The 210001-nt window shown below is 37.7% G+C and overlaps 10 protein-coding genes across 33 annotated transcripts; 6 read left to right on the top strand and 4 right to left on the bottom strand.

Moving 5' to 3' along the window:
• Positions 1-312: 312 nt before the first annotated feature.
• On the bottom strand, positions 313-4593 carry LOC115766724. 3 transcript variants are annotated; one of them, XM_030710681.1, is made up of 8 exons: positions 4476-4593; positions 3657-3793; positions 2812-2940; positions 2002-2270; positions 1820-1936; positions 1354-1755; positions 856-1288; positions 313-652 (listed from the first exon to the last, which is right to left on the bottom strand). In XM_030710681.1, the coding sequence occupies exons 3-8, from the start codon at positions 2830-2832 to the stop codon at positions 380-382; spliced, it is 1515 nt and encodes a 504-aa protein (XP_030566541.1). In that variant the 5' UTR covers positions 2833-2940; positions 3657-3793; positions 4476-4593; the 3' UTR covers positions 313-379. The 3 variants fall into 3 exon arrangements, with proteins under 3 accessions (XP_030566541.1, XP_030566539.1, XP_030566540.1); XM_030710679.1 differs by having other exon boundaries at positions 3657-3819; XM_030710680.1 differs by lacking the exon at positions 3657-3793.
• Positions 4594-6051: 1458 nt separating this feature from the next.
• LOC115766722 (calsyntenin-1) lies at positions 6052-11007 on the top strand. Its single transcript, XM_030710673.1, has 11 exons — positions 6052-6189; positions 6628-6813; positions 6976-7118; positions 7217-7717; positions 8002-8109; positions 8192-9347; positions 9405-9950; positions 10004-10087; positions 10150-10280; positions 10662-10785; positions 10853-11007. The coding sequence occupies exons 2-11, from the start codon at positions 6693-6695 to the stop codon at positions 10924-10926; spliced, it is 2988 nt and encodes a 995-aa protein (XP_030566533.1). The 5' UTR covers positions 6052-6189; positions 6628-6692; the 3' UTR covers positions 10927-11007.
• Positions 11008-12861: 1854 nt separating this feature from the next.
• LOC115766723 (RNA-binding protein MEX3B) lies at positions 12862-20691 on the bottom strand. 5 transcript variants are annotated; one of them, XM_030710677.1, is made up of 3 exons: positions 18223-20691; positions 17745-18037; positions 12862-13220 (listed from the first exon to the last, which is right to left on the bottom strand). In XM_030710677.1, exons 1-3 carry the CDS (start codon positions 18968-18970, stop codon positions 13182-13184), a joined length of 1080 nt encoding a protein of 359 aa, XP_030566537.1. In that variant the 5' UTR covers positions 18971-20691; the 3' UTR covers positions 12862-13181. The 5 variants fall into 5 exon arrangements, with proteins under 5 accessions (XP_030566537.1, XP_030566535.1, XP_030566534.1 ...); XM_030710675.1 differs by lacking the exon at positions 12862-13220 and having other exon boundaries at positions 15599-18037; positions 18223-19257; positions 20281-20691; XM_030710674.1 differs by lacking the exon at positions 12862-13220 and having other exon boundaries at positions 15599-18037; positions 18223-19257; positions 19555-20691.
• A 410-nt stretch (positions 20692-21101) lies between these two features.
• On the bottom strand, positions 21102-29961 carry LOC115766801. Its single transcript, XM_030710826.1, has 10 exons — positions 29012-29961; positions 27682-28872; positions 27175-27602; positions 26715-27080; positions 25915-25935; positions 25207-25716; positions 24782-25135; positions 23589-24711; positions 23320-23519; positions 21102-22350 (listed from the first exon to the last, which is right to left on the bottom strand). The coding sequence occupies exons 1-10, from the start codon at positions 29073-29075 to the stop codon at positions 22018-22020; spliced, it is 4590 nt and encodes a 1529-aa protein (XP_030566686.1). The 5' UTR covers positions 29076-29961; the 3' UTR covers positions 21102-22017.
• Positions 29962-44040: 14079 nt separating this feature from the next.
• Positions 44041-64327, top strand: LOC115766771 (paired box protein Pax-6). 2 transcript variants are annotated; one of them, XM_030710781.1, is made up of 9 exons: positions 44687-44896; positions 48083-48274; positions 53107-53272; positions 53959-54139; positions 56965-57676; positions 61656-61829; positions 62430-62693; positions 63074-63383; positions 63447-64327. In XM_030710781.1, exons 1-9 carry the CDS (start codon positions 44794-44796, stop codon positions 64051-64053), a joined length of 2709 nt encoding a protein of 902 aa, XP_030566641.1. In that variant the 5' UTR covers positions 44687-44793; the 3' UTR covers positions 64054-64327. The 2 variants fall into 2 exon arrangements, with proteins under 2 accessions (XP_030566642.1, XP_030566641.1); XM_030710782.1 differs by lacking the exons at positions 62430-62693; positions 63074-63383; positions 63447-64327 and adding an exon at positions 62059-62380 and having other exon boundaries at positions 44041-44896.
• Positions 64328-69930: 5603 nt separating this feature from the next.
• On the top strand, positions 69931-122376 carry LOC115766769 (twitchin). Of its 15 annotated transcripts, none has more exons than XM_030710767.1 (45): positions 69931-70363; positions 70613-70634; positions 71353-71515; positions 71897-72038; positions 73555-73696; positions 73965-74165; positions 74265-74566; positions 75292-75515; positions 75627-76029; positions 76095-77110; positions 77520-77657; positions 78917-78958; positions 79437-79559; positions 79650-79709; positions 79903-80001; positions 81186-81500; positions 81658-81783; positions 82089-82121; positions 82480-82653; positions 83579-83806; positions 85563-85736; positions 88006-88041; positions 90394-90426; positions 92754-92901; positions 93099-93472; positions 95659-95784; positions 95917-96616; positions 96712-97065; positions 97328-99040; positions 99601-100500; positions 100653-101416; positions 101520-101655; positions 101932-102822; positions 102891-105557; positions 105625-105906; positions 106080-106379; positions 106462-115935; positions 116335-117313; positions 117418-117759; positions 117847-118889; positions 119724-119780; positions 120271-120401; positions 120466-120592; positions 120657-120959; positions 121044-122376. In XM_030710767.1, exons 1-45 carry the CDS (start codon positions 70051-70053, stop codon positions 121676-121678), a joined length of 26955 nt encoding a protein of 8984 aa, XP_030566627.1. In that variant the 5' UTR covers positions 69931-70050; the 3' UTR covers positions 121679-122376. The 15 variants fall into 15 exon arrangements, with proteins under 15 accessions (XP_030566627.1, XP_030566625.1, XP_030566626.1 ...); XM_030710765.1 differs by lacking the exon at positions 70613-70634 and adding an exon at positions 70926-70956; XM_030710766.1 differs by lacking the exon at positions 70613-70634 and adding an exon at positions 70926-70956 and having other exon boundaries at positions 79906-80001.
• Positions 122377-124076: 1700 nt separating this feature from the next.
• On the bottom strand, positions 124077-131136 carry LOC115766738 (mediator of RNA polymerase II transcription subunit 26). Of its 2 annotated transcripts, XM_030710701.1 has the most exons (7): positions 131048-131136; positions 130300-130470; positions 129303-130197; positions 128892-129239; positions 128538-128813; positions 128388-128477; positions 124077-127941 (listed from the first exon to the last, which is right to left on the bottom strand). In XM_030710701.1, exons 2-7 carry the CDS (start codon positions 130363-130365, stop codon positions 124628-124630), a joined length of 4989 nt encoding a protein of 1662 aa, XP_030566561.1. In that variant the 5' UTR covers positions 130366-130470; positions 131048-131136; the 3' UTR covers positions 124077-124627. The 2 variants fall into 2 exon arrangements, with proteins under 2 accessions (XP_030566561.1, XP_030566562.1); XM_030710702.1 differs by lacking the exons at positions 128388-128477; positions 128538-128813; positions 128892-129239; ... (1 more) ...; positions 130300-130470; positions 131048-131136 and adding an exon at positions 128084-128163 and having other exon boundaries at positions 124088-127941.
• Positions 131137-132267: 1131 nt separating this feature from the next.
• Positions 132268-138984, top strand: LOC115766726 (GIGYF family protein CG11148). Of its 2 annotated transcripts, XM_030710682.1 has the most exons (9): positions 132268-132352; positions 132744-133172; positions 133259-133432; positions 133502-133766; positions 133825-136710; positions 137318-138271; positions 138345-138419; positions 138490-138644; positions 138720-138984. In XM_030710682.1, exons 2-9 carry the CDS (start codon positions 132783-132785, stop codon positions 138843-138845), a joined length of 5025 nt encoding a protein of 1674 aa, XP_030566542.1. In that variant the 5' UTR covers positions 132268-132352; positions 132744-132782; the 3' UTR covers positions 138846-138984. The 2 variants fall into 2 exon arrangements, with proteins under 2 accessions (XP_030566542.1, XP_030566543.1); XM_030710683.1 differs by lacking the exon at positions 132268-132352 and having other exon boundaries at positions 132650-133172.
• Positions 138985-153934: 14950 nt separating this feature from the next.
• LOC115766802 lies at positions 153935-155836 on the top strand. Its single transcript, XM_030710827.1, has one exon. It carries the CDS (start codon positions 153935-153937, stop codon positions 155834-155836), a length of 1902 nt encoding a protein of 633 aa, XP_030566687.1.
• Positions 155837-162212: 6376 nt separating this feature from the next.
• Positions 162213-207141, top strand: LOC115766803 (transcription factor Sox-6). The gene is made up of 7 exons (XM_030710828.1): positions 162213-162287; positions 177941-178397; positions 178488-179059; positions 180853-180967; positions 203808-204257; positions 204354-204956; positions 205237-207141. Exons 2-7 carry the CDS (start codon positions 177942-177944, stop codon positions 206077-206079), a joined length of 3039 nt encoding a protein of 1012 aa, XP_030566688.1. The 5' UTR covers positions 162213-162287; position 177941; the 3' UTR covers positions 206080-207141.
• Positions 207142-210001: the final 2860 nt, after the last annotated feature.

The following is a 210001-nucleotide window of genomic DNA, read 5'->3' on the forward strand; positions in this document are numbered from 1 at the left end:
TTAACATATTTTCGGTTATATATTTCTTTTGGGTATGTATGTATGTACATACTTATATATGTAATGTAGGTACATTATATACCGGGCGTACCAATTTTGTTTACTTCTTAAATATATATATATTTAAATTGACAACCGTTTCTCCTGTTATAAGTATGTTCATGCTAATTAATATGTATTCTGTATTTACACGTTTAAATTTAAACTACATACACCTCATAATCTATCAACTATAGCCACAAAGCAGGAAAAATAATTACATATACAAAAAAATAGAATTGTATAAAGTTCACATACGATTGTATATATATAGCTATTGCACCACAGTCGGTGAGTTTTTTTTTATTGTCCATGTTCTTGAGAAAAAAAAACAAATACTTTAATATCCGTTATTGTTGTAGAAATCATACTCATATTGTTTAGTTTTTTCTATTTGAGGCGAAAAAGCAGTTAACCTAGCCTCATCTACCGGATCATTACCAAAATAAATTAGACCATTGATACCTGGTTTCGGGCCATATTCGATGGATGTGTAGGGACTCACATAGTTGTCATTGAAATCTCCTCTCACTTCCGAAAGCTCTGTCTGAGGCCCAAACTGCAAACTCTTTAAAATTCTTGAGTTCCTTTCGAAGTATTCATTTGGCGGATACTGAAAAAGAGTGAAATATACAGTTTTGAATGTATGCAAAATATCCGACTATGCACAGCTTAGCCTTTTTAAAGTAAAAGTGATCTAGTCGAGAGAGCCGACTAGGTGATCATTATACGCTTTTTTTGTAACCCTTTTTTTAAGGGTTCAGGGTACAAAAATGCAATCTCCTAGCTATTAGGGTTGTATGTTAAGAGTATTACCTGTTTTAAAAGTGATCGATTCCTTTCCCTAAAATGGGATTGGCGTATAGGGTATGCCCGTGGTATGCCAATAACGGATTGATCTTTGTCTACTAAGTCAGCCGGATTCATTTCGGTCAGTGGAATCCTCAGGCGAGAAACTGTTTTCGGTTGACCGGCAGGAGAGTTGCCTGAAAAATAGGAGTCCTTACGCGCTGGACCATTGCCATTAGTAGCCGTTCCATAAGCACTTCCTATGCGGCGTGTGGAGGCTCGAGCTCCGCCGTTTCTGTGGCCCCCATTTTTATTGTTGGGATCAAAATTTTGTATATTCGCAATGGACATTCGATCACCGCTTAAATATTGATTGCCGGTACTATCGGGGCTTCGATTCTCATCCATCAGAATCGAATCTCCAGGATTATTGAAGGGAAACTTGTAAGACGACTGTATGCTGAGAAGAAGGAGAAGAAGATTTAGGGGTAAAAGAAGGTACCTTATAATCGTATAAAATAATACCTTTGCCCATTTGCGATTTCCTTGAGCACAGCCGTCCGAGCTGCCAACTCTTCGGCTCTACGTTGTTGGGTTAACTCCTTGGCCCGCTCTGTCCAGATAAGTTCCTTCAGTTTTTGAAAGCTGCCCTGTACGGCCACCGAATTTTGGCTGCCGGAGCTATTTGGTACGCCTACATGTCGATTCTTGCTGGACCTGCGCGGTGATGATGATGATGCCGGTGATCCAGCATTTATTGGCCGTACCTCGGCACCATATAGTCTGGCCTGACTAGCACCAGGTTGGCTGCCATCCAGATGGCGATGGCGTTGCTCAAAGGGTACACGCTGTGGAATAATTGGCTCACGGCTGACAACACGGCCAAAAACCGGAGATCGAGCACGTTCTCTTGCGCCCATTCGCAGCCTACGTTTGAGATAAAATAATTATAATTTCTACCATGCTTATGCCCATATTCTGGTGAACTTACGAGCCGAGCAAGCGAGAGTTGGAGTAAAGTGGTTCCCAGACATTATATGTGAAAGGGTCACGGTATGTTGGTATCTCGTTTGTTATTTCTGCTGCACGAGATTGTCTCTTGGAAAATCTATGTTATGTAAGTTCTCTACGTAAGTAATATATTTGTGGATTGTTGGCCATTTCAATACTTACATCCACATAGCGCGTAGTTGCTCACATGACGGCTCCTGCGAACTCATTGGAAACGTTTTCGGAACAAAAACTTCACCAACAGCCCTTACCCCGCCATCTTCTACTAACCCGGCATTAACATTTGGTGTTCCATCTTCGCTCTTCACTAATTTATTGCTATCTGCAGTTCTTTGCATCCCATAGTCACGGCTACGTGCATTTATAAAATTTCCATTTCCACGGGTCAGGTAAATTAAGATTATCAATATGTATATGTGAATGTATTTGTTCTGAAAAGATTTTAACATTGCTAAGTTTTTATATCTATTACAACTTTTATGTCGGATTATTTATTTAAAATAAATTAAGGACTTGCGTATCTAGAATCGATAGCCAATTCTCCTAATAAAAGATCCGGCAAGATATCAAGATTCGAACAGTTAGCAGTCTTCCAGTTAGAAGTTCCCCATACTATGGAAATTGCATTCTTGAATAGCTGAAGTTCTTATAGTCTAACCCCTTATGGAAATTTCAAGGGTAATATAGCACAACTTTGTGTCTATACGGACTTTAGTATATCGTTCTTATAATTTTCGAGTCAATATTTCTGAGATCAACCGAAGGATGGACGAACAGACAGCTGGGCGGGCGGCGTAAACACGGCATATAAGCTCGTCAGCCCATTAAAAAATAAATATAGTTAATGGGGTTATTGACGATTAACACTTTCATAAAACTATTTAACGATAAAATGCCTTTGAAACAGCCAGCCTAATCACACACATTTATCAGCTGTAGGAACAAATCGAACTTAATTTAAGATATACTTACCATACTATAATAACAATGCATCTTCAAGAATTATCTAGTTAAAATCCAGCAATGCGTATTGCTCATAAAACAACCAACAATTAATGCTGCTGCTTCAAAAAGATATGTTTTCAAATATGTCGAATTTTCCTGCCGTTTGAAAATACATAAGAAAATAAGTTAACATTCTTTTAAGCAGCATGTTTATATATAGTACACTCTACCAGAACATGCAAAATAAAAAAATCATAAAACAACATTATCGTAATAACAGCCAATACTTTAAGCAGTATCCAATTATTTTTTAAAATAATTTAAAAATTATTAATATTTGAGTTTGATGTATTGTTAGCTGAGTATTGATTTACTTCACACCTATTGAATTCTATCTATCTAAAAAGTTCTTGATTTTCTAATTTGAGCATTTGAATTTCTTTCGCATATGCCCTATTACATACACATACATAGATTATATTTATATATATGTATTGAAGAGAACATACCCGGAACAACAGTTTTATTAAAGTTTTTCTTTTTTTAATATTGGTATAGACTCGATAATTCATTTAAAAATTACATGTGACGTTGTAATATATCAAACACTTACAGTAAAGATTTGGCAATTTGTAAAGTATAAGATTTGCTCCTTATGCAGATTTAAAAAAAAAATACCACAAAAATACAAATATGTACAAAAAAAAATACATATTTTAGTACTTAGACATATTACGAATGTATCTTAAATTGGCAAATTTTGCATTATACACTAATTGGTGCAGGTGCTGAACAAACAAATATTTTGGTGCTTTTTATTGAAACGTGAATTGAATTGAATTAAATTGCCTTTTTTATAAGAGGGAAATTACTTTTCTGCGGTATTTATAGGCTTTTCCGTATATTAAGTGAGAAATGCTCTTCGTCGATAGCCCCATACCGTTGATATTGACGTGTTTAAACCTTTGGTGTGTTGATTTACCATAAGCCTCAGGCATTTTTCTTTTAACTGTAGAGACCAATGGAAGCGTTTTACTTCAGAAAATAAATGACAAGTTTATATAAATACCAATCTTAAAAAATATATATAAAAATATAAATATTTATCTACAATTAATTGTTATTATTACAGATTTAAATATATGTTATTAATTGCACGGCAAGCCTAGTAAATTATATCGAAATTCTTCTTCGTCTTTTATTGGTGTAACTAAATGTTAGAAAATATCCATTCAGACACGTTAATCTTCGTTTTTAGCACAAACACTTCTGTACATGTCTATACTCGATTACATTCATTTACACATACAATAAATGTATGCGTATTTGGTTACATATACACACACATTCAAGCAAAGTCCTAAGGGTGGGTGTGTGTACGTGTACCCCACTCTTCGACTGGGATACAAATTTTAAATTCGCACCATTACCAATCAATTCATTGATACATCAGTGTACACACATACACATACAAGCATATGTATATACGTATATCTCTATGCAATCGTGTAGCTGCATCGAAAGGATTTAAGACTTAATCGACCTCATATATGAGGTCATATGCATACACACACACATACACACACACACACACACACACACTCACACACACACACAGAGGCATCAAACTAAATTTTTGTTGTATAGTCAACGTATAATTTGAAAATAGTTTGTTTTACCAACCTACTCACATTTATTAACAGCCTGTGATGATTAATTAATCGAATCTATTTTCAGTTCACCGGGGTAATACACAAAAAAAAATGCAGATCTTTTGTGAATTTTGTAGTCTATGAATATAAGTAAGAACTTTTCCTACGCGCGTCTTCAACTGAACTAAATGTACGAGCATAGGTTGGACTTGAATGGGACACTCAGCATCCACAGTCCCTGACAAAATTATGAAGCTCGCACACTAACTTTCTTTCGATTTACGTGTGTTTGTATTCCATGCACGCTTCGGCCTCCGTTCGGATATGGGTTCGGGTTCAGATGGGCAGAATATACGTGGGCGTAGGTGTTCGGTTTTTATATGTATAAGCTGTTATGTGTATATTTATGTAAAAATGTGCGCGCACACATTTGCGCCATGAATGAAAATGTAGGTAAAAACTGTTGCTGGCTTTTTCGTTTTACAGCCAAGCGATTTTGAGAGCTAACAAGGGTTGAATTCCAATCCTCTATCCCTGTGACTGTTCTCCTTGTCTGCAATTCAGTAATGAATGCCCACGCATTCCGAAAACCTTACTCAAACACACTCGACCTTAAAATTGGTGTATAAGTATTCCAACATTGTGAATTGAGCTTGCAATCAATCTGGATAGCAACAAACAAAACGATCACCCAGTTTAATTATAATTTATTTAGGTGTTTAAGAATTTATTATTCAATTACGGATTGTAATTATTATATTTTTTTTAATAATCAATTAATCATTAATTTGATAACCATCTTTTGAATATGTGTATTTGCTTCAAAGGGGAATTGCAAATTTTATTAGCATGAACGCAAACAGATTTACTGTAAATTCTTGTTTCTACATTTTTTTGAAATCATTTATTGTTGGGTCCTCCGCTGGGTCAAAAGCGGCTTTTTTGAATAATGCGGATATGTGTGTTTGATCGAAAATTAAGCTAATTTCAAATTGAGAAAAAGTTATCATTTGAATATTTCGCGCTCACTTTGTGCTAAAAATATCGATACATGGTGCGCATAAGGAAACAATGCATCCACACGCTTTGAAGAAAATTATGTTGTGTTGTTATTAATGATGGGCGCGTGTCGGATTTCTGCACGACGAGGCACAACGGTACAAAATTTAGAAAGAAAGTATGAAAACTATTTTTCTGAGCCTCCTAAAATTAGAAGTTTGCTTGCAGAAATTGTATTTATTTAAAAATTTAATTTTTAGTGCAATTTAAACACTTTCAGCCTTTTTCTATATTCATATTCTTCATATTCGGTATTTTTTTTAAATATCTTGTACTTAACCATGAAATCAATCGCCTACAATGATTGTTTGATGCCTTTCATTCTTGCTATGCGACATGTGTACAAAGGAAAATATATAATTTTTTTGGGACACACATGTTTAAAAATAGCGATGTGAACAATGTCAACCACTTATTATTAGCGGTTCTGAAATTGTGCAATCAAAAATATGTAATGTGTGTGTCGAATTTATGTAGGAAAATACACCACTCAACTGACCCTGCATTTATTTGGGATTTTTTAGTGCATTCCAAAACAACTGATTCTTTTCTTGGCAAATACATAAAAAATGTCGGATAAACAAATATTAAATATCCAACCAAACACCAAATAAAGTTTTAGATAAAGTTTTATATGTTGCAGCTTAAAAAAAAAGTCAACATAACATTGAAGCGAATTGAAAGCAAAGAAAAGGTATTAATATTGATTTTTGCATATCCTGTGTTGGTGAAAAATGGAAAAGAAATCAAATAAATATTATATTATATAGAAGAATTGAATAGTGATCAAAGAAAATTGATTTTAATCAAAAGTAAATAGTTTTTAACTACGTGCGCCAGTATAGATATTGGAAAAATAAAGTGGATACAGATAAATATATAAGTATGCTTGTATATATGAACATATGTATCTCATAAAATGTGTATCTCATGAATTAAAACACATACACACATACACATTTGAACATGCATCTGATTAATGACAAACTTTCAGATTAGGCTTTTAAATATATAACTTTTGAATTTAAAAACGAAGATTCTTTAAAAAGTATTAACTATTTGCGAACATTATTATGAAACATAATTTAAATGATAACGGAGTTTATCAAAATATTTTTACTACCCGTTACAGAAAATTAACGTCGGTAAACTCAATATTTTTTTGGAACTCTGGTCATTCATAATTTTAACAGAATTATGGTGTCCTTACAAGGCATAAATTATGTCCACTTGGGTATAATACTGATTATTGGACTCGGTTCTACCGTGTCTACCGGGACTTCTAATGAAAATGAGGACGAGTATCTAATACAACGAGGTGCGTGTAAATATACTTATTTATTTTTACCATTACTAATTTTCTTAAAAGAAATGTTAATTACTTTATTTTGTACATTTATTTAGTTTCTTGAAAAAGATTGTTTTTGTCGGTCAGCCAGTGTTCATGTGCTTATTATGTTATTATTTCCATCGATTTTAGAATATATATTGGAAAAGTCGTATCATGGATTGATTCGAGAAAATGAGACTCTTGTGGAAATAACGCCATTAATTAAAGTTGACGAAGAGAAAATTTGCAACTTTCGCATTTTAAAGAAGCCATATCACGAAATTCCATTCCAGGTATGAGTGTATATTATCAAAGGACAACAGAATTAAAAATTGTTGTGAGGAGTCGTTATCACAGAAAATGGTCAACCCATACAAACTTACATTTATAGATTGAACTGGTCAACAACCTGGGAATATTAAAAGCACGACACACACTCAACTGCGAGAAACGTAAAAGCTACCACTTTGAAATTGTTGCCATATATTGCGACGGAACGCCATCAAATTCAGCCAACGTGCACATAACAGTCATCGATATCAATGAATATGCTCCGACCTTCCTGCAGCCATCCTATGTTACCGAAGTTGACGAGGGTAAACTGTATAATGAAATCATTCGAGTCGAAGCAGCTGACAAAGACTGCACACCGCTTTTTGGCGACGTTTGCAAGTACGATATATTAAATAGCGACGAGCCATTTACTATCGACAACGAGGGCTCCGTAAAGAACACTGAACCCTTGTCGCATAAGATTTCCCATAATCATATACTTTCCGTTGTGGCCTATGACTGTGCCATGAAGGAATCGGCGCCCATAATGGTCAGCATCAAGGTTCGACGTGTGTGCGATGCAAAATTCTTAGGTATACCCGAGCGCATTGATTATACTGTAAGTACACACATCTTTCCCCAACTAATTTATCTTCACTTCTTAGCCATATGCCAAGTTTAAAATAAAAAACATTGAATATCTGCAGCTATCGGCACATTTGCGCTTTACAATCTACGTTGATTTTTATACTTTTAGTCCGGCAGCACCGATAGCTTACAGCTATTTCCAAATGCCTATTTACGATCTATATTGATTTTTATACTGTCAGTCTGGTAGCACTGATAGCTTACAACTATTTCCAAACGACTATTTACGATCTATATTGATTTAAATACTTTCAGTCTGGTAGCACTGATAGTTTACAGTTATTTCCAAATGCTCGATTGGATCTATGCAATATATTATGCAGCACAGATGATCTCAACATTCACGCAGCGGTTGCGCTTAAGGTAAGTGCATTTTTTCAATATTATTCTACTATTTTTGTTTATTTATGTATATATATTAACACAAACTTACCCATACGTGAAGACCAAGCACATATCATTCGGATGCGATCGAGATATATCCAACTGTTCAGCGAGCACAAGCCTAAGGGATCTCCTGCCTCGTGGTGCCGACTGGACCACAGAGCTGAGCTATGACGAAGGCCCCGAGCCTATATTTCATTTTGACGGTTTCGCTGGCGTCGTAGTGCCCGCTGGCTTTATTGGACACCACGATTTTTCGCTACGTCCGTTTAGCATTGTGACCATTTTCCGTCATGGCAGCCAAAGCTCATCGAATAGGCATGTCAAGGAGCACATCGTGTGCAGCGCGGACGATCATAAAATGAATCGCCATCATATGGCGCTTTTCGTACGCAACTGCCGCCTGATACTGTTGCTCCGAAAGAACTTCAACGAGGGCGACTTGAATATATTTAGCCCGGCGGAGTGGCGCTGGAAGATACCGCAGGTGTGCGACAATGAATGGCATTACTATGTTATCAACGTCGATCAGCCGTCTAAGGTGGAGCTCTTCATTGATGGAGTACAGTTCGAGAGCTCCGTTGAGGACCGTCACGCTAACCCAGAGGTTATCGACGATTGGCCTCTGCACGCGGCACATGGAGTTAATACGACATTGGCAATTGGTGCCTGTTATCAGAGCTCCGAGAATCGGCTAAAGCACGGATTTAATGGCGATATCTCAGAGGTAAAACTTTCCGTTGATGGTATACTCTCGGTTGAAGATATTAAATGTGGCACCAGCTGCGCCGAACATTTGCTTCCGTCGAGCGAATTGCAATTGGAACAACCAGAGGATTCGGCAGACTTTCAAGTGCAGGTCAATGCAAAAATGAACGAGATATACATTGAAGCTCAGAGCAAGCACAAGATTGAGCAATTGATGCGAAAGATTCAATACATCAATATTAAAAAGAGCCCCACCATAGGTCGCAGGAATATTGAAGTTCGCACGACAATGATGTGTACAAATCAGAGTGCCATACGCCTGCCCACAATCGAGACCTACATCATGGTTAATGATCCCATACAACCAGTGGGTATAGCCGACTCGACTGTTTCGAGTGACAAACTGGCGGAGAATAAGGTTGACAAACTTAAGCCTCAAAATCAACGCGATCAACTTACTTCAAAGTTTTCTCAGGACGCGCACACGTTAAGCAAGATTGCGATTTCTGGTATACATATAATTCAAATATTTTAGTTCTTGTTAAATCATGAATTTTTTTTTTTAGGAACCCAAAACAAATTAGTCTCTTACCAAGAAATCAAATTGGGCGTACATATCTTGGATAGAATTCACATTGGACGCTCTGCAGATGATAAGAATGTGACTCCAAACGAGAATCTCGATTCATGCAGTGTGATTGTTTTCCCGTCTTTGAATCCCGATCACGAAGAAATTCAAATAGATGGTGATGAGTCGTTATCATCGACAATGGACATAAGAACAAACATTAACAAGGATGGCGTCGAAATGATTGGAACCGATTCGATTCGCAGCTATCTCAGCGTATTGCGTGCTCTCGTTTATAGCAACAAAAAGCCAGCCTATTATCTGAACCGTGTGTTCAAGCTTTCTTGCTCGCAGCTTTCCTCTCAAATTAAAAACATCGAGTATACGCTTACCCTGACCGTCTTGCATCCGAAGCAATCGTCCAAGACAACCAATGCACCATCTGCATCTATGTCGGTAACCAATGCCGAGGGAAATGACAACTTTTTGGGAGTCTACCACAATGGTCGTGGCCTAAGTGAGAGTAGGGATCAAGGTGCTCAAGGTACACACCTTTTTTGCTTCGTGACAAAATGATTTCATATGCTCTTCTTTCAGATACGAAATTTTTCTCAAACTCCTTACTTCATTCCAATGATGTACAGGAGCCCAAGTCACACGTACACTCTATCGTACACAAAGGTTAGCTCTTTCCACAACTGATAAATTTAAAAAAAATTATTTATTCGTTTATCTGTTTTTAGCTGAAGCTGCGCATCCAACAATGCTGATAATCTTAATATGTGTTTTTCTTGTCATATTGCTCTGTGGCGTTTCGATTGCAAGGCTAAAAAATAACCAAAAGTATACGGACCGACATCAGCCTTGCCCCAAGGTAAGCACCCAATAAACTTTACTGGATTGCGGTCATATGAAAAATACTACAAATAATAGTTTATATTCATCTTGCATAAATCATCTATTTATTTTATATATACTAACTTCTATATTAAATATAAATATTAACGGCTCGCAATATTTTCAGTAGAATGGGCAATTATAAATAATAAAAAAGAATGGGTTCAAGGATTTGTAAGACCTGGCTCAAACCCCGTTGTGATTCTATTATTTTAACAGAAATTTAACAACTTCGTCTCACTACTTACATTTATATATAGAATTTAAACTGGACTGAAAGGTGTAAAGATATTATATCTTCGGCACCCTGAAGACAACGTTTTTTACTTGGTTTTATTCATATTTCTTTGTATTTCAGGTCGCTGACGAAGGTTTAATTTGGGATGATTCTGCGTTGACCATAACTATAAATCCAATGCAAACCGATGCCGCTTCTGAGGAAAGCTCGGACTCTGAGAATACTGATTCGGAAGATGAAGAAGGTAAGCTCTATAAATATATTAATCGAATTATATTCAGTAGATTTAACCGTTTATACTTTGTCTCTAGTAATTAAAGATGGATTTGCACACATCAACCAGCTTGAATGGGACAACACCAATATGTTTTCATCGGCGAACTAATATGGATGTGTGTCGTTTATCAGTAAAAGTTGAAATTAATTATATGTAAATGTGCTTTTAATATATGAATTACACAATCCACTTATCCTACTAAAGTAATCCGCCAACATCCATGCATATACATATATAAATACTTCGAATAGAAAGTATAGAAGAATGCATATGCATAGATTTTTTGGTTGAGAATGTATGTGTATAGCATTTAAGTAGTGGCAAAAGGTATATATCTACATGTTATCCAACCGGAGATACACTTGATAAATACATATGCTTATATACTTCAACTGTAATTAACATATAGTACAATTATACCCGGCATTGGTCGACCCAGAGTAGACGCATATACTTAATATATAAGAGCTAATTGGTCGACTTATAAATACCCTTGCAAAATACTAAAATACACATTTTGACACACACATAATCATATATATATTGTCACAGACGATACTCGTAATAAATAGAAGGAGGCACTTCCGTCCCCATAATATAAGTCTAATCTTCTATTTTTATTTACGATTATATACATTTCACTAGCTTTATCTTCACATCCGATTTAAATAATTCAACAATTGAATTTAATTAAACATCAATAGATTGTTTAAAGTATTGGATTTCAGTATGGAGACTACACAAGAATTTGTACGCTATAATTATGTTTCATTCTTTATTTTTAAGTAAATGTCTCAATTTCTGTTAATTCAAAATTTTAAGATGAAATGAAATTAGTTAACTTTTTAATTCTGTCATATAGTCTTTTATTTACTAATCATTTCCGATTGTAAGACTTAAGACAAACATAGTGGATATATTATACGTACATAGTTATGTTTATATGAGCTTGAAAATTCCTGATTGAAGAATAAATTCGCTTAAGCGTTTCCTTGCAAGGGTATTTATGTTTCGGTTTCCCGAATAAAGCACGTTTGTTAAGTTGGCAAAAGTATTGGTTTCCGATTCAGGGCAATCTATGTTCAACCCTACTAATTATAATTTGTTCGGCTACATCATGTATATGATGAAGTAATCTAGCAGAGGAATGCATTTGTTTCTTTTGGGTTATAAAGTCCATGTACTTATTGTTTAATTTAAATGTGCTAATGATTATATATCTAGAATCGTAAATAAAAACACAACATATACTGTCACCCCATACCACAGAATCAAAAAAAAATAAATAAAAGGTCTCAGTACTTTAGTAACACTTATTATTTTATTAAATAAGAAAAATAAATCCATGTGTTTTCTTTCATGGGAATGGTTAACCTTTCAACATTCATATCAAAATTGCAGGATCTCGGGGGAATAAGCTTTGGGCTAATGAGCACAAAGTTTAGGGATCGAGCTTCAGTGGTCAAACAATATTTGTAAATAAATCAGAGGGCAAACCACCTTTTTCTGGTATTGTTTACTTAAAATCTTTCTTTGTGAAACTGACTCAGATTCATTGGTTTTTTACTATTAATTCAGTTCAGATTACAATCAAAATTGGAATGCTAGGATCGAACCAGTTTAGTTCAAAATCGATCTGCAGCCTAGGTGCGTATAAAAGTTCTTCTATTTATACTATGAAATAATAATAATAATAATAATAATAATGAATAAATAATGAAAATAATAAGTTACTGGGAGTTTTAACGACGTTTGGGCTACGACGTATAACTAAGTCCATTAGGTTTACATAATTTTGGCTCGGAATATCACAGAACTGCCTTCGAAAAATATATATTTATGAAGGGCGCATTAGTAACATCATATCATATCATTTAGCTTCCTGGAAAACAATTTCCCAAAAATGGAAAATAACGACTTTGTGTGTCCCAGATCAATTAATAAAGTACATTGTCGTATATCAGAAAGGGTCTTCGTAGAGTTAATTAAATTACACATGCTTATTTTCGGAAAATTTTATTATATAACCATTTAGTGATACATAGTTTTTGTATATATTTGTTATATAAAGTTATTTTTTAATCGACATTAGTATTTGCTTAGTATTTGTTTAAAATTAATGCCGACTAAAGTTGATTTATGAAATGTATTTTAAAGATATATTTTCTTACGAACACAATGCGGATATTTCACTATTGGTAATAATATTTATATTATGTTAATTTAGGCCTTACAAGTTTAATAAGAAACATTTATAAAATATTCGTTGTAAATATTTTAACCGCCATCTACAAATTTGATGTAAAAGCTTACATACTGTGTAAAAAAATATTTTCACGCGGTTGGGTATGTATGTAATACAATTAATTGTAAACATTTCTTTTAAGGTTGCCTTGTATGAACTGCAAAAAAACAAAAAAGAACATTTGGAAATTCTAAAGAAATAAACGCAATACTTCAAAAAAATTCCTTTACCTTCGTGTATCTTACACTCAAGCACTGAATTGAATATAAAATGTAACTCATATTTATATACAATGACAGTACTGGAAGGTTTCAAATACATCTTAACAATGATATAAGAAAAAACTGAACCTAAATTAACATATACATATATGCCCCTATCTATATCTGCACGATATTTCAAAGAACATCAATGAGTTTAATACTCTCCATGGGAGCAAAATGTCTTGATTCATAGCTAAACAGCTCGAAAATAAGTTATCTTAGACTCACCCTCGAACCATTAGTTCCACAAAGAATTCACACATATACAAATATATTAGTAAAAGTAAATATCTTCTATTCAAAAATAAACGGACGCACACAGTACCCCCCAGAGGAATCTTTCAATTCATTTACAACGCTACACAATTCTCAAGAACCAGTCAAACACAAATTGATTTTTTTTTATAAATATTGTAAGCTTAATAAAGCTTTTGCTTATTAATCTCCCTTTCTGCTTATATATTGTTTTATTTTCCTCAGTTAATTCGTAGTTATAACATAATTGTGTACGTTTTTGGTATCATTTCACATTGTACATACAGTAGTATGTGATTAAATAAGTTTTCAATATTTTGCGCACTTAATAAACTGTATTTAGTCTCACTCATTTTTACCGTTGTTATACAATTTCGAAGTAAAAACAAAAAAAAAAATCATAATAATTTATTAATTCAAATATAATCATATTATAATCAACTATAAATATAATAATAAAAAAAAAACGTGTCCAAGCCTCACTTAAAATTCAAATAACTAAATCATTAAAAACTACATTATGTAAATTCTGGTTGGACTAGATATTTGTCGACGTTTTTGTTCGTATATAAATAAATTTTCAAAGTAGAGACAACAAATGTTTTTGGAATACTTGATTAAGCAAGGCTAGGATAGTTTTGAAAATAATCAAATATAAACAATTGCTTAAAAACGAAAATGATTTTCAGCGCAAGATACTATCATCGGCTTTTTGTCAATCTTTAATATGATTGGCTAATAAATATATAAGTCTTTTTTATTCACATTAATAGTATAAGCTAAATATATGTATGTATATTTATATAATATTCATATATAGTTTCAATTAATATTTCTATTTGCATATGTATGTTTGTGTTTGTATTGTTATATTCTTTTATGTATTGAATTAATAATATAATAATATAATATATATATATATATATATATATATTATTTGTAATCAAATTTATAAATTTGATCGTACATGTGCTTCACCTAATATTACCGCCTATTTATCAGTCAACTTATAATAGAAAATTATGTATTTTATAATATTTGATGACAACGAGAATACAGAATAACATAATTTAGTAGCTATTTGTGTAGGTTATATTCCTTTCAAAGCCATTATGCATCATAATTTACTAGAATATAATAAACTTCTAAATCTAAAAATTGATTAAGAGTCCTTTCATCAAATACTATGCCACATATTAAAATATTAGATATATATATACATGCGATAAAAGGTGAGAAAATAGCTATGTATTTGTAATTGTAAATGTGTTTGTATTTTTATTTGCGATGTATTTATTTTATATTTATATGTATAAATAAATATATATATATAATTTACATATATATTTATATCTATTATATAGTATATATACTACGTGTATAACCGCATGGTTTCCTGATCTGAACACCAATATTAAAATGCGTTCAAATATCTAATACAAAACCTGTTTTTGGAAGAATGCGCTCGACATTTGTTTGAGATACCAGGCTGTGAAAATCGAGTTGAGATAATCCTAAAATATGACATATCAATTTTAGACATGCCAAAGGACTTTCAATTCAAAAGCAACTTGTGAATTAACAAATCCAGCTACACCAAATAAAAGTAGTTTTAATTGGAATATACTCTTAATGTCATCTTCCGATGCAATGAACCAAATTAATTTAACAAATATTTACCCCACCGCAAGGCTTGTAGGCTTAGAAACAGACTGACGGGCTAACAGATTCTACTTCTGATCCTAATTAATCTCTATGTAGTTACCTTATGTGATGAAGGTGCATACGTTAGGACCGGGTTTTTTGTATGAAACTTCTTTGTTTACCATCGATCACACTCAAACTAATTTTAAAAAACCTTCGTTCAAATGCATTTGAGGGGTGCTTCAAACTTTTCGAAAAATGCATTCCTCCTTGGTGAAAATTTGGTTTAAAGATTTTGGTGCACGTAATGTTTGTTTTGTATTATATGCAAGCATGCATGCATACATGTATGAATATAAGCGCGGATACCTGCATACATACATATATACATACATACATACATATGCATGGGTGCGTGTATGGGTGTGTGTTTGTATATGTTGTTTTCTAATACCACACGCAGGCTAAGCTTATTTGACGCTGTACTGAAAATTTAAATAAATCGAATTTCTATCAAGTACTCTCCTCCTCGATTCTCAAGAAGTCTACACAATATATTATACTTATAATATAGTGAAGACATTAATCATTTAAACACAAGAAATAATTGTGTTTAATCTCTTCAACTATCTAAAGTATGTATAATATTAATTATTATCAGAAGTGGAATCTCTCAGCCCGTCAGTGTGTCTCTCAGTTCTGACGCACTGTTAAATAGATGCCTTAGAAAAAATCATTCGAATACTGTGTTTATATGATATAAACAAGTTGCTGTTGGTTTTGAATAATTTGTAATTGTTTTATCGATATCAAACTGTCATAAGTATCATACTATATAGCTACCAAATCCATATTTGGTCGAAAATTGAGTTCTTTGTGTCAGATCAGATCGTCAGATCGTTACGCTGTACGTCTCTAAGGGTATTAAATCTTCGGTACCTCGAAGAAACCTGATTAATATTGATTTAATTTTTGTTCAATTAAGGGTTATTTGCTTTCTTTGGCTTATTTATAACATTTCTAATTTCACTTATCCACAAATTAGGTTAAGGTTACCGAATGTAATATAGACGAGATAAAAGAAAATTGGATTTATGCTGGGAATACCAGAATAGAATGTTCGTCAATAGGCATGTGCATGTATATAAATATTAATATAATATAATGAAGATTATTTTAATTTCATAAACCAATAATAAATAATATCAGTATTTTTTGTGATTGGTTTAAGCTAAAATACGCATGGCATGGTACACAATAGAGTGGCATATTGGACAAATTGATTCCATGGAGACACAGATCTGGTTTGCACAGTCCATACAAAACATATTGTGACCACAAGGAACAAGAGCTGTGGTCACTTCTCTCTCGTTGCACACAAAACACTCGCGATGCGATGAATGCAATTTGTCCGAGCTAGTCTGGACCGTGGTGCGTTGGTGTTGCAATAGATGGCTACTATTTGGGCATGGTTCCTTGAAGGTGTTGCCTACCTTTTGACTTATGTTTAGGCAGTGCTCACCCAAAAGCGAGTCCGTTGGACTAACCGAAGCCGTTGGTGAGCAATGGGATGCCGTCGTGACTGTTGTAGCTGAAGGCAGATTCCAAATGCTTGGAGAGTCTCCAATACCCTCATCAACGTCAATGGAATCATTCAAATTCTTCCATATATTCAACAGCTCTGGGGGAGTATTAACGCTGTTAGTACTATTGGCGCTATTGTTCGTGCTTTTGGTTGATGCTGTTGAGGAGGCTGATGAGCATGAGCGCGTCAATATGTTGGCAGAGATCGAATGGCACTGGGCAGAGGCAGAGCCTGATGATACGGACGTGGGTGGACAGAAGGATAAAGTTTTATTGCTGCCATTGACATTGGCATTGGCATTGACATTGGTATTGGCATTGACATTGGTATTCGAATTGGTATTGCGGAACATATTTTTTTTCAAGGGTTGACCGTTAATCTCATTAACAGTGCCTAATAGAGCCAGCGCGAAATTCTTGTCGGTTGTGCTTACAATTGGAGCGATATCTACTAGATCAGAATTAGGGAAACATTTTGTTAAATTATGAACCGATACGGCATTCATCATAGCATTTGTTGTTGTTGTCGAATTGGAGATGTTGATATTTTCAATAACATTAAGAGCATTATCTGCGTAATTAACATTGGGGGAAATATCGCTCTTATAGATCGATGACAATATATTAGTGTTTAAATCGTCGCCTAGTATCTGAGTGAGCGTATTAATCGTGTGCAGAGTGGCAAACTCGTTCGATTCTAATGATTCAGTACCATTCTCACTGCCCTGGGTACTATTGCCCGTTCGAAGTGCTATGTGAGCCTCGATTTGCTTGCGTGCTGTCTCAACATTCTCTGGCAGTCCGGTTACCTCGAAAATGGGCTCCTTCTCGCGAGACGGTGTGACTATGTATGTTTGTGTTTCTTGTTGTATATGCTTTATGGTGGCACCTTTGGGACCAACTACTAGACCCACAACTCTATAGGGTACACGCACCTGTATTGTGATCTGCCCGGGTAGACATGGTGGCCCAGACTGGGCACGAGCAATTATGCCCACGCTTAATGAACCTGAATTACCATTTCCAGATAGTCCACTATTCGATCCTTCAATTGAGGGCTTTCGGGATGCTCGAATTAAGCTGAAGTGATCAGCAGCTGAAAGTATTTCCCGTTTGGCCTTGTTCACATCCTCTTTTCGTCCTGTTACAACAAATACGGGCTCCTCTCCTCGAACTGGAGTCTTGATGTAGGTGTTTGTCTTCGCTCTCAAAGCTTTTATTTTGCACCCTAAATAACATAAAGAATTTGAGAAATAGATTACTTTCCGAAAACCTTTTAGAAAGATCGAGAATTAATGCGACCCCGCCCGTACTCTATAACATATTGGAAAAATGTATATTTCTTAGTCACGATTGGAATTTAGCATATATCGCAAAGTATATAGTATAGTATAGTTAGACATATTCACTTACCTTGGCGTCCCACGATTTCAGCAACGTGTTCTGAGCTGGGAACTGGGACACATTCGGTCATATTTTGAGACTTCTTTGATCTGTCTTCCAGCCCGGCGGACGTCATTAAGAGTCCAGATCCGGTCGTCGGTGGTAGCGGCAGATTATGCATTGCCACCTCACTCCTAGCGAAAGCGGCAGATACAACATTAATGGAGCCCATGTCATAGTCATTTTGTGCGGGCATTGGCTGGACGTAGCCGTTTTGATTGTTCTCATTCAAGCCAACTAGAGACAATTCCAATGCCAATTGCAATGTGCGCGGGTCTTCGGATAGCGGGATTGTATGCACTTTATGCTGTTCAATCATTTGGGTATGGGTAGTCGGATTGATCTTATGAATTGAATCTGTCATACTAATATCATTAAGCATTTTTGGAGTAGTAGCATTTACAGCGGCATGACTAGACATTATAAGTGAGCATCTGTTAGCAATAAATGACGTTGACTCTGATTGTTTCTGTAATTGATACGTATTGTCTTCCGATACGATTTCTGGATCTGTGAATGCCGACAACGGCACCGAACTATTATCCACAATCACAATTCCACTTTCAACGCCGGAAGCATTCGAAGATGATACTGAAGATGATTTGTTATTGATAGCAAATGGCGATATTTGCGATTTTGGTAGCGAAGCCAAAGCTATTGTAGAGGAACTCACTTCGCTGTATATATTTGTCTCCGGTACGATTTGTGCTTCAAACATCTCATTATATATGGTATATATTTCTGTAGTACTATAACTCTTATATATTTATCGTTTTATATATTAGGGCCTTTTTATCAGCATTATATCAGAAAGTCCGATTCTATTGGTAAGTGTTAGCCAGTCCCAGCACGCGTCAATTCACGATGCCAGAAAAGCCTATACATTATAGGCATTAATGTAAGTACTTAAAGCCCGCAATATTAATTGCGAATAATGCGAATCTCTCACTTGACTCTTGGCATTTGCATTTGGCAAATCTTCCGGGAGTAGTTGGTTTTCTTTTTCTGCAATAGAAAGAAATAATAATATGCATTTGGTATACATACACAGGCATACTCTTGGGTGTATGTGTCTTGTATAGGCATGTAATTCATACATACATACATACACAAATACGCACATATGTATGTCCATTTGCTTTGTGTGTGTACTTACAAAATATCAGACTGAACTACCATGGCACTCTTAAATATTGATGTAAGTAAATGCAATTCACGAACACACTTTTTTTTTGTTTTTTTTTTGTTTGTGTTGCCTTAAATATAAATAAATGCTTCAAATTTGATAAAAATGTAACTGACCGACGTTGATAGTTTCGACACTTTTGTCGTTTTAGCCGCGTTGCTTCCGTATATGCGTAGAAACATACATCCATATGCACATACATTTATCGGCGTTCTCTCTTTCTCTCGTATCAACCCCTAACTTACACTAAACCTTGTGTCACTCACCCTATAACCTCTCTTAGCTTTTCTTTCTCTACGTCGAAACCCCACCAACTTTCCTTACTAAAATGTGTATGTAATATTAAGGTAATATTTTCCAATTTATTTGTACATTCGGTGAAAAATTCGAATGCGTGTAAAACTTGAAACTGTTTAGAATGTCATTCAATAATTCAGTGCACATACATTTTCGTACATAAAATACATATATATCTGCAAAACTACACACATTCCTGTGGTAGGATCGCAGCCACGCCTCGCCTACATTTGTAATGTACAGGATATTAACTACACAGTTAAAGAAGTGTCAACAACTTATGTACATACTTTTGTCTTTGACTATTAACAAACAGGTTCGGCTTCGGTATACTTTTTTATGTTTTTATCAAAACAATTTTAATTTTCACTTGGCCGGCTATAAAATCATTGCCGGCTCACACATTAACATTTAATTTTAACATGCAATGAATGTTAAAGACAGAGCACTCCTAACAGTCGTTAACATTTACAGAGCACATAACAGACTGATGTGTGGTGTATACACATAGATACAATGGCAAATTATATTTGGCGCACGCTTACTCAAATGTTAAAACATGCTGTACATTTCTACAAAGCATTATCCCGATTACCGCAATATGTTGAGCCGCACACTTTATCATTTGTTGCAATTCACTCAATTTTCATACATTGACAATTTGAAGCACATGCTTACTCAAATTGTTATCATACTGCACTACACTGCACAACATCTTAACACACAAATATTGAAATAACAAAGGTGTTTGGCTGTGCACTTGCTGCTGAAAATATAGTGAGGTTTAAATTGAACCAAATATATATGTGTCTGCATGTATGAGTTAGTGCACGATCATCTGCCAACATCGATGAAAGTGACTATTGAACTGATATCGAAACCAGCCGTTCACGTCGAAGCAGCAGTTTGTGGCGTGTATCAAAATAGCAACGGGTCGTGACGTCAATTTTTTGAACTTGATTCCGGAGCTGGAAGTACCTAATTTTTAATGCATTTAATTATATTTGTAGAGTACTGTACTAATTATATAAATACTGGGTGCATTCAATTGATTTTAATATTTCGTCTTATTGTAAGCCAACCTGATATAGTTCGTACTAAAGGTCTATCGAACGCTAGCTCTTACGTGAGCTGAATCACTGTTTCAATTCAGTGTTCAACAATTTTATAAAGTATTGGGCGGGAACAAAGCAATTCGAATTATATAACAAAAAAACTGAACAGATTCTAGATTATTTACCTTAATAAGACAAACTCAAATAGATAAAAGATTTAATACCCTTGTAACCATTTCTGTTTTCTTGATATGTGAGTATAGTAAAGCTCGTAAATGCTTAGTCAGACATAATATTTTCCCATATAACCCTCTTTTTTACTTACTTTCTTTCTTTCCTATAGCAGCTGTATGATGTAGTGGTCCGATCCGGCTCCGACATATGAAATACTTACAACAGAAAGACTATTTCGCATAAAAACGGGCAGAACGACATGGTAAAATCAAATCGGCTGTTGATGCTGATCTAAAAAAGGGAGAGCAAAATTATAATACACTTTACAAGGGTATGTTGAAAGCGAAATACCATAAGAAATCACCAAAATAGACAATATCGACATGATACGACTTTATCGCTCTCTTTATTTCGTAATGCAATTTTAATACTCTCTGCAAGGGTATAACAAATAGCCATACTTGTAAAAAGGACTATACAAAAATTGTATTTTAAGAATTATCAGATATATAATATTATATTATTGTGTACATTACAGTAATAGCTATGTGTGGGTGTACTAATGTTGAAAAGGAATCGGTTTCTTAAGTTTAAATTGTTTGTAATACAATTAAAATGGAGCGCTCTTTAATAATTCCTTCAACACTTGACAAAATTTAATATATGTTTAAGAACTAGTTTACTGTCAACATATTTTACTGTAGTGACTAATAAATCAATTAATATACATACAAATGTAGGAGAATAGTGTTTATATTAAACGCCCTGGTATGAATTAATGCTTGTCATACTATTTTGATTTTTACTCGATGACTTTTGAAAAGTCAAGTACATCATGCTTTAAAACTGTTTCATTATTTGGATTTTTGGTTTAATTTCAATAATCTACTTATGCATACTAATAATATCCAAGCTACAGTCTGTCAGATGTTTAGATATTACTATATAATTTTGACGCTTTTGAAACCTGGCTTTTGGATACGTATACATATAGCATAATATAACGTAAATTTATTCTACAGATTAAAGGTTCTGTAAAGCTAAAGCTAATAGTTATTGTGCTGGAAACTGTTGTTGATGAAGCAATTGTTGATGATGCCGCCGTTCACGTGCTCTTTCTATGTGTCGTTTGCGTTCTTCCTTAGTCCAGTAACGTCCGATCTTAACCTCTGATATTGTATCATCCTCTGTTGTTGTTATTTCATTGTTGCGAATGCTTTTCCGAATTCCCATGCTGACGTTGTTACGTACTGGTCGTTTTACAATATACCGAGTTCCATCTGGACGTCGCTTTACTTTCCATACCATAGGAATATCCTCTGAAGCATTTTCCGTTGTGACAAGAATAGAACTTGGTTTTGGTACTGAAAGTGTCTTATTGGCGACCTGTATAGGTTGTTTATTGTTATAATGCTTGTTTGTTTCGGCAAAAAGTAATTTTAAATCTAGTAGTTCCGCTTAGACTTTGTACTTAGAACATGTGGGTATCCTTTTCCTTCTAAGTTCAAAATTAAAACATGCAAGAGGTTCTAGTCGGGAGCTCCCGTAGAGAGGATACCCTGAACCCACTTCTTTCAACATCAAATGCATATATATATATTCTATTTTAGAAGTTAAATGTCAAGTTTGGTGACTCTAGCTCTTATTATTTACCAAAATTGCCCAAAAAACAGGATATCGATATCGATTTTTATCGATTGCTTGGAAATGGAGAAAGTTATCGATAATCGGAACAGGCACTAGGCACTGCGCAGGCACTAGTCTCTAGCTCTTATAGGTTCTGAGATCCTTGTGTTCATACATACGGACGGACGGACGGACAGACAGACGGAAATGGCTAGATCGACTCGGTTATTGATGCTGATCAAGAATATATATACTTTATGGGGTTGGAGACACTTCCTTCTACCTGTTACATCCATTTGGATTTTGCATAAATACAATATACCCTTATACCCATTTTTAATGGGTTCAGGCTATAACAAAAAGGACAGATTTTTTCGGGACGCCCAGGTTTAACGCTCCTAATAGCTGACTTCTACTACCAAAGGACAAACAAACGAATAATGGCTAGATCGACTCGGCTATTGATGCTTATTCAAAAACGCCTTTTACCGATTTTCAATGGGTTGAGGTTATAAGGAGAGGAGGTATATAGAGAGAGGAGGTATAAAGGGTATATACAGAGAAGGTATGCAAAAAAAATTATTTTAATCTATCATATCATACTATTTGAGAGTCTACACAGGTGAGGTTTGATATCAAGTTATCAATGGTATAAAACAAATTCGATTTGCGCGGACCATAGGAAGGCCTACGTTCAAATGATTAAATCTCTTTTGGCATTTAATTTACCTCTTGACTGCTAACAAAGTGATAACGGCTCAGATTGGGCGCATTGAATTGAGGGCATTGGCCTTGCTGTTCTTGCTGTTCTGTTGGATTGGGCTTGGATCGCATTATTTTAGAGTCCGTTTTTGCTGGCGCTGCTGCTGATGCGTTGAGTGCGAAAGGGTTCATCTCGTCTGTAGATGTTTTATTGAGAGTGGTATTTTCTAAAAGAAAAGATGTAATTGTAAATATTATGCTATCAATTTTGTAACCAAATTAATTTAGTAACTTACCGCCAGGACCACTATATTGGGTGGGGTTGGAACATAATATGCGACCAGTCTTACCGAATGGCAGCATAAGCATGCTAGTTACGGGCGTTTTTAATACAGAATCTTTTGATGACTGTGATTGCACTAAAATGGGTTGCGTATTGCATTGATAGGAGCTAGCGGCGATTATCGGATTGTTGGCAGCAGTGGCAGCAATAGTTTCATTGTCTAGATTTGAGGCGTTTTGGCGAGGGGAAGCACTGTTATTGGAGCCACCTGTATTATAGGCACTTGAAGAGTTGTCAACCTCTTCTTGATTCATGCTTTTATTCTCGTTTTCAATATTATTATGGCCGCATGCACTATATCCAGCCCCACTACTGCTTGATCCACTCGTATTTGTTATAGCACTGCGCAGTGTATATACACGATTTGATATTCGATGCTGCTGCTGTTTATGGTACAAGCTTGGACGGCCAGCCAGGGTGTGTACTGATCTTGGACTGATCTGCGACTTAATACCCAACCATTGTGCAACTCGTTGTGTTTGCTGTTGCATTTCTAAAACATCTGCTTCGGGCATCATTGGTGATGAGCAAGATCCCATTGCGGTCATATAGTTTGAGCTTTGATATGGTGAGCAGTAAAGTGGCTCAGTTTCGGAATCCTCGGGAATAGTTTCATAAATATGCTCGCAGTCGTCATAATCATATTGTTTAGTTTTCGTGATAGTGGCAGTTTTCGTTGTATTTGGCAGGATTTTATCTACTAATTGTTTCAATGCTACTTCTTGGCTCGCATTGCTATCTAACTCGAACTGTGGGTGACTCGCCATTCTCGGCTTCTCAATGAAGCTCATGTCCGTGGAAGTAGTATGTGTTTGACTCTTACTTTTAGTCATTTCTATATTTGCTTCCGAACCGTTGGCAGCTGCTGGTAATTTAATTAGATGGTTTAATTTTGTAGATGGTTCAGTTATTAGATTGTTAACGGCATTTATTGACTGCCGTTGTGATAAAAGAACTTTGTCTAATTTGTCAACGACATTTGTGTAATCAGAAAGGAAGCTGTTAGCATATTCGAAGTTACTATCCATATCTTCGTCTTCGTCATCATCCTCATCCTCGTCATCATCGTCGTCGTCCTTTATTATATGTAAGAGCAGCTAATCAAGCTTTTGATGAGCATGTGTATAGATTTATTTGTATACTTACGGGATATAAGAGTCGACTGACAAGCAACGTAACAGCCATATTATTCTCGGCCATTCGTGTTTCAGCGTGTTTTTTACTTTTGATGTCCATGCCGTTGATGCGAAGAATTTGATCACCACGCCGCAGCCGACCATCCCTACCGGCAACACTCTCTGGTTGAATATCACTTATGAAAACATTCTCACAGGAATCCACATCATCTGTTGGTGCCTTCAAGTCTGTGTTAATGTTTTCGTTGCATATCACAGGCTTAACAATACTTTCTTCGTTATCTCTGTTACTATAGAAGCCATTGCAGGAAACGCTGAGTCCTATTTGATCGTTAGTTGAGTCTCTCTTAACGAGCGTTACTTCCTGCAAGTTTAAAACAATTGCATATATGTGGTGATATATGTATATATGTACATATATATATATAGCCTTACCTCGATGTCGATATCTGGTTCCAAACACTGCTCAAAGAGATGATGCTCTTGCTCGATAAAATGATCGATGGTTTGGACAATATCTTCATTCTGATCGCGATGCCCCACTATAATCCTTTTATTAGTTTTATTTACTTCAGCAAAAGTTTCACATGTTTGTGTCTCCTTTGATACTGCCATGGGCTCAGCAACAGTGGGGGGCTGCTCGGTACGCTCAACATTTCGAAATGTGCGCAAGGTTAATATGATTTGATTTTTAGCTGACGGTGGCAAAGGATTGGAGGAGTCACTGGTTGCGCTGGCATCTGATATTTGAACACTTTTCGTTTTTGAACAGATTTCATCCGCCTCCTGAACGCCATCTATCGTAGAATTGATGTCCTCGTTTAAGTTTGACGGACTTATTGGATTTTTCTTTCGGCATAATTCAACTACTAGGGTTTCTTTAGCTTGAAGGAACATTTGAACCGCTTCATAACTTGACAAGGATGTAATATCGCTACCATTTAGCTGTAATTAATGATTTTATTCATGAAATTGTATTCTAATCCAGTATTTAGGATCAAAACAAACGCGGCGAAAGTGTACAAGCTTGCATTGCACACTATTCCACATATTATTGCCTATATTACAGTGTGTCTGTGTGTGTGTGTGTGTGTATCAGCTATGTGTGGAATTAGTTTTAGTGCAGGTGCAACTTTAACTCACCTTTAGTACAACATAATCGCACTCAACAACACCAACACAGTTATTTGAGCACATTTTGATAATTAATTACATAGTTCTATTAATTTTTATTCCGTGAAATGAATCCACACCCACACAACAACAGAAATACAGACATCGTTTACCATCGCCACATTCGCCGCGACTGTGTGACCAGAGTATGGATATAGTAATAATCTCAGTATTATCGATTATTTCTAAGGTCTTCTGATGGTGGTATTTTTATTAATGTGTCCAACTACTATAACCAGAAAATAAGCAAATGATTTTATGTTCCTTACTCTCATTTTTATTACTCTTGTGTATGGGCTGGTCCTTTGAGAAATCATTTCAAGTATTGCAACACATCTGAAATAATTTATTTATTCGCTTGTTCGTGGTGAATGACAATGTTATTAGAATATATACATGGACACTAAACTTAACAGCAAACGATGCCCTTGTAGTTACTTACAATTAGATTTGGATTACTCTGTAACTAACAAGTATAAAAAAGGTATAAAAAAGTAAAGCAATGATAAGCCAAATAGATTTATGTAAATATTGCATTAACATTACATACGCATGTATGTATGTACGTTCGTGCAATGCTCAAACATGTTACAGGTACTTTAACGTATGTATGTATGCATGTGAGTGCAAATATTTGTGTGTGTATGTATGTATGTATGGTATGGTATTGTATGCACTTATCTTATTTTATTACATTATATTATATTAATATCTAAACACTTTTCTTAATATCTTGCTCAGTATGTGTATATATTTCAATTTTGAGGCTAGGAACAGCTGCATCCCTCAACGGACATATTTGGTATAACACTCAACACCAGGTGATGGCTCTCATCAAAATACAATAAGCTTAAGGAACTCATTTTGGTTGGCGAACAACACGGGGTCGCCGATGTTGTCAAAGCGGCCAAATGGGTATGAGGATATTGCTCCAAATACCCAACTCTGCACTCGCCACTGCAAAAGTATGCATCAAACGAATCGGGCGCCACCACAAAATGCCATCCGAAGCTGGTGAAGTTGACCTTTAGAGGATATCGGCAACAGCGCAACTCGTGATCGCTCTCAATGCAATCCAAGTAAACGCTCCGTTTTCGTCGATGTTTTTTCCGGGAGCCAATTTCAATGTGAACTGTCTACAAAAACAGGCAAAAAAATCACAATTTACAAATATATCATATAATATCTATCTATACCATAGTATAGATATAGATATAAGAGATATCGTACCAATGGGTTCTTTGAAGTACTGTCTGTCGTTACCACCAAAGGCCTCATCCAGGGCTCGACGCCTTTTATGAAAATTTCTTGGAGTTGAGTTGGATTCGGGCCAATTGTATATTCTGTGCCGAACAGGGGCTTGAGATCCACGTTCACCCATTGACCGAGACCCGATGGAATTTTGTGACGGAACTCAAATATTTTCGCCTTGTGTGTATAACTCGTGCTATTTGAACGACGTATGGCCCGATGCAGAGCCACGACAATGTCCTTGTTCTGATAATTGGCAATCTCTTCAATGATCTTCGGCTGATGGGCACTTATCCATTCCAAGCCTCGCAAATATAAGTGAAGTGTTACGTGAGATATGTCCGAGTATCCAGTATTGAACTTGAAACGAAGAAGATCTGATTTGCGGTTATGTCGCACGTGAGGCTCTTTAGAGATGATTGAGAAAATAAACAATAAATTAGATTTGGATGTCGATTTGTATGTTTTTTGGGATATTCAACTTACGTTCTGGAAATATATAAATGCTGCTTATGTGAGAAAGAATGCTTTCATATTCAACATCATCATCATCATCAGAATTATCATCGTCATCGTTGCTTCTGGAGTCAGTGGATTTATGATTTTGATGATCATCAAATCCCAGATTGTAAATAAATTGAAATTCCTTAAAATTATTGGGATCGTCAGACTGCATTTCTGGGGACGAGTTCTGGTTCTGGTTGGAGGATGAATGCTTTGCTGATGTATGCTGCGAATTGTAAATGTTTTTCGTAACATTTGACGTAGTCTCCGAAGAATCCGTCACAATTTCCTCAGGCACATATAGACCCGTTCGGGAAGTACTTGCTGAATCTGGTTTATTGTTATGATCCCGCAACGAATTTGAAAGCGATGCGTTGTAGTTTTTATAGAATTTTTCCAATATAGTTTGTGGTACCGAAACTGGCTTTGTTATATTCGGTAGTTTTTTCAAATTTAAACGCATCAGAATGTGCATCTTAATTGATTCCAAACTATCCTGTTTGGCCTTCTCCCTTAATTGACGCTGCAGCACAGTATCCCCGCTTATCAAACTATTCCTGATCATGCTAAAGCCTTGCGTCCCCCCAGAAGAAAGCAGACCGGCTGGCATATCTAGTCCCTTGTTGGTTCGTCGGCTCTGAGCTTTGTTTGGAATAGTTGTGGTGCCGAGCGTTTGGTTAGCGCTTTCCGGCTCTGGCTCGGGATCGGGCTCTGATACGATGGTGTTTTCATTAGGAACGGTTGCGTCAGACGACGAACTCGACGACGAACTCAAAGGACTGCTTTCGTTCAGTGTAAGGGCATCACCTCTCGATGCTTTTTTATTGTTGTTTACCTCCTGGGCAGATGCCAAGAGAATGACCATCGAGAATAGAACTGTAGTCGCATATCGGGCGAGTAGGAAACGGTAACGCCAGCTCCTGGATTTCATCTCTATTCGTCTGGGATTACTGCAATGGCAGCACGCGTTATGGAAAGGTATTTTCGCAGATGAATTGGGGAAATCGGGGTCCGAAACAGAGTCATCGATGGACATTAAACGATCGATGGATGTCGAACAGCCATACAATTTGGCTAATTGATGAACTCTTCGATCTTTGGTTAACTTTGTAGCTGCTTCAAGCGAAGCCATAGTATTATTGTTTTTAGATGCAAATGGTGATGTATTCATACCTAACAAGAAAACAAAGAAAAGTGCGATACTTATGATGTGATATATGCAAGCTTATATATGTACACAACATATCTTCGGTAGCCTATAGCACATGATATTTGTTAACACACACAATCACATGCCAATCACATTCCGTACCTATAAATTGGAAAACATGGTATCCGAAAGTTATCCAATATATATTAAGGGGTGAGGATGTCATCTCTGACCCATACACAAACTATATACATATGTATATTTTCTTTTTGCCCTTTGCCTTTTGTCGGATGCGTGTCCGGTGCGTTGACCTTGAATCCAATAAGTACAAAATATATCTATTGTATATTGGCAAATAATATCGATATTCTCATCATAAATACCTTATAAGGGTTGGAGTTGGAGTTGGAATTTCAAAAATCGAGAAAATGCCATTTCTTAAGCCTTTATGTCGATTTTCGAAAGAGGTTTAGAACCGAACTTTTGATTCTTCATTCGATGGAAGTCATTTTTAAATATCTATGTATGTAAATTATAAAATTCTACGTGGAATTCAACAGGCGGAAAATGGTTGGGGAAAATTGATATCCGAAATTTTAGGCAAGGTAAGGCCGGGAAATATCAGCTATGTACATATGTGTTTATACTCACCAAATTCTTTAACAATCAGCAGCCACAATCACTTAACAGTTCCAATCTCAGCATATTCTATTATAGTTATTGTTACTGTCCACTTTAAGGTACTTACATATGTATGTATTTTATACATAGGCATGTGTGCATACATACATATGTATAACATGTATGCAAGTGTAACTGTCTCCGACTTTTCAGTCCTCAGTTTTTAAGACCAATGCATTGTTACGAGTAAGTATTCACAAACTTAACCATTCGAAACCATCAACCGTTATTAAACCGGCAAAAGACGACCCGACTTCTTTTATTTATTCCCGAATTTAATACGTTGTGCGATAATAATACGTATGTGTGTGTTGTGTAGCTACATATGTATGTACACACCAACATACATATGTATATGTAAATGTCGGCACTTTAGGGTATTTCTTTTTGTGCCTATGTCGTTGTTGTAGTTTTTAGCGCTTGTTTATTCTCTGAAATTGCAATTCTTTAATGTTTGCCGATGTGTTGGTGTACATGTGTATATGTAAATTAGTATATGCATATATGAATACGGTATACAGTATGTGCATGCATATGTATATGTATATATGCATTGCTACGTCTGAGTGTGCATGTTTGTGCTTGTTGTGTGGCGACTGTGTGCATAAACGATTCATATTTATGCGAATCTCACTCACAAGCTCTTGATGATCACTCTCACTCTATTGTATTCAATTAAAACCATTTATAAACATCATAATCAATTTTTGTGCTCTTGAACTTCAGTTCAGTGCTGAAAGTGCAGTATTCCTTTTGATGCATTCAGATTTGCATATACGCTTATATATATATAAATATGTATATATGTACATGTACATATATTTAAATTTATAAATGGTTTATACATAAGTATCCATACATTCATATTCATAAATATACAAGCGTTAATTTATATATGTATATATGTATGTATATGGACAAGTACATTCATAAACATGAATATATAAATTCATTACGTATCTCAAAACACACCCAGCATACAAATTTTGAGATAACAAACAATTGTATATATGCACGTATGTATGTACATACATACATATGTGCATGCATACATACACACATGCTAAATTGTATGTACGCGGATTCTATTTTGAACATTTTGCGATTCTCTACGTACATATGTATGTACGTGTGTACGTACATTTCTACCAAATACATATATATATATACATGTATATGCAAGCGCCTTTGTATATAAATATATCAATATATAAATGTTTGTATGTGTGTGTGTGTATATACACTCATATATTCACAAATAAATATTTGTATGTCTTCACATATACACTTGTAAGTATGTAAGCACATACATACATGTAATTAAAGTATTCACACATGTTTCAATTATTTCACTTGGTACAGATTTGGATTGCAACGCGCTGCTTTTTAGTTGGCTACCACACAAAAAAATAAACAGGGATCAGCACAGTGGCAGCAGCGAATACAGCGATATACAACAGAGCCTGACCGTGCCATATAACTAACTGACAGATCCGCATCCACATTCACATTTACAGACATAAACAAGAATCTGTTGCGCTGAGGATGAGTGTGCGCTACGTTCACGTTCGGTCAGGGTACCCGGTCCCATTTCAGAGTGTGGGTGGGCGGCGTAAGTGTTCGTTCTACTACACACTTCGTAGTTCACATGCGTTTTCATTTAATTGGAATATCGCACGATTAATCCAGCATTGTATTATTTTCCAAAAGTTTTGTGCGCTTTTAACTTATAAATATGATTGGCCTAATAAAAACACAAAGCAGCTTCGTGTGACGATCGCAGAAAGGACCCTGGTTCCGGCCCTGCTTCTTATACCCTGTACCTAGAACAATGCGTAAAGTGGATATAATGACACTGTAGCAAATATATGCGACAGACAAACATATGTATTTATCATCCATGTTAAAATCGATCTTTCAATCTTTCTTATCTTTATGTTTGTTTATTCCCAGTTTGAGTTTATTTATAATTTCTAATATCAACAGACACTATCAAAGTCGCACAATATATAATATACTTCAGTATAGGGAATCTTCAAGTCGACCTCGCTCTACTTAAGTGTTTTACTTGTTCTGATTGTTGTTGCTTGTCTCAAAATACGTCTTACGCGTTTGTTGCGACATTTGTCGAAGAGTATATTCTCTAACAAATCTTACTAAAATTCAAAAATATTATTTTGTCTTCTTCAAATAAATTATTTTCAGATGTCTGACCTGTTATAACGCATAAATAGATATATTGAATAAATGTTTCGAATCAATTCGAATCAAAAATTCAATTCAATGTAATCCAATTTTTCTCATTTTCTTATGTTTTCAGTAAACTGAAACACCAGGCTTATGAACAGAAACATTAACTTTATATAAAAAAAATATATTCAACCATTTTTATGCATAATGTCTAATATTTTGTTTTCTTATTGAGTTTAGTATATATTAAAGGGTAGAAGTACTTTGGATATCCAAGGGTTTTATTCCAAGTTTAATTGGGTTATTAAATCATGTTTATATTAATTAAATAAAGTTATAACTAGTACATACAAATGGTTAAGCATATGAACAATAATAATTAGCAAAGTAATATTAAGACAAAGCAAATCATTGAAAATATAATAATGTTTGGCACAATGCAAAACTTATTACAAAGTTATTGTACTCACATCCAAATAAAGAGAAAATCAATTGCTTACTTTTGGCCTCCTATTCATCATTTTGCTGAACGTTAGTTTTTCTTGATGTCCCAACTGGTTTTAACATTGTTCCTTATGAGAGAAAAAACTTGATTGAGTTTTTACGCTCAGAATTCAAAATGTCTTGCTTTTAATATTTTGTTTAAAAGGAAACTGAAAATGTATTATTGCGCACAATAATTTGTCACAGCCAAACTGTTTTAAATGTCAAATTGAAAAGAATACATAAAAAATATATAAATTCAGTACCAAAACTAAAGTGAATCTAAAGTGAATATAGATCTAAAGATTGATCCTAGGGAAAACTAATAATATTAAATTATAATTCGTTACTAATTTAATAAAGCTTTTGATTTTGTGCATTTACTTTTATTGAATATGATATGATAATTAAAAACAGTCATATGAATAAAAGTGGCATACAAGATATAAAATTAACTTTGATTTGAAAATGCGCTCCCGATTTTGATCACTGTACTCGCTCATCAAAACTTCGTTCAGTGAGTACATTTAGACGAGTTTCGATAAGTTAGTAGGTTTACTCACATAACGAAGAATAGCAAATTTAAGAACCGCACCACACACAATATGTTTTTCGTTAAATTCTTATGATTGAAAGAAGTAAAAACGTTTGGGTCGGGTGCAGCCGATCATGTGTTATGGCAGCTGATAACAAAACAGTTTATTTCGCGGCGCCGAAGTTTTAATACCCTCTTAGGATTACATATATGAGATTTGTGATTAATTTTACATGTCCATCAATTCATATGAGGGCGCAACTAGAAGACTAAAAGAATACACACATATAACCAAAATATTGTATGCAAAAAAGCCTGAATAGGATATATATTAATATTTATATCTTAATTTTTATTTAAACATGCTATAAAATATTGTACATACTTTCGTTAGCACACATTTTAACAGTTTCTAATATACTGTCACAAATCTGGCTCTTTTATATAACCAAAGATACACGAATGCCGCATAAGGCAACACCGTTTAAAAATAAATAAATTTAAAAAAAATAGATATTTATTTACGTTACAACAATAAAGAGTAAACACACACGTGCACATATACACGCCTATGTTAATGTTTGGACTTGTGGAAATGGGCAAATGTGGTTACCGAGTCTTTACCACAGAGTTTGCCTGCGTTTGTGCATGCTTATCAGTGTGTGCGTGTGTGTGTGTCTGTGTGTTGATTTGCCCTTTTGGTTGGGTACCGTTTGTTGTTGTGAACTTGTGGGTGCGATTTTGGTTTGTGGCTTGTCAATAACTAAAACGGGTAAATGGAGAAGGGAATGTATCTCTAATGTCGCGAGCTACGTATAACGGAATGACTAGAAGCAAAAAGGGGAATAAAGTAAAAGAGAAACAGAGAGATGAAGGTGTATATAGAGTTGGATAAAGTTCGATAGATTGACACTGCAATATAATACTTAAGTATTATATTATTTTATATTATATTATATATATAACTATAAAAGAGTTGGCATTTGGTATGAATGAAGCGGGCTTACGCGCATTCATCAATGCTTACATACATACATGTATCATATATACACACACATACACACCACTGCTACACATATAATGCCACAATGGACTGATACGGACGAAGTTATAGTTCTGGTAAGGCCAATACAGCCTGAGGATCGGATGGAGTCCATAAATAAGCATGAAGCCTATGCTGCTCCTTTCAGCAAGTGCATGAAGTACCATCGCTTCCCCGTTAGATTGATGGAAATTTCATAGGCTGTTGCTGATCCCAAAATGCGACAAGCCACCCGACGACCCGTCCGCATTACGTGTTATATGTATGGTCCATGTCGGGCGAAAACTATTGAACATATAATCGGTTCAAATTGTTGAAAGAACTAGAAGAACGGCAAGGGCTATCTGAACGCCAGTTCGGCTTCCGGAAAAACCGCAGGACAATATATATCGTTGACCATATGATGGACATGACCACACGACCTATCGATGACCCAATGGCAGCTTGGGTCAAAAGGAATCTGCCTTGAAGAATGCTCTCAACTCAAAAAACTGGGCAACTGTGGCAGAATTGCGCACTTCGGATATAGCTGTATCTGATAAACGGCTATTTCGATTCTCTGTCAGTAGGATACCTTTGCAGGTGAGGTGACAATTTTAAAAGCACAATGAGGAGTGAATTTTGAAGAAAATAAAACCCTTAGAGAACATTTTCACAAAGATATTTGAAATTAAGTTTGAGGGCAATCGGACAAAACATTGCACAAAAAATCATTTATCCGCAATAATGTAAAAGTTCAGTTTAAGGTCCGACTGGGAATTTCGGGAGACTTTCGGTTTTTTGACCTATACAAAGTGTAAATATTTGCTGATTCGTGTGTAGCTGTGTATTCGTAAAGTTAAGCATTAATTAAGACCACTTTGTATATCGATGTTCGTCTAACAATGGTTAAGTTCAAGGGTCTTTCAGTGCACGGAGGCTAACCCCACAGAGAGCTATTGAGAATATGCACACTTACATATGTATGTAGTACGATGTATATACAGGTATATACCATACACGATATGTACATATATGTCAACGTGTACATGGATGGAAGTAAAAAACTAAAACTTGCTTTGAGAAAGCCCTGGCCCAGCTTCTGCTTATTGTTATTTGTTTTTTTATGCGATATACTGTTTTGAGCAGATCGAACATTTAGATCTCTGCCTGTAAACAGGGCACAGGACCAGGCACAGACCCAGCATGTGGTGGAATCAGCGTGCTCCGACTGGAACCGATTTTCCGTGCCAAAGAAATAGTCCAGATCATCGCAGCCTTTGTGCAACCCTCGGTGCAAGGACAAGGCGGCTATATCGATTCTCGTGTGAAAACATGCAATTATGGTTTTATTTGTATTATTCTTGAGATTTCTTCAGCTCATTTATGACCTTTCTTAGGGCCTGGAGGGCCTTAGGGTTGCATATATGTACGTATGCAAACGCAAGCACATACCATAAATGCTTGTGATTACAATGTTCTAACAGGTTTGCCTAATATACTTTTTGCATTCATAATTTAAACTTTTTTCAATTTATTATCATTTGAATAATCATTTTACAGTTATTAATTTTACGAAACTTTAAAGATCAAGCCCGTATTTAATTACTGACTTTTAGTTGTATTTAAGATATTTAGACTAAAACGATCTGGCTTTATATCTTAATAGCGGGTATTCCCCTTTGCTTAGAAGAAGATTATATACTATTTCTTACTCATTTCCCTTCCGGGGCAATTTAAAATTGATTCGTTCTACCACTAGTAAAATTTAACATAGATATTTTCAAATGAATTTGAGCCCCATCGATTTCAGAACCTAAAGTTGGAATCAACATATCCGCACTTTAAGTCCCGCAATCTGAAGCGAAAGGTAAACGTTCATTTATTTAACTTTTGGCCTGCATTTTTCTTTACGAGACTTTGAGTTTACGAAAAGTGCGCAACACTTCTCAGATTAATTTTCACGACACTCTTTGAAAATTAACAAATAACTTCCGTACCACCGTTTTCCCAAAATGAGTGTCAACCTAAGTATTTAGTACAATAGAAAACTATTGAACACAGTGTGTTAAGGACCAGGTAATATATATTAGTATATATTTATTTTGAAAATAAATATTAATTTAGAATAAATTTTTATTTACAACTTTTTGCTTTTTTGTAAAGGTTTGGTTTCTGTTTGTATAACAAGCGTTAGCAGCAATGTATTTTGCGAAGCTATTTACAGGGTATCTCATAATTTGGACTATTTGCACTCTTACCTATTTGTTTTTGTGCGATGGTTTTAAGAACAGAAAAAGTTACATATATAAAATTTGTTGCATCGTAATAACTGGCAAAAATGTTGATTTTCTATTTGTTCCACTCAGTTGGGTTTTCAAACCCAACGCTTACCCATTCCATTTGGTAAATCACAGCTCGCATTTTCAGGCTACATGCTCTCAGTATAAATCTCCAACCTCTAGCCAGCCTTTCCCCAGTGTTTACCACATCAGGCACGGGCTATTTGGGGGCAGAGCTGGAAAAATATTTGCCTACCAATGCCATTGGGGGAACACTAATCCTATGTCCCATTTTCTGCCGGTCTTTCATTCGCTCGGTACTTATACGCCTCGGCACGTTGCCCGAACTTTTATATGGTATGTATGTACATATATAGTTCAAAAATATCTCAGCGTATCTTTGGGTTTCGACAGAGGTATCAGTTTTGGCCACTCGACTGAGTTCTTGCCTTGCTTTGACGGGAATCCATCAAAAATGTTTTCTCTTATACCCTGTACCCATATTTGTGTAAGCTACATGGAATTTCCCAAAAACCCGTTTTAGCGTGGACCTTCAAAATAAGGTAGCTATAGTGAAAATTGCAGCTTTTCTAGCTTTTACAGGGCAGACAGTCAAGACAGTCTATATAGACTTATGTTTCTCTCTTTGGATTCGTTTCCCATCACCCAAATAGTTCAAAGAAAAGTACTTGCATTTTGTAATATATCTATATTTTTGTCTTTTAAGCCAGAAAGAAAAACACAGTCCAAGTCGGCAACTCGCATATTAAGATACATAATATTTAAAAGTCGGGTAGAGGGTATTTGTTGGTCACCCTGGCGTGGCATTTCTTAAATTTGATTCGAATCCGCTGATAATATTTCTAGACTTTGACGAAGTTTGATATTTCGCTCGGTTGGTTTTAATGCGATTCAGAACGTGGTCCGTGTCGCAGATAAGCACACGAATGAGTAAGAAGGGTGCAACTAGAGCAATAAGAGTAAGTAGTATGTAATAACTGAATATTTAGAGATGTTAAATGTTTCTCTGATGGAAGGGCAACTGTTGAATCTGCACTTCGAAACGGTTCGTTGCGCATTTACAATATTTATTTGCGTACATGTCATACGTATTACTACATTGTAAAATAGCGAATTTTAATATATACATAGATACTATTACGAAAACAATTCTCAATGAATGGCATATTTTCTTATACAAAATCATATTCAAAGCTGAAAACGAGTTTACAGCCAAACTAAATCAAACCCTAAAAATAAATCTATTTATTACACGAAACCGAACACTTATCCATACCGATTGCCCAAAATAAAGTAGTAGTATCCAAAGTGAAGTCAAGTAGGGTATCAAGGTAGTCGATCAGATCATATTTTAGAAAAAAACAGTAGCTATTAAATTGCATTTTAGCTTTTTCTGGGATTCCAATTGGAATTTCAAGTTATTTGATTTAGCAGAAAATTGGGACTTGATCTGAAGACTCTAGCTCTTAAAATATTGTTGAAAATACATATATGACAAACCAAAACCTGAATCAAAACGCCGGGCGTAAACGGATGTAGAAAACCAGATTCACCAAAACTACCTATTCGCATCGTATCGTAAAAATATAAGAAAATTAAGATTTTGTAAAGTTATTTTGAGAAACAAAATCCGTGCTCTACACAAACTATCTTTTTATTACATTTGCAAAGATTAAAGCTGAGAGTCTATTTTAAATAGAAATAGGGTGATAGATAGACAGACAGAAGAGAAAAAGGAAACTTTTTAATGAATGCAAAATCTTCGATTCTCTTTATCGGAAAAAAATGTTTCAGTACTGATTTAAAGAAAACCTTATAACCAAACTATTAAGACAAAATGATGTGGCTTGTCTGTAGTCTAGGTTTGGCTGTTTCTTGGGCCAATTGTAAATTTTTTTTTAATAACAATTTGAAGGAAGACGGGGAGCTACCTAGACTAACAAGCTTGACAAGGGTTAAGAACTCTTGGCTGATGTTAGAAATCAATTGATGAAGCTGTTCAATAAATTTTAGAAGAGTTTTCCAATTCCAGTCAATTTTTAATTATTAAAGTGTATGTAAAATCACAAAAACAGCAGAAAAGCGAGATGTGTGAGCCGAACCAGCATGGATTCCTTTAATTACGTATGCATTCTTTACTGCCACTCGACGGGCTGGGTCCATGGCCCATTTGCATACTCCTTTTTGTTGTTGTTAAGAGAATAACCAGTCACGATGGGGTTGGATGTTGAATTGGACTTTTGTTAAGTGATAATCCTTATGCGATGATGTGCGGATATGTGGGAGGTGGGAGGTGCGGCACGGAATGCTCATAATAATTGAAGCATATTCACAGTGGTTGGCTCTTGGGCGAGATGGGCGTGCGTGTAACTTAGCTCTTGTGCTTTAGGTGAAAACCCGGCATCCCCCGCTGATTTATCCCTCTCCCAACCCCACCCCCACTCCCACCGTTCACTGTTCCCAGTTACCCACAGTGATTGCTCACCATGTCTCTGATATGTGTTTCTGGTTGTTTGTATTTGGTTGGATGGTCAAATGCTTGGCTGGCCATCGGGTTGGGCTGTCTGCCTGGCTGCCTTGATGCCTCGGTGCTGCTGGCGGGGTCGAGTCCTGACGATGCTTTAATTGTTTAATGGCTCGTTAGTTGAATTCCCTGTGGGGAGCAACAGCAACAGCTTCAACGACAACAACAACAAACACTACGGGCTGGCAAGGATTTTCAAGTGTGATAATTGTAGCGTTTTATTATGGATTAAGCAAATTTGCTGAACATTATACCCTACATATGTATTATACTAAAGACAATGCCAAATTGCCTTTGTGTGAGTGAGTGTGTGTAAGGGCGGTTGTGAGTGTGTGTGGGCTTATTATTAACATTTCATTTCATTGCTTATTCTATTAACATTTCAGGTAAATAGTTTAAACTATAATAGCCGAGTCGATCTAGCCATGTCCGTCTGTCTGTCCGTCCGTCCGTCCGTGTGTATGAGCCAAAGGATCTCAGAACCTATAAGAGCTAGAGATCTTAGATGTAGATGCTCCTAGTTTCCGCGCAGATCGAGTTTGTTTCCGATAATCGATAACTTACTCCGTTTCCAAGCAATCTATAAAAATATGTCACCCTTATATAGGTAAATAATAAAGTATATTATATTAAATATAAATGTAGTTCCCCTTGCCGGTGTGGAACTCGCAACTATCATCAACCGACCGAACTATTTGCCGTCGCCTCATTCCTTACAGCCATACCAATAATTAATAATAATAATAATACTAATAATAGAAAAACAATGAACTCGAATGGCAGCAAAGATCGGCTAGATCGGCTCTATATATATTTATGTGGTCGGAGATGCTTGTCCGATCTTCGATAACTTCCCCGCTTTAAATTAATCGATATCGAAATTATATTTATCTCTTATGTTTTAGGAGGTCACGTCACAAAATTGCACATGTAGTTTCTAGTATAGTATATACCAGATCATAATTATAATAAATAATGCTAGTACGCCATTTGCCTATTAAATAGGTAAGAAAGAGTAAGGAAAGGTAAGGAGAGAAGAAAGTTTAGGCTGTCCCCTAGTGGGGCACTTCCAACCAGAGCATTCTAACTTGTTTTTTTCTACAGTTGAGTCCGAAACATGATTTAAACAAACAAATTGAAGATCTCTCGAATTATCAACATTATTCATTCGCGGCCAGATGGAGTGTGCTGTGTTGAGGATGATGGAATATATTAATACACTTTATGCGGTTGAAGCTGCATTAAACTCAGCTTTATCTATGTTAAATGGGCATAGGCTTTTTCGTGTGGACCTTGGATTGTGAGTCGACTTTGTCTTTAATTTCTCATGAACATATGTAAGTTTTAATATCTCGCGCCATGCGTATCCTGTTGCCTTCGGCCTCGGCAACGGCAACGTTTTCTCTGAATAATATGGCATGCGTCCTTATCGCTTACTCGCAAGACTTCACACGGGGCGCAGAGAGCATATCAGACGCTGGCATGCTGCTAAACCAACAAGAGCAACAACAGGAACAACAAGCTGGAGTTAAAAAGCGGCAAAGCGCTAACAAAATGACGTAACAATTTACGGTAATCGAATTGTAATCGTAATCGTAATCGCATGCTTGCACGCTGCCACGCCCAACGAGCCAAGTAAAGGGCACAGTTTGACTCGAGCTAAAAATACACGCTAAAAACATGCTTTATATGAGCACACACATTAAGAACATTTTCTGAAATTACGAACTTTTCGAATATTTTGTGATTCTCTTTTTAATTTACACCATTATTATTGTAATTATAATTATAAAGTAAAGGTCATAGTTTGGTTTGAGTTTAAAGTACTCGCTAAAAACATGATTATCTTTTTAAATACATATTAAAACAAGTAAGAGGTTCTAGTCGGGAGCTCCCGACTAGGGGATACCCTGAACCCTCTTCTTCCAACATCAAATGAATATATATATTCTATTTTAGAAGCTATATGTCAAGTTTGGTGACTCTAGCTCTTATTATTTACCAAAATTGCCCAAAAAACAGGATATCGATATAGATTTTTATCGATTACTTGGAAACGGAGTAAGCTATCGATTATCGGAAACAAGCTCGATTTGCGCGGGAACTAGGAGCATCTACATTTAAAATTTCTCTTGCTCTTATAGGTTCTGAGATCCTTGCGTTCATATATATACGGACGGACGGACAGACAGACGGGCATGGCTAGATCGACTCGGCGATTGATGCTGATTAAGAATATATATACTTTATGAGGTCGGAGATGCTTCCTTCTGCCTGTTACATACATTTGGATTTGCACAAATACAATATACCCTTGTACCCATTTTTAATGGGTTCAGGGTATAAATATGAAACACACATTGAGCACATTTTCTGAAATTACGCAGCTTTCGAATATTTTGACGATATTTTTTTTAATTTAACATCGATATAATTGTAACTAAGTATAATTGTTGTTGTCAAAGAGTCAAAACGCCAATCTGCTGCGACATTTGGCATGTAATATACATATGTATATCTAAAGGAGCTAACTTAGAGTGAACCGTATATCCGTTTTCTTGAATGCTCAAATACTGTTCCTAAGCATATTGGTATGTACTTGTACAGATCTGGAACGTAGATTTGGATTTCGTTTATTAATACTTATTGGTGCGAAACAGGCAGCCAACATAACAGACGGTGGATCCGGCCTTGGACCAGGGACGCAAAACTTAATCTACCCCGAAGCTCACGCTCGGTAAAAGCGGAAAAGTTTTGCACAAACGCCGTTCACACGGCACGTGGCAAGAGCCGAGTCCAGAGCACAGCCTGGGCACGGGGCACAACTTCCTGCTGAGAGCCTTACTTTCATGTGTCTTATGTGTATTGAAATAATACTCATATTGGGCTGCTGGGTGCAGTGCTTCGTCTTCTCTGTTAATATTCGAATGAACGCCGAATGATAAAAGCATACGCACATTTGATCTAAATCTCAACAAATTAAAATTCCGAGTTTTACAAAAAGGGGTGCCTGCAACAAGACTAGCCTGCAGTTCGAAGAAGGGTGTGCTACACAAGGACATACTCTGGAGCAAGTCTGAACATTTTTGCCTTACTCAAATGCAAAGAGCTAAGTAGCTAACATATTTCCAATGTTTAGTTTCTTTCTTTTTAGTGAGACGGTTGGCATCATCCACATTAATATATCTATTTTCCCAAATTCGGAAATCCGTCGCTCTTCTTGGCTGACTGAACACTGAACGGTTGTCTAAGATTGTTAACAGAAATTATTTATCTTTTTCATTCAGCCGAATTTCAACTCATTTAAAAAAATGTATGAAAAAACAAGTAAGAGGTTCTAGTCGGGAGCTCCCTGAACACTCTTTTTCCAACATCGAATGCATATACATATATTCTATTTTAGAAGCTATATGTCAAGTTTAGTGACTCTAGAGCTTATTATTTACCAAAATTGCCCAAAAAACAGGATATCGATATCGATTTTTATCGATTGCTTGAAAACGGACTAAGTTATCGATTATAGCAAACCTACATCTAAAATTTCAAGTCTCTAGCTCTTATAGGTTCTGAAATCCTTGCGTTCATACATACGGACGGACGGACAGACAGAGATGCTTCCTTCTGCCTGTTACATACATTTGGATTTTGCACAAATACAATATACCCTTATACCCATTTTTAATGGGTTCAGGGTATAAAAACTTCCAGACGCACGGATTCTACAACACTTTTCAAATTTTTGTGAAGAAATCTCCGTAATTTAAGGACGACTTCAGATTCATAGCTATTAGGGGTTTATAAGCAATAATAAAAAACCGGTGAAGCTTTCTTCAATTGAATGGCAATTTCATTAGAGGGAGTATATTCTCTATGATCTCAATAAACATAAGTGTGGCATATGGATTTGTAATCAAAAAAAGTTTTCTTTTTGCCATAATGTTCTCCATACTATATTCAAAATGAAACTAAACGGAAACAGACAGCCAGGCAGACATTTATTTTTTGGTCAAGTTTGATTCCACATCCTAATTCCTCCTGCAAGGTGGTAAAAGGGGAAAATGTATCTATATTGTAAAAACGATTTTACCTAAAAGTCGTCACTATATTGATAAAAGTTGTCGTTGTCCCGGTCTCTGATATTTTTATCGGGCTGCACGGTGCCTATTTTGGAATCATTAAAGAAATCTAAACCAGAAGCGCTTGAATTGTGTATGATTTTGCCGCAAGAAAGTGTCAATTCAATGGGATTAAACGTTCTCGCCGCTTGCAGTAATTGCTATAACAATTTTGTAAACATTTTGTGCAAAAATTTAAATATGTGCCCTTGCTCTTAGATATGCATACATATATCCATTTCGCTCTAGCGGCAGAGTTCGATTGAACGCGCGCACGCATGCGAGAGCAAGACAAACGATAATCGACTCACCCAGCCTTCGTGTATGTGGGTGTGTCCGCGTCCGACCTAGCCGTCATTTTGAAAACAACCGCGCGCCCACGCCCAGAATCAGGAACAGAATCAGGAACAGGCTCCAGCAGCTCCATCCCGCCCATTCGTATTTGGCTACGTGTTGTGTTTGTGTTTGTGTTTGTCGGAACGGAAGCCGTGTGGGTAGTTAACGGAAGAGTCTAGCGGTTATTGTATCGGAATGAAACAATTCAATTGGGCGGCTGCAACTTACTCGCCCGTTCATTCGGGAAATTCAAATAGAATGCCAGTTTCCCAATCCAACATGCATACATGTGTATTCGTGAATGTATGTGTATGTGTATGTATGTTTATATTTTTATATCTCTATACATGTATGTATGCAGACACGAGCTATATATGCATATGGCCCATGTACATGCATGCATTTAGGTATCCACATAACACGCACAGAATGTAGAAGAGCATTACGAGTTTCGCGTATTGAAGGAGCAATTGGTTAATAAATGCAATCTGCCTCAAAACTGGGTTGTATTTTTTCATTTAAGTACCAATTTTGCCGTTCTGTTGCATATATACATCAATTTATAAAACTTATTTGTTCCGAGCAAACAATTATTCAATAAACAAAAATATCTTTGGAAAAATTAACAAGCCGTGGCTTGACCTTTTTGTATGTTGGTTGAAACACTCGTGCAACAAGCGGCGCAACTGCCCAAGCAGAGACAAAGGCCCAGGATCAGGGTAAGCCACGCAACATGCAAGCTTTGCTTGTATTGCTATACTGTGCACGCAGCTGTAATTTGCGAGCCGGGCGCGAGCGAGATAGATAGTTGACGAGCGAGCAGCCAATCATTGTAGCTGAATACGGCAGAAGTGAAGTGGATGGGCTGCGAGAGCCAATAAGAGGGCTGCCTATCCACCACGCTTCAAATTATCCCCATACGCTTGAACCTCAGGCAAAAGTCTGTAGCGTGCGATAGTCATATTGGCATTTGCATTCGCACTGTGGCTCGCGCATTTACTGTAACTACTTATTCCGACGGTCCGATCATGAGCTAAATATTTTACATCGGTTACGGTTTATTTAACTGGCATAGCTCCCTCTAAGTCTTAAAGGAGAATATGTAATGTGTGTAAATATATGAGAAGTTCACAAATGTTAATTTACATGAATTATTACTTTCGCAACCAAGAAAATAGTGAAATGTGTCAACCGAATCAGTGTACGGGTGCCCGGGATGGCTTAAAGCAAAGTTAACAACGTGATTTAATAACGAGTTCCTTGTATGACCTCTAAGCAAAGCAGGAGAGTGCAAAAAGAACAAGTGAACTAAAACAAAAGCCGTTGCTCACATAACAAAAACAAAAAAACAAAAAATACACACACAATATATATGGTAGTTGCATATGAGTCCTTATATAAAAAAAATCATCGCCATCTGTATGAATTTCCCTAAGGCTGGCTCAAGCCTGTGGTGGTAGCCCTGCGTGAAACATTGCCTCCTGCAGTGAATCCTGGGATTTTTATTAAATGGTCTTTGTTGACACTCAAATGACGAGTAGAGCGCATACTAACCCAAGTTTCTCACAAAACGCATGTACATAAATTAATACAACAAGCACAATACCGATTTCCATCGTAATCTGAATATCATCAACAACAAGAGCAACTTTTATTGTGTCATCAACTGTCTGGGGTTCGTTGACGTTCCCATCCAAGATCCAAGATCTCTGGGATCGCAAGTATCTTGTTAACCACAAAAACATATCTTTTAATTATGTTTACCCTGCAACCAACTCCGGCAGCTATAGGATCAGTGCCATGGTCGGCAGGAGCACTAATTGAACGATTGCCAACCTTGGATGATATGAATCATAAGGGTAAGCTGACCATATTGTGGATCAATTAAAATTAAGTCATTTAAATTTGCAAATTACAAATCCAAAAAACTAAAATTTCCAATTCTACACAAATATAACTATTATTTAATTGAAATATGGTATTGTTGCTTTTTATGCCCTTGTTTATTATAGTTAGTTGTATATATATGTATTGTGTTATGAAATATATACATAATAGAGAAGACATCTCTGACGCCATTAAGTATATTTATTCATCATGAGTATATATATATTCGCGTCGGTCTGTTTCAGTGCAAACTTGTCCCTTAGCTTAAAGCTATCGCCATGAATAGGTTCGTATTTCTGTTGCAGAAATAGATGTGTCGAAGTCGGCGGGCTCAGTATACTATATCATATAGCTGCTATAGGAACGATAGGAACCGAAACAGCTTCGGCCTAATATATCATATAAGGAGTTCTATATGTAGAATTGGTAGAAAAATAATATGTATATCGAAAACTTTTATTTTGTTTAATATTTAGAATACAGAATGCAGCTTTATTAATGAATATTTTAATTTATTTTCTTCGGCATGCCGAAATACAATTGGCTATGCATCCCAAGATATATAGGCATTTCCAGGCTTACAAAAGTAAATAAGAAAAAAGATTTTCTACCGAAGAAAATGTCTTTAATTGTTTATACCTTGAAATAGGTAAAAGAGGGTACAATGTTAAAGTGCCAATGCGTGTAACAGGCAGAAGGTAACATCTCCTGTTGATCTATCCGTTTATCCTTTTGTCCACCTGAAGACATTCGTCGATTTCGGAAACTACAACTAACGTACATAAGTATCCAATTAAAATCACCGAAAACCTTTGATTGCGGGTGTGGAATAAATATATGTATTTGGGAGAGCTCTACTACCCACAAAAAACAGGCTGCTTAGCGGATTACATTTTTCCCTTTTCCTCGAAAATTATCTGGTTAACTTTATATCTCTCATATCATAATTACATTTTTGCAATGACAATCATCATTTCACGATCATTTTAAAATATGTAAGCCCAGAGAAAAAGGGAATGAAACGTGAAAATATTCTGATAAACACGTGACGTATCGTACAAGCAAACGAAGCATGTTATATTTTCCGTCAGGTAATGGCCTTTTTTAGAAACAAGTAAGAGGTTCTAGTCGGGAGCTCCCGACTAGGGGATACCCTGAACCCTCTTCTTCCAACATCAAATGCATATATATATTCTATTTTAGAAGCTATATGTCAAGTTTGGTGAGTCTAGATATTATTATTTACCAAAATTACCCAAAAAACAGGATATCGATATCGATTTTTATCGATTGCTTGGAAACGGGGTAAGTTATCGATTATCGGAAACAAACTCGATCTGCGCGGGCACTAGGAGCACCTACATCTAAATTTCAAGTCTCTAGCTCTTATAGGTTCTAAGATCCTTGCGTTCATACATACGGAATGACGGACGGCTAGATCGACTCGGCTATTCATGCTGATCAAGAATATATATACTTTATGGGGTCGGAGATGCTTTCTTCTGCCTGTTACATACATTTGGATTTTGCACAAATACAATATACCCTCATTCCCATTTTTAATGGGTTCAGGGTATAAGAACAATAATATATAAATATGTAAAATTGGCTAAAACAGTATTTTGCAGACTCAAGTTTTTAGCAAAGGGAACAAATTAAAAAGAACCATCTCTACCAGCCCCCATTAGGAATATAATGTCATATATATTCTCGGTCAGTATCCAATGTTCGTCTGCCTGTCTACCAGCCCCCATTAGGAATATAATGTCATATATATTCTCGGTCAGTATCCAATGTTCGTCTGCCTGTTGGCTTCTATGTAAAAACAAGACTCTTGGGTGACAAGTATGCAACACACGTAGAATTTGGCTAGACCGAAACACTATATAGATCGAATGGGAGGAGGATCACACTAGATATAGAAACTGCTTTAATAAAAAAGCTGTTATGATTAATATTTTTTTATGTCCGTAAAGTCATGAAGTTATTTTTTATACCCTGAACCCATTAAAAATTGGTATAAGAGTATATTGTATTTGTGCGAAATCCAAATGTATGTAACAGGCAGAAGGAAGCATCTCCGACCCCATAAAGTATATATATTCTTGATCAACATTAATAGCCGAGTCGATCTAGCCATGTCCGTCTGTCTGTCCGTCCGTCCGTATGTATGAACGCAAGGATCTCAGAACCTATAAGAGCACGAGACTTGAAGTTTTAGATGTAGGTGCTCCTAGTTCCCGCGCAGATCGAGTTTGTTTCCGATAATCGATAACTTACTCCGTTTCCAAGCAATCGATAAAAATTGATATCGATATCCTGTTTTTTGGGCATCTTTGGTAAATAATAATAGCTAGAGTCATCAAACTTGACATATAGCTTCTAAAATAGTATATATATATGCATTTGATGTTGGAAGAAGAGGGTTCAGGGTATCCCCTAGTCGGGAGCTCCCGACTAGAACCTCTTACTTGTTAAATATATAATGTTTTACTAGCTTTACGAAGAAATCATTAATAATTAGATTCAACTCGATACAACAATAATCTTAAGCAAAAAATAAAATTCGAATATGGGCCTATAGGTAATAATGACCGGCAACAACAATAAATAAAACGAGCATGTTGTATGCATAGCTATTCCAATAACCTGCTGCTCTATCATCAGCAGACTTTACTACCGAAGGACTTGTCCTCAGTCTGAAGCTAGAACAACTTGTGAATTATAAGCTAGCAGGTTTTAGCCTACTCTTGTATGTTTACCCATGCGGCATATACTGTGTTTGCAAAAGCGTATCGCTACAACTAACAGTAGTTGCTTGGACATTATTTAATTATTTTGAACACCTGTTTAGACCTGTTCAAAGAGGTCAGTGGTCACATGTTCACTCTTCGTGATTATCACTTGTTGTTGTTCCAGGTCGTCAGGCTCAACAGTTAATGCTAAGCAGGTAGCTACAAAAATGTTACCATATTTGGATAAAAAAAAACACAGTAACAAATTTTTACCTTTAAATCGAATAACTAGCGCAGAAAGTCCATTAAGTGTTACCCACTTATGGCAACAGGCGCGCATAAGTATTTATTTGCTATGTTATTGTGTATATATAAATATGTTGGTGATTATTATTATTCGTTTGTTTTGCTCTTTTCTTATAGACAATGTTCTTGCTATGAGAAATCTGCCCTGTTTGGGCGTCGCTGGTGGCAGCGGACTGGGCGGTATTGGCGGAAAGGCTGCTGCAACTGCTGCGATGGAAGCCGCCGCGGATGCGACTACAGCACCACAGCCCCCACATTCGACATCTTCGTATTTTACCACCACTTACTACCACTTAACAGATGATGAATGTATGTCCTTGTTTCAAAGCTTGTCATCCTACTTTCATATTCCAAGATCTTGTAAACCATATTTCTTTATAACAGAAGCGTTTTTCTCCAAAAATAGTATTATTTAAACAAGAGGGCTCCTGCTTTTAGACTTTTAACTTTACCAAGCGCGAGGATACTATCACAAATATTCAACTCTCCTGTCCACAAAAACACACACACACACTCATTGATTTTGTTGTTACTCGTCCGGACTTTATGAATACAACAGGACAACGTGTTCAAAGAAAAATAAGTATTTAGATTTATTTACCAAATTAGGTATCTCATGCAAATGTTGGGACCTGCATCTGCAGGCGCAGGTCATAAACACACATTCTCTTTTGATCCCCTTCACGGGCTGGACAATTCCGGATACTGGCCCATAATACTGTAATTGTTTTTTGTTTCTATTGAAAAAGCAACATTTAAAATTATTCGTATTCACATTCCATAAATAATATATGGGTTTTTATTTTAAATTCTTTTTAACAAACTTATTATGGAACGCCAAGTCGCCAAACTTTTATTTTAGTTAGAAAAATGCATTTTACTCAGCTAAGAACAAATTATAATAATTAGAAATGGCGATTTTTAGTCAAATGTGAATTTCTTAAACAAGTGATATATTTTTTTATTGGACTGTAACTTATATTTTAATTTTCACATTTCAAAACCTGACGCCACATCTGGTTTTAAATCAAAACGTGGCTTCCTGGACATTTAATTGAATTATTCAAATTATGTGTCAAAATACGGAGAATTCAGACACATACACGCACACACACATACACACACACACACTCACACACATAATTAAGCTATTCGACTTAGGCACTTCACAGGGTAGCGGCTCCGTATGAGGAGTAGCTATCGGTCACTGCACCGATTTGTGAAAATGAGTAGAAATATTTGGCATTCGGTGTGAAAATTGAAAGACGTTGGTCTTCATTGATTTTTCCACTAATTGTTTTGTTAGCATTGTGTAGTGGATGACTTGGTCGAAGGTCTAGAGATGCAGCATAGCTGGCAATTATGGCAACATGGCAACAACCCCGTCAGAGTTGTCAAACTGAAAAACCCATGGCACGGCTGATCATTGCGGACAATGCCCGGGAGGGATCTGGCTACTAAGTCGAAGTAAAGACGTTTATTGGGCACAGGAGGGTATTGGGAATCGGCAAAGAACACATAGCCGGTCCGAGCTACTGTCCCCGTCTTATATGGTTCCGTCCCCATGCCGATCCTCGGTGCTCGGTCCCCGACCCGGTGCCCGTCCCTACCTGGCATTCGTCGCCCGCTGTGCTGATAAGTACTTTCTGTGATGTCCGTGCCATTGTTTGTTTGTGAATCAATACAATCATTTTCCACCTATAATGATATTGAAGAGTGTGTGTTCATTCGGCGACCGTTTCGTGTCATGTCGTTACAAATGAAAACAATTATCGACGTTGAAAGCCGAAGTCGAATCAAAAAACAAAAACGTCAGAATTTTGTTTTGTCTGTGTCTTTGTTCCTTCTGCTCGTGTCGAACATGGACAGACTACTTACTGCATATATATATATATATATATATATATATATTATATATACATTCCTCTCACTTTATTTATGTATCGTTGACTCTTTCGCTCAAGCATTCATCACACAAATGAGCCTCTTTAGCGGCACTAGGGTAACCGACGCACGTCCATTGTACGAAGTGGTTCCTAGTGGTTGTTTCTCCTCCCAGTCCCAGTCATCACGAGGATACGTTAGGTCTGGACCCGGGCACTGGTCCACAGCATTGTTTGCCGATTGATTTGTGTTGCAATTACATTGTTAATCCCATTTGCAAAGATGTTTTTGGCTATTGTCAGCCTTGTTGCATTTGGTAAATCATCACATTTGCTTGTGGCTCTTGTAACCCACATACAATACATACCATACATTCATATACACATACATAAATAAATAGTAGAAACTGGTCTCTGGGGTAACTAAGATTAGGCCATATTTACCTGAATTACAGTAGTTCAGTTCTATTCACAACAGCTGATTCTGACACATAGTCTGCATTCAAATTTCGATGTAAATATTAAATAAACAACATATATATAATTTGTATTAAAAATCATCTTTGATTTTAGCAATTAAAATGATGATAAATCTCGTGAATTTGTATCTTTTGTGTACAGTGCAGAGTACAATAAGAATATTGATATATATATATATATATATTTATATATATATATATATATAAATATATATATATATATATATTTATATATATATATATATATAAATATATATATATATATATAGTTATGCAATCGCTGTTATTAATTTAAAGCTGATTTAACTTTAATGGTCAAGATGCTCAACTAGCGCAAATGGTCTTCAAATTGAACGGTCGGGGTAACCTTTTATAGTGCTTTGACCTTCATCTCCAGGCATTAGATAACGGGGTAAAACTGGCAGGCGAGTTGCCGCTTCGCTGGCTTAAAGTTGGAATCAAATTGATACGCAGATTTGGGGATTATCCCACAATCAATACTAGGAAATTTGTTTCAAATCCATGCTCGACTTGACGAGTGCGACCTTTTTTCAAAATCTTTTTGGTTGAACGCTTAATTTTATTATCTTCTTTTTTGTTATGTATCATTTCTGCTTTTGTTTCAGTTCTTATCTGTGCATTGTCTAATAGTTAGAGCTCTTCAATCTCAAACAACCAAACTGGGTTGTTACCAAACAAAAGTTTGCGCGGACCTAGAAATGTACTCACTGCCCAACAGACCGTATTCATCTTGACACTTTAAGAGCGTGCCAAAACTAATTTTTGTCTAATGGAAAGTAAATCGTGTAGAAACTAAATTTGACTTTAAGTGGCAGGCAGGTGGATATATATATATATATATATATATATATATATGTATATATATATATATATATATGTATACATAAATTGGTTCTTTTTATACCCTGAACACATTAAAAATGGGTATAAGGGTATATTGTATTTGTGCAAAATCCAAATGTATGTAACAGGTAGAAGGAAGCATCTCCGACCCCATAAAGTATATATATTCTTGATCAGCATCAATAGCCGAGTCGATCTAGCATGTCCGTCTGTCTGTCCGTCCGTCCGTCCGTATGTATGAGCTAAAGGATCTCAGAACCTATAAGAGCTAGAGACTTGAAATTAGATGTAGATGCTCCTAGTTCCCGCGCAGATCGAGTTTGTTTCCGATAATCGATAACTCGACATCCTGTTTTTTTTTTAAGCAAATTGGGTAAATAATAAGAGCTAGGCCACCAAACATGATATGTTGCTTCTAGAATATTATAGATATTTCAAGTATCTTTCATTTCATACCTATCGTCACCTCCCCGCTACCACCCCAGAGCTATAAATCAAGTTAATAACCCAACTTTTATTGCCAATCAATTTAAACCACAATTTAAATGCAATTGATTTTTTCAGAATACACAAATATTCTATGGTACAGTAAGACATACTGTAGAGCATTTCATAAAGATCCGTTAAGAAAAACCAAAGTTATATGCAACTGCGCAATTGAATGGGGCAGCAGCTTTAAGAATTTCTGTAAACATGTACACACACACATTCATGCGCGTCTGCTTCGCATTCTAATAGCATGGTAATTGCTTCTTTTTTTGTAGTTCATTTTTTTATCATAATTACTTAATTGTTGGTGTGGCTGCTGAGTAGAGGCATAGCAAGTGGCGCGGTCTGTCGAGAGTTCGAGCCCTACCGGGGAAAGTATTATTATTTATTTATTTTTTTTTTGCTGGTGTGGCTGTTAAGTAGAGTCGACAGTAAGTAATGCGGTCAGTTGCAAATTCGAGCCCTGCTAAGGGAACTTATTTTTATTAATTTATTTGGTGTTGGAATAAGAGGGTTCAGGGTATCCCCTAGTCGGGAGCTCCCGACTAGAACCTCTTACTTGTTTTTAACAATATATTATATAAAACTTGATATATTGTTTCTAGAATATTATATATATATCAAGTATCTTTCATTTTATACCTATCGCTACCTCCCCGCTACCACCACAGAGCTATAAAGCAAGTTAATTATCCAACTTATATTGCCCAGCAACTTAAGTCACCATTTTAATGCAATTGACTTTTTAAGAATACACAAATATTCTATGGTACAATAAGATATACTGTAGAAAATCTCATTAAGATCGGTTAAGAAAAAACCAAAGTTATGTTTTACTACGCAATTGGATGGGGTGCAAAATTCAAGAGTTTCTCTATGCATGTAGACACACATACATGCGCGTCTGCATTACAATTACATATACCAAAAGCATTGCAATTGCGATTCTTTTCTGTGCTCCTATTTTAATTCGGTTCTTTCTCAATAATACTTAATTATTGGTGTGGCTGTTAAGTAGAGGCATAGCAGGTAATGCGGTCAGTTGCGAGTTTGAACCCTGCCAAGGGAACTTTTTTTTTTAAATATATCATTATTACTTCAAACAAGCGCGTTGCGCGAACTGCATTTAGTGTTGGAATAAGATGGTTCAGGGTATTCCCTAGTCGGGAACTCCCTACTAGAACCTCTTACTTGTTTTACGTTTGCTTAAGTTTCCGTACAAACACTTATTTAAATGTAATGCAGCAGGAAACACTATTTCAAATAGGAAAGTAAAGGAAAGGGCAACAAACCCAGCATACATAGCTATGAATACATACATGTAGTAGGCACACGGTATGCCTTAGTCGGGAACATTCGACTTAAACTTTATACAAATCAGTATATCGGTTGATTAACAATACAATATCTACATTGAACATTTCAGGTCACAGCGGGGTAAATCAATTGGGAGGAGTCTTTGTTGGAGGAAGACCATTACCTGACTCGACTCGCCAGAAAATCGTTGAGCTTGCTCACTCCGGAGCTCGACCATGTGATATTTCTCGGATCCTTCAAGTTTCCAACGGATGCGTTAGTAAAATTTTAGGCAGGTGAGTACCGTATACATGACTTTCACTAATTCCATTATTGTGCGCGAGATACAAATAAATTTGGGCTGGTAGGGATTGTATACTTACATATATATGTGTATATACAAAAATCTAAGCGTAAGGATGAATTAAGGATCTTAAGCTTTTAGATAGCGAAGCTTAGGAAAGTGCACCAGGCGAGGGAAGTTTTCCCAGATCTCACTTGGATCATGATTGGTCCATTGTGTTTTGGGGAGTTTATTGGGGACTTAGCTCCACTCCGAGGTACGGATCAAGCCTAGAATTCTTTTGGACCTTTGCTTGGGTTCAAAAGGAAATAGATAACAAGAAAACGGAATCTAGTTTTACTAGCTGGAAGAGTACAGAATAGCTGAGACGCTGTCTCTGCCCCTTCCTCATCGCGATAGCTTTTACAGAAGTAGTTAAAGGAGGCAAGGAGTCCGCCTCCCATCTAGTTCTCTAGCTTAGACTCGTCCGTATATATCCAAAAGGATTTGCTGGCCTGGAGGGGAATATGATTGTGGAAAGGGGTAGAACGATTCGGGTTGTAGCTCCGACAGGCTGCTGGTAAACTCTTAGGTAACTTATTGTTCACATATATACATATAGATCAATCTGTTATCTACTTGCTTCGGTTAGTGATATGTTTTAAATTGCATTAATGTTTTGCTTACAATTAATTCCAGATATTACGAAACAGGAAGTATTCGACCACGTGCGATTGGAGGCTCTAAGCCACGAGTAGCCACCGCAGAAGTCGTTAGCAAAATCTCGCAATACAAACGGGAATGCCCCAGCATATTTGCATGGGAAATTAGAGATAGATTATTGCAGGAGAACGTGTGCACAAATGACAACATACCAAGTGTAAGTTTATCTTAGATATGAAACCTAGATTCATAATATTATTGTATACTTAAACATCAAATATGGTCTATCTAGCTCATATACTATTTTTGTAATGTGTAAAGAAAATAATGTCTTAAAAACGAATTTAATAGATATCTGGGAAATGTGAAGTTTTGCATTTGGTATGCGCGAATGTATATATTTTAAATTTCAATGAATTTATGCAGACGAATCAAGAATATATATACTTTATCTGGGGTCGGACAAGCGTCCGTCGGTCTGTTAGATGGATTTTCAAAAAACATTATACCAATTTACAATTATACGATGGGTTGATAGTATAAAAACAAATGTTTGTAAGATGTCCCTCAGGCTAAACAATCAAAACTTAGTATAATAGTTTAGTTTATTTAATCCTGTCTCATTGTTATATTTTGATTTTATCTCTCTCATTGACTTATGAAAGTGCTTTAAGACTTTAGCTAAAATTGATGCCAAATTTCGAGTAATTTTTAATAATTTAAGCATCACATTATTATATGCCATTTTCTCCGCTATTTGAACTTTTCTTTTGTATTCTTGACGCCATTTTTTTTTCGCCTATTCTTTCATCTAGTTAGCATTACCATTTTTTATTGTTTATTAAGTATGCCAAAAAGGAAAGAAGCAAAGGAGCAAAATGAATTGTGACAGCGATGCCGATGGCCTGCGTTGTACTTTTCCTCATTGACAGTTGTGTGGAAAATGTGCGCATTCAAATGGAAGGGAAAATCTTTTATGCACATTAAACGACAAAAAGGGAAATCAGTGCTAGAAAAAGTATGAAAAACGTACAATATTAAATAAATACAACCCAGCCCGTCACCACAAAGCGTTAGGCGTTGAAATTCACGCGCGAGGGGAAATCACATTTTTCCTTTTATGCTGCCAAAAGAAATAGAAACTGAATCGACCGATTGGACGGGACCAGGATCCGGAACCCGGCTCGTAACAAAATCATTGAGGGGTGAAAGCGTAGTGTTTGCCAGTTACATGCTGCATGTTGCCGCATGCTCTAATTTGTTCCAAGAGTCCTGGGGCTTAACTATATGCCCACGACGGAAGACAGTATATGGCCGGCGCCAAAAAGTACAATAAAAAACAATTGAAGTTTTGTTTTGTTAATAACAACTATGTCGATTCGAAAAAACAACGGCTCACAAGTTATTTAATGAAATAAATGCTGTTAATAAACGTTCACGTTTCAATGTAACCCACCAAATATTTAACGTTTTATTTCGTTATCCGTTTGTGTTTTCCAAGGGACAGGCTCCTATTTTTTTTAGCTAATTGAACCCCCCATTCCGATTATCGTCAACTTACTCCGTTCAATCGATAAAAATCGATATCGATATCCGGTTTTTTGGGCAATTTTGGCAAATAATAAGAGCTAGAGTCACCAAACTTGACATATAGCTTCTAAAATAGAATATATATATGCATTTGATGTTGGAAGAAGAGGGTTCAGGGTATCCCCTAGTCGGGAGCTCCCGACTAGAACCTTTTACTTGCTTTATTTGAAGCGTTACAAGCCACCAAATAATGTTAGCCATACATATATGCACATTTTATGTGTGAGGATCTTCTGTTAGGTAAACATGTATGGAAACTGGCACTCAATCCCTTATGTACATTACTAGTTATGTACATTTACATATGGATACCTGACGTGGTAGGGATATTTAAACATAGGTACATATGAAGGGTACATATATATGCGCACAAATATATATATGTGCGACGCTTTCGGGGATGGCGTTCATTTTTATTTTTTCAAAAATAAGTTTTTATACAAGCGTTCGCTTTCGTTCCCCCGAAAGGACATTTCTGCCTAATTTTTCCACTCAACTGCACTTTTCCCTGTTGTTCTCACTCGCTCATTTATATGTTTCGAGCGTTTGTTATTTCTTTCGTTCGCTTTTGCTTTTGCTTTTGCTGTTGCCTTTTGAATTCATTTCAAAAGCGCTGTCATGCTCAGGCACTGCCTTAAAATAATAATAAGCAAATGCCCAACTAGGAGATTCCCTGCGAACCCCGCGCGGAGCTGCTGCACAAACATTCTAGCTTCCTTCTACACAAAGTCAAAAATACCCAGCTTACGCCCCACACCATCGAAAATGATTTCGTTTCCGATCTTAACGAAATTTGTAGGCCATACGTATGGCATCCACATGTGCTTAAATACCAAATTTGGGGTCTCTTGTGCTCTAAGATCTTGATCGATTTCGATGGAAAGTTATCGTTGAAAACTCCATCTGCAAAAACACTATGAGGACCTATGTTCAAAATTTGAAAACTCTAGCCCTTATGGTTTTCGAGATAGAAGCATTCAGACAGACTAACAGAAGATGACTCGGCTATTGATGCTGACCAACAATATATGTACTCGAAGTGCTCGGCGATGCTTCCTATGCCCAATATCCAATTTATACACATTTTCAATGGCTTCTGAATATAACAACACGACTAGGAAATATCCTTTAGCCAGGTTCCACTTGCCCTAGCAAAAAGTACTTCTACTGCATTTTATACATTACCTACCTAAAACAGGCATTTAATCACATACCCTGAAAAGAACATTACTTGAGCAGTGGCTCCAATTCCTCTGTATATTGTTGAATTGTAATAAATATTTTAATTTTTTTTAACTACTAGAAAATATAATTCCTATCTGTATATGCTATACTTGAACTTGATCTACTCGGTCTCTGTTGATGAGATTGTATTTACTTAATTATATCTATTATAATAGATTATATTATAAATTAACCTTTTTGGATTGTTGGTGATTTGTATACTTTAAGGTATCGTCAATAAACAGAGTACTGAGGAACTTAGCAGCACAAAAGGAGCAGCAAAATACTGGAACAAGCAGCTCCAATCCAAACCCAAACCCAAGCCATGCAGCAGCTAGCGGCAATGGCAGTAGCAATAATGGTAATAGTAGTAGTAATGGTAACAGCGTAAGTGGAGCGAGTGGGGTGGGACCGAGCTCCACAAACGATCTGATACAAACGGCGACACCTTTGAACTCATCGGAGAGTGGAGGTGCCAGCAATTCTGGCGAGGGCAGCGAGCAGGAGTCGATTTATGAGAAGATACGCATGCTGAACACTCAACAAGCTTCGACGCTGGATTCGGCTATATCAACCCCAGGGGCGCCTCCAGTCAGTCACGAGCAGCTCATGACGAGTGTGCCCAGCCACTTCAGTCCGCACCCCCATTCGAGCCACTCGATCCACACCCATGGCCATGGCCATCAACAGCAGCAGAGTTGGCCCACTCGCCATTATTCCACAGGGTCCTGGTATGCAGCTCCTCTGAATGGCAGCGAATTAGTTCCGTCTTCAGGTGTTATCTCTGTGACTGGCTATGGAAACGGTGGCCTGACCGCTGCTCCAGGTCTGGTTCCGGGACATCCGTTGACCCCACCAAGTGATCTCATCAATATTGGGGGCCCAAGCGCTCGTTTGGGCAACTGCACCATTTCCCCAGACGATGTAATGCTGAAAAAGGGTAAGTAGGACCGCCAATCATATAACATATGTTGATAAGATCAAAGGAAGTTTTTTACATATAGTAGAAGTGCGATCTTTCTATTTGTCGAATACTTGCTTATATAAAAGATCATATGGTGAACTAAATGATATTCATTAAATTTATTAAATTTGTATTGGAAGCCTTAAGAGACACAGAAGATAGATAGTTAATTGGATAATAATGTTCTAGACTAGACATACTAACTGGGAAATACCCTGTAAATCCATTGCTGTTGATGTAAATGTAGTTTGCAGGCCAAAAGTAATAGTATAGTGCAAAATATATTATAATTGAGACTGGAAATTGTTTTGAGAAAACTGTATTTATTTGATATGTATCTACTAGCGGGTATGGTACGTGGCACGTATAAAATAAATGTTCTCAAAAAGCTTTTGAAAATGATTTTGAAACTGATCAACAAACAACTTTCATACAAACATACGTGGAATTTCCCAAATCGCTGAAACATGTATTCATAAAGTTCTTATATAGAGATTGGAAAATAAGTTTGACGCAAATCGGACACTACTTAAAACTTCGCCCAGGAAATCTTTGAATCGCATTTCTACCGAAGGCGTTTCGATTATGCGAAAAATGTGAAACACGTCTCGAATGATTTTCCATATAGATCCTCGAATATGAATTTGAGGGCGAAACGTCATCCACCAATTCTCTGACCCCCATTTCCACCAAGGAGGAATACATTTTTGGAAAAGTGTGAAACAAAGATTTCTTAAATTGAGTTTGAGGCCGATAGGATGGTAAACAAAAAAGTTGCATACAAATGTTTCTCGCGATTTTTCCATACTTGCGGGTGGAATTTCCGGAAACCCCGTCTTAATGTGCACCTTCATCACATAAGTTAACCACAGTGAGAATTTCAGCTTCTTACCTCTTACGGTTTGGGCTGTGCGTTGATCACCAATCAGTCAGTCAGTCAGTCAGGACAAACAGTATTATATATATATTTCACTACGCAATATCTTTAAGTTTAGGGGAAGGTAGCATTCAACTTCGAGTAGAGACAACAGAACAGACAGTCTGGCAAGGCCAATCAAGCACTGGACGCTGGGTCACGTGCCTGTTCTATTTACGCACGCACGCCAGGTTTGCCCTTATCGAATTGTCGGCGATACAGACTGATACATAAAACACAATTACAGTGCTGAGGAGAAAGGTTAGCCATATCGGGGAGGCAAGCATGTAAAAAACACTAGTGAGCATTAACATAAGCGACATCCAAAAGATATTCTAAGTCAATCGTGCGTCTTTTGGGCAAAATTGATTCATGACGAAGGTTGCTCTTAAATACACCCTGTTCTCGTACAATGGGAAAACGAGTATATTGATTTGTTGAAATATATTTAGAAGTCTGTAAGAGGCATCTACAAGCCCATAATTATTCAAATTGTTGATCTACATTCAAAATTCAGTGGATCTATTGATATCCTACGGTCTGTCTGTAAGTCTTATGAGCGCATCTATCTCAGGGCTTAGAGCTAAAATAATATCTTTAAAAGCCTTTTTGGCAAATATTGCCTTTCGGCTGGCATAGAATTGCTATGAATTTCAAAGGATAAAGGTTATATGAGCAAAGTCCGATCGAATTTAAACTTATTTTCGAAGCTTTCTATGAAAAGTAAATGAAGACAATTTTCGAACTTTTGTAAATTTTTTTCCAGCCGATTAACTTTAATTGAAAATGGGTAAAAAAGGAATAATAGATTTGAGTACATTTGTGGTAGACAGAAGGAAGCACAAGGACAGCATTAAGTGCGTATACTCTTTGTCAGTAGTCAGCATCAATATCCGATTCGATTGGTTACGTCCGTCTGTCTTTATGTCTGAACACGTCGATCCAGGATCCTATAAGAACTAAAGACTGGAACATTGGTTCTCCTAGTTTTCGTACATTACGAATTTGCTTCAAATCATAGATAACTGGTTTAGTTTAAAATCGATATAGGTCGGTATTGAAATCCTTTTTTTTTTATTTTATATGAGTCAACACATGTGATAAGCATGTTCCTGACATCCATATTAATATTTAAAAAATACAAGTAAGAGTGCTCTAGTCGATGCGAATTGGTGGGTAGTTCCAATTAATTTATTTATTTGATTTATAACTATGGGGCTAGGCTAGAAGCATTGAAGCAGGATTTTCGCCATGAAATGGGATATTATAGAGTTTTAATTTAAAGTTTTAATTTAAGAACCGGTTAGGATCTGAGCATAAATCGAATATAATAAAAGCTGAAAGCATACACCAAGTTCGCTTGGCAGGTTCTCGCATAGTATACACAGATCCAAAAAGTATTCTGTATAGTTCTGTAAATGTATGTATGTATATATAAAAGGGGTTCTTGGAATGTGTGTGATGATCGCTCGGCTTTGGATATCAGCTAATCGGTCACTATTTGCCATTAGGTGCAGGGTATCAAAATTTGATAAATAGGTAGTTTAAATGCTTACAAATGTTTTTACATTCGCAGACATTTACCAAATATCTAATTAGCTTAACCACATACGCCCAAGTTTTGAAAACAAAATCTGTGCCCAAAGTTCGTCCGCGTGTTTGCCTTAACTGTTTGGGTGTGTCAGAAGAAGTAACTGTAACTGTAGCTCCGTATAATCCGCAGCCTCTGGCAACGGCAGCGGCAGCGGCAACGGGAATTGCTGTCGTGCTTGACAAGTTTACCCTTAACCGAGTAGTTGCTTTAATGCGATTTGCAGACTCATTTTACAGGCGATGACACTTCATTAAACGCCAAACCCGTGGGGGTGGCAGCGGTGACAGTGGTTGGGGGAATGCGGGCGGTGATATGGTTAGAGGGGGAGATGTGTTGATGGGGTGCATAAATAGAAAGCGAAAAATACATATTTATAAAATCGGTATCTGAAAAACCTCATGCTACACATTTTGGGCCTTATCTCGTTTGTCTCTAACGTATTTAACTGTGAAAGAGTGTCGCTCTGTCGCAACCTCCCCTGTCATCCAACTCCTCGGCCAACCGTCGTATCTTCTGCTTTCGAGGCTTTGTTGCTGTTACGGCTATCTTTATGCCTCGTTCCCCTTGCGCTTGTTGTTGGTTTTGTTGTTGTTTATGGTTGATTTTCGTTGTTGTTGCTGTTGTTGCCTGTCAGCACATTGCAATTTGCTAGGCAAGTGACGTGTGCTCTGGACTGGACCTAAGTCCGGACCTGCGGCATGTCTCAGAGCTATCAGCATCTATTTGCTCTGTCACATTCACTCACATTCAGTGCCAGTTACACAAACAAACGCACACACACACACACCTTTGCTATATCAAAAGCGACAAGCTGAGATCCAAATGTTGCGGTCACCGGTCTCTTAGATGTGGATGCTGATGTGGTTTGAAGCAGGACTTCATGTCGTATTAATGCTCTGATTTTCAGCCGATTCAGTACTGCTTAAAAACACATTATGTACATTATACATAGCACAGGTGAAATGTACATTCACATATGAGTATATATGTAAATGAAAAATATGCATGCTTCAGACTCAAAAATATTCTGTGTTAATTGTCCAATCTATGTCAATTTTTAAAGGTGCAAAAATTGTGCATGCAGTACAAGAATATGTAACTTCGAATATTAAATATTAAATACCAGTGCAAACATTTAATGAATTTTTAGTTACACAACGTACTCAACAAATAGATAAGAATAAGACATGTTATTCAAATACAACTTTAAACTGTATGAGCTGAAGGCATATTTCACTATTAAATCGAAAACTTCTTTGCATTTTAGCATTTAAATTTTTTGTCACAAAGTATTGTATTATCTAAAGGGGGGATTTTGTAGTCTAGTGCGTTATACTACAAAGTTCTTACTTATTTTATATATCTAACTAATATATATATATTTATATGTGTAGCAAGCCAAATATAAATAAAATACTATTATTAATACGATTATTGGCTTTTAGAGCTCGATGGACACCAATCAGATGAAACTGGTTCAGGCGAAGGAGATAACTCAAATGGTGGTGCCTCCAACATAGGAACGAGTGAAGATGATCAGGCTAGATTAATTTTAAAAAGGAAATTGCAAAGGAACCGAACATCATTTACAAATGACCAGATTGACAGTCTAGAAAAAGGTATATATATTTAAATATTAAAGTTAAAGGTAAGACCTGGTGGAGAGTGCTCAAATGGAAGATCCCATTTGCCATTACTGAACCGTTTCAATTATATATAATATATTCTAGCGGTAAGTTTACTGCTTCAAATTTGAGATATATTTTTCACCCACATTCCGTCCGCAAACAAAATAAATCGATACGAACTATCTTAAGCTCAACATCTAAAGTCATATTTTTTACATAGATATTTGAAAATTGAATAAGTGACCAAAAGTGGGAATCAATGGTTTCCGCCCATAATAAACTTACGTTCATTAAACGTTTAACCCGTAATTTATATCCAAGAGATGTGGATTTAGCGCAAAACGTATTAAATAAATTTCACAAAGATCTTTGAAAATAAATTTGGAGTCGATCCAAAGGTAAGAAAAAACCATGTAAGTTTTCCGCCAATTTACCACAGATGCGGGTAAAATTAAAAAAAAACCGGAACACTTATTCATTATGTTCTTATCAATTAGATTAAACATAAAACTTCGCCTACAAAATTTTAAATCCGCATTTTCCATCGATGAAGCTTTGATGTTAATATCATATACCTTTTAATGTTTTTAGAGTTTGAAAGAACACATTATCCGGACGTCTTTGCCCGCGAACGATTGGCTGGAAAGATAGGTTTGCCCGAGGCAAGGATACAAGTCTGGTTTTCGAATCGACGGGCCAAGTGGCGTCGTGAAGAGAAATTACGAAATCAGCGGCGAACGCCAAACTCAACCGGCACAAATGGAACATCATCCTCGACCTCGGCAACAACATCTTTAACTGACAGTCCCAATAGCCTAGGCGGTTGCTCTTCACTATTGGCTGGCTCTGCAGGAAGTAAGTTTTGCACTCAAACTTAGGTTATAACTCATCAGCTTTTTTTTATGCCCTGTACCCAATGAAATGGGACATGAAGTTTATATATTGTTGACCAGGACGACTAGCTGAGTCGATTAAGTCAAGTTCGTCTGTCTGTCTGTATATAAACCACAATATTATATTGATTGAGTTGTAAATAAAAGTGAAATTTTACAATTTTGTGGGGAACGAGGGGATGCATTAAAAACTAAAAAAAAAACAGTTTTATAATCAGGATCTGTGTCTACCCATACCTAATTGGGAGTCTCGAGCTTTCGTAACCTCGGAGATACGCTTTAAGGGTTTCGTTATATATTTTATTCGAATTGTTTAACTTTCCTATTATATTTGAATTGTAGGTGGACTGAATGGCTTAGCATCGCCGAATCCAATAGCAACGCCAACTGGCGGGTCTGAAACTTCGGATGCACACCACACAGCCTCAGGAGGTGCTCATATTCGATCTGGAACGCATAACATAGGCAATGCATGTTCACCAGGACTAGGAATTGCTGACCAACGGCATCAGCACCATCATCACGTTCCTCCTCACACACTCGTCCCGTCCATTTCACCGCGCCTCAACTTCAACAGTGGCTTCAGCAGTTCGATGAGCGCAATGTATACGAATATGCACCACAATGCGATATCAATGAGTGAAGGTTACGGGTAAGTTAATTAATGTGATATATTATATACTACTGCATTAATTCGGTTCTTGAATTTGATTAGATCTGTGTCCTCGATGCCAAACTTCGGCCATCCAACAGTGGGTTCCTTGGCACCTCCTTCGCCAATTACGCAACAAAGAGATTTGACACCGCCATCCATGTATCCGTGCCACATGCCTCTACGGCCTCCGCCAATACCACCACACCAACTAGTTGGTGTGGGAAGTGCCACAAATGACAGTGCCGGCGTCAGCAGCAGTCCACTCCAATCCAATCCACATGCTGCGTCCGGAACTGTGGCCAGCAACAATGCAATCGGATACGAATCTCTTTCGGCTTACAGTTTGCAGCCCCCGCCACCAGCAAGCACAGCTGCGAATCATATTCCCTCTGGCCATCATCCCAGCATGGAGGCTCGCCAAGCTACTTGTAGCCCAAGTCTAATGAATAGTGGCGGCTCAGTTCATGGGGTGGGTCATGGATCGGGATTTGGGAGCGAGAGTATTTCACCTGCTTTGCCTTCCTACGCACACATGAGCTATAACTATGCGGCAGCGGCCAGTGGTGTGGCATCCTCTGGAGGTGCCAATCCGGCTGCTGCCATTAATTCGCACGGATCGGGAAAGCAGCAGTTTTTTGCGTCTTGCTTTTACTCTCCTTGGGCTTAAGTGCAAGTACGGCAGATTTACAGTGGAAAACTAATCAAAAAAAAAAACAACTTTCATGCCCCAAAAAAGTAGTCAACTGCATCTTTCATATCGAGCCAGCACTTCGGAGACCCAAAAATCGAATTTACATATCTTTCAATAAATACTTCAAATCACTGATTTAAGCATGAAGGTTGTAGTAAAGTGCATATGTATATTTCCGCCCAAGGATTCCACCAATTATCACAGTAATTGGTGTGATTAAATAATATAAATTTGAGAAAAAAAAAACAAATTAAAATTAGTTTTATTTGTCAAATATACCAAAGCGAAAAAACATTTAAAATTATCAGGAAATTCTCGAGTATATTTCTGCATTTTGAAAAATACCATATATATATAAGAACCTTTACCTCTAAGCTTTAAGGCCCTTGAACACAAATAAAACTAGCCATTAGCTTAATAAAAATACACTAAATATATTCCCAGTAGTCTGGAATTTCATTTTATAAGGTTCCACAAATGCATAGAAAAGGAACACATTAGGAAGTATCTTAGACCCAATAACTGTTAACTGACGAAGCCAAAAACAATATGAAAATAAGTCAGAGTTACTTGGGAGCTAATGGGAGTTATTCAGTATCAAGGGTCCATTTTGTTTTCTATTGAAACATTTTATGCAATAATTAAGAAATTAAAAGGGTGTAAAGGTCGCATACCTAATATGATGTGAATATACCAAAAACAAAGCTTTACCTCCTGTGGTTCTTTATTTCTTTTATTTTTGTGTAGATGGCTAGCTGTAAAGTATTTTTCTGTCCCTCATATATCTTCTATTATCTCCTCGTTATGCCAAAATACCGGAGTCGCAAACGCTTTTGAGGCGTATTTCGAGAAAAAGCGGGGCTTGTTTGAAATATTAATATCAATGTTAAGGTCCAGACCGAAATGTTTAAATGTCTGTATGTATACATAACTCTGAAATTATATATATATGTTTTCATTTAACACTGCTGCATTTGATTATAGTAAAATAAGCTTTCAATTCAATTTTCAATTTGGTTGCATGCATAAGGGTCCTTGTTAAAGTTAAGTTCAACAAACATTTTAATGAAGTTGCTTCCAATATACTCAGTGACTGTGCCTAGAGAGGGTCATTAAGACATTTTTAATATAGGACTTAACTCAATGAATCATTCAAAATAAACAATTTTGCAAAGTGGTTGCTAACAGAGCGTTCTCAAGTACGCAGGGTTAAATCACGTGCACAAATTTTGACGGCTTATGGATGTGTTCGCTTTATAACCCCTGTTTTTCTTTATGTGGGATAAGTATGTTTATTGAATATATTAGTATTATTACACAACAACTACAACTTGTAGTAGATACATTGCTTTATAATACTCAACCCTCCATTCGTTTGTTCTTCTAAATTAATATCAATTTATATAGGCGAAGTTTAACAATGGCATCATTATAGAAATCATGATAAATTCTCGAATAACCTCTCTCGAATTAAAGCTGAATGTAAAACATATAGATTATGTCATGTGAACAAAAATATATTTTAACTGAATAAAAGTGTAAAAGCACTCTATGACTGATTCAGTTAAAAATAAGTTTGAACAAGTAAGACTGCTTTAGTAGGCAGTGCCTGACTGGAGGATACCCTGAACCTTCTTCTACTCTTTTGCTTTAGATTTAAAAAATTATAAAAAAGGGTCCCTGTGCCGGACGACTCGGAACTCGCAACTCTAATCAACTTTGCAACTACCTCATACCTCATAGCAATACCAAGAATTTGGTTTGGATGTGAAAAAATACTGAACCAATATGACAGCACATACACAGAGCATGATATACAGTACTATTCGAATTAAAATTCCACTTGCCTGTGTTTTTTTATATTCTCTTTACAAGACGAAACCATTATACTCTCTTACACATTTTTAATGGGTTAGGGTACACAAATGGTTCTTCTTATTAAAAATCCATAGAAAGAAATCGAATGTATAAAATCAGGTGCCTTTACTTTGTGTGAAATTAAAAGTACAATTTTAAGAGCAGAAGTGACAGTGCTCTAGTATTTAATAGATGCACGGCACACATATTCATAGATGCATACATAGGTGACTATAAATATAACATTTTCTTGAGAAATGTCATAAATAATTAACTAGTGTTGTTAAAAATAAAGGCCTTTGTATTGGTGAGGTACATAAAGTAGATAAACACAACATATGTATATATATAAGTAATGCCGGTTATATATGTATGGACATGAGTACACAAACACGTGCACATTTAGGTATGCGTATGTATAAATTTATCAATTTCACTCTGTTCCATTGGTGGAAGCGGTCTACTCGGTAAGTTGTGTTGCCAATTTAGTTAGTTTCCAGCTACATTTCTGATTGAGTTGTCTTCACTCGAAAAATCAATCGCATTTCTCACCGGGGAAGCTTGGATTCTGCGAAGATTCATTTTTAAAGAGGATGGATTTTCCAGAAACGTGTGAAACACATCTTAAATGAATTTGAACAACGATTTTTGAAAATGAATTTGAAATCAATGAAATATTAAAAGAATTTCGCACAGCACAAACTTTACGCGCGGTTTAGTTTAGGTTTTAGCCATTTTTTAAATATGTGGCAGCACTGCTGCTGGATTATTTGAATGTTATTGAGACTCTTAAATTAATTTGCTTGTTTCCATTTTCTTGAGCATCATTAGGCTATGCCGTGCTCGTATAGAAAAGCTGCAAAGCGCAACAAATTCCACAAAAATGAGAAATAACATCAATGAATAGAGCAACAGGGAGAAAGAGAGAGAGAGAGAGAGAGAGAGAGAGAGAGAGAGAGAGCGTGAGATAGAGAGAGGGAAGTGAATTGATGACGAAAGCTACAATGGCTAGATAATGTCTGATGTCTGCACTTATGGTTATTCTCCTAGAGATCAGTTCAAAAGAAACAGTAATAGATCAACACTCGTGGAGTTCGCTTCGTTTCCACAGAAGGATAATTTTCTTGCTGTGGGCTGCACTGTGTTAGTCTGTAGTCTAGTTGTACGTACCAACCTAATTGCACTATATATGTATGTGTATACATAAGTAAATACTCAAATATGGATCAGTTGTGTTTATGTAAAGTGAAAGTGAATAAAATTCAATTGAAATATCTCTAATAAGATTATATATATATATATATACATACATATATATATATATATATATATATATATATATATATACATACATACATATATATATATATATATATACACACATATATATATATATATATATACATATACATATATGCATCAACAAGTTCAAGGAATAATCATTGCAATGGTTATCATAAACGACAGAAATGTGAAGTCTGCAATTAAACAAATGGAATAAGCAAATTATAAATTCTTAAATTAATATGTAGTATGTCTAAATATAAATGTGTCTATATGCCTACATATGTGTATGTACATACTTTATGCATATAGCTGAGACTATTCGTGGAATTGTGTAACGGTTGTCGGGTATAATATATAAATAGAAATGGCTCACTTGAATTAATATCGCACAGCAGTGATTTGAAACAAAAATATCAATCACTATGCTTGTGTAAATTACATATTACTATCGTATGTATGTTTGCATACACTTGCAACGTTAAATAAAAATATAAATAAAAATAAAAAGCAACATTTATTTATGCATAGACGTGTTAATCTGATTCCCACACATATTTCTGTATCTATGTATATAACGGCCATGAAAAATTACTTTGCCTATGCTAAAGGCATAGAAAATCGAATAGCAATGAGTATGTATATATGTATGTATGTGTACGAGCATATGTACATACATATATTGCTTCTATCGTGAACCGTATTTAAAATGTGAATGTGGATGTTCATAAATATCTACTTTATATGTATATACCATACACTATTTTTTTAACACACATACAAGCATGTATGTTTGTGTGCACATGCATACTCATGCAAGTATACACAAAAAGATGAATTTAACACATACACAGGAGAGTGCCCGTAGAAAAATATTTCGCATACATGCTTAAATCTATAGAAATATATTCATACATACATACACATCAGTGATTATAGGGTACGTGTGGTTACCAACTCATCAAATGGGTTGTACATACGTAAGTATGTACAGATGTTCATTTTCAAGCAAACCCAAAGCTATAGTTCTTATATTCATGCATGCATACGACATGCATGTATGCATACATATGTAAAAATATATACATACATCATACATACATATGTTTATATATAAACAAACGGTGACTATAAAAGACTAAAAATAAACGAGCAACACATTCAATGTTTCGTCTTCTGTGGGAATTTTTTTCCATTAGAAAATTAGTGCCGACAGAGAGGAAAGCGATCAAATTTCCATCTTCCAAAATATCAATGAGTCGTGTGCACTATTCCAACTGTCGCTATGTGTATGTGTGTACATATTTACATACATATATTATGGATCTATCTAGAATCTGCATATGCACACTATTAAATCCCAATGCTTGTATCTATGTCCGTAGTATTACGACTATTATATGATCAAGTAAACAAATGTGTATGCATGTAGTTATGCTTGGCCAATATAAACACAATTTATAAATAAATTTAAAATAAAATAAGTAAAAAAAGCCAGAGGTATTAATTTTAACAAGCAATATCTATCTAAATTAGCAGCATTATCTATGATGATCTTAGTCATCATGATTGGGGATCAACGCAAAAGCTTATTAAAAATTCTTTTAGAAGCTTATATATGTATATTTCGACCGAATCGGTTCAGCCCATTATTTCGGTGTATCATTGCTGGTAATCTGTTTTAAAACTATTGGATGAACAACACGAAAGTCATAGAAAATTACACAAATAGAAGTTACTAGCAGTGGTGTCGCTGCCTAAAAGTATACAATTTGCTTTTTATACCCTGAACCCATTAAAAATGGATATAGGGGTATATTGTATTTGTGGGAAAGCCAAATGTATGTAACAGGCAGAAGGAAGCATCTCTGACCCCATAAAGTATATATATTCTTGATCAGCATCAATAGCCGAGTCGATCTAGCCATGTCCGTCTGTCTTTCCGTCCGTCTATAAGAGCTAGAGACTTGAAATTTTAGATGTAGATGCTCCTAGCTCCCGTGCAGATCGAGTTTGTTTCCGATAATCGATAACTTACTCCGTTTCCAAGCAATCAATAAAAATCTATATCGATATCCTGTATTTTGGGCAATTTTGGTAAATATTAAGAGCTAGAGTCACCAAACTTGACATATAGCTTCTAAAATAGAATATATATATGCATTTGATGTTGGAAGAGGAGGGTTCAGGGTATCCCCTAGTCGGGAGCTCCCGACTAGAACCTCTTACTTGTTGTATTTATGAATGCTTGGCTTGGCTTGGAAATCCTAGCCAAACCTAATTCCCCAATTTATAAATGCATCCTTTAAAAGATCAAGTTCACTCCGGCTGTAAAACCCAAACGACGAGAGACTTGTGGAACTGAAGTCCTTGGCATTTGCATATAAGCCATAATGCTTTCTATGATCCACACGTTCATGCAGACGGCCTATACAGATATATACCAAAATAGATATATACCCTTACACCATTTTCAATAGGCGCAAGGTATAAAAAGTTGGTTATTAAGAAAACTTATTTTCGCCGGATTGTTTAGTTATTTGTCATAATGACTTAATTCGGTCGGTTGTCATATATGTACTATATGCAATAAAAACTTATCGTCTGTGCCAAGTTCTATAAAAAATATTGATGTGATTAATAGACATGTTTGCATAGAAATAGATTGACAAGCAGCTATGACAAGTATATCGTCTCTGTTCTTCATATTGATAAAAAAAAAAAAATAAATATAGATTTGTTTTAGAATTTCTGCTGAAGATATTACCCATTTATTTTCCCAGAGCTTAAGAGCCTGAGCCGTTGAAGACGAAAAACGATATCCCTCTCAGCATGGGGGTGGCTGAAGATTTCGCTCCCAGCTTTGTGAAAAAGCCACAACTGCATCAAGAAGATGACGGCAATCGGTTGATATTTGAGTGTCAGCTAGTGTCGTCCCCGAAGCCAGATATCGAGTGGTTTCGTAGTGACAACAAATTAACAGAGGATGCCAGAACCAAATTCAAAATTCAACCCATCGGGGACAACAAGTTTACGGTAGTATTAGAGCTCGACGATGTAGTTGAAACGGATGCTGGACTTTACAAAGTAAAAGCAAAGAACAAATCGGGCGAAGTTTCTGCATCAATTAACTTAAATTTCACACGTAAGTAGATCGAAACAAATTGGTTTCGCTAATTCGTGCCAATTATGTATTAAGATAACGAAGATAAGATAAGAAGACGCTTATATATACTATATATTTAATAATATATAGCTATTATATATATTAACTGCAATTTATACGGAAAAGTCATTTCACCCTAAAGATATGTACTTAAAATATCGCACAATTTGGTAAACATTTGAAATAATATATTTTTATATATTTATACGCTCTTGCCATTTTGTTCAGCTGCTGACGAACCCAAAGAAAAGTAAGAAAAGTTTCAAATTATTTTCCCTTAACATTATTATTTTGATCGCCCTAACTGATGCTTATGCTACAAAACGTTTTTAAGTTACCAAAACTAGCTAGCTATGAGTCTTTTTTTGACAGAGGCAAAGCTAACGAGATCTGATCTATTATTACATTTAATATTTAACTTAGAGATTTGAACACTTTTATAAGTAGCTTGTAAATATTTATTTTGTTTACCTACTGCTTGAAAATTTCTATAATTCTAAAAATTAAATAATGAGATATGTACATGCTTTTTTCTAACAAGTGGGCAAGTTTTCACTTCTAGAAGATTTAAGGTGAGTTAAGAAACTGAGCTACCTCTATGTTAACTTTGTCTGTCTAGCGTTCGTTTACCTATGACTAAATTCGAGCTGTATTACAATTAAAGGTACTATTCAGCTATAAGTATCGTTAGATAAAATGTTAAGGAAGTGAGATTCACGTTTTTCAACAATTTCATAAAAAATTTCATTGTATATAAAACTAGTTAGTCACTTTATGTTATGACATTACCTCCCAATATATATAACTGAATATACAATTAAGACAAAAAGAGCTGGGAAAGTTTACAATATGTTTTTTGTTACAGACGTGTCCTAACGTAGTTTTGTTTGTTATGGTTCTGCATGGTTCGAAATTCGTAAAACATCTTATTGGTCAAAATGTATACTATAATTTTATATATGTTATAGACAAATCGACGGTTTCGCGCCGACATTCGCGAAAAAACCTGCCATACGACAAGAAGAGGATGGAAAACGCCTTTTGTTTGAGTGTCGCGTTAATGCAGATCCCTTACCCAATATTATTTGGTTCCATAACGGCACGCCTGTCCAGGAATCTTCGAGACACAGGGTAAATATTTCTATTTCTCGTAGTTCTAAATATGATGGTCTGAAGAACATTGAAAACAAAGTGAACATATTTAACTTACACGATCGATGTTAAACCTGTTGTCGAAGGTGCATGTGGACAATATTTTAAAGCGTTAAGGGGCTTGGAAAATCAGTTATCACGCCCGCAAATTTTTAGCGACAATAGCTTTAAAGCTGAGAGTCAAGTTTGTATATAATCAAAAGGCGGACGGATGGAAAGACGGACATGGCTATATCAACTCGGCTGTTGCTGCTGATCTAGAATATATACACTTTACGGGGACGGGATGTTTTCACTTTGACTTTACTTAATTTAAAATGGGATAATTAAATTTATACATTCAACTTTCATATTTTTCAGCTTACCATTGACAAAGACGTCCACTCATATTTTGCAACGCTTGAAATACAAAATGTTACAGTTGAGGATGCTGGCAAATACAAAGTGAACGCAAAAAATGAGCTGGGTGAAAGTAACGCAACGATAAGTCTCAACTTTGATAGTAAGTCCTGGTCTTTTCAATTTTATTTGTAACAATCAATTATTAAAATAATATTTTATTTATATATGTGTTAACGAATCTACGGAGATTAAATTAAAAAATATATAACAACAATATTGTAGTTTTAGTTACGTAAACACTGCGTTATTTTATAAAAACAAAGCTTTATCATGCTCATTGAGCCACAACTTAAATAGAAAATTCGTTTAACTTTGGTCTGTACAATATATTTTCGGCATGTCTAACTCTGAAATTATTAATTAATAACTAACAAACGTATGTATAAGTATATGCTGTATTTTTGCAAACAAAATAAGAAACAATTAATAACGTTGCAGTCGGGTGCAACCGACTTCGCAATACTCTGTTCACACTATAATTTCAGTCTGCATCAGTCAGCAAGAGTCTTCCTGATTATAATTACTATAAACCGATAAATATTGTTATATTAACTCTCAGTGAATAATAAGCTGTGATTAGAAAATATACATATTGGAATTTCGCCTGTCAAGTTTGCTGATTTCAGTTCTGAAATGCGAAATATATATTTTTTTGCGGTAGATTAAAAATGTTGATACCTTTGTAGACATGTTCCTTTCTACTGTAAAAACAATAAAGAGAGTAGGAGAATAGACAGACGGGCGAACGGTAAGACGGACAAAACTATATCCACTCGGCTGTTGATGCTGATTTTTATGGGATCTGATATATCTCCAGAAGATATTTGCGAAAGAAATAAAATCCTTTTCCACGTTGTGAACCTAGTATAGTAATAAAATTAATATTTATATTAGTACACGCCCACCTCAAAACACACAAGAACGTGAAATTTCAGATATTTTTCGCGTCAATTAAAAATCAAAAATTTCACGCTTTCACAAGCCGCTTACAATAAAGATAAATTAACAAAATCGAAACGTAGAAAAAATTAAAATTGATTTTTTTGGAATTTTTGAAAATTATAATAAAAAAACTAGTCAATTGATGGATAGGCAAGCTGAAAATGTGTTCAAATTTGAATGTGTGTAATAAGATCGACAAAACAATATCCCAATAAAAAAAAAAATATATATATATCTATGTATATATATATATATATATAAAAGTATATATATATATATATATATATATATATATTTAAATTTTTTATATATATTATATTATATTTTATATATATTATATATTATATATATATAAAGCTTGCCAAAAATGTACGCTTGGCTTATGTATTGGTCATGTTATGTATGCGTCAATTAAACTAATGCAATCAGTTTATAAGCTTCCTTATAATATTGAGGCCAGTATCGTATACCATAGTCAAATAAAAGTAAATTTGGTTGGGCACTAAATCTAACGGTGGTGTTTTAAAACAAAGCATAAGTATCTTACTTATGTATATCTTTATGTATAGTATATATATATATATATATATATATATATATATAATAGATATTTAAATTAAGCACTTACACATTATTTGGATGATTTGTGTAACATAGAAACTTAAACTTCATAGGCGACGAGGCTCCCGTGCCCGAAAGCACTGATGGAATAAAACCTACGTTTACCGAGCGCCCCGTCATTCGTCAAAGTGAAGATGGTGGAAATGTTACATTTGAATGTAGATGCGTTGGAGATCCCACACCAACGATTACATGGTACGCAATAGAATGCTCAAAGCCCATAAGTAGACCATATACTAAAAATGTTTAATATCTTGACCGTCTGTATGGAAGGCAAGCTGTGAGATCAGCATAGCACAGTAAATTTATACATGCACCCTTTTAATTTTGTAAAAAAAAAAGACCCTGCACCTGGGATCCACTTAATGTGTATTAATTATTCGAATAAATGTTAATCACGCATTGCCTTACAACAAAACTATAAGTAATAACTATTTCCCTCTGTGTACAACCGCATAAAAAGGTCCCATGGCGAGACAGTGTTGAGTGAAGGCAAAAGATATAAAATGTCATTGACATTGGATCAGAAGCTATATCATATGGCGCGCCTAGAGATAAGCAGCGTTGTATCCAGTGACCAGGGAGAGTATAGAGCCCAGGCGAAAAATAAGCATGGCTCGGGCGTAGCAACGATTAATTTAAATTTTGAAAGCGGTTCGAAAAAGTAAGGCTACCAACATATGTATATATAGTACATACACCTACCGAAACTTCTACATTTTATGCACTAATTAATATAACGCAATGGCTTCCGTTTATGCAGAATTCCCGATGGTAAGTCGCCGCGTTTTCCTAAAAAGCCGACAATACGTCAAGAGGAGGATATTTTGATAATGGAATGCATCCTGGAAGCCCATCCAGTGCCGGACATTACATGGTATTGCTCAGATAAGCAAATTATAGACAACGAGAGAACTAAAATGACGCGCAAGGCCATAACCAAAGATAGCTATGTCCTAACCCTCGAGATTCAAAACCCAACAAAAGATGATGGCGGCAACTATAGATGCAATGCTATAAATATGTTTGGGGAAAGCAATGCGAATATAGCGCTTAATTTCCAAGGTATAGGTATTTCATTTTTACGAATAGTATTTATAAGTACTACCCTAACAAGACCATGCAACAAACGTATCTCAATTACAATACTGTATCCACAATTGGAATATACTGAATATACTTCCAAATAGAATATATGGAATTGATGTACTCTGACTTTAGATATAATTATGTATAATTATGTATACTACGTTTCTAGCATGTAATTTAATAGTACACCTACACGATTCATACATGCACACGTACACGTATCTAAGTATATACTGCATCCGCCTCCATCTCGATTAAATGATATAATTAATGATATTATCTATTAAATAGTTACAAAAAAGGTACTAAATATGCTGCATAACACCATTGCAAACAATAATAGATAAATAGCCAATGTATACACATAACTTTATATTCATATTTAACATTTTGCCATTGCAAAAGAAAAACAATTAAGAAAAACCCTGAACCCAACGATGAGCTAACTTTACAAACATTCTAGCTCCCTTCTATATAAATACAAATGAGTTTTGACTGTACATACAAGAGTGTAATTAGTAAATCTTACACCTTATAATATTTTTCCTAAAAATATGTAACATACATGCTTTAAATTGCCATTTCGATTAAACCACTTTTTTAGTTGCATCCGATATTCCCAAGTGGTTTACCTTGGTTCTATATAAAAAGAATAAGTATTTTATAATATCTATGATATTAAATTACAATTATTTCAATAGGCGCCAATGACGCAAATGGTTTTGCTCCCTCGTTCATTGAGAAACCGAGGATTATACCAAATGAGACGGGCACTTTGATTACTATGAAGTGCAAATGCAAGGCTAAGCCGGAACCCACTGTCACATGGTACAGGGGACAGGATTTAGTGGAGAAAAGCAAAAAAATTAAAATAAACAGTACTGTCATCGCAGAGGACACCTATGAGCTGACGCTGGAAATAAAGGTATTAATCTATAATCTATATATCTATATATCTTAAGGCTTTTATCGCTCGACTTAGTTAAGTACATATACTAATTTTATTTTGATTATTGATTATTAATTTGATTATTAGGATCCCGGCGCCACCGATGGCGGCACTTACAGATGTAATGTAAAAAATGAATATGGCGAATCAAATGCCAACCTCAATCTAAACATTGAAGCTGAGCCCGAGCCCGAAGGGGAAGGGCCAACATTCATTGAAAAGCCCCGCATTATTTCGGAAAATAATGGTAAGCTCGTCATTATGGAGTGCAAGGTAAAGGCAGATCCAAAGCCAGACATCGTTTGGTTCCGCAACGGTGAGGTTATCAAGGAGAGCAATAAACTCAAAATATTCATGGAACAACGTGGCGATCAATACTATATTAAATTGGAATTAATAGATCCGCAGTTAGAAGACTCAGGTCTCTACAAATGCAACATTAAGAACTCATTAGGCGAATTAAACGCAAACCTCACGCTCAATATTGAAAGTAAGTATTATAGAAATAGTTGAATTATTATTCATCATAAATTAATTTAATTTTTAACCTTACAGTTGTACCTGTTATCAAGGACAAACCAAAAATCATCAAGATCATTAAAAAGCGAACTGTTGTCATTGAGTGCGTCGTTGCGTCTAAATTTGAGCCCAAATGCACCTGGTACAAAGAGACAAATACGGTAACGGAAAGCAAACGCCACGTTTATTTTGTTGAAAAAACAAAGGAAGGCGAGTTTGCTGTCAAACTCGAAATCAATGAGGTTGAGGAAAGTGATAAGGGCGCATACAAACTGGTGGCCAGCAACGAGAAGGGTGAAGCAGTTTCACAGGTCGTCAATCTTGTTGACATTCCAGAAGAAGAACGTAAGCCCTCAAAACCAGAAATCGCACGCAAGCTGGTTGACCAAAAGGTCACGGAATCTAAGACGTTCGAGCTTATAATAAGCCTAAAGAATTCGGATCGTAAGTGTAAGGTGGAGTGGTACAAGAGTAGCACCCTAATTCGTGAGACAAAAGATATAACTACAACATTTGATGGCACGACGGCGAGGCTAACATTTAGTAGTGCCAAATCTGAGCACACTTCAAATTACAAGGTCGTCGTGTCAAATGAACTCGGCAAGGATGAGTCCACCTGCAAGGTAACTGTGGAAAAGAAGGACAAAAAGAAGGACGAAAAGTCTGAACAGGAGAAGGAGAAAGAAGAAGCTGAAAAGAAGCAAAAGGTAATTGAAACTAAAACTAAAACCAAAGAAATCAGTAAACAAGAAGACTTAGCCGAACAAGAGCAGCAAGCAAATCAAATATCTTTAAGAGTCCAGAATAATCAGATTGATAATCAACAAATTAGTGTCATCTCCTACGAACAAGCTAACATTCAAGAGCAGCACTCAACGCTTATTGTTCAACAAACTAAGCAAACTAAACAACAGCAGGTTAGCGAAACACATGTTTCTTATAGTTCAGAAGTGCAGGAAGCACACCACCAAGAATTGCGCGTACAAGAACATAGTTCACACAAGGTTCAAGCCAAGGTATCCTCCACCTCCACCATCGAAGCCCAGCCAACGGTTAGTGCGTCTAATCAAATATGTAAAACCTAGTTATTAAGCCGAACTAGTTGCTTAGATGAAAATCCATTAAAATCTGAACATAAACAAATACACGAAGACGGAATAGTTCTCAAAGCAAGCCAACAGCGTTGTTGGAACTATTTATCTTGCGCATGCAGTTTTAAATCAAAATAATTGCATATTTTTCGATCATATACACATATTTATATACACATGTACAATCCCAAACCTTTAAGAAGTCTTAGTTATAAAGGTTTATTATAACAGTCTTTATAAATATGCCACTGTGGATATACCTCAAATATACAATAGCATGTGACTATTTATATTTTTTATAAATGTACAAATTAGTTTCAATTATGTATATTAATGTGTATATGAATTTGTTTTATTGTTTTTCCCATAGTCGGGATTATCTATATACCAGATACCTAAACTAAAGTCGCGAACGACATCGGAGCCCCCAGTCAAAGTTTCTGAATCGAAAGAAAAAAATATCTTTGGGGTGAAGTTGATACCCGTGAAACATGTTTTAAGTGATGAGGTTTGAAAAAAGTTCAAATTAAAAACTCTATGATCTCTCTTTCGACTATACTTTCTTATTATCAAACTCTCACTATCCTCTGATATAGATATATTCTTTTTACTTTCAAACTTTTTCAACTATCTATCTTGGGCCTAATCAGTACTAAGCTTATTTAAACCTCTGCTGGATCGTATTACTCAACTTGTGGTTAATCTATCTGACTTTTTCTGGCACCATTTATTTTTGTTTCGGACTCTATTATTTCTATCTGTGTGTCTATAGATGCGTGTGAAATTCTCTTAAAACTGTATTATATGTTTCTGTGTTGAAAATACAACGAGTTTTAATTTTCTGTATCCGTAGTAAACTATTTATACTTTTATGACATGAAGCATGTTAATGACAGCTTTAGTCTGAAGTTGACTTCAATCAATGCATTAGAAACCTGAATGGGTTTCTATCGTTTTCACATACTAACAATAACCTCTTTTTTTATTTGAAAATCCTTGTTAATAACAACAAAAATACACCTACATAACTACTACACAAAAAATCGACTACAAAAAAAGGCTGATGAAGAAGAGAAGAAGGAAGAAATAAAGGAAGAGACGAAGGAAGAAATTAAAGAAGAAGAGAAGCAAAATGAAGAAGCTTCAAATAAACAAGTGGATAAGAAAACTTCTAAAGAGAAGGCAAATGCGAAAATTAATCAAAACGAAGTAGAAGAGACTTTGCAAAAGAAAACTGAAAAGAAGAAGAAGAGTGAAGATAAAAATGAAGAAAATCCTTTAGAACAGAAATCTACAAAGGCAGACGAAAATAAAAAAGAAAAGAAACCTTTGGAAAAGAAGCCTAAGCGGCAACAAGAAAATGTTGAGAAACCGCAGACTGCGGCAGAGGAAGTCGTCCCAGAAGAAGAGAGGCCGGTTAAAAGGAAGTCAGTATCGGAAGCCAAGGCTAAGACTGTCGAAAAACCAACAACAAAAGAGCCCAATGCTGATGCACCTAATGAACCTAACAGTAATAACAATCTTAGCCCAGATACTCAAGAGGTAAGGATACAAATATCCTGCATAAAATAAAACAAAAAAACTTTGCTAGAGAGGATATTCTCCACAATCACTCAAACAAAAAACACAAAAGAAATAACTAGATCTAACTTTACTGCTAAACGCATGCCAATTGATAAGAAATGTTTAAGCTCTAACTATCAAAATACAAAAAAATATATATATATAAAATTACTAATTTTTCTTTCTCATTTTCGTTTATACCAGGGACCTGCAGAGCAGATTGGCTTAAAGAAGGTTGAACGCAAGGTAAGTTATCTAATTCGAATTTTGTTGGATAAAGGCAATGGTTGGGGCCAAAGTTAATTTATAAGTATTTTAATTTGAAAAAAAAAAGTTAGTTGGCTTAACTGTTCTTTGGACCCCTGCTTATAATTGGAATTCCAATCTTAATTTATTTATATAACAATTTGAAATATTTTCAATTATTGAAATTCGCTTACTTAACTATATAGTTATAATTGGAAAAACAAAAGTTTGGTATTGCAATTGAATTTGAAGTTGTGGTCGAATTTACCTATTCAAATTTCAACTTTCGGTCAGTTAGGAGGGTTTATTATATTTTATATTATTATTATTTATATTAATATATATATATGTGCAGGAAGTCACACGGTTTTATTTTTTTTTGGCGATCGCCTATTGGTTATAAATCTTAAGAATTTTGTGTTCCCAAAATTTCTGTATATGTTTATGTCGTTTTGTTGTTGATCATTTCTATCATTAGGCTAGTATTGTGTCCGTTAAAGAAGAATCAAAGTCAGAGACACGTCGTAAGTCAATAATCAAAAGCCACGAGCAAACATCTGAAGAAGATACAAAAACTGTATCAAGGAGGTCCTCACTTGCGGTAAGACGAACATTTAACACTTAAATAACAATTACCCTGTGTGAACCTGCATATTGTTGTTTTCTTTCCAATTACTTCTATGTTAACAAGGTTGAAGAAAGCGTATCGGAATCAAGACGTTCATCTGTGGTCGATAAGAAGGCCTTAGAGGTATGTATCAGATACAAAGTGGAATACAAATGCCTACTTTGGTGTAAAAACTGTCGGGGAAATCTATTTAATTTGTTCAAAGGCTGAAATATAAATTAGTTATTTCTAGTATGTAAGTTATATTATGGCAGACAATATGCAGGGTATTCGTAAGGCTAGTCTTATGCTTATATATAAATATATTCCGACACAGCAGGTTGAGAGCAAAAAAATTGAAGCCAACAATAATCCACAAGCTATTAAGGAAGAGATCCCCAAGCTGAAACCGGCCGATAAACGGCGAATTCCAAAGGTAAGGGATGATATGAGTAGAGGGACACCGCTCAAAAACTATTGCTGATATACTTTCTGCTATCTTTTTTTTTCGTATTTCATATCTTAATAAAAGTCGTTTAAGGACATTAAAGTTACTTATTTCGTGTCACTCCTATCCAAAATAAGAAAGAAACTTGTTTCTTTTAAACGACTTCGAATTTGTTGGGCCTATGTATGGCATCAGTCTAACTATCTTTCTACTTTTCTGTCTATTACCTGCCTCTCTATCTATATATCACCAAATACAATGTATACCTTTTGTTCGATGTTTTTGTGCCAATAACGTTATTATACCCTGAACCCATTAAAAATGGGTATAAGGGTATATTGTATTTCTGCAAAATCCAAATGTATGTAACAGGCAGAAGGAAGCATCTCCGACCCCATAAAGTATATACATATATTCTTGATCAGCATTAATAGCCGAGTCGAACTAGCCATGTCCGTCTGTCTGTCCGTCCGTCTGTCCGTCCGTCCGTATGTATGAACGCAAGGATCTCAGAACCTATAAGAGCTAGAGAAATTTTAGATGTGGGTGCTCCTAGTGCCTGCGCAGATCGAGTTTGTTTCCGATAATCGATAACTTACTCCGTTTCCACGCAATCGATAAAAATCGATAACGATATCCTGGTTTTTGGGTAATTTTGGTAAATAATAAGAGCTAGAGTCACCAAACTGGACATATAGCTTCTAAAATAATATATATACATATATATATATATATATTTTTGATTTTGGAAGAAGAGGGTTCAGGGTATCCCCTAGTCGGGAACTCCCGACTAGAACCTCTTACTTGTCTATATATCTATCTATGTATGACATCAGTCTAATTATCTATCTACTTTTCTATCTATCATCTGTCTATCTTTCTATATTTAATCATATACTATACTATATATAACGATATTTCTGTGCTAATAATGTTATCTATATATCTTTTTTTCTATCTAACAATCTATCGATCTCTAAGTCTATAAATATGAAAGAATAAGATATGCCTATCTTCTATATCACAATATATCTTTCTGTCTACCTAACAAGCTTTCTCTATATAGCATATGCAAATATGGTAATCTTTCAAGAAATAAAATGTATTTCTGTTCAATAACAACTCCATTTATGTTCATGTCCTAATGTTGTACTTTGTGTTACCCGAAATAGACTGTAGAAGAGCAAAAACCAGCCGAAGAGCTGCCCAAGCTGCGTAAAACATCTATTGCAAAGCCAAAGGAAGAACCTATACCAGAAGCTGCTAAATCAAAGGCTAAAGGAAAGCCAAAAGCTAAGCCAAAGTACGAGGAGCTTCCAGAAATTCCAGATTACGAGCGACCAGCACTTGAGAAGTACGAAAAGTCAGATTTTACTCCATCAGATTTTGCTCGGGAGCTCGAAATACCAAATAAAATGGAAAAGCCAGCATTGGAAACGGCCAAAAAGCCAGCGGAGGTAGTTCCCCAAAAGAATGGTTTGCCAAAGGTAAGGTGTGAAATGTTATTAAATTGCATGCATAAATGTCTATGTATGCATACAAACATATTATATTATTGTTAATATTGTGTTGCAATCCTTTATCCCAATTTTTCTGAATTTAAAATGTTCATCCGTCTGTATGTTATGCGTGATCGTATTAAAGAAAACCGAAGTAATAGAACAACCAGCCGAAGAACCAAAAACTATTAAGTTAGGCAAAGGCAAATTGCCTGATGATGAGGACACAAGAGATGGTGCTACGCTGAAACCTGTGATTGTCGAACCAGAGGTAAGTATTCTGAGTGTTTGCCAGCACAAATGCACACTTACATATGGATACATATGGATTTATTGTGGGCAAAACTAAGCAAATCCATTCCGCCAGCCTCAGAAGTATTGCTAGAGTTAATAAATAAATTTAAATGCAAGTTGCGTCAGGTTCGAATATCAGATAAATGGCTAACAACATTTAACATTTTTCAAACGCGATTGCTTTGTCAATAAGTATATTAAAGTTTTCCTTCACCTTTACTTCCCCTCCCCCCACCAACCTTTCTGAAACACAACACACATTGAAAAATACACGCAACGCAGAAAGATAAACAAAATGCGGAAAAATCGGAAGAGGTAAGTTCACATTAGCTTATCAAGAAGATCTAAGATATTATAAAGTTCAATTACTTCGCCAAATTAAAGTATGCATAAATGTTATAATACACGAGATAAAATTCCTTTGCATCGACGATCGTAAGATCACAGACCCATTTTCTCATCTCTCAATGAAAATCATTGTTGCTAACTTTCGAAACTGAAGAAAATATTTTTCAACAAAATATAAGAAGTTATTCCAAATATTTTTAATTTCGGTTACATTTAAAAAGATCGTAGGTATTTGAAATGGATGAGAAAATGTGTCTAAAAATTAAAAAATAAATATTGGACAGACTTACTGTAAACGCAATAAAATGTACCATATACCTCTCAGGCTGAAAAACCATCTCTGATGGATATAATAAAGCAGCGACGTCGTTCCTCAGTCAGAAACTTGATGACCAAGGAACCTATTCAAAACGAGTCCTTCCTTGGGGTAGTTTTGAAACCCGTCGTAAAGGATGCTAAAGAGCAAGTTGCACCCCAACAAGCAAAGCAATTACATAAGGTAATATCAACTCTGGCCATATGCAGCTTCGAGCTTGGAGTAACAAATGTGTTCTTTACACTTTTCCCTATCTTTTCAATCTTATATATATATATATATATGTATATATTTATATATATAGCTTATATTCTGTTTTACTCCATTTATTCTTACTAATTTGCAAAACATTATTCTCTTTCTATTTCACCTATGAACTATTTATAGTTACGTAAGTGCATACTTGTGTGAACTCGTCAGCACTTCTCTTTTCTCTCATTTTATCTTGCTTTGGATCTATTTCCTATATCTCTTTATCTTAATTTTGTAATCTCTTTATATCTTTTACAACTCGATCATTTTATTATTGGGCAACTATTTCAGTTTTAATTGGTGGTTTTGGAGACCTTTCCATATTTTAGTTTTATACTAAAACAAAATCTCATAAAAAATTGAAGTATATACGACAAGTCAAAATTTTCATTTCTTGTTCTTTAACTAAGTACCAGTACGATGAAGTCAAAGTTGAATCTAGTTTCTGGTCCATGCTGTTTTGTACAATTCCTATAACCATCAATTAACGATAGGCATGAAGAAATATCAACATCTCTCTCTCTCTCTCTCTGCATTTCTCGCTCTCTCTTTCTGTCTCTCTCTCGCCCTTTCTGTCTGTCTCCCGCTCTCTCTTTGCTCTCTTTATATATATATGTCAGCATTTAAATTAACATTATGTTAATTATTATATCTTGCGCTGTATTATAAATCTACAAATCTTTTTAACTCAGTCTTCTATTATTTCTATATGCTATATATGAATATGTATATGCATAATTTTTGCAAATTGCTTGATCTCTATCTGCATAGCTGACTTCTATCAAACGAAATTGTCATTTAATTTTTGACTTGGTATTTATTCCCCTGTATACAAAAAAAATTTCGCTTGGTAAAGGCAAATGTAACGGAAAAGTTTAATCCCTCAAAAGCATCCAAAGCGCAAATATCTGATATGAAAAAGCCTGAAGCCTTAGCAACCATTGTGGACGATTATGAACGCCCACAGTTAGAAAAATATGAGCCTATTGAATTTGAGAAAACTAAATCCGAGAAACCCACACCAGTCGTAAAGTCCCCGGATCAAAATGCTCCTGAAGTCAAATTACCCGTCGAAGATTCAAAGGTAAATCTAACTTGAGAACTTTTGTACTCACGAATTAATGAGAATAACACAAATTTATTTTATATTTGAAATATATATATATATATATATATAGATTAAAATTATATTTTAGAGAGTTTTGGTCAGTTTTAAATTCAGTGGAAAATTTAAAACATATTAGTATTTCTTGAAGCACTATAATTATAATTGATTGTAACCTAATGCACATACCAGACCGTCACTATATTTTCTTAATTAGCGTCAACAGAGGATTATATTTGAGAATAATCGTTTATCTTATAATTGATTTGGGTTTTCGTAAATCAGGTCTACAGCAGAGCAGTTAAAACTATTTTCTCTGATAAAATATTAATATGGTTTAAAACTTTTAAAGTTATTCTCTTGTTAAGAAAATATCTGTAGCCTTACATGATTTAAATTTGTCAGTTTTGTGATTTATTTTATTTGAAGATATATGTCATATATGCTTACAAATCTATAGGTATATGTATCTATGTTCTGGGCACATACGATGTTTTTATATTTTTATTTATGTAGGTTTACCAAATATTCTTTAATTATGTATGGTGAAACCTTGTAGTTTTTATTTTTATTATGCACCACAGCAAATGTTCAAGAATGTTTATATAATATATGCATACTAAGGTGTATGTATTCTGGTTTTGCGGATTTGGAGGCTGGTTTCTTTTCGTTTCGTTATTCAATTTGTGTTATGTATAAATATGAAAGTATACTATATGTATATGTACGCTACACATATATTTGTACTACATACATATAAACATATTTTTATTTTTATATTTTAATGTGTTGAAAATCTTTTGTCAAAAATATATGAACATATACCTCATATATACCATATACTAGTCCCAATGTTTGATGTCTGTCTCCTCTTGTCGTTCATGACAAACGGTTGAAATTATATCACATTTTAGCGCGTTTCAACTTTTCTTCGAATCGAATTAATTGAAACAAACTACATTTGCAATGAATTCGTAAAGTAACTGTGGAATCTTAACTAACCCATTGAAGTATAGAATATAAGCATACGGAAAGGATTACTCTTCGTCAAGATGTCAGCCGTGTTTAAACTGACCGTAGACGCGGTGCGTATTGCAGACACCAAATATTGATAAGTACATAGTCGTCGGTACTTTCCCAAAAAATCATATACATATACTTTACATGACTTATAAAATCATATATATATAATATATATGTATACTACTAAATTGTATACAAATTCAAACAAATAGTCTTGTTTCCAGTAAATAGCCAAAAAAGAAATTTGAGAAGAAACTTGTTGGGGCTGAACACAAGTATAAATATATCTTAATATTACAGGTCCTTAGGATAATATTAATAATAATTATAACTATTTCACTTTTAGAACAGAGTATTAGATCTCATACATTCTATTTTTGTCTGTGCTTACTGAGAAGGTGTAGCTGCAAATCGAAGTATACAGCACAAAATTGTCTTGGAATGAAAAGACAATCCAGAATATATGATTTTGCAAGTGTGTTAATATAGAAGAATTCAAAAAATTTTTCAACAAATTTGCGTATATATATTCACGGCTAAGATGGGTATTCGTAGTTGATGATATGATTATGTATAGAAATAAATAAATATAAATGATCTATATTTGCCTGCCAGTGTGTAGTGTGCAAATATTTATACAACCCACCCAATATTTGCCTGATTCGAACACTTAAACATGTATATATATTCACTGATGACTTTTTGTATTTAGGAGGAAAAGCCAAAGGTACCCAAAATGCAGCCTCCAGCGCCCGGTGACCCACCAAAGATCGAGGTAATTCGAGAGAAGCGCCCGTCCCTAGCACCAGAGCCTCCCAGTCGACGTGGCTCCCTAGTTCCCCCAGCGGACACGGGTCGTCGACCCTCCTTGATCATCAATGATGAGGTAAATTGTTACACCATTTATTTCTGAAATTCGACAAAAATAAAACTTCCCACAGTAGTGATCTAATGTACTATAAACGAACTTTTTATCGATATGATTTCCTAAATTATAATAATTATAATATTGGACATGGGATCACTACTGTCTGTCATATATTGAACATTCATATGAGCGATATTGTATGACTTGTATAATCTCGATCGTATTATTATTTTCCAATTTCCAATAAATGGGCTTATAGAAGAAGACATACAAAAAATATCGCTTATCTTTACATATATATCATGTACATTTTTTTCGGTCGGTTCACCCAATGGAGTAATTCCACTGTATACCTTGCTTTCTTTAGAATGCAAACTAAATATCACATGTATGGCTACCGCATACATATATATGTAATATATTTTAAATTTAGAATCCCAGTTTCTATCAATATTTTGTTTGCAATGTTGGGTGTGCCTACCGAAAAGACACTTTTTTTCAAACAGATTGAATTTGATAGAATCTTAAAAATGAATATACATGCTTGTAGTTCAGTTTCCTTTTCTAATTTACCCTGTAATATTTGCTTGCGTAGTCGTTATTATAGAAAATAAAGAACTTTTACATTCCGTGGGCAAATAAATCAAAATTTATTTGGAAGCACTTTAATGACCGTTTTCGTATGTTTTTGGCGGAGTTAATGACAACTGCCAGGTATTCTCTAAAACTTCTTCCCTAATTAATGGAATCGAGCAAAACTAAATTATAAAATATATGACAGCTTTCCAAGAACATTTCAAAACGGCCTTAATCAGCTAGTTAATTATTTTTTACCCTGAACCCATTAAAAAAAAAAATGGGTATAAGGGTATGTAACATGCAGAAGTAAGCTTATTGACCCCATAAAGTATATATATTCTTGATCAGCATCAATAGCCGAGTCGATCTAGCCATGTCCGTCTGTCTGTCCGTCTGTCCGTCCGTCCGTCCGTCCGTATGTATGAACGCAAGGATCTCAGAACCTATAAGAGCTAGAGACTTGAAGTTTTAGATGTAGGTGCTCATAAGGCCTACGCAGATCGAATTTCTTTCCGATAATCGATAACTTACTCCGTTTCCAAGCTATCCATTAAATTCGATATCGATATCCTGTTTTTTGGGCAATTTTGGTAAATAATAAGAGCTAGAGTCACCAAACTGGACATATAGCTTCTAAAATAATATATATACATATATATATATATATATTTGATTTTGGAAGAAGAGGGTTCAGGGTATCCCCTAGTCGGGAGCTCCCGACTAGAACCTCTTACTTGTTTTTTTAATAAGTAGTATTTACACATATATCTAATGCCATCCGTCGTATATATATATCGTTTTTTCGCTAGCAACTTAATTAGTTTTCGTACATTGAATGGCTTTCTAGAATTTGAGCATATACAAAAACAGAAGCTAAAAATCATATGTTAACAGTCAACAAAATTATTTGAAAAGTTTACTTAAAGTGGAAACTGTCAGCGTCAAATTTTCTGTGAACTTCACCAAATAGATACTATATTTATATTTTGCGAAGGTAGTTTTAAGGCAAAATTAAGACACGAGTAGAGGCTTATACAGCGGCTCATATTACTTAAAAAAGCCGAGTAGAGGGTTTCAAGGTTGTTATAAGCTGATATACTTATGTATGTATATTCTCGAGTATATATACTTTAATAACAATGGTACTACTGATGATTTCTATTGTTATTATTAAGGATATATTGAGTATTAGATACTCAATTAATTGTTTTTAACCGATTGCCTGTATGTAATATTATATTTACATTATATGTATTATTTTTGTTAATTGTTACGAGTAGTTATAGTATCTCACAGCAATGTGCCTAATGACATTTATGTATTTCCTATGTTCCCTTCTATGTACCATGTATGAATATTATCCACAAACTAAACAACAAAAACAACCATAAACAAACGAACAAACAAACAAACCAACCAACCAACAACCGATCAAACAAAAAAACCAACCAACCAACAACATTATTAAATCATTAAACTGAACCAATTACAAACCATTTTGGTGCCCATTTGATTGTGCCTATACCTGCGTCTGCAACCGATCAACAATACCAACAACATCCAACAAATACTCCAATACGCCACCCCCTTGCCTACAACCAACCCACAACAACAATCATCTGGCATATTTACACACACACCTGCACGAAATATATGTACATGCATTTGATTGTTTGTCATTCAACAAATACACAATCAAATTCCACAGAAGAAACTCCGCCCCGGCGAAGTCATGGATACACGGGTAAGACATTCCAAATATACTAAAAGTCCAACACAATGCACATTTTTTGAGCTTCTCAGCTAGTTGGAAAATTAAATATGCAAGAAATATGGGATATAAATTTATAGACCAAGAGGTTAAATATTTTTTACCACTCATGCAAAGCCCATATGCAGCCCATCCTCCTTACAGAGTGAAATATAGTTATTCAGCACACGTAGGATAGTGTAAGTTACATATATATGTAGATGTAAGTTTTTATCTATACAAAAGTGAAGTTTATATACGTTCCAATGAAAGTTTCTTCCTAACACCAAAGATCGACCCGCCTTTTTTACTCACAATAGTAACTGTTCTGAACCCATTTAAACTGGGTATAAGGGTATATTATATTTGTGCAAATTCCAAATGTATGTAACAGGCAGAAGGAAGCATCTCCGACCCCATAAAGTATATATATTCTTGATCAGCACCAATAGCCGAGTCGATCTAGCCATGTCCGTCTTTCTGTCCGCCCGTCCGTCCGTCCGTCCGTCCGTAAGTATGAACGCAAGGATCTCAGAACCTATAAGAGCTAGAGACTTGAAATTTTAGATGTAGATTCTCCTAGTTCCCGCGCAGATCGAGTTTATTTCCGATAATCGATACTTACTCCGTTCAATCGATAAAAATCGATATCGATATCCTGTTTTTGGGCAATTTTAGATTTTTATCGATTGCTTGGAAACGGAGTAAGCTATCGATTATCGGAAATAAACTCGATCTGCGCAGGCACTAGGAGCTCTCTCTCTAGCTCTTATAGGTTCTGAGATCCTTGCGTTCATACATACGGACGGACGGATGGACGGTCAGACAGACGGACATGGCTAGATCGACTCGGCTATTGATGCTGATCAAGAATATATATACTTTATGTGGTCGGAGATGCTTCCTTCTGCCTGTTACATACATTTGGATGTTGCACAAACACAATATTCCCTTTTTACCCATTTTCAATGGGTTCAGGGTATAAACAACAACAACAGTAAAGTGATATCAATCTCTAACAATAGGGTTAATAAACGTTACACTACCTTTAGAAAAAATAATTACGATCCAAAATTTTCATTTTAGCTTAAAAGCTTCCAAACGATAGCAAAAATTCGGTAAACACAAGGCACATTTAATGCATTATTCAATATATAAATATATGTACTGCAACACAAAATGGCCTTCTCCTTGTCCACTCATGTGAGAGCGCTAATAATAGTTCTCTCGTTTTTGTTTTTCTTTTTTGCGAAAAGCAAAAGCAAGTGCGATATTTCTTCAGCACACATTGCACCCGCGAATGTGATTATGTATACCTGACTTTGGGACTCATTTTGATCCATAATTTATATGTAAACGAGAAAGTAATAATATTTTTGAAACGCCGGACATTTAATACCCTTATAGACATTTACCTATTACAGACATGTGAGAATAGTGAAACTTGTAAATGCTCAATATGATTAAAATATCTTAGAAAACAGAAAACATATATTTTCATATATGAAACTACCCTCCGACCGATCGATGCTGACCTAGAATATACGATATATAGTGGGTTCGGAGAGATCTCTTTCTGTGCGTTACACATCTTATGACAAGCGTATAATACCCTCTACAAGGGTACAATAATTCAAAATATTAGAATTTGAGAATTGGATTAAGAAATAATTTATCTGTGCACGTTTTGTTAATGAATGACGGATGAATGCGGGTACTAGAGATAAACTTGGCATTTTACAAAAGATGTATAAATAAATACTCTAAAATACCCATCTATATGTAGAAGCGATTAGATCGAAGGGAACGGCTGCAATAAATATGTATGATACTATATGTGCAAACCAGGGGCGTTGGGCTCGAGACTCAAAGCAAATTAATTAACATTCAGTTCTGTCTGTCGCGAGTGAAAGGCAAAATAAACGCGTGCAGTTCAGTCGTACCTAGGCCTTTAATCCGAGCAATTTGAGAATATTTTGATTTAACTATGTAAGGTCTTCTTAGTGCTTTCGTTACTTTGATTAGCCAAAGTAAAATTCATATGAGCATATGTAAGTGACGTTACTTATTTTCTCCACTGGACTTGTGTTATACCTAACTGTGTTATACCTTACAACTAACAATCATCGTCGTATATGTTATTTATATTCGGCGATTTTCATTCGAAAATTAAAATTTATTAAGCCGTTCCCTTTCATCAACATGCCCCAAATTCATGTTTACACACATACATTTTAGACAGCTCAAATTTAAGACATTATCTTGCACCTCTCAGTCGACTAACAAATTGAAATGCAATTGAATGTTGTCCAGTATTTTTAATTCAATTTAAAACCAATATTACAGTTGTTGAGGCCAGGCGAGGTTGGTGAAGGACAGGTGAGAGTTAGTTGTGCTTTTCTTTTCATTCGTAGTGTTTGGTCATATTTCTCTTAACAAACTTACTGTGAGATGCTCGGTAAATCTCAAATTCCACACACCAGCACCCTGAAATTGCACCAAAAATCAAAACATTTGCACTATATCTATCACTTGCATAAGATTTGCGAGCCCCAAATTCGTATATACCAATCAGAATACAATACTACTACTTACTATCACATCATCTTCAAATACATCTACAAAACGAAAATAATTAAAAACAACAAACACACACTCACACGGATACTTATACATTAATCTTAAGAAATCTAATAAGTGGTAAATAATTTCAAACTACTTATTTCTTGATATCTTCGAAACGCCGAAGATCAAATAGATATATAGAGGTTACGGCTATGTAGATAAGTGAGGCCAATTAAAATTGCTGATGTTGCTTAAGATATTTCATAAAAAGCAGTAAAGTTTTCCTTACAGTGAGCTACAGAACTATATGGAATAAATATAATGATAATTGTATGTTACATATAGCACATATGTAGATAGAGAGGAAATGTGTCTTTATAAACAAAGAACTTAGGTGATATAGTGGTCCGATCCGAAATACTAAAAGACGATTACATAGACTCTGATAGACAGACAAACATAGCAATATTGACTCGACCTTTGATACTGATGAAGAACATAAACTCTTAATGATAAATTTAGAATGAATTAAAATTGGTAAATGTTTAAAATACGAAATGATGTCTAGTAGATACGTATTGAACGGCTCATCGTAACATAAAATATAGAAACAAATCCATACACACAAAACTAAATTCATAAATCTGCATCTATTTCAATTAATCTTTAATGAGCAAGTCAGTCAAGCTACTAATATAAAAATTTTAATTGAATTATTTTTGCATCTTTCAATTTTTAATGACTGCAATTAAACCAAAGCAGATTTGCGTTTATTAAAACAAAGAAATACTGTTCTAATTACATACGTATATACTTTTGGGGCCGTTGAAGTGTGCCTTGAATAAACCAACGCAATATTTCGGATTATAAAAAAATAAGACTAACCCGATTCAAAAAATATGTTATTTTATTTGCTTGAATTAAATGTTATTTACCATAGCTACACTTAATATTATAAATATATTAGAGAAATAATGATAATGCCGGACGAGGCCTACAAGGTTTTGAGGAAAATTCTTACATTTTGGTCTTACTTAAATCCATCAGATTCTAAATCCATTACCCGTACTGCATGAATACATAGGTATAATTATTTCTACATCCGGGCATTTATTTATATCCTCTTTTTTTGATCTTGATAGCAAAAACAACAGCGACCCGGCGAAATGGGGGACACAAAACAGGTCTTAAATTGTGATCGAATGATCACATTTATTTTCAATTATTATCGCTTGTGTTCTTGTTGGTGACTGATTTGAAACATAATATTATGAAAGGCGTATATAACATTTAAGATTCATATATTGTAAATATTGAAGCAACCAAATCACGAATACCAATACGAGCGCATTGCATTTACATATATTTATACATATATGTATAAAATGTTCCGTACATTTGTACCGTTGTAAATTTAGTTGTGATTGACCCAAATCTTCAACCTTTCTATGTAAATAATACACGTATATATTTTTGGGTGGTTTTTTCTTTGGGGTACTGTGTTTTTTTTTTTTTAGTTTGTAGATTGCGTTACTTACTCGAATAAAACGTATGTATTTTAGAAAAGAGAATCTTCAAAATTAATGGGTACATAACCAGTTTAAGTTTTAGAAACTGTTCACGAACACAAGAACATTTGTATTAAACAATTAAACTTTTTACTAATCTTTACAATATTCTATCAATTTTAACGTGATTTATAACAATTACATTCCTCATCTTAGGTATCACTTGACTTATAACTAAAATCCATTAGAAACTAATCTAAAACTTTTGTATTCGCGTATTAGATTACATTTACATTGCATCGTATCAAAGTTACTTCAAAAGTATCTGATGGTAGTTTTAAGCATTGTGTTGTACACGTTGATGTTCAGTTTAGTAGTTGACATAATTCAAAATCTTTACCCTACTCCGCAGTATGCAGTATGCGTTTTGATTTTTCTTTTGTATATAATCCGTATTTTGGCGAGTGAATAACAATGTTCACGATTTGAATATGCTATGTACTTATTCACTGAAAAGTACAAAATGTATTAACTATCTGTCTTTTCTATATTTATGTTTTTTTCTGTTTGTGTCTGAAAACACTTTCCGCCCATTTTTGTTGATCGTAATCATCATGTAATTACCCACAAAAGCGGAGACGTCCCTCTATTGATGTGCGCAGACCCAGCGTTCAGGATTTAGAAGATCTTATAAATAAACCATCTACGCCACTGCGCGATATCGGCGATGGTGGTCCACCCACAATTATCGATGTTCAAGAGTCATACTCCGCGGTTGAAGGTATGTATCTCATTCGTACATAGTTAACAATGTTCTAAAAGCAAAAAAAAAATCACGTACTCGATTAAGATACGGTATGTATGTATATGTATCAGTATATAGTAAATGTGTGGATATGCACTATTGTGTACTCGCACGAGTGGCTAACCAATACATTATGTAAACCTCTTTTGTTTTGTACCCATGTATTTTCGTAGACTCGACGGCCTACCTTACAGTTGGTGTCGAGGGTAACCCAGCTCCCACATTCAAATTCTACAAAGGAGTTACAGAGATTATTGAAGGTGGTCGGTATAAGTTCCTCACAGATGGACAAACGAACACAATCACATTATGCATGCGTAAGTGCAAGCCCAACGATGAGGGCAAATATAAGGTTGTTGTTTCCAATATACACGGCGAGGACTCGGCCGAGATGCAGTTATATGTCTCCGATTCCAGTGGCATGGATTTCCGTGCCATGTTAAAGAAACGCCGTTATCAAAAATGGGACAAAGAAGAACAAGACCCCAATTGGGGCGATCTTAAAGAAACTGAAAAACCATTACCGGCTTTAAAGAAAGTCGAAAGGGTAAGATGCAGATTGCTTTCGGCTTACTTCATTTGCTTTATTACTTACTCATAGAGCTATACTGTGGTAATCCCTTAAAAGTTGCTGATCGCGGAAGCGGAAACGCGAAAATATTGATATACTGATAGCCTATTTACAAAAATTACCTATCGTCTTTAATATATTTTTTCATATTATATATTGCATTACCTATCTATTAAAATTGCAGTATGGATTTAATTATCCGCAGCCAATATCAAGTTGTTACATCTACATATTTGTCTGTCAGTCCCAGATACCAAAGTTTTCCGTTAATTTTAGTTTTTTTCTGATCCTTAATTTCTATATATCTGTCTGTCCCAGAGATCAAAGCTTTTGCTCATTTTTGTTTGTAACTAATACATAATTTAGTTTTAAACAATTTTTAGCAAATTTTAAATTGAGTAATTTACATTTTAATTTCGTTTATTTAGCCGTAGGCAAAACTCCATTTAAATTATAGACCGTCATATGCATATTGATAGCTTAACAATTTTATATATTAGTATAAGCTTGGCAGAATCTTCATTTCGTAACAAATCTTACACAGAGAGTTTTACAAAAGAAAATTAAAAATAGCTAAATTAATTTATTTACTAAAGCCTACTATTTCAACAACCTCAGATCATATTGCTCAATTCATGAAACAATATTGAAAAAAGATACTATATACATGTTAGCCAAATTGGTACTGGCAACTTGGTACTCAACTCAAAAATGAATTTTTAGATTAGTTAGCCGTTCAATTAAACCGTCAATTTCGCAGTTTTTAAAGAAGAATATTCGCAAATAAATTGCAAAATCAATTGGTAATGTTATAAGTACTACATTATCTCTTCACTATGTATGTTGTGTAATATGCAATACAGGCGCCAACATCACGTAGACCATCCCTAGCTGAGCTGATCCCCGATTGGCCGACGTTGCATCCGTTTCGACGTGAGGAGGTGCGGTTTACAATTCTGAGATATTTACTTAAATACTTATAACCCACAAATATAAATTCAATCAATAATTTACATTTTAATGTACTACAAATTAATTTTTCTAGTCAAAAGTAAACTCTTGTTTTTTGGCGATTTTGGTTTGAAACCGGATTTTTATTTTTCGTTATTTTTCAGAAGAGCCAAGCTAAAACCTTTATCGGTACAGTTTTCAAAAATTAATTTGGAATTTAATAGAATAAGCTTTCTTGTTAATTTACTTATTCTTCTCTGCTAGCGTCTTTGACAGGGCATTTGAATTTTGTTACCTATTTGGCGTTATACTTATAATACAACAGAATGAGATACATATATTCATATATATGTCTCTATTTTTACACTCATATTTTTACATAAATCTGTGATCCATATTTGCATACATCCTTATTCAATCATCCATAAGATTAGATATTACCATTAAAAAAGTTGTTTTTTGAAAAGTACTCGATAAATTTGCTATCGGTTATCAATAAATAAATAATAATTCGATATACGACACAGCCGAAACTAACCTTATGGGTTTTATTAATTTTTGTCCAATAATATGCAGATTAGCGAATTTCAAATCTGCATAGTTATTTAACAACGTGCAAATATTAAAGTACAATTATATATGTATAGAACACGTAAGCTTAGTATGACAATAAGTTGTGGTTCATTTGAAAATGTGTATATATGTATATATAGAAATATTATATGTGGGTACATATGTATTTAATAACTATTAGTGTATCACATGTGAATGGGCACAATTTATTGAAATACTTGAAAGAGAAATGTGTGCAGGTACTTACTTATAAAAAATGCCTTTCGCTTGGCTGATTAACAAAATATTGTTTTTTGGATCTTTGTTTCATTTAATTTCATTACTATTATTTTTTTAATAAATGATATTGCTCTAATCATTATCATAAGCGGCACCAGTACCTAATGTTTATAAATAGCACATATATGTTTTGCGACAAAGAATAAACGGCAACGGCAAAAACTTGGCGTTTATGAATGTCCACATATCTCTGCTATTTATTACTTATAAATTGCATTTGAGAATGAATGCTGATTAATCGTATATCAAATTTATTGTCGTTTAACGTCTTTACCCATTTTTGACAACGAAAAAAAAAAAAAAAAATATATATATATATATATATATATATATAAACAAACAACAAACAACAACAACAGAAGGTAGAATCTTTCCTTAGTCCACTGATCGATCAGTTCGCTAAGGAAGGCAAGGATAAGAAGGTTGTATTCGAGGCGAGATTCAGCAAACCCAACTGCAAACCCAAGTGGCTATTCCGAAAGGATGTAAGTATTACGTCATTATGAATAAAAGTGAAATTTATTAATGGCTTGGAGCTGTTATAAATATTTTCAATTTACATAGCTGAACATTTATTTAAAAAATATTAATTTTTTTAAATTATTAACTTCTAATAGGAGGTTTTTACAGGCAGCAAATTCAAATTCAAACAGGAGAATGATACATATCAGCTGATAATTAGTACACCAAAGGTAGAAGACAGTGGAAAATACACAATTGAGATCGGCGGTGTGTCTAGTACGGCATTCCTTAATGTCGAGGAAGCTGATCCCACATATACATTTACAAAGCCTCTCAAAAAGAAACTAGAAGGTTTTACACGGCATGAAACGACTCTGGAGTGCTCCGTTAGCAGCAGCATGGCGAATGTCAGCTGGTTTAAGGACAACCAAAAGCTGGAATCTGATGATCCACGTTATTTGATCTCGAAAGACATTAATGGCAATCTAAAGCTTATTATCAAAGAGTCAGTTTTGGAGGACGCTGGCCAATACAGATGCCAATTGGACAAGCAACCAGATAAAACGGAATGTGCCCTAAAGATAGTAGAGTACCCATATAAATTTGTCAAGGTGCTCAAATCACAGCAGTGCATTGAGAAGGACACAGTAACGCTTGCTTGCGAAATTGACGATGCTCAAGGTGATGTTCAATGGTTCCGCAATGGTGAGGAAATCAAGCCAGACAAGCGAATGCAAGTCGTCAAGGATGGCCGTAAGCGGAAGCTTATTATCAAGGATTGTAAAGTAACTGATGCCGGTCAGTTCAAGTGTACAACCAATGCTGATCAGACTGATGCAGAGATAATCATAAACTGTGAGTAAACATTTCGAAATGAACTTACATAATAATGGTATGCTTAAAGCTTCACAAGTATATGTTTTAATTGCTGTCAATTAATTATATTTAAGATCAAAACCGATTTAACAAGAAACTTAAGGACACTGATGCTGTGGAGCGAGAAAAACTAGTGTTAGATGTCGAGCTGCAGGACCAGACAGCCCCATGCGACTGGAAGTTCAATGGCGAACCAATAGTACCCAACGAGCGCATTGAAATCAAGAACTTGGGCGGTGGCAAACACCAGCTGGTTTTCAACGGTCTAGACTTATCCGACGCAGGTGAAATTACCTGTGAATCAGGACAGCTAACATCAACGTGTAAGCTTTCCGTACGAAAGGGGGAAAGCAGACCTAATATTGACTGTCCGGATGAGTTTGCAGAACCAATTAGTGCGCCAGTTGTCATTGAGGTGCCATACAAAGGTAATTAATAATAACACAATTGTGTATCGCATATTCTTGGTCAGCATCAATAGCCGAGTCGATCTTATTCGGATAACTTTCAAGTGTAAACAGACAGACAGACGACTACGCCTATGTCGATCTGGCTATCGATACTTATTATCAAGAATATATATATCTGTATAATATATTTTTTTGGATAGCAATAATTAGGCTAATACATGTTTATTTTCGTTTGTCTGTATATGTATATATTTCAATATTTATATCTGTGTTTATATAGTAAGCGGTACTAAGCAAACACCAGTGGAGGCAAAATTAATTAAAGACGGAAAGCCTTTGCCTGTCAAGGATGTCGAGGTTGCGATAACCGATGATAAAGTCACGTTTAAAATTAAAAAACCATCAAGGGATTTATCGGGACCTTATCAAATCAAAATTTCAAATGGACAAGGCGAAGATACTAAGGATGTTAACATTATTTGCCAAGACGTTCCACAGCCACCACAAGATGTTGATGTTACCGACGTATATCAAACATCGTGCGTGGTTAACTTTAAGCCACCGGCAGATGATGGCGGTTCTCCCATTACAAAATATGTCATCGAACGGCAAGACTTGAGCAAAAAACAGGGCTGGGAACCTGTCGCTGAGGTTCTACCAAATGAACCACGTCTCAAAAAGATTGATGACTTGGTGCCAAAGAAGCAGTACAGATTCCGCATTCGTGCTGTAAACAAACTTGGTCCATCTGACCCGGCAACATTTAAAAACTCCATACTTGCGAAAGATCCATGGGACGAGCCCGGCAAACCCAAGGCCGTTGACCTTACTGACTGGGATAAGGATCACGCTGATCTTAAGTGGGAGGCACCAGATAGTGATGGTGGCGATCCAATTACCTCCTATGTTATTGAATACAAAGAGAAATTTTCAAACGATTGGGTACCCGGCAAAGAAGTGCCGGGAGATGCTAGAACGGGCACAGTTGAAAATCTTAAGGAGGGCCAACAGTACGAATTTCGAGTCCGTGCTGTTAATCGGGCAGGTCCTGGCGAGCCTAGCGACAAGACTAAAGCCATTATAGCCAAATGCCGATTTGTTAAACCTTTTCTTGTTGGTGATGGTCTTAAAAATATTACTGTGAAAAAGGGACAGACCATACGCTATGATATTAAATACGATGGAGAACCAGAGCCAGTAGCTAGTTGGATAAAGTCCAATGAACCTCTCAAGTTTGATAATCAGCGTATCTGTCTCGAACAGCTTGAACGCAACTCATCGATAACTATCAAAAAATCTGTGCGTAATGACACTGGCAAATATAAGCTGGTATTGACCAACAGTTCGGGAACAATTGAATCTGAAGCACAAGTTGTGGTCTTAGATCGTCCGTTAGCACCAGGTGGTCCATTTGAGGCAGAAGAGGTTCGTGCTCATCGCATTAAGATGAAGTGGAAAAGACCCCCAGATGATGGTGGCTGTGAAATCACGGGATATGCCCTCGAACGCATGGATGAAGAGACTGGACGTTGGATACCCTCCGGCGAAGTTGGCCCAGACGAAACCTCATTTGACTTTAAGGGTCTTACTCCAAACAAAAAATATAAATTCCGCGTCAAAGCTATCAACAAAGAGGGTGAGTCCGAGCCACTGGAGACAACCGACGCGATTCTTGCCAAGAATCCCTATGATCCACCAAGCCCACCCAGCCAACCCGTAATTGATGATTATGATAATAAGAGTGTCTCGCTTAAGTGGAAACGCCCACCATCTGACGGCGGACGTCCTATTACCCATTACGTTGTTGAAATTAAGGACAAATTCTCGCCTACATGGAGTGAAGTAGCTAAAACAGAGGATCCAACACCCGAATGTAAGGTGGAGGGCCTTAAGGAAAAAATGATATATCAGTTCCGAGTGCGTGCAGTCAATAAGGCTGGTCCTTCGGAACCTTCTCAACCAACTGACAATCATCTTTGCAAGCATAAAAACCGTAAGTTATATTATAAGGTACATAAATGAAGCTTGGCTGCACCTATAATCTCTTTGTAGCACGTTTTATTTATTTTGCTTTGGCTTAACATACTATCAATGCATATGCTAAGAAATATTGCTTTCAGAATTGGTGCGCAACAGCTTTTTACACAACATGATCGTATTATATATGTTCGACCATCAGCCATTCGTAGTTCCTTTTTTCATAAAGATCTTAATAAAATAAACTCCAAACCTTCTCTTTGAACGCTTAAACAAAATCAGTATGAAACATGGCTCAAAACAAAAAAAAAAGAAAAGTTCTCTGTTCTGGGACATTGGCTAAGATAGGTGGGATCAAGGTTGAAAATCTCGAATATATGTTCAACATTTGATAATATTTATGCACTTAGTATATCGCTAAAATAAATTATTTTTACAGCATATCACATTTGCCTCACTGCTAGCGCTTTTATTATGTACGTATTTTAATAAATTAGAAATGATTCTCCCAAATATTATGACTTGAAGCTAACGTTGTTTTTGAATTACAAAAATTCTTGTCGTATAAACCTATAGTTAAGCCACAAATTGATAGATCGACGTTCAAGCGAGTGACAATCAAAAGCGGACGTACACACAAGTGGTCGGTTGATATTACCGGCGAGCCCGTACCCGAACTGCACTGGAGTTGGCGTGATGATATTCCGCTAACAACCGGGGATCGCATAAGTATTGAGAACGTAGATTATCACACGGACTTTGTTATCACGAATGCTAAGCGCCAGGACAGTGGATTTTACTCATTAAAGGCGGAAAACCGTAATGGGGTTGACCGCGAGACTGTTGAGCTAGTGGTTCTTGGTAAGCCCAGTTCTCCGAAAGGACCTCTTGCTGTCAGCGATGTCACAGCAACTGGATGTAAGCTGCAGTGGAAAAAACCGGATGATGATGGAGGCGTACCTATCAAGGAGTATGTTGTCGAAAAAATGGACACAGCAACAGGCAAATGGGTCAGGGTTGGCCGTTCGCCAGGCGAAAAGGAACCGCCAAGCTTTGATGTTACAGGCTTAAATCCCGGTTCCGAATACATGTTCCGCGTATCTGCTGTCAATGAGGAGGGCGAATCTGAGCCCCTGACAACGCTTGTAGGAGTTGTTGCCAAGGATCCATTTGATGAACCTAATAAGCCAGGCACCCCGGAAGTAACTGATTACGATAATCAGAGCATCAGCCTAAAATGGACACCCCCCAAAAACGATGGCGGTGCCCCAATACAAAAATATATCATTGAAAAGAGGGATAAGAATAAGCCAGATTGGGAAAAGGCTTTGGAAATCCCTGGTGACCAATTAGAAGCTACAGTTGCTGGTCTGCAAGAATATGGTGAATACCAGTTCCGTGTCATTGCTGTCAACAAAGCCGGTCCATCTCCACCATCAGACGCGAGCGTTCCGCAGGTGGCCAAGTACAAAAAATGTAAGTATATATCGTCTGTTTGTGTATATTGATTGACTGACAGAGTAAATCTATGATCTTTTTGAAGACATAGAGTCAAGATACAATATTTTGAATATACGTTCTCATATAGCATATGAAGATTACTAATAGATGTGTGCCTTGTTTTATAGTGAAACCTCGCATAGACAGGATTAATTTAAAGCCCCTGTTAATTCGCGCTGGTAAGCCCATAAAGTATGATGTGAATGTACGCGGTGAACCTGTTCCAACAATAACATGGTACCAAAACGACAAAGAACTCAAGCCTGAGGACCTGCCAAGCAATTGCGAAATTCAAAATATTCCTCACAATACAAAAATTTCTATTATTGATACTGTAAGAAAGCATACGGGCACATATAAGATTCGTGCTGTAAATGAACATGGTGAAGATGAAGCAGACGTTGAAGTAAATGTTTTGGCTCCTCCCGGTAAACCAAAGGGTCCTTTAACTGTTAAAGATATTACCAAAGATAGTTGTAAATTGAAGTGGCAAAAGCCCGACGATGATGGTGGTAAACCCATCACGGCTTACCAAGTCGAAAAATTCGATAAGAAACAAGGCCGGTGGGTACCTGTCGGTCGAGCCTCCGGAAATGATACCGAATTTGATGTCAAGGGCCTTCAGGAAGGCCATGAATATCAGTTTAGGGTTAAAGCCATCAATGAGGAAGGTGAATCCGAGCCTCTAGAGACCGATGGAAGTATATTAGCAAAGAACCCATATGATGCTGCCAGTAAGCCAGGTACTCCAAAGATAGATGATTACAATGAGCATATGGTAAAGCTAAAGTGGGAGGCTCCAAAGGACGACGGTGGTGCGCCAATCACTGGCTATATAATTGAAAAGAAGGATAAATTTTCACCCATTTGGGATGAAGTCCTCACTACGAATGTAAGTATTACTTTTATACAGAGTATTCTGTGTGATTAAGTACAGCATTTGTACATCTACATATATAAATTGCAAAAATTGTATGCTTATATACAATATTTAGACGCCTGCACCTGAGGCAACTGTCGATGGCCTTACCGAAGGAAACGTGTATCAATTCCGTGTCCGTGCAATCAATAAGGCCGGACCAAGTGAGCCCAGCGATGCAACGGAACCTCATTTGGCGAAGCCAAGAAATCGTAAGAAAACACATTTTGGAATACTTTTTTCAGCTAAAATATTAATAGAATGAGAGATAATGATTTGCTTATTTGCTGAATAATATTATAATATTTATTTTTTTCATTTTTGATTTCTGGTACGTATATGCATATGCTTGTTTTTATGTTAAGCCAAACATTAATTTTATTTGCCATCAATGCTCGTAGTAGAGCTTCTTTAATTTCACTTTCTGTACGTCTATTGTTAGTCAAATATTTATTCATATAAAATATCAAATAATACACTAATTATAGTGAAGCCAACTATAAACCGCGAAAAAATGAAGCCCGTGAAAGTACGAGCTGGCCAAACGGTTAAGTTTGATGTAGATGTTAAAGGAGAGCCGGCCCCTACTCTAACTTGGTCCTTCAAGGAAAAAGAAGTAACACCTAGTGGACAGTTGCGATTAGATAATGAAGATTATAATACAAAACTAGTATTATTGGACACAACACGGAAAGACAGTGGAGTGTATAAGCTTAAAGCTGAAAATATAAATGGTGTTGACGAGGCTGAAGTTGAAGTAATTATATTAGATAAGCCGGCAAAGCCCGAAGGACCCTTAGAAGTGTCTGATATACATAAAGAGGGTTGCAAGCTGAAATGGAAGAAACCCAAAGACGATGGAGGAGTGCCTCTATCAGGCTATGCTATCGAAAAAATGGATACAGCAACTGGTAAATGGGTACCATGTGGAACTGTAGATCCCGAGAAGACAGAGTTCGATGTTAAAGGCTTGGATCCAAATCATCGATATCAATTCAGAATTAAGGCCCTTAATGAAGAGGGCGAATCAGAACCACTCGAAACAGAATCGGCCATTACTGCTAAGAATCCATTTGATATATCTGCACCACCTGGCCTTCCAGAACTTGAGGATTGGGATGAGCACCATGTTAAATTAAAATGGGAACCGCCAATCCGTGATGGAGGCACTCCCATCACAAATTATATCATTGAGGTTATGGACAAAGATTCTGGGGAGTTCATAAAAGCAGCAGAAACAGAAGGTCCAATTTGCAAGGGTGTCGTGAAAAAGCTTGAAGAGGGTCAGCAATATAAATTCCGTGTTCGCGCTGTAAACAAAGCTGGTCCTTCGGAACCATCAGAGCAAACCAATTGGCATACGGCAAAGCCGCGCTTCCGTAAGTTATTTTGAAGCATAATAATTATCATGGCCATTTATTATTCTTTTTGTGTTTATTCTGAACAGTGAAGCCACATATAGATCGAACAAACCTGAAGCCTGTTATTGTGAAAGCAGGCTTATCGATCAGCTTGGATATTAATGTTAAGGGTGAGCCAGCTCCAAAGGTGGAATGGCTGTTCAATGGATTACCTGTGATCAGTGATGAGGAAGGAATTAAAATCGACAATGTTGACTATAATACGAAATTCTTTGTTATGCGAGCCAAACGTCCTCAGAGTGGCAAATACACTATTAAAGCTACAAATGAGGTCGGCGAGGACGTTGCCGAACTAGATGTGACTGTATTGGGCAAGCCAGGTAAGCCAAAGGGTCCTCTGCAGGTCAATGATATGACAAAGCACAGCTGTAAGCTGAAATGGGAAAAGCCTGAAGATGATGGTGGCGCACCAATTGACTATTATGAAATAGAAAAACTTGATCCACATACTGGCCAATGGCTTCCATGTGGCAAGAGTGCCGAGCCTGAAGCGAAGGTGATTGGTTTACATGAGGGCAAGCCCTATAAATTCCGTGTTCGCGCTGTCAATAAAGAGGGAGAGTCTGAGGATCTGGAAACAGATAAGCCCGTTATTGCTAAGAATCCGTTTGATGAGCCAGACAAGCCTGGTCGACCAGAGCCTACTAATTGGGATAAGGACTTTGTTGACTTAGCTTGGGACCCACCCAAAAACGATGGTGGTGCTCCTATCCAGAAATACATAATCCAAATGCGTGACAAATCCGGACGCGCATGGATAGACGCGGCTACAGTTCCTGGTGACAAACCCAAGGGCACTGTAACGGCTGTTGAAGAAGGACATGAATACGAGTTTCGCGTTGTAGCTGTTAATAAGGCTGGTCCCAGCGAGCCCAGCGATGTTTCTAAATCGGTTGTAGCGAAACCTCGGTTCTTGAAGCCCCATATTGATCGAAAGAACTTACAAAAGAAAATCATGCGAAGCGGTCAAATGTTGCACATGGATGCAGCTGTTAAAGCAGAACCGCCAGCCAAAATAGCTTGGACCTACAATGGAGCCGAAATTAAGACCAGCGACAAGATCAAAATTGAGAACGAGGAATACAAAACAACATTTATAATGCCAAAAGTTAGGCGTTCCGATAAAGGTACATACATTGTGACAGCTAAAAATGATTCCGGCGTAGACACCGTAGAGGTCGAGCTTGAAGTATTATGCAAGCCAAGCAAGCCAAATGGTCCTTTGGCCGTGTCCGATGTTACAGCCGAAAGCGTTCACTTGAAATGGGATAAGCCAGACGATGATGGTGGCGAGCCCATAGAACATTACGTTGTTGAGCGTATGGATACAGAAACAGGTCGATGGGTACCAGTTCTAACGACTAAAACACCTGAAGCGGACGTTACTGGTCTAACTGAAGGCAAGGAATACCTATTCCGAGTTAAGGCTGTGAATGCCGAAGGAGAGTCAGAGCCTCTGGTAACAGATACTCCAGTCACGGCGAAAAATCCATACGATGCCGCGGATACACCTGGTAAGCCACAAATTACCGACTGGTCAGCAAATCATGCAGATCTTAAATGGCGTGCTCCCGACGACGATGGAGGTGCACCTATTACTGGATACATTGTTGAAAAGAAAGATAATAATACCGGGAAATGGCAAAAGGTTTTGGAAACAAATACGCCCGACTGCAAAGCTCGTGTTAACGATTTAATCGAAGGCACCAAATATCAGTTCCGCGTAAAAGCTGTTAACAAAGCAGGTCAAAGTAAGCCATCCGAAGCCTCAGACCAAATGACCGCCAAGGATCGCTTCGCAGCACCCAAAATTGATAGAACCAATATTAAGGATATCACAGTTAAGGCCGGCCAACATATTCGTTATGACATCAAGATTTCTGGCGAGCCGCCACCAAGCAAAACATGGTTCCATAATAAAGCCCGCATTGATGACGATGACTACAATATTGACATTGAGTCGTATCGCACAAAACTAGCCGTACCTTTTGCAAAGCGATTACACACCGGTAAATATACCATTAAAGCCGAAAATGAGTCGGGCCATGATGAAGCTTCATTTGAAGTAACGGTTCTGGATAAGCCTGCACCACCAGAAGGTCCGCTACGTGTGACAGATGTTCACAAAGAAGGATGCAAGCTGAAATGGAACCCACCTCTGGATGATGGTGGTCTACCTATAGAACACTATGTTGTTGAAAAAATGGACGTGGAAACCGGACGCTGGCTACCCTCTGGTCGCTTTAAGGAACCATTCGCTGAATTGAGTAACTTAGAGCCCGGTCACGAATATAAATTCAGAGTACTAGCTGTAAATACTGAAGGAGAATCAGAACCCTTAGTCGGTGAGCATTCTATAGTTGCAAAGAATCCATTTGATGAACCCGGCAAGCCCGGCACTCCGGAGCCAGTTGATTGGGACAAAGATCGTGTGGATTTGGTTTGGCGGCCACCACTTAATGACGGTGGATCACCGATTACCGGTTATGTTGTTGAAAAGCGTGAAAAGGGCACAGATAAATGGATTAAAGGAGCGGAAATTAACGCCCCTGCGCTCGGTGAGGAATGCAAAGCTTCAGTGCCAAACCTTGACGAAAACTGCGAGTACGAGTTTAGAGTTAAGGCCATCAATGCAGCTGGTCCTGGCGAACCATCGGATGCGAGCAAATCGGTCATAACTAGACCAAGAAAGTGTAAGTTATTAGTTCTTATTTTATTTTAGTTCTTATTTTTCAAATATGTTATATTTAATTTCAACAGTGGCACCAAAGATTGACCGCAAAAATATACGTACCTATAATATCAAGGCAGGTGAGCCAATTTTCCTGGATATTAATGTCAGTGGTGAACCAGCTCCCGAAATAAGTTGGACTCAAAATGGCAAAATCGTTTACTCGACACCCGTAAGCAAAATCGAAAATGTTCCCTACAACACCAAATACATCAACAGTAATCCAGAGCGAAAGGATACCGGATTATATAAAATTGCCGCGCATAATCTTTATGGTCAAGATCAAGTCGAATTTCAGATTAATATCATAAGTAAGTACATACTGGTATATCTGATTATACTCGGGCCTTCTTTAAATTAAATACCTCTTAATTTTTTTTTGTCGATGGGGTGGGTAACTTAAAATCGGAGCAATAATTAACGATCTCATTTGTTTTCTAATTGAAATATAAAAATAAATAATCATTCTATTAAAAAATTGCAGCTAAGCCCGGCAAGCCCGAGGGCCCGCTGGAAGTATCCGACATTCACAAGGACGGCTGCAAACTGAAATGGAAAAAACCAAAAGATGATGGCGGCGAGCCAATCGACAGTTATTTGGTCGAAAAATTCGACCCCGATACAGGTGTTTGGTTACCTGTAGGTAAAAGTGATGTACCAGAAATAACAGTTGATGGCCTGATACCTGGTCACGAGTACAAGTTCCGAGTGAAGGCAGTGAACAAGGAAGGCGAATCTGAACCACTTGAAACTTTGGGATCAATTATCGCTAAGGATCCATTCAGTAAGTATATATGAAGAATGCATTTTCTGTAGCTTGTAAGTTGATGTGGAAGAAGGGAATCTAATAAACGTGTACTTTACAGCGGTACCTTCAAAACCAGGAGCGCCAGAACCTACTGACTGGACTGCCAATAAAGCAGAGCTCTCATGGAATGAACCAGCTAGCGATGGTGGATCACCCATTACTGGATATATTATTGAAATTAAAGACAAGTACAGTCCACTATGGGATAAGGCTTTGGAAACCGACTCTCCTGCACCAGTCGCTACTGTCAATGGTCTTATTGAAGGAAATGAATACCAGTTCCGAGTAATTGCCCTAAACAAGGGCGGCCAATCCGAGCCCTCTGAGGCGAGCAAGACATTTATTGCAAAGCCGCGCTACCTGGCTCCCAAAATAGACCGAAGAAACCTACGCGACGTAACGATATCGGCAGGAACCGCTCTAAAGTTAGATGCAGTTATTACGGGCGAACCGGCACCAAAGGTGGAATGGAAATTCTCGAATTACCTATTGCAATCTGGAAAGAACACTACAATCGAAACACCTGACTACTACACCAAACTAGTAATTCGACCAACTCAGCGAGGTGACTCCGGAGAATATTTAGTAACAGCAACAAACAGCTCGGGCAAAGACAGTGTGCTTATCAACGTCAACATTACCGATAAGCCAACGCCACCTAATGGACCGCTTCAAATATCTGATGTGCATAAGGAAGGATGTCATCTGAAATGGAAGCGACCTAACGATGATGGAGGCACCCCAATTGAGTACTTCCAAATCGATAAGTTAGATCCCGAAACTGGATGTTGGCTACCATGCGGCCGATCAACGGAGCCTCAGGCTGACATTACGGGTCTTACGCCCGGCAATGAATATAAATTTAGAGTGTCAGCTGTTAATGCAGAAGGCGAATCAGCTCCGTTAGTTGGCGAGGAATCGATAATTGCCAAAAATCCGTTCGACGAACCAGGTAAACCGGAAAATCTAAGGGCAACTGATTGGGATAAGGATCACATCGATTTGGCATGGACACCTCCACTCAACGATGGTGGATCTCCTATAACTGGTTATCTTGTTGAAAAGAAAGACAAATATGGACAGTGGGAGAAGGCACTGGAAGTTCCAGCAAATCAATGCAAAGCTACTGTTCCTGATCTAACTGAAGGTGAAGCCTACGAGTTCCGCGTTAGCGCTATTAATGCCGCTGGTCCAGGTGAGCCATCTGATGCAACGGCTCCAATTGTAGCAAAATCACGCAATAAGCCCCCAGTTATTGATCGCTCCAATCTAATCGAAGTCCGTATCAAGGCTGGACAAGCATTTACATTTGATTGCAAGGTCTCTGGAGAACCAGCACCAAAAACTAAATGGCTACTTAAAAGGAAAGAGGTATATTCGAAAGATAATCTCAAGGTTACCCATGTCGATTACAATACCAAGCTGAAAGTTACAAATGCGACACGCTCTGATTCTGGTCTCTATACAGTGCATGCTGAAAACTATAACGGTGAAGACAGTGCTGACGTTAAGGTAACTGTTATTGATAAGCCATCACCTCCGAATGGCCCACTTAAGGTGGAGGATGTTCATGCAGAAGGATGCACGCTCAACTGGAATCTACCGGACGATGATGGCGGTCAGCCTATTGAAAACTATGTTGTTGAAAAAATGGATGAAGCAACTGGCCGCTGGGTACCAGCCGGGGAGACAGATGGACCAGTCACCAGCCTCAAAGTAAAGGGCTTAACGCCAGGGCATAAATATAAGTTTAGAGTACGTGCCAAGAATCGTCAGGGCACATCAGATCCACTTACCACACCTCACGCGACTGAAGCTAAAAACCCATACGACGAGCCTACCAAACCAGGTACACCATCAATTAAAGATTTTGACAAAGATTTTGTTGACTTAGAATGGGCAAGGCCTGAAAGCGATGGTGGATCCCCAATAAGCGGTTACATAATTGAAAAGCGTGATAAATACTCACCAAATTGGGAACCGTGCGCAGAGATCGATGGCGATGTAACCAGCGGACATGTGCCTGACTTGATTGAAGGTGTTAAATATGAATTCCGTGTAAGGGCTGTGAACAAAGCTGGCCCGGGTGTTCCTAGCGATGCAACTGAACCTCATGTTGCGCGTGCAAAGAACGTGGCACCAAAGATTGATAGGAATTTCATGTTAGACATTAAAACTCGAGCTGGAAACGTATTTGAATTCGATGTACCAGTTAGTGGAGAGCCAATTCCATGCAAGGAATGGACTCATGAAGATAACATGGTTATAAATACAGATCGTGTGAAAATTTCAAATTACGAAGATCGTACAAAATTACGAATTATCGATGCTAAACGAGCAGATACGGGATTGTACACTTTGGTTGCTCGTAATATTAATGGCATTGATAAGCATACTGTGAAAGTGACAGTCTTAGATGTACCAACTGCACCTGAAGGTCCACTACGTGGCGATGAAGTCACCAAAAACTCTATGACGTTACGGTGGCGACCACCCAAAGATGATGGCGGTTCCGAGATAACTCATTATGTAGTTGAGAAAATGGATAATGAAGCAATGCGCTGGGTACCAGTTGGCGAATGTGCTGGCACTGAGGTACGTGCTGACAATCTCATTGAAAACCATGATTATAACTTTAGAGTGCGTGCTGTAAACAAGCAAGGACAGTCTCAACCATTGACTACTTCCCAAGCCATTACGGCTAAGGACCCATACTCGCATCCGGATAAGCCAGGTCAACCACAAGCTGCTGATTGGGGTAAAGACTTTGTGGACTTGGAATGGGCCGCACCGAAACGTGATGGTGGCGCACCAATTACTTCATATATTGTGGAAAAGAGACCCAAATTCGGGCAATGGGAGCGGGCTGCTGTGGTACCCGGCGATGAGCGAAAGGCCCATATACCCGATCTAACTGATGGCGGGGAGTATGAGTTCCGGGTAATCGCTGTAAATCGTGGTGGACAGAGCGATCCATCCGATCCTTCTGGTACTATTGTCTGCAAGCCTCGTTTCCTGGCTCCATTCTTCGACAAGTCGCTATTAGATGACATAACTGTACATGCTGGCAAGCGGCTGGGTTGGACGCTTCCAATAGAAGCTTCTCCTCGACCCACCATCAAATGGCTATTCAATGGCAAAGAAATTGAGCCAAGTACCCGAATTGAGTCAAATCTTTTCCAAAATGAGCTGACCTTTGAAATACCATCGGCACTTCGAACAGATGAGGGTCGCTACACATTAATACTAAAAAACGAGCACGGCTCATTTGATGCATTGGCACATGCAACCGTTCTCGATCGGCCATCACCTCCAAAGGGTCCACTGGACATATCAAAAATCACAAGGGATGGCTGCCATTTGGCATGGCATGTTCCAGACGATGATGGCGGCTCACCAATATTGCATTACATTATTGAAAAAATGGATTTGTCTAGAGGTACATGGTCAGATGCTGGCATGAGTACACATCCTGTCCATGATGTGATAAGACTTGTACATCGCAAAGAATATTTATTCCGTGTTAAGGCGGTCAACGCAATTGGCGAATCCGAGCCATTGGAAGCTTCCAAGAGTATAATTGCTAAAAATGAGTTTGATGAGCCCGATGCACCAGGTAAACCAATTGTCACCGATTGGGATCGCGATCATGTTGATCTACAATGGGCCGCGCCAAAATCGGATGGTGGTGCACCTCTAAGCGAATATATTATACAAAAGAAGGAAAAGGGCAGCCCATATTGGGTGAATGTTGTACATGTACCACCAAACAAAACAGCAGCAACCGTTCCGGATCTCGTCGAGGGGCAAGAATATGAGTTTAGAGTAATTGCCGTTAATCAAGCTGGCCAGTCAGAGCCATCTGAGCCATCCGAAATGATAATGGCTAAGCCACGCTTTTTGGCGCCGAAGATCATAACACCACTGCATGAAGTGCGTATTAAGGCTGGACTTATATTCCACATCGATATCGATTTCATTGGCGAACCAGCGCCAGAAGCGATTTGGACTCACAAATTCAATCCATTAAAGTCGAATGAAAGATCGACCATTACCACAATAGGACACCACACGGTAGTCCATACAGTCAATTGTCTACGCTCCGATTCTGGTATTTATCATTTGCTATTACGTAATGATTCTGGCATAGACGAGGGTAGCTTCGAACTAATTGTTCTGGATCGTCCCGGTCCACCAGATGGCCCATTAGAGTATGAAGAAATAACTGCTAACTCTGTTACTATATCTTGGAAGCCACCAAAGGATAATGGAGGCTCTGAAATATCAGCATATGTCATTGAGAAACGCGACTTAACACATGGAGGAGGTTGGGTGCCAGCCGTTTCCTTTGTTAACGCAAAGTATAACCATGCGGTTGTCCCAAGACTTCTAGAGGGTACAAAATACGAATTTCGAGTAATGGCTGAAAACTTGCAGGGACGTTCCGATCCACTAACATCGGAGCAACCTGTTGTTGCTAAAAACCAATACACCGTACCTGGAGCACCCGGAAAACCAGAATTATCTGACAGCGATAAGGATCATATTACTATTAAATGGAAACAGCCCATCAGCAATGGGGGCTCACCAATACTTGGCTACGATATTGAGCGACGCGATGTCAATACTGGTCGATGGATTAAAATCAATGGTGAACCTGTACCAACAACCGAATATAGAGATGATAGAGTATCACCAAATCATCAATATCAATACAGGGTGTCTGCTGTTAATGCAGCAGGAAACAGCAAGCCTTCAGAGCCATCTAGCACATTCAATGCTCGGCCAATGCGAGAGAAGCCAAGACTCTATCTGGATGGCTTGGTTGGCAGACGTATTAAGGTTCGTGCTGGGGAGCCCGTCAATGTTAATATACCAATATCTGGTGCACCAACGCCAACGATCGAATGGAAGCGTGGCGATGTGAAGTTGCCGGAATCGAAAAACGTCTCATATGATACGAATTCGGAGCGAACCATTTTCCGCATTGACGATTCTACCAGACAGGACTCTGGGTTATATAAAATTACAGCAACTAACGAATTTGGCAAAGACTCTGCCGATATCGATGTAGTTGTTGTTGACAAGCCGACGCCACCTGAAGGTCCATTAACCTACACTGAGACTGCTCCTGATCACATTTCATTGCAATGGAGTCTACCAAAAGATGATGGCGGTAGCGAGATAACTGGCTATATTATTGAATTTACCGAGTTCGGTGTTGATGACTGGAAGCCCGTGCCTGGCTACTGTCCGAAAACTAATTACACTGTAAAAGGACTTACCGAAGGCAAAAAGTATGTGTTCCGTGTTAGGGCTGAAAACATATATGGTGTTTCTGATGCTTTGGAAGGGAAGCCTGTGGTAGCAAAGTCACCATTTGACCCGCCAGGTGCGCCCTCACAGCCGCAAGTCGTGGCCTATACGCCCAGCTCAGCATCTTTGGAATGGCATCCACCAGACTATTGCGGTGGCAAGCCGATTTCCGGATATATTGTGGAAAGAAGAGAGCGCGGTGGCGAATGGATTAAATGTAATAACTATCCAACACCGAACACCAGCTATACAGTACCCGACTTGCGTGAAGGTGCCCGATATGAATTCCGCGTAATAGCGGTCAATGAGGCTGGCCCAGGTAGCCCATCCAAGCCATCGGAACCTATGACCGCTGAACTGCAGCGCTATCGTCCCGACCCACCCGAACCACCAAAGCCAGATCGTATCACAAAGGATAGTGTCACATTATCCTGGCGGCCACCGCGAAACGATGGCAAATCCAAAATCAAAGGATATTACTTTGAAATGCGCCCCAAAAATTCGAAAGATTGGAAACCTGTTAATGACATACCAATTCATTCAACTGTGTTCAGAGTACCGGATTTAAAGGAAGGCGAAGAATATTCGTTCCGAGTCATTGCTGAAAATGATGTGGGCCGCTCAGATCCTTCGAAGCCGTCACAGCCCATTACGATCGAAGAGCAACCAAATAAACCACACATGGATCTAGGAGGTGTTCGCGATATTATTTGCCGGGCAGGCGATGACTTTAGCATTCATGTACCATACGTGGCTTTCCCAAAACCCACTGCATCATGGTACTCAAATGATACTGTGTTGGATGATGACCAACGTGTGCACCAACACTTAACTGATGAAGCTGCTTCGTTTGTGGTAAAGAATTCGAAGCGTTCAGACTCAGGGCAATATCGTTTGCAACTTAAGAATCCATCAGGCTTCGATACGGCTACCATAAACGTAAAGGTTTTGGATCGACCTGGTCCACCAACTAATTTACGGGCTGATGAATTTGCGGGTGATTCTTTGACATTGTATTGGAACCCTCCAAGAGATGATGGTGGTTCCCCCGTTCAAAATTACATTATTGAGAAAAAAGAAGCGCGATCCTCTACGTGGACCAAAGTAAGCAGTTATTGTACGGTACCATTTGTGCGTATACGTAATCTTTCAATTGGTAAAGAGTATGATTTCCGCGTTATTGCCGAGAATAAATACGGCCATTCGGATCCAGCGAATACTTCCGAACCCATTAGAGCAAGACATCCATTTGACGTACCAAATGCACCTGGAATACCGCGTGGCATTGACTCTACAGAGGACAGCATAACCATTGCCTGGTCTAAGCCCAAGCATGATGGTGGATCGCCAATTACAGGATACATAATTGAGAAACGCCTGTTGAGCGAAGACAAATGGACCAAGGCCATTCATGCCCTCTGCCCAGATCTGACTTGTAAGATACCCAACATGATTGAGAATGCTGAATATGAATTCAGAGTGGCTGCTGTCAATGCAGCGGGTCAATCGCCTTTCAGTGCGTCAAGCGATTTAATTTATTGTCGCCGGCCACCACATGCTCCCAAGATAACATCTGACTTATCAATCCGCGATATGACTGTTATTGCCGGAGAAGAGTTCCATATTACAGTGCCATACCATGCGAATCCTCGACCGGTACCGTCTTGGAATATCAATGGCATCGAAGTGTCTCCCGATGAGCGCATCCGATTTGATACTGATGATTATAGCTCCGTATATCACAATAAATGCGCCAAACGCTCTGAATCTGGATCGTATACAATTACTTTGGCAAACAGCAAAGGCTCTGACACGGCATCATGTCATGTGACTGTTGTCGACAGACCTGGCCCACCACAAGGTCCATTAAATGCCTATGATATTACTCCAGATACTTGCACACTCGCCTGGAAGACTCCACTCGACGATGGAGGCTCACCAATCACAAACTATGTTGTGGAGAAATTGGACACCAGTGGAACATGGGTGAAGGTTAGTAGTTTCGTTCGAAATACCCACTATGATGTTATGGGTCTGGAGCCTAATCATAAATACCATTTCCGCGTTCGAGCTGAGAATCAATATGGATTATCAGATCCGCTCGAAATACCGGAACCCATTACAGCCAAACATCAGTTCACTGTTCCCGATGAGCCTGGCCAGCCCAAGGTAATTGATTGGGACTCTGGCAATGTTACATTGATATGGACTCGGCCTGCAACTGATGGCGGCTCTCGCATTCAAGGTTACCAAATTGAATACCGGGACATTGTTAATGACTCCTCGTGGAATACGTATGAGTACTTAATAAAAGACACAAAATATCAATTGTACAACCTAACGAATGGTAGCGAGTACGAATTCCGAATTAAAGCGAAGAATGCTGCCGGCTTCAGTAAGCCATCGCCACCATCCTTAAGATTCAAACTGAAGGGCAAATTTAATGTACCCGCGCCACCAGGCACTCCGCAAGTAACGAAAGTGGGCAAGAATTATGTCGACCTCAATTGGGAGAAGCCAATCAGCGATGGCGGATCCCGTATCACGGGTTACATAATCGAACGTAGAGATATTGGCGGTGCTGTGTGGGTAAAATGTAATGATTACAACGTTTTAGATACCGAATTCACTGTCATCAACCTTATCGAAATGGGCGATTATGAATTCCGCATTTTTGCCATTAATGCTGCAGGGCGGTCAGAGCCAAGTCTATGCACAATGCCTATCAAAGTATGCGAAGTTTTGGGCGGCGAAAAACCAGATTGGATATCGCGATTGCAGGACAGAATAGCACCTTCTGGCAAAGATTTTACATTGCAATGTGCTGCCTCGGGGAAACCAAGCCCCACAGCAAGATGGCTAAGGAACGGAAAGGAGATACAGATGCAACCTGGAGGCCGATTTACATGTGATAGTAAAGAAGGTGTTTTTAGGCTACACATATCAAATGTACAATCCGGCGATGATGGTGACTACACTTGCGAGGCAATTAACTCACTTGGATTTGTGCATACGTCTGGATATCTTAAAGTAGGCTCCCCGCCGATAATAAACAGATGCCCGAGTGAGTTGTATCTACCAGAGGGCGATAATACAAAGATCAAGATCTACTATTCGGGCGACCAGCCACTTTCTGTGAAGATAACTAAAAACAACGAGCTTATCTCCGATGTGGCTGATGAATCACATTTCAAATATACTATCTTTGATGATTATATTGTTATATTTATACGTGATATTGTTAAAAGTGACGCTGGCAACTACCAAATCGAGCTCAGCAATGATTCTGGAAGTGCCACAGGACATTTTGATGCACGTATTACTGGCCTGCCATCGGCACCCGTTGGGCCTATGGGAATTTCGCACATTAATAAGCACTCGTGCACCTTGGCTTGGCGGCCACCAGCTTACGATGGTGGCCTTAGGATAACACATTATGTGGTCGAACGTAAAGATATAACGTCTCCACACTGGATAACTGTGTCAAGCTCTTGCAAGGATACATCGTTTAATGTGCAGGGCCTACTTGAGAACCAAGAGTATATATTCCGCGTAATGGCAGTAAATGAGAACGGCATTGGGTCACCATTAGAAGGCTTGAATCCAATTCGTGCCAAGGCACCAATCGATCCGCCCTCACCGCCGGGCATTCCAGAAATCACAGAGATTGGCGGAGACTTTGTCCATTTGGAATGGGCTAAGCCAGAATCGGATGGTGGTGCACATATTCAAGGCTATTGGGTTGACAAACGTGAAGTTGGCAGCGATACCTGGCAACGGGTTAACCCCATCATTAGCGCTGCCAACCAAATTAACTGCCATAATCTGATTGAAGGGCGTCAGTACGAATTCCGCGTTTTCGCCCAGAACATCGCTGGCTTATCGAAGGAATCAACCGCTTCTCAGGTGGTTAAGATTGTAGATCCTAAGGCGGCAACGGCTCCAATTATTGTTAAGCCTCTACGCGATGCAAATTGCATACAAAACCACAACGCACAGTTTACATGCACAATTACTGGCGTTCCGCGACCAACTATTACCTGGTATAAGGGAGCGCGTGAGATAACAAGCGGAGCTCGCTATCACATCTACTCTGAGGGCGACAATCATTTCCTCAACATTAACGATGTGTTTGGAGAGGACGCTGATGAATATGTTTGCCGTGCTGTTAACAAAGCTGGCGCCAAGTCAACTCGTGCAGCTCTTGCCATTATGAGTAAGTATTTGGGTTTAACGATTCACTCTGATATTTTAACCCACATTTTTCGTCCGGTTTCCCGGCAATAATAGCTGAGTCGATTTATAAGTACGAGAACTTCCAATGATCGATAGCTTGCCTCGTTTCCATAAAATCAATAACGAGAAAGTTGGGATATCTTCGGCATTCCGAAGTCATAATACCCATGTGGAGCTAATAAATCCTGAGTTTTGTGAAAATATCTTGAAAAATATACTGTGCCATTGAAATATTCATTTTTTGACCGATATAGATAGATAGATATATTTATATATACATAGTCAAGCAAATCAGTCAGTCAGTCGCTCAGAACAAACAGTTTTATGTATAGAGATAATTAAATTCTTGTAATGATTTAATGGCATTTACATTTTACAGCTGCACCAAAGTTGAACGTCCCACCACGATTCAGAGACACTGCATACTTTGATAAGGGTGAAAATGTTGTGATTAAAATACCCTTCACTGGTTTCCCTAAGCCACGCATACACTGGGTCAGAGAAGGTGAAAATATCGAATCTGGCGGTCACTACAATGTTGAGGTAAAGGAGCGACATGCCGTGTTGACTATTCGTGATGGGTCGCGTTTAGACTCCGGCCCATATCGAATCACAGCGGAGAACGAACTGGGCTCGGATACAGCTATAATCCAAGTTCAAATAAGTGATAGACCAGATCCGCCACGCTTCCCGTTGGTCGAAAGTATTGGAACAGATTCGTTGTCCCTGAGCTGGAAGGCTCCCATCTGGGATGGCGGCAGCGATATTACAAATTACTATGTTGAGCGCCGTGAGCATCCGCTTTCTTCATGGATACGTGTAGGCAACACGCGTTTCACATCAATGGCTGTTACTGGTTTGACGCCAGGCAAGGAATATGACTTCCGAGTTTTCGCCGATAATGTCTACGGCCGCTCTGATGCATCAGACATAAGCACATTGATCAAAACAAAGGAATCGATCAAGAAAAAGCCAGTCGAGCGTAAGTGGGAATTGGATGAGAGTGGTAAAAGGATACGTGGCAAGGCCGACGGCCCAATTAAAGATTACGATTCATATGTATTTGACATATACTCGAAATTTGTGCCACAGCCTGTTGAAATTTCGCACGATAGCGTTTACAATAGATACGATATTCTTGAGGAGATCGGCAATGGAGCGTTCGGAGTTGTACACAGATGTCGGGAGCGTAACACTGGAAATATATTCGCTGCCAAATTTATACCTGTATCGCATGCTGTTGAAAAAGACCTGATTCGGCGTGAGATCGACATTATGAATCAGTTACATCACCAAAAACTAATAAACCTACACGATGCGTTTGAAGACGATGACGAAATGGTCCTCATACTAGAATTGTGAGTATATCTACATATTTATCTCTATCTATTTTCTAAGCATATAATGATAAATATACTTGCAAATGTGTGTTTATCTTTTTTTTTTCTTTCACAATATTTAGCTTATCTGGTGGAGAACTATTTGAGCGCATTACGGCTGAGGGTTACGTGATGACTGAAGCGGAAGTTATTAATTACATGCGGCAAATCTGCGAAGGCATCCGGCATATGCATGAGAAAAATATTATCCACTTGGATATTAAGCCAGAAAATATAATGTGCCAGACTCGCACCAGTACTAACGTCAAACTCATTGATTTCGGTTTGGCCACACGGTTGGATCCAAACGAGGTGGTCAAAATCACAACTGGCACAGCCGAATTTGCAGCTCCCGAAATTGTCAACCGAGAACCAGTTGGATTTTATACGGATATGTGGGCAACGGGAGTGCTGGCCTATGTTCTGTAAGTGGATTCATATTTTAATAATACTATATATATATATATAAATAATAAAATAACTATTAAAAACAATTTCCATTTCATATATAGCTTAAGTGGACTTTCGCCATTCGCTGGAGACAACGATGTACAGACACTTAAGAATGTTAAAGCCTGTGATTGGGATTTCGATTTGGAAGCTTTCAAGCACATTTCCGATGAGGGTAAAGATTTTATACGCAAACTTCTTATTGCCAGCAAAGAGAAACGAATGACTGCCCACGAATGCCTTTTGCATCCATGGTTAACGGGAGACCATAGAGAGCTCAACCAAAAGATTGCTCGCGATCGCTATCTAGCATACCGCGAGAAACTGAGAAAGAAGTACGAGGACTTTGGAAAATATCTACTGCCGATTGGTCGCTTGTCTGAGTATTCATCACTGCGAAAACTTCTAATGGAAAAATATAAAATGCATGATGCCGTGTTCGATCGTCGACAAGCTGCTCCACGATTTGTCATTCGGCCGTCATCGCAGTTCTGCTATGAAGGCCAAAGCGTTAAATTCTATTGCCGATGCATTGCGATCGCCACACCCACACTTACTTGGTCACACAATAATATTGAACTGAGACAGAGCGTTAAGTTCATGAAACGGTATGCTGGAGACGACTATTACTTTATTATTAATCGAGTGAAACTTGATGATCGTGGTGAATATATAATACGAGCCGAAAACCACTATGGTTCCAGAGAAGAAGTTGTTTTCCTCAATGTACATCCACTGCCAAAAGAACAACCAAGATATCGAACCGAATCAACACCTGTTCGCCGGCGTGAACCCTTGCCTTACACATTCTGGCAGGAGGAATCCGAGTCGGCGCCCAGTTTTACATTCCTACTACGTCCACGCGTCATGCAAGCCCGTGACACATGTAAGCTTCTCTGTTGTCTAAGTGGCAAGCCAGTTCCCACTGTTAAATGGTACAAGGACGGTCGTGAGCTGAATAAATATGAGTACGCTATGACCCACTCAGACGGTGTTGTCACAATGGAAATAATTGATTGCAAGCCCTCAGACTCTGGCAAATACACCTGCAAGGCAACAAATTGTCATGGAACAGATGAGACATCGTGCGTCGTAATTGTTGAAGGTAATTTTAATAAACTCACAAGTGAAATTCGAAGTTTTTGAATAGTACACCCAACTAGTACACAAGCAGAATAGACTTATTTTGTACTCAGATATATGTATGTCTGTAAATATGTATGTCAAATAGGCCCATACATATATATGGCACTGTTCAAGCATATAAGCATACTTTTTATACCATGAACCCATTAAAAATGGGTACAAGGGTATATTGTATTTGTGCAAAATCCAAATGTATTAACAGGCAGAAGGAAGCATCTCCGACCACATTAAGTATATATATTCTTGATCAGCATCAATAGCCGAGTCGATTTAGCCATGTCCGTCTGTCTGTCCGTCCGTCCGTATGTATGTATGAAGGCAAGGATCTCAGAACCTATAAGAGCTAGAGACTTGAAATTTTAGATGTAGATGCTCCCAGCTCCCGCGCAGATCGAGTTTGTTTCCGATAATCGATAACTTACTCCGTTTCCAAGCAATCGATAAAAATCGATATCGATATCCTGTTTTTTGGGAAATTTTGGTAAATAATAAGAGCTAGAGTCACCAAACTTGACATATAGCTTCTAAAATAGAATATATATATGCATTTGATGTTGGAAGAAGAGGGTTCAGGGTATCTCCTAGTCGGGAGTTCCCGACTAGAACCTCTTACTTGTTTTACATACATTTTCTGTTTACATTCATTTATTCTGTATACTGGATGGTCGTATAGCATTCCAGCACTCGTAGAATATACAAAAGTGCATATACAAACTTTTTGAATTTATCTATGAGAAATACTTTTTTTTTCACATATAAACTCCGTTATTCACAACATGATAACTATCTGCAGGAGAATGGGTTACGCCTGAGCAGGCAGAACTTGCACACAACTTCCTTTACTCAGGAGGTAATTTTTTAATAATAAACTCAACTAAACTTACTTTTAAGCATGCATCTCGTATACAATATGTTTGGGTAGTATTTTAACTGAATTGACATTATCCTGAATGGCATCTCAACCTCCTCTACTACTTATAACAAAAATTAATAATATAAATTGTTCCTGAAAAATCCTTTTCGAAACAAACTCAAAAATTGTCTGTAGTTGATTTTTAAAGATAGCCAAAATTTGATTGAATAGGCTTGCATGTATTCTACATTTGATAAATGTATTGTATATGTGATGTATGTATGCAATTCCACTATACCCAACAAGTTACTAAGCATGCATAAGTATTGAATTGAAGTTAAAGTTGAACGAGCGGTATCCTGAATGACGTCCCCTTATCCCAAAAAAATACATAATAAACATTATATTGTTAGATTTTCTTGCTTAAAACCTTATATATAACATACATATATATAATACATATCTCAATTCATATTTCCCGCAATAGATCGCAAGTATATAGAGCAGCACTTCAAGCCAACACCACCCCCGATTATAACAACCCGCCAGTTTACATCATCAGCTACTTCCAGCAACTCGCAGCAGACATCAAGCACTAGAACGACATCGGATGGCAAGGTAAATGAAAGCTAAGCTTTTTAATATTTTTGAATTCGATCAGTAATCGGACGCAATTTTTCAGACTGTCATCACCAATTCAAGTTCCTCAACACAGAATAGCATTTCAAGCAAAAAGAAATATGCGGCTAGTAGCTTACAGGCACCCGGCAGCCCATCACGATCTCGTAGTGCCACCAAAGAGCTGATACGTACGTACCTTAAGTTAGCAAGATAAAATAGATATAATAATATGCATTTTATTATTGCACACAGTACCTCCCGACGATTCCTTAATGTGTAAACCGGAGTTTACAAAGCCACTTCATGATTTGACAATACGCGATGGCGAGCAGTTGCTGTTGACTTGCCACGTAAAAGGCGATCCGGAACCACAAATAACGTGGTCCAAGAATGGCAAATCGATATCCTCGTCCGAAATAATGGATCTTAAATACAAAAACGGCATCGCAACGCTCACTATTCATGAAGTCTTCCCCGAAGATGAAGGAGTCTTTTCATGCACGGCAACAAACTCGATTAGCTCAGTCGAAACAAAGTGCAAGCTAACAATTAAACGTAAGTGTTTCTTTCTTTCTTTCGGTTTTTGGAATTCAGTTTTAATTCATATTTTTTTTGTATATCCATTCAATTTTCAATCAGCTTTGGATAAGCTGTCAAGCAAACGTATCCCAACTGGCAGTGACAAGCCACCAAAAATAGTTAGCCACTTGGAATCAAGATTTGTAAAGGACGGGGATGCGGTAACATTGGCTTGTCGCATTATTGGCGCTGACCATTTTGATGTCGTTTGGCTGCACAATAATAAGGAAATAAAGCCAAGCAAGGACTTCCAATATTCGAATGAGGCAAATATCTATCGTCTACAAATCGCCGAAATCTTTCCCGAAGACGGCGGCACCTATACATGCGAGGCCTTTAACGACGCTGGCGAATCGTTCAGTACTTGTACAATTAATGTCAATGTACCTGGAGACGAACCCAAGGTGCCGACATTTGTTAAATTCCCAGTTTCCGTTTCGGTTACAGAGGGAGAAAACGCCACTTTCGAATGTGAATCCGATGGCGAGCTGATTAACTTGGATTGGCTGAAGGACGGAAAACCCATAGATGAAGCACGCTCCCGATACTCATTTACTAAGGATGGCAATCGCTATAAGTTCGCAGTAAATAAATGTACCTTAGATGATGTGGGGCAATATCAGGCAAAGGCTGTGTCCAAAAAGGGTGAAAGCTTGTGTGCATTTTCGGTAAATGTCTTGAGCTCCGAGGCCTAAGCTACGTTTAACTTTGAAAATTTACGAACATCATCATAATATATACCCATACAAATTCTATTCAGAATTGTGTGCAAAAAACGAAAAAAAAAAAAATAATCATAATAAATATTAGACTGGTCATCAAATATATATCATCTTATAAGTATTCATTCTTCGCACACGCACATGCATATATATTTATTTTTGAAAATTGAAGAGCAACAAACACTTGGGAGTGCAGGAAATGTAATACTAGCAGAGATAGTAATTTTAGCTCTCTTATGATCGTATATTACCTAACTATTACATATATGTACTTTAGAGATAAACGAAATTCTTCTGTTGCCAAACATACTTACACATAAGCAAAATGTACAATATTTTATAATTTTTACAATTGTATCCATTTATTTACGTTCATTTATAATGTATGTGTGCACTGTTTTTATTTGGCATTTTGATAAACTCACTGACAAACAGTTAACTGAAACAGCTAACCAACTGACCAACTGTCAACTGTGCCACTTTATTGACTGCTGGCATCCTCACTGAACATCTACAAATACACAAAAGTCATTCAAGTGGCCCAGTTTCGGTTCGGTTTGTATTCGGCTGCATCATACGACTTGCGATAGACCTCACCTATATACACATACATACATATTGTGCGAAGTACTTGCAAAAAATAAATCTGATTCTTGAACTATGTATGTGAATTCGTGGTATATTTATGGCTATTGACCCAAAAATATGACATTTAAAATCAAATTTTCTAAATCGAAATAAACGACAAAATGCAATGAATAATGAAAAAGTGTGTTATTTATTGACAACATTTACATATTCTGTTAGCCCAATCTTAGGGATAGATTTGATATACGCAAAAACATATATTTATCCAAGAACATAAGTATATTAGTCTATGCAATGCTAAGAAGAAGTAGGAAGGGCGCCGCCAAGGCTCGAACCGATATAGAGAGTATAGAGCATCTCTTAGTCAGACACTACCTTTTTACATAGAACCAAATCTTTTAATATTAACCAAGAATCATATAAATTGCAGTTTGACAACAAAAAACTTCCCTGTCCAGAAGAATATTAATTTAAAGTAATATTATAAAAGGGTCGACTAAAAGTAAGATTTAAACTTAGAGCGAAATACAAAAAGATTTGAAACGAATGCTTAGTATATATTAAAAAGGAATATTATGGCTTTGATCACACTCTCTTTTTTTTAAATTAGTTTTACGTTCCTAGAGAGTTTTAATTCATGATAAATTTAAAATAATAATAATTAAAATAAGTTATGCCACTTACGTATATTCCATCTCAAAAAGCGTTTCAGATTATGTAGAGAGACGAAAAAAACAAAATTGCACAAAACGACACAAGAAAAATAAAAAAAAAAAACACTTTTCATATTTGGCTGAGCTACTCTCTTTTTTCACACTTTAAAAACATGCTCTCATGACCAACATAGCGAGCAACGGAAAGAAAAAAGATAACGGGATAATTGAAAAAGAAATAACCGATTGAACATTTTTATGCGGTGTTCGTTAGCTTACACAAATTTAGAATTTAAGACACTTTTCAAACGAATTAAGATACATATTTTGTTCCTTACACGGTACCACACAATATGCAAATATTATTTTTGTAGCCCAGCAAATAAAATAATCACACACACGAAAAATATGCTGTTTCGACGTCTGCTGCTGCGTTGCGAAGTAATACTAATACTAACAGCGAATAAATTGATCTCCGGAGGGACTGGGTGGGTTTTGCACGCATATTGGGCGAATTAAATGGTTAACGGTTTTCGGCAGCAATTTAGTCTGCGTTTATTTCGCCTGGTGCTAAATTTAGATTGGTACTAAATTTAGCCTGGTACTAAGTTTTATTCAAGTACTAATTTTTAATCTAGTATTAAGTTTTGAGCTCTTACAACGTGCCAATCCTGTAATTAACCTGGAATGCGAATCTTCCTCAGACTCTAAAAAAAATAAAGGAAAACAACCTTGGCCAATAAACCGCTTTTGGGTTTGGCTCTTTTTCCACTTTTCCTTAACTTGCACCGACTCATAGATAGCGCTAGAAAGAGATGCTGTAGTGAAAGAGAAAATTTGTTGTATATATACATTTATAAAAATATAATTATAAATTACAAAAACAAAAAATGTTCTTTTTCACTACAGCTTCTGTCTTCCTAATAGTAAATATGTCGTGTAAGCCTCTGATAAGCTATGATGAGCTTAAATCACGTTGGTAGTAAGCAAATCTGATATATTGTGTAGTTTAATTTATGAATTATTAAAACCTTAAATTTTTGTGCAGCCAACTATACCACGATGAATGCATGAAAAATTGTAAGGGAAACTATTTTTTCAAACAATCTGAAACGATTGCATTGACTTAACCAGAAAAACATCAGCGTAAAACTAATTTATTTACATTTCATGTACATTTCACTTCTATCACATATACATAATAGGCATATGTAAATTAAAAAAAAAATAAGATGCGAAAAATTATCAACATTAGAATGTAACAAAATATATTTTATGTTCACTAAATTATGCAAAACTGTAGCAAAATCTTGTTTTAGCTATATTCATTTTTGTTTGAAAACAATGAACAAAATTATTAATTATTATTAATCGAGTCAACAAAAAAAGTACAGAATGATAGTGACTCGCTCTTAAATTAATTGATTTCAAAGTTGATTCACATATTTATATTAAATGGTAGGGCCAGCAGAAAATACCTATTACAATTTTACTTTCGAATCATCTCAAGCATATCTATTGTGTTCTTCAATTGTATTGGTATTAAAACCTCCTATCACACAGTTTAATTTTATAATCCAAACGCTACAGATGCTACAGACTTACCAAATAATAAAAGGTTTAATTATTCGGTTATACATGATTACACGCACATCCACATATATTGTCATATTCAAATTATTTATTCAAGCACAACGTATGGCAAAACGATCAATGGTTCATTATTATAGGATTGAAGCTGAAGAACTTCGTGCCATTCCTTGAACTGTTGGATTTGAGTTGTGTCCACGCCGTATTTACTGGGAGCGTCGTCGACAACAGCTCGAATGCCAGTTCTATACTCAATAGCCTGCTGCGATAGCATTAACTCAGACGAGAATTCCGTATAAATTTGATTAAAATGTTCTGTTTTTTCCAACGATTGCGAAGATAAATTATTAATGACACATTGCTTTCCATTGTCATCATTATTGATGGGCTTTACAGAACCTAGACTATGTGATTTAATTACACTTATGTTATTGTTATTATAGCATACATTGACATCATCACAATTTTGAATTTGAAGTAGTTCTAACGATGGCTCCTCGATGGCCTTCTCGTTTACCTCATCCGCCGAAGCTTTTAACTGATGATCATTATCAATGAAATTGAACGAGGGCAGCATACCATTGTTATGTAATGGTAATTCATCTTGCTTGTTTAGCTTTGGATCATTCAGTTCATCATGTTGATTGCTAAATTCACCAATATTTAATGATTCATCACTATCTGAATATAAGTACAGGTCCTCTTGGTCATCAATATTTTTAGCTGCAGTATTCGGGTCAGTCTCATTCTTTAATTTATGTTTTTTTGAAAAGGCAATTTGACAGTTTTCAGTGTCCTCAGACCACGCTGAGTGTCGCTTTCGCTCTCGTTTGCTTTTCTCTTCTGGATCGCTGTCATCCTCATCATTTGATGTGCAACTGCTACTACTACTACTACTGCTGCTGCTATAATTAACAATTCGTTCTTTTCGCCCCGCGCCGTCCTGTCTACATAATTCATTTGCGAAAAATAATTTTCGATGTGTTTTTACCAACCTTTGGGTACTTCGAGTAACATTATTAAATAAATGGTTTAGTTCTATATCTATGGTTTCCTTCGGGCATATTAAATGTCGAGGGCGCCGATATTGAAGACGATGACGACGACGACAATATCGGTAACTTGTTTTCAAATTATTGTGGCAGGTGTGTGACGTCAGGGACGGTCTGTCCAGGTCTAATCTATGCAATTCATCGGTACAGAATGCCATCTGTTCCATAGAGAATTTTGGCTGATAATCGCCCATTATTTCAGTTTCGGGATATTCAATGTTGCTATCGGTATTAGTTGTTGTAAAGTGGGCATTCTTAAAAGTGTGAGCTTCAAGGGTACCGGCAACACAAGCGCTTGCCTGACCCACATTCGGAGAGATTGCTGATACTGAATTAACTGGAGAATTAATTTTACTGGGTGTTTTCTTTATTGTCAACACTATGTGATTGTTAGCCACACCAACCATAGGCCTTTGCACGATTGCATATTCTTCATCATTGCTATTTTCATATTCGTTTTCCAAATGTCCATCGTCGTCCGCCGCAATGCTATCGATTGTAGTTGAATGACTTCTGTTCGACTCTTGTTCATCATCGCTTGCAGCTAGACCTTTCCGAGAGTAGCCAGAAGTATCGTATCCACCTTCTGGGTCGCTTACTTCGCTTCGAGTTTCACCGTCTACCTCGTCCTCATGCTCGTCATCGCTGCTACTTATGCGTGATATCTGTCTTTCAGTGGCGACGTTCCCGTTAATAGCAATTTTAATGCGTTTAATAAGTGGTTTTTCGTCTATTGATGGATTAGCAATATGTTTACCAAGGTCCTTGCCATCGTTACTTTTCGCATGCCTTGCTTTTCTGCGCTTTTTCCTATTCCTTTCGACATTACGTTCCGATTGCGATTGCTCTGAGGTTAGCGATAGATTCCTTTGATTTCTTAGTTTTTCATTTATTGAGTCTTGTGTTAATTGTAAGCTGGAATTACTACAGCTGCTGTCGCGTCTGCAGCGAATGGCTTTTCGATTATCCAATCCATCGATTGTTGGCTCACTGTTTACCTGATCATCTGCGATACTTTCGCGACCTTCATTATTATTTACCAACTTCAGCAAATTGAAACTAAGAGTGGCATTATTATTCATTAAAGTGCCATCGTCAGTAGATCGTGTTTGCACTTGGTTTTCCCCGCTATTACCATCTGCATCGACTTCAACTCTTAGCGGACTGGGGCTTCTTTTACTTTTTTCAAAATAATTAATAACTATTTCAGGCTCTTCCAGTTTGATTATCGTATCGACACTTTTAACTGTGTACAATGCTTTCGTTTTATCCTTGAGCCGTTTTGCTGCCAGTCGACAAGTTGGTAAACATTTGGCAACACCCAAAAATGGTGGTATAAACGATTTAAAACTTTTCGATTTCCAATTTCTATCGACTTTAAGATAGCTTAGATCCTTACGTATACGTTCATATGTGAGCGAGCCATATTTTGGAACAACGTCGGCGCCATCGGTTACTGTATATGAATCCAATGACTGTAGAAATTTCGTTATTGTTGTCGTTAAAACAATAGAGGAATCAATGCTATTCCAATTGCCGTTAATGTTTGGTATGTAATAGTTGTGCAATGCATTTATATGAAAATTGGTAACATCATTCGTTTGCACATCAAACCTTTGTTTTGCAACGCAGTCAGGGTCTTCATGTACAGTGTAAACAGAAATTGGTTCTAACACTATATTGCTAGCTTCTTGATCTAGATAACTGTCACTGACAGCTTTTAAGTCTTTATTATTTTCTTCAGTTTGCGAGCTAACTGTGTTACTCGATTTAATATAATCATTATCCGGGTCCTGTTTTAAATTTGACTCTGGTGGCGAAATATTTTTTATAATTGATTGCAATGGATCGTCGTCGTCATCAAAGTCTAAATCAAAAATGGACTTAATTGGTTTTTGAGAAATCGAAAGCGGAGCTTCTTCAACATCGCAATTATCAGTTTTCAACGATGGTTGCTCACTGTGCTTTTTGTTTCGGACAGTCTCAATATCACATGTAGCCGTGTTTACCGAATCTGCTTCTATATCTGAGTGACCAATGTTATTCTGTGCGGACGATTCTTTTGGTATATCTTCAACAACAATACAAGTGCATGGCACAATTTGAGCCTGATATAGCTTTTCAGTCTCGTTAACACTTAGCGGGCTATTTAAACTGCGAACCATATGCATAAGCTGCGTTGTAACATCGTTATAATCTTTTGACGATGTTAAAACTTCCGCGTTCTTGCCCGATGTAGTCTGAAGGGAATTACTGTTGCTATCCAAAGAATTCATTCTCTTAATGTCTCGTGATTTCATGCTGTCCCGTGAAGGCTCCGATGTAATCGTATCACTATCTGTGTTTCCAGGCTCTGCAAAATAGTCAATATTAATCAATTTTTCCGTTGAAAATGTGTTAAAGGTAAATTTTGTGTAAATGTTATGAGCCTTCTTGATTTTTGGATTGATGGCTACAACTTTACACTGAATGAGGGCGGGCCGCGGTTAGGATACCTAGTATACCCGAAAATTTAAGGAAACTAGCGCTAAGAGTGTGTAATCTATCGACTTTCGCATTTTGAACGCCCTTAGGTGACACAGAGTTCTTTAAATCTAAGCCCAAAACAACAGTTTAATCTCAGAAGACATCATGGAACTCTTGTGCAGTTCTACAGAATATTCTTAACCCATTCCATGTAACATTCCCCAAACAAAGACTACAACAAATATTTGATTTGGTATTTTTTCGTAAATCAGAAAGAGGTAAGGCTTTACAGGAATTTCAAGGAATCTTTTAATTTAAAACATTAACTCTTACCTTCTAGTATATTTGAAAGTTTCTCTGTTCCTGCTTGAGAAACATTTGTTGAGTAGGCTTCCAATGTATGGGGTGAGTGGATTGATGTTTCTAAAGTATGAGTAGGTTTAAACATATTAATAATATATGTAACATTGACAAATAACAAACCTGAACAAGATGATGTTGGTCTCGCTATTAAAGATCGGGATTCCAGATTCCGAAGTGTGGTTGTATTTGTAATTTTATTCGCAACTGCTGGTAATGAATCGCCGCGATTGAATGAAATACTTAGCTTTCTACTTTGCATATCATTGAAGAGTTCCTTTGTGGTTTTTACTTTTTTAACACCAGACCCAAAAAAAATTTGCTGGGAAAGACTTGACTCCTTGGCAATAAGTGAATCGACACCTTTGGAGCCCTTCTTCCGTCCGCGCTTTTTAGGAGCTTGAGAGAGAATGTTTTCATGGCATTCCAATTTTTTACTATCATTTGACTTGAAAGATGTTAAAAATTGTTGCTTACTTGCTTCGGCAGATGCCTTTGAATTGTTTTGACACGGCTTGGCCTCGAGCTCCTCATACGGCGATAATCGACTACAAGATGTACTTGAGTCGTTATTAATATAATCATCATAAATTTGTGGTATCGTCAGGTCTAGGCTTGGTAGTTCGTTAACTTGGCAAATCTTTTTCTGACCATTTGCTTGCACAGAGTTAACATAATTTGAGGTGTCCGGTCGACTAACAGAATTAAATCTGCCTGCAAATGTCAAATCTGCTGCAGTGGTGCGAGGTCGAATTTGGGAATTCCCAGAAAATGCATCTCCAGATAAGATTGAGCTCATCGAGCTATTCGACACTGATAAAATTTCTACAAATTCAAAAGAATATATCACGTTATTTAATGGTAGGTTTATTGAAGCATTATATTTACCCGGATCCGTTGGATTCGTTTTTGGCATTCTCCCTTCTTTCACCGGAATCCGATTCAAATTAGATCTATTTGCATTTGTGAACTGTTGTGGAACTCCATCATTGAAATTAAATTGCGACGGCCTTTCTCGACCATCCCTTTCCTTACGCTTTTTATCCTTTTTTATTTTTTTAGGCCTGGGATAGACAGCGGGCAGAGCTAACGAAGACGAAGCTGTTGCAAGTTTCTGGTGATTGTTGACTGGTTGACTTTGCGAATCATTTTCATCGGAATCAGAGACAATGTCAATCACAATAGAAGCCTCATTTAATTTCTCATTGGCCACCATCACACTTGAGACAGAATTGGAGGAGTGCTCATTTATGAATGTTGCTGATTTTTGGGATTTAGATTCAATAGTTCTCGGATGTTTTATCGACTTGCTAATTATTGCTAAAGAGTCGTCGCGATTGTCAGTATTAATATTATCATTTATCAAACTTGAGAAGTTTATATGATGTGCCTCAGAGGAATCGACGTTTGAGTGTAAATCAGTGTTTACTCGCTGTGAAGACGGCGGCGAAGATTGCGAAATGTACTGAGGAGAATTTACCACAACTTCAGCTATGTTCGATTCTGTTTCTGAAAGATTTGTACCAACAATCGGCTTAAATGACAAATGAGCCAAAGGCTGCGGCTGAGGCTGAGAATCGGTTGTAGCCTGCTGATGAATTCCAACCATTTCTCGCCATTTCTTTAAAAGTGATTTTGCCCGCCGGGCTAACTGATCATTTTTAGTTCTTCGTCGAAGTTGGTTTATGTATTTTGCCAATCTGGTGGCCTCCAATTGCTCTTTCGTGATCGTTGTACCTTCCAGTGCACAAATAACAGAGAGAACCGCCTCCATATTAACGACCTTCAATTGTATTTAAATAAATTTAGTAGTATCAAATCGCTACGGTCCCAACATGTATATATAACACTTGATATAATGTCCTCATATATATTAAAAACTTACATCATAGTTTTGATCAAGAGCCTGCGATAGGTGTGAGGTCAATTGCTGGATTTGGTTTTGGTTCATTTATGCCAGATGCCAGATAACCAAGTCTGCCTGATGCAGGGAGCGACAAATAGAACTTAGATGTCTCGCCCAAAAACGCACGCGCACAGTTCTAACTTACATGTGCTGCGAATAATCAAATAGAATTATTTATTTTATTATGCAGTCTTTATGTGTGTATGTACATTTAGATGTGAGTCCTTTTGTATAAACTGAAACACGCTTTTATTTAATACACACACATTTATACATAACCGTAAATCCATTATTATTTAATAACACATATGTGTAAACAACATTTGCAATTTGATTTAATTATGCCTTAACGCTAAATACATAATTATGTATGTGCTTATGTATATACAAATATATTTTTGTATTACATACTTTCATAGACATACTTTGCGTGCATGTGTATGTATATTTCGGCATACATATGTATCTACGTAAGATTTGTGAAAACATACGTATTTTAGTTAAATGGTTGCATATGGCGTTTATCTATTTACATAAGGTTCTAATATAATGAAATTATATTAACATGTTCGTTAATTTTCGGCCCTTTGTTATTTGTTTGAATTAAGACGCACTGATCCAAAAATTAATAAAAAATTCTAGTGTCCACGGACCACAACGCACACACACACACACACACACGAATACACTCGTGTACACGCGTCTACAATATTTCGAATATTTTTACCTTGATTGAAATTTTATTTAAATCATCAAACTTGCGCTTTTGGCAAACACACCTGTTGCGTTTTTATATTTATAGTAACCGTATCGATCAAATTATTTTTTAATAATTTTCAACACAATTCGCCATTTTTTCATATGGAGATGTGCAAATGCATACCGATTCATCGCTACGATATAACGATGTGATATATCGATACCATCGCACCACATTACTTTACCTTGAAATTTTAACTAAAGCCTCATAGATATGTTAACCATTCATTTTAAACCTCAACCGTAAGATTTAGCTATCTAATTCGTACAATACATATGTACATACATATTTTTATTATTCCTTAATTTTTAATTGCAACTGTAAAATGTACATTATTTCATTTCAAATAAATAAAAATATAAAATCAATGATTTATCATGAAGACATTTTATTGTTTTTGTTTAATTTAGATTTGAATAGGTTTGACCCAAAACCTATGAGCATGGACATTGAAATCATGCTTCCGACATTCCTGTACTTTAATTTTTGAAAGAATCACATAATTTATATATGTTGTGTTGGACTTGGCTTGGCCAAATGCCTTGATAAATTGTTTCTTATATTTGTGTTTCGTCGTTCCGTAAAAGCCCATCCCGCGCCCATCTATATTAGGCCCTACAAAATACCAACAATACCAATACTCTGACGTTAATAATATGTCGGTCGATATACACAGTTTAGTTGAAGATGTTAAGTAGATGGCATCGTGCTTCGTCTATCGATAATTTTAGAAGTTTCGTTACGTAACCCTATAATTTCGATAATATTTTGCTTTGTGATACTCTTTACAAGTAACACGTATTTGGGTAACGCTCATCTCTGGCTTACATACGACATACTTGCATACATACACTATATGTGAGTGCCAACACACCTATTTAGTCTCTTAAAGTTCTGATAAGTACAACAAATAAAAGCCGAATTTTTAATTTTTATAGTATTTGGGCTCGTAAAATTAATTTGCGTACGACTACATCTGTTTAAATTAAGGCTAAGAAGCTAAACTGATAAGTAGGCATTTGGGATAAGTACTTTTTTATGTGCTAGGTTGTGTATATGTATTTGTATTTGTGCATGTAGTGCCACGGTGCTACTATTAGTAGTCTTGGAATGGGCTGCCAACTTGTTAGTACTAAGTAAAGACATAAAAAATGACATAAAACGCAATAAAGTACTATATTTGGTCAGTTTTCATAGTTAAATTCATATGTACATATGTACACACATTTACCAAGTGAAACACCAGTTATTGAATATAACGCCGTGTATTTGGTTAGTTGATAATTCTGGTAAAAGAGAAAAATTATATACATATTAATTTTAAGTAGGTATTGCAATATTGTATAGTTAAAAAAGATGCTGTTTTTAATGTAAACTATGTGCATTATCAGCCCGCTTTTTGTAGGTTATGTTACCTTGTTCTTGTTCCGCTGCTGTTGTTATTGTTCGCATTTTTGCATTACGCATACAATCACGTATACACACAGTGTTGTGTTTATGTATATATATATATGCATGTAAGCAGAGGAAGTTAAAAATTTTTTTTTTCGAATTTCGATTTAGTATACATAGATTCAAAATCGCAATCGAACTTGTCAAACCGATAGCGTGTGTGTGTTGGCTAATGCTGATGGTAAAATTGTTATTTATTGCACAATTTCAGCGAAAGACAATTAAGAAATAAACTCAAGAGTTGCCCAAAATGACAGACTCAATGAAATTCGGACCAGAATGGTTGCGCAATATGTCTGCGGAACCCTCAACCGTTGGCAGTAATAATGTGTCTGGCACTGCTGCTGCTGCTGGCGGGTTAAACAGTGCTCTGTCCATACACAGTCTCGTTGGTGGCGGCAGCGGTGGCGGAGGAGTGAATATGCTGGCCGGTCAAGGCCATACAGCTGCCTCTCGTAATATGTTTCCGGAGTACCGTTACGGGCGCGAGGAGATGTTATCATTATTTGATCGGAATTGCCTGCTGCCCCAGATTCTGCCCTCGTTCAAAAAGCTGTTTGTTGAAAAAGTCCAGTATCCGCTTGCTCTTACCCCGAGCTCAGAGGAGGAGATAAACAGCCAAAGTCCGCTTGGCAGCAGCGTGAGTATATATATTCAGCTGGTGTAGCATTGCTCGAACTGAATACATTTCACACACACACACACACACACACACACTTTTTACAGTCGCGTCCAGCCTGGTTGCAGCGCTCGCCGGGTGGGTTTGGCATACCATCGCGAGGTTCCGGCCGAGGTGGAACCGTTGATCGTGGCCGAATGCGTGGTAAATCGGTTTATCATTCAATATACCAAAGACCAAGCGCCATATATGATGACAGTCTGTCGGCTATATCGATGAAGGTAAGAGATCCTGTTTCCAAAGAGTTTCGTGTAACCATTGGCCTTGCTAATTTATCGATCCACCTGCAGCCGGACCGAAATTGGAGCGAGCGGAATGGCACAGGAGACTCTGCAGCTGTTGGTGCACCTCCTGGCAGCGGCAGCGGCGGTGTCGGGTTGGACTGGAACGGAACACCGAGTTCTAGCCCGCGAAAGGATTTTTCAAACCACAATCGCAACATGGAGAACTGGCGCAAAAACCGCAACGAAGATGGTTCCGGAGACGGCCCCAATACTGGTAGTGCAGTTGGCGCGGAATCGGCAGGTTGGCGCAGCGGCGGCACCCATCGTTGGGGTAAGCTTGTTGCAATATGTCTACTTTCAAGGCGTTTATAACTCAGTCGCCATTTTAGGGCGGTCAACCAGCTGGCGCGACGAGGAGCCTCTACAGGGTGGGAGCATGGATGGCACTAATTTCGGGGTCAATACAACCGGCAATATACAAAGGTCGATTTCAGTAATTGGGACTATAGCCACTGAGCGGTCGAGCGTTAAATCGCAGCTAGGGTCATCAGTTGGTGGGAACTCAAATCGGCAGATGAGCTCCAAATCGAATCAATCTTGGCCTGGAAACAGCGGTGCCAGCGGTGCTGACGTCGAGGATAATTTGCCGGAATGGGCTATGGAGAACCCATCCGAAGTGGGAGGCACTTTTGATTCGAGTGGCGCTTTCCATGGGGAAATAGCAACGGATTGTGAGCAACTAAAAAATAATAATCCAACTCCACAAAAGCAGGCGGATGCAACCGGTTTGAGTAGCTTTTCAGCAACAAAAGAAAAACTAGCTGCATTGCCAACTACCAACTTGATAAGAACTGTCCCAACTGAACAGCCAAACGCTGCGGCTATCGAATCGAAATCAATAACAAAGCCCACAAGCTTAGAGCCCATTACAAATAGAACTGTTACCGACACGAACACTACCGAAACTGTAATTATCACTAATAACAGCAACAATAATTTAAACGCGCAAGAAGTTGATGTAATGTCAGAAACAGCTGAATCAACGCCCACGCACAAAGCTGAGAAAGCTGGCCATAGCGACATTTCAGAACGCTTTAAAGAGGTGGCCGATGAAGTTGAGAAACTGATAATGGATGATGATGTTGGCGTTGCTTCTGATACCCAAGTGGATGCAATTAACAGGGATTTGTCTAGCTCAACAAGTATTGCAGGCAGCAATGGCAACAGCAGATACGGCATACCCGGCCTGCCGAGCGCTGTGGTGGATCCAGGCCAATTGCAGAACCAACTCGTAAGCCAACTCCCGGAGACGGCAGCGAGTGGAATACTCGGTGGTGAATTGTCGCATAAGCCGCTGCCCTTCACTGATCAATTGGCAATGCAGCAGCAGCAGCATCATCATCATCATCAGCAGCAGCAGCAGCAGCAGCATCATCATCATCATCATTTACAGCAACATCAGCAGCATTTATCTGTGCTGCCGCCGCATGTGATGAATGCTAACCCGAACGATCTGTGGTTTTACCGGGATCCACAGTCGAATGTCCAGGGACCGTTTAGTGCCATGGAGATGACTGAGTGGTATCGGGCCGGTTACTTTAATGAGAATCTTTTTGTGCGCCGATATTCCGACAGTCGCTTCAGACCGCTAGGCGAGCTGATAAAGCTTTGTCATGGCAACATGCCGTTTACGCACAACCATCTCCTTCCTACGCCCATCGATTTGGATAATCTACAAATTACCTTGACCCCGCGTAAGCCCTCGGCACTTGCTTTACCGCTCTCATTGAATGAACAGCAGCATCATCTTCATCAACATCCTGGCGTCAGCATCGATGAACAATTAAAAGCGAATGTAACTGCAGCTGCGGATTCGCTGAGTGCTGCTGTAAAGGGTCATATGAGTGCACATAGTATGGACACATCCCACATGCTCACCATGCGCTTTCAAATGCTACAAGATCAGTATTTGCAACACCAGGAGTATCAGATTCTTTCAGAGCTTTCCAAAAGCGACTGCTTTCAGCGCATGGACGCTGCCCAACGCGAAGCCGTTGTGCGTAGCAAGGTGCAGATGTTAGTTTTGCCGGAGTATTTGAGCAGTTTCAGTGGCTTAAGCAACTCCCTGGCTGCCTTAAATCCGATAGCCGGAAGTCAATTGTATGATGCAATTGCACAGCAAGCAAAGAAGGATCAGCAGCAGCAGCAGATGTTTCCTGGTAGCGGTGATCAGCGTCCGGATGGCAACTTTTTGGATGCCAATGATTTTATAATGAATGCCCAATTAATGCATCAGCAAACCCAGGGGCAACAAAACCCACAGGCGGTTCATCCAGAGCAAGTGCAGCATCAATTTGTGTCTGACCTGGACACAAACAAAATAAATGATCTGCATGGCAACGATCTGGACTTACTAAACGAATACAACTTGCGAATGTTGCTACGCGGGACGTCGGCAGCTGCCGCCAGTCAGCAGCAGCAACAGCCAGCTGCGCTTATTAAGCCAAGTTCGTCTGTGGACTTCATGACCGAGTCGCAGCTATTAGCCGCCCAAAACCTTATAATGCCGATGTGGCCTCAAAACGTGACACAACAACAGCAGCCAACCCAGCCGTGGCCCGCAATCCCTAACGCTAAAGTCACCTTGTGGGACGTTGCTACATTGGAAGAGGAGCAGAGCCAGCAGTTCCAGCAGCAACAGCAACAGCAAAATCGACATCTTTCAAGACCAGACAGCAGCCACACGAATAGCGCTATCAATTTAGATTACGATGCAGCGGTAAAGCAGGGCCATGAAAATCAGTGCAATCCTGAGGGGGAAGGGGCTAATCTAATGCAAGTCGAACAGCAGGCGCCGACTCAAGACCAGCAGCCCTCAACTTTGGACATCGCCCCACATCACAAGGATCAACAAATAGGTCAGGCAACTGGTAAGCAAGTCGTCAACAAACAGTCTCAGCAGCAGCAGCAGCAGCAGCAGTTGCAGGTGCAACAGCCGCCGCCAAGTCAGAAACAACAACAGCAACAGCAGCAGGGAAAGCAGTTGGAAATGAAAATTAGCGATGAGGAGCGCCGCCGAGAGCAGACGGAGGAAAAGAGGCGTATAAAGGAGGAGCGCAAGCGCCAGCAACAAGAAGAGGAGAAGCGACGCGCGATGCTAGCGGAAGAGGAAAAGAATCGGCAGCAACAAGAGGAAAAGGAGCGCCAGCAGCAAATACAAGCTCAACGCCGCAAGGCTTTGGTTGGCAATGCACAAACCGCGACCAGTGCATCGGGTAAGAATAGTATTAATTCCTTATTAAAAAAGTCGTAATTAATTGTAAGGTAATATATATATTTATACCCTGTACCCATTAAAAATGGGTATAAGGGTATATTGTATTTGTGCAAAATCCAAATGTTTGTAACAGTCAGAAGGAAGCATCTCCGACCCCATAAAGTATATATATTATTGATCAGCACCAATAGCCGAGTCGATCTAGCCATGTCCGTCTGTTTGACCGTCCGTATGTATGAACGCAAGGATCTGAGAACCTATAAGAGCTAGAGAAATTTTAGATGATGATGCTCCTACTTCCCGCGCAGATCGAGTTTGTTTCCGATAATCGATAACTTACTCCGTTTCCAAGCAATCGATAAAAATCGATATCGATATCCTGTTTTTTGGGAAATTTTGGTAATTAATAAGAGCTAGAGTCACCAAACTTGACATATAGCTTCTAAAATAGAATATATATATGCATTTGATGTTGGAAGAAGAGGGTTCAGGGTATCCCCTAGTAGGGAGCTCCCGACTAGAACCTCTTACTTGTTTATTAGTTGCGAACTGCAATATATCGGTCGAGTATTAACAACTGCTTTTTATGTTCTTGTTCTTGACAGCTTCAACTGCAGCTGGGACAGGCAATAAGGCAAGCGGCGGTAAGATAGAGCAGCAGGCAAATCGTTCTCATGGTACTTCAATTGCCCCATGGTCCTTACAAGCGCCAACCGTAAATAGCGCTGCTCCAGGACTGGCCGAGATCCAGAAAGCTGAGCGGCGCGAACGGCGTGCAGATCAGCAGAGGCAACAAGAGCAGCTGGATAAGCAAATGCGGGCTACGGCAGCTGCAGCAGCCGAGGCAAATGATGCGCTCCTCAAATGGCAGGCGTCACCGGCTCCAGCGCCCGTTATGAATTTGGTCGACATACAGGCCGAGGAGGCCAAGCGCTTGGCTAATGAGCTGTTGGAGCAGCAGCGCCGTCGGGAGCACGAACAGCATCAGCAAGTTGCGCTTGCCGCCAATCTGTCAGTGTCAGGAGGCCTATCCAACATCTGGGGCAATACCAATAAGGCGTGGAGCGGACCAGTTAGCAACGCTAACCAAACTGCAAACAACCCCGGGCTATGGGATGATCAAATACCCGCACCGGCTCCTCCCAAATATGTACCCTTGGGCGCTACAACTGCCGCTTCTGTGCTCGCCGCCGGCTTGCCGGCGACCAGCAAGCAGCAATCTCACACGCAAGCCAAGTCAGTCGGCACATTGCCGTCGCCGCGCAACTTGCGTAAGAGCCAAACATTGCCGACTATGCAAAATGTATTATCGAAAACTGCCAGAGCTGCTAGTGGCCAGAGCTCACAACAACAGCAACAGCAGCAGGAGAAAAACAATAAAGTGGCCCCAAGTAAGGCGACTCCCAAGGTCTCGGGTAGCGAGGACAAAAAGTCCAACGCCAAGGCTCAGGCGCAGAGCAGCAGCAGCGACGCCTTAAGCAGCAAAGTTAACGAGTATGAGAATGAGTTTACCACATGGTGCATGAAGAGCCTGGACAACATGTCGGCCAAGGTGGATGGTAAGGAGACACACACACAAATTAAATAGATTATCATATATTTCAAAAATTTGTCAAAATATTTACAATTCAGTACCAACGTTTGTGGCCTTTCTGCAAGACCTGGAAGCTCCCTACGAAGTGAAGGATTATGTACGCATATACCTTGGTATGTTACTTAAACATATATTTTATCGCTTAGATCGCGTCTCAAATTTAGATTTTTCAAATATTTCCAGGCGAGGGCAAAGAGTCGACGGATTTTGCCAAGCAATTTTTGGAGCGGCGTAGTAAATACAAAAGCCTACAGCGTGCGCAAAACGCGCACAATGATGATATGTGTAAACCGGCGCCGGCTATAACACCATCGTGTAATGATAATGGAGATAATAAGGTAATTCGTTTATTTTTAACCTTTTTCCATACATACCAGGTTATTAATTATGCTTTAAAAAATATATTATTACAGAATAAGCAGAAGAAAATCAAGAAAAATAAGATGACTAAAATGGACGCACGTATTCTTGGCTTCTCGGTAACCGCCGCTGAGGGTCGTATCAATGTTGGAGGTCGCGACTATGTCGATGGACCATAACCTTGAGAACAGCTGTTAACAATTAAAGGATCGACAAAAGTTGTTAGATATAGGAATGAAATTGAATTTGAATTGAAAGACAGGTCACAACTGGATGTGGTAATAAATCTGTTATAAATAAATGCGTATGAAAAGAGCATATTTGTTTTGTGTAATAAATGCTTATGCGTGTTAGTGCGTGTGTGTGGGTGTGTGGATGTATGTATGTGTGGGTGTTTGTATGCATGCATGTTTGATTTCTAATACCAAACGCAGACCAAGCTTAATTGTCGCTGTGCTGCAAATTTAAAAAAAGCGAACTTCTGCCTAGGAGGAGAGCTCCCATTCTCAGGAGTGCAAGTAGGCTCTGCTTTTTTATACCCTGAAGCCATTGAAAATGGATAAAAAGGGAATAAAGTGTATGTGCAAACGTATGTAACAAGCAGAAGGAATCATCTCCGACCCCATAGAGTATATATATTCTTGATCAGCACCATCAGCCGAGTCGATCCAGGAATGTCCGTCTGTCTGTCCGTCCGTATTTATGAACGCATGGAGCTTAGAAACTATAAGTGCTAGAAACTTGAAATTTTAGTTGTAGGCACTCGTAGTCCATACGCAGATCCATGCGCAAATCGATATCAAAATCCAGTTTTTTGAGCACGTTGGGTAAATAATAAGAGCTAGAGTTACCAAAAGTGATTTGTTTACTCTAGAATAGTATATATATATCAAGTATCTTTCAGTTTATACCTATCGTCACCTCCCCGGTAATACCTCATAGCTACAAATCAAGTTAATAACCCAACTTGTATTGCCCACCAATTTAAGCTACAATTTTAATGCAATTAACTCTTTGAGAATACAAAAATATTCTATAGCACAATACGATATACTGTAGAAAATTTCATTAAGATCGGTTTTTGTTTTGTTTTTCGGTATTTTGACTGCGCACGTGTTTGCGACGCACATTCGAAGAATTCCTGTATACATGTACACACACATCCATGCGCGTCTGCTTCGAATTCAATTTTATTGTTTTCTGTGCTGCTATTTTACTTCGTTTTTTCTCAATAACAGTCAATTATAGGTGTGGATGCTGAGTAAATCATATTGTATTTGTGCAAAATGCAAATGTATGTAACAGGCAGAAGGAAGCATCTCCGACCCCATTAAGTATATATATTCTTGATCAGCATCAATAGCCGAGTCGATCTAGCCATGTCTGTCCGTCTGTCCGTCTGTTTGTATGAACGCAAGGATCTCAGAACCTATAAGAGCTAGAGACTTGAAATTTTAGATGTAGGTGCTCCTAGCGCATGCGCAGATCGAGTTTATTTCCGATAATTGATAACTTACTCTGTTTCCAAAAAATCGTAAATAATAAGAGCTAGTCACCAAACATGATATGTTGCTTCTAGAATAATATATATACACCTATCCCTCGATATACACAGTAGATGGGTTCTCGGAAAATCCGAGCAAAACAAAATCGTGTAAAACGAGACACAGAGTTCATACAAAGTAAACGGATATGTTCAATTAACCAGAAAACCGTGTAAATTGATCTAAAGAAGACAAAGAAAAGTCGAAGATATGTTTATTATAATCGTGTAAAATTATATGAGGATGGAATAGTAAAAGAGAGAGATTTTTGCATTCAATTCAATTTATTTTTGATAGTTAAAAACGTAAACAGCAACCCTACATCTAAAATTTCAAGTCTCTAGCTCTTATAGGTTCTGAGATCCTTTCGTTCATACATACGGACAGACGGACGGACATGGCTAGATCGACTCGGCTATTGGTTATATGTAACTGCGCAATTGGATGGGCAGCTAGCGAAAACACCAATGCAACAACTGAATTTGGCGATGGAATAAGAGGGTTCAGGGTATTCCCTAGTCGGGAGCTCCCGACTAGAACCTCTTAATTGTTTTAAATTTATTTGGTGTTGGAATAAGTAGTCCAGTAGTTGGAAGCTCCCGACTAGAACCTCTTACTTGTTAAGCTATCGTCATGAAACTTTGGAGAAGTCCTTCTTTCTGTTGCACGCAGTATATATGTATTTCAAAACCAGCTGGATCTAACCAATATATCATATATTCTTGATCAGCATTAATAGTGGAAGAAGGTTAAGGGGGTACCCCTAGTCGAACGCTCTCGACTTAAAGCTCTCGTAAATCTTGAGAAACTGGCTTGGATCAAAATGGGAAAGTATAGGTATAAAATGCGTAAGTAAACATAGGTATAAAATATAAGATTTATATATCTGACCTTAGAGAAATGGAAACACTTTTTTATGAATTTAAAATTATAAGTTTCTTAATTAAAATTGGAAAGAATGTGACGATCCAAGGTCAAAACAAAATTTAGGTAAATCGACGTAGAAAACTAGGTTTGGAAACCGAGCAATTTTTCTGTGCTCACTGATTTTGTTATTTATTTAAAAAAAAATTAATTAAATTGGCTTCCGCAAAAACTATTGGACTAACATACAGTCACGGACAAAAGTATTGGCAATTTAATATCATCTAGTATTATTGTCGATTTTGTCCAACATACCGTCCAATATTTAATAATTTTATATTTTTTATGCGATTATTAGCTATTTGTGCAAGCAATCCAATTATTTTTATAAGCATTGGCGGCATGTTTAATTTTTAATAATTATTTAATTCCAAGTACCCGTAATTTTATAGGGACAAAAGTATTGGCAATTTTCAATATAACGACAGATCCTATTGAAAACTTGACGAGCTATGGGACAGAAGTCAATTAACTATTTGAAGCATAACCCTTAGATTTTCGGACGAACTTACGGTAGAAAGTGCTGAACATTGCGCCAAAATAATACGTGAGATCAAGAAAAAACCCAAAAATATCCAAATAGTATCAGAAGTTAAAGAAGAGACTGTTAAAGGAATTCACTCCAAAACTTTACAGAGGGTACTGGACACGGCTGGGTACAAATGCGAGAATTGCAAGACGCAAACCACTCATTTCGAGTATTAACTAATCGAAGAGATTGACATCTGCCAAAACGTTTAAATCGAAGACTGTAACTTGCGAACGATGTCCTATTCTCCGACGAAAGCCAGGTTAAAATTCTTCGCTTAGAAGACAGAATTAAAGTATGAAGAAAACCCGATACGGCACTCAATAAAATGAGATAATATTAAGTTGCCAATACTTTTGTCCGTGACTGAATGTATTCTATGCATTCAACGGTATTTGTACATAAGTATATATGCGTGCGTGTATGTATATATATATATGTATCTGTTATTTCTGCCGTCGGCGCGAGAACTCCATTCCTTTGCGTGCTAGGCGCGCTGTAGCGGTCCGCGCTTGCTGTTTACCCAGTAGCGAAGGCAGCGATTTGGGTTGGTCCTCCCGAGTTTCTTGTTTGCGTTTGCGCTTGGCGCCCAAATTTTTCATAGTTGTTACCGTATTGTGTATGTATGGAGGTGTGCGCGTGTATACATGGGCAGAAATCACATGTATTTGTATTTGGCATCGAGCAGTAGACTGTACGGTGCGAAAGAGATGCACGTTACGCCAACCCCATAGGAAATTTGCACACGAAAAATTGTTTTAAACAAATAGATTTCCAAGTGTTTAGGAAAACTTATTTGATATACTCGTTGTTTATTCGTACAAAATTATATACACATGTATATTGATACAATAATATACAAAATAAATAGTCACTGTAAAAATGGATTTTGTAAGCAATAACAATTGCAAATTCAAAACCAAGTCTATGTTTCCAGCCGAATGATTGCGAAATTTTACATCGGGTGGGTAAACACAGCCCCGGGGCTGTTAGTCAAGCTGCAAGGAGATGGGGATAAAAATGAACAATGGTCTTCGCTTTGTCTCGGTGCTGGCGACATATTCGCGCCTTTGTTGTTACTGTTATTATATGGTATTTTTCGACTGCATTAGTATACCCAAACTGTATACATTGCGCAATCCAATAAACAAATTAACAACTTTTGTCCTCTTCCACTCGAGTGTCAAATAATTTAACACAGCATTACCCTAAAAGACGACATGAAATAGTACATACAATACCTTTATATACGAACATATTATACTCTAATTAATACAAACATAAAAATTTAAAATTCAAATCATAAAACAATTATACGTAAAATGTAATTGTATGCAAATGCAAGTGTTGAATTGGTTGGTCTACTTTTGTATTCTTTTTATATTAGAAAAAGTCTCCTCGTCGTCTTTTCGTATTATGTATTACTCTTCTATTATATGTAACAAATTCTATCCATTAATAATCATTATACTTATAAACATTATATTTGGGTAAAATGTTACCAACTTTGGACTACCTCATATATAATATATGTATCCAATAAGGTAGCTAAAAATGAAATGATTTTATAAATAAATTTAATTAATCTATTATGAGCCTTACGAATTAAATCACATATGGGCTCAAAGTTGAAAAATATCAAAAATATAAGAATTTGTATAGCCGAGAGTTAATGAGCTTCTAAATATAAAATGGTAACATTGAACGACGTGTTAAAGTTGAGAAAACCATCAGAAGGGAGAGCATTATAATGCAGACGTAGACACGAACACAGAGAGGGCAGAACGGCTATTACCCGAACTTGCTATTGCAATTTTTGACTTTTTTGTTACCAGCGCGTTGTTGCATACTTGAATTGATTTAGACATTTTAATACGCTGAGCCTATTGAAAATAGGTAAAAAGAGTATAATGGCTTTGGCTTATTGGCTTATTCTTCCCAGTCAAATGTATGCATATATTGGAAATGTTGGTCTGTCTGTATTTAATAACGCATTGATCTTAGAGACTGTTATAGCTAGGGTTTTGAAATATAGAACGTAGCTTCTCCTAGTGCTGGCCATGTAAGAGTGTGGTTCAATTTATCGAAATCTAACCTTTTTTCATTAAATTGATAAAAATTGCTGTCTAAGTGTAGTGTTTATACCCTGAACCCATTAAAACTGGGTATAAGGGTATATTGTATTTGTGCAAAATCCAAATGTATTTAACAGGCAGAAGGAAGCATTTCTCTCCGACCCCATAAAGTAAATATATTCTTGATCAGCACCAATAGCCAGGTCGATCTGGCCATGTCCGTCTGTCTGTCTGTCCGTCTGTCTGTATGTATGAACGCAAGGTGTCAGAACCTATAAGAGCTAGAGACTTGAAATTTTAGATGTAGGTGCTCCTAGTGCTTGCGCAGATCGAGTTTGTTTCCGATAATCGACAACTTATATATCGATATCGGTATCCTGTTTGGGGTCGGAGATGCTTCCTTCTGCCTGTTACATACATTTGGATTTTGCACAAATACAATATACCTTATATCTTATCTTATCTTATCTTCTTATCTTCTTAATCTTCTTAAAGATCGCACCAAAAATATATTTTGGGGATGCGTGGCAACTGGGATCATCGAACACTGTTAATAAATTTTGTAGTTAGCTAATTTAATTACATAGTTGGATGATGGGTGAGAATTGTCTGACTTTTAAATTTTGGTTCTATTCTATAAGCACGTTCGAGATGGTCAGCGATCGCCTCGGCTTGGACCGGAGAAATACCTAATTCGTATCATTTCCACAATAAACGCCCTTTTATTGTTGGTAAATTGAATTATCAATTGAGTTAAGTGTACATCAATTCGACGTTACGGCGACAGATGTTGAGGCCGGCTGCAGCAGAAGCAGCATCAGATGTAACTAGATACCTGCAAATTATCTGATTGAGCTGGTTATTCTCGCCTGAGGAGGGTGGACGACTAGTTGGTGGTAGTTGCTAACAATACATCAACTCCTCTATTACCCCCCAGTTTTCTAAATTTTTCGCACTCTAAGGCAAACACAACACTTGGCGTTGACTTCCCCTCAGCATGCCGGGAACCCTCTAATATTACATTTTTATTCAATTAATGGTTTTATATTCAAACAGAAAATGGCATATTACAGGCAATAGTAATTACCCGAGTTTGGGTAATAACTCATATCTTTTATTTTGAATCTAATTTTAAATATTCATTGGCATCGTATCTGCTGCTGGGATACCGGGAATTCACTAAAAGTCAAATATTACAGAACGAAAGAGGGTGTAGTAAAATTTGCAGATTTATTAAAAGGTTTTTATAAATTTTACTAAAAACGTGATTCGATTAGTCAATATAGAATTGAATCTGTACAAAAATTGTTGTTGCCTTATGTGGCTTAATCTGGAATCCTTGTGTATACTCTAGTAGACTCCTGATGGTAAGCCCCTTTAATTAATTGTAGGATTACGCTTTGCGTACTAAACTAATCACGGGCAAAATCGACTCCACTGGGCTATATAGCCAAATTACCTTGTCTATCCCATATAAACATACGAAGTTTTAAATTTTGCCCAACTAACTATGCTGTGGATCGTTCCGAGTCTTCTGTGCTGATTACAATGAACATTACAGGGTAAGCTGATCCTATTTTTTCCTATTTAAGCCTATTTAACAAGTAGATTGTCTTGGCTTGTATTAGTTATTATACTTTGCATCACAGTTGGACCTCTCGGTCGGTTGCATGGATATTTATGTTAGTTCTTGCTCAATGTCTTCACGGGTATTTCTTACGTACTATATTTCTTCAACACTCTCTAGATTTATGTTATTTTTTGGTTTCTGATTTTGAATATACTTATGCAATAATGTCATTATATACCTATATTTTCGCACACATATACATAGTTGATGTAACAAGTAGCAGTAATTCGCGCAAATTGTTTGAAAATCACCAACTCTAGGGAATTCCTTTTCATAACAAGCTTAAGTTGAATGTACATATGTATGTATACAAATATACTATAAGACAAGTGGGCGAATAAGGGTAGTTAGTTTATGTAGCCTTTTCTTGCTCATTTGCTTTGAGCCAACAACAAGACAAAAATGTACAAAACTCGCCGACGGGAAATTGTTAAACGGTATTTAAATATAACAAGCAGCACGAGGGCTGGGTCTGGGACTTCGACTGGGTCTGGAGCAGGACGGCTAATCCCAGGGCGCACGCACACAACAGGAAGCAACCACAAAATTTGTTATTTCAAGAGCAACAGCAACTGCGACGACAGCAGCCATGCAAGGATAACTCCAACAATGAGGCGGATCAACGCGACGCTAAGAAAGGCAAATCTAATGAAATAAATAGAACACGAGATATGTCCGGGGGAATTGGGAAAGGAATTGCATCGACAAATATGGATGTTATCGCCCATATACTTTATATGGTCTCCAGAATTAAACTGGTGGCTTATCATGTTTCGGCCAATTCGATGCTTTGTTTGTTTTTCAATGGAGTAGATATCATTCTTTTATTATGTAGCTTAATGTAATGGTGTATTTAGGTTGACTAGCAACTGGTACAACTTAATCCGTTTATTGAAAATAACACAGACCATGGGGAATTGAAGCCACGGAAGCCCGCTAAGCTAGACATTAATGAAGACCCCATCCAAGCTTTAGAGCCAATTCATTCTCGTCGTCCCCATGGTCAGCCCGTGGCCATCCCTCATTCACAGTTCATGTTAAGCAGCGCTGATGATTTCTCATCGCGAACATGACTTCATGTCGATTGCGCTTTTAATCCCGGTTTTTCCATTGAATGCGGGCATACACATCCAGGTCCCCTCTTCGGGTTCTTCAGAAGGTACACCTAGCTTCTCAAAGTAGTCGGGAGTGCCCGAGCAAGGGATAACCTGAAATAGTTGATCTGTATAGAAGCTACAAGAAAAATATGGTGAATCTATCTTTTAAAACCTAAGACATTTGCTCAAATAACAGGTTTTCGATATAGATCTTTATCGATTGTTTGGAAATCGATCCAGTTTTTGGTTATCGGAAACAAACTCGCAGCATACGTTTGCATTAAACCGCCGTTTTACCCATTTTTAATAGGTTTAGGGTATAAAAATAGCTAAAAAGGCGGTTGGCAAGGTTGTCTATAGGATAAAATTCACAAACTAGGCACAAAGAAGGCAAAGAGCTGCCTGCTCTTGCGCAGTTTCATTTAAAGAAACTGGATTGGATTACAATCCATCAAAAACATGTACCATGTTTGCTTTTTTCGGCTACGTATTCTTTTAATTAAATTTTTCTTTCGATAATAGTAGGCAATTTAAGCAAAATATTTTAACACGGGTAAAATAATTTCTACTGTATTGGAAATACGAAATATTTTCGAAATAGCATAACGAAAAACTAAAACTGTTTAAAAATAGTATTCCGACTTGGATTTCGACTGACGACTTCTGAAAATAGCTAAATGTATCTGGCCAAATAAATAGCTTAATTGGCAACACTGCTTCAACATCAACTAATTCCAGTTACTGTTACTTTTGCTGTGTATCGTTAGCTCTGTCTCCCTCTATTTTTCTCTCTCTCTTTCTATCTTTATCTCACTCTGTAGGTCGTGAAAGACAACATGGCTGTTTCTATTAAATGTATTATTTTGATACAGCGTAATAAAGGTAAGCAGACAGAGGCTCAGCCAATGGAAAAGAAGAGCCACAAGGATGGCGATGAGGGTAAAACGGGAGAATGAGGATCGGCGTAATGGTGTTGATAGCGTTGTGGTCTTATCTGATGATTGTAGCTCATTGATTGCTATGCTCAACCGCCTTGATTGTGGGCCAAAGATATAGACGCCGAGCCCGCCGTCTCGTGCATCGATGAATACACTCTCCCACAAACGATTGTCGTTGGTACGCCCCTACGATGACTTCTCATATTTTAGCAGCTCAGTTGCCTTATGCACCGTACTATCGGGCTCTTCAATCTATTGTAGTTTGATAATTTGATTCTATTATTGAAATGTGTAAAAAGGAAAAATATAATCGGCTGAAATCTTTAAGATCCGGGTCAGAATGCGGTTGCGGCCGATAAAAATGCAGGTGTGTGGTAAATGGTTCACAATTTGAATAAAAGGAATCCAGCTTATTATTCGATAAACTGCACAAAATACAAGAAAGTCTGTCTAGCATTGGCACGCCGAAGATGAAATACCCTAATAGGCATTTTGCTTAAACGTAATTTTATACAAACCCTTTATTTCCGTCCGATTTTTTCTATAGGGGTCGCATACTAAAGATGTCCATTAATTTAGTCTGGAGGCTCAAAAGAAGATCCTTTAAGCACCTCCTCCAACCACGACACAGGAGACGACCCAGAGCCCCCGACTACCTTACTCAAAGAAGGCGCCTTTGACGTTTGTCCACGATGAAGCCTGAGGAGCCAACCAGGCTTGGCGAAATACCGCCTAAGTTAACTGTGTTGTAATAAAAATGAATGCTATTTTTGATTCAATACAATAAACATATGTATAAAAAAAATATATATATACATATATGTATAGCTTTGCACATATTAAAGGAGAATAGTGAAGTTAGTAATTACTTTGCTCTGCCATTAACTATAAGTTATGGAATGTATTTTCAAGAGAAATGTTTACAAATATACAGAATACATTTTTAAGTGGCTTCAATTGGATCTCTGAGTACTTGAGAAGCATTCCTTGCAAAACATAGGTGCTTTTGTTTAGAACCGCTTAAGAATTTCAATGGAAAAATATATGCTTAAGACCCTTAAGTGACGAAAACAAATAATAACAATGATAAGAAATACTTGTTTTGGTTTTCTGAAAATTTGCGTTAATGAGAATTGTGCGGATCAAAGTATACAATGGTACCAAAGCCAAACGGATCAATTCAGAATCGGGAATCTTAACCGCATTGTTAGCTACTGGCCGATTGCGGATGCGGATTTTCAATTTGCCTTTGTCATTCTTCAGTCGTTTCCTGAATGCACTTGAGAAACTGAATTGTTCTGCAAAGAGTCGACAAGATTGGGATTTTCCCAAAATTTATGTATCTCGTTTACCTATTTCGACTTATTGCACCGACAAATGGACTTTTGTCACAATTTATAATTTACTTTTAATTAAATTAGAGACTTTATATACTTTTAAAGTCTATACCCGAATTAGTTAACAAGAACAAATGGTTATTTTTGAGGTGCCGAAGATTTCATACCCTTGCAAGCATATAGGTTTTAATACAAGCTATATACTAAACATTTTATTTTGTAATGATATGCAAAATTGTTTGAATCATTATTTATCCGTTCAAATATTTTGCTAGTTTTTGATTTTTAAACATATTGTATCATATTATAAGATCAAAATTTACAGCTTAAGGATATTATGTTATATCTAAATTTATTGATTATGAATTTAAGGTATCTAAAAAATAATAATTCTTTACAGTTTAAAAATGTGAGTAGCCATTCTAAACCTTTGAGTTTATTGTTTTACCCTTTCTATACCCTGAACCCATTGAAACTGCCTAAAACACCCTTGTTATGGTTTTGTGTGAAGGTATGTATCTCCGACCCCATAAAGTGTATTTTTGGTCAGCATCAATAGCCGCAGCGATTTACCGTGTCCGTCTGTCCGTATATACTATATACCGACAGATAGACGGATATGGCTAGATCGACACGGCTTTTGATTCTTATCAAGAATATATACACTTTATGGGGTTGGAGATCCTTCCTTCTTCCTGTTACATACATTTGTACATAAACATTATATCTTTTTGGCCGTTTTCAATGGGTATATACAAATTATAATCACATTCGTAGATATCATTATCATACTATTTATAGATCTACATTTCTTGCTTGAGCCTTACCAGCTGTGTTACATTCGGGAAATAAGTACGGTTGTCATTTAAATACATTTTCAAAATATGGAAAGGTACGGACTGCTTGCGATCTGACTGTATGCGAACATGTATATGTATGATATTCGGAGCTCGGTACGAAGTATCTCCCATTCAAGCACTCTCGGCGCGAGCACTCTTGCTTGTTTCAGAGTGTGGCTCCAACATTTAATTGATAAAAATGATTAAACAATATACCCGAAGGTGTTTTCGACATTTTGAAACTAATGTATCCTGAGTGCGCTTGAGGAAGTAAGATAGCTAGATCCGCGACTATTCAAAGGGCTTGTCAGCAACGACAACAAGAGTTCTGTATGTATTTGTTGTAATAACAGCGAAAGCGAATCTGGTTGGCTGTTCGAACCTGTTGTAAACGGCCAGCCCTACAGTCTGGCAGAGTAAGCAGCAATCAAAATGCAGCATACACACGACTTTGGGCGGGGCCTATTCCAGTGCTACTACCCTGCGAGGCGTGCGACTAGTCAGGCCAACCTCATCCATTTTGCAAAAGCAATTTTTGCTTACTCACCCAGACCCAGTTGAAACTCAGCGCCGACCACACGCATGATTTCAAACTCAACGCGAGTTGAGTTATTAGTCTATTATACCTGGCTTGCGGATAGTTGCAATCTAATTTTCGATCGATCGCCTATATACACAAGGTACATATTCCGGAATAAATTTACCACGCAGCTAGTTGTAACCAGTAATATCGACATGGATTTATAATTATCAAAACATACTTAAAATTAATATTAAAATAACCTACATACTTCAGTTAAACGTAAAAGTGTATATACAAGCCTTTAAAAGTTTGGCCAAATAATATATATGACAATAAATTCGTATAATAAAGTTGTGTGCACTCAAGTTTAAGTGCCCTTAATGCCCTTGAACTTACGTTGATATAACATAGAAATTAAAATTGTATTGCAACGGCAATAAGTGTATGTGATAAGTGATAACTGTTAACTGAGGACAACGAAAAGAGTCATCAAGTATACTTGAAACTAAACTTCTTACGCTAAAAGCAATTGGCAATTTTTCAGTAATTGACTGCAGTGAAAAGTATTGTCAAAATTAATTATTAACATGTCCTTAAGTTTTGGAGTAGTTGTGAGCAGTATATTAATTGTTTGATAATCCTTGCGAAGTGAAATTTTATGTTGTCCCGAAATTAACATATCCGACTCCAGAGTGACCAGGACGACGCGCTGGGCCGACAAATTAATGTCCGTTTATTTGTATGCAAACATATGTCGAAGGCGAGGCTGGGAACACATTATAAGAAACTTAATTTAATAATGCAATATACATAATTTAGTTTTCAACAAAAATGGAAATATGATATTTCTATACCCTTGAAGAGTGTACTTTAATTTTAGCATAAAATTTGTAACGCTTAGAAGCAGACATCTACGACATCTAGGTATTTTTGCTGCACGCAGTACATATTTCGTAACCGGCGGAATCGGAACAGTATTTTTTATAGCTATGGCTATATAGCCATAAGTGATAAGTGTGGCTATGTTACCTGAGGACAATGAAAAGAGTCATCAAGTATACTTGAAACTAAACTTCTTACGCTAAAAGCAATTGGCAATTTTTCAGTAATTGACTGCAGTGAAAAGTATTGTCAAGATTAATTATTAACATATCCTTAAATATTGGCGTAGTTGTGAGCAGTAAGAACGATAGATCGCAAGTGGGTACTTGTATGAAAAACTTTTTTGTTGTTTCAAAATGTTCGAACATAGCTCGAAATTTATTAGCTTACTAATGCTCCTTTCATATATACAAGATCCTATCTATATCGGATCAATATATCATAAAGCTACCATAGGAACGATCTATCGAAAAGGAGGTTTTTATATGAAAACTTTTTTGTTTATCAAATCTTCTTGTTATTAAATCTTGGGCGTGCAGAAGGTATCCTTATTTTCTCTTTTTTGCGCAGTTGCAAGCTTTATTGTTTTTATATATGATCCAATCTGGGCTACATTAACAAAAATGGGGTTAAAAGAAAAGAAGGATTAAAGAACAAAACGTCAATAAATAATAAATAAACATAATGTTACTCAGTTTGGGAAACAAATATTACTCAGTTTGGGAAACAGAATGTATTAGTTCTGGTTTTAATTGTAGATTGTATTTTAATTATGTAATGTCTCATCTTTTTATACCCTGAACCCATTAAAAATGGGTATAAGGGTATATTGTATTTGTGCAAAATCCAAATGTATGTAACAGGCAGAAGAAAGCCTCTCCGACCCCATTAAGTATATATATTCTTGATCAGCATCAATAGCCGAGTCGATCTGGCCATGTCCGTCTGTCTGTCCGTCCGTCCGCCCGTCTGTCCGTCTGTCCGTCCGTCTGTCCGTATGTATGAGCCAAAGGATCTCAGAACCTATAAGAGCTAGAGACTTGACTTTAGATGTAGATGCTCCTAGTTCCCGCGCAGATCGAGTTTGTTTCCGATAATCGATAACTTACTCCGTTTCCAAGCAATCGATAAAAATCGATATCGACATCCTGTTTTTTTTTTAGCAAATTGGGTAAATAATAAGAGCTAGAGCCACCAAACATGATATGTTGCTTCTAGAATATTATAGATATTTCAAGTATCTTTCATTTCATACCTATCGCCACCCCCCCGCTACCACCACAGAGCTATAAATCAAGTTAATAACCCAACTTTTATTGCCAACCAATTTAAACCACAATTTAAATGCAATTGATTTTTTCAGAATACACAAATATTCTATGGTACAATAAGATATACTGTAGAAAATTTCATAAAGATCGGTTAAGAAAAAACAAAGTTATATGCAACTGCGCAATTGAATAGGGCAGCAGCTTTAAGAATTTCTGTATACATGTACACACACACATTCATGCGCGTCTGCTTCGCATTCTAATAGCATGGTAATTACATCTTTTTTTTGTTATGTTATTTTAGTTCCTTTTTTTATCATAACTACTTAATTGTTGCTGTGGCTGCTGAGTAGAGGCATAGCAAGTGGTGCGGTCTGTCGCGAGTTCGAGCCCTACCGGGGAAAGTATTATTAATTTTTTTTTTTTGCTGGTGTGGCTGTTGAGTAGAGTCAACAGTAAGTAATGCGGTCAGTTGCAAATTCGAACCCTGCCAAGGGAACTTTTTTTTATTAATTTATTTGGTGTTGGAATAAGAGGGTTCAGGGTATCCCCTAGTCGGGAGCTCCCGACTAGAACCTCTTACTTGTTTAATATTAAGAGATAGAATTTGTTTGGGTTGGATGCGATCGGTGGGTAGGCAGGGTATTAGTTTTGAGGGTTCTATTTTTTTTTATCAGGAGGTCAAGCGGGTGCCTCCTTTTGGAGTTCCAAGTGTATCTGGCGTACCTGTCACTGGTCTTTGCTATTTACTCTTTAACCCAGGAAATGTCAAGCTCACTGTGCGTTTGAAAAAGACTACCAGTCTGGATGACCTAAGAACATACTTGTCTGATTCCTGAAAATGTTTCGTGTAATAGTTGTTAATAAGCACAGGGTGAACGTCGATTGGGAGAATAAGAAAAATTACCATCTAATGCCAGGTATACGGGGTAAACAGACCGCGCTATAAGTACATTTAAAAGAAAGGTGGTTTTCTGAAAAAGACAAACAATATTCGCCTGTTATCAACGGTGGATGCTCATAGGATCGATTAGCATAACAATAAAAAGAAAACAATTAGCGCACCTATGTGCATTCATATTGTTATGCTGGATGTAGAGGTATATATACATATTCATACTTATAAGACTACATATACGAATATATTCATAAATATTCATTTGGACATGCTTACGAACTACTTAAAACGGACGGCCGCGAATACTCTCGAGATTTGAAGTGTGTTTTTATTATATCAAGCGTGAAAACGAGAAACACGGCCATCACTTTGCAAGTGACATCAAGTGGAGCTCTCATTAACATAAATACCGAAGATCAACACAAAGCATATCGTTGGTCCGTCGACCCTATTGACCCCACATGAAGTTCCGCCCTAAATCGAGCAGAATTTATCCGACTCAGCGCCGAGTTAATGCAGCTACTGTTAATATAAAATGTTTGGAGATTCTGCGAAATAGGGAGTAAAACAGATTATTTTTAATAAAAAACTTATTTAAATTTTGATTACTTGTTTACTTAAAATAAAATAAATTTGAAAAAATTTCCTTTCAGTTTTCAATTTAAAGAATTTGAAATGTGTCTCGTACAAAGAGAAGTCGATGAGGCTTGTGTGATAATTATAAATATTGTAAATGTTGCCTAATTGAACAAGAAGAACAAACAAAACAAAAATAATTCCGATGGCAAACACAGACTTAACCCAATCGCGGTCTTCCTCGCCCAGTCAACAACAGGATCAAACACCTGCAGGCGCTCGAGCTCCAAGTCTAAAGCCGCATTTCGTGACTGGCATCTATCCCCTTGGCGGATCGCCTGGCAGCACCGGCTGTGGGTCAACCACCACGACAATCCCGCGACAGACGCATCCTCAGGTGACCACCATGGCATTGGAACAGTATCGCTTGCAGTTGTACAATTATGCACTCAACATTGAGCGTCTACGGTGTCCCCAATACGCGTCGGCTGCGGGATCGGGCGTTGGCTCGACGGCATTGCCCACTTGGCTACATCCATACAGCTCTCACTGTACAGGAGCTGGAAACCGTCTGGCAACGCTATCAACGATCTCCCTGTTCCCTCAGTCTCAGCGCATTTTCCAGCCAGAGGAGCCAAAGCCACAGCACAGCTATATTGGACTTATTGCAATGGCCATTTTGAGCTCCGCTGAAATGAAACTAGTGCTTTCAGATATTTATCAATATATTTTGGATAACTACCCGTACTTTCGGACCCGTGGGCCCGGCTGGAGGAACTCGATTAGGCATAATCTATCCCTAAACGACTGCTTTATCAAATCTGGGCGCAGTGCGAATGGCAAGGGCCATTATTGGGCTATTCATCCCGCCAACATGGATGACTTTCGCAAAGGTGACTTTCGGCGACGGAAAGCCCAGCGCAAGGTGCGCAGGCACATGGGGCTCTCCGTTGATGACGCCAGCACAGATTCCCCGAGCCCGCCTCCATTAGACTTAACCACACCACCACCACCAGCCGCGCAGGCATCAATGCAGCTTGCTGCCCTGAACTATCCCTACCATCAGCATTACATTGGTCAGTTCTTTGGTCGCAGTGTCGTTGGTGCTTCCACTCCCCCCTGCAATCTGCCCCAGTACACGGCTGCAGCCACAGCTCTCCAGCGGCAGCAGATCCACATTCAGCAGCAGCAGCAGCAGCCAGAGCCTAGATTGGATCCAAGCTATCCGCTATCACAGCACCCGCACCCGCATCAGCATCTGCACCAGTATCTGCCCCAATCCCAGCATCAGCATATAGCCTACATCAACTCTACAACGACTACCACAATTGCAAATCTGTATTCGCAGACGCGAAAACGCCAGTTTGATGTCGCCTCGCTGCTTGCGCCAGATGTGCAGATTGTGGATATTGTTGAAGATGAGGACTCATCGACCCAGACCCAGCATACGGTTATCACAAAGGTCCAGGTAAAAAAACAGCAAATGATCCACCGCGAATTGGTTGTGGAGCGACAAAGTCCCAGCACTAATCCAAATACTGCTGATGGCGATGTGGATGCAGATATTGATGTTGATGGAGATGGTGATGGAGACGTTAATGAGTTGCAAGGCCAGGATGCGGTGCAACACCAAAAGCACATGAGCCACCCATTAAGAAGCCAAGTCATTCAGCATATGCTCTCGCCTGAAGACCAAAATTCGTACCTTAGCGATGCCAGGCAATCCATATTCGATGCGGACATTGAAGAGCAGGAGCCCCACAATTTCTCAGCTTCTGTTTCTGTTTCCCCGCCATTGGACAGCTCGGCGGCGAGCAGTAGCCAACAGGACTCGAATTCTTTAGAGGAATGCCCCCTAGCCGAGGGTCCAGCTCCAGGACCATTGAGCGTATCGGCCACACCAGCACACACATCGCCGCTGGCAATGACAATGTCGCTGCCAAATGCCTATGTGGAACTTAATGGTGTCGATCCCCAGCTCCTGAGCAAATACTACGGCACATATATGGCAGCAGCAGCTCGTCGAGCTAGTCTGGAAGCATCCAGAGCCCAATCGAAAACTATGACCACTCCCCCGCCTATAGAACTGTTACCTAATAAATCTTAATCCAAGTACCGTTTGGTCAAGCCATAATAATCAACACTGGAATACTACACATAAGTAAACACTGATCCCACCCGGTAATGATGAATGAATTAAGTATATGTTACTCGCAGTCCAGTAAAAGAGGACTCGTGAGTATAAAAATGTTAGCTCTCATAAGTGCAGAATACTTGTAAAAATAAAGTCTTTAAATAATGTTATGGTAGATCCATATTCAGCTTATGTACATATGTATCCTCTAGATATATAATATTTCCGTTTAAAAGGGGCTCTCTTATCTAGTTAAAGATAGTTAATTCCCATACAATGTTGTCAGCCCTTATCACAACACACGAAAAGCATCAATAAAATTCTCATCCTAACCTTTTTATGTCGAAAACTCGTTCCTTTATATAACCTGAAGAACCTGTACATAGGCAAGTATCACCATAGGCAAGCCCTATTTCGTTCTTTTTTTTTCGTTCTACTTGTAGCCATATAGAGTATTCGCCAAATTTTCTAGTATTAACAAAACAACTAAGTCTAGCTATAAAATAACGGAAATGGCAGCTCGCCTGTAGGTGGAGTAGATTTAACCCGACTGTTAAAATAATATTAAATATATTTAACTTATTTAAAATATACCAATAAACCAGATTGCAATAACTGGCTTTGTTCTGGATTGTTGCTTGGTAAAATAAAATGCATAAATGCAAATACCCATAAATGCAAATACCAAAAGGCAAAAAGAAGCAGCTCCGATCCCATAGGTATCCATATTCTTGGTCATACCCCAAGTCATCGATAACATTCGATATCAGCGTGTATCACGAGCTGCTTCTAGTTAAGGTTGAAGGAGGTTCAGTGTATTTATTAGTAAAGCATTTCCGACTAGTGATTTCTTGTAAGCAATCTATCAGTTCCTATCAATACATTTCTGCAAGTAAAATAGTTGAAAAGCATTTTCTTAACAGTTGCTAACAGACAGTAAGAGCCCAAAAGGCAGTGTGTTCGTGCGTTGATGTAGATCCGATGTTAGTCTAATATCGTTACGTTAGGCCAACATAACATAGCCTATTCAACTGGTTTGCTTTCAGCAGGAAGCGGCATATCGCCTCAAGTTGTATGCTTTTTCTGGAACAACTTGTTTTTCATCTTTCGACCAAGGTCTTGAGTTTACGAACATCGGCAAAATATTTGTAAAATTAAACTATTACATTGTCAAAGCCGATTTAATTTTATTCTTTTTTCCTTTTGATTGATGTAACATTACCAATTGAGTACGGACCGTAGTGTTTTTCGTTTGACTATGTTAAGTAAGTGACAGGACATGATTGAGTTGGTAATTCCATCAGCCACACGCAGCGAATGTTTACGGAAAAGTATATTTATTTTGTAAACGCATGTTTATATGCGTGCAATATGTGACGTAGTAGTATTTAGCATTTTCTGCGTTGCACCGTTTATAAAGGATGCTATGTCGTTTGAAAATTTTCAGTACAAAGCAAGGCCTAGCGCCTTATCGAATTTGGCAGTACTAATTGTCAAACTCAACGGTAAACTATCAAATATCTCCACCAAATCCATTCTGTCAACACATTAAGCTCTCTTCCGAGATTCGAATCTTTCTTTTTTCTGTAAAAAAAAAAATAATATTTCAGGTAAGTCAAATGATTCTAATGAAATAAATACATATATAGGTATATGTACAGTCAGTCTGTCTTAAATTAAAACAATCAATGTATAAAAATATATTACCCTATCAAAGTTTCGCACCGTGTGTAGAAATTTTAAATGTTTCGATGTGCGGCATGCCCGAAAGTTGCGATTTCCGAAAGAAACTCTTAATTCGATATTCGTAATATAAAGCAAGGTTTTGCACCTTATTGAATTTAGCACTACTAATTGTCGAACTCAACGGTAATCTATCAAATATCTCCACCAAAACCATTCTGCAATCACGTAAGAAAGCAACTCGCCTAACTCACTATTCGTAATAAGGGTTTGTGAAAACAATACAAGTGTATCATTGCTGAAAGATGGCGCTTTTCGATTGTAAGCGTGGCTCTCGCCAAAAAAATAAATTACATTTAAAGATATTTTTTAAAATTATCGGTCATTTACCGTTATTAATAAATAGAACAATAAAATTGTAAATTTAAGTTAGATAAAAATGGGACTAGTGAGTTTTTATGGTAGGTGGCGCTCATTACATACTAGATGATGTTTTTATTGTTCAAGTTGGACAAGAGATGGCGCTTGTAAAGAAATAAAAATTACGTTTAAATATTTAATATATATTGTAAATGTTCAAAAATTGGCCAAGAACGGTCCGATGATTATAATAAATAATAAAATATAATTTGTATATATATATTATATATTTATTATAATAATTCATAAGGGAAATGCCCCCAGATTCATTTGGAAGTTCCTCGTGTGGGAATATTAAAACTAAGAATTACCGATATTTATAGATATCATTTAAAAAGTGCATTCTAAGCCTGCTGCGTTAATTTAAAATGTTACTTACCCGGTTCCAGTATTGATTGAATTTCGAAAATCGGAGAAATACGTATTCATTAAAGGTAGGCCTTTGAAAGAAAGCTCTTGAGACTTCGTCCTTATATAATTATACCCTGAACCCATTGAAAATGGGTAAAAAGGGTATATTGTATTTGTGCAAAATGCAAATGTATGTAACAGGCAGAAGGAAGACCCCATAAAATATATATGTTCTTGATCAGCACCAATAGCCGAGTCGATCTAGCCATGTCCGTCTGTTAGATGTAGGTGCTCCTAGTGCCCGCGCAGATCGAGTTTGTTTCCGATAATCGATAACTTACTCCGTTTCCAAGCAACCGATAAAAATCGATATCGACATCCTGTTTTTTTTTTAGCAGTTTTGGTAAATATTAAGAGCTAGAGTCACCAAAGTTGATATGTTGCTTCTAGAATATTATATATATATATCAAGTATCTTTCATTTTATACCTGTCGCCACCTCGCCGCTAACACCCTGGAGCTATAAATCAAGTTAATAACCCAACTTATAATGCCAACCAATCTAAGCCACAATTTTAATGCAATTGATTTTTTGAGAATACACAAATATTCTATGGTACAATAAGATATACTGTAGAAAATTTCATTAAGATCGGTTAAGAGAAAACCAGTTATATATGACTGCGCAAGTGGGTGGCACAGCTAGCGAAAACATTATGAATTTGTGTATACATGTACACAGACAATCATGCGCGTCTGCTTCACATTCCATCGCATTCTAACAGCATTTCAGTTGTTTTTTTCTCGACAATAATTAATTATTTGTGTGGCTGTTAGAGGTATAGCAAGAGTTGCGGTCTGTCGCGAGTTAGAACCCTACCTGGGAAACTATTTTTTTGCTGGTTTGTCTGTTGAGTAGTGTCGTCAGCAAGTAATACGGTTAGTTGCAAGTTCGAACCCTGCCAAGGCAACTTTTGTTTTTTTTAATTTATCTTTATTACTTTAAAGGAGCGCGATGCGCGAAGTGCATTTTGGCTTTGAAATAAGAGGGTTCAGGGTGTTCCCTAGTCGGGAGCTCCCGACTAGAACATCTTACTTGTTATACCCTAAACCCATTAAAAATGAGTAAATTGGGCGGAAGCCAAATGTATGTATCAGGCAGAAGGAAGCATCTCCGACCCCATAAAGTATATATATTCTTGATCAGCATCAAAAGCCGAGTCGATCTAGCCATGTCCGTCTGTCTGTCCGTCCGTCCGTCCGTTCGTCCGTCTGTATGTATGAACGCAAGGATTTCAGAACCTATAAAAGCTAGAGACTTGAAATTTTAGATGTAGATGCTCCTAGTTCCCGCGCAGACCGAGTTTGTTTTCGATAATCGATAACTTACTCCGTTTTCAAGCAATCGATAAAAATCTATATCGTTATCCTGTTATTTGGGCAATTTTGGAAAATAATAAGAGCTAGAGTCACCAAACTTGACATATAGCTTCCAAAATAGAATATAAATAAATATATTTGATATTGGAGGAACAGGGTTCAGAGTATCCCCTAGTCACGAGCTCCCGACTAGAACCTCTTACTTGTTTTATCTGCATTTTTCATCTTAGAGGGCAGATTTTGCGAAAAGTGTGAAACACCTCTCAAATGAATCTCAGAAAATCGAATAGTAGACAATAGTTTTTCGCCATTTTTCAACTCATGCTACACAGCTTCCTATCTCTTTCTTTCAAACATGTTCAACACATACCTAAATCGTACCAAGAGACGGAACGTCCCGCCCACAACCAATTGCTTTTTATACCTTTGCAGAGGGTATTATAATTTTGTCGTGAAATGTGTAACGCATAGAAGGATACATCTCCGACCCCATAAAGTATATATATTCTTGATCAGCATCAACAGCCGAGTCGATAGAGCCATGTCCGTCTGTCCGTCTGTCTGTTTGTATGCGAACTAGTCCCTTAATTTTAAAGCTATCTTTATGAAATTTTGCAGAAGTCCCTCTTTCTATTGCACGCAGCACATATGTGAAAACCAGCTGAATCGGACCACTATATCATATAGCTGCCATAGGAACGATCGGTCGAAAATTAAGTTTTTGTATGAAAAAACATTTTGTTTATCAAGATATCTTAAACAAACTCGGCATTTATTAGTTTTACTAAGCTCCTCATATATATGCAAAATCCTATTCAGATCGGACCACTATATCATATAGCTGCCATAGGAACGATCGGTCGAAAATTAAGTTTTTGTATGAAAAAACATTTTGTTTATCAAGATATCTTGACCAAACTCGGCATTAACTATTTTCCCTATGCTTCTTAGATACGGGCAAAGCACAATAAGCATTATGAAAAGGTTGGGTCTGAAAGGGTATTAGATCTTCGGCGTGCCGAAGATAGCCTTTCTTTCTCGTTTTTTTTTCTTTTTGAAGCGAAAAGAAATGCATTGAAATAATTTAAATCAATTTATTTTCTGTACTACAGTTGGTTGGGGAATGTACCACAAAAGGAGATTTGGAAGATCAGTATTTAACGCAGTACGAATATTCTAGACGGAAACATGAATATGCACATAATAAGAATGTGATTTTTTCCAGTGTAGACTTATTTAAGGATACATATGGCCTGTTCGGCCCTTATAGAGTCAAAAACCAGATTTAAGAGTCATGCGTGCTATATATGACACCGGGCGCTCACTGGGCGGCGCCGAATTCGATAAACCAGCGATTGGTTGTCAATGGGCAGTGAGCAGCTATCATTGGTTACTTGCTTCACTTTGCTCAGCAGCTTCTCTCCGCTACATCTGTGACTATGAAAGGCTCTCTTAAGTCCAAAGAGACTAATGCTGAAGAGATGTATGCACAAAAAGAAAACGTGCTGATGCTGGTGGGCCGAATGCGAGTGTGACTAGAAAATACGAATGTGAAAGCAAAACCGAAGCCAAGCCGAATGAAGATGAATCTCTTAAATAAGTCGTGGAGCCGAAGAGCATCCCTCTTACAGTCGCATCACACTGCAGCCCGTTGGAGCGGCCGAAGGTGGAATTGGAATCCAATTGAAATCAGTGACAATTGAACATTGCCACGCAGTGGTGGTGGTGGTGGAGGTTAGGTTGTCGTGTCGCCGTTACAATTGTTGTCGCTGTCGTTGTCGGTGTCGTTGCCGTTTCTGCTGCTCTTGCAGTTGTCGGTAGACCGTTTTCCCGCTAGTCCGTTTCACGTTTCACGCGTGCATCGAACTCAAAATTTCAACAATCGAACTTAAGAAAACTCGCCAAGTTAAATGCGCAAAAAGTAAGCTTTTATCCGTTGCCGTTAATCACCGTAATTATAACCTAATTGGGCTGTAAACTATGTTTAAAAGCGTGAATTAGCCAGAAGGATGTCGTGTCGGTGGACTTATAAAGGTCCCTCAGTGAGTGTGTGTATTTAGAACCGATCGAGTATTGCCGTCTGAAGCTGAGAGAGAGAGAGAGAGAGAGAGAGAGAGAGAGAGGGGCACACGCTAACGACAATGAGTATGCCTATATTCTCACTTGAATAGTCGGTCCACAAAACTAAATTTGAACTGGCGATGAAAGGTCACACACTTATCACAACAAACTAAAATGTTTTTTTGTGTTTACGGCGACTACTGGCAGAGAGTAGGAAAATCGACAGCAATTTGACGTTGATGTCAAATATGACTTGACTATGCCGGAGATCCATTAGAAAAACTTTTCAAACCTTTGGATCGCCGTAAGCCTCCCAACACAACTACCCAGGTCGGTAGTATGTGCGGCTTAAAGTGAAATGTGACCCAAGCGACTGAATGAACATTTATTCAAGTGCCATATACAAATTTAGAGATTTAAAATAAAATAAGTGGACCTAGTCAACAAAATTATAAGAAAAAGGAATAGAAAAATAAATAAATAAATAAATATATGGAATAACTATTCAGATCAAGCTGCAATAGCAAAGGTGAGTTGTAAATTTTTTGAGGTTTAAGTAGTTCTTAGGGTTCAGGGTAGGATATTAGTTTTTTCCGTTAGTGGGTTAAGATTGGCAAAGTGAAAATAGCGAAACTGATGATCTCCTTCAAATATTAAGAAACCCTTCCACAATTTTCAAATCCCAAAGATAATAATCAATAAATTTCTGTGCCATATGATATCAATTATTGTACAGTCGGAAACGCTTTTATTTCAAGAGTATTATGCATGAGCATGGGTGTACATGCTGCATATATTTGTGAACTTGAATTAAATTTTCCTATAACATATATACAAACTTTGGGATTGCAACTAAAAATTTGAGCCCGGGACCAGTTTTCTACTCTGAACCATTGCCACTCGGCACTCGCCACTGGCCACTGGCTGCGCACAAGCACTGAATGCGACAGGTGCATTTGCCACGCAGACAGCAGACTTTGCATGGGAAAAGCACTGGTGAAGTTCAGCTCGGTTCAGCTCCTAACTCAGATCATACTCTCGATTGGAAGACTCTGACTGGTTTTCTGTAATTGCAAACGCGCCCGATTGCCGAGTGTATGCTGCTGCTGCTGCTGGGGCCCTGAGTTACTGAGCCGAGACAGCATGAAGACTCGACTCGAGTCGACTCGTAAGTAACTACTTACATATACATAACTGTTACCGGGGCAGCATGCGCTTACCTCTATTTTGTTTGAATTGCGTTCGCGTTTTGATTTATGTATTTGTTGTCGTTTATGTTGTGTGCAGTTAGTTTGACCGGTTCGAACCGAATCCTTTATTATTTTTTTACAACGCACACGAATAGCTATGTTGGAATCAAATCACTCTTCCTTATTTCGATTAGCTCGATTATGCAAAGCATTAAGTCCAGCCCCTTGCAAGGATAACAAATGAAGTAGTCGACTAATATTTTTTATCTAAAGCTGTTTCATTTAAAAAGTGATGTCCTTTCCAATTTTGGTATCGATCTTTATCTTCTATAATTTGTACACACATTTAGTTATCCAATACAATTCAATCGACTAACAGGTTCGTACTTGGCTTTATTTGATTCTCAGGATCCCTGATGATAATACTCTATACATCTGTCACGGGGCCTTGCATTTGTTGCTATTTGTTGTTAAGCCTGTTGGTTGGACCCCAGTCGATTGTTTGCGATTGTTTAAGAGTGTCATCTAGAAACGCCATAAATTGCAGGACTGCCAGCATGTGTATGGACTTGTACTCGGTTGTAATAAGGGCCACGGTCACATCAAAGAGACAATCAAGGCAAAACAATGAAGCAAATGCATATTCTCAAACAGAAATACTTGAGGCGCAAGAGGCGGGGTAAAGCCGCAAGAGTGCGACGTCTTGAAGAATTTTCTTCCATCTACTTAGAAGTAGACAGACGTAAGCTCGGGATCTACGCCCATATACTAAATGTTCTAGTAAGGAGTTCCCATGACGGCAAGGCGGCATTGGCAAAGACGCGACTATAAAACAATGACAGACTGTGACAGGGACAGTAACAAAATGAAAATCGATGTGTGTGTGTGTGTGTGTGTGTGTGTGTGTGTGTGTGTGTGTGTGTGTGTGTGTGTGTGTGTGTGTGTGTGTGTGTGTGTGTGTGTGTGTGTGTGTGTGTGTGTGTGTGTGTGTGTGTGTGTGTGTGTGTGTGTGTGTGTGTGTGTGTGTGTGTGTGTGTGTGTGTGTGTGTGTGTGTGTGTGTGTGGGTGTGTGTGTGTGTGTGTGTGTGTGTGTGTGTGTGTGTGTGTGTGTGCTTTCACAGAGACGAACTTCATTATCGACTCAGGTCATCGTCCTGATATTATAGTAGATTTGCAACTCAACCTTTAACCAATTTTCAAAGGGATACCAAAATAACTTGAAAAAGAAGATATTGCAAAATTATAAGAGTGGCGACAGAATAATTATCAACATTAGCAGACATTTTGTAAGGAAGGAAATTGAAAACTATCAATCAAGCATTTAGGTCCTGGAAAGGTAAAATAAGCTGTGCCCTAGGTGACTTTATTTGTTGAGGCCCCCTATGTCTTTTCAAATGGTAGTCCTAGCTAATTTATGCAGCCCGCTGCATGTACCTGTATCTTTTTCAATCTACACACTCACACAGTCACACCTTCGCACGCATGCTCATTAAGCTAAACAGAATTGTGCAAGCCATTAAGGGGAGGGTGAGGTGGGCAACAGCGACAGGTTTTTATCCAGTTCTGAGGAGCTGGTTAAACTGGACATTTACTACTATGAAAGCAAATAAAACAAAATAAAAATAGCGTTTTCTTTGCAAATGAACATAGTTGTTATTCCACAGATTCAAGGCGACGGATTCAAATTCAAATTCGATCAGTGAACGCCAGCCGAGCCGTATAACGAATAACGAAAACTGCCAGCTGGAGAATATTCTGCGTAATTGGTTAATTGCATTGTGCGCCCGTCATTGAAAAATATCCTGGGTTTAAAATGGATATGATGATTTTCTGGAAATGTATGTTCAAGTCAAGAGGAGGCATTTCGGACCTATTATTTATCTTTTAGGTCAGCTCGTGTCGAGATCCATTAAGCTATGCCCGTCTTTCCGGTTAATTGTCTGCATAAAATGTCGATCACGAATTGGGAAAGTAAATTCAAGCATACTGCCCAAAGAAAACTTTAAATTGATCCTAACTTCATTAAGAAGTGGGATAACAGTAGTAAAGCCCGTGCAAGTGCAAAGCTAATCGGATAAAAGCCAAATAGTTGCAATGAACAGGTTTCCATTACCAACACCATTTTTCACCTAGATGAATAGATTTCTTACACATCTCAAATAAATTTTTCCAAAGATTTTTAAAACAAGCAAACAACCTTACGAATGAAATTTTCCGTAGCCCTGTAATAGTGTGTCCGGCTGTACGTTGATCTATTAGTTGGCGGGGTAAATAGTTATACCTATTTAGTTATATAGTTGTACCTATATAATTCAATAAGTGCACGATATTCTATGCGAACTGTTGCTTTCCAAGTACTGCCTCCTGAATCTTTTACGCAAGGCTGTAACTGAAATAATATGTGTTTTATATGATTCAACTTGTACAGTTCCAAAGTGTCATACATATATCGGGTATATACCTGTTTTTTCATTATCTAATCGCAAGCCATTTGAATGATTCCCCTTCCATTGCTTAATGTCAGCGCCAACACACTCACACACGCACTTACGCAGAAAAGCCAAGAAAAGCAAGTGTGTTTATTCAAAATTGTTGAAAAGTCGGCCTGAAGTCGGGCTGAAGCCTGGAACCTGCATTTTGTTACGCATAAAAATCGAATGTGCCTGCGACGCGACGTGCGTGCATGTGCATGTGTGTGTGTGTGTGTGTGTGTGTGTGTGTGTGTGTGTGTGTAACTGTGTTTGTATTTGTATTCGGGCTCAAAAGCTTGCGTGTACTAGTCTATTGAGAAAATGCTGCGAAAACGTGTTTTGAAGTAGATAGATAAAGCCGAATCTGAATCGCGGCGCCGACCCTCCGGTAGAAGAGACGATGCCAGTGCCTGAGACTCCGCTGCAACCCAAGATCAGTTCGGAGAGGGAGACGAAAACTTCGGAATGCGAATGCGCGCGATGCGAAACATGGAAAACTAGTTGTGGTGTCGCGTTGTTGTTGCTGATGTTGTTGCTACAGCCCGTGTTGTTGTTGTTGTTACTCTTGTGATTGTTGTACCCGTTTCTGGCGTCGCCGTCGTCGCAAAAATAAACACACTCAAAATAACAACAGGTGAATGCGAATGTGAATACAAACGCAAACGAACGCGAATACAAGAAATCAAATTTCTCGTACAACATTGTTGTTTCCTGTTTCTTTTGGCCACGGCATGACCAAAACCTGGAGCTGCAGTTGAATCTGGCGGCTCAGTGGAACTGGGGAGGGTGCGTGTGCTTATCATTTGTGAGACATACCGCGCATACGAGCCACTAAGTCGATCTCTTCGATCTTAGCATGTCTGTCTGTCCGTATGTCTGTCTGTCTGTCCGTCTGTCTGTCTGTCCGCTTGTTGCTCTGTCTCTGCCTGTCCTGGATGGTTGGCTGGTTAGCTGGCAATGCACTGTGTGTTCCATTTCTACTGATCACTGACCACTTCCCGCTGCCCACTATGCAGTTCCTTTCACCTGTTCTGTGCAAGAGTCTACTTTTCTTATCAGAGTTGTGTAGATTAGTAAAGATTTGATGCTGTGAGACGTGACAAAGTCTATTTCCAGGACAATAAAAGGTCTATGATAATGGCTTTAGGACTTGACGAATAGTCAAATTCAATTTCAATCTACCTTTGGAACGATCATCAAACTATTCCGACTTCACAAAAACAAAACAGGAGTATACAGTTAGCTTCGGAGTGAGGAAATGTGATACATATAGCATTATTAGTTCACATACAAATAATAGTTTTTCAGTGTATTGCTAGGATCACAATGTCAATATAAACCATTTTAAGAACCTCCCGGCTAGATTATCCGCAGACTATGCTAGAGAATTTTAAGCGCCAAGCAACGAAATAGGTAATTACGAGTGTGCCAGAGTTTATTTTCTGTGTATTTTACTCTGGATTAAATAAAAACCCATTTTATTCCGACAAATCCTATAACAGCTAGTAGTTATGTATATGGAGATGAATGAATAATGCATCCGCCCAACATCAAATCACTTCAAAATATATTTGCGAAATGATATTTGAATTAAAAATAGTAATAATTTTAGTAGTACGGGAAGGTTTTAATGGCATGTCTGAGATTTTAAGTAAAAATATTATCCCTGGCAAAGCCTAGTAATACTCCCAAGTTCCTATAGACAACTTCAAAAATGTTTGAAACGCATTTAAAGATTGGAAAGGGGTTCATTCTACGAGACAAGTTCGTTTTATTGTAGTCGGCCGAACTAGGCAAGTGTATCCTAATTTGTATTCAATTACACGTCCCTATTTCTAAACATTTGTGGGTATCTCAATTTTGACGCTTTTTTGCACTGGCTAGCGCAAGCAGAAATATTGGCCTCCGTAAGTAGAACAATAGTCCCATTGTTTGTGTTTGCGTTGCGCGTGCTAGAATATACACAAAGGATTGACCGAATGCTGTTGGGTTAACAGACGAAGTGTTTGTTTATTTGTTTGTTTCGAGTTTGGCCAATCTCAAAGCGGAGCGCAGCAGAGCAGAGTGCAAAGAGTGCCAATTGCAAACTGGTACTGCAGCTCGGCGGATTACAATCATCGAACACTTCCTGAGTTTCCAACATTAGGTTCAGCATGTCAATTGTCTGATAAATAAATATGAACAATTCTCGCGAGAAGAGTGACTTTTTATATGCCCTATAGCCATTGAATATGGTTAAAAACATTGGCTGGAGGAGACAAGAGGCATAATATATATAGAACCTTATCGCGATAACCCAATCCGTTTCACATATTGTGGCAATCATAGAGTATCCATTGCAAGGGTATAAAAACCTAACATCCACTTAACAGAGTTTCTGAAAAGACAACGAATAATAACTGCGAGTCAACGACTTTGTGCTTGCTGCTGGGTGCTGGTGCCGGTGCCGGTGCCGGTCCTCAGCCCCTCTGTTGTAACTAACACACTACATGATGTATTGTCTTTGCCTCAACGAGAGGCAAAAACCACTTTCCGCAGCATTCCCAGTTTCATTCCCGGTCCGGTCCGATTCGCAGTTGTAGTCGCAGCCGCAGCCGCAGCCGCAGACGCAGTCCTTGTCTCAATCTAGTTGTGATCGCGATGAGATGCTCGCCGCGGCCGTATGGAGTTTTGGGTTGACCACAGCAAAGTTTCGTATGATGAACCCCTGACGCGTCCATGCAACCAGTCACATTGTAAATATGCCTGCATCTACATGCTTAAACTTTTTGCTGTAATAGTAGAAAATAAAACAAATACAGAGGCTGAGGCACAAACTAATCTCAACCAGTATCTTGGCTGGTGGTATCAATATATACAAATGTGCCAATATAGCTCGCACCGTCGGCCAAGTAGGATCTCTTGATTCCACCATGTAATACCTGTAGGTTAATTGCATCAAAGAAAAGCAAACATCAATACATGAAGGCCGATAATAATACATATTTAGACACATTGCTGGAAACCGTGCTTAGGCATACCCGGCTCTTACCGTAAACCCAAACCCAAACAAATTGAAAAATATATTTGAAAACGGTTATTGGTTTAACATAACGATTTCGTTTTTTTATATTTTTATACCCTGAACCCATTAAAAATGGGTAAAAAGGGTATATTGTATTTGTGCAAAGTGTAAATGTATGTAACAGGCAGAAGGAAGCATATCAGCTTTAACAGCCGAGTCGATCTAGCCATGTCCGTCTGTCTGTCTGTCCGTCTGTCTGTCCGTATGTCCGTATGTATGAGCGCAAGGATATCAGAACCTATAAGAGCTAGGGACTTGAAATTAACTGTAGGTCCTCCTAGTGCCTGCGCAGATCAAGTTTGTTTCCGATAATCGATAACTTACTCCGTTTCCAAACAATCGATAATAATCGATATCGACATCCTGTTTTTTGAGCAAATTTGGTAAATAATAAAAGCCAGAGTCACCAAACATGATATGTTGCTTCTAGAATATTATTTATATATAAAGTATCTTTCATGTTATACCTATCGCCACCTCCCCGCTACCACCACAGAGCTATAAATCAAGTTAATAACCCAACTTGTGTTGCCAATTTAAGTCACAATTTATATGCAATTGACTTTTTCAGAATACACAAATATTCTATGGTACAATAAGATATACTCTTTTTTGTTTTGTTTTTGTTTTGTTTTTCGGTACTTTGACTGCAGAGGGTTCAGGGTATCCCCTAGTCGGGAGCTCCCGACTAGAACCTCTGAATTGTTTAAAATGCATCATACAAAAATACATATGTACGTGCCGACCAACTGACTGATGTGTACTATATGGATGTGCGTCCAACATGTGCAATATATTTATTGTGAACAAAACTAAATTTTGTGCTCAAATCGTTTTTGATACATATACCTTAACAAATGCGCATATGGTATGTAAATAATAGCGGGTATTTCCCGGCCTTGCCCGTGACAAGTTTTGTGCTTAACATTTTATATCATTTTCACACATTTCCCGGCTGTGGACAATTTAAGCCTACCCGTACTATCTGGAACTCTACGTCTAAAGTTATATTTTATACTAGTGGCCTGTCCTTGCCCGTGGAAAGTTCTGTGCTAAAATTTTTTTAGATATTTCCTGCACCATCTTGATCTGCACTTTTATTTAAAACGGGAATTGGGATTATGCTGTTGTGTTCGCGGTCGCGATGTTGCTTGTGCATGTGGTGGCCAGATGTGGTTCAGATGTTGTGTCATAATCCCATTGTCAAACATGTTTTGATCTTTTGTCTTTTGTGACGTGAGCTACTTCCACTTGTTACCCAATGTTGGGTGACTCCTCAAAGAGTTTATTTTTGATCAGACAGACACAAGAAGCTTGCACCATGTTGCGAAAATTACATTTATACACATATAGGTATAATAAAAACGGGAGTGCGTCTTACTTGTCCCTAGAGCGACCAAGGTGCGAGGCAACAATCAGATGTATTTCATTTTTGTAGTGAACCAAACGCCGGATACTGGATACTATAGCATCTGCAAGCCAGGCTGCGGATTGAACTCCATGGGGCGATGCCAAATGCTAGTATGCATGGACATGCTGTAATGGTTATTTGAAACACCCAAACTTAATACCAGTGCTCAAATCACTTATGCAGGCGACCCAATCAAGTAGAACACTGTATAAGACAAAGATATCTGCCTATGCCTCTGCGACGCGACCCGACGCACTGGGAACATAATTTTAATGCTGTGGTTGGGGCGTCGAATGATTTCGGCAGCTTGAGTTCGACGGGGAGGTTAGGCGAAGCCAAGGGTGACGATGTAGGCAGTCAACATATTGCTGAATACAAGCAGCATATAATATTCATTGATTGGTCAAGTGGTCACATTTCAAGTAATTCAAGAGCGATAAAAAGAACGATCCCTTCTGCAGCAGTCGTTACATTCACAAACATCATGTTTATCTAATCTATTTTTTCGCAATCAATGAGCACAAGCACACACAGACAGTTCTCCACTTCAATATCATTGAATAAGTAAGGATATCTTGGGCACGCTGAAGCTATAATACCTCTTTTGACATTTCCTTTTGCAGATGTGTGAGAATAGTGAAACTTGATAATACCGAGTTTGACGAAAATAGCTTGGAATGCAGAATATTTTCTTATAAAAGAACCTACTTTTCGACCGATCGTTCCTATGGCAGCTTATGATATATGTAGTCGACCGATGTTATAAAGATTATCATGTAATTAATTCAAAAATAGTTTACTTCTGCGTAAATACAGCGCAAGTAGTGCCCAGGTTATTTAGTTATTTTTATACCCTGAACCCATTAAAAATGGGGAAAAGGATATATTGTATTTGTGCAAATGTATGTAACAGGCAGAAGGAACCACCTCCGACCCCATAGAGTAAATATATTCTTGATCATAATCAATAGCCGAGTCGATCTAGCCATGTCCGTCTGTCTGTCTGTCTGTCTGTCCGTCTGTCCGGCCGTCCGTCTGTCCGTATGTATGAACGCAAGGATCTCAGAACCTATAAGAGCAAGAGACTTACAATTTTAGATGTAGGTCTTCCTAGTGCCTGCGCAGATCGAGTTTGTTTCCGATAATCGATAACTTGCTCCGTTTCCAAGCAATCGATAAAAATCGACATCGATATCCTGTTTTTTGGGCAATATTGGTAAATATTAAGAGCTAGAGTCACCAAACTTGTCATATAGCTTCTAAAATAGCATATATATATGCATTTGATGAAGAAGAGGGTTCAGGGTATCCCCTAGTCGGGAGCTCCCTAAAAACTCTTACTTGTTTTAATTTATTTGGTGCTGAAATAAGAGGGTTAAGAGTATTCCCTAGTCGGGAGCTCCCGACTAGAATCTCTTACTTGTTTATGTTCGTTTGGACGAATTGCGGATTTGTATAGCTTTAGCCGTGAGCTCAATGAACACAAGACTCGGACATGGGGTTAGACAGCTTCGGAAAGAGACGGCCATTATGTGCCGTTAAGAGGATTAGTCATAGAAGAGAGAGCGCTCACTTTCTTGTAGACTACAACAAAAATCAATATGATCCTTTTTTAAGTCGCACCGTCCACCGTAAAAGTGTCAGATGCTGGGGAGTGCTGAGAGTTAAAGTGACAAGGCGCAAGCCCTACAAAAAGCATCAGCAGTAACATTACAGTGCAGATTTGTCAATGACCTTTCGTCTGCCACTAAGTAGATACAATACAAGCCTTACGCTTATGTTCCTTAATGCCCCGTCAATACCAGCCCAATAGAGCGCGACAAGTGTAATAATCGCTTCAGCAAATGTTGGTTTGAACAGGCGATTACATGCCGGGACGATTACACTATGCCACAAAACGTTAATTTTTTATGCCCAAATAGCTGTTAGCAAGGGAGGTGAGTTTACATATTTCACCATAACTTGCATGAAGAATAACCAAATATGAAAACCAATAGGGTATACGTAAAATTAAAAAATTGTAATGAAAATTTTCAGCATCAATAAAGTCAGTTTGCAGGTTTAACGATGTTGCACGGTGTCACATTCCGTGGCAAAGAACAGGACAACTCTGGCTAAATCTGTATTCGAAGTGTTATTCTTGGTATCGCTGCGGAATACAGAAATCAGAAACCAATAATAATTTGGGGATGTGCGGCGACAATTATGGCTGGGTGGGTTTTTTGGTGTCACATAAAATTCAAGAAATCAAAAGACTGCCACAACAATGAGCCCACGTTCATAGTGCAAACAGAAATTTGTATGCATGTACATATGTATATCGGATATGTATTTACGTATTCACATATGTGGTTAATGCCAGCATTAAAGGGCAACTGGGAGTCTTTCATTGCATTGCCAACCCATTCGAGTTGTGGCAAGTGTAATGCAAAAATGAACAAGCATAAACAGGCATAAATAATAGACCAGCCCTGACTTGGTGCGGAATGGATGACCCCAGATGGTACAATCGGGCGGGCTGCTAACGCTGGCCGATGTCCTGCGACCGCGGACCAGCCGACCTTTTGTTTGCGCCCTTTTGACCGAACAAGTGCACCATCAACAAAGAGACAAAACCCAACAACAACAACAATGACAGACCACAAATTCAAAAGCTTCCTTTGAACTGCGATTTGCAAGTACCATACCTTTAAAAGTGCTTGCACATTCATTGGATGTAGACTTTATCCATACAAAGTCGAACTATACTTGCGTCTAAATTTTCAAACGTCGATATTTGCAAATGAATGAAACCGTAAGCAAGTAGTCAATAAGTACACATACTGGAGAAACAAAAAGCATTAGTCCGAGATATGCTTATAAACTAAACTTAAAAATATACTTTTATTTTACGTATGATATACGAATGTACCATATGTTATAGAGAGGGATAGATAGACGAACATGGCTAGATCGGCACAGCCTGACCTGACAATCCTCATATTAGTAGGTTTTGTACTATTTATATCATAATAAGTGTACTATGGTACATATGCTGGAATAGAAAGAGCGCCAAATGGCATAATATATACTTTTACTTGTATACGAAATTGGACGAAATAATACGTTGACGGAGTCCAACTATACCCTATACTTTTAATTGGAATATTAATATTATAATCTATATACATATATATTTATTTACACATATACATCACATCAAGTATATCAGTTTGGTAAATGTGTGAGTACATTATTGATACGTAGTCTTTTAAACCAAAAATAAGCTGGAGTTTCATTCACCGTTCGTCATGGGGTCGTGGGTTCGCCCTCGACTTGGTAATTTGCAAAGTGGTAATCGGCCTTCTCAAATAAGTAGACCCCATTAGATTCATTCCACCGCCGGCGGTCCTTTGGCTAACCAAATTCATTTTTAATGCCAGCACGTGCGCAAAGACATGAAGGCTACTGCCGAGGGCTCGTAAACAATGCCAACAGTCGATGGAATTGGGTCTGGGCGTGGTCCTGGTCCTGGCCATGGCACTGAAGGACTACGCGGGCGAGGATTTCAATTGAAAATTCATTATTGTGCCAGGCATTTTTGTGTGTTTCTTTTTTATGTGTTGTTCATCTTGTTTGCCAATGCTGTTTTTTGCGGTGCTTAAAAAGGAAGAATAATATTTATTTTATTTACCTTAGTCCTCTTACCACCACAGATTGACACACAAAATCGTTTGTATTTGCACATATACTTACACTTCCATACTTAGGCTATGAATATATGTTTGTATTTCATACTTAGTGGTAATATTAGTTTGCAATTTGTGGCCAGGGCAAGGGGTGGAAGAGTGTGTTTCAGTAGTAACGTCTTAGGCCGAATTCCCCTTTAATTTGGGCTATGAACTGAGTCTTCTTCTAGTGTTGATTCCTCCCTCAGTGCTGGCGCGTGGCGGCAAAAGTCATCCCCATCTCCAATTGGGTTGGTGGTTTTTTTTACAAGTATTACGGACAAATTGTAGGCACTTGCTTCGACATCGGATGATAAATGGCACAAGAAACGGCAAATAATGAAAATCATCTAAAATGAACACAAACAAGCGTCCAAGTGTTGCCCCTGCCTGTCTCTATGTGCCCCCACATAGAAACATATATATATATATGTATATATGGGGATATATATACGGATGTATATACGAAGAAAGTTCCTGTTTCGTTTAACTAACTATTGAAAACACTGGCATTTCCAAAAGAACTTAACCCATACTTAAGCTGCCGGGGTATACGAATACAACTGTGACAACCGGCGATGGTTACGTCGGGTTTTGTCGGGGGTGACTGGCGTTCTGTTTATTTGTGTGGGCCTGTGGGCCTGTGGGTATGTGTATATGTGCTTATGCACTTTCCGTAACTAATTTATTTATTTATTTCATATTATCGGCCTTATGCTGTGAACCGTTTGTTTCTATTTAAAATATTCAAATACAAGTTTTTCCCAAATGTTTGTGTACATATATAATCACATACATATACACATGATGATTGCAAGCCCAACACAAATGTTTGATGGTTCATTTTATGGTTCGAACCAATATCTTCGTCGATTCGGTTCATAGAACTGATTTTCACTATGACTAAAAATTTTGGTTTAATCGTATATTTACTAAATTAATTAAATCCTGAGCCCATTGAAAATGGATTAAAAGGGTCCATTCCTATTTTTATACCCTGAACTAAAAAGGGTATAATGTATTTGTGCAAATGTGTGTAACAGGCAGAAGGAAGAAAACTCATAAAGTATATATATTCTTAATCAGCATCAAAAGCCGAGTCGAACTAGCCATGTCCGTCTGTCTGTCCGTCTGTCCGTTCGTCTGTCCGTATGTATGAACGCAAGGATATCAGAACCTATAACAGCTAGAGACTTGCAATTTTAGCTGTAGGTCCCCTGAACTAAAAAGGGTATAATGTATTTGTGCAAATGTGTGTAACAGGCAGAAGGAAGAAAACCCATAAAGTATATATATTCTTAATCAGCATCAAAAGCCGAGTCGAACTAGCCATGTCCGTCTGTCTGTCCGTCTGTCCGTTCGTCTGTCCGTATGTATGAACGCAAGGATATCAGAACCTATAACAGCTAGAGACTTGAAATTTTAGCTGTAGGTCCCCTGAACTAAAAAGGGTATAATGTATTTGTGCAAATGTGTGTAACAGGCAGAAGGAAGAAAACCCATAAAGTATATATATATTTTTAATCAGCATCAAAAGCCGAGTCGAACTAGCCATGTCCGTCTGTCCGTTCGTCTGTCCGTATGTATGAACGCAAGGATATCAGAACCTATAACAGCTAGAGACTTGAAATTTTAGCTGTAGGTCCTCCTAGTGCCTGCGCAGATCGAGTTTCTTTCCGATAATTGATAACTTACTCCGTTTCCAAGCAATCGATATCGTTTTTTTAGCAAATTGGGTATATAATAAGAGATAGAGTAGAATAGAATATATATATCAAGTATATTTCATTTTATACTATCGTCACCTCCCTGCTACTACCTCATAGCTATAAATCGAGTTAATATCCCAACTTGTATTGCCCACCAATTTAAGCTACAATTTTAATGCAATTTACTCTTCGAGAATACGCAAATATTCTATGGTACAATAAGATATACTGTAGAAAATTTAATTTAGATCGCTTCGGAAATGTTACGTTATGTTATGTGTTTTGATTGCCCACGTGGTAGCAGCGGCAAGCGCAAATTCCAAGAATTTCTGTATACATGTACACACACACATTCATGCACGTCTGCTTCGAATTCGATTTTTGCTCAACAAGTCTCAATTATCGGTGTGGCTGTTCAGAAGAGGCGGTGGCTAATAGTGTGGTTAGTTGCGAGTTCGAACCCTGTCAAGGGAACATTTTTTTAAACTATATTTATTACTACAAGCAGGCGCGTAGCGCGAGCTGCATTTGGTGTTGGAATAAGAGAGTTCAGGGTATCCCTTAGTTGAGAGCTCCAGACTAGAACATCTTACTTGTTGAGGTTGCAGCGTTGGTTTTGTCCGTATTAAAATTAGAATCAGGAAACATGGAATAGGGTATTGGAGGCTATATGTATATTTTTGACCGCTTCCTTTATATTTATTTAGACAAAATCTCTGCTGGTTCAGCTGTTGAAGCATATACATTTTCAGCTGTGTATTTACCGCATAGGACTCGTACGAGAAAACATAACCGAAACCGACGAAAAGGAACCCATTGAAGCCAACTTGCGGAAGCTATTTGCAAATGTACAAGTCAATATTTGAATTGATGAGTGTGTTTATGTGTGCATGTGTTTTTATGCTTATGTTGCTGTCGCAGAGTAACGGAAGTCATCATTATAAATAAAATTTTAGTTCAAAGCAAATCGAAAAAACAATCATTTGTTGTTTTTACATCGCAAACTGTCGCTGCTGTAATGTGCTCTCTCTCTCTGCATCTTGGCCAGAGCTCTCTGTAGATAAGTTGAATAACGAATGGGGATTATACTGACATACCCTGAAGAATTTCTTCAATACAACAGATAAATCAATGTGTACTCATTCAGAGCCAGGTTCCTAGATATCCCACCTCGAGTTACCTGTAAAGAAAAGCTGCAAGCCCAAAAACATGTTCATTAGTTCGGCTTACGGTTCGAACCAACATCTCGTTTTGACGAAAACGTTTTATATAGATATACAAATATTGCCTGGCCTTGTCCGTTCGTTTTAGACTAAACAACATAAATTTGTAAAAACCAATTTTTTTTTTAACAAGATCCATTTAAAAACAGGTAATAGGTTCTAGTCGGGAGCTCCAGACTAGGGGATACCCTGAACCCTCTTCTTCCAACATCAAATGCATATATATATATTTTATTTTAGAAGCTATATGTCAAGTTTGGTGACTCTAGCTCTTATTATTTACCAAAATTGCCCAAAAAACAGGATATCGATATCGCTTTTTATCGATTGCTTGGAAACGGAGTAAGTAATCGATTATCGGAAACAAACTCGATCTGCGCGGGAGCTAGGAGCATCTACATCTAAAATTTCAAGCTCTTATAGGTTCTGAGATCCTTGCGTTCATACATACGGACAGACGGACAGACAGACGGACATGGCTAGATCGACTCGGCTATTGGTGCTGATCAAGAATATATATACTTTATGGGGTCGGAGATGCTTCCTTCTGACTGTTACAAACATTTGGATTTTGCACAAATACAATATACCCTTATACCCATTTTTAATGGGTTCAGGGTATAAAAATACTCTGTAACCAGAATATACCCACTCATTGTGACACGGTCAATGTTGGGTAATATCAGCTACATTTAAATAAATGTTCTTTGCCGTTATTTTCCTTGGGGAGCATGCAAGTGTTTTTATAAATATGATGCGTAAAGTTTTGCTGTAACTTTTTTTAATTTTATTTAAAAAAAAAAATAACAAAAATATATACACATATAAATATAACTCGGTTTATTTCCACATTGCCTGAATGAAAGTCGTAGTCAGCCACAGTGCCCACTAGACCACAAAAGATTTGCTGTCGCACATCTACGTGCCAAAGGCTGCTAAGGCCGCAATATCAAGATCTGGCAAGAGATACAGTGAGGCGAATGCGGAGGAGGTGGCGGGGGAGCTCCCTGAAACGCATAAGCGGAAGTCGATGCCGAAAGATTTTGCTAAATATAAATATGCTCGTGTGATATGTATACTCCGGAAAGAACGACCCGAACAGGCAGAAGTTTTATTTTTGTTTTCATACCCTCTACCCATGAACATTTTAAGAAGGTGTTTAAGTTCCCTGTAACATTTTTTTTAGAAATCTTATAAATATCCTTAGCTTAGATTTGGAAAACAAAAATGGATTTCATCTAACTTTGTGATAATATAAATTAGAAAAAACTCCAAAAGCTTTCACTAATTCGAGCTAAAACTGAAAAACAATGTTTCTTGTTATTTAGGCTGCAAACCGTAAAAGAAGCACACATTAATCTATATTTAATTTTATTTTGCTAATAAATATACCGAATACTTTTTCAGCATGTCGGGAAAACGCAAATCGACACCAAACAAATTTGATGCCGACTCAAATAGCTCGCAGGGATTAGAAGGAGCATCCGCTGAGACTGGACGACAATTCCAATTTAATCTGAACGATATTGCAGTCTCGGCTGGTAAAATGCAAAAACAGATTCTCAATAATAACAATAACTATAATGATAACGAGGTCGTGAGCTGTAATGTGAAGAGTAGGACCGAGTGCGACATTATTTGTAATTCGGAAGTTGCAGCAGTAGTGGTTGGCGACGGCGAGGGTGAGGGCGAGAGCGATGGCAAGGGCGAGGATTATATGCGAATGGGCTTAGGACTTGGCCTGTGCGCAGTTTTGGAAAGCGATGGTGAGCACACTGATTTGGATATTGACATAAGGAGCATAAGCCCAAGAGTTACTTCCAATGCCAGTGAAGACGAGTCGGATATTGACAATGTTAGTCATGTAAGTGCTATCCAACATTTTTGAAACGCTTCACATAAATAGTTAAATCGTAGAATACAATTTGGTTCTGACTAATTTTTTGTGTTGCAGTCTTCCCATCATACTATAACAACGGCGTCATCTGCAAAGAAGCGTATTAAAAAAACATCTAAGTTACGTCTACTTAATGGAACTTCAAAGATGGCGCGAGCTCAACAGATTAGCATATCTGGGAGTCCAGGAGCACAGGAGCAAAACCCAATAAACGCTGATGCTTCGGGCTCATTTCCGGTTAATTGCCCCGATGGAGAAGCGATCCAACGATTTGTTAACACAGCACAGTTTAACGAAGACGACATTGAGGATACGAATCTCACTTTTTTCAAGAGCGAATACAGTACATTGATAAAACAGGAACTTAATGATAAACTGGAACCTCCACCACCTAAGCTGAGTGCTATCGTCACGAAAGATGAACTTATGGAGCACGATGTCATCGGCAAAGAGCAGCGCATTTTCCATATACCATGTCGAAATTCAGCTTCTACTATTAAGAATTTTGATGGAGAACATTATTTTCCCAGCCGAACGGAGCTTCCACCATTAATTGTTCCTCCCCCTGTATCTGACACTTTTGGCAAGCAAAGCGTTTTAGAGGACGGGCCGTTGCCGAAGTCCACAAGGTGAGCTCGAAATAATAAACATATATTAATGTGAAAGAATTTCTGCAATCAAATTTTATTTAACCCACAAAATTAACCCACGAAATTTTATTAAACCCACAAAAGCTCGACTTATTTTATTTAAAATAAACACTTTGCCGCATTGCATTGAACTCATAGTTAATAGAGGCAAAATATAATTGTGGGATCCAATAGTGAACCTGTTCCGGCGGCCTCAAACTTATTAACTGTTTCCTACTGCGTTACCAAATGTTGTTGACGGTTTAAAGTGTCCAGCCTCAGGTTTGTGTCCATTCAACCCAATCAAATTGGGTTCACGTGGATATTGATGTTTAGCGGTCGTAATTTTCCGCCTTAACTATATTCGCAATTTCCGTTTGTAGCATTCAATTATTCAGAAACAGTCTACTGGTGAAACGAACAAAATTTGAACAACGACTCAAGTGGGTCGCCGGCGGGCAATCAGATGGCACGGCGGACGTGCGAATAGCGCATAGTGCTTAAATTTGTGTAGGCTTAAAAGTAAAATCACCACAGATATTAGCTTAGATACCCGGCGTTCCACGCTTCTCAAGTCAAAATTGTGAAACTATTTTCATTGCTTGAAAAGTAACAAAAAAAAACAAGAGGTTCTAGTCGGGAGCTCCCGACTAGGGGATACCCTGAACCCTCTTCTTCCAACATCATATGCATATATATATTCTATTTTAGAAGCTATATGTCAAGTTTGGTGACTCTCGCTCTTATTATTTACCAAAATTGCCCAAAAAACAGGATATCGATATCGATTTAGTAAGTTGTCGATTATCGGAAACAAACTCGATCTGCACGGGAGCTAGGAGCACCTACATCTAAAATTTCAAGTCTCTAGCTCTTATAGGTTCTGAGATCCTTGCGTTCATACATACGGACAGACGGACGGACGGACAGACAGACAGACAGACGGACATGGCTAGATCGACTCGGTTATTAATCCTGATCAAGAATATATATACTTTATGGGGTCGGAGATGCTTCCTTCTGCCTGTTACATACATTTGGCTTTCGCACAAATACAATATGCCCTTATACCCATTTTTAATGGGTTCAGGGTATAAAAAAAGATTACTCTTTTACAATATTATTTCTGCAAGTTGTTCTTTATAATTTTTGTCTGTCAAATAATTTCAACAGAAATTGTAAATACATAATTCTGCAGTCATCAAACACAAAAACTAAGTAGACAAACCTATAGACCCAAGGTAAGAAATGGTTACTGCAAAAAAAATTAACAGCAGAGCAAAGGAATTGAACCAATGTATTATACATTGATTTAGTGATAGGCGTCTTTGCTAGTTTTAGGTTGGTGTGTAATTTTAATGAGATTAGATTCGGCAATTTTCAAAAAGGAAGTTGAGTGTAATCGAATAATCACAGACGCATTGATATGTCCATAGAATCGGCATAATTTTTCTGTGGTTTGCCGTTTACTGAAATCGCCAAAAATGAAAAAAAATAGCAAGTTAGAGGGTCGAATCGGGAGCTCCCGACTAGGGGATACCCTGAATTCTCTTATAACAACACCAAGTGATGCTCGCTCTAAAAATTGTTTGTATAAATGCCCTTACAGCCACACATACATAAATATAACAGATTCAAAAGCAAAGTAGTCACTCTCGTTAAACCCAAATAAATATTGAAGGATTCTATTTTGAAGAAAACTTAACTTATTTGGAAAGTTTAACCGATTTATAATTGATTTTGTCTTAATGAACGAAAATTTCATTTGTTTATTTTGATTGGTTTCACTCCAGAGAGAATAGCGCGTTGACTGCAAGAGGACAATCACAGCGATCGCATGGGAAGGACCGGACTGTCTCCGAAATGATTCAACATCTGCAGCTCATCCGAAGTAGATTGATTAACCAGGTAACAAATTAGCAAATATTTTTTGGCGTTGTCCAGACCACCCATTTCTCATCCATGTGTGTATTTTCCAAAATGTTATCCATGACTTTTTAACAACGGATGCAAATCGTGTTTTAAACGAATTCGATTCCAAAAAAAAAACCCAAAAAATATGGGTTTAAGCAAAAATAGTTTTTTTTTATATGTAAATCCTTATATATAAAACTGTTTATGCTGACTGACTGATTGGTGATCAACGCACAGCCCAAACCGTAAGAGCTAGGAAGCTGAAAAGGCCGGGCTATACCCGCTAGTATTATATATAAGACAAGTAATTTGTTCGAAGGGATAAAATGTTTGTATACATGTGTGTGTGTGGGCGTGTGTGTGTTAGTGTGTGCATGCATGTATGTATGCATTTATGTATGTATGCATGCATGTTTGTTTTCTAATACCAAACGCAGACCAAGCCTATTTTTCGCTGTGCTGCAAATTAAAAAAAAACGAACTTCTACCAAGTGCTCTACTCCTCGATTCTCAAGGATTCAAGTAGGCCTTGCTGAAATTTAACAAGGCAGGAAACGTTGGCCTCAGTGGAGGAGGCGGTTGAGCAGGAGGCAGTGGCGCAGGTGGAGGTGGAGGGGGTAAGTAGATGTAAGTAGATATGTAAGTAGATGTATGTATGTATGCATGCATGCATGCATGCATATACTGTACAAGCAGGGGTCCCCATTTCCACCAAGGAGGGATGAATTTCCAAAAGCTGTAAGTCAAACATCAGATGAATTTTTACAAAGAAGTTTGAAAATGTTTTTGAAGCCGATCGGTAAACCAAAAACTTTCATACAATAGTTTTTCACTAATTAAAAAAATAAAAATACTTTCCCCGGTAGGGCTCGAACTCGCGACAGACCGCACCACTTGCTATGCCTCTACTCAGCAGCCACACCAAAAATAAAGTACTTATGATAAAGCAAGTAAAAGGTTCTAGTCGGGAGCTCCCGACTAGGGGATACGCTGAACCCTCTTCTTCCAACATCAAATGCATATATATATTCTATTTTATAAGCTACAGACGGACGGATGGACAGACAGACGGACAGACAGACAGACGGACATGGCTAGATCGACTCGGCTATTGATGCAAATGTGTTCCCAATTGTATAAGCGGACGTGGCGCATTAGGACATTTGGGATAAGCCAAAATCCTTTGGCTTCGACTGGCTTTCACATTTCATCTTTCAATTCTGGGTGGACTCAATGATGTACGTGTGTATGCATTAACATATATGTGCATATGTACAAATGTATGAATGTTTATGAATGCCTTTTCTTCTTTGCTTTTATTACATATTTCATTTTGCTGTTTTCTATTCATTACATTCATTTTGCATTTCCCAGCTTTTGTACTAACACAAAGTTGTATTATTCTGTTTTTCTTTATTTTCCGCTTTTCTCCATTGTGTACGTGTGTGTGTGAATGTGTGGTCTCTGTGAGCATTCTATTCCATTCTGCTCCTCAGAATCCTCTTTCAGTTTTTTTTGTGCCATGCTTAAATTTTCTTTTGAATCGCTTTTGTGCTATGCTATGGCATTCAAGCTTTGAACAATAAGCTTTTCTTTCCGTTTTCACGTTTTCCTCATTCTTTTATTCGCCCTGTCCATCGCTCTGCCGACAACTGACGACTGGAGCAATTATTCCTCTTTCTTTTCTGCTCCCCCTTGTAGCTTAAAAGCTTTAGATTCTACAGGGTGCCTACCTCAGATAAGTTATGGATTCATGTATCTGCACCTGTAAAATTAGATCCCCTGTAAACTTACAATTATTTAAATTCAACATTTTAATATGGTTGACCCGAATTGAATATTGAAAGTATCTACCATTACAGCAATTGTTGGGAATTTATTTGCAACCGTGCAAAAATAAGGAACAGTTTTGTTTAATGGAATGGGGTTGTTAATTTACTGTAAAATAGTATGCTATGGAAAACAGGCCATTATGAGGAATATTTATTCGAGCCTCTAACGAGTATTCATAGCGCTCCCACCAAGATAAAAGTTACGTTTCATTGAGTCTTAGCTCGTTGTAATCCTTCGTATTGTCGTTGAGGTATTCAACCCACTCTCTAAGAACGAAAATTTGAATGAGGCAGCAGATCCATGGATGATGAGTGCGCAACATCAGCGCGTTGCGAGAATGCAGAGCAAAGGCTAATCGGCTTGAAATCACACTAATGTGATGTTTATCTAGCAGATTTGCTGTACAGAATGGCCCAAGCATGATGGGCCAAAGATTATCGAATGTAAGTGTAACAAAATCTGCATTGCCACCTCCCAGAGCGGTTTAGTTATGGACCGTTTGGCCTACGTGCTAGGGGTTGTTTCCTTAGCGCACAGTAAAAAGACAACCGGGTCGTTGTCGTTGCCGCAAATTGATAGCGCCCGTAAGATAAAATCGGAATACCAAGTACACCAAAGTTCCTCATTAAAAACACATTAACACATTTGGTACTGGACCCATGTCGACAACTTCGACCCATTATCTTTGAAACCGGTTTTGGCCACCCATCACATATTTTACGTTGAATTTGCCTTTTGTCAAGGTGTAGCACTCAATATTAGAAGTAAACTTGACATCTTATGCCTATAAGAATTTTAACAAGTAAGAGGTTCTAGTCAGGAGCTCCCGACTAGGGGATACCCAAGACCCTCTTCTTCCAACATTAAATGCATATATATATTCTATTTTAGAAGCTATATTTCAAGTTTGGTGACTCTAGCTCTTATTATTTACCAAAATTGCCCAAAACACAGGATATTGATATCGATTTTTATCGATTGCTTGGAAACGGAGTAAGTAATCGATTATCGGAAACAAACTCTATCTGCGCAGGCACTAGGAGCACCTACATCTAAAATTTCAAGTTTCTAGCTCTTATAGGTTCTTAGATCCTTGAGTTCATACATATGGACGGACGGACGGACGGACAGACATACGGACAGACGGACATGGCTAGATTGATGCTGATCAAGAATATATATACTTTATGGAGTCGGAGATGCTTCCTTCTGCCTGTTACATACATTTGGATTTTGCACAAATAAAAAGATTGAGTATATAAAAAGATTGAGTATCATATATGATAGTGGCAGACATCAGATATTATCCATACACCGTTAATATAGTACTCTTGTGTTCTTTATAAATTTTTATAATGTATTAGGATCACAGTAAAGCTTGTTATTATACGTGCCAGAGCCGGCCGAAACGGTTCACTTTATCATATAGCTTTATATCTTATCATTATTTAGGACCTCACTATGCTCCTACCTATCAACATCGGAATGCTATTCCATATAATAGATCTATACGATGAACCCTCAAAAATTGGGTGCATTGATATCTTTTCCTTTTTTACAATGTATGATGTATCTTTACACCATATTCAATTAGTAAGTTCGCTATTCAGCTGCTGGCTTCCGTTATATAAATTTGAATGTTTTAATTTGTACAATTGTTGCATGTACCCAATTGGCTGTATTGTTTTTGTGGGTTACAAATGCGTTTGAATACGTAGATACGTAATAATATGTGTATATATAGATACACACACACACACACATATATATATATATATCCATATCTATATACGCACATACACTCATTTGCAATCCAGCAAGTCTGGCATATACACTCTCTTAAATACCATGTGCTGCACCATACTTACCTATGTATTTGCATGTAACTTACCAACAAATAACAGCAATGTCGGCAAGTTCGTGAGTAATGCACTGGTATGGGTGTCTGAAAGCATTTTCATAGGTCTGCCAATAGAAAACAAATAAAATTTTCCGTCTCACTCAAATGTGCCTTGTTGTTTTCTTCCTTGTGTGCGTGTATGTGTGTGTGTGTAGAGTAATCACAAATACACAAAGTAATAAAAGCTCTGTATGAATGTAGGTAAGAGCCTTACATGCCATAATGTGTATATCCACATAATACAGTGTTGTCTCTCATGTAGCATGAGGGAAGATATTAACCCGTGCATACATAAAACTCAACATATTAACATTTTCTCTAAAAGCTCCGCCATTAGCAACATCTAACGAGAAAGAAAGGCTATCTTCGGCACGCCGAAGATCTAATACCCTTGCAAACCCAACCTTTTCATAATGCTTATAGGGCTTTGCCCGTATCTAAGAAGCATAGGGAAAATAGGTAATGCCGAGTTTGGTCAAGATATCTTGATAAACAAAATGTTTTTTCATACAAAAACTTTATTTTCGACCGATCGTTCCTATGGCAGCTATATGATATAGTGGTCCGATCTTAATAGGATTTTGCATATATATGAGGACTTTAGTAAAACTAATAATTGCTTAGTTTGGTCAAGATATATTGATAAACAAAATGTTTTTTCATACAAAAACTTAATTTTCGACCGAACGTACCTATGGCAGCTATATGATATAGTGGTCCAATCTTAATAGGATTTTGCATATATATGAGAAGTAAAGTAAAACTCATAAATTCCGAGTTTGGTCAAGATATCTTGATAAACAAAATGTTTTTTCATACAAAAACTTTATTTTCGACCGATCGTTTCTATGGCAGCTATATGATATAGTGGTCCGATCTTAATAGGATTTTGCAAATATATGAGGACCTTAGTAAAACTAATAAATGCCGAGTTTGGTCAAGATATCTTGATAAACAATATGTTTTTTCATACAAAAACTTAATTTTCGACCGATCGTTCCTATGGCCGCTATATGACATAGTGGTCCGATCCAGCTGGTTTTCACATGTGTGCTGCGTGCAAAAGAAAGACGGACTTTCATTTCATTAAGGTAGCTTTAAAACTGAGAGACTAGTTCGCATAGAAACAGACAGACGGACATGGCTCTATCGACTCGGCTGTTGATGCTGATCAAGAATATATATACTTTATGGGGTCGGAGATGTCTCCTTCTATGCGTTACACATTTCACGACAAAATTATAATACCCTCTGCAAGGGTATTAAAACAAGTATGAGGTTCTAGTCGGGAGCTCCCGACTAGGGGATACCCTGAACCCTCTTATTCCAGCACCGAATAAATTAAAAACAAGTAAGAGGTTCTAGTCGGGAACTCCCGACTAGGGGATACCCTGAACCCTCTTCTTCCAACATCAAATGCATATATATATTCTATTTTAGAAGCTATATGTCAAGTTTGGTGACTCTAGCTCTTAATATTTACCAAAATTGCCCAAAAAACAGGATATCGATATCGATTTTTATCGATTGCTTGGAAACGGAGTAAGTTATCGATTATCGGAAACAAACTCGATCTGCGCGGGAATTAGGAGCACCTACATCCAAAATTTCAGTCTCTAGCTCTTATAGGTTCTGAGATCCTTGCGTTCATACATACGGACGGACGGACAGACAGACGGACATGGCTAGTTCGACTACAATATACCATTTTTAATGGGTTCAGGGTATAAAAAAAGTTCCCTTGGCAGGGTTCGAACTCAAACTGACCGCATTACTTGCTGTCGACTCTACTCAACAGCCACACCAGTAAAAAAAAAAAAAAAAATACTTTCCCCGGTAGGGCTCGAAGTCGCGACAGACCGCACCATGCTGTTAGAATGCGAAGCAGACGTGCATGAATGTGTGTGTGTACATGTACACAGAAATTCTTAATGCTGCTTCCCATCCAATTGCGCAATTGCATATAACTTTGTGTTTTTCTTAACCGATCTTTATGAAATTTTCTACAGTATTTCTTATTGTACCAAAGAATATTTGTGTATTCTGAAAAAGTCAATTGCATTTAAATTGTGGCTTAAATTGGTTGGCAATAAAAGTTGGGTTATTAACTTGATTTATAGCTCTGTGGTGGTAGCGGGGAGGTGGCGATAGGTATCAGACCTGTGATCTTCTCGATCTCGGGAGCTACAAAAACAAGAGATTTTAAATAGGTATTTATTCTCATAAAAATAAACTTTCGTCCAAGAAACCTTTGACCCTCACAGTTTCCATAAACACGTACTTATTTATTATTTACGTAGTGATTTCAAAAACTAGTTTTAGGCTGATCAGGCAAAACTTTAAACACCGCCCTTCTAACCGTTCATCATTTATCATCCAAGAAAATCGTGAAAAACGTCTCAATTTAATTTTCTGAAAATTTTAAACAAAAATGTCTACAATTAACTTTTTAAGCGATTTTTTCACACAAAGTAACTACCATGAAAATTCCATCCTCCTAGGTCATACGGTATGGGCTGGGCGTTCATCACTAATCAGTCAGTCAATTAGTCAGTCAGTCAGTCAGGACAAATAGTTTTATATAGTACTAGCGGCTATAGCCCGTCCTTGCCCGTGGCACATATGTTATAAAATCACTTTTCTCAAAAAGCTTTAGAAAGGATTTTGAAACTAATCGGACGGTAAACAAAGTACTTTCATACAAACGTTTTCCGCCAATTTACCACTGTTGCGAGTGGAATTTTGCAAATCGCTAAAACACGTATTCATTATATCCTTCTGTAGAGCTTTGAAATAAGTTTAATGCAAATCGGACACGACTTAAAATTCACCAAAAAAATCTTTAAAATGCACTTTCCACCGAAGGAGTTTAGATTTTGCGAAAAATTTGAAACACGTATCAAATGATTTTTTATGTAGCTCCTTGTAAATGAATTTGAGCGAGAAACGAGACCCACTAAATTTTTGACTCCCATTTCCACCAAGGTGGAATGGATTTTTCGAAAAGTGTGAAACACTCCTCAAATGAATTTGAACAAAGAAATTTAAAATTGAGTTTAAGGCCGATCGGATGGTAAACAAAAAAGGTTCATAGAAACGTTTTTCGCGATTTTTCTATATTAGCGGGTGAAATTTCCCGAAACCCCGCCTTAACGTGCACCTTCATCACATAAGGTGACTACAGTAAACATTTCAGCTTCCTAGCTCTTACGGTTTGGTCTGTGCGTTGATCACCAATCAGTCAGTCAGGACAAACAGTTTTATATATAGTGATATAGAGTCATAATTACAAAAAATATGTAAAAACATTTAAAAACTCTTCAAAATAGGTTAATTTAAGACGGTTATCGGCCATGCGGCCCCAAGTGCCCAATTACTCGACTTTTCATCCGTTCGTATGTGCGCACTAAATCTGAACTATATATACAATCATATACACACACACACCCCTTAAAAAAACACACACACACACATAGTGCTCCGGCAAAATACTTATTGTCCATGTGCAATTGCACATCACACCGGAAATGCATTAAAAAATTTGCCCGCAAATATTCTAATATTAATCAAATTATGCTAACCTTGCCTTGGCCTGCGTTGCTGCGCCGGGCCACCGCCTCAACATGACAACGTAGAGACGTTGGCATGACAACGGGATCGGGAGCTACTGCATTGGAATCGGTATCGGGATCGCAGCTCGCTGCAAGCACGAGAATTCTATTTTTGAATGCGAAATTTATGAATGAAAACAGAATTTGAAGTAAAAGCGAATGGTACTGAGGATGACGGCGGCATTGGCTTGGTGTTGCAGTTGGCAAGAGTGGAGTTGCGGTCGGAATCCGGGAAACTTTATCGGGCCAACGTGTTAATGTTTGTTTTAATCCAATTTTGTCACAAGAGCTCCGAAAGAATTTTCAGGTATCGAATGATACGTTAATATAGAGTAATAAGAACGAGCTATCGATTGAATATATCAAGCACATCAAAATTGGAATGCAATTTATCTCACATCCACACCAACATGAAGTATACATACATTCATGGCAGCTACGAATCTCATCATAAATATAGACGAACCATATATGTATGTATGGGCATTCATAGATACATAGACCCGAAACTATTTTGTAGATGTGTGTGTGTGCATAGCGAATATGCTGTAGGATTTACAAATGTGTGTGTATTTACAAAATTTATGATCTGTCCACTTGGCTGTTGTGAGCCTATTCATGGTTCTAAATGTAGGCGGTGACTCCGTAGCTAGTCAAAGTACAACGTTCAACATCTATCATCAAAATTGACCGTATGGTACATATTTTATACGTTCGACAACAGGAAAAATGTTCACTACATTCATAAATGTCATAAAGTTCATACATTTTTATTTTAATGTTCATTGTCTATTACTGCTAGTCGAACGAATAGACTTTTTCTGATTTCGGGTGGGGGTGGCTCCGGCCAGGTTTGATTATGATCGACCTCGGATTTTTACTTAATTTGTTTACAGATAATACCTACATACTTCTAAATACTTCAGTCAAGAAATCCAAAAAATTTAAGATGCACATGCACATGTATGTGCACATACATATGTTACATATATAAGTATACGTCGGGTTGTTGCGGAAATTATGAATATTTTTGTGGAAGGCCTAGGGGACAATACTCTGAATTTGGTGAAACGATAATATATATTTATTATAAAATTAGAAACTGTCAGAAGCCTTTTAAATTCAAATAAAGAGAAGACAAAAATACATTTGAAACAGCAGCTGTAGCAGTGAGCCGCAATAAAGACGAACAGGCAAACTCTACGATTTATTTCTAGACAATAAAGTTTTTAAGACTAGTCGGGAATGCCGAACTTAAATACCCTAGCGGAAATGTTCCCTTTTGATTGCAAAGTAGATTCTATGTTGATCATAAGACAAAGCATATTAGAATAAACTTTTATATTTTAGTGTACATTTCCATTAGTTACCTGTGCTGAGTTATACATTTTTCATTAACTAAACAAGATCTGTCAACGCATTATTATTAACCTGTCGCGCTTCAGCATCCAGTCATCCTCATCCGCATTTGATTCCGTTGTTTGGGCATGAGTCACACGACTCGCACGAGCCAACGGTAGAATTACAGTGCCTACCGACACCTAAGCAACGACAGAGACCACTTTCCTTCTGTCAACCATATACAACACTTTTGTAGCTTGGAGCGTACAGCTGCGGCAGCCATTTGATTTTAATAATGAGGTGAGAAATGTTTTTATATTGCCTGAATCAGAGCCGATTCTTAATGGCTGAGCACAGTCCTCCATTCAAATGTAGCTTCCCATTCACCCGTTCTACGCGCCGTTCTTTATCGCCTTTTGGTCAAAGAAATGGTGGCAGTTGGCCCTGAGCGGATCGGGTCAGATCAGAGCAGTAACCTATTTTTAGAAACAGCGCACTCCAAAAAAACTCAAAACAAAACAAAAAAAATAAACAAATGAAAATTAAAAGCTATGTGGAAAGAGAGAAGATTAAGTGTGTTCATGTCCCAAGAGGCATATTACTTATAAGTGCAGCACACCGACGGCATCTAAAAATGGTTGATTAGCGAACAATCAGTTTTGGCTGAAAGAAACATATTAATCGATGTAATAAGATGCTCAAGGCTTTATTGTCTTGAACCCATTTATGTATTTACGTACATGTTCAAATTGCTTAAACCTATTCGTAGAACGTGTATAGTATAAATCCATATAAATCCAGTAGCCTGGATTTATGTAACGTTCTTCACTGTAACGTAATAATATCCCATAGCCGCACCCACACCCACCCATTCGCATTAAGTGGAGTACTGCATCTACTCAAGCTCAAGTACTTCCCTTTTTCCACAGTCATAAGGGAACGTGCGTTACCCGAATGAACTGTAGCAATAATTGTAGATTTACGTGTAACTATATAAGCATGCCAATAGATGAGCAGGTTCGGCGAGCTGATGGAGTGCTAACACGTTCCATGCGAACGACCTACATAATTGCAAATATTAACGAATGGTTTTTAAAGTCCTGGATAATTACTCGATTGGCAGAAACTCGTACTGTGTATATGTCTATACATATACATTTATATATATTATATGTAGCAAAATAATGCGACAACAGGCAAAGTTTTGATGACTTCGACGCCGCTGGTGCCGCAAGGATTAGGGCGTGCGTTTGACGCATGTGGACAGTGTCAGTGGAAATAGCTGGTTAATTAGCAATTCACGTCACCAACCACGCTCCATGCAAAGCCACTTCCTGAAAGGGCTGAGAAGAGCAAGCTTAGGACCCAACCTCAGGCATTGCTTTAATTGCCAGTAGTTTTGAAAGGCCAATGCCGTTGAATAATGAGGCTGGGGAGGGTCAGAACGGAGGCGGAGGCGGAGGCGAAATCGATGTACATTGCGTAGCTAATGACTCCTAAAATGGTAAACAAATCTGTGGTAAATTGAGTCACTCGTGTATTTGTACTAAGTATTGCTAGCAACCACAAACAGGTCGAGCATACACTTCCCTATCACTTGCACCGCTCCAAATCCCATCAACTGTACCCCGTACAGTAAATCTAAATGCAGTACTTCTTTCATATGGTCTATACATAAACCGAATAGTTCCGATACAATATAAATACGATATAAATTGGATAAATACTCTTTTGTGACAAAGATCAAATGTGCCATGAGTTATTATTTTCTTTATTATACGAAAACTGCATACCAAGGTTCATGCAACAATTCTTAAAACAAACAAGTAAGAGGTTCTAGTCGGGAGCCCCCGACTAGGGGATACCCTGAACCGTCTTCTTCCAACATCAAATGCATATATATATTCTATTTTAGAAGCTATATGTCAAGTTTTTGGTGACTCTAGCTCTTATTATTTACCAAAATTGCCCAAAAAACAGGATATCGATATAGATTTTAATCGATTGCTTGGAAACGGAGTAAGTAATCGATTATCGGAAACAAACTCGATCTGCGCGGGAGCTAGGAGCATCTACATCTAAAATTTCAAGCTCTTATAGGTTCTGAGATCCTTGCGTTCATACATACGGACAGACGGACAGACAGACGGACATGGCTAGATCGACTCGGCTATTGATGCTGATCAAGAATATATATACTTTATGGGGTCGGAAATGCTTCCTGTTACAACATTTGGATTTTGCACAAATACAATATACCCTTGTACCCATTTTTAATGGGTTCAGGGTATAAAAATAATAAAGCTGTCTATATCTGTCAAGAATTCGCATAGCCTCAGATCCAATGTAACATAGAGTAGAGATGTGCGTGGTGCGTTTGTGGACTTATGGAGTGGTTGCCATTAAAGGATGGTAACGAAATGTTTACACGATGCTTTGCGCTAGGTAGTAAAGGGCGAAGGGGCGTAGCACTGGATATTGCCTATATAACATACATTCATGCATGTGCTGTTCAGAAGATGCGATGCCGATGCTTTTATTGTTGTCGAACGGCTGTCCCACTGCCTGTTAGTTTGTCTAAGTTTTTGATGGTAGGGAGGAGGGTGATAGTTTATTTTTGTTCCTTGTCTTTGTTCTAGAAATTCGGATATTTGGTCAAAAATGTCTGATTTCTTATAAATTATTTCTTGGGGAAATCATAAATGTTATATTTAGACATGAACAATATTTATAGTGACATTATTCTGACAGCCTCATGCGCATGAAAATCAAATTTGAAATCGACATAAGGCTTGCATAGGAGGGGGATGAAAAGTATATTAGAATTGAATACAGAAATGTGTTGGTGCCTGGCAACGCACTCAGCGTCTCCCTCGTTTGTGTACCGCAGTTGACAGATTACAATTTTAATACGTGGATTACATGGAGCTAACTCTCGGATTCAGAGTGAAACAGAAACAATTGCCATCCAATTGATTTTCACATTTCGCCGCATTATCGTTATAATTTGGCCCTGGGAAGTTTTCCAATTTAGCACCTGCTCGTCACGTTTTTAAAAACAGCCAAATCTCCTTCAATTTTATAAAGGCCTCAGCCTGCATTGGTCCGCTATGTGGAGGTCCTTTCAACAGAATATCAATTTTGCTGAGCGGAAAAACTTTTCGCTTTGGCTGTTTTCCCCACAGCGGCACATAACATAATTGGCCTCGTTCCACAAGCACTACACTGTCCGATATAAGAATTATTGGACATTTATTGTTGTTGTAACGGATGAAGATTGATGATGTCAATTGATGATCGTTATTATTCGGTTTTATGGGAAAAAATCAGTATTTACTTGGGGAGAGTTGCCAGTATGCCATATACCGCCTGTAAATTTACCGATCCATTGACTTGTCCATGGACGAGCACATGGAATTATGTTATATTTTTGGGGCTGTAAGCATCATTTGTGTCCCCATTGTTTGATGGCACAAAGCTGATGACTGAAAACAGCTTTCCTTTGGATACTACTCTGGCAACAAAGCACGACAATGAGCTTCTAATTTGAATGCTATTTTATCCTTTGTTATACTAGATTTAATCATCTCCTCCTGGGCTGGGCTGGGCTGGGCTCGTTTCCCATCATTAGAGTCACCATTGTTTTCGCATATGAATGGGAAGCTCAAGTTCGTTCACCATTCTTTGACATTGAATGTTTTGTGTGTGTGTATGTGTGTGTGTATGTGTTTGGTGTGGGTGTCCTGTGCCCCAGGGGAGGGACAAATTTCGTTATCTCCATGACTAATATGTGATCGAAAGCGAGTGATGGCCTATGACGAGGGGCGGGCGAATTTATGTTCAGCTGTAATGGTCTTTGTTTTCATATCCCCACTTTTCTCGGCTTCTGCTGCAGTTACAGCTTAAAGAAACACAGTCAACAAACACAATCATATTTTTGTACAATTCATATTTTCAATTCAAATTTCAATTTCCCCATTATGAACGGGAACTTCCTGGCCGGGAATAGGGCTTCACCCCACTCCGCCCAGACTCTGCTTAAGCAACAGTCACGAACCGACATGTGGAAGCGTCGTGCGTATCCCGTCAACGTCAGCGTCAGTGCGAACGTGAAATAACTTGTAATTGAATTGACGCGGACGCAGGATGCACAATGCAGTGCTCCTGGGGGAGGAGTTGAGAAAAACCAAGCAAAGAAAGAAAAACAATTACGTGGAGCACACTAGGCGGTCCGGGACGGAGGCTAAAACATACTCATTGGATTGACAGTGTTGCCCATTGGCAACAGTTCACCTTAGCTTCATATAGATTACATACATATATGTACAAACATACACACATTGGATATTATCGCGACTTTTGCCCGTTACCTTTGCACTTGACATTGGCCGCGCAACGGGTGGGCTCAGGCCAAAGCCCAGTCAATGGGCTTTTTGGAGTGAGTATTATAATTAGAATAAAGCAATCGTCGAGTGGATCAATGTTCACGTCGTACACATTCTTGTGTTTCACCCCTTACATAGAAAGGTTTTGGGTTTTCTTAATACCCAACGTCACCATTGCTGACACGTGCGGCATGGATGCAATATTTTCGGAATTCAATTAGAGGTGGAGTTGCGCCTCAATTCTGTTCAAGATCAGTGCAACATCGAAAATAAAAGCTACGACATCGATATCCGTATAACTAAGAATCAGCGAGTATTATATAAGTTAGAAGTTGGCCGGATGAGACTATGGTTTAATATGTATACAAAAACATAATAATTGCTCGCATATGAAGATTTTATACAAATTGGACTCAATTCGGTTGTTTAGCAAGAAGATTCCTTCTGCCTAATACAATTACACAACTTCATTATATAATTACAGGGTATAATTAGTCTAGGGAAGTTCAGTAAAAAATACAAGCAAGGGAAATTATTGTACCATTCGGAAAAAGAAACTTAAGTTCCCAATAAAATGAGTATCATCACAGTAATGTAAACACCCACCCGCCCACAATAAAAAATTATTTTGTATTGTCCTGTATTCAAAGGTAGATTTATACGAAACAACAAACAAAAAGACCAACAAGTAAAAAATAAAAAAGCTGAAACAAAAAAGCTGAATAAAAGTACAGCAGCAATGCAAAAACGAGCAGTTTATTATAATAATTGAGTTGAACTCATTTGAATTTCACGCCACTTTGAGTCTGAATGAAAATCTGAATAATCAGTTTTACATTACATTTTATTATTTCATTAGAATTAAATATTTTTATTTACTAGGGCTTTTTGATGCAAGGTATAAAAGCAGAGACACACCATGGCGGATTTATTTTCAAGCAAAGACTTGCATTAAAAATTAAAATCTTTTAAATGGACAAAAACGAAAATTCGAGTACAACAATGGAAATGCAAAGTATATACACACTTACATTTACAAGAAAGGATATAATTTCGTCATGAAATGTCTATAAGGGGTCGGATAGGCCTCTTTCTGCTTGTTAGATACATTCAGGGTATGAATATCAAATCGATTTAAATGATATCTTAACCTTAATATTTTTGAATATGATTTGATGCTCCTAATATCTTAACAAAAATCTAAAAAAAAATCGTATTACAACATCATGTAATTCCCATGGGGCTAGAACATTTTATAGTATATTGGTGCATGACTTCGAGAGTATTTTATCTTCGTTCTTTTTATAATAAGTAAACATGAATTCACATCAAAGATGTCACACGAGGAGAGAATAGGATTCTACATTTTCACTATTGCATACATTTGCACAAATTTATTGAACATTTGTTTACCTGTATATTTTCACAAGGTACAGTGTACAATAACCTCAATATATATACAAATTAATTAATTAAAGAACTCGAACATTAACCATTTCTGAATAAGAAAATAGGGCATCCATTACGGAACAATTTCATCTAGCCTAGTATTTGCTAACATACTATTAGATAACAGAAAATAATTGAAATTTTAATTTTCTGTGGGAGATATGGAAATCAGCAGAAGCAGATTTTACGTTTTTCTCTGCGTTTCAATCGAGGTATCTTTTTGACGGATCTTGGATATTTTTTTTAAAGCATGAATGTAATTGATTTTTTAATAATGTGGACATAAAAGGCATTAGAAGGTACGCAAAGTACAAGGGCAAATCCACAGGGCACAGTCACAGTCACAGCCACTGCCAGGGCAATAGAAGTAACAACAAAGTAACAATACCGTATTGTTCCACATTATTGATGAATACTTGCTGTGAAAGCAACGCGAAAGAAAAACTTTTTGACAGCGTCATAGTAAGCACAGCGACCCGCCGTAGTGCCCACCTCCATCACCTCCATCGCACGTCCTACTTCCCCAACTGTGTCCACGTACACCCAGCCCAATTGTTCCACCCACTTCCCACCGCCTGTCGCGACCCACTCGTGTAAGTCAATGAAGCGATGACACAGCGTGTCATCGGTGTAATTTGCAGCCACAGTCAAAGCCACAGGCTGAGCCGCAGCCACCTTTCAACGGATTTGCTCCTGCTTCCTCGGGGATTGTTGTAATATTAACGGTTTTCTTTGCCGCTTTAGGCGACAGCGCTATGACAGTGACAGTGGCATTAGATGCGGCCAATTGGGAATCGTCAACAAAAACTAAAGTCGCTGCTTCTTAAGCCGTCGATGTGACTGTAGATGCGGATGCGTTTGTTAGGGCGCTGGTAGCTTTGACTGTTGTCTTGTTATCTACCTCCACATCCTTATCGAATTTTACTTAGGTAGCAGTCGCAGCCGGCCGACCAGGCGTGCCAATGAATTTTAATAGCATTCGCAGCCAATTTTTGGCGGTTGCCAATTTCACGATGCTGACAACTTGATAACGATCCGCCCTTACCTCAACGCCACTTCTAAGCACACCCTTATCAAAAGACAAAAATATGAGTATTATCCGAGTTTCAGAATATAGTACTTAAGAACCTATGTGAATAAAATAGAGCCATGGTATAGAATAGCATAAAGCTATAAGGAATTCCTAATTGATATTGCCCGGTTTCGTCTGGGTCAAATACCGAATTTTTTAATTACCCCTATATAAACTATACACAACAAATCGTATAGTAAACACAGGAGTTGTAGGAAACAATCTTTTTAAAGTGGGAGTTGTGTACAGGGTATAGCCTGATCGGGAACCTTCGAGTTCGTCGCATTTGCTTGTTTAATAATAATAACAAGGATAATAACAATAAAAACAGAAATTGCAGCCAAGCGCAACCCGACACTTAGGTCCTAAAAAAGACGACCGCGACAACTCCTTCGTAATTTTGCAACCCCCGCGTGGCATGATTCACGGCTTGAGGATGTCAAAAGGACGAATATGTGTGAGCAGAATGAACGGCATTTGCAATGGATACCTTTTCATATATGACATATAGGACGGGTTTGAGGTATCGGGCGTTGTGTGAAATGTCCTCTTATATACATGTACATATATTTAAATACTCGTACAATGTGTACATTTATACATAAAATGCTCACTGGATAAAGTTCACGATTTTAAAACGAGTCAGAAATAAGTATGTTCTTGATCCGAGACATGGAGACGTGAAATTTGGAACGTAGTTCTTTCACTTTTTTATAATTCTTCCAGTTTCCACAAGACGCAGAGTTGAAGTTCATATAATTATCTATAATTTAATGTTCAAAAAATATTTCGTTTGAAGCAGAAGGAAGATAGCAAGTCAGGGGTATTTTAGTAGTCGAGCACTCCCGAGGCTGTTTATTTCCGTGTCTACATAACGGCAATTTCTCTTGGATACACTTAAGAATATATGCAAGGTTTATCTTCGTCTATTGTGCAAATGTGCTAGCGGGAAGCAATGGGGAGCATTTGCGCTTCAGCCGCAACCTCCTACTCCAGTCGCTTGGTGGCAGTCGTCAATGAATATAAAATGAGTGTCTTCAGTGCCATCGGCGTCATATTCAACATCAGCATGCGCATCTGTGGATTTACTGCGGTTCTTTATCAATTTGCCAGCCGCTTGGCCCGAAACCAACAAACAAAGCACTGCCGCGACAAAGGCCATGGATACTCTCTCCTTTTGGTACAAGAATCCCTACCATGCCAAGAATCCACTTCTCTCAGTCTGAATGTCCACTTCAAATCTTGTTATTGTGTTGCATTTCGTGGCGTTAATGAGGTGCTTGCTCTGTGGTAATTGTGTACACACTGTACACGTTAGGTTTGAGATGTCTTCTTCTGGTTATGTATACATATACAAAATGGTTATCCAAATGGGGTATCATAGCTTGGTGCAAATGCACCAGGCAAAATGTGGCTTCTACAACCCAATAGAGTATATATCATATTGATCAACTGTTTGGAGATGCTTCCATCTGCGTCTTAGAACACATTTGCATAAAAGCATTCCACCCTTTTCACACTGACACAACTGGTTCAGGGAACAAAAAGTTCTTAAACTGCACACGTAAATACACACACATGTGGGTGGCAGTTTTTGTTGCTCACATTAATTTTTATACCTTTTACCCACTAAAAAGAAGTATAGAAGTGGTTTTGTGCAAATGAATGTATGTAAAGTTTATTTGAGGCTCAACCCAATCTCCTTTTGATTCTCATATCGTTTAGGATATAAGGACCTACGCTCTAAATATTCTCTATCGATATAGTGGAAATTGTTTTGGGCTTTAGCTAGGGTAAAGCTAGGCCGTAGCATCCATTTCTTTTCAAGTTCCATATTAGCAAATTATAAATGTATTAATAATTGAAGGTTGGAATAAAAGCCTCATGCATATGAGAGTTGGTCTCTCCGGATTGCGCGTAATTTCAGTTAACCTTGGTTGAGCGGACCGGCTACTTAAACACCGCCCTACCCAAAGGACCACCACATAGCGCATAAATCCATGAACATAGACAATAATTGGCAGCTGGCGCTAAAATGGAATGCCGACGGGATCGTTGTTTTTGTCGCGTGGAGACACTTAATCAATTATGAAAATTAAAAATGCTTCTTTGAAGTTTGCATCCCTGCACCGATCGGGGATCTTTAGAGCAACTCCACCCAAAACCTTCACAGCCTCACAACAAAATGAATCGAATCGGAATATACAAATGAAGTACGGTTTAATAATGAAAACAAACAAACAAATAATATGACTGTATGTCTGAGCGATAGAAGAGGTGATACCGGGGCTTTTGATGGCGCTTGCCAATGTAAACGAAGAGGAATAAATAAGCAAAGACTATACACAGCCAAAATACCTACTACAACAACACACAAAAGAACAGAACGAAGGCAAACAAAATAAAATAACGAAATAAAACAATCAGGAAATTGTCCTTTGATCTTTTCGTCATGAAGCCCACTCCCCGTTTTCGACTCCCAGGACAAACCCAACGCCAACACAAACACAATCCAACCATGTCAGCGTAATTTTCAACATGCATAGCTGTTGCTGCCGCTGCCGCTGTTTTTGAGGCCATAACCGAAATTAACAAGTTAAACAAATAAAACGAAATAAAATCACATCAAACTCATCTATGTAATTTGTGATTCGTTCGGAAAGATAAACACGCGTATAATCAATATACTAAACAAGACAAATAATGCGGCGGAGTACATTTCTGCCCTTAAATACCCCTTAGCTACAACATGGCCCAATGCAAATTAAGCCGTTCTCTTTTCCACTCTACTAGTGACCCTATAGAACACACAACATGGTTAGATTTAACCGTGTTGTAGAAATAACAGATAAAGATGTTTATATGGATAAAAATTTTATCTACATATTTAAAGCTCTTTATTCTGACTGACGAACTGACACTCTGATGCTGTATTCCTTACTGAAGTTATGACTATAGTGTTCGCAGCTGTTGAAAATTGGTAATTAACGATTTTATGATACTTTTATGCTTAACATTCGATCGGGTTGAAACCCAAAAATGCCGAAGTCGCTGGGCCGAACCAAAAACACGAGCGCATTATTTATTTTAACTAATTATTTTAATGATTTTTTTTACACAGTCAACGAATATCCTGTCTACGAATTTCACAAATTATCGAAGAGATTTCAAGATATCGGCAGATTTCAGATATCCTTCCATCCGATCGGTCGAAAATTGAGTTGTATAAAAAACTATTCTTTTTATTACCATAAGGTTTTAATTCTTTGGAGCTGAGCTGCCCACTCACAAGTTTTTATATCTACACCATTTTTATACCCTGAACCCATCAAAAATGGGCATTAGGGTATATTGTATTTGTGCAAAATACAAATATATGTAACAGGCAGAAGGAAGCATCTCCGGCCGCATAAAGTATATATATTCTTGATCAGCACCAATAGCCGAGTCGATCTAGCCATGTCCGTCTGTCTGTCTGTCCGTCTGTCCGTATGTATGAACGCAAGGATCTCAGAACCTATAAGAGCTAGGGCTGAAATTTTAGATGTAGATGCTCCTAGTTCCCGCGCAGATCGAGTTTGTTTCCGATAATCGATAACTTACTCCGTTTCCAAGCAATCGATAAAAATCGATATCGATATCCTGTTTTTTGGGCAATTTTGGTAAAAATAAGAGCCAGAGTCACCAAACTTACCATATAGCTTCTAAAATAGAATATATATATGCATTTGATGTTGGAAGAAGAGGGTTCAGGGTATCCCCTAGTCGGGAGCTCCCGACTAGAACCTATTTTTTGACATGTACGGATCGGTTCAGGTCTCAGTTCGGCTGATTTTAGTGCAGTAGGTTTGGTTTAGGGCTCGGTTCATGGTAAAAAAACAAATTGGGATTCCGCGTTTGAACCAGTTCTACCTTAAAACCGGTTTACAGCCTTTCTGACAATACATTGAATTACATTAATTTGTGTGCATCTACTTTGTTATATTTTTCAACACGGTATTTCATTCTGTAGTTATGTATGTACACATTGAAATGTATTAACATAAGTGAATAAATATATATACTTTATTTGACATTTACCTGTATAAAAGTAGGTTTGCACATTCGTATAATAGGTACGCAGGTAGGTGCACACGTACAACATGTACACAAATACTACATATGTTATTTTTATGCATCAATATGAACATACACGCATACTTGTAGCCTATTGTATACGTAGGTGTGTTATAGACTGCTTGTGTGGCGACGGCACAGCTATCAGGAATGAAGAAGTCTAATTTGAAGTATGTTTTACATGCAGACCTGGTGTACAGTATTTATATTATTGGTATGTGAACATGTATTTAAGTACATACATATGTATGCACATATGTATGTAGATAGGATTCACTTTTACGGCTGATATAATAACAAATCTTTGTTTATTTACATGCCTATACATACATATGGAAATATATCTACAATTATGCATGTATGCAGATAAGCAGGAATGTATGTTTCTGTCCTTCGCTCGCCGTCAGCCAACCGAAACGCAATGCGGGTACAATGGAAAATAATTGACGAGACAATTGGCTGGGACAAACCAGGCATTACCCACCGCTGTTGGCGTATCTATCTAGGGTTGCCTCTGCCGATGCACGATGCACGATAAGGGGAGGAGCTTCAGGTTCAGTTTCAGCTTCGGATTGCTAGTATTGTATTAAACAATACTCTTTGTGCGTTGACGTTCGCAATCGCGTTGCCTTCGCATTCTATTGATTTTCGAACTGGGTGGCAACAACGGCGGTGTTGTTGAATATCTCGTCAGCAACTTTTATAAAAATATGCACATACATATGTATATGCATATATATATATATATATATATATATATTTATCTCGCTTGAATATGTATAGAACACTCATATATGTATGTATGTATGCATCTATGTAGAGCATGACTATGCATGTATGTATTTGACACGGAAAGATGCGCCACCAACCATATAAACCCAGAAAACTAAGGAAAGAGCGAACTCTTGTAATTCGTGCGACAATGTGTGCGCAATGAAATCGCGTACCAACAATTGAATGCACGCCCATCAGCGATGAGAGAAATTCAGGTTGAGAGTTTCTGCGCACCGGTTTTCACTCTCTTTCTCTCTGCGCATCAGGTCAATCTATTATTTTATTTGCGAGCGTTTCATACATGTATTTCACGCACACTTTCCGACCGTTTGTGCATATTGAGAATGAGTAAATTAAATTCAACAAATAGTGTTTGCTCTTAAAGACTGTGATGTCACAGTCGTCGTACTCTCCTGCTTCAACTCCAATAACAGACATGCGCAATAACAGACAGCAAGACAATTCCAGTGTTTTATCAGAGCAACAAGAATTTTCATGGCGTCAGCATCAGTTCTCTGCGATGTGTCGGTGTAAACAGTAAATGCTAACACGAATGCGAGTGCGAGTGCGAGTACTAAGCGCCGCTAACGAATCCCGCGCCCTGTGGAAACGGGAAGGTAACAGTAACAACAGCAAAAGTTGAGGGACAAACGTAAAACGTTTTGGCTCTGTCTTTGTCTTTTGGGGTTGCCTTGCGCACGAACAGCTTGGACCTAAATGGAGGCGCGGCCCGCTTCGCCTCGCATGGACGTTTCATTGTGTTAAAAAAGACAAAAGCGCTAGAAGCAGCAGCGCAAAAAATCGAAGCGAAACTTGACGTTTCAGCCAATCACGCGTGCTCTAGACTCGCGAAGACCAAGACGTATTCAGCAGGAAGACAAAAACAATTGACATCTCCGGTTATTTCCAAGTGCGCACCTTCACATATACATATGTATGTACGTATAAAACGGTATCCGTCGGCGCATCCCGGGATTCATTGTTATAAGTAGATTCCATTCGTATAAATCCAGCTGCTGTCAAGTGTTGCCGGAACGGTCCTCTAATCGATGGAAAAAAACTCAAATAAAGAAACGTTTTTTAAAAAAAGTGCTTGAAATATATGACTAATATTACAAATATCTTCTAAGAGAGATTATAAAAGTATTTGTCCTAAATGAAATGACCGACTTAACTGTGACGAACGCATCCCATACCGTTAGACCAACGAAGGTGAAATATTGACTGATGATGATGAAAACGAGGCTTTGGAAAATTCCATATGCAAATGGGGGACACGGTGGTCAAAGCTTAAATTAAAACATATAAAGCAACGCTGCCATATATTTCTTAAATTAATGCTAAGCGCGCTTATGCCCAAAATGTTTACCTCGACTAGGATAATCATGATTTTAAACTCTGTGCCCATTGAAAACGCGTTAAAAATGTTAAAATTATTAAAGAATGCCTGTATCAGCGACACCTGAAAGCCGATCGAGTATGTATGTCAATCAGTTTGACTGTCCGTCCATCTGTCTATATGAGTGCTTGGTATCAAAGACTATGATTTAAAAAAAAAATTTTTTTTTGTATGTACGCTGATTTATGTTTAGTATATGGAAAACTTATTTATTTCGGTACAATTTGCAATTAAATTGGAAAATTCACATTATGTAGGTGAACTTAAAAGTGCTTTTTTTGGTTGGTGATTTGATCAACAATCGTACAAAAAGTTATTTATCTTAGAACAATTTCCAATAAAGGAATATTATATGGTGAAGTTCGAATAGCTACATACATAAAACTTGGAAAGACGCTTCTATTTAGAATGCAGAATGAGCACTTAAAGTTGTTTTGTAAAATTGAATGTCAAATGGAGAAAATGCTTCCCTATGTAAAATGGGTATAATGTTTTTGTGCAAATGTAAATATATGTAACAGGCAAAACGAAGCATCTCCGACCCCATAAAATGTATATATTATTGATTAGCAACAATCGCAATTGCGATTGTTTTCTGTGCTGTTATTTTAATTCTTTTTTTCTCAATAATACTTAATTATTGGTGTGGCTGTTGAGTAGAGTCGTCAGCAAGTAATGCGGTCTGTTGCGAGTTCGAACCCTGCAAAGGGAACTTTTCTTAATTTATCTTTATTGCTTCAAACAAGAGCGCTGCGCAAACTGCTTTTGGGGTTGGAGTAAGAGGTTTCAGGGTATTCCCTAGTCGGGAGCCCCCGACTAGAACCTCTTGTATTTACATCTAAATATATAAAATGTGGCTTATATGCACATGGGTTGAGATCTTCAGATCTGTTGTTACTTACTTTCAGTTCTGATAACCGATTACCGATTACCGATTGTCTTCTTTCATTGTAGGCACAGTTTGAAAGCATGACTGACATTGAGGCAAATATTCAACAGCAGCAGCAACAGCTCCAAAATGTTCAACGAATGCACCAGGAGAGCTGCCTGCAAGAGCTGCACCAGCAGCTAAGTGCTCAATTCACGGCGGCGCACCATCAGCATCAACAGATTGTTCCCACAGTGCCAAGTAATCTAGTACCATTTCTACCATTCCTGCGTCCTCCCGTGCCCACCGCCGCTCAGCAGCTGGCGCACATAATGCCCGGCCATGTGGCGCCGCAGTCGCACTACAGTCAAAGTGACAACCACAATAGCCATGTTCACCCACACGCCCACAAGCTGGCAATGCAACCGATGTGGCCAACAGCGGCGGTTGCAGCAGTCCACATTCAAGCGGCTCTGGCTGCGGCCGCAGTGGCTGCCACCAACAACAATAATAACAATAATAATAACAACAATAATAATAATAATAATAATAATAATAATAATAATAATTATAATAATAGTAATAGTAATAATAGTAATAATAGTAATAATAATAACAATAATAATAATTATAATAGTAATAATAATAGTAATAACGGTAACAATATTACCAATAGCAGCAATAGTAACAACAACTCCATGTTGGCCCAAACCCAAGCTGCCCGAAAATACTCGAAAGCTGAAGCGACAGATGCCTCGATGGAGGCTCATAAGATAGGAACCGAATGTGGTATTGAGGGTGGAGTGTCAAGATCAGAATCGCCCATCCACAGATCCAATAGTGCAGCCGTGCTCATGTACAGCCATAACACGCCTCCTGACTCTCCCCAGGGGCGATCTGGGGTGCCAGCAGTTAGCGTAACCCACGGCACAGACGACGGTTTAATCTCAATAAATTACCCATCTTCGCCGACGGAGCGTCAAAATGTGGCCAACAAGTCTGAAGTCTTAAGCTCTGAAATGGATGCGCCACTTAACCTTTCTAAGCCCAAGGGCTCACCTGGCTCGTCCCCGATCAGCTCTTGCTTAAGGGATCAACGGGAGCGCCTGACCCCCGTTGTGCCAAGTCCGCCGCTGAACTGGCAGCAGATGAGTCAAACGGTCCCAGTCGCCTCCCATCAGCATCAACCCTCAGCGTTGTTCTCTGATGTCGAGGGCAGCTACTTGCAATCCCGCGTAAGTACAAACCGTCAATTAACGACAGAGTCTCTTAATCGTGCGAATACTTGGTCCGCCTATTTAAAATTTCCCCAAAATGTGCACGGGGAAAAAGTAAGAGCGCATCAGTCGAGATCTTAAAGTTTTGAGAAAATATATATATAATGTATCTATACAAAAATAATTTTACGGGCACCTTGACAACAGCACACTTACATGCTTAGTGTTTTGGTTAGCTACTGCTATATAAAAACAATATTATTCAAATTCAAATAAAGTTCTCTTAATGTACTTTTAGGGCCGAATGTGGAATGCAGCCAGTGGATGCGTGAGTGAGCCGAATCCACAGTTGTCCACCGGTGGAGCGAGGGGCGGCTCTGCTCGAGTGGCCCGCAGTAGTCGCGATTCTGTAAACAGCTGCGGCACCAGCTCAGAAAGATCAGCTGTATTGGATCCGGAATGCCATGCGCATGCCCAGTTGGGCTCACAGCCACAACGGCATGGCCATGGACACAGCAAGCCGCATATTAAAAGACCCATGAACGCTTTCATGGTGTGGGCCAAAGATGAGCGCAGGAAAATATTAAAGGCGTGTCCAGACATGCACAACTCAAATATATCGAAGATTTTGGGTGCCCGCTGGAAGGCGATGTCAAACGCGGACAAGCAGCCCTACTACGAGGAGCAGTCGCGCCTTTCGAAACTGCACATGGAACAGCATCCCGACTATCGCTATCGTCCGCGTCCAAAACGCACTTGCATAGTGGATGGAAAAAAAATGCGCATATCAGAGTACAAAGTCCTGATGCGAAATCGACGTGCGGAAATGCGACAGCTGTGGTGTCGCGGAGGCAGTGGTCCAGGTCCAGCGGGCGCGAGCGCTGAGTGCCAAACTAGTCACGGGTCGGAGGGTACCATTCAAGCAGCGGCAGCCGCTGCTGCTGCCGTATATCATTTGCAGGAGATGAGCCAAGCCGTTGTCGGGACGCATGCGGACGATTGCGAGACGCCACCTCCGGCTCTAATACTTGATGGGCCCGTCGCTAGCAGTAACTACTACTATCCACCGGAGAGCCTGTCGCCATCGGGCTTTTCCTCTGAGGACATAGAAATGTCATCGCTGCGTGATGTCGACGACTAAGAATCGGCATTGGTGATCCTATGAGGAGCCTCAAGCCCCAAAATATAAAATAAAAAACAGTGAAGAAAAGCATGGCACGCCCTTACCTGCATATAAACATACATATAATAATATATTCACTATAGAGGCCTGGCAAATTGCACCTTTACAATGATGTAAAGCACAGGGGAAAAGGTCTATGGCCCTGGCCTTGATACGGATGAAAATAAGACAAGAACGCAACTCTCTTCAACTTTGATTTAAGTTTTTGCTTGTAAATATACAACGACTTAGGCTAAAATCTGTGTATAGTCCTTTAAGTTTCAGTTCAAGTGCCATTACTTACACAAACACACATACGCATACACCATACATTTAATTTGGATAGAATGTTTCGTAGTCGACGAGAATGGTTCGCTGGATTCTGTTCACGAGGAAGCTCCAATTTTTGTGCCATTTATGCACCAATGCCATAGCAAAATATTAATTTACTAGTAGGTAGTTAGTAACTTGGGATGATAAGTTAATCCCGTATCGGTACATCCATATTAACATATTTATATTCTTATATCATAGGCACGGATTCATCAAGTTCGTCTCCATATCGATCATATTCAATGAAAAGGTATAACTATAATACACAAACACACATATATGGTAGTTACCTATACATACTATATGGGAAAAGGTATGTACATACATAAATATACATACATAAAAATGTATGATTGTAGTTTTAGTTGTGTGCTATTTAGCCCAATCCCTTTGGGCGCACAATCAAAATCACTCTCATCATGTTATACGATAAGTATATACGAGTTTAGCCAACATCTCTTAAATAGTAACTTGAGTTCATGATCTAATTAGTCAGATAACGATCGCTCTCTTATATTTCTGGGCGGATATGATAACGCTTATGCTAGCTCTAAATCAACTAAGTTATTAGGCAGATTACTTACCAGACAATTTAATTTGTTTAGGATTATAGATATAGGTATATCGTACAAGTGTGCATAGTATCTAGCGGTGAAATTATGACAGCCGATTTATTTGATTGTATACATCCATACATACACATATGCATACATTCATAATTTTATATGTACTTATGAATTTATTAATAATATGTAAATAAATAAATACGAATGTGTATGTACTTTAAAAGTACTTAATATCTATCTTAATTTAAATGTAGATACCTTTTAATTATTATTGCGTCAATGACTAGGGATAAATACAATACTATATGAAATGAGGTTGTGATTAATTAATTGACTTTCGGCTTCCCAACTCTACCAAAAACAATACAGTGTCATATACATTTCAAACAATACATACACTCATAGTCAAAGTGACCATGGCACAAAACCAAAATATACAAACTTCATTTCGCACCGCCAAAAAATCGGAAATTCTCCTTAGTTATGTGACCTAGGTCGATATGCTTTTCATTTATGGTTTATGAATCGTGTAAATCATTAATATAGCCCAAGATGGCTTCCATAATGCTAATGCGTGTAATTCTATATGCATTTATGCATCTTCTTCTACGCTATTTTAGATCAAGGTCTGATTCAAAATAAGAAGTATTTTAATGATGGGCTCGAATCGGCGCGGTTCAACACCAGTTTGCAGTCATTCTGGTCCCTACCATCCGATGATCACATTCAATCACAAAATTAACAACTATATATGTACATATGTACACACATACGTTTATATTGAAACAGATATATTTAAAGATAAATATATTTGCACCATAAATAAGGCGTTGATTTTAAGTTGGCAAAGACAGCACCAGCAAAGCTAAAAGTTTTTAATAAAACTTGTACCATTATGTCTAGGTGTCCAAATGGTCAATTTGGTGTCCGATGTTTATGAAATTTAACATTTAAATGTGTGTATATACCAACTCACAAGGGTCAAGCTATATAAATGATATATTGTCTTAAAAATTAACAGGATATGGACAAAATATATAAGCCCGTTTTGCGTATGCTTTAGGTAAACATGTATTGCAAATGTTAAGCCCCTAGGTCAAGCTAGGCGCATACGGTTGGGAAAACGGAGGAAAAGTAAGACGGACACGGCTTTTGTATAAAATAACATACCACTGTATATTCAGGAGTATATAAAACTGGAAAATAATATCTTTTTGTCGGAAACTCTTGATTTTTTGTTCAATGTGTGACGGGAGAAAACCTGTGTTTTAGGGCTCCTAATTAAAGTGTAGTAGAAGTGTGATAGAAGTTTTCAAAGTTTTTATAATGTGCGGCAAACGGTGTATTGTGTTTATGGTACTATATGTGGATCTGTTCCATTAACTATATATTTTATTTATTAAAAAACGGTTAAATTCAAAGTAAGACGACTGTCCAGGACATGCATATATACAAGCATGTGTATTTATATAACTTAAATTTGCATTAGAATTAGTTTTACATAACGTGCAATAAATTTTTAAATATATAAATGTTTGTGACAACTTTGCATTTACTATATTTGTTATTCTTCGAAGAGATATTTAACTCTCTAGGAAATTCATTGAACAATCCCCCATTCTATTAAATACCACGCCTACAGGTGTTTAAATGTAAAATGGGAATAACAAGTAAGAGGTTCTAGTCTAGTCCCGACTAGGGGATACCCTGAACCCTCTTCTTCCAACATCAAATGCATATATATATTCTATTTTTGAAGCTATATGTCCAGTTTGGTGACTCTAGATCTTATTATTTTCAAAAATCGCCCAAAAATAACAGGATATCTACATCTAAAATTTCAAGTCTCTAGCTCTTATAGGTTTTGAGATCCTTGCGTTCATACATATGGACAGACTGACAGACGGACAGACGGACGGACGGACGGACGGACAGGCGGACAGACGGACAGACAGACAGACGGACATGGCTAGATCGACTCGGCTATTGCTGATCTAAAATATACATATATACTTTATGGGGTCGGAGATGCGTCCTTCTGCCTGTTACATACATTTGGATTTTGCACAAATACAATATACCATAATACCCATTTTTAATGGGTTCAGGGTATAAAAAGGTATAATTAGTATTAAAATTTCGGAATTACCTTGGAATTGGTGAAAAAGTAGCTCAACTTGCTGCGGAAGCTCTTAGCCTTTTGCTCAATAGCCTAGAAGCTATTTTGAAATAATTTGCATGCAGGCGATGGCTTAGGTGTGCTCTACAACTACCATTACAAATTTATTTTATCGCCCTCTGTGGTTCCCAGGTGCCCAATATATCCTTAGTTTAACCAAAGACAATATAAAGACTAAGATACAACCATACAACAAAATGATACTATGCAGCTTGATTTTTTGAAAATTGAGAACGAAAACGAAATCTGTATCATTGCTTTTTAATAATTTACAATTTAAAGAAATTATATAAGTAAATATTTGCAACAAGTTAACAATACATATTTTCTAAGGAGCCAACCTCAGTACAAAACATGCATTCATATGTCAACACAAATTTGGGATAGTTCATGATCAGCGCTAGAAAACTAACAAAATTATTTTCTTGTCAGGTAAAGCCAGAGCAGTGAATAAAAACACATAGTATATACATATTTTGATGTACTTATGCATTCATAATTCACGCATGCAACCAAAGGTGCTTGCAGGCTATTGGCTGAGACAAGAACTTCGAGCATACACTGTCCAAAAACAAAAGTAAATCAATCTATGTGTGCTATTTTCCTGACATAGTTATTGCACAAGATGCGCCTTGTGTAAAAATTATTTTATTCTTCAATTTTCCTGTAAAATATATTGTTAGTATCTAGGGTAATATATCATTTTAATAAAGCATGCATTTCATGGATAAAGCAAAAGTGCTTTGCATCGATCATAAGTTCAAAACATTTTCGCTCAATGTACTTTGAAAACGAAGCGACACAAAATACCATCGACCAGCTT

The sequence above is a fragment of the Drosophila novamexicana genome, unplaced genomic scaffold, assembly GCF_003285875.2.
Source record: "Drosophila novamexicana strain 15010-1031.04,08,12 unplaced genomic scaffold, DnovRS2.1 tig00001222-arrow-arrow-pilon, whole genome shotgun sequence".
NCBI lineage: Eukaryota > Metazoa > Arthropoda > Insecta > Diptera > Drosophilidae > Drosophila > Drosophila novamexicana.

Excerpts from the sequence above, each read along its gene's own strand:
- LOC115766724 (XM_030710680.1), bottom strand. The coding sequence starts at position 2,832 with ATGCATTGTTATTATAGTATG. Across the intron at positions 1,937-2,001 it reads CAACTACGCGCTATGTGGAT|ATTTTCCAAGAGACAATCTC; the intron begins GTAAGTATTGAA and ends TACATAACATAG. Across the intron at positions 1,289-1,353 it reads GAAATCGCAAATGGGCAAAG|CATACAGTCGTCTTACAAGT; the intron begins GTATTATTTTAT and ends CCTTCTTCTCAG.
- LOC115766722 (XM_030710673.1), top strand. The coding sequence starts at position 6,693 with ATGGTGTCCTTACAAGGCATAAATTATGTCCACTTGGGTATAATACTG. Across the intron at positions 9,951-10,003 it reads TAGGGATCAAGGTGCTCAAG|ATACGAAATTTTTCTCAAAC; the intron begins GTACACACCTTT and ends CTCTTCTTTCAG. Across the intron at positions 10,281-10,661 it reads GACATCAGCCTTGCCCCAAG|GTCGCTGACGAAGGTTTAAT; the intron begins GTAAGCACCCAA and ends TTTGTATTTCAG.
- LOC115766723 (XM_030710675.1), bottom strand. The coding sequence starts at position 18,970 with ATGTTTGAAGCACAAATCGTACCGGAGACAAATATATACAGCGAAGTG. Across the intron at positions 18,038-18,222 it reads TGAAATCGTGGGACGCCAAG|GGTGCAAAATAAAAGCTTTG; the intron begins GTAAGTGAATAT and ends TATGTTATTTAG.
- LOC115766801 (XM_030710826.1), bottom strand. The coding sequence starts at position 29,075 with ATGACATCCTCACCCCTTAATATATATTGGATAACTTTCGGATACCAT. Across the intron at positions 27,081-27,174 it reads GTACTTCAAAGAACCCATTG|ACAGTTCACATTGAAATTGG; the intron begins GTACGATATCTC and ends CTGTTTTTGTAG. Across the intron at positions 23,520-23,588 it reads CCAATATAGTGGTCCTGGCG|AAAATACCACTCTCAATAAA; the intron begins GTAAGTTACTAA and ends CTTTTCTTTTAG.
- LOC115766771 (XM_030710781.1), top strand. The coding sequence starts at position 44,794 with ATGTTTACCCTGCAACCAACTCCGGCAGCTATAGGATCAGTGCCATGG. Across the intron at positions 48,275-53,106 it reads CCACTTAACAGATGATGAAT|GTCACAGCGGGGTAAATCAA; the intron begins GTATGTCCTTGT and ends TGAACATTTCAG. Across the intron at positions 53,273-53,958 it reads GTTAGTAAAATTTTAGGCAG|ATATTACGAAACAGGAAGTA; the intron begins GTGAGTACCGTA and ends AATTAATTCCAG.
- LOC115766769 (XM_030710765.1), top strand. The coding sequence starts at position 70,051 with ATGGGGGTGGCTGAAGATTTCGCTCCCAGCTTTGTGAAAAAGCCACAA. Across the intron at positions 78,959-79,436 it reads TAAAGAAGGTTGAACGCAAG|GCTAGTATTGTGTCCGTTAA; the intron begins GTAAGTTATCTA and ends TTCTATCATTAG. Across the intron at positions 95,785-95,916 it reads AGTGGCTATTCCGAAAGGAT|GAGGTTTTTACAGGCAGCAA; the intron begins GTAAGTATTACG and ends AACTTCTAATAG.
- LOC115766738 (XM_030710701.1), bottom strand. The coding sequence starts at position 130,365 with ATGAACCAAAACCAAATCCAGCAATTGACCTCACACCTATCGCAGGCT. Across the intron at positions 130,198-130,299 it reads CTCTTGATCAAAACTATGAT|GTCGTTAATATGGAGGCGGT; the intron begins GTAAGTTTTTAA and ends ATACAATTGAAG. Across the intron at positions 127,942-128,387 it reads ACTTTCAAATATACTAGAAG|AGCCTGGAAACACAGATAGT; the intron begins GTAAGAGTTAAT and ends ACTATTTTGCAG.
- LOC115766726 (XM_030710682.1), top strand. The coding sequence starts at position 132,783 with ATGACAGACTCAATGAAATTCGGACCAGAATGGTTGCGCAATATGTCT. Across the intron at positions 133,173-133,258 it reads AAAGTCCGCTTGGCAGCAGC|TCGCGTCCAGCCTGGTTGCA; the intron begins GTGAGTATATAT and ends CACTTTTTACAG. Across the intron at positions 138,272-138,344 it reads CATGTCGGCCAAGGTGGATG|TACCAACGTTTGTGGCCTTT; the intron begins GTAAGGAGACAC and ends TTTACAATTCAG.
- LOC115766802 (XM_030710827.1), top strand. The coding sequence starts at position 153,935 with ATGGCAAACACAGACTTAACCCAATCGCGGTCTTCCTCGCCCAGTCAA.
- LOC115766803 (XM_030710828.1), top strand. The coding sequence starts at position 177,942 with ATGTCGGGAAAACGCAAATCGACACCAAACAAATTTGATGCCGACTCA. Across the intron at positions 179,060-180,852 it reads CCGTTGCCGAAGTCCACAAG|AGAGAATAGCGCGTTGACTG; the intron begins GTGAGCTCGAAA and ends GTTTCACTCCAG. Across the intron at positions 204,957-205,236 it reads GCAGCTACTTGCAATCCCGC|GGCCGAATGTGGAATGCAGC; the intron begins GTAAGTACAAAC and ends ATGTACTTTTAG.